Source organism: Lepidochelys olivacea (genome assembly GCF_965140295.1).
Source record: "Lepidochelys olivacea isolate rLepOli2 genome assembly, chromosome: 14".
NCBI classification, from domain to species: Eukaryota; Metazoa; Chordata; order Testudines; family Cheloniidae; genus Lepidochelys; species Lepidochelys olivacea.
In genome coordinates, this window is record NC_140424.1 from 6,432,929 (window position 1) to 6,682,632 (window position 249,704).

Here is a 249,704-nt window from a genome sequence, read left to right on the forward strand (position 1 = left end):
CTTGGCAGCTCAGGGATGAAAGGCAGTGCCTGGAGGCCAGCTCCTACTCCTGTACGAACACAGGCCAGGAGAGGGGTCCATCCCTCTGCGCCCAGACCCCTGGAGAGCCCCAAGGGCCTGACGCGCACCCGGCTCCAGGGCATTTCCGCAGCATCCCACGGCGGGGTTCGGGCTTCAGTGGGCGCTCGGGATGGGCGAGTCCGGGCTGCTGCAATGGAGGGGGGAGCTGGCAGGTGATCAGGGCTGGGTGGAGGGGGTGGTTAGCGCCTAATACCTCCCCCTGGAGCGGCGCCACACGCGCTCCGGGCACCGCTGCCCGGGGGTGGCTGGGTCGGGGGAGGTCTGGCAAGGTGCGGGCTGCGCGGCAGCTCTCCCAGCGGCTCCGGCAGCGGGCTGGGCTCCCGCGCTCCGGCTGGCGGCGGCGGGTCCGGGTGTGAACCAGAGACGCTCGCCGGGCGCTCACCTGCTGCCGCCGAGCCGCCAGCCCGGAGCCGCCCTGCGGCGGGCTGCCCCGCTCCCAGCCCTGCCCCTCGGGGAGCGCCTCCGCCCCGGGCCCCCGGTGCCTCCCCTCCGCCACTAGCCCCCTACCCCGGCGCCCGAGCCCGATCCCTGGCGGGGCTCCCCCGGCCCCGCTGCGCCGCGCGGGCCATGCCCTGGATCCGGCGGGACCGGCCGCTCATCCTGCTGCTGCTCGGGGCGCTGCTCAGCGCCGACCTCTACTTCCACCTCTGGCCCGAAGTGCGGCGGCAGCTTGCGGGGGCCGCGCCGGGCTGCCCCTGCCTCCGGGCGCCGCGCCCCGCACTGCCCCCTTCGCCGGCGGCCGCCTCCCCGAGCGCCCGGGGCTCCAAGCTGCGGCGGCTCTTCGCTCACCCGCTCTACCGCGCCCCGGAGCAGCCGCCGCGGGGGCCGGAGGAGACGCTGCTCAGCCGGCAGGAGGCGGTGCGCTACTACCGCCGGAAGATGGTCCGCTGGAACAGGTGCGTCCCGCCCGGGTCCCCTCCCCGCCGGGGGCAGGCTCCTAGCTCGTCCCGGACACCCCCCGGGGACAGCCGCCTCCTCCCCTCCCCAACCCTGGGTGTCCCCATGCCGGGTTCCTGCCCACCCCCCCCCCGTGCCAGGCTGCTGCTTCTCCCCAGCCCCGCGGGAGCGCGGGTGCCCCTGCCCACCCCATACCCCGGATACCCACCCGGCCCCCATTCCCTGCCCGTGGAGCTAGGGGCCCCCCACACACACACACATACACTGTGTGTCTTGCTTCCTGGGGGCATCTGCTTTGCTCTCCGGTTGGTCTCTCCAGTTCTCCAGGCTTCTCAGCTCCCCTAGTCCCTGCCACCCTGTCCCCATTGACTGTCTCTGCGGGATGCCCCATCTTCACTGCAGACCCATGTTCGCCCTCCGCTTAGGCAGAGAAGTGTCAGAGGCCAGACGGAGACCTCCCCCGGCCCATTGCACAGCTGGCCTCACTGTTCTCTGTGATAGGGGCTGGGTGGTTTCCTGCAGGACCATTCTCCAGCTTTGTTCCGAGGGCCTGTCCCAGGCTTTCCTTTCTCCAGGCAGCCTGTGAGATCATCCCACTCGATCTGGGTGGCTCTTCTCTAACTTCTCTGGTCTGATCTCTTGAGGCAAAACACAGCGCTGGCCCAGGCTTACTTGGGCAGGTGGGTGACAGCCAAGCGCTGTCCGTGGTGAGTGAGGCTGGGCTGAATCTACTAGACAAGTTAACTCATTTTCAGGGCTTTTGATTTATAGGCTGGGATTGCGGTCCATACCGCATGAGGCCCCAAGGCCTGTAATGGCCCCTATCAAAGGTTGGCAGTGGGGAACTGGCCCTGGGATCTGCCACACCAGAAGTACAGCCACACTGGTGCTGGGTGCCTTGACTGACACTGTTGCTGTATACCCACCAGAAAACACCTAGCCAGCAGCCGGAGTGTGGGCCAGAAGTGAACAGCCCCTCCTCTAGGGATCCTCCAGAGCAGGAACTGTGGGGAAAGATTCCAGGGCAGGACGGAGGAATCAGGCTGCATGGACAGTCCATGACGGAGGAGAGGCCTGGATGCGGCCCTAGGTTGAAAAGGGTTCCCCTCTCACAGATTCCTGTGATCCATAAGGTTGGGAGTAGGAGGAGCCTCCAAATTTACAGGAAAACTCCCCCGGGCTTCCTTTCCCCTAGCTCCCTGGGAGGGGTGAGCTGGCCCATTCATGCAGCCTCTCAACACAGCTGGGCTGGAGGAGATGAGTTTTATTATCACCATCCCTGTTTTGCAGAGGGCATTGCAGAAGCCCAGCAAAGGGCTGATTTTTGAAAGGTGCTGAATGCCTCTGGCTCCCACTAACTGTGGGGTGCTCAAGGCCTTTGGAAACCAAGTTGTAAATATCTTGCCCAAGACCAGACAGGCCAGTCTGTGGCAAAGCAGGGAATGCTCTGACCCAGGTTTCCTGACTCCCAGAAGACCTGCCCCACCCTCCTAGCCCATCAACAGTCCCACAGAGCAACAGTCACACTGCAGCTTCATCCTTAGCAAGCAGGACAATTGAAATGACGACGACTGTGGCTGGGACAGCGCCTAGTTCTATGAATTCCCTTTTATGTCTCTAGGACAGAGTAGGTGGAGCAGGGATCCGGAGAGGGCCCTCGCAAGGAAAATAGGTAATTGCCTCTTCTAAAAAAAACAGCCAGCATACAAAACAAATTGTGTCAGAGGGAGGCTGTGTGCCAAAGTGTGCTGAGAAGATAACCTTTGTAAATGCAGTGATTGTGCTTGTTTAGCTACTTACCTGCAACCTTTAAACCACAGGGGTCACTTTTTCTGCTTGACTTTTCTACCGGACGTATGTTGGCACTGCAGCCAAAATCATCCTCACAGACCTGCCTGCCTCTCTGTTTTGAGCATGTGCTCTAAACCGTGCCGCTTACGTGTCACAATTTCGTACATTTTTTTTTTTAACAAGCAATGATCTTGGATCCAGAAGATCAATGGGAGCTTGTGACCTTGCTCTGGCTCAGCACTGCAAACTGTACGTCTATATAACCACTGGGATGTAATAGTAGAATTAAACAAGCCCGTCACTTATCATAAGGGCCCGATCCTGCTGTCCCCGCTGGAGTCAATGGCAACAGACCCATTGACTTCAGTGGGAGTGGAGCCCAGTTGCATTGTTATAACAATATCCAGCAGCAGAGAGCAAAGGTATGAAGGCTTGTAGCGCTCCTCGATAGTAGTAGAGAGGTGCCCTTTTCACCCTTCTGAGTTGTTGTTTAAACAGCATCAAATAAAAATAACAGGGTGCTACACAAACTTGACTCCAGAGATGAATATGGAAAACAAAATTAAATGGTGCTTGAGCAGAATCCGAACTGTGTGATGAGCCTGCTCCCACGGAGCCTTTTCCCAAAGGATCTCAAAGCACTTCAGAGACGTTAGTTAACAATGCCTCCCGCTTCCCTTTGCATGTTCCTTCTGCTCAGTTTACACACAGGCAAACTGAGGCGCTCAGAGGCGAAGTGACCATGTCAGTGGCAGAGCGGGGAATAACGCCTGGTGTGCTCACTGCTGATACTTCTCGAGAAGCACTCCCCTGTTCTAACCATTAGACTACGCTCCCTCCCTCCGAGATACTCTGGGCCCAATTCCAGCCCCAGCGGGTGCAAGTCCCAGGGAAGCTAATCGGCGAAGTGCCCACATATGTTGGCGCTGAATTTGTCCTTTTGTCCTTGCATGGCACATTTGCCTGTAATAGTGCCCCTTGCCATGGTCTATGACAATACACCATGCGACGCTGCATCAACACACCTTTTCTCTCATGCTGTGTTCCTCCATGCTACACTCTGGGTCCCGTCTCAGAAGACTGAGGAAGCCACCTCTTTGTTATCACTGCAGCCCCAACCATTTTCCTGTGGCCCGCAATTTTTCTGGACCATTGGAAGCTACTGCCCTCCCCCTCTGTCCACCCACTTGCTGTCACAGCAAGAAAGCCTGGCCCTCGCTGGAAAGGAATTGCAGCAACACATCCGGGCAGGCTTTCAGAAGTGACAGTTGTGGAGAGAAAGGCAGGGGGAGTAAACTGGCAGCCGTGTACACTGCGTGCTGTGTACAGCAGTTTGTGAGGAGGAAGAGAGGAAAGAGGGGGTGTGGGCAGGAAGAGCGAGGAGTTGGGGAAGGAGAAAGTACAGGGAAGGAGTTGAGTTAGCGCGTGAGGCGAGCTGGTGGGGAATTTTCTAACAAACCATTTTTACGCTGGAAAATGCTGATTCATCGCCACTGAAACGGCTCCCACGAAAGGGGCAGGTTTGCCAAAACTACAAAATCTGGAACATTCTTGGGGAGAAAAGTTTTGAAATGGTTAAAATGCCCTGGTTTGAAACATTTGGAAAATGAAACATTTTGTTTTCTTGTTGGAAATGACTTTTCTGTTTGAAATTTGAGTTTATTTATACTAAAATATAAAAGTTAAAAATGTTGAAAAGTCAAAATTGAGACAAAATGCTTTGAAAAAAGAAAAGGAGGACTTGTGGCACCTTAGAGACTAACCAATTTATTTGAGCATAAGCTTTGAGTGGCCCAAGGGGATTTTCTTTCAGACTATAAGTTCATGGAAAATGTTGAGCTTTCAATATGGGGGCCTGCTTAAGGATGAGAAAAAATTTCAAAGTCTCAAAATTTCTCGTGGGGCAGGAGACCAGTTTCTGGCAGCGGCTAGGGGGGACCTTGTATTCTGGAGAACGCCAGTCATATGGCGTAAATGGGAACCACTCAGCTGGAGAGTGAAAATCGTTCTTGATGTTCCCTCTAGAGATGCAGCTTATTCTATGTCATGCTACCAGTCCTAAGATGTTCAGATCAAAGAAGATCACATGAGAAAGGGGGTCAATTGCCGTTAGCTAATGCTCAGTGAATGGTTATCCTTATCACGAAACCAACACCCAGTTCAGCCTCATTAACAGGTCCTGGGCTGGAGATACACAGGCTCTGAAGCTGCTCTTTCCTGAGCTGCTCATAATTCATGCTTGCTATCTAATTTATACCCAAGATAAACTACCAGACCTGCTCCTACTTTACACTTTAAGAGCAAAAGCATAAACCCTTGCAAAGTGTTTTAAAAATCTCCACACACTACTACATAGATCCTAGCAAGCACCACTTCCTTCCACCCGCTAAGTCTGCTGTGAGGGAAATCCAAACCTTTGCACTCTGGTTCCATGGGGTGTTTCAAGCTCCTGGAGCTTGAATGGAGTCTAGCTACTGCCTCATTCTCGGGGTCCTTACATACACTCGCAGGGTGTTGGAACTCGCTCTCCAGCTACCTAGCCCCTCTGGGTGCAGCACTGATCCTTCAGACTCCCCAGTACTTAAACACACCCCCTCTTCCAGACCTCCACCCCAAAGGTGCAAAGCTTCTGGTTTACTGTTTAACTCTCTCAGGGGCAAGCAGTACTTGTGAAGCAGTCAACACACACACACACACACACACACACACACGCTTTGCCCAATCTAACACCTTTATGCTCTTTTATATTTAAAGCACAGAAGAGTATGGATCGTACAAAACTATAAACACTAAACGCATGGCCCTGCCTCAGTTTCCTCACCACTCTTTAAGCTGAAGTCTGGGTCTTTTGGATTTGCCAGAGTCCTTGGGACCATCTGGGATCAGGAATAGGGCAGGAGGGTCCTGCCCATATCAGGTTAACCTCTCCCTCCTGGACTGGAGAATATGCCCCCCCACCCCCCCGAAGTTAGCAGATCAGCCTCTACCCTTGTAAAATCTTCAGCCCCCTACCCTCCCATGTCAGGTGACATCCTTGCCAGGTTCCCCATCTGAACACAAACCCCTCCCAGGTGACTTTGTTGCCAAGGTGACTTAGCCCCTGCTAAACCAGTTCTTCTGGACAGGGACCAGTCCTTTGTCAAGCGTGAACTGATTTCCAACAATTGGGTACTTAAGAGCCAAATCCCCTCTATGGTTGTTCTTTTGCCACCAGTCTGGAATTTTCAACCCATCCTGGAGGCAAACAGACCATAGAGAAGGCAAGAGGCTGCCCATTCACAGTGGAGTGTGCAGCCTGACCCAGACCTATGGGGTTCATAACCTCACACAGAATTCATCAGTTGTACAGACATAGTCCCACTCCTTCACATTACAACAACCAGTTTGTTGTAACTAACTGGCCCTGGGCCAGAGATTAGATTCACAAAAGCATTTGTTATCTGTAGATCAATGGGAGTCATGCTGAATTGGGTCCAAGATCACTCCCAGAATGACAGTTTATAGCCCCGCCTTTGAGTGGCAGAGTCTGAGAGTTTCTTAGCTCCTGTGCAATCTCCCTCACCTAATCTAGTCAGGCCAGCCCCCGGGCCTCGGGTAGTTTTCAGGCCTACATTGCCATTGCTAACACAGCCTCCTGCTGCATAAGTGATCACATGGGTCCACAGAACCACAGTTACAGAAGCTCAGAATAACAGATGACCCAGGTATTCACTCCAGTCCTGTCACCTCCAACACTATGGACTCGCCTGGGCTTGCTACCTTTGACAAATGCACTTGGCTTGCACACATAGGGTGAGATTTTTCAAAAGTGCCTATACAATTTTAGAGCCTTAGTCCCATTTTCAAAAGTGATTTAGGCACTTCAGTACTGAAGTCCCATTAATTTTCAATAAGATTTAGGCTCCTAAGGCCCGAATCCTCAAAGTTATTTAAGCACCTGTTGATTTCAATGGGAGTTAGGCACTTAAATACGTTTGAGGACATGCCTAAGAGTGAGAACAGAGAAGTACTTAAATCGGTTAGACACCTAACTCCTATTGAAAACCAATGGCACTTAGACACCTAACTCATTTAAGCACATTTGACAATCCCACTAAATCACTTTTGACAAAGGAACTTAGGGTCCTAAATCATTTAGGCTCAGATTTTTTACTTTATTGTTTTTATATAAAATGTAAACACATAACAAAAGAAAACATATATAAATACATGCACAAGATGGACATACCATATAAATAAAACCATTCAGTGTTCATTAGGTGTAAAACCAAGGGAGGAGGGGAACAAATCAAAAATAAGCAAACACCTGAATCTGTAGAAGTCATGCAGGGCATCAATTTTTTAAAGCGACTAACTAGATAACTGAAAACACAGGCTCCAATTTTTAAAGGTATTTAGGCATTAACTAATTTAATTTAGGCATTTAGATTCAATGTTGCAGCACCAAACTGACTTAGGAGACTAAATCTCATTTTCAAAAGGGATTTAGGCATTTAGGAGCCAAAATCCCATTGACAGTAGATGTTATTTAGATTCCTAAGTGCGTCCATTACTTTTGGAAGTGAGATGTAGGCACCTAAAGCAGGTAGGCATTACAATGCTGAGTGCAGAAACCTCTACGTACCTTTAAAAATCTGGGCCTTCAGCATTCTTGAACATTTCAAGCCCAGTCTCTTTGTGCAAATACTATCTCTTGCTTGCTTTTCAGGGTAGCTTGCTGCCCAATCCCAGATTCTTTCATAAGCGCCACGACAATGTGCTTTGAGCTAGGTGGTTTGAATGATGTTTCAAAAGATGCCATCTTCTTAAAGAAGCCCTTCCTGTTTGCAGATCAGATCAATCATACTGGGGTTGTGTTGCCCCCTAACTTGCAGTCAGAGTTGATCAGAACATTTCAATGTTGATGAAAAATGGAAACAAAGATTCATGGAGGTTTTTTTTGAGTGTGTTTTCCAGTCAACTCTGCTTTTACGTGCAGACATCTGTAAGTCTCTGGATGTTAGTGCATACATTAGACACTGGAATAATCTCTCAGGCAGTAGAAGTCCCACTGAATCACACTCATATACAACAGTACTGAGGGCCATATAAGCGCCTACATAGGTCTGAGACATAAAATTAGACAGGACAAAGGAGTAGAAAATACCCTGTAGGGGAGAGTCTTGTGTTGGCAGAGGGATGGATTAGATCAGTGCTTCTCAAGCTTTCTGATGTGGGGGACCGGCAAATTTTTTTCCCGATGTGCGCACAGACCGGCAGCCGATGGCTCGCGGACCAGCAGCGGTCTGCGGACCACCACTTTGAGTAGCACTGGATTAGATCACCTAGTGGAGCTTTCATTTCTTTCACTTTTTGTTCTAGGCTTACAGTAAGCCTTATCCTTATCCTGTGTTTTAAATTCCTGCATGGTGTGCAGTGCATTAGATACCAGGAGATGTCACCAGTTGGGTGAGAAGCAACACAGCCTTTCCTCTTGTGCAGTCCCCCTGATGGCAACATGTGGCATTGAATGGCATAGTTCTGCTGGAGGTATAGGTCAATGCTGACTTTGAGCCCCTTGGTCAATGACGTTGTAGCGGGGCACCTCTCACTCCCACAGTGCTTTGGGTAATATCGGCCTTCCCCTGTGCATTGACATCACTGTTGTCTCAGCACAAGTTCACTTCAGGCAGTTATGCCTTGTGAGTGTGGGCCCCGGGCCATGCTAGAAGCTGGTGTCTGAGCTCCAGGGGAGAGCTGCAGAAAACAAGAGTTAGTGCTTGGCTCCCTTCACCAGCTCTGGCCTTTTGCTGTTTCATACTCGGGCGCCTTATCCTTATCCTTCCAGGCCCTGCATAATCTCAACTATGTCTCTCTCTCTGCACTTGTTTCCTTCTACTCCGCCTCTCCCTTCCGATGTCTTCCCCGCCCACATCTCCATACTGCTCTGACACGTCCCCATCTCACGCTTGGCTTATTATTATTCATCATGTGTATTACCACAGCACCTCGGAGCCCTAGGCATGGACCGGGATCCCGTTGCACTAGGCACTGTACAAACACAGAACCAAAGGACAGTCCTCACACGTTCATGCTGTACCCTAGTCTCGCTACCAACTCCCCAGTCCTTGTCCCCCAAGCACCCTCTTCAAATCGCTCCTTTAAAAACTTTTGCCTTCCAGAAAGCCTCCAGCCCTTGCGTGCCTCTCCACAGCCTCCCATGCCTGAGGTCTGGTCTTGGAGGCAGGGCACCTGTGGTACTCTCTGTGTAGAAGTTACAAAGAGCCGGTAACGGACACTCTTTGTAAATCATCCGGTTGACTGAATAGATCCCCAGTCCATTATCTCTTTGAATGGCTGAGATCTTTCCAGAGTGAGGAAAAGCAAGCTATGAAAACAGGGGACCATCAGCGGGTGTAGTCCCATTGAAGTCAATGGAATAACACCATTTTATACCAGCTGAAGATCTCATCCACGATGTTTAGGGAGTGGGTAGCAAACAAGGGAGGGAAGGGGGTCATAGAGAAATGTGCCATGCACAGATTGCTTCCCCCGAATTCTGTCTGAGATGGACACCTAGCCACATGTGAACAACCTTGATTATGTAACAAACCACAGCAAAACATTAGTGTAAGTGACGTGTTGATTAGGGGATGAGGAAAGGATCCTATTTTCTTCCTCTTGGTGGATACTCAATGCATTTTCTTTTGTTGAGAAACGTTTTGGGGTGAAAAGAGGCTGAATCTGCTTTTCCTGCAGCTTTGGACGCTGCTGGTATAAAAGACACTTCACGGAGCGCCCATGTAAACGCCAGGATGTGCAGTGTGTAGCTGGCTCTTGAGGCTCTTGTACAAGTGATCACTTTGCTGTTGGACTTCAGCAGAGATCAACATATTTCTGCTCTGGTTTACTTGTAAAGCAGTTTATTAACTTTCAACCACCAAGTTCTGCTGCAGAGGCTTTGGGGGGACTATGTTGTTCCTTGTGCACAGTCAGACACTGTGCTGAAGGTCACAGAGCATGTCGCCTATAACACCAAGGCTGACATTGTTCTCTGGTGAACTGAAATAAAAGGAACTCCCAGTGTTTCCAGTCTTTCTCCTTTGAGCTGCATCTGGTTACCACTCCATGTCATTGTCTATCACTTCTTGTAAACGCACAGCTCAGTATGTACATAGTTGTGGCCTATGTTCTGCCCTCATCCCTGTACTAGGCCTGATTCTCCACTTCATTACTTCAGCATTACACTGATGTAACAACGGAGCTTCCGCATTGCATTGCAGCGGAAAATCAGACTCACTTCCTCCGGATAAACACATGTGAGAGACATGGTTTGATTCTGACCTCATTCATTCCAGAATTTAACTTCGTTGAAGTCAGTGGAGTTACTTGGATTTACGCTGATGTGAGCAACGCTGGAGTCTGACCACATGTGTCAGTAGAATAGATGAGAAAATATGATGAAGACAGCACGGGCAGAACACTAAGCTCAGAGCGGATGAGAAAGAAGCTCGGGGCAATTGGTGCGACTATTGGTGTAAACCAGAGCTAGATCTCAAGTTTAAAGAACAGAAAACAGACATGAGAGGAAATCTTGTCCAGTGGTTCGGGCATTAGCATAAGACTTGTGACACCTGGGGTCAAGTCCTGCGCCACCACAGACTTTCTGTGTGGCCAAGTCACTTAGGCTAGATTTCTGAAGGTATTTAGGTGTTTCAAGGCGTAACTGATTTAGGATGCTAAAGCTCATTTGCAAAAGAGCTTTAGCACTTAGGAGCCTAAATCCTATTGACATTTGATGGGATTTTGGCACTGAAAAACCTAAATCCCTTTTGAAAAGGAGATTTAGGTTCCTAAATGAGTTAGGCCTTGCAATGCTGAGCACAGCAACACCTAAATACCTTTAGAAATCTGAGCCCGAGGCACTCTGTGCTTCAGTTTCCCCTTTATAAACTGGTGATCCTGCCACTTTCCTATCACACTGGGAAAGACTGCCAGACTCCAGAGACCATGGTAATGAGGGCCAGATACGTATCTTAAGTAGAAAAAGATTCTCAGAGACCACGGCACAGCATAGTACTCTTCAGACTGGAAACTTGTTACTGTGCTGGTGAGACCTTCTTTATTTTTTTCCAGTGGCAAACAATACCTGGCATATGCTAGTCACATCGCTCAGTGCCTTATTGGAAGGTGCTCAGATATCACGAGGATGAACGTGGCAGAAACTGATTAGCATAGAGAAGCAGCCTGAAGCATTTTCTGTGCAAGTTAACAGACTAGTCCAGAGCCATGCAGGTCAGTGGACTATACTGTAGCGATGTCAATAAATATTTACTTAGCAGAGCTAGTTTTTGAGAGTCCTGAATTCTCCACTGCTGCCCTCGGGCTTGTCAGTTAAACCTATATTTTCATAAGTGGTCTGTAATTTGGATACCTCCATTATGTGATGCCTGTTGTCAGTAGCTACCGGTGTGGTGCTCTTCTCTTGTTCGATGATGATAACAGTCGGCTGCGTGCGTGTTCCCTCTGTGTGCTGCCCCAGCTCTGCGCAGATCGCTGACACAGCAGACCCCGAGAGAACCCCCAAAGACCACAGACTCCAATAATGTACAAAGGCACCCGGCCAGGTTTATTGTCAAACGAAGCACAGGAATAGTTTCCTATAGACTCTACAGGGCATACTACGAATATTTGCCCCCGGCAATGGACACAGCTCAGCCAGGGGCGGGACACTCCACTGCCCCTTAGGCTGGACGACAGTGTGCCCTTCCAGACCTAGTCTTCTACAGGTGAAGAACAGATTACTCATCCCTCCTGATGTATTGAGGTGCAGCCCCTTTACTCATTAGGGTGCTGTTTCTCCCCTGTTACATGTTGGTTCAAACGAATCTATCCATCATGTTGTCCTTTTGACCCTGTCTTTAAGATGCACCTGCCTGTTCCTTGTTATCTCTGTGGAGTGTTCTGATGCCATCTTGGCGCAAGTTCTTCTTCCTGCCAACTTCTGTGATTGGGGCCTGCCTCTAGCTCACAGCCCAGCCTTTGCTTAGCAATGCCTGGAAGTACTTTGGTTCAGGCTTCAGGCCTCAGACTGGGCCTCTGATACAAGAGTTTATGTTTTCAGGGCCTCATCTTACTACAATGCCCAGTTTGAGACATCTAAGACCTGATTTTCAGGGGTGTTGAGCATCTCCAGTGCCCACTGAAGTCAAGGCGTGAAGAGGAGCCTTGGAAATGCTTGAGCACCATTTAGTTTTTACCACTGAAGCGCCTGGCCCTTACCCTTTGCAAACAGCCTGCAGTGTTGTGATTGTGTAGAACAAACTAGGAGCCGTGCTTGTTAATATCTTTCCATAGCACGTTTACATGGCTGAGCAAACCGGGAGCTCAAGGCAGTGAGGTTGCTGTACTTATTCACAACAAAAGCTGGAGAAATAAAGTTGAGGGTAACTAAGTAAAAAGTATTTAAGCATTATCAGGTTATGCTGCCGTTCCTGTGAATGGATATTGATTTGGAATTTGCTTTGGGACTAATCTCAACCAAGACACTATCTTGTTATATCAGCACCTTAACAATAACAGTAGGCTGGAAGTTAGATGCTCAGAGTGAACACCAATTTAGCTGTTATGGCAGATATGTGCATGTCTGAGATGTAGGGTCTATATAGGGACTATAAATAATCTGCATAGATTCTGGAGCAATGCAAATCTCTATTGTGCTAAGCAGAGAGATTACATTTTTAAAAGCTGGGCAACGTGTCAGGAATATATTAGAATTTTGAAACTAAGATGGATGTTCCTGGAGCAAGTGCATTGTGGGAACATTAAACACAATCAGATCACGTAGGTGATTTGATGACACTCTACATCACCAACAAAAGCCCATAACACTAAATGCTGGCTGCTTACAGCAACACTCCCATTACTCTGCTGCCTTCTAACCTGGGGCACAGCTCCTACTATTTGGTAATAAGTCTACCCACTTCGCTTTGCAGCTTATTTTGTTTGCTGTGAAGAAATGTTTGTAGTTTGCCTTTGGTTATGACGTTTATTTATTACCCAGCCGGGAGCGAATCCGTGCTGGCCAGGCAGTCACTTGCCCTTGTTTGACTTAGCTTTGTCTCTTATTCTTTTGGGGGAGTGGGTATTGATTATTCCTTAGTCACTTTGAAATAAAATATGGTTCTCATAAAGATGGGAAGCATTCTGAGAACATGCTCAGGCTGAATTCACTCACAGCCACCTCCCTCCTGGGGCACTAAACGGCAAAGGGGATGTACATTTGGGCTCAGCCCAGCCAGTTTCTGGAAAGGAGCTTTTGATACTAGGTGTGCTCTGTCCATTGGTTCCGCAATGCAACCAAGGTGAAGCATTTTATCCATTTAGTTTATGTCACAGGTAGGAAGTCGGCTCAGCCCAAACACTGATGAACTTCTGGCCCCGCCTCGGCAGAGGGTGTTGCAGGACTGCTCTCGAAAAGAGAGACGTCTGTATAACTGAAGTTGGTTAATGGAAAAAAAATCTCATCTGCTAGCACATAGGAATATGCGGCACTGCCTGTAAGTTTGTGGGTTCAATAAAGTTGTTATTATGCTCTGCAAATGGCTTCCATTGTGCGGTGCCTAACCGGTGGTCAATGCCAGCATTCACCATGGGTCCCCTTGTCTGTTCAGTGCCACGGTTGTGTGCTCCAGAAACCTCCAAACTCCTGTCGTCTGCGACCTTGTGACCGTTGGAGGGAGGCAGGGAAGGAGTGAGCCCCATACTATCATCAACCACCTCCCAAAGCAGCATTGCAGGTCCCAGCCCCGTTCCAAGCGGCTCTGCATGCCCTGATTTAAAGTTTCCTCTTTATTCGACTCTTCTAACGTGCTGGATTGAGGGGCCCGGGGACTGTTCACATTTATTCCCAGGGTGAATCTCCACCAGTTGCGGCAGAATGTCAGTCCAACTTGCTACGGAGCACGTGGGGCTTTGATCATTGCATGCAAGAAAACCGCACAGACGTCCCTTTGAGACACTCGGAACTGAATCCTGCTCCAGGATGTAGGCATAACACCGCTGAGGCGGGTGGGAAGGCTGGAGGGGAGCAGTGCAGTGATGATGTTACTGGGAGATGCGCACACATAAAAGAAGGCAGCATGTGGTGCAGAGAATTTGCCAGGCCAGGCCAGACCATTGGTCCATCTACTCCAGCATTCCTCAGGGCCCGGTGGAAAACACCAACCACCTTGCATGCTGCTGCACCATCTGTATCCAGCAGTGGCCCCCTAGTGAATTATTTAGTTACAGTTTAGGGGAAAGGAGCAGCTCCTGGTGTCCCTTCCCATCCTTAATCCCCTTAATCCCCACTCCCTTCGGCCAGAGCTGCAGGTCAGGATCAGCCTGGCTGAGGTCTGCAGGTGCCATCCAGTCTGAGTGCACAACCGCCTGCCTGCTGCAGGGCACGGCAGAGTGGGGAGTGGGGTGGGGGGTGCACAGTGATTGCCAGTTGTAGATCTGTGAGTGCAGACCCACGTACAGCGAGAGCCTTCTGGGTTTCCTCTCCCACAGCATGTCCTTTGTTCCAACCAGTTTGAACACTGCCAACTCCGGCCTTCAACCTCCAGTGCTTCGATGCTTTTAATTTTGCTTACGTCAGGAATCCAGAAAATAAAGCTCCTTCTCAGAGGCAACTTTCTTTTCAGCTTTTGTGTTGCCCAACAGTGTGTGTTTTGTTAAGGGCCTGGATTAACTTGGCGCTTTCCTCTTCTAGAGTGTTCAGTCCCAGCCAGTCCCCTTCTCTGTTAATGAACCACTTGTTATCAGCTGCAGGCTCCTGCTTTCTTTCACTGATCTACCCAGGCATTCAATGCAAACTGGGCTGGGAAGGCTGCTTTCCCTGTCCATGGCTCTGCTGCTGCGAATGGAATGAACAGCCAGTGCTCTCTCCTCCAAAGGATATGTGGTGAGTGTCCCTCCAGTTAGTCCACTCGCCACTTAATTTCACTGCGGTTTAGCAAAGATTGGCCCAAAGCTGAAAATGTTGCAAACATTTGCAAAATCCAAATGAAAGGTAGCGCTTCCCCGCAACCCACCTCCCGATCCCCCGAAGTTTTGCTATAGAGCCCAGGAGTCCTGCTTCGCTCTACTTATCAAGGAAGGTCCAGGTTCCGGTAATTGTCTTTTATACCATTACACGAATGTAGTGCTGTCAAAAATTGCTTCATAGAGTCATCATTTATAGGGCAGAAATCATGTGAAAGCTGGTATCATCACAGCCATTTACAGCACTGCATTAACACTTTACATTGATATGAACTTTTCTACTCGCCAGGATCTTAAACACCATGAAAAAAAAAACAGACAGGGCTCGATTGTAATTAATATAAAAAGATTCCTTCGCTAAGGCTTCTGGACTCAGACAGGACCCTACCTCTCCAGCTAGCTCGATATCTCTAGCCTGGGCTGCCTACCATCGCCTCTCAGGGTCTCTCTAAGTCCTGGCCTGGAGGCCACAGTCATGAAAGGCCCAAGTCTTGTGTTATTTTGGTCTCCTAAATGCCTCCCTCACCCTTTTAAAAAGCATGCAAACAACATGAAAACAAGCACCAATTACCCAAGCCCTGAGGTACAGATCTGGTCCTGAACAAAGAGTTTCATACAGAGCTCTGTGTAACTCATCTGAAATCCCCCTGCGTGCCACATGAAATGGTGAGGCCTAGCATTGTGTAGTAGGGTCAGAGCCTGAGACCTGACTGAGCTACATTCAACCCAGCACCCACGCTACCTTTGCACTCTCCCAATTCTGGACCAGCCAGGCTGGGGTTTGGTCCCGTATGTCTAAACCACTGACTAAAGCCAGGCTGTGACTCAGGTTTGAGCCCACTTCTGTCGACACACAAATCTGCCTGTATTGTGCCTGATCAGCAAGCACTCAGCACGTGAGTCCTAGGATCCTAGTAGGGGATTGGGTGAGAACCTGAGTCCCGCTGAGACTTGTGTTCAAGCTCTGCCGTTCTGTAGTGCGGACACAGCTCAAGCCACAAACCTGAGTGCGAGGGGCTGCATAATTCCATTTGAACATGTTAGCACAGCTCTGAGACTTGAGGTAACCCAGGTTTACGATGCAGCGTGGACACACAAAGCTGGGCTTGGAAACTGCCAGTCCACAAGCCTGGGTCCCACAGACAGCCCTACAGTTCAGTGTAAACATACCCACGGAGGCCATTCCACAAACCCAGGCCCCAACGCACCCCCTCCCCAATACCAAGTGCGGCAGGCAGGGGTGGCGTGGAGCTGGCTACACTGGCTCTAGCCAACTGGGAATTCATTGCACTGGTAGATTGCCCAGTTCAGGCAGCCTTCCAGCTGTTTGCAGTAATGTAATTAGCTTTAGTAACTGCAAATACATGTTGCTGCTTCTCCTTTGTCTGGGTTAATCACAGCTTTATAGCAGCAGATCAGTGCAGGTGATTTCTGACACTGCACCATTCAGGTCCCAGGGCACACGGGAGATGCCAGCCCCGAGGAAAAAGGGCGTGTGTGACTGCATTTGCTCGCCTTAGAGAAGGGCTTGCCCCGCTCTGCAGTAACAATGAAGCTTGGGGGGGTTGCCTCCGTTTCTGGTGCCATTGGAACACATTTCCTTAGGGTGCCTCTGTGTTACCAGCCACGCCAAGAGCCTCTGTTACATCTGAGTTCAGCTGCCTGTCCAGTTACCGAATGGCCCCAAGAGCAGCCTCTGGGGCCCTCCATTTGGACCCTCCTCACTAGGCAATCCAAGGCCAAACTCTTGCCTGGCCTTGAGACCGTCTCATTCCAGGCCAGAGCCTCAGCGGATTTAACCAGCCCTGCAGTGAGGGGAGCTATCCTGATTGACATCAGCTGCTCACAATCTGGCCCTGTATCTCAGACTATGTCTGACTAACCAGCCTTTGCGAAAGAGCAGCCATCTCATTGGCACTTAGTTACTCCTGTGGAGCTCTTGTGTGGCATAATCCCCCCTGCAGGAACTGTTTCCAGACAAGATACAGCAGAAACATCTGCCAATAGGCTGAAAAATTTTCTAGGACTTCAGGTCTAAGATGCAATGAAGAGCACTTGCGTAATTTTTCCAGCACACCAGCACATATTTGCCATCTGTTGGCCTCTTCCCAGGCTTGCACAGTGCCAAAACAGACTGAATGACACACACTTTATCCTGTTGTTCTTCACTTTACTTAGAAATAGACTCCATTAATAATAGGTTGCTGTGATAGGGGGAGTTCCAGCTGAGGGCCTTGAAAGACTTTACTAACTTGTCAGCATTCAGTTTCACAACACCCCTGCGGGGAAGGAACGATTACCCACATTTTACAGATGGGGAAATTGAGGCACAAATTGAACAAATTGCCATTGGAGCTTGGGGGATTCAGAGACTACGGTGCTGGTGGACACGATAAAACCCTAAGATTCGACTGATAGATGAGCTGGAATCGCAGAGCAGAAAGGTAGAAATAGAAGGCAGGCATCCAAACTAATTGTCCCATGTACATTCGTACCCTCATTTGCCAAGCAGTTGAGCCCCGTCGATGAAAAATACAACCCAGAAACAAAGCACCACATTCCAGGACATTTTCCTTTGCCTCCACCCACTTTGGCTAGTTCCCCACTGACTCTAGTTAAAGGCCCCTCATATTCCTGAGCCCGGCTATGGAAAGAGGGAGTTTGCTACCCATGTAGGGTTTTTCACTGGCCTAATTTTCGCCCTTCTCTCCTCACTTGTTTACCAAGCAGAAGTTGGCTTTCCTCCTCCTTCTTTTATGGCCTGGCAGGATTTCCAGTGAACATGTGGAATGTTCGTTTTTCCTGCTGGGACCGAGGCAAGCAGCATTCCAGAGCATGGACAAATGCAGTGAAGTTACTGGGCAAGTGACTGTCCTGTATCAATGACAAAGGGCCATGGGTGGGGGGGCGATGGATACAGGAGGAGTAAATGGGCTGTCTATGCATTTTACAGCCTTTCTCTGCTCAAGAAGGAGGCTCTTTCCCTGAGGAAGGAAAGTGGTCAGCTCCCCACACCGGCTCCTGCCCTGTCCCTGCAGAGAGCCCTCACCAGGGGCCAGAACCCACCCTTTGGGAAGGATGCAAGCCAGAGACAGGAGGAGGCAGGCTGGGGTCAAGCCTTAAATGTAACAAAAACATTTTAACTTTGCATGTGCCCAATCACTCATAGCAACCACCCCACGAGAGGAATCCACTTACAATTGGATGCAGCTGCATCTAAGCAGAAGTCTTTCTGGTCTGGGATTCTCTTTAAGGGCTGGTGTTTGGGAAGGAGGGGTTCCTAGTGTGGCGTCCTGCTCCCCAGGTCTTGGTAGGAGATTATGGGGGCTCAAAGCCAGTGAAGAGGGACAGGTCCTCCCCATTCTCCAACAGATCCCCTGTACGCTGGGCAGACCTAGAGAGGTCTGTAGGTTCTCGAGAACAAACTTGCACCCCTTTTCTTCAATGGCAGAGAAGGAGAAACCAAGCCCTCCTATCCCTGACAGATCAATTAGTTGAGAACACGTCCGTCCAGGGAATTCAGTTCCTCCCTAGCCCCTTCCTGCTGATTGTCCACCAGGAAGAAGCTATAACCATGTGGTACAGTATTAAACCAGCACGGCTCTCTGTGGGTCTTTGTGCTCCCTCTCAGGGTGGATTTGCTGAACATTCCTGCTTCTGAGCTTTGCTCAGTAAACACCACAGACAAAAGGAGGGGAAAACCCAGCAGCTCTATTTCTGCCCTGATTGTGATGAGGTGGGAGATAGAGGTGGGTAGTACCCAAGTGGTCAGATGCTGTGTAAAACCCTTGCACAGCTCTGGCAGTCCACCTCCAACAGGCCTGCTGTTCCACTGATGGGCCTCTCCCAAATGAAACCTCTCACAGCGATGCTTTGTTTTTAATAAAAAGAAAAGGAGTACTTGTGGCACCTTAGAGACTAACCAATTTATTTGAGCATAAGCTTTCGTGAGCTACAGCTCACCCGTAGCTCACGAAAGCTTATGCTCAAATAAATTGGTTAGTCTCTAAGGTGCCACAAGTCCTCCTTTTCTTTTTGCGAATACAGACTAACAGGGCTGTTACTCTGAAACCTTGGTTTTTAATGACACTGAGCGCCACCTACCAGCAGGAGCTAGAATAAACCCAGCAAATGCACGGCAATGCTATGACCTCGGAGTCCCTAACCTGTGTGACAGTTAATATATGGTCAGTCCTGTAGCTCGCTCTGGGTGTAGCAGGAAGGAAGTGCCTAATGCCCCCAAGCAAAACTCCAGGTGACTCCCATGGGAGATTTGCCTGAGGAGGGACTGTGGGTTCGAGCAGGAAGGGGGTTTGAGCACTGTGGTGGAATGGAGCTGATGGCATGTGGCCAGGAGAATCTAACAGCGCCGGATGCAACCTGGAGCAGCTACCTCTTGCCAGTGCTGGGGTCGCTTCCTGGTCACCACAAATGCCAGCACTGCCTTCTTTGGATCACTAAATAAACATGTCGACGGAGAGCATGTGAAAGGGATGATGGAGAGGGCAGCTCCAAAGTGGTGTAGCTGAGCTAACAAGGGGGCCTTTACAGAACTCATCAGTCTAAGGCAAGGCCAGCCCTCCTCTGACTGTGCCGAGAGAGGTTAAGTTTTCAAGGTCTGCATTTAGAATGACAGTTTTCTGAAAGCCTCATTAAATTGGCTGTTAGTTACAGTGCGTGTCACAAGATCTGAGGCATGCCGCAGCCAGATCTATAATTCCCTTGTGCGCTGGGGGTGGGGGAAAGCAGACGTTTTATGAGATGTTCTGAGAGGCTCCGACTCAACGATGGCAAAGAAACACTATTTAAGTGCCATTTTCTCTTCTTTATGGGGTACTGCAAAAGACCATATGCTCTGGCAAGGGCGAGTGCCTTTTATCCCCTGGAAGAGCTGTGTTTTGTGGACACAAAAGCCAGCCAATGATCTTAAACTGGAAGTTTGGAAAGCTGCTGTTCATAGTCTTGGGTGACTTTTCCCAATTTGCCTTTGCTTCCCTTGTATATTCCACCCAGGATTAGTTCTCCGTGCCATCTGCGTGCACCGTGAGACTTCTGCACTCACTGGGGCAGACTAAATTTTACTTCCTCCCCGTTCTACTCTGGCCCATGGTTGGAGCAGAATCAGGTAGACAAGGGGACGTTTCATCCCTACTTACTCCATCTGAGGGTCATGTAGGGCAAGGACTATGACAGTGAAAGGGGAAGCAACATGGGGGTGGTGAAATCTCAATGATCTAGTGGAGTGGGAATATAGACAAGAAACTAAGTCTCTACCAAACTAAAACACTCTGCTGCATAGCGCTGATCAGAAAACTTCCGAGGAAGCTGTTTTTCATCAGAAAATACCATTTAGACTAAACCAAAATTGGTCATGCTGTCACATCAATTTCAACAAAACTTCATTTGGAAAAAAACTGGAAAAGCTTTTAGAAAATGTTCAAATGTCCCATTCAGACGTTTTCAGAACAAGGAGGTTTGATTTTTCATTTTGAAAAGATTCTTGTTTAGACATTTAATTTATTTTATATTAAAACCAATTTAATTTTTTTTAACATTCCACAATCAAAAAAAAATGTTTTGAAATGATCAACATGAGCCATTTGAATGGACCCCCAGACAATTTGCTGTTGCTGTTAGGAATTTCAGTCCATAAAAATAGTTGCAAGTTTTTTGTCCCAGAGACAAACTCTTTGAAATCCCAAAGTTTTTCACGAAACAGAAAATGTGTTTGCCGACCAGCTCCACACCCAATGCTCTCTTGGGGACATGAGCTGAGAATAAAACACGTGTGGCAGACGTTAGTCATGTTGCTTAATCCACTACTGGAATGTACTTGGCTGCTGTGGAGATGAACCTGGTATAAGAAACTGTATAAAATAGACTAGGAGCTCGGCATTTCATTAGCCCCAGCCATCTGCAGAGCACAGGCTGCTTTTCAGGTATTAATGAATTAAGCCACAGAAGTTTCCCACTGGCCTTGGCCCTAACGTACTTTGTTATGACTAGAGCCCTGAGAAACGATTGCAATGAATCTCCAAACCATGCGGAAGATGGCTCGTAAATTACAAAGCAGTGACTCAAAGCAGGTTTGCTGATGCTGATGAATCAGGGCGAGTGGAGGAGGGGAATCCTTTATTTGAGCAAGCTTGGGCAGATTTAGGGCTTGGCCCAGAAGGTGTGCAAAACCTGTCGTTCTCCAGGATTCCCATCCAACACCATCTGTGACTCTGCTGTTTCCAGTGAGGTGGGCTTTGAATTTTGGGGAGTTTTTAAATCCAACTCGCAAAGTAAAACTTGGGACGGGAGAGAGGGCACGGAGTGGTGGGAAAGGGAAGTGCAAAAACTCTGCAGATCGTAACCGAAATAAATGTTCACGCAAACCCCTGTTAACTGAAACCACCCAGTCTCACAGGGCTCTGATTTAAACACGCTGCCAGCGGGCAAGGGTCTCTACAGCCAACCCAGCCCAAACCACTCTAGAAAGTGGTTGTGGAATTGCAAATACATCATTGCAAATGGCAGTGGAAAAATACACCATATTCTCGGATATATTAGCAGGAGTGTTGTAAGCAAGACACAAGCAGTAATTCATCTGCTCTATTCCACACGGATTAGGCCTCAGCTGGATCATTGTCCAGTTCTGGGTGCCGAATTTCAGGAAAGATGTGGATAAATTGGAGCAGGTCCAGAGAAGAGCAACAAAAATGATGAAAGGTCTAGAAAACATGACCTATGAGGGAAGATTGAAAAATTTGGATTTGTTTAGTCTGGAGAAGAGAAGACTGAGAGGGGACATAACAGTTTTCAAGTACGTAAAAGGTTGTTACAAGGAGGAGGGAGAAAAATTGTTCTCCTTAACCTCTGAGGACAGGACAAGAAGCAATGGGCTTAAATTGCAGCAAGGGAGGTTTAGGGCATGAGGAAAAACTTCCTGTCAGGGTGGTTAAGCTCTGGAATAAATTGCCTAGGGAGGTTGTGGACTCTCCATCACTGGAGGTTTTTAAGAGCAGGTTAGACAAACAGCTGTCAGGGATGGTCTAGATCAGCGGTTCTCAAACTGGGAGTCGGGACCCCAAAGTGGGTCGAAACCCTGTTTTAAAGGGGTCACCAGGGCTGGTGTTAGACTTGCTGGGGCCTGTGGCCAAAGCCCGAGCCCCTCCACTTGGGGCTGAAGCTGAGCCAAGGGCTTCAGCCCTGGGCTGTGGGGCTCAGCTGCTGCTTCAGCCCTGGGCAGCGGTGAGGCTCAGGTTACAGGCCCCCTGCCTGTGGCTGAAGCCCCAGGCTTCAGTTTTCCCCCCCACACACACACTGGGTGGTCAGGCTTGAGTCCCCTCCCGCCCGAACCCAGGGTGACAGTGCTCAGACGGGCTGAGACTTCGGTCCTGCCTCCGGCGCGGTCATGAAGTAATTTTTTTTGTCAGAAGGGGGTCACGGTGCAATGAAGTTTGAGAACCATTGGTCTAGATCAGTGGGTCTCAAACTTTTTTACTGGTGACCCCTTTCACATCACAAGCCTCTGAGTGTGACCCCCCCTAATAAATTAAGCACACTTTTTAATATATTTAACACCATTACAAATGCTGGAGGTAAGTGGGGTTTGGGGTGGAGGTTGACAGCTCACAACCCCCCATGTAATGACCTCGCAACCCCCTTGAGGGGTCCCAACCTCCAGTTTGAGAACCCCTGGTCTAGATTATACTTAGTCCTACCATGAGTGGAAGACTTGAGGTCCCTTCCAGTCCTATGATACTATTCTCTGAAACTTGCCCTTTTCAAAATGACTATCTTAGGTACTTGACTGCCTCCATCACTACAGTACCTGAGGGACTCGCAGTCTTTCATGGATTTATCCTTACAACGCCCGTGTGCTAGGGAAGTCCCATTATCCCCAGTTTGCCCAATAACATTCAGCAGACGCAGCTTCTTCCCACCGTGGCCTTTTCTCTCCTTTGTTCAGTGTTTTTCATTTTGCAGGCATCTCTGTAGGAGTAAGACCCTTCTATGGACTCACCTTCCCACCCTGCCTTCCAACTCCCCACAAGAGTTTCATTCAACAGACTAGCAGAAGCTCCTCCTCTGCTAACCCACCAGCCGGAGCTTTCAGACTGCTGCCCCGGCAGCTAAAGTGGGAAGCTATTGTAAAACTATGAGAACTTCTGCTGGTATCTTCCTCCCCCATTTGTCTGTTTATTTTCCTCTTGCATATTGTCTAAATCCTAGATTGTGGCTGTTAGTTTGCATGGAACTCCAACGGGGGTCCCTAGCTACTACCCCGTGTAACCATATTAAGGTAATGAAAAGAATATTTTTGCTTTCTCCGGTTTGGCAGAGAGAACACCACACTGGGAATAACGGTCACGTGGTTAAGACATGACTTAGGAGACCTGCGTTCTGGTTCCAACTCTGCCACAGTCTTGCTGGGTAACCTTTGACAAGGCTCTCACTCTCTCTGTGCCTCAGTTTCCTCACATGTAAGATCAAGATCGTAATCCTTACCCACTCTCGTAAGGCAATTTGCTATCTGTGACTGGAAAGCTCTGTATAATCTGGAGCTGTCGGTTAATAGCATTTTCCCAGCTCTTTGAAAACCCACAGTCTGCTTGTTTTGAAGTACTAAGGATTGACATTCAGTGATGTGCCCTTTTCATCGCATAACGTAATGTTTTTCAGGAGACACAAGCTTTACAGAGAGGAGCTCAACCTAACATCTCCTGACTCACTGCTGCAGCTCGGGCGGGAAGCAAGCTGGCTCCAATTCCACCTGGGCATCACTCGCTATGGGCTGTATCCCAGATCCAGCCCTGCCACTAACAAACTCCTTCATGACATGCAAGATTTTAACACTGTCAGTGCCGGTAAGAGTTTCCATATACTCACATTCAACAAGAGCTGGGAAAGGCTGCTCGCTTGGCACCAGAATAGAACTGGTTGGAATCTTTCAAATGAAAAGGTTTTTTTGTAAAAAATAAATACATGCACACATTTAGGGACAATCTTCAAACCTTGGGGTTTTATTTTTATTTGGTATAAAACTTTCTCCAAAACCTTATTGAAAACGTAACTGACAAATTTCAATAACATTATCAACATGATTTTAAATAGGGAAAATAGGTTTTCCATTTTTTTGACCTGCTCCTAAGTGCCCTACACTGCAAACAAAAGACCCACGGCAGCGAGTCTGGGGCGACTGACTGTGGCTCATGCTGCGAGGCTAAGAGAGCATTATAAATGTTCTGGCTCGGGCTGGGGCCTGGGCTCTGAAACCTGACGAGGGCAGAGGGCCTCAGAGCACAGGTGTCTACACCAGTGGTCTACACCAGTGGTTCTGGTGGGGGACCACAAGCGGGTTTCAGAGGGTCCGCCAAACAGGGTCGGCCTTAGACTTGCTGGGGCCCAGGGTAGAAAGCCAAATCCCAATCACATGGTGCTGAAGCCCAGGGCCCTGAGCCCTACCTCCTGAGGCTGAAGCCTAAACAAGTTAGCTTTGTGGGCCCCCGTGGCATGGGGCCCTGGGCAATTGACCTGTTGCTCCCCCCTAACGCTTGCCCTGGCTTTTATATGCAGAAAAACAGTTCTTGTGGCAGAGGTGGGCCATGGAGTTTTGAGGTGGGCCATGGAGTGGGAGGGCCTCAGAAAGAAAATGGTTGAGGACCCCTGCAGATAGTGCTACCTTTACACCCACATACGAGCCCAAGTCAGTTGACCCAAACTCTGGCACTTGCTGCCAGGGGGATAGTCACTTGTGAGAAGTGACTGCTGGACTCACACTGGTCTCTGACTCCGCCTTTTCTGAGAGTCGTCCTGAGCCAGACACCAGACCGACCTGACCTTGCTTCATTTCGTTTGCTTCGCAGCAAGTGGGTTAACTCCAGCAGCACCAGTCTCCAGCGGCACGTATCTGTTTTGAAATGGCAGAGGCTGGGTCATGAAACATTGCTAGAATGAGTCCAGGTTCAATGTGAATGATTCTCTTATCGCTTTTTCTTTCCCTGCAGATTACAGTCAGGACGAGAAAGCTTTATTAGGAGCTTGTGACTGCACCCAGAGTAAGTGATTCATTTGTGTCCTAGGTACTTGCACCTCATTTTACCTCCTTGTATTAGATAGCTTAGCAAACCTGACACCTTGTACGGAGAGGACATTTTCTTCTGTTAAGTGCAATGCATGTAAAAGAAATAGCAGCTTTGAATTTTCCCTGAATCCCATGTGAACATTTCCTGCTTCATTCAGTAATTCCTCAGCCTTTGTGCAAACTGCTGCCTTAAACAATAAAGGTGAAAGTTGCAAATCCAGACCAGGTCAGTGCTGAGCCAAAGCCCTTATCTCTCTGCTGGCCTGTGTGAAGAAAGCTGATGACCTGAGTTCTGTTTCGAGTGGAACTGCGATCCAGATCGCAGAAGCACATGACCACAAGTGCAATTAATTGGTGCCTTTGCTTTTAGTCTTAGCACGCGAGGCCAAGAACTGGGGAACTGCTCCCAAACTCACTGAATGCATTGGGAGTCTTTGCGTTGACGTAGTGAGCTTTGAGTCAAACCCGGAGTGAGCATGGAGGTGCCTTAACCCCCACAACCCCTAGAGGGGACCCTTCCAGCCTGAGGTTGAGACAACTTCGCAGGGCAGCAAGGAGGAAGCTCATATTGCTCCGTGCCCAGGCTGTACCTGCTCTGAGAACAAGCAGAGAGCTCCATTCTCCAGGGCTGTCTATGCAGCCTTGTCACACAAATCCTGAGCTCTATGGCTTAAACGAGGGGGCAGGGCTTCCGTTTCTTTGGGAGGTTCCGCCCACCATCTCAGGATTTAAACAAGCTAGCAGCTTTCACCAGCATGAGAATCACTTTAAATTGCAGTGGGTGCCAATGTAGCACTTTTGTCACCCTGCACAGCCGCTAGGACCAGCTCTCAGCCCCCTGTTCACTCTGTTTTTTCAAAAAGAGTAGAATACATGTAGCACTGAGTGCCTGGTGAGAACAGCTGAGTGGGCATACTATAGACCACGGCCCTGGCTCCTGGGCCAACCCCACTTACGCTCCTGGGCTGTGTTGAAGATTTTCCCAGAAGGCAGAATCCAGGCAGTCAGCTTCCATCTGGCGCTCCCACTGCGGATTTTTTGACTTGCACATATACACCACCAGCAGCTTTTACTCTCAGTTATTGTTCAATAAAGGTAAGTGAGATGGGGAAATCCAAGATCGCAGAGGAGAAATGTCAAATGACTGAGGACTAGAAATGCTAAAGGAAAATAGTGTGCCTAGCACAGAGGAGGATCAGGGAAAATTACCATGGCAAGAACTGTAGGAGTGAGATGCAGCAGCGAATTACCAATAAATAGACCAGCTGACACAAGCTATTTTATCCATAGTGAGTTGGGAGATTTACTCATGTGGAGAAGGAAGTTGAATTTCTTTGCTACAAAATGATACTTAAGAAATATTTTACCAGTGTCAAACCAAGAATTTCCCACTCTGTTTTATTCTCCTTCCCTGACGCAAGTTGTGAAGCCCAGCGGTGTACACCTGAAACTGGTCCTGAGGTTCCAGGACTTTGGGAAAGCCATGTTTAAACCCATGAGGTAAGGAGAGTGTACATACATATTCGCTCTAAATCACCTGCAGCTGCTTTTCCCCAAAATAGCCTCACCTAGCCGCTAAACAAGGTGGCCTACGCTAGAATAAAGGCAATTGACCTCTGGCTTCTTTAGCAGAGCCCTCTGCGCAAATAACCACTGACAGCAACCAACCCGAAATGTTTCAGCAGGGAAGGACATGATGCAAGTGAATAGCTCCAGGCTGGAGTGGATGGGGTGAAGCAATGGGACACTGACCACCTGGCTTTGTAGTAACACAGGTTGACAAAGGATGTGGAAACTGCATTAGCATCTTTTGTCTCCTTTACTCAGTAAACCTTGTCTTGATGGCGCAAAAGGCTTCCATAAAAATTAGCTATCATTGGCTGTTCCCACTGTGTGACAGGTGTGCATGGCCCAGAAAAACACACGAAGTTCTTATACCTGTTGTTGGAATTGCATATTTAAAACTGGATTCGCTCCACACTGCTGATGCCGCAAGACCGTGCTCTGTGTGTGTGTGTGTGAGAGAGATTAGAATCATAGAATATCAGGGTTGGAAGGGACCCCAGGAGGTCATCTAGTCCAACCCCCTGCTCAAAGCAGGACCGATTCCAGCCATGGCTTTGTCAAGCCTGACCTTAAAAACTTCTAAGGAAGGAGACAAAGGAAGAAGATTGTTGAGGCCTATAAATTTCTGCTGTTTCCCAATAGAATTCCTATTTTCCTTTATTTGTTTTTTTTATTTAAGTCCCATGTCTATTTCCAGGAACTATCTCATGGTGCTGCTAGCCTTGAATAGCAGTTTTAAATTGCTTCTGCATTTATTTATAGCCCTTTTGGCCCTTTACATTTATTTCCATTCAGATTGCTTTCTGCGCACTGCCTTGGCTCGGAATGACGGGTCGAGCTTTTCTGAGTTCAACTATGTGCTTATAAGAGAGGCTTCTCTCTCTCTCTCTCTTCCCCATGGCTTGTCTCTATTAATTCCAAGAGGTAAAATATATAGTTTCCGAAGACACTCACTTAGCTGGGGCTGGTAGGAAGGTATGTCTTGGCTCGCCTGCTGTGAGGAGACAAGGCCAGCAGGCTTTGGATTTTAGCATGCTTTCCTGTTAAACACATGAGCTTGGAGGACTGATTAGCTCAGGGGATATGGAACCGACGGTGCTGCTTCATAAACAGAGACGGTAGGAACTCAGAATCGCTATCTGATGGCTGTTTGGTGGCCTGAGAGAAATAGGCGGCTGGTCTCAGTCCTGTTGCTAAAGGACAGATGTCCACGGTTGACGGTAAGGGCATGGCTACTTGCTCTCAGGAGGTGTGACTGCAGCACATGTAGCCTTCGATTGACCGAGATTTCAGCTAGCTCTAGTAACTGCAATGGTGAAGCTGTAGCAGCATGGGTGGCCTCACAGATTAGCCCCCAACCCAGGTCCCTGGGCGTATACTTGAGTGACCACTGTTACCACACATGCTGCAATCACACCTCCCAGTGGCAGAGTAGACGCACCCTAAGGCTTTTGGTGCCAGTCTCAGCAGAAGGACCAGGAATCAAAGAGATAGGAAGAGCGAGACGCTCTGCCCCCCTAGAGGTGGTGGTGAGGAGTGAGGCATGTTGGCAGGGCAGCCTGGCCCCAGGCTGTGGGTAAACAAGGTTTCTGGGGCTGCCAGTCCTGATCTACGTGCAGGCACAAACATTTCTAAACCCCAGAAGCACTGTCCACCTCCCGCCTCTCTCCGTGTGTCTGCCATTCCAATAAGCATCTGAGCACTGCTCCATCCAGCTGTTGCTTTTAATCATCCCTGGCCCATCACCAGTGCCTTTTAAATAGCAGCCATAGCCTGATGCTCTTGTCCTTCGGAGAATGTCATTAGCACAAGCATTGCAGGTCTCTGCGGTGCCCTGGGCTCTTCTGAAAAGCTCGCTTCCCACCTTGCTCCCGGGTCGCTTCCATCCTTCCCCGGGTGTGTTCTCCTGGCCCGGTTAGTAACCCCTTCATTTCTTTCAGACAGGAACGAGAGGAAGAGACTCCAGAAGATTGTTTCTACTTCACTGACTTTCAGAGACACAATGCGGAAATAGCCGCCTTTCACCTTGACAGGTATTTGTGCCCAGAACACGGAGCTTCTGAGTTACTCCTCTTCTCACTTCCTAGGGAGAAAAGCCATTAATTCAGTTCCTAAAAACCCGCAGTGACCTGGGGGAATCCAAGTCATGGTATGGGCCGCCTCCTTCTTCTCATGGATGTTAATAAGGGCAAGAGTTTTAAGGGTAATGAGATGCCTAACTCCCATTGTCAAACTCTAGGCCAAAGAGCGTTGATGTGAGGAAGCAGGATTGGGCATTGCAAGACTTGAGCAGCTTTTTGGCCAACGTCAAGCACAGTGTCAGCTTAGTATTTCAAACATCTTTCACTGTGGGACTATAGCCCAGATGCAAATCCCAATGGAGTCAAAGGAAAGACCCCTGTTGACTTCACTGAGCTTTGTATTAGGCACGTGCATGAAGACGGACTTGATGATGAATTACCTGTTGTCAATGGGTCAGTAGCTTGCCAGCCTGTAGCACTGGTGAACTGTATTGTTTCTCCAAGGCAACCACCCCAGCAGGGAAGTCAGGGGAGGAAATGAGACAGGGTAGGTAGGCACATGGGATTTAATAAGCCTTTCCCTTTTTATACCCCCTTCCAGCCAAAGACTTCCAAGCACTTTACAAATGCTAATTAATTCCAACTCATAGCATCCACTCTGTGAGGCAAGAAAATGTTTCCTCCATGCAATGAATGGGGAAAATGAGGCACAGAAAGGCAGGACTAGAACTCAGGAGTCTCAACTCCCAGTTCACTGTTCTGGCCAGGCCACTCTCTCTCCCATCGCTAATCAAAACCTCTGCTCACCCTAAACTCCAAACAGTCAGACACTGTCCTCTTCCTCCCTTGCAGTAGCTTCCAGCTACAACAGAGCCAGGGTTCTTGAAATGCAAACCCTTCCCTGGGAGGCTGACACTGGTTTGCAATTTCTGGAAACAGCACTGGCTGTGAAATACTGCTTCAAAGTAGCTTAGTGGCTGGACTCCATTCTGAAAACAATCAGCCAAAAGGGGATACAATTAGAATCCCAGCTGTTGTCGCACATCCTCACTGCACAGATGGAGCCAGATTTTAGTGAGTCTTTATTTGTGCAAAACTCCTGTTGAGGTCAATGGCCCTTGATTATTGAGCTGCCGCATTTAGGTCCAGATCCAGATTTCAAACCCTTCCAAGTCTGGGAGAATTTGGATCCTATATTTTTAACAGAGGTTTGGAGGGATAAAAGGCCATTTGCTAAATCCAGATTTGTTTCCATTTTCGAGTCAGGCCATTTCCAAAGACTATCAAAGGAGACAGCTTTGCATTATGGGAAAAATCTGCTGCCACTCCTTGTGCCTAGTCATTACACATTTTGGTCCTGATCCTGAGAAGTGCTTGATGGAAGTCAGTAAGAATGTGCAGCGGCTGAGATCCTTTTGGGATCAGGCCTTTAATCATACAGAATATTCTGAGTCACTGTTGCTCACTGAGACAGGAAACAAACACCTGACAATGCAGGAGAGTTTGTTCCATGAGCTGCCACTTCAGAGGGAAATGCAGAATTGCATTAGGCCTGTTTTCCATACTGTAAATTCTCCAGTCCCTCTGAAGTGAATTACCAGCCCCATTCAAAGTGCTCACTGATCTCTAGTAAGGCAGAACACTGTTCTTGTCAGCCCTTGCCTTCTTTTCCTTGAAGTCGAGTTCAATTAGATAGGGGCTGGGTGACAGGGGAGAGCCTTTCATCTCTGATTTACCTGTCCAAATTTGCCAGTTTCCATCCCAAGCCTATTGGAAGCCTGATATAAAATGAGCCAGTAGTTTCAGTCCAGTTCCAGATGTCCTCATTCCAAAAGCAGCCATGAGTTGGCAGTGTTAGCAGAGACAGCGCAGACTAACCAACCCCAGAGGCGACTCGCCCTTCTTAACCCTCCAAGTGGTCTGGCCCTGTTAAGGATGGGGGCCATTTGGGGTGTAAAGCCTGGTCAACACACACAAAGTTGTACCGATTTAGTTACAGCGTTGCCTCTTTGTCTGCAGACATTCTTAGATGGGTTTAAACTTAGCTTATAATGGTTTAGAGCCCATCAGGACATTTACAGGTGCTGGCTAAATCGATATCACCAGTTTTAAACGTATGTCAAAGCATCCGTTGCTCCAGTTTACCTAAATCAGGTTTCAAATTGATTTGAATAAAACCGGTGCAACTTCTGTTTGCAGCAAGCCCACAGTGAAACAGGCTGTTACCCTGAGGAGGGCTAACCTGGTCCCCTTCACCAGCGCTAGATTACAGGTAACATAAAATGAAATCCCATTGGAAAAGGAGCCAGCTTTCCTCTCCCTCAGGAGAGGTTCCACTAAGCACAAGGGATGCGGCTGCTTTGCTGCTTTTTGCACTCCATCTTCTTCCTTTCACAAAGGCAACTTACATAAGGCTGGCTGTTAGGCCTGTAGCTAGATCATTCAAACCCCAGGCTAGGGAGTCAGGAGAACTGAGTTCTTTCCATTTCTAGCTCTGCCATTGCTCTGTGACCTGGAGCGACACACCTAGACTCCCTGTGCCTCAATGCCATTCAGCCTCTCTGGGACTCAAGTTTAACCATCTATAAAACAAAGCTAATGACACCAGTGTGACGCCAATTTTTAAAAAGGGCTCCAGAGATGATTCCGGCAATTATAGGCCAGTAAACCTGACTTTAATACGGGGCAAACTAGTTGAAACTATAGTAAAGAACAAAATTGTCAGACACATAGCTGAACATAATTTGTTGGGGAAAAGTCAACATGGTTTATGTAAAGGGAAATCATGCCTCACCAATCTACTAGAATTCTTTGAGGAGATCAACAAGCATATGGACAAAGGGAATCCAGTGGATATAATTTACTTAGATTTTCAGGAATGCCTTTGACAAGGTCCCTCAGCAAAGGCTCTTAAACAAAGTAAGCTGTCACGGGATAAGAGGGAAGGTCCTCCCATGGATTGGTAACTGGTTAAAAGATAGGAAACAAAGGGTAGGAATAAATGGTCAGTTTTCAGAAAGGAGAGCGGTAAATAGTGGTGTCACCCAAGGGTCTGTACTGGGACCAGACCTATTCAACATATTCATAAATGATCTGGAAAAAGGGGTAAACAGTGAGGTGGAAAAATTTGCAGATGATACAAAACTACTCAAGATAGTTAAATCCCAAGCAGACTGAAGAGCTACAGAAAAAGCCCGGGCAACAAAATAGCAGATGAAATTCAACGTTAATAAATGCAAAGTAATGCATGTTGGAAAGCATAATCCTAACTATACATATAAAATGATGGGGTCTAAATTAGCTGTTACCACACAAGAAAGAGATCTTGGAGTCATTGTGAATAGTTCTCTGAAAACATCCACTCAATGTGCAGCAGAAGTCAAAAAAAGCTAACAGAATGTTGGGAATCATTAAGAAAGAGATAGATAATAAGACAGAAAATATCATATTGCCTCTATATAAATCCATGATACACCCACATCTTGAATACTGTGTGCAGATCACCCCATATCAAAAAAGTTATACTGGAATTGGAAAAGGTTCAGAAACGGGCAACAAAAATTATTAGGGGTATGAAACAGCTGCCATATGAAGAGAAATTAATAAGACTGGGACTTTTCAGCTTGGAAAAGAGATGACTAAGGGGTGATATGATAGAGGTCAATAAAATCATGACTGATGTGGAGAAAGTAAATAAGGAAGTGTTATTTACTCCTTCTCGTAACACAAGAATTAGGGGTCACCAAATGAAATTAATAGATGGCAGGTTTAAAACAAACAAAAGGAAATATTTTTTCCACACAACGCAGAGTCAACCTGTGGAACTCCTTGCCAGAGGATGTTGTGAAGGCAAAGATTATAACAGGGCTCAAAAAAGAACAGGATAAATTCATAGAGGATAGGTCCATCAATGGCTATTAGCCAGGATGGGCAGGGATGGTGTCCCTAGCCTCTGTTTGCCAGAAGCTGGGAATGGGCAACATGGGTTAGATCACATGATTACCAGTTTTGTTCATTCCCTCTGGGGCACCTGGCACTGACCACTGTTGGAAGACAGGATACTGGGCTAGATGGACCTTTGGTCTAACCTAGTATGGCCGTTCTTATGTTCACCTGCTCAATTTTTTAAAGTGCTTTGAAGTCTGAAGAGGAAAGCAGCTAGTTACCAGCGAAATATTGTTTTTTTTAAAGTGCTCAGTAATTGACAAGCTAAATTCAGTTTCACATTTGATTCTTGGAAGCTGAGTGATTGCTCAGTGTTTGCATCATGGCATTACTGAGCCTGCCCAGTGGTTACTGACTCAGGAATCAGCAATGGTTTTCCACTCCCAGAGTCATCATTAAAAATTCCCTCAGCCCCAGGCTGTTGATTATCCGAAGTGAGATCAGTGAGATGAATCAACTGAGACAATAGGCTAAGTGGCTCCTGGTGTGTGTGCGAGCCCCTCCCAGCTTCCCACTGTCTGTGCTGTGCTGTAGCAGGTTCAGCACATCTCTGCAGAGTGTCAAACACAACATTGTGCAGGTCCTTGGCGGTCTCTCACCCTCGAAAGAGGCAACAGACTTGTATGGATACACGATAAATTGGCTGGGGGAAAAGATGCTTAGAATTACAGCAGATCCTGGATGGAATAGCCAGTCTCCAAACTCTTACAAGGCCCAGCTGTCGAAGCAGTAAATCCCAGACCACACCTCTTTTGGTTTGGAGTGTAAAATGGGCTTGCATATTTGCTAGAGATCACACAAGAAAGATTCTCATTTGGCAATGTTGTCAGACTTTTAAAAAGGAGCGTGATTTCAGAATAGAAACAAGCTCTTTTATATGGAGCGGGGTTTGGATTCAGTTGCTGGACCATTTCCCCAGCCCTACCATGTGCCGAGAAACCATTTCCCTTCCCCACCTCCTGGACTCTGCTTCAGTACCCTTTGATTGACACATTTTCACTTTTGCACAGGATCTTGGATTTCCGACGGGTCCCGCCCACAATCGGAAGGCTGATCAACGTCACCAAGGACATCCTGGAGGTCACCAAGAATGAAATCCTACGGAGCGTCTTCTTCGTTTCACCCGGTACGTGAGTGAAGATGCAGAAGCGAGTTCCTTTTACGAATACATTCTGCAGTACCAAGCGGATGGGGAAAGAGGTGTACACAGGAAAGGTCCAGAGGAAGTGTGCGCTAGATGCTGCATTGGAGAGATCAAACTCTGCATGACACATGTTTATAATAATACCTCTATCGCGTCTTCCACCAAATCAGGGCTGAGTAGCGAATGAGGCTGTTGTGTTTAGCGCCCCTGCCTCATTTGTTGCCGAAGGTGGAAGGTGTGTAGTGAATGAGGCAGGGTATTGCAGAAAGAGAAAGGATGATCTCACAGTTAAGGCAGTTGAATGCTGATCTGGAGAACTGGATTATATCTATGTGATTAAAGAGTGTATTGTAATGCACAAGCACAAGGAGGCTGAATTAAGCACAGGCAGCTCCAAAACTGGCATCTCCTAACTTCTGAGCACTTGTCTTGGCAACCTTAATAACGTTCTGTTAGTGTGGTTTGGTGTATGTAACATTATTATGTAGCTAGTTGGAAATGAAGTGGGGAATAACAGGTGGGCTATACCCAACACTCACACTCAGACTCCATCCTGTAGAGGGCAGTGGTGTCTCTCTCTCGGACATTATGACTTGCAGTCTCTTCAACAGGTAGAGAGGTAGATCCTTCCGCCAATGTAAATTGTTACAGCTCCATTGACTTCAGTTTACATCAGCTGAGGATCTGGTCCAGAGAGTGTTTTGCTTCCATCATTTGCAACTTTCCTACAGGATTTATTCCTCCTCCCCCTCCAGGGGCGCCTGAACGGGGGGGACCAGAGGGTCATGGCTCCATCACTTTTTACTGTCCGTAAGGGCGAGCCGGCAGAGAGGAGCAAGCAGGGGGTGGAGTCTTGAGGGGAAGAGGCAGCGCAGGGGCAGGAGCCTGGGGAAAAGGGGCAGCACAGGAGGGACGGAGACACAGTTTGGGCACCAGTAGCCCCTCACTTGTGAAGAGTGTCCACCACTCCTGCCCCTCACAAGCACACACACAGAGACATAAGCCAGTGCTGTATGCAGCTGGCTACAGCTAACGCTACGGCACACCCTAATGAATTGGTGGCCATCTAGGACTTCCTGTTACAATGCTAAATGTCATAGCCACTCAGAACTGCCTGGCAACACTGGGATCTTCCTGCTGCATAAACAGCACTTCCAGCACCTGAGTTAAAGGTGAATCTCCATTGGGTGGTGGCAATGTAGGGCCTATGACCCAAAGCAGAGCCATTCCAACCCCACCCAGCAGAGGGCAGCGGTGCACATATACAGTAGCCAATTCATTATATGAACTAGCTGGCTCTCTGTTCTTCCCGTAGCCAGCAACGTGTGTTTCTTTGCGAAATGCCCGTACATGTGCAAGACGGAGTACGCTGTGTGTGGGAACCCTCACCTGCTGGAGGGATCCCTCTCCGCTTTCCTGCCGTCTCTCAATCTGGCCCCGAGACTTTCCATCCCAAACCCCTGGATCCGGTCCTACTCGTTTGCTGGAAAAGAGGAGTAAGTGGGTAAATGCTGCAGCTCTGTGCAGTGGAAGGAGGCAGCGGAGTAGCAAGAAGGGGGCGAGTGGTCATGCACGTGGGGGAGAGGTGGAGACCAAGACTCAGAGGCTGCCTGCATGTAGCCTACCAGCTCCTAATGCCTGGGCCTGATGCAGCATCTCTCCCCTCCAGCTGCTGCTATTAGGATGCAGTTTTAACTCAGCTGAAGGGGAGTGGGGGAATATCGTTGCTGTGGCCAAGAGACAACAAACCTGCCAAGCAGGGTAGCCAGCTAAATGTGGCAGGCACTGAGAAGCAGTGTGGGCCAAACTCAGCCCTGCTGTAAGCAGCTGGCACTCGTCAGCAGAGCCACTGCTGCCCGTGCCAGACTTGAATCCAGCCCTTGGCGTCTCAACTCTGCCCATTCTCCAGGCTTGCAGAGCCGTAGCAAGGCAGAGCTGGCTGGGGCAACTGCGATCACATCCCTGCCTTCGAGTAGCTCCTGGAGGATGCGTTTGAGAAGCCGCCTTGTGTTCATGCTTCCCCTCTGTTTCCTGTAGGTGGGAAGTGAATCCACTTTACTGCAACACAGTGAGGGAGATTTACCCCTACAACAGCGGCAACCGGCTGCTCAATATCATCGACATGGCCATATTTGACTTCTTGATCGGTATGATGGACAGAACAACAATCCCCTGCTCTCCTCCTTCCCCCCGCCTCCCTTCATCTCCTTCCATCTTCCTACACCTCCTCCCTTCGTCTAGTCATTCTTCCCTTCTACACCCCCCAGTAATTCTCAAGGTCGCTCAGAGGCCAGTTTTCCAAATCTTACGCTTGCTCCGTAGAGGTGGTTTGAGAGACTCCTACGGTCTCCGAGGCTCCCTTCCCTACCGCAAGCACACAATGCCCAGCCAACACAGAGCCCCTTGGTGACCCTATGGACACAGGTAGTGCTTAATTTGTAACAAACAAAGTGCCGGGGTTCAAGCAGATTTTTTACATTCATAACGGACACAGCAAGCCCAGAGGTGCCGGGGCTCTGAACTGCTGAGCCAACAGGTGCTGGGGCACAAGGACTAAGGCAGTGGTTCTCATTATCTTTTTATTATCTGGAGCTGGGCAGGACTGTGCAGATATGCTTCTATCCACCATCCCTCTGCAGCCTGCCCCGTTGTGGTCTTGTCTCACTAATCAGACCCTGGCTGCCAGGTTGAGGTCAACTGATGTAGAAGTTTATAAGAGGCGCCAATATCCTTTCATCCGGGAATTTATATGCCCTCATCACTGTAATACCTGAATGCCCTTGGCACAGACAGATGTCCATCTTGCACTCACCTTCCTGGAGGAAGATCCAGGAAAGGGAGCCTGACCTGGCGAAAAAAACACAGATCCTGGAGTTAGTAGCTCTGGGGTTCATCCCCTTAGGTGACTCCTTTCACCTCACTCTGTGCCTCAGTTTCCCCAACTGTAAAATGGGGTTAATCTCTCATAGATTCTGAGACACTATGGAGATGAGGGTCATATAAGCACCGCACTTAGCCAGCAAGGAGGTAATTTCATTACTGCTGGTAAAGCACTCTGAGATGAGATCCTGGGATTGGGGGTACTAGGGAGAGCAAACTATTACCGCTGTCAAGTAACGCCAGGCCTCCTGACTCACAGCTGGTGTTGCACAAATACTCCACCCCAAGCCAAGTAACCCTTGCTCAGCGCGGGCCTGAAGAATGACATAGCACCAGCGTTTTCACGCTGGCCAGTTCAAAGGGGCACTCAGTCACTACCCAGCATATGGCAAGACCAATATGCTCTCTCTCTCTCTCTCTCTCAAAAGGGAACATGGACCGTCATCACTATGAAATGTTCACTAAGTTCGGGGATGAAGGCTTCCTCATTCACCTGGACAATGCCAGAGGGTAAGGCACTCGCCCCAGCAATGAATTTTGGGGCACCTAGAATGTGAGGAGAGCAGATGGAGACACAGGAGGGGGCTGAGTACCAGGGGGCATGGAAGTAGGCAGACTGTGCTGGGGGTCAGATTGTGCTGGGGGGACGTAAGTGGGGCCCAATGAAGCTGGGGGGTGGGCAGATGGTCCAATGGTTCAAAAGGAGCGGATGATGCTGGGGCCTTGGGAGGGGGCAGACCTCAGGTGGCACTATGAGTGACTTGAACTCTGCCCTGACATCCTAGAATGTGTATCTAAATTTACTTTAGGGAAAGAATTTGCTGCCCATGAAAATGAAGGGCATGTTGCCCAGGCATGCACAATGGGGATACGACCTGCCCCTGCACAGCACGCTCTAACCTGTAACATCCCTGCTCCTGCAGCTCCTGGCATCTCAGCCTTTCCAGAACGCCCCATGGCCAGTTTTGTTCCATTCTGTTATGGGAACCAAGGAGCAAGGGTCTGATGCAGACAGGTGTTGAGTGCTTCCTCTGAACACTTCTCATATAGGCTCGGACTCTCTAGTCACAGCTGTGTGTCCAGGGCATTGGGGGTAGCAGCTGTTCACCCTTGCCTTCCTTTGGCCCCTAGCTTTGGAAGACATTCCCATGATGAAACCTCCATCCTGGCTCCACTCTCCCAGTGCTGCATGTAAGTGAGATGGCAAGCTTGGTTAATTGTATTTGCTAGCCAGTCATGCTAGGGAGTCACCTGCATTACTACAGGGGAGTTTGGGAAGAGAGCAGAGTATAATTTTAATTCTACACGATATTCTAGCATAATGCTCGACACAACCGTAGGATTCTATAGTGTTACCCCCACACAGTCCCATGCTCTACAATGCTGCAACACGCTATATAGCGCAGTGGTCACCAACCAGTAGATCGCGGTCGACTGGTCGATCCTGGAGTCTCTGACAGTCTATCGTGATCTCTGGCTGCTAAAAGTCCAGAAGCGCAGCGGGTCTAAGGCAGGCTCCCTGCCTGCCCAGGCCCCGTGTGCTGAGTCCCGCAAGTGGCCAGCACACCCCTATGGGGGTGAGGCCCCTGAGGAGGCGGGGGGTAGGGGTTCTCCGCGCTGCTCCTGCCTGCAGCTTCCATTGGCCAGGAATGGGGAACTTCAGCCAATAGGAACTGCGGGGGCAGTGCCTAGGATCAGCGGGTGGAGACATGTCCCTCCCCCCTCAGGGGCCGCAGGGATGGCCACTTCCAAGAGCAGCATGGGGTCTGCCTTAGCCCCATTGCACTGCAAACCAGGAGTCACCCGAGGTAAGCACTGCCCAGTGGGAGCCTGCACCCCAACCCCTGGCCCCAGCTCTGAGCCCCCTCCTGGAGCCTGCATCCCAACACTCTGCCCCAGCCCTGAGCCCCTTCCTACACCCAAATGCCTTCCCAGAGGTTGAACCCCTCACCCACTCTTGCATCCCAACCCCCCGCCCCAGGCTCAGCCCAGAGACCCCTCCCACACTGCAAACCCATCAACCCCAGCCCCGAGCCTGCACCCCTCCCCCTGCCCCAGCCCAGTGAAAGTGAGTGAAGGTGGGGGAGAGCAAACAACAGAAGGAGGGGGGGATGGAGTGAGCAGGGTGGGGCCTTGGGGAAGGGGCAGGGCCTATCCTGGGTTGCACTTAAATTCAAAAAGTGGTCCTGTGTAGAAAAAGGTTGGAGACCACGGCTCCAGCATGATATTATAGTACTAAGCTCTACAATGCTGCAGTATACTAGAATATTGTATCACATTACACTTTCCAACTCCTAACACTTTCCGTTTCTCTAGTGCCTTTTCAGCAGAGCATCTTACATCATATCAAAAAAGCCCAGCTGGGCCTCCCAACACCCCAGGAGTTACATAAGGAACATGAAATGTTGACAGATTTGGTGCAGAGGAGCAACTCTTTGAAACAGCCTTCGTACAGCCACGCTTTTGTAACGCCAATAGACGCTGGCAGCCAGGATCAAACCTAGGACCTCTGGCGTTTACTTGCATGAGTTAAAAGATACGTCTCTTAGCCAAGGCTGTTTCAGGCTCATCAATCGCTAGCTGGTCTAGGTGCCATTAGAGGGGGACAGAGTGCCACACCAAGCAGGTGTGGGTTACACTTTCTTCCCGAGAGGTTGGGTTGCTCATCTATACATAGGCTTGGAAGGATTAGATTTTTGTTAGTAAATGTCCACACACACTGATTTCACTATACATGCAGAAACCAATGAAAAAATATTTCCACCACGAATAATAAAAATGTACAGATAGGCAATATCTGAAAAGTTATCAGGGTTTGATTAAAGGCTATTTACTTTGTCTATTGTGACAGGTGATGTCAATGTGTGTTTTAATAGTTATAAAGCTTTAGCTTTTTGAATCTCATCCTCTGCTGTCATTCAATAATTGTCTGACCTCCCCCCCACCATAATTTCATTCAATGGTAAAATCAGTACGAATCAGGGAACAAAGGCTTAACACCCGCTATTTTGCGCAACTGTGAAAATTTTAAATCAACACTTAAAAATAAACCTCAATCGCCATCAAAATGATCAACAAATAAAGGTACAAGGTGAATTTCAGATCCAATTCTTTAGAACCCTGCCCGTAACACTCAGACAATCTCTGCCTTTTAAAGGCCTGGGAGAACGTTGATATAGTTAATCAGTCTGGTTTCCCCCTCTCCAATTATTAAAAAGTGCTCATAAATTTTACTATTTGAATCCTATTTCAGCTACTCCCTTATTAATTCACATAAATCAATAGCTGAAAGTTAAATTAAAGGGAGTCATGGTGAGAGCTGCTGTTCCCTGTGATTTCTCTTTAGGAAATGTCTGACTTATTTCTTTACCATTCCTCAATTTAACACAGCTGAGACTCTGGCCCCGTGTTTGGTTTTGTTTGGTTTTGTTTTTTCGAAAAGGACATTCTTCTGGTCTTAATGACTCTAACGGAGAAGCTACCAGATCCCTTAGCCAGCTGCACCAAAGTTCAGTCCCCTTCATTGTTAAACATTAACATCTTATTTCCCCTTTGAGTTTTTCCTAACTTCAGCTTCCTGTTCTGCCTGTGTCTATTAAGCTAAAGAGCCTGCTAGATTCAGGTTAAGGTATTTATACAGATAGGTCAAGATATGCTCTAGTCCCAGATATTGCTGTTACTATCACTTACAAAGTGCCCTCAGTGTTTTTATAGCTCTATAGCAAAAGAGGGCCCTTGTCCTAGCTCAACAAAAATCTAAAGCTAAGCAGAGAGAAGACTGAGACCAGTGCTTGGCTACCTTGCAGGGTGTCTCCTGGTTGGTAAAGTGCCTAGAGGTTCTCGGCTCAAATTTCACGTAGCCACACAAACATGTATCATCCCTACCGTTGTTACACTTTAAAGGAACAGAGTGTTCTTCACTTCCATCGAAACACCACTTTGCCAAAAATACTGTGACAAAAATTAATTAAACCCATTCTCGCTGTCGCCCACTGGCAGATTGCTGGGCTGACACAGCAACTTAGTACTGGGAGGATACAAAAAGTTGGTGTAAAAGTGTCTGATCCGAGTCCTTGTTTTCCCAGAATAAAGAGGACAACATTACTACACCTGCAGCTCCTGGCCCTGCCTGAGTACCGGCTCAGTGATGTCATGAGGGAATCCCTCCTGCTGGATCACCTTGCACCTGTCCTCACTGAACCTCATCTCTTGGCTTTGGACAGACGTTTGTGGCTCATCCTTAAGACAGTGGGGAAATGCATAGACGCACACGGAGAAGACAAGGTTGTGGCCAATGACACCAAGCAGCTGGAAGTGCCCTTGTTTGACAGAGTGATGCCAACCAGCTAGAGCCTTAAATTCTTTGGAGGGGCAGGGAAGAGCCCCTGGGAGCCAGCCGGTGAACTTTAATTGCTGATAATTTTCACCTACACAAGCCTGTTGGATTGAGAGTCAAAGCTCTTTGGAAGGGCTTAGATTCTTACTGGGCTTTTATGGTGACTGTGCCCAGCAAGACTGTTCCACTCAAGCTTCAGTGCATGGGGTAAACTTTTGCAAGTACATTTGCAGGCCAGGGCCTGACCACTAGACTCATTCCATGAGCTGCTGTCCCTCAGTGGAGCAGCACAGACTCATCTGCTTTGTAGCTGCAGGAGAAGAGCCTGGGCATTGGCTTGCTGTACCTGCATGGGAGCCACATCCTGTCCTTGACACCCCAAAACTGGATCCAAGAATGAGGCTTGAATAAAGCCATGCTGAAAGGAAAACGTGCTTAGCACGGCCAGGTTCTGTGAGAGAGCTCATACACTTGAGTAAAAGTGGCCTTCATCACTGCAAGCTAGGGCAGCATCTGTCACTTTAAAGTCAAGAAGGCTCATGGGGCCAGCTCAGCACCACCTGTCTACTATTCATGCAATCAGAAACCCTCCATCAGCCTTGGGTAAAATGACAAGAAGCTCCAGGTGAGCTGTGTGTCACAAGGCCTACACCACAGAGCCAAATATTTGAGTTTTTCCAGCTGGTGTTATGAGGGGGGGGGAAGGGGGAGGAAGAGGAATTATGCTGTGTGTTGCAAAGGAGAGGCAATTTAACATTCATAGTATTTAGGCCCCAGCAGTGCAGCTCTGCAAAAGATAAAGAGCTTGACAGAGATACATCCACTCAGCCAAGAGCATGACTGCCTTGAGAACTGGGATGCTAAGCAAGGGGCTCTCTCTCAGGTTAATGTAGGCACAGAATAACAGCTTTAAAAACCAATATTTATTTAAGCAATTGTTAAGCAGTTCATCAGAACACAGTGGAAGCTTGCAAGAGATTCATCCTTCATTCTCTCTAGCACCTCTGCAGATTTCAAAAAGTATCATAGGAACTGGAGACCAAAAACAAAACATGCCAGCTCCTCAAAAGGCCTTAGATAAGCTGTCCTCTTCCCCTTGCCTCCCTAGGATGAGGCTTAAGAATAGTTTGCTAATTGAATCTTTACCAACTGGTTCCATTTTTTAAGTGTTCAGAATGATGGAGCTGAGTTTTTTGGTAGCCTAATGGAAGCAGTTGAGAACTTGTGTTATTTTCCAGTGATTTTTCCAGTGATTTGTGCCAAATTATCAACACCACTGTATTCTGCGGTGTGCTTGACAGAACATTTGACACCTGTCAGCTGAGAATTTGACTCAGATTGCATTTGATGCATTAAGCCTTTACAAACAAGACACATGGATTTCAACTAGAGTTCTTAACCATCTTTGAGCTAGCTGCCTCAGCATTAGTTTTGTTGCTAGTTGAAATTTACTATTTTAAGTCAGTGAGTTTTCAGTCATGATAACAGGTGCAAAATGAAGATTAACCTCAACTCTAGCTTAATCAAGTCTGTCCCCATCCCACATACCACCTTCCCCATGGGACTGTACTTTAAACTTCCCCAACTCCAGAATGATTTTTAAATTGGCTGTATGTCAACATACTATAACAGGTCCACAGCAGACTGCAATTATCAGTTGGAGTAATCAGAGTTGTGTTTTGGCAAAGCTAACATCTTCTCAGTGATTCTGTGGCAATTGTTAGTGGTAAATCTTTGCTAACCCAGAGTGGGAAAGCAAGACAGATCCCCAGTTTTTCCTGTCTGAGGAAGTTTGATTTGTTGTGTCTTTTATTAAAGCTTCCTCCAATATTTTAATGTAATAAAGATAAGAAACCAAAGAATAGGTGCCTGACTTGAGTCTTGATTCCATCAAGTGTTTCCACTTTGAGCTTTTCTACCAAAGCAACTCTATATAAAGCAGTTAACTAGTTCTCTATTTTCAATCAGTGCTCAAAAGAGCTCTGCATACTGGTGGGGGTTCTCCCTCCTGCCCCTTTTACACCGATTCTAGTACAGCAGAGAATCAGTTAAAATGAAAGGAGTTGAGAGATTTAGCTTGCAATGTAGTGTAGTTATTTCAACACATGGACTTGATGTTCCCAAAGTTAGATCTCCCTCTACTGGTGCCTTTAATGCACTGCAGAAAATTGGCCAAATCCAAGAATTGTTCAACAAAACATATACAAACACCTGTTACTAGCAAATGTATCAGGAGGAATTAGGTTTGAGCCCTTGCTCTTAAATGTGCTCTGAGGCTTCCAATAAGCTGCTGATTTCACCAAGGAAAAGAGACAGGAACACCCCTGGCTGACTACCCAGAAGCCACCTCCACCGATCCCAGATGCTGAACACATCAGGACAGATTTTCCTCTCACCTCTAGTGAGTCTCCAGCTGTCAATGGTGTTACTCCTACTTTACATCAGCAGGAGTGAGTTAAGAATCACACCCACCTTTCTTATTTCTTTTCATGTGCCCAGCAAGACACGCACGTAGAGTCCCCATATAGTCAAAGTTTCCATTCAGGTCACATAGGAAACTAGAGTGGACAATTTAGAGAAGCTTATGAGCTCCAATAATGGAAACCAGGTCAACAGTTTGCTATCCTGTATGGGGTAAAGTGAGGTCTGTAGTAGCTAGATTAGGGGAAGGGAGAAGAGGCACAAGATGCAGATTTTACAAGCATTTAGTCTATTCGTTGTTGTGTGCACCAAATATGTGTGAACAGATGCTAGTCAGACAACTGAGAATGGTCAGGGCTCCAAAAATCAAGATGTTATGTGTCCAAGAGGAACAGCTTTGCTAGCTATAAAAACAGACCACGAGGTAAGTGCTGTGAAGGGAATTCTCATTTGTGAGCTAAGCTGTGATTTGAACTCAAGTCTGCAGCCGTAAAAAGCTAATGCATTAAGCTACTTTGCTTCCTACAACTCATTAACAATTCATCCTTCAACACCACAGTAAAATAAGATACAAGGGGGAGGGGAAAAAAAAGACAGATTGCATTTAAGAATTTAAATCGTTTTTATTGCTTTACCTGCCATTAGGACAATCTATAACAAAAGGAATAATAATATATTAGCACATACAGTACATCAGACTTATATAGTCAGATAACAATACAAAAATGGTCCTCTGGTTGACTATAGCTCTCTAGGGCAGTAGACTTCATAACTTTGCTAAAAGGTGGCCTAGCAAGAGATTACTTCTAAAGCCCTGAATGTTAGCTAAGGCAAAACTATGCCAAACTGTGGTTTCAAACATATTTAAATTGCACACAAAGGTAAAGCTATAACTGTGATTAATATTTAACTCAGACTTAGCTGAGTTATCTTAAAATCTTGTAGGTAAAACTACAAAAGGGAGTAAACAGCAAGCTAAAAAGATGCAATAGTGAAACTTGATTAGAAAGCCTTATATAAAAAAATGTGCATTTTTTGTGGAGCTCTAACTAGTTTACATAGGTGTGTGTGTTTTTTTGGCGCTTCAACAAGGATCAAATCAAGTTTCAAAGTAACTAAACATATATGAAGAAAAAACCTAGCTACAGTGAAAACTGAAGAAAATAGTTTTAAAAAACTAGTTTTGTTTACTCCTGTAGAGCACTGATAGGAATCCTCCACTCAAAAGATCTTTTGAAAAAACAAATAGTTCACACAACATAATCCTTTTACAATTAATTCCATTTCAGGGAGTTTGTGGGCTCTAAAATATCCCTAAAGCTGCAAAGATCTGATACCCTCAACTTTGTATTTATGTCTGATGAGCAGACATTTAAAAAAATGTCTACAAGCCTGGAAAGTAGTCTTCCAAGTCCAATTACCTCAGAAAGGAAAAAAGAAGGGATCCATCATTAGAAACAGTTGCATAATGAATGCAAAAATGCTTGCTGTCACTCCCAAATACAACCCTACGCTAGTTCATATAAATTACAGTTTAAAGGAAGCCTTAAGTTGCCTACATTATTGAACTGTGGAATTCAGTCAAATTTGTTGGGTAATATTGGTATGCACAGAATAATACAACACAAAGCTGGTAAATACTGAAATACATTTAAGACTTAGCAACAGGTTCCAAAAATATGTAAAATATTTTCTCACGTGAATCTGAAAAGCTGGGCAGGAAACAGAGGATGCAGTATGTGTGTTCAGACTAACTTTAAAATGAAAACTAAAAAGATAAAAACTTTCGGCTGGTTTAAAAATATACATTACTTAAAACTACTGAGTAGCAGGAATAACCAAGACATTCACTTTTTCTGCCTCACATTCTCCACAGCATCACCATTCATCTCATTGGGCTAGACGCTCCACCCTGCATCTGATGCTGGTTGTGAACAGGCAAAATTAGTTTCCCGGGTACCAAGGAGTTAACTGAGCAAACAATCTTTTGAAGGACAGAGTCAACTGTGAAATAAGTAGCAAGCAAAAGTTACAGGGCAAAACAAAATGTACACTTCCAATTCCTGCACTGCATCCAGAGCACAAACATTACTATTTGGCACTAGCTGGGTAGTTGTACAATTCTTGTGCCAGTCTAACGACAAGTGACTGAAGTTAAGTGTTTAACCCAAAGTTTGGCTTTTGAGGTTAGGAATAGGAACAATCTAGAGGGGTGAATCCACAGCTGACAACAAGACAGGCAAAGATCAGTTGCAGTGAGAGTCAGGGAACTAAGTAATATCTGCAGCAGTTGACCAGAACTATAAACCTTAAAAGCTTTTACGCGAAACCTGACAAAACATAACCAAGCAATCTTGAACCAGTAGACAAGGGTATAGAGCGACTGCTAACTTCCAACTGTGGCTGTACTAGCAGCTGATGCCTCAGGATTGAATTGAGGATTACAGTACCCAGAAAATTTAAACCTAGAGAAGCTCAATTATAAGGGCAGTTCTCTTTTCAAAAGACAGTAGATTAGGACCACAGCCTAAAAATATGAACAATCTGTAAAAAAAATTTTTCCACTGTTACATCCCAACTCTATGGCAATTAGCTTAGTGCCAGGAGATCTCTTCACCAAAAAGCAAGTCAGCAATGGCCCAAGTCGGACACTAGACATTGCATAGAGAGAAGCAGTAACAGCAAAGGTCTCCATAGAACTTTCTATTTAACAGGACAGAGAGCACAGAACTAATGCTCTAAAATAAAAATGGTGCTTTGATAAAGCAATTTCTCTTTAAACAGACAGGAAGCTGCAAATGCCAGTGGCCGTGTGGCTCTGCACAAGGGAATAAAGCAGTCTGCATTCGTGAAGCATGTATTTGAGAGGGAGCAAAATTTCAGACAGACAGGGATACAAAGCTGTTGTACTGCTGGATGTTTCGTTTGAGAATATCCGAGCACGGACCCAGGACACGCTCAAATCGGGGTCGGTCAAGCTTTACACATTTCAAGGGGCCACGAGCAACGACTGTGGCAGCACGAGGACGGTTCATCAATAGAGCTATTTCACCTGGGACGACAGGAAATGAGAACACGGTTAAAAGAACTGTAGCTACCATACTATTTACAACTGCTACAAGAGTGCAGAGAAGAGAACGCCAGGTTTTTAGCACGGATCAGGAAGATCTGTGAATAGAGTTGTATTAACAACAAAATCAGTGCTTAGAAACTATTCAAGGGATTGTCAAGTCAGCTGCTTCAAGAATAGTGTCTTCTATGAAGGTAGACTTTTATTCGAGGGAAAAAAAATTGGGGATACTCTGGGGTGTTCAGGACAGTTTGCTGCATTGTCTATTTGTACAGGTTTCACAATTCATAGGAGGTCCAAGTCATTTTTCTAGTGAATGAGTGGTTAAAAAAAGGTAACTGTTTACAGTAAAGCACCTGCATAGTTATTAACATGCTGTAGAAATGACTTTGTGTATCTTATGAAAACATAAGGACCTGGTATCCAAGGACATCTTTTTAATGTAAAAAAACCCAACAAAGCACCATTTGAATACAACCAGATCTGAAATCTATGACTACTAATTTGAGAGATAACAGTTCCCTCAGTTTAGATATGCTTTGGCAGTGGGCTAATGGAGATCCCATATCGGGAAACCTCTAGCTTCCCATTTAAGAAAAACCACAAAGTCAAAAAGCTTTGTTTCAAAAACCTGTTACAGTTATTAAGTAACAACATGGTTACCTATCACAAATTCTAAATACCTAGAACAGAGACATGTTCAACTTGGCAGTTATATTTCCATCAGAACATTCTGTACCTACGTGTAGCAACAGTAACCCCCAGAAATTCTAAAGTGAAAAGTATGAGGAAATAGTCATTTTCCCCAATTACTTTGCATATAGTCAACCTCCTTTTTTTTTTTTTTTTTTTTTTGGATAGTAAGTTGCACTTCCAGTTTCATGCATCTGCCTGAAGACCCTGCACATTACTACTCCTCCGCATGTTCTTCAGGCTCTGCAAGAGGCTGTATGCTAATTAAAGTACCAGCAAAGCTGAAAAACTGAATATGCCACAGGTAGGCTTCTGCACTAAAGGAAGGGAGAGGGAGAGAAGGCCTGTGCACTTTTTGCATTGTTCTGAAGACATCCCAAGATATATTTCTTTAAACCTCAGAGGAGTTAAAAATAAAGCAGACACAGTCATAAATCAAAACTATACACTACACTATTTAAAGAGTGCTGGATGCAAAAAAAGTCAGTCAAAATAAAAACCACCACGATCAAGTTAGTGTCCCTCCAAAAAGCAAACTACTTTACAGTTAAGAACATCCAATATTACTCACAAAATATAAAGAAATGTATATTTTGTCACAACCTTAACGGGTGCAACATATACCATTAAAGCCCTCCTGAAGAAAGTGTGTATGTACATGAAAAACTTCACTTGAAGCTGATCAATTTACATATTTTTCCATAAATCAATAAATGTTATATTCTATCCAACTAAATATTTTCCTTCGCTATCAATGTATCTGAAAGTTTTCAGAATAATAAATTTTTAAGCTAAAAATACAGAGGCTAAAGCGGTCTTCATAATGGAAGACGGTTGAGACCTTGGAACTAAAGGAGATGGTACCACCTTTCCACAATACATGGACTTTTGAGCTTTTAGTCATTTACATGGTACTCAAAGGATCGTCAATGTAGTTACAGAAGTTAAACAAAACAGATATTCTCAAACAGTTGGCAAAATAACCAAACCCATCCTGCCACTATCACCCTCTTAACCCACAGTAAGAGATATATCACCCAGCTATGGAGACACAGTGACAACGGCGCAGCCAATTATACCTGCAGCAATGTAACTCACCGAAATAATCAGAAGGTGCCAGTCTGCCCACTTCAACAAATTCTTCATTCTCCGACCTCCGCTGTAACACTGCAGCGGTGCCCTTTAATAAATCAGTTATTAGCAAAAGGAGTTTGCCAGTATCATTTGAAATATTTTAACTTCCACAGGAACTCAGCCTCAGTGCAGTGTGTCATACAGGAAGTGTCTTATCCATTAAAAGCCCCATTACACACTTCACATACATTTCACTATCCATTCATATTAAAACAGTCCTCTGGGTCTCTCCTTTAAATCCCCTTAGGATGGTACTTACATGCATCTTAGAATTCCTACCGCCTTCTTTGTTACTTTACAGGCATCTTATAATTTGATTAGCAGGAAACTCAAGAGATAATGGAACCAGTAACAAGAAACATTACTAGCCATCTCCTGTTCTATTCCTCTGTGTTCAGAAAAATTAGGGAAATAGTGCAGGTCTGAGAGGGTGCTGTGTCCCTGCAGTATGATACTATGGATTATCAAGATAACTTTCACACACACAAAAAAATTATACAGGTCATTAGAAATATTGTGGTTCATATATTGTGAAACTAGCAAGACAGTTTCTGGAGATGCTTGCTTATCTAGAGACGCATATAGCACATACCAGAACGCCTACAGCTACCTTCAGGTATAGGACCAGAATAGTTTTACACCCACCAAAAGAGGATATCCAGGGTTTCCAATTCCCTCAGCTAACAGGTACCTGAGTGGGTTGATTTATGGGCTAGATGAGCTACCTCACTCTCTTGGAAGTGCCATTTATAAAAAACAGCGGAGCAAATTTACATTCACCTTGCCTGGGCACCCAAAAGTGTAACTGTTAGTCACGTCATTCTCCTCAGAGTTTTACACAGACACAAGGAGAATAAAATAAATTCCTAGAACCAGATGCTTAGTTTTGTGTAACTCAACATACTAAGCAGAAGTAACAGTCACTCACCTCTAAGATAATGAAGAACTCATCTCCTGGCTCTCCCTGCACCACAATTTTCTGTCCATCCTCAAATTGTACCGGTTCCAAGGCATCAGCTACAGTGAGACGCTCCCACTTGTCCAGAGATTCTAAACAAAGTCAACAGTCAAAGTCTTTAGTATGCTTCATACAGTATCTGTTCCCACTCTCAAAATTACTCTGGTAATACACATTGGTAAAAATCAAGACCTTAATTATAATAGTCTTAGCTATGGCTACACTAGAGACCTTAGAATGGCTATACTAGAGAGCCACTGTAAGCCAATGGGAGAGAGCTCTCCCCTCGACCTAAGTAATCCATTCTCAACAGCAGCAGCTATGTAGGCAAGAGAAGTTCTTCCGCTGACATAACACTGTCCACACTGGCACTTAGGCTGGTGAAACTTACGTAGCTTAGAGGAGGAGGGTGGCTTATTTACACCCTGAGCAATATAAGTTACACCAACCTAAGTGGTAGTGTAGACATTGCTTTAGGATTATGCAAAAAAATCAGCACACACTATGTAATTCGTTTTAACAGATTACCATGACAGAGGTTTAACTGGGTATCCACCTCATTACAATCCACCATTACATCAAAGTTTAAAGTGAAGCCTTCTCACTCACCCAATATAGATACTTTACTAAGGAATTCTTCATACATCTTTCTCTTTCTCAATGTACTGCCCTGTAAAAAAAAAAAAAAAAAATATCCAGGCAAACACCAAGATAAGCTTATTTTCTACTCATTTTGTAGTAGTTTTAAAGGAAAGTTAAAGATAAGCCACAAAAAAGGCCACCCAATTCAACAAGACTTAATATATTCTGTTTTAAGGGCCCAAATTTGCAAAGTGCCAATGCCTTCAAATCTCATTAATTTCAGTGAGATCTGAGTGCACTCAGCACCTCTCAGAAGGCACTCAGGCAAAGGCTTGCACAATATACTGTCCCTAAATACTAAAAAAAACACCACCATTCTACTTGTAATGAACTTTGATAAGAGTTATATATTTATCCATATCCATTATGATGCATGCATTACATAATTTATAGCACAATACTGCAACCTTTACTCATGTAAGAATGTATAAGTATAAGGGACAACTGGCATGAGTAAAGATTGCTGGATCAGCCTCATGTTGATTCTAGGCTGCACGGTTGACTTTAGTCACTTATGACTATTTAAACACAGACCAGCGAAGTGGCAGGCTAAAACAGAGGGTAGGAGAATCAAAGTCCAATAAGAGCAATCACACTGTTATAGCAGATTAAATATAAGCACAGATACCACAATAATCTAACACTGCATTTGTAATTTTAGATTTGTCTTGACCTAACAAAACTCAAGATCTTTCCCTCCCCTTCTTGCCAGACATATACAAAATCTGTGTGAATGACAGCATGGTTACTAGTCATGACCTAACAGAGTCTGAGTTTCTTTTTATCCAAGATATGAGTCCTTCTGCAGTACAATGCAGACAGAGGCCCTAGTAACCAGGAGTAACTGGAATGATCACGCAAGGTCACAAAAAGACATTTCTGTTTAGTAAATATGCTACCTTGAATTAACTGCACAACCCATACATTCAAAAAAAAAAAAAAAACTTGCCATAAGGATTCTTCTATAGCTGTCTCGGTCAATACCCCACAATTTCACATTTGTTTTTGCTTTGACAGTTGCTGCTCTGGGTGTTCCATAAATCAGGGCAAGTTCTCCAAAGCTGCCACCTTCACCAACATTGGTTGCCCACTCGTTGTTCACGTATACCTGAAAGGAAATACGCATTGGTCAACAAGGGCAAACAACTGGCCACAAAGATACTTTAAAAGTTCCTCTTACTCTGTGCTATGTTTTTAGACTATATTACACAGGGAAATATTCTAGTTTAGATCACCCCTGAAAGACGGGAGATTTAATCAGCAATTTGGCACCATTTCCAGGTTGTACTGAGATTTCAAATACTTGGGGGAAAAGGATTGTCTTTGTATGTACTATCATAATAATTCTTTGTAGGTATATTCCATTTTTCATCCAAGGATTTGTGAACTTAAGTCTCAGAACTTGATAGACCTGTGAAGTATTAACTCAATTTTACAGCTGGGGAAACAGAAAATATCACAAGAGGTTATGGCAAAAATTGGAATAAAACCCAGGTCTGTCTTTACTAGTCCTGTGCCTCAACTACAGGAATATACTCCAGGGGTAGTCAATAGGTGGGCTGCAGCCAGATGCCTTTGAACAGACTGCAAAAGTCTATTTACTTATTATCAGGACTATTGTTATTTTTGTCTCTGGAGTCTGGACCTTGATTATACCATGATCAATGATTTACTTATTTATTGTAAAGGTCCAGCTTTCTTGATTACCCCTAGTATACCTCCTCTCCCTTTGTTTCTGTGCTCATACAGCATGAAACATTGTCAGCATTCAAACTGTTCATTTGAAGTCATACAATATAGGATGTGTTCATATTCTGCACAGCTGGGCAGCCACATCCACAGAGCTGCTCAAAAGGAGCAAAGAGTAACATGCAAAATAAGCTTTCTTGAGAAGGATCCTGTTCTAAAGGAATATCCCAAAAGAATGGATAACGGAACAGTTAGGCCAGAGAAAAAATAATTAATTTCCACATAAAGAAAGGCCTCAAGATGTTACCAGTATTTCTGCAAGGGATGGATACATTCTCAGCTAACACAATTAAAATCTCAGCCATTATTAAAGCTTACATCCATTTCTCCTTGATCGACAACATAGAAGTTATCTCCTTCATCACCTAAAGATAAGGGAGGGGGTGGGGGGAGGAAAAAAAAATACAAAATTCAGTTGAAAAAAAGAAAAAAACCCACCACACAAGCTGTAAAGTGATTCATGTTTTACAAAATGGCAGAGGAATATTAAAAAGGCACTTGGGGGGGTTATATATTAACCTTTGGTACCAGGCCTGCCGGAAGATGCTTCAATGAGGCTTAAAAAAGAGCGCACATTCCCTATTTTATGCTGGGAAAAATGTCACCACAGGCACATTTCCTCATCCTACCTGCGAAAGGGACACCTGCTGTTGTGAAACAGAGCAGCAGCATTACCTCTCCCCAGTAAACTCACCTGTAGTATGCTCTACAGAGCCATCAAAACAGTTTAAGCCACTGATACAGACAGAGACTACCTGCAATGGCTCCACTCACCTTCCCGCCCTGCCCCAACATAAGTGGTGGTTGACATAAAAAGCAAGCAAGGTCTACTGAATGCAACAGGTGTTCTTATAGCCATAAGAGCAGAACAAACCCATAGATCCAGAATCTCACAACCTACAAGTTGTTTAGTTATCAATGCAAACATTGTCATTTACCTTGCTGTATGACAGTCTCGCCTGCAATATAGGTGACTGGGAACATAGCATCAAAGATGTCACTGGAAGAGATTTCAAAGTTATCAACAGTTTGGTTGCCCGTTATATGCACATGTGTTAGTACTGACATTTGAGAGAGATTCTTCAGGACCTCTCCGGTTATCGATGTGGCTGGACTGCCTCCCCTCATAAAGCTGTTCAGTTTTGCATGTTGTGATTTGTTTAAAAGGTTTGTTCTTTAAAACACTAAAAGCTTTAAAAAAGCTACAGTAAAATCATACTGATAGCAAAGCAGAGCCAGATTAAGAGATTAGCTCCTACCTTCTTTCGTTATCATCAAGATGGGCAAATAGCACATTCTTCTCAATTGCTTTAGCCAAAGCAGCCATAGTCTTGTAATCTTTAGGAATAACCTAGAGCATAATCAAAAACAAAGCACTGATTATAAATGTAGTAATGTACCCATAAAAAATGGAAGAAAGCTGCTCTACCATAATAGTGCACTGTACTGAAATTCTGCCAGAGACAAGAAACAAGAGGAAACATATCCGAAGATTTTATGGAGTGAGACCGTGGACAGGAAGAGGATGGGATTTGTCCAGAAGTGGGAATGGCTCAAGTGAAACCAAAGCCTTGTTACCATACAATACAGGCTCCAGTCCAGAGTAAACAACATGTATGGCTTGGCATGACTGTTATGTAGACCTACCATGTGGGTTAGCGAGGCCACACCAGCTGGGCACGATCCAGAATTGATGCACAAAGCAGAAGTGGTTTGCTATGCATTTGTGTAACACCACTGGGGCAACAAACAGGGCTTTTCACAGAGGACAGCAACATGGTCCCCGGATAATAGAGAGGCATATATATGATCAAAGCTTAGATTTGCAGGGGTCTGGGAATGGTTGAAGTGTAGGCCACCTTTCTAACGTAAGATGCAGCATCCTCTTCTGTGTAGACTTCTGCACTGATGGCCCCACGCCTTCTTCGGCCCTTAACCACAGGGTTCATAGGTGGAGGAGGGGAGATTTCATCCTCACGCGAGTCTGAGCGTGACCCAGATTTCTGTTGATTCAACAACTGTTTTGCTTCCTCCTAAAACAGGAAGGAAATGTTTCCGTGTCACATAATCCAAGGGTAAAAATTTAGTTACAGATCATATTCCAGTTCAGTCTGCCAACGTAGGAGATTCCTCTCTACTATTCATCTCATACTGTGGCAGATGGGAAGATACTTCTATAACACTAAGGCTGCTGTGTTTTAAAGTAGCGTAACAGACAAGAGTCAGTCAAATGTCTATTTCCCTTATTAAAACAAAGGAGCACTTTCACCCCACTCTTATGACATAATCAACACACAATGGAGGAACTCCACTGTAACTGCTGTTGCTTGCATAGGATGCATTCAACAAGTGAACCCAGTAGTTTCCCCTGAACTGAGGTTTGTTTGGTTTTTTGTTTTTTTCTTTTTTTTTTTTGGGGGGGGGGGGGGGGGGTTGGCTTTTAAAGACAGAAAACCACATTACAGAAGCAGCTGGAAAACCAGGTCGAGTCATTGACCAGGTAGGTATTTAATAACCTTAGGTTATTTTAACAGAAACATAAATGAGGTATTGGATGGTTGTTAGTGTTCATAAATCCACCAATTAGTTTACATTCCAAGCCACAGATTTGTTAGCTTTTATAAGCATTATATTATTCCATACTGATCACCTGTCAAGTTGAATGAGTGAGAGACACACTAGACTATTAGAACTGAAATAAAGTTAAATCTAGCTAGACTGTCACCCCGAATACTGGTCCCTCTGTATGCACTGAAGGAGCTAACTCAGGGCATGTCTACGCTGCAGCTAGGAGATGCTACTACCAGTGCAGGTAGACAGACTTCACTAGCTCAGCTCAAGCTAGCGCACCAAAAATAGCAGCGTTGGCATTGCTGCACTGGCGGTGGCTCAGGCGAGCCGAGCGAGTCAAGCCTGCCTGATGCCCTGGATCTGCACCCACCTAGCTAGCTCAAGCCAACACCACTGCTGCAACAATCACACTGCCAGCTGCAGTGCAGACAACAGATTAAGTAGCAGATTTGACACTGCTAGAACCAAAAGTGGAACCAAAGTATGTAAAATCATGACAGCTTCAGCTAAGTTTTCCAAGCATTTTGGTATAGGACTTTGGGATAAGACCTTAAAAAACTGAGGAACTATTTGCTGTGCCTGGATCCCAGGGCACTTTAAATTGCAGGCTCTGATCCAACGTCCTTGACCAAACTCTCCCCTCCCATGTACTGCTGGGCAGCGTTCTGCTTGGCTGCCATCCTCCACTCCGGATATACATGCAATGCCACTTAAATGCCATGTATAACCAGAGTGCTTTGGAAAGAAAAAGCAGATAAACATTACAGCAAGTTTTCATTTTATACTTCTGAGCTGGCCAAAGAAACTCCACTGGCCTGTTTAGTCAGTTTCACTTCCTGCTTCTCATGCAGGAATGAAATAGTGTGTGATGTTTCAAAGAGCAGGGGGATATTTAAACTTATTTCTTTCTATTTTTAGGGAAGAGCCCATTACACTCAGGTTTTGTTAAAAATAGTTCAATGACATAAAGGTAGGGTTTAAACTGCAGTATTTGACAGCATCCTTTCTACAGCATATATAATGACAAGATCTGCAAACATTCACTCAATTTCCACACCCCGCTTCCAAGGATGGCTGCGCACACATTCAGAATATATGTCAAAAGTTGTTTTATAATTTATCCATGAAGTAAGGTCCACTCTATTTGTTCCAATACTATAGACATATCAAGAGGAACACAACTTGAAGTCTAGTAAGTTTAAGAGTTAGGAATACTTTCAAGTAATACACAGCCTCACTCCACTCCCATGAGCCCTCCACTCCCATGCCAGCAAGCAGTGTATCAGCCGTTATAAGAAGTATTCTTTCACTTGCAGAACTATCGGACTGCACAGTTAGATATTTTAAATACTTCTGAACCCAAATCTCATTAAGGGACTCAGTAGTCTCAGTGACTTCTGTGCAATTTGTACTTCTAATGGATGCCAGCAAATCAGCATGCCACTCTAGACATCTCAGAAAAAAAAAAGTTAGCATCAAGCCATCACATGCTAAAACAAGGAATGTTAAAAGACTTCCCTTAAATTCACCTTGCTGTTGTGGATTTAAGGGAAATAACCCCATTGTGCCTGTGTTCTGCACATAAGACACTCACTGTGTCAAGTGCCCTGCAATTCCTAAGAATGGGAGAGTGTTGCGGGGGGAGACCATGGCACAGCACAGGGGAACAGGACAATTTAAATCTTTTTTGTATCCCAGTTCTATATTTAAAGTATTTTTTTTAAAAAGTGTTCTTATCCCCATGGACAGTTATGCCCAATTTTTAACAATTGCCTAATGGACCGTAGTATGCACTATCTACACTAAGCTTCTACAGCTCATAAGCCAGAGTACGAGGCCAGGCACAGTATTGTGTAGCTAATAACCCCAGTGAAGAATAATAAGTTAAGTAACATGTTTGCATAGTAGAACACACAAAAGGTCAGTGTGCCACACGTAGACTAGCTACACAAACATTTTATTTGAAGTGTAGTAGTTTGGTTCATATAGAAGCATTCTTCACCACAATACTTTTTAGAGGAAGAAAGGCTTGAATTCCGGTAAATAAGTTGGACACAAGAATTTAAAAATAAATAAATAAAAATATTGAGGTAGAAGTTTCAAAACTGATTTTTTCAAACAGATGGAAGTTAAATTTAAGACATAAAATGAATCATGGTTAGAGATACATCGTGTGGAAGAGGTAATCAGAAATCTGTAACTACAGAAAGGAAGAGCTAAACAGTGGTATTTATTTCAGCTATATATTTAGCCTCAATTTTTAAAGTAATGTTTCTTACTAGTATGTTTTTTGTCCATATTGCCACAGCAGCCTCTATCTCCCCCATTTAACAGGGTTACGGGATATATCAGATAGTTCTATTTTGTCAGAGATGCATCCAAAGACCACATTCCTTTGCAAATCTCTTCACTCACTCAGAAGTTGGAGGTGATTAATAATAGTGCTTAGCATTGTGCTCTTCAGCCACAGTTGTCAGAGAACATCCTGTGCTAGACTAAAACTTTGGTTCTCTGTTATTTGATAGCTATTTAGGCATTATGACACCTGGTTACACTAAGGCCAAGTTTAGAATCCGTGGTCCTGAATGGATGAAACTAGTTAGAGAAGAGTACTTTTTTTTGTTTTTTCAAATACAAGTCTGCATATAAAAATGGACTTCAAGACAAGCAAAGTGTTTAAATTCATAACATGCTTTCATTTGAGATTATAGATCTATTTTGATATAGAATCAGATAAATAAAATGATTGCACTAGAGTCAGTTAACATTATATATGGTGATTTATCTTTGATAATACTGAAGGACCTTAACTGAAATTTACAAAAATCCATTTAGGGGAAATGTAAATATTGAACTACTATTATTTTCAACCTTCTTATAGGTTTGGACTCAGAGTGAATACAGTTTACTACATTTAAAAAACAAAAAACCTTCTTAAGTTATTTTAACATGGACAAATACATACACTTAAGTACAGAGGTAGCAGGACCTGTTGTCTTACTAAAGGAATTTGAGCTTCTTTTGCCAGATTAAATATTGCATTCGCTGCATGTTAGCTGATTACACAGAAACTTTTGCCTCTTCCCCTTTTACATCCCAGTAGTTATTCTAGCTATAGGCTGAACTAAATGCAATAAGGTAATTTTGCAATATTCAAAACAGTTACACACACAAAAAAAAAAAAAGAGGTTGAAATGCAGAATTTAGGAATCTACTTGTGATTAGAGTAACTCAAACCCCACACTGACAATCAGTGGACTTTACAGGAGTTGGGTAGTTTACTAAAAGCATTATATGGAGACCGTTCTTGAAGATGCAACTACATGTTCAGGTTAAAAATGTAGGAAGTTGGACATAAGATTATCCCAGTTCCTGGCCACAAAACAATGGAGGTTTTTCTTCAGATATCGTGCCCAATAGCAGAGTTTGTATTAAAATCTGCAGCATTCACGGATGGATCCAATAACTAAATAGTGGTCTGTATGATAGAATCATAAGGCAGATGCCACAGTTTGTATGCTGTTTGATCTACACTCTTCTACAGACTGAAGTAGAGAGGGGGAACTATTAGCAAAAGTAATTTAGAATAAGGAGAAAAGCATACATATGGATTTACAGAATGCAAATAATGAGAGAAGTGTCTGCAACTGAATATAATCTGAAGTGACAGCAATAGCCACCACAGTATTAACCAAAGACTATTGGTTTGCAGATGCAGAATATCACAGATAGTAACAGGCAACAGAAAAGTACTAGATATGAATATGCTGGTAGAAAAGATCAGTTACACCAAGTTTTGCCCTGAATCACACCTTACATAAAAATGCTATTGTAAAGATGCTCCGATATAAGAAAGAGGTATATTAAATAATGAATCACTCAATAGGGCTAGTCTTAATTGCAAAAGTGGGCACTGGAATGTGAAGATCATATTTACAGAGTACTTTTGATCATAAGGATCCGAGAGTACTTTACACAAGGTGTGTGCAAGAATCATTTAGCTCACCTCTGGGACAGAATGTACCAGCCATTAAACAGAAACACTAAGTTCATAACAGAGCAAAGACAAGTTTACCTATTTGAAACATGGGTACAAGTCTCAGTTGAAGTACAAGAGGAAAGTCACCAAATGTTAGTTCTCAATGAACTAGGTAGGATTACTATCCCCCCCCCCCCCCAATCAATATTATACCTACGACTCACTATAGAAAATTGGCCTCAATATAAAAGTTGAATGGCTGTTACTAAAATACTTCAGGGCTGTACATAAAAATAAATTTAATCATGTAGGTCATCATAAGTCAGGCCATATGTCCCACCTATTGACCCCAGTACCAAACTGACAGATTTTACTTTCAGTAGCTAACTTGAATCTGTTTCCTTACTAGCCTCTCTCTCTCCCGCCATCATGTGCGCATACTTTTGGTTGCCATAGGGATGCTAGTGAGCATTCACTAGTGAGCAACTGGCATTTAGCTATAGAAAAAACACTTTCTTTTCCAAACAAATACTTTGCTTCAGTTTCAAACATAAACAACTAATAAAAAATATTGGTCAAATCTGAATCTCAGTCTTTATTTTAAGTAACTAAGAGACTAAATAAATTCAGGCTGTTGCATTCTCCCCCCTGCTCCGCAGACTTATTTTTACCTTCTCCAATCTTTCAAAATATTCCCTGAGGAATCCCATGGGTCTCTCGGGTCGGACTGTACATAGCTGTACAATGCAGTCCTTCAGAAGCTGCTGGATGTTGTGTTTTTGGACATAGAGTTCACATTCTCTGAGGCTACGCTCCTCCTCACTGGTGTTGCTGCTAGAGGCTGCCATTGCTGCTGTTCTAGAGAAAAAAAAAGTTATATGAACTACATGTAGAATTAAGATGATCCAGTTGATGTGCTCCCTAGCTATGCTTAATATTAGCTTTTGTTGCAATGATCTTGCTTTAAAAAAATCCTAAAGTATCTGCAGGGCTAGTAATTAAAATAAATGTTCAATTCCCAAGTCTGTGCTCTGTCCAGCAGTGCAGAGAGGTGATGTACTTGGCATCTGGGAGGAAGCGGGAACCTTGGGTTGCTCTAGAGAAATTCCCACAGGCCCAACAGAAGCAGTGGTTTTCCCCTGCCCCCCCCCCGCCACCCTACCACTCCCCTGCTGAATGAAACTCAGCATCCCTAGCCCCCTAAGCACTCTGAAAGGCATAGAGTCATATGGGCATAGGCTGTCAATTATACCCCAGATTTCCTGCCCCAGTGAGGTCCCTCTCACACCACAGAGGCAAGTTTTAAAAATATCTTAAGTATGGTGAAACTTGTTAAGGTAATAGCAAAAGTCACCTCTCTGGTAGTTGTAGCAATTAACAGCTAATAGAAGACATGGAAATACAGATGTTTGCCCAATGGAGATGCTCCACTTCAAGTTAACTAAAATGGGGTGACATTTAGACTAAAAACACTAATTCTGAAGTATGTTCACAGTAATTAGAACTATTAGATTTCAAAACATTACATACAATGCAGGATCCAAATAGGATTTATTAGTAGCATAACTTCCAGTGCGTGAAAATTTCCGTACGTGTTACTTTAACCAATTTTTGTTTATTCAAGTTGCTCTCAAAAAAGGTTAAACAGAGAAAAGTAAAAATATGTTTAAAAGAGCATTTTCAAAGGTTACATTTTAAAAAAACCAAAACCACAACACCATGTTAAGAAAGTTACCTGGGGCACAGATAGTAGGGACAGCTGTGGATATGTAGAGAATTTACAATGAAGTGTGTTGATCCCAATATCCGCTTTTGGGAGGAAAGAAAGGTAGACAGAAAATAAGTTGCATATTTAATATCTGAAGAGTCACTGAAAAAATCCAAGTGCTACAGTCCTATTACACATGCTTTTCTATTTAGGCACAAGATTGACAAACATAGCATACAGAGCAATATCGTCAATAGAACATTAACTATGCTCCTTTGAAATGTGCTACTAGAGATTATAGGAGGACTAAAGTTAATGCCGCACAGACAACACTTCAACCAGGTTGCATTCTTGTCACTTATCTCAACAAAAGTAATGTAGAGAAGCAGACACATTGTGGTGTTTACGCAACACACACGTGCTTTACACTGAGGAAAGTTCTACAGTTACCCCTTTTGTTTTGACAACTTGCATGCTGAAGGTCAATAAGTAGCCTAATTAAATGTCCAAGAGTAACTTTTGTGGCTCCATGACAGCCCACAAATTAGAGTCTATGGAAAAAGCATCATCATGCTGATAGACAGCAAACATGAGTAGCTAGTGGCTCAAAGAGACTACTGTGAAAAAACAATGCCAATAGAATACATGTCAAGCAAGCAAACCAGCCCTACTTTTTTCCATTGAACTCTCTAGGTTTTGTAACAAAGCTTTTTATTAAAAAAGCCACCATATGCAATTGCAATGACTTTACTATGAGAACCCAAACAATGTCATACTTCAGGGAGTTACAAATCGTGATCCAAATTTTGGACCTTGTTCCCATCTCTAATTTTTAGTTAAATCGCCAGTGCCAAAATGTAAGCCTCTACAGTGGAACCCTGATGTGAAGAACAACCAGAATACATTCAAACCACAAAATAAGCTCCTCACATGGGGTGAGGGATCCCCCCAGACAGCAACTGAAATGTTAGCCTCATCCCTTTGTAAGGGAGATGCCCTCATTCTGAGATTAGTTTTGGATTAATGAAAAGCAGCAGTCTGAACCAGAAAGACTGAAATAAGCGAAATTGTAAGTGTCTCATTGAAAACCTTTGCAAAAATCTTTTTAAGAAAGGGGATGGATTTTTAATGTTTTATTGAAGCATCCAATGTAAATCTTGAAAACCTAAACATTTTCCTATAATACCTTCTCATTTTCAAATAAGCAAAACTTGGCAGATCTGTGGTTTATTGACTGGGATTGGTGAAGGACATAAAGGAATCTCCTTTCAAATTATGCCAACTTGGGGGGTAACCCTGCCAAGCCCCTCTCCCAGGGATCAGGTAAGGCAGGATTCACAGGCCGGGGTGCAAGTCAGTCAAGTTAAACCTCCTCTTTCTGCACATGTGCACGGGGGCGGGGGGGAGAAGATTCCCCCACCCCACGCAAAACACACACACACACCCCACCAGCACAGCAAACCTCCCGCAATTCTCAGGCTCCCAGACAAAGCCATAATGCCGTACCTCCACTAGACTGCTCCCAGCCCCACGGGCCTGCCCTCCGCCCAGGTGCCCCACCACCACCAGTGCCCTGCCCACCCCCCCACTCCGGACCTTCCTCGCCCCCCCCATGCTCTACCCTCCTCCTCCCCCCGACCCACTAGATCACCCCGACACCAGTGCCCCCTTCCCCCATCAGTGCCCTGCCCTCCGCCCGGGTGCCCCACCACCACCAGTGCCCTGCCTACCCCCCCACTCCGGGCCCTCCTCGCCCCCCCCCGTGCTCTACCCTCCTCCTCCCCCCGACCCACTAGATCACCCCGCCACCAGTGCCCCCTTCCCCCATCAGTGCCCTGCCCTCCGCCCGGGTGCCCCACCACCACCAGTGCCCTGCCCCCCCCCACTCCGGACCTTCCTCGCCCCCCCCCGTGCTCTACCCTCCTCCTCCCCCCGACCCCCTAGAGCGCCCCAACACCAGTGCCCCCTTCCCCCATCAGTGCCCTGCCCTCCGCCCGGGTGCCCCACCACACCAGTGCCCTGCCCACCCCCCCACTCCGGACCTTCCTCGCCCCCCCCCGTGCTCTACCCTCCTCCTCCCCCCGACCCCCTCGAGCGCCCCGACACCAGTGCCCCCTTCCCCCATCAGTGCCCTGCCCTCCGCCCGGGTGCCCCACCACCACCAGTGCCCTGCCCACCCCCCCACTCCAGACCTTCCTCGCCCCCCCCGTGCTCTACCCTCCCCCGACCCCCTAGAGCGCCCCAACACCAGTGCCCCCTTCCCCCATCAGTGCCCTGCCCTCCGCCCGGGTGCCCCACCACACCAGTGCCCTGCCCACCCCCCCACTCCGGACCTTCCTCGCCCCCCCCCGTGCTCTACCCTCCTCCTCCCCCCGACCCCCTCGAGCGCCCCGACACCAGTGCCCCCTTCCCCCATCAGTGCCCTGCCCTCCGCCCGGGTGCCCCACCACACCAGTGCCCTGCCCACCCCCCCACTCCGGGCCCTCCTCGCCCCCCCCCCGTGCTCTACCCTCCTCCTCCCCCCGACCCCCTCGAGCGCCCCGACACCAGTGCCCCCTTCCCCCATCAGTACCCTGCCCTGTGCCCGGGTGCCCCACCACACCAGTGCCCTGCCCACCCCCCCACTCCGGGCCCTCCTCGCCCCCCCCCGTGCTCTACCCTCCCCCGACCCCCTCGAGCGCCCCGACACCAGTGCCCCCTTCCCCCTCCAGGGGGCCTTCCCCTCCCCCATCAGTGCCCTGCCCTCCCCCGGGGCCTCCCCGGCACCGCGAGCCTCCCTCCCCCCGGCATCCCCCCTCCTCCCCCCGACCCCCTAGAGCGCCCCAACACCAGTGCCCCCTTCCCCCATCAGTGCCCTGCCCTCCGCCCGGGTGCCCCACCACACCAGTGCCCTGCCCACCCCCCCACTCCGGACCTTCCTCGCCCCCCCCCGTGCTCTACCCTCCTCCTCCCCCCGACCCCCTCGAGCGCCCCGACACCAGTGCCCCCTTCCCCCATCAGTGCCCTGCCCTCCGCCCGGGTGCCCCACCACACCAGTGCCCTGCCCACCCCCCCACTCCGGACCTTCCTCGCCCCCCCCCGTGCTCTACCCTCCTCCTCCCCCCGACCCCCTAGAGCGCCCCAACACCAGTGCCCCCTTCCCCCATCAGTGCCCTGCCCTCCGCCCGGGTGCCCCACCACACCAGTGCCCTGCCCACCCCCCCACTCCGGACCTTCCTCGCCCCCCCCCGTGCTCTACCCTCCTCCTCCCCCCGACCCCCTAGAGCGCCCCAACACCAGTGCCCCCTTCCCCCATCAGTGCCCTGCCCTCCGCCCGGGTGCCCCACCACACCAGTGCCCTGCCCACCCCCCCACTCCGGACCTTCCTCGCCCCCCCCCGTGCTCTACCCTCCTCCTCCCCCCGACCCCCTAGAGCGCCCCGACACCAGTGCCCCCTTCCCCCATCAGTGCCCTGCCCTCCGCCCGGGTGCCCCACCACACCAGTGCCCTGCCCACCCCCCCACTCCGGGCCCTCCTCGCCCCCCCCCGTGCTCTACCCTCCCCCGACCCCCTCGAGCGCCCCGACACCAGTGCCCCCTTCCCCCTCCAGGGGGCCTTCCCCTCCCCCATCAGTGCCCTGCCCTCCCCCGGGGCCTCCCCGGCACCGCGAGCCTCCCTCCCCCCGGCATCCCCCCTCCTCCCCACGGACCCAGGCCGCTCCGGACGTGCTCCCCGGTGGGGCCAGCGGCCTCTCCCTGGGGCCTCCGCCTCCCGGGGCGGGGCGGGACCCGGGAGCCCTCACTCACCGCGGGGTCCGGGCGGTTCCCTCGGCCTCTCTCACCCCCCTCCCCCCGACCCGGACTCCGGCCTCGGCGGCGGTCTCGGCGGCGGCAGATCCCACCGGAAACCAGTTCTCTCGGCCAATCGCCTGCCAACCTGACGTCAATGCGCCTCGCTCTCACTGCGAGCCGTCACCCCGGCAACCTTAAAGGGGACGCGCCGCTCCGTCCGCGTCTTAAAGGAGCCGCCGACACATTCCTCGCCTCCCGCTTAAAGAGACCGCGGCGTCCCGTTCTGTCCCCCCCGCTTCGCCTCCCTTCGAAAAAAGCTCCGCAACCAGCCCCGCCCCTTAAACGGGGGGCTATGCCCCGCCCTCCCCTTAAAGGGACCAACCCCTCAGGGATCGGCCTGGCCCAGCCTCCTCCTCCTCTCCTTTAAGGGCTGCAGCGCCCCGCCCCGAGCTCCAGCCTCCGCCCGGGGCGCTGCCGCCCGCTCCGTGGGAAGGGGGCGGGGCGGGCTGGGGACAGCGGCACTGACAGGAGCCGGGCGGGGCGCGGGGGCCCGGGGCGCGCTGGGCTGAGGGCGGGGGCCGGGCACAGGCCCCAAGGTCCCGAGCCGGGCTGGGCACAGGGCCCCCGAGCCGGGCTGGGCCGGGCGTGAGCCCCAAGGGCCGGGCACAGGGCATGAAGGCCAGGCACGGGCTGAGGCTGGACACAAGCCCCTGAGATCCTGGGCTGGGCACAGGGCCCAAGTCCCAGGCAGGGCTTTGGCTAAGCACAGGCCCCCAAGGGTACAAGCTCTAAGATCCAAACATGGAGTGGGGACCAAACGTCAGGCTGGGCTGGGGCTAGATACAGGCTCTGGGAACCAGGCCTGGGCCCAGCTAAATGTGGGTTTTGAGGGCCCCGTAAGGGCGGAGCATGGGACATTAGAGGCAGGCTGAGCTGGGGTTAGATATAGGCCCTGGGAACGAGGCCCTTGGAATGGGCTCTGAGGGCCATTAGTTGGCTGAACCTGCCCCAGGAGTTGAGTCTTGGAGCTGCATATAGGCAGGCTGGCGTGGATATGGGCTGAGCCAGGTCCAGGCCCTAAGGGCTTGGTTCAGGGTTGACATACCTCTGTGTCCCGGGATTAAAAGGAGGTCACTCATTTTAGTCCCAAAGTTCCATGTGTCCCACATCACTTGTGTTGTTCCCCGCTGGCAGCCTTTCACACTGTTGTTGCCGTAATGTCCAGCTTTTCATCTGTCAAATTAAAGTAAAATGTAGACCAAAGTTGTTTACAAAGGGGGTTTCGTTATCCCCACTTTACTGCTGGGTAAACTGAGGCAAGTAGCTGTGAAGTGACTTCCGCCAGGTCACACAGTGGACCAAGGAGTCTAGGTCTGCTGTCTGTCTCTCCAGTGCCCTATCTGAATCATTAGCATCAGAAATTTAGACTCCTGTAGCTAAGGCTCTAAGCAGAGTCACTCACAAAGGAATCACTCCTACGCCACTATGCATTTGCTGCATATATAATTGTTTTGTCTCAGTTTTTGACTTTGTCATAGATTGCATCCCACATTTGGGCCTTGGCAGGCTGAGAGGTAGGGGGCTGGGAGCTAGGCTCAGGACCAATTATAGATCTCATACCAGGTGTGTAAGCAGTGGCTAAGGACATCACCACTGGACCCTTACAGTCTCTCTCACCTGTATTCTTATCCTACATTGGGTTCCCAGTGGAAATGAATTGAGCAGCTTCATCCTTTGTCTAGGAGGAGAGGAGAAAACACCCCACAACAGGTTCATCTCCAATGTAGCAGGCATAGGGTGGGTCATGCTGCAACTGCATTTGCGGAGATATAGGGAAGTCTGGACTGCACTAAATTGTACCAGAATTGGTTCCAAAAAGGACAATATGCACTCCCAAGACCTTCCAAAATAAGAAGTCTCCCAATCAACCAGCTGGCCCACCACCTACCGCCATAGTCCAGTCCCACTGGAGAAGCCCAGAAAAATACTTAGGCTTTGCAACCGCGTCTGATGGTCATCAAATCCAGGCACTGTTATATCAAGGGGGAGTGAATTCTCAGAATTAAGCATCCCTTCGTGGAAGCCTAAATACCAAGGTGGTGGGCACCCCAGAAATATCAGCTATACAGCTAGAAACTACCTGCTGCTAGCATCTTCTTGTTTAAAGCTGCAGGGTGTAACTAGTGATTCAGCATCTGTTCTTTTAAAAAACATTCATAAAACAATTTAAGATCTTTATCATCTGAGATTCACTGTTTGAATTTCGTAGTTGTGCATGGTTAAAGCTTCCAAGCCATTGCTCAAGTTCTCAAAGTTCAGGTAGGTTGATGTGTGCCACATGTAATGTAAAAAGACCCAGAAAATAAGAAATGAACTTCAAGTCCTCAGTCTGCTGATTTCCATATAAATAGGAACATAACCTTTGTTGCAATTGCTTGAGAATTTTTAGGCTGAAAATTCATCTCATTTAATTCCTTTGAAGCCATTTATGTTGTGCCCTACAGATCGAAATGCACCAAGAATTGGAGTATAATGTGTGTGCGTGCCCTTTGTCATCCTAAACTGCTAATGCTTTCACTGTCACTTTTCAAGCCCTCTACAACATGCGTCAGTGTTGTTTCTTTTAGGTTTCTCTTACTTTCGTACTATTTCTCACATTAAAAAACAAGAACAGTTTAGGTCTGCTATAGGTATAAGAGACAGGCCCAAACCAGCTCCCTGGTTCAAATCCTTTGAACTTTGGAGATCTCAGCTTCGTTACTCAAGCAGCTCTCTGTAACGGATTAATTGGAAACATAGCCCCACCAAACTTCGGCAAATTTCAGAGCTAGATCCCAAGCTAACGCTGAATGTCACCCTTCGAGCCCATCTCTATATGTAAGATGTGAGGAGTCCTTAATGTTTGTGAAGTGTTATTGAAGTTGAGCATTATTAGTGAATGTCAAATCCACTTAATGCTTTAATTATATTTTTCCCCCCTTAAGTAAACTGAAATCTTTCAAGTATCCCTGCAAACAGCTGTATTTTGTTCTATTTTTCTGGCTTTCAGCTGTTGACACATTGCATCACTGTCTGTTTGGACATGTCCTTGTACAGTTTTGGGATAGAGCCCATATCCTGCTATGCCTGGAACAAAGATCACACCCATAAGTAAAATTTGTCTCACAGCATTCTCTTATCAAGAGAAAGAGACAGTATTCTATACAAATGATGCAAACCACTCCATCATACTGCAGTCATAGCTCAAAGGTGCAGAAATAATGTACTTAATACATGGAGCAGTGTAGCCGGGCACAGACTCACCGGCAGCACCTGCTGCTGGTCATCTCAGGGAATTAGCATTCCAGCTTCCGGAGTCCCCTCTTCAAGCCAGTGTCTCACCTTGCTGCTGGCTCCCATGTCCCTCCCAGGACCCCCATGCCCCTTTCACTAGGTGCTGCCCCCTGGCAGTACCCCACAGTCCTGGTCTCCCCCTCCCAGGGGAACCCCCCACCCACTATCCCTACCTCACCTCAGTCATAGGCTCCTGCCAGTCACCAGCTAGCCCCTGTGCCCTGGGGCAGACTGCAGTATGAGCCACTCAATCATAGGCAAGGTTAGGTTTGGACCTGCTGCCTCTGCCTACCCATGGCTGCCCCTACAAGCCCCGTACCTAATAGGCCTTAGCAGGCCTGCAGCTTTCCTAGGCTGGAGCTCTCCGGCTCCCTTGGCCTATCCCCAGCCCTGCTCCCCTCCAGATACTTGGTTAAGCCCCTACAGCCAGGCCCTTTTCTCCCTCACAGCAGAGAGAGAGAGTCTCTGTGGTTTTCTGGCTCACAACCTTTATAGAGCCAGCTGAGCCCTGATTGGGACATGGCCCCCAGCTGAGGCTGCTTCCCCAGTCAGCCCTGCTGCCTTTCTGCTGCAACAGCTCTCTCCCAGGGCTGTTTTAAACCCTTCTGGGCCCAAGCAGGTGTCCACCCTGCTACAAGCAGAAAACTGTGGGATTTGTAAAGACATCCTTCCAATGCTAATCTGAGCTCCCTTCTGTTAAGGGCTTTTGATGCAGCTGCACCTTGAATACAACTCCTTAGAGCCTTCTCTGTGCAAATTAAATTTTCATATTTCTCCCAAATACCTGCCAATAAATGTTCATGTGCTGAGTCTTCTTAAGGCTGTTTCTCAAATCACGTGAAAGAAAAAACTGTGTTAGATTCTATCCATACTGCAGTCAAAACCACCCAAGTGACAATCGTGTTTCAACACCACTGTTGTAGCAGAGTTTTAAAGCTTCATCTACACAGAGTCAGGGGACCTAGTTACAACATGATTTTAGTTTGTAGGATAGATGCAATGTTAAGTATCCTCCACAACAATGCTAAACCTCAGACATATCCATGGGCATATGGCACATCTTGAAACCTTGAAACAGATCCCCTGCAAGGAACCTATTTGCAGTCTTGAGAACTCTGTTATAAACACATGCTATATACTATCTCCCACTCGAGGGATTACGCTACATATATTTACTAAGTTGGTAACCAGGTTGTAATATGGCTGATCCTGCACTTGACTTGAATGCATTCACAACATGCTTCATATATGGTTCCTAGCAGTGTGGTTGTGAGCCCGGCTGTACCGTGAATGTTAGGCTATAAAGGGGTTCTAACAAGGTCTCTGTGTGGGAAGTCCTTCTAAAATTCACTGGGCCGTGTGTCAGTCTGGCACCTTTCACCAGCTCAAAATACACTGGGGGAAAAATAAAACCTTTCTGTAACTGTATAAATGCATAATAATGGAATAGTGTTATGAATGAAATAACTTGGATCACTGCTGCTCCCTAAGTAATAGCTGCGGCAGTATGGGAAAGCTACCCAGGTTTCCTCCAAAACATACAAATGCAAGCATGGCTGTGCTGCATGGTAGGTACAGAGAGGCCAACTCAGCTGACATGAGGTTGTGGGGGGAAATGGTGCTGCATGGATGTTGCTGAACCATTTTAGCTGCAGCCTTGTCAGCAGCATGGTTACATTTAACGTGGTTCCATCTCTGGTGAAGGTAGGCCCTCTAGCATGGTTTTGCTAGCTCAGTTTTCAGCTGCTCTCCTGCTCTGTGGAGGGGACTGTCTGTAGCTCAGTTATAGGATGGCTTACAGATAGAGAAAGGGGGAATCTTGCTAGAACCCTTCTAGCCACAGTCATGCTTTATCACAGTTGTTGCTATCATGGTTACAGCCATAAGATGAACTGGGCTGTGGAACATTCAATTTTTCAGATTGGTAAGTGCCAGAACGGATCTCAGTCTGAAGGAGATTGGATGAATTCCCAGGGACTGTGAATCACGAGGTGATGTACACTCAGAGAGCAAAGACTTATGGATGTGACTTAAAGGATCTCAGGGGACTAATTGTTCTAGTTGTTGTCTAGGAATGTTGCCCGAGGGCTGGATTTTCTGGAGGGATTAATTCAATGGCCTGTGTCATACAGGAGGTCAGAATAGATGATCACAGTGGTCCTTTCTGGCCTTGGAATCTATGAATCTATTAATTCTGCTGACTCAGAGGACACTGCTACAGCCAGCCATCATGAGCCAAAGGCATCCCGGGTGAAAATCCACTAACAGCAGTAGAGTTACTCCAAGTCTCGAGTTGTCTCCGTACGTTAGTTGCATTTTTGTCATGCTCTAAAAACAATGAAGTGAGGGAACCAAAAGCAAAAGCTTTACAGCAATGAATCCAGTTGCAGATCAGTATAACTGGTCCTTCCTCCCTCTCTCTGGTTCCATCCCGTCCTCCTCACACAAACACCACTGGAACTGACCTCCCTGGCAGCCTCCTACGGAGAGAACTGAAGGGGCTGCGATGATGTGCCACGTCCTGTGGAGCTGAAATATTAGCTGTAAAGGAAGGAGGTTCAGCCTGCCCCAGACAGGTGCAGCTCAGTCACCTCATTGTGGTGCTGGTTGTCTCTTTTAGATTTAAATGGTCAGCTGCCAGAAGAAAGCCTGCTGGGAAAGAGCCCGACAAGGGGGTAAACCCAGCCTCGGAGCGGAGTCTTGGCCACACAAAGGCGAAGAGGTAGCAGCGGTAGTTAAGGATAGCGAAAGGGGCTAAATTCCCAATTCTCAGAGGAGCTGAGATATGGAGGGAAGATACCACAGCCAGAGCTGGGTACTTTATGTATTTTAAAGTCTTTCTTCCCATCAGGTTTTGCACTTTGCTCTGTTATTACGTTTATACAGTAAACCGTCGGATTCCCCTTTAGACAGCAGCTGCTGCCTGTCCAAAATGCAGTTGCTAATATCACCCTCCTTTCCTGTCTTTCTGACCGCATCACCCCCTTCAACCATTGGTATCCTGTCTTTTCATACATCAGAATCAGGCTCCTTATCCTCACCTTCAGTGTCCTACAAGACATCTGCTTGGCATTCACCTCTACTCCTTTCCTTCTCTTCCTCCTCTTCCCTCACTCCCTAAAGTCCTCCCAGCCCTCTCTTCCTACTCACCTTTTGATCTTTTTATCCTGCTGTCAGCTTTTTCCTTCTTCTTTGCTGCCTGCTATGCTTGGAACAGCCGTACCCATTTGTTGTTCATAAAATGCTCACCTCGTGTGCTGCACTTCTCCTAGATACATTCCTCCCTCTTGTCCTACTCTCCTCCCCGTTGATCTCTCCACACCCTCTACTACCATCAAGTGCTTCAGGGAAACCTTGTTAATCGCTGTGTACATTTAGTTAGAACACAATTTTGCCTTGAGGAGGCATTTAATTAGTTATTATTTTACAGCACCCAATGTTCTGCTGGGTGCCTTGCAGCACAGAAAAGAGAAGTGTCCTGCCACAAAGAGATCACACTCTAATTTAGACATGACAGGGAAAGTGACAGAAGGGTAGTGATGGGGGAGGAAGGCATGGGGTTACAGCAATGTGATTACACAGTTACTCAGTCATGGAGCATGGGGAGAGGGGGGAGGGTATACTATTAAAAATACTATGATGATACGCTTCCCATGGGGGCTGCAGTAGAAGCTGGCCTTTCCCTTGATATATGGAATCACAATAAGTCTTAAACAGGAAGTGTTTATTATAGAAAATAATTAGAACAGATACAGACTTCCACAAAACTTGTGTTCCAGCTCTGTCTGCCTTTTTTACCAGAGGGCAACTCTATAGCCTACAGAGCATAAATACTATCACAGAAACATGACCCTTGTGCTATTAAACATTTTTCTCCACGACCTGAAAGAAAACATAAAATCATCGCTGATAAAATTTGCAGACGACACAAAAATTGGAGGAGTGGTAAATAATGAAGAGGACAAGTCACTGACAAAGGGATCTGGATCACTTGGTAAACGGGGCTCAAGCAAACAAAATGTGTTTTAATACCACTAAATATAATTGTATACACCTAGGGGAAAAGAACATAGGCCATACTTACAGGATGAAGGACTCTATCCCAAGAAACAGTGACTCGGAGAAAGATTTGGGGTCGTGATGGATAATCAGCTGAACATGAGCTTCCAGACCAATGCAATGGCCAAAAGAGCTAAATGCAATCCTTGAATGAATAAACAGGGGGATCTCGAGTTGGAACAGAGGGGTTATTTTACCTCTGTATTTTGCACTGGTGCTGGGATACTGCATCCAGTTCTGGTGTACATAATTCAAGAATGTTGATAAATTGGAGAGGGTTCAGAGAAGAGCCATGAGAATGTTTAGAAAACATGCCTTATAATGATAGACAAGGAGCTCAATGTTTTTAGCTTAAAGAGAAGATTAAAGGTGGCTTGGTCACCATTTATAAGTACCTATATTGGGAACAAATATTTGGTAATGGGCTTGTTAATCTAGCAGAGAAAGATATAATATTATTCAATGGTTGGAAGTTGAAACCAGACAAAAATCAAACTGGAAATAAGGTGTATATTTGTAACAATGAGAATTTGTAACAATTAACCATTGAAACAATTTACTCAGGGGTCACATGGACTCTCCATTATTAGCAATTTTTAAATCAAGATTGAATGTTTTTCTAAATGTTATGATCCAGACATTGTTTTGGGAAGTTTGGTGGCCTGAATTGATACAGGAGATCAGACAAGATGATCCCAATTGTCCCTTCTGGCCTTGGAATCTCTGAATCATCGCAGCAATCAGGAAGAATTTAAACTAGAGGGTCTGGTCTTTGAAGACCAGCTCTAGGAAGGAGTTTCATGCAAAGATTATTGTGGGAAAAGAAGACACATGGGGCATTACGAATGGCATTGGTGGTGCAACATGGTAAGAGACAAGGGCAGATAAATAGGCAGGACAGAGTTATGAAGGATCTTGGAAAAGGAGACCAAAAAGTTTAACATTGATGTGGTGGAGAACGAAGGTAGACACAGTGCATGGATTTGGAGGGAGAATGAGGGGGATGTGGTCAGATTGGCAGGCCAGGAAAAGTATTTAGATTCATAGATATTTAGGTCAGAAGGGACCATTATGATCATCTAGTCTGACCTCCTGCACAACGCAGGCCACAGAATTTCACCCACCCACTCCTGCGAAAAACCTCTCACCTATTTCTTTAAGAAGCTGTACTTTGCATACTATGGAGGTGATGTGGATGTTGGTGACACCAGAGATAAAGAAGTTTCATTAATCAAGATGGGAGTTAAGGGCATGGAAGAGAGATTTTGCTGTATGTACAACAAGAAAACGTCCAATCTCAGAGATATGGTGGAGGAAGAAACAGGAGGATTTGGACTCGGCCTTGAAGTGTGTGGAATATGTAAACAGTGATTATGTCAGCTGGCATGTTTGATATAAGGATCTCATTGTCAATGTAAGGACATTTTCCCATCAATAAAGTGCAGTGGTTAAGAGCAAATGAATGAGGCAGCCCTTCCATATAAACCAGAGATAGCCAGAGTTTTGCTTACACAGCTGGCAGAGGTCTACATGCTGGTCCTTGGCAACCCCAGAGGTGTAGCTCACAGACTACACATCCCAGCATTCTGCTGTTATGTGTGCACAGACTTCAGGGTGATCTATGGCCTCAGTGATGCAGCTGTTTCTTTAACAGAAACTGCTATGAGTCCTAACAACCATACTATCCACATCTACCAGAAATCTGAGAATCGAGGGAAGAAAGTCCATGAACTGGCAAAGCACATTGGCCGGGTCACAGGTAAGAGAGTTACAGATTTTACCTACAATAGTTATTTATTTAATCTTATTGGTTAAAGCTGAAAAGAAAAGAAAAAGGCCCTTTTCCAGAGCAAGACAGAAACTAACCATACCTATTGCTTCTGCACAGCATGTTACACTGAGAATAAGAGACCTAATTCACGGGAAGAGATGGGTTTCAGAGTAACAGCCGTGTTAGTCTGTGTTCGCAAAAAGAAAAGGAGTACTTGTGGCACCTTAGAGACTAACCAATTTATTTGAGCATAAGCTTTCGTGAGCTACAGCTCACTTCATCGGATGCATACTGTGGAAAATACAGAAGATGTTTGTGTGTATAAAAACATCTTCTGTATTTTCCACAGTATGCATCCGATGAAGTGAGCTGTAGCTCACGAAAGCTTATGCTCAAATAAATTGGTTAGTCTCTAAGGTGCCACTAGTACTCCTTTTCTTTTTGGGAAGAGATGGATAAGCAACCAGAAAAAATAATCATCAGGAAACAGTGTTGTCTAGTGATTAGATCATGGGACTAGGAGTGTTGGCATCTACCTAGGTTTTATTCCCAAATCTACAGCTGACTTGCTGTGCAAACTTTGACAGGTTTAACTCTTGTGCCTCAGTTTACCTATCTACAAGATGATTATAATAATGCCTACCATGACAGATGTGTAGTGATGCTCAGTTAATGTTTGCAAAGAGCACTGGTTGAAAGACACTGTAGAAGGGCAAAGTATTATAATAATCTCACATGTCTTTCATTGATTGCTTCATATTGCATTGAGGTCTTGTGACAAAGAGCCATGTATTGGGTAGTCAAGATGCAGAGTGAGAACTGAAGGTGTCGGTAGATGTGTGATGTTACAGGAATTGACTGGGCTCCTGACTCTAACCACCTTGTGACCTGCGCTGTGGACTGAAATGCAGATTCATGGACCCTGAAGGGTGGCATATGGAAGCCCACTGCCGCATATCAGTTGCGCAGCCACTTATGTGAAATGGTCCCGACTGGAGAATAAGTTTGCTTTGGGCAGTGGTTCTAAAATCATTTCCATATGTTACTTGGAGAAAGGAAATGACTGGTAAGCCCAAAACACAGAGAGCAGAGACACCTCTTTGGAACGCACAGTTTTTAACTCACTAAGTTAAAAGCCCCCTATTGTAAGTCATCCGTGCCTGCAGGCCTTGCCATCTTGAACCACAGTACGATGAGATCTCACAAGCTCTGCAGGATTGGAGTAGTACAGTTCTGAGATAGGGGACTTCCAAGAAACACACGTCAAGGAGCATTGGTTGCATTTTTCCCCTCTGACTCATACAAAGCCAGTGATCGGACATAGCATGAGGGAGCATCGTGCTGCTGGAGGTGCCATCCTCTACATGAGGTATGAAGTGGATCACCTTTATTTTTATGTCACCAAAGAGTCCGTGGCACTTTCTGAAAAAGCCAGGGTGCCCTGGCTAAATCCCGCGGGAGTAGTTGCATTCTGCCTGCCTAACACTCCTCCTGCAATTTCAGCTGGATACAATATTCGTCCCTTCCTCTATATTAAGATGCTGTACATTGTTGCTGAGCGCTGTCCAGGGCTGGCCTTACCATGAGGTGAACTGAGGTGCCAGGCTGTGGGGGGGCACCACTAGGACCCAGCGTTTCAAAGTTTTGGCCCAAGCGAAGGGATATGGGGGCGTCATTTGAGCTCCCCGCCTCAGGTGCCAAAATATTGTGGGCCAACCTTGGCACTGTTAAACAGCTGTCATGTCACACCCCAGCTACTGCTGCAGTTCAGTGGTGGGCGAAAAAATTCCTGGATATAACTTGTAAATCAGCTAGTTATAAGAACACTGCTGAAAAGACTTCCTGGTATTATCATGCATAGGTCTACTCAGACACAGAGTCTCATGAATTTCAGTGGCTCTGGGTGAGACAATGCATACATGCCCTAATAAGTGCTCCCATGTTTGAGCCCTTTATGAAGTACTCCGGGATGGCAGGTAGATCGAAGACAGTATTGCAAAGCACCAGAGAAAGACCCTGTAAGGACCAGTCCTCCAGGGGAAGGGAGATGGACTAGATAACCCCACAGGTCTTGCCTTCTTTATAATTCAAATGGGGGCTGTGTGACTTCTTGCTTCTACAGTCCCTGAGCAACTCATCCACCCTGAGCTTCCAGCATCTGCAAACGTGATTCTCCACCTTGTCAGTTTGTACTGAAGCAAATCAGTTTTACTGGGACAAGAGACAGTGTAGCAGCCATAAACTTGTTTTCCTGAAACAAATGTGATCTAGTTACCAGGGTTTGTTTTTCAGTGGACAGTAAATAATTTCACTGAAAGGATCCCAGCTTCCCTAACAGTTTGGAATGCGAGCACTCTCGGAAATGTCATTCACAGAACAGCTTCACTGCAAAGTTATATGCCCCAAACTTCCCACATATTTATTCTTCTGCGTAGCTGACTCTTAACAACAGGTGGCTGAGTAAACACATAAAGAAGTCAATCTGATCCACTATACTTAGTCTAGATTGGCATCCAAATAACATTTTACTGGCTGCAGGATCAAGTGATTTCTGGTGCAGGTCTGTACTTTCCCCCACCTAAAACACAAACGTAGTCATTTTTACAGCTCTCGAAGATGTCTCTTTCAAAAAACAAAAACAAAACCTCAGCCTTTGAAGTGTCAGCTGACTCCTCATTCATGTGCTGAGCCTGAATACAAACCGTATGCAGCAGGAGGGAAGTATACCCCTTTAATCCTCACTGTAGGGGTACCTCTGAAACAGAAGGATCGGCCAAAGGGTAGTGGTAATAGGATTTTAACCAAATAATACATGTCCAGAAGCTACTCAGTGTATTTACCTTTACCTCTAAATAGGTTGTTTTCGCACATTGAAGTTTTGAGACAGGAACCAGTCTAGTGTGCTTTTTAAGGATTTATTCAAATAAGCAAACAGATATAAAGCTAAGCATTTATATGGGGTTGTCTACACTTAAAACCTGCCACTGCTGCAGCACTTCAGTGAAAATGCTACCTACACCTACGGAAGGGATTCTCCTGGCAGAGTAGGTAACCCACCTCCCCAAGAGATGGTAGCTAGGTCGATGGGATAATTCTCTCATTGACCTCATGCTGTCCACACCAGGGGTTAGATCATAGTTATACAGGCCTAAGTTAGGTCCCAGGCATTATGATATAGTTATACAGGCCTAATTTCTTAGCATAGAACAGGCCTAGGTCTCTAATTAATTTGTCTCTAATTTCCCTAAACGAATCCTATAAAACACAAGGCAATGATCCAATCAAGGTTACAATTTGAATCTGAGTAACTAGATCAGTGGTTCAATTTATTTGGCTGGCAAATTACTACAAGAAGTTATGAAGTCAATTCATAAGGTTAACGCAAGAATTACTTCAATACTTCACAGGGAAGTTCAGGAACAATGCCTTTCATGTTTGATGCCATTTCCAAAAAAAACCTTTTTTCTTTTCTAACATAGGTGGTAGTCTCTGTTCAGAGACATTTGCTGCCCAGCCAAACCCCTTCCCCCCAGATTGTTATCACTGTACTGTCTTCATTGTTCAAATATTTAGGGGCCTGCTCCTACAAGGTGCTGAGCATCCTCAGCTCCTTTTGAAGTCCAGAGGAGTTGAAGTGTCCACCGCCTCACAAGATCGGACTCTTTGCATCTAGGGATCACACCACCACTGAACTAAAGCCATCCCTGGATGGAGAACAGCAATCAGACAGATAGCCATTCGCTAGACAAGGAAGGGAAAATTCTGGCCAAAGACATTCAGGCAAACTTCTACTCTTATGAAAAAAGCCATTATGGGATGCTCAGTGTCTACACAAAACACAAAGAGTCTTAGTTTCTAAGGTCTCCTCCATCAAACCTACACGATTTATCTATCTTCAGAAGGATATAGGGCTGAGCTGATGCAGAAGTCCAGGGCTAAACATCAGTTCTGAAATATCTATCAAGCTGTCACAACCGTGCCAAGAAGGTCTTGTCCATTTGATTCTTTGAAAAAGGAGAGACGTGCAGGTTCATCTTGGGACTGTAGTGGAGGGGATTGCTACTTGTCAGGGTTTGAATGCTTAGAGTCTCTGGCATCCCTGCACACGCGGCTCCTCATCTTTGCAAGGTAAAGAAATGGCATTCAGTGCCATTTGTTGTGGAGGTAGGATCCCTTTTAGAAGAGTCCTTAAAAGAAAAAATAGCCCGCCAGACGATGTGTCTGTTCAGCATGGACGCAAGAAATCCCACGGTGCTTTTCATAAAAGGGAGTACATGCTGCTGCTGTTAGCCAGAAACTTTCCTCTCCGCTCTTGCTTGGCATGCTGGCTGCTCACCACCCTCCCATACAGAGGTGGACATCGTTTGGTGGGGAGCTATTATTGGGCTAAATCCTAACATTCTTATGTTACCTCACCTCAGTCCCTGGAAAAATCATGGAGCAGGTCCTCAAAGAATCAATCCTGAAGCACTTACATGAGAGGAAAGTGATCAGGAACAGCCAGCATGGATTCACCAAGGGAAGGTCATGCCTGACTAATCTAATCGCCTTTTATGATGAGATTACTGGTTCTGTGGATGAAGGGAAAGCAGTGGATGTATTGTTTCTTGACTTTAGCAAAGCTTTTGACACGGTCTCCCACAGTATTCTTGTCAGCAAGTTAAGGAAGTATGGGCTGGATGAATGCACTATAAGGTGGGTAGAAAGCTGGCTAGATTGTCGGGCTCAACGGGTAGTGATCAATGGCTCCATGTCTAGTTGGCAGCCGGTGTCAAGTGGAGTGTCCCAGGGGTCAGTCCTGGGGCCGGTTTTGTTCAATATCTTCATAAATGATCTGGAGGATTGTGTGGATTGCACTCTCAGCAAATTTGCGGATGATACTAAACTGGGAGGAGTGGTAGATACGCTGGAGGGGAGGAATAGGATACAGAAGGACCTAGACAAATTGGAGAATTGGGCCAAAAGAAATCTGATGAGGTTCAGTAAGGATAAGTGCAGGGTCCTGCACTTAGGACGGAAGAATCCAATGCACCGCTACAGACTAGGGGCCGAATGGCTAGGCAGCAGTTCTGCGGAAAAGGACCTAGGGGTGACAGTGGATGAGAAGCTGGATATGAGTCAGCAGTGTGCCCTTGTTGCCAAGAAGGCCAATGGCATTTTGGGATGTATAAGTAGGGGCATAGCGAGCAGATCGAGGGACGTGATCGTCCCCCTCTATTCGACATTGGTGAGGCCTCATCTGGAGTACTGTGCCCAGTTTTGGGCCCCACACTACAAGAAGGATGTGGATAAATTGGAGAGAGTCCAGCGAAGGGCAACAAAAATGATTAGGGGACTGGAACACATGACTTATGAGGAGAGGCTGAGGGAGCTGGGATTGTTTAGCCTGCAGAAGAGAAGAATGAGGGGGGATTTGATAGCTGCTTTCAACTACCTGAAAGGGGGTTCCAAAGAGGATGGCTCTAGACTGTTCTCAATGGTAGCAGATGACAGAACGAGGAGTAATGGTCTCAAGTTGCAGTGGGGGAGGTTTAGATTGGATATTAGGAAAAACTTTTTCACTATGCGGGTGGTGAAACACTGGAATGCGTTACCTAGGGAGGTGGTAGAATCTCCTTCCTTAGAGGTTTTTAAGGTCAGGCTTGACAAAGCCCTGGCTGGGATGATTTAACTGGGAATTGGTCCTGCTTCGAGCAGGGGGTTGGACTAGATGACCTTCTGGGGTCCCTTCCAACCCTGATATTCTATGATTCTATGATTCTATGTGGGCAACACTCCCATTGAAGTCCCCCAGCGGAAGTGTTGCTTGAGTAAGGACTATGCCATCACCAAGTAAGAACATCAGGATTTGGCCCATTATTACCACTGTCATCTCAGAAGAGGAATGTCCTTCACCTCAGCAAGTGCTAAAGCCAAGGACCAACGACATAAGGCTTCAATTGTCTTTTTCCCTCCAGGATCATGATTGCAGCCCCTGTCTGTTTTCATACACAAACCCAGACAACCTGCAGCTCATTGGGAAAGTTGATTCCCAAAAGCAAAGTAGCAAGGGGAATTTGACAGCGATGCAACATTTCTGCAACCTGGATAAGAAAGCCATCAAGGAAAACAAGGATTCTGGGTTAGACACCCTTCACCAGTACAGCATCTGGTAGGAAGTACTCACCATGGGTGGGTGTGATCTTGTGGTTCTTAGTCAAAGACAGGAGAGTTTTGCCTGAATAAGGACTGCAAGATTTAGCACATTAATCTAATTCACAAAAACACAGGGCCAGACTGGTGAGCAGTTATTCACCCAAGTAACCACATTAACGTCAGAAGGATTACTTGTACAAGTAGCTTCTTTTTAAATGGGAGTAAAGGCTTCACAATCTGGCATAGGTCAATATCTGAGGTTAAAAATAGGTCAAAGCAATAGCTACATTGGAAGTGGCCTCTTTTTCAATCAGTGGGCTCAGTGAAGTGCCATCAATCCTAACCGGATAGACCTTGGGTCAAATTCAGACCACTTGCATGCATCTGCAACTCTAGTCATTCGGTGGCGTTACTCATATTATCAGGTTTCAGAGGAGCAGCCACGTTAGTCTGTATCAGCAAAAAGAAAAGGAGGACTTGTGGCACCGTAGAGACTAAAATTTATTTGCGCATAAGCTTTCGTGAGCTACCGCTCATATTATCAGTACGCTCTATGGTCTGTATTTATGTAAATCTAGTATATATAGGTTTCAGAGTAACAGCCGTGTTAGTCTGTATTCGCAAAAAGATGAAGTGAGCTGTAGCTCATGAAAGCTTATGCTCAAATAAATTGCAAAAAGAAAAGGAGGACTTGTGGCACCTTAGAGACTAACCAATTTATTTGAGCATGAGCTTTCGTGAGCTGCAGCTCACTTCATCGGATGCATACTGTGGAAACTGCAGCAGACTTTATATACACACAGAGATCATAAAACAATACCTCCTCCCACCCCACTGTCCTGCTGGTAATAGCTTATCTAAAGTGATCATCAAGTTGGGCCATTTCCATTCATTGGTTAGTCTCTAAGGTGCCACAAGTCCTCCTTTTCTTCTAGTATATATATGAATTGCCAGTAGATGGCACTCCAATACATAGCACCATTTCTGGGTTTTGTAAAATAAGCTCCATAAAGCTTGGTGTTTGCACTGCAAATGGCTTCCTTTGTGCAGCTCTGTACATCCATTCTTAACTCCTGCTTACACTTGGTCTCAATCTGTCCACTCTCCTAAACTAAGGAGACAGGTCAGTTCTCAGAGTAACTCCAGCACTAAGCTCTTCTGTGCAAGCTGTGCAGCGTTTCTTTCATTCTCTCCACCTGATCCACAGTACACTGGATTAAAACGACCGAGTCATGGACTGATAACCACATTGTAAGGTCACAAACCTGAACTATCCATTTTCCAATACAGCCAAGCCTCCTGATTTGTCAGATGACCAATTTCAGATCATATTTGCAAAGTGTAGCCAACCTGTCTTTCCTACCTGACTGCAGAGTTCATATAGTTCTGATTTGGAATTGGGAATTACGTGGTGTCATTTTTTTTTAAATTACTCCAGAAAGTGAACCATCTCTGCACCAAAGAGGTGCAGCATAGACAATGGCAGGGTACATACAGCTACTGTTCTTCTGTCCTGCACTGGGCAAGACACCTCCAGGGGTGAGAGGCAATTTCAGACTTCGTGCTGGCCCAGCATATGGTGTCTCTTCTGAGGCAGCTATTGCTTTGGAGGAAGAAAGAGCAGTCAGACTTCTCAGAGATGACTGCTTGGAGTCTAATATTAACAAGCTGAAAACATTCTTTGTTTTTTCTTTGCAAAATTAAGCCAGCAGTGTGTCTGTTTGGGAGGAGATTCCGGCATGACCAAGTTTAGCAGCACTGGTGTAGATGGAGCATTGGTGATCTGGGCCAGACAGGTAAAGGACACAAAGAACAAGACCATTTTAATTCTAGATTTGGTATTTTTTGAAAGCCATGGAACAAATGATATAAACATGGGCCATAAACAGGAATAGAAGTTAAAAGGTTAACAATACATTTATTTTAAATGGCAGGGTTTGTATCATTTGAGTGTTTCACTCACACATGCTATCTGAGCAGTAGAATCAGAGAGGTGGAAGAGACTTTTGAGGTCCTGTTTAATCTAGCTCCTGGAAACAAATGCAAAATGCTCCGACAGTATATTCTCTACTGCTTTGTCCAATCTAGTTTTAAGTTTCCCTACTGCCAGTGCTTAATTACTTCCAGGACTGAGCCCTGGCACCTCTAGGCTTGGCAGTTCATAGCCCCAGCACATGGACTGAGGATAGTAAATGGCCTTACGGGTGCTACTAGAAATGCAACATGCTGTCTAGGAAGCACTTGAGACAATACTCGCTGTCAGAAAGGGGGAAGATTCTAAACAGTTTTTCCCCCCCAGCCATCAAAGTGAAGTGTAAGCAGAGAAAAAGTCCCATGGAGTGATGCATTCAGAAACAAACACCACTGGCTTCAAAGCCCCAGGCCTTGATAAAAAGCAGCATAGGGCCTGCTTCTCCACTCACATAACATCAATGTTGCAGCTGGTTAAGTCCCTTCACTTCAATGGAGTTATTTCTGATTTACACCAGTGTAAAGTAAAGGGAGGAGAATCAGAGCCACACTTCTATGTATAACGTGTTCTCTTTAGTGTGACTGGTCTTTCTATGTTGACATGCTACAACCGTATTTCTTTACTCATCATCGGAAAGCTAGTAAAATGCAAGCGAGCCAACATTTCCTTCAAGAAATAATCCCAGAAGTAAACGGACGCTGCAAACATCTGTAGCTGAATCCTTCCTGCACCATCAGACGTCTCTTAGGGCAAACATAAAGTCTTCAGCTGCATTACTAAGACTTTGAAAGATTTGAACAATAGAATTGCCTTCATAGCTTTCTCCATTCCATCTCATCTTAGACACATATGGCTTGATTTTCAGGATAAGACATACACAGCTATGTGCAGAAAATTGTTCATTTAATTGTGCATGCATTAAGGGTGACTACACACACCAATCTGGTAATTGTGTCCACAATGGCCAGTTACGCATCTGTTGACAATTTGCATACACAGTTGCCTGGCTTTGCATATAGTGTCAGTTATAGGAAAGCCAACAGGTGCAGAGGAACACATGGTTTAGACAGACACATGCTTTAAGAGAGGATTTATTAAAGGAGATATTCTAAAACCAAGTAAAGAGGAGAAGATAGAAGTTGATAAAGTACAAGTATGAGCTGAAGAGAAACAGTCAAATGAAAAAGAGTCCCATTCAATTACATCACATGCTGGCACACAACTAAATATTGATAAATTTTATAAGTGCATGTATACAAATTCAAGAAGTCTAAATACTAAGATGGGTGAACTTGTGTGCCTAGTATTAAATGAGAAAACTTGGTGGACTGATGATAATCAATGGGACAAGGTAATACCCGTGAATAAAATATGTAGGAATGACAGAGTAGGTCGCACTGGTCGGGGAGTGGCACAGCATATGAAAGAAAGCAGAGTCAAATATAGAAAAAATCTTAAATGAATCAAACAGTACATAGAATCTCTATATGGATAGACTGGCCATGCTTGAATAATAAGCGTATAGCAGTAGGAATATGCTACCAACCACCTGACCAGGATGGTGATGGTGATTGTGAAATACTCAGGGAGATTGCAAAGGCTACGGAAAACAGACAACTCAAGAATAATGGGGGAGTTCAACTATCCCCATATTGAGTGGGAACATGTCACTTCAGGATGGAATGCAGAGATTAAATTTCTAGTCACCCTTAATGCCTGTTTCTTGGAGCAGCTAGTCCTGGAACCCACAAAAGGAGAGGCAATTCTTGATTTAGTTCTAAGTGGCGCACAAGATCTGGTCCAAGAGGTGAATACAGCTGAAGCACTTGGTAATAGCAACCATAACATAATTAAATATAACATCCGGGGGCTGGGGAGGAGGCAGGAATAACAGAGAAACCCACTACAGTAGCAGTTAACTTCAAAAAGGGGGACTGTGCGAAAATGAGGAGGTGAGTTAAATGGAAATTAAAAGGAACAGTCACAAGAGTGAAATGCCTGCACGCTGCATGGACATTTTAAAAAAAACATTATAATAGAGGCTCAAACTATATGTATATCCAAATTAGAAAACAGAGGACTAAAAAAAATGCCATAATGGCTAAATGGAGTAAAGGAAGCTAGAGAGACAAAAAGACAGCTTTTAAAAGCTGGATGTTCAGTTCCTACTGAGGAAAATAGAAAGGAACATAAACTCTGGCAAGTCAAGTGTAAAAGTATAATTAGGCAGGCCAAAAGAGAATTTGAAGAGCAACTACCAAAAATCCCCACAAAAACTAACAGCAAAAAAATTTTTAAGTACATCAGAAGCAGGAAGCCTGCCAAATGATCAGTAGGGCCACTGGACAATCGAGGCGCTAAAGGAGCACTCAAGGAAAACAAGGCCATTGCAGAGAAGCTAAAGGACTTCTTTGTATTAGTCTTCATTGCAGAGGTTGTGAGGGAGATTCCACCACCTGAGTCATTCCTTTTAGGTGACAAATCTGAGGAACTATCCCAGATTGAGGTGTCAGTAAAGGAGGTTTAGAAATAAATTGATAAACAGTAATAAGTCGCCAGGACCAGATGATACTCAAGAGTTCTGAAGGAACTCAAATATGAAATTGCGGAATGACTAACTGGTATGTAACCTATTGTTTAAATCAGACTCTATGCCAAGTGACTGGTGCATAGCTATTGTAACGTCAACTTTTTAAAAGGCTCTAGAGGCAATCCTGGCAATTATAAGCTTAAATTCAGAACCAGGTAAATTGGTTGAAACTGTAGTACAGAACAGAATTATCAGACACAAATGAACATGATACGTTGGGGAAGAGTCAACATGGCTTTTGTTAGAAAGAAAGAAAGAAAGAAAGAAAGAAAGAAAGAAAGAAAGAAAGAAAGAAAGAAAGAAAGAAAGAAAGAAAGAAAGAAAGAAAGAAAGAAAGAAAGAAAGAAATCAGGGTGTGACAGGATTGAAGTTGCCTGTAATAATTTGTGAATATTGTGGTTGTTGTAATGTTTACTGTATGCATATGTTGAATTAATTTAATAACAGGGTTGTCAGGAAACTCAGGAAAGGGCTGGTGGATACGTATATACGCTCCTCAGCAAACATTTGACAGACAACACAAGCGCCATTCAGTTTGATGCTCTGATGGGACCCTCTGCTGGGCCTGCCATCTGACGGGTTTGATCACAGGGACCCCCTTGGGACTATCACCTGACATGCTGAAATTACCTCTGAGCCCGTTTTCCTTGCCAGCCTGGGACTTCCAGAACCCTGTCTTGTTGAGCCAGACATGCTGGCCTGCTGCAACACAGACTCATGGTCTGAACCATGCACCCAAAGCTGCAGGCTTTAACTGAAAACCACTCAGCAGATTACCTATCTCCAGCACCCAGACACCCAGCTCCCAATGGGATCCAAATCCCAAATAAATCCGTTTTACTCTGTATAAAGTTTATACAGGGTAAACTCATAAATTGTCCTCCCTCTATAACACTGATAGAGAGATATGCACAGCTGTTTGCTCCCACAGGTATTAATCACTTACTCTGGGTATATTAATAAACAAAAGTGATTTTATTAAGTAAAAAAAAGTAGGATTTAAGTGGTTTCAAGTAATAACAGACAGAACAAACTAAGTCACCAAGCAAAATAAAACAAAACAAGCAAGTCTAAGCTTAATACATTAAGAAACTGATTACAGGTAGTATCTCACCCTCAGAGATATTCCAATAAGCTTCTTTCACAGACTAGACTCCTTCCTAGTCTGGGCCAAATCCTTTCCTCGGTACAGTCCTTGTTAGTTTCAGCAGATGTCTTAGGTGGTAAACAGGGGTATTCTCATAACTGGGACCCCTTTGTCCTGCTCCACCCCCATTTATAGCTTTGGCACAAGGCAGGAATTTTTTGTCTCTCTGAGTCCCCACCCCGCCTTCCAAATGGAAAACTACCAGATTTAAGATGGATTCCAGTATCATGTGACATGGTCACATGTCACTGTAAGACCCCAGCCTCCATTCCTGGCCCCCTGGGTACACAGGAAGGTTTGCAAGTAAACAGAGCCATTTACAACCAATTGTCTTAGTCAATGGGAGCCATCAAGATTCTAAACCACCATTAATGGCCCACACTTTGCATAATTACAATAGGACCTCAGAGTTATACTTCATATTTCTAGCTTCAGATACAAAAATAATACATGCATACGAATAGGAGGAATATATTCAGTAGGTTATAACCTTTGTTATGATACCTTACAAGAGATCTTTTGCATAAAGCATATTCCAGTTATATCATATTCACACTCATAAGCATATTTCCATAAAACATATGGAGTGCAATGTCACATGCCAGACCAGTTTCTCCAGCAGCGGCTTGGTCCCTGTGGAAAGGAGAATCTAAGAGTCTCAAAGGGTTTAAAGAGACACATCCAAGGACAGAGACAAGTTTTAGAGAATGAGATCCCAGAGCTTGCTGAGTGGAGCCCTGGGGGAAGTTAGATCTACTGGGGTCCCCGTCAGGAGGAGAGGGAGACTCTAGATAAGAATGCAGTTAGACCTTTTGTTGTTTTAAAATCATTTTTTCCTATGCTATGTTTTAAGAAAGCAGGTTTGGGTCACTAATCCACTGATCACAAGCTCCCAAAGGGCAGAATGACAGGAACCATACCCAGTCAGACCTGCAGGGTGAGCATGGTTGACACACAGGGTACTGTAGCCCAGCACGCAGGCTAAGAATGGAAGAATCGCATGTTTACACCCAAAGAAAGGTAAAGGCTCAACACTGGTGATGGGTATACTCAGAGGCCAGAAAGGAGGCCAAAGTGCTGTTAGCCCTACATCTGTGACACAGCCCCTAATCTCCAAAGACAATCTATCAAAAACCCTTCCCTTAAGTCTGACTCAGCTATGTTTGGTCAGAGTTGGTGGTATTTTCCAACACTCCCTTCATTAAGGCGAGCATAGCATGTCTTCACCACAGAGGTTAAATACTAGCTGTAGGCAGCTAGCTGCAAAGAAGATTGGTCAATACTGTTGCAACAGTGTTGGATGGCAAAATATAAGTATGGTTACAACTTCTATTACACAAGTCTCAGTTGCTCTTGTGGCTGGATTTTAAAAACCTGTCTATGGGTAATTTTACTATTACTACCCCAAACAGCAAGCTTTCGATTATAGGGGCTAATCAGACAAAATTCCTTAAAATAGTCATGACATTCACCTATTCAGGCTCGACTCCTCTTTGGACATTAATATTTCATCAACAAGCACTGCTTGAACTTTATGGACAATAGCAGGTAATACAAGACCAGCTTTTACATTTGATGTTTTTAAAGTGTTTTCCTGCAATTCTCTTAATTTCAACTGTTCCCCCTGCTATGTTTGCAAATTAGTTCTACATGACAAAGGTAAAAAAAACTGTACCTGAAGAGGTGGTTTTTAACCCATGAAAGCTTATGCCCAAATAAATTGGTTAGTTTTTTAGGTGCCACAGGGCTCCTCGTTGTTTTTGTGGATACAGACTAACACGGCTACCCCTCTGATACTTGACTACAAAGTTAGTTCAGCCTAAAACATCGCTCAGGGCTGTGAAAAATTTCACTCTCTGTGTGATGTAATGAAGTCAACCTAAGCCCAGGGGTGAAAGTAGGCCAGTACGGGCTGGTATGGCGGGCCGGTAAGAAGCTGGTACTGGCCTGTACGCAGCCACGGCAGCGCTTTAACATCAGTGTCCCTTTTGCCTCCCCGTTGGCGGCCCTGCTGGTAGAGGCCCTACCAGCAGGGCCACTGATGGGGCGGGGGGCAAAAGGAGAAGTTGCCCCAGGGCCGGTGATTTAAAAGGGCCCAGGGCTCCCAGCTGCTGGTACCGTGGAAGAAGCCTGGGCCCTTTTAAATTGCCACCAGAGCCCCAGGCGGCGTGGGCCAGGCACCATGGATGGGCTGGCTGGGGGAAGTTGACCCCCCAGCCCTGCCCCTTCTGCTGAGACCCTGCCCCTTCCCGGGGCCCAGAGCCGGGCCCCCGTACCAATAAGGGTTTCATATTACTTTCACCCCTGCCTAAGCCCCAGTGTAGATACCGCTAGGTTGAGGGAAGAATTCTTCCATCCTTCCGTCGTCACTGTAGTAAGTGTCTACATTGCAAGGCTGCAGCTGTGCTGCAGTAGTGTTCCCAGTGTAGACATACCCTTAATCACTACATTGCATTGTGCATTAGAACCATTTGCCATCAACTTCACTGGGTTGAGGACCAAACCCATGTCAATATGAGCTCAGAAATAGTATTGCTTTGGACTTATTTGTTTTAACAAAAACACTTTCCCTAAAATACACACTTTGCCAGAGACTGATAATTCTGACATGTTTGTGGGTCTTGAATTCTAAAATACTGGAACAAAAGAGATTTCTATAAGAAGGGCCTAGATCCTGTGAAAAGGGATTCATCCAGGTAGATGCTTGTGTCCATATGGAGTCCAACCAAATTTGGTGGGACTCTGTGGATCCTATAGCCATAGGATCACAGCCATATCCTATAGCCATATGATCACGTACCTACAACAAATACTCTCATATTATCCTTACACGTACAGCATTCCCATTGACTTTAGCACTCACATGAGGATTACTCATCTAATTAAGGATTTGCAGGATCTGCCCTCAAGTTTCAATACACTTGTTTACTTAACCGTTAGTTTAGCTACATTAACGTTGAGAATATTTGTGATTTAGATGCATGTTTTCCTTTTTCTTGGGTGTTTTCTAATTAATAGGCCTGGACCTATATGTGACATGAATAGGTTCATTCCTACATGATTTCAGTAGGACTAACTGCTTGACTAAAGTTATTCACATTGTATGAGTGCTTATGGGATTGGACCACAAGGTTCACAAAACGTTTGACACTTCTACAGCACCTGTCATCCAAGGACTTTAAAGTATTAGGGATTACCTATACAATGGGGAAGGATGATCTTGTTTTAAAGGCAGTGGACTGAGACTCAAGCTCTGGGTTTGATTCTCAGATCTGCCATAGATGTCCTGTGTTTCCTCCATCAAGTTACTTGATCTCTCTGTGCCTTAGTGAAATGTAGATCAAAGTATTACTCCCTTTCCCCTACCCTTTATTTGTCTGGTCTAGTCAGGCCTCATTCCAGCAAAGATATACAATTATGCCTAGAATTACACACTTCAACTACTCCCATTGACTTTAGAGGGACTACTCAAGGGTAGGTTTCAGAGTAGCAGCCGTGTTAGTCTGTATTCGCAAAAAGAAAAGGAGGACTTGTGGCACCTTAGAGACTAACCAATTTATTAGAGCATAAGCTTTCGTGAGCTACAGCTCACTTCCTCAGATGCATATCGTGGAAACTGCATCTGAGGAAGTGAGCTGTAGCTCACGAAAGCTTATGCTCTAATAAATTGGTTAGTCTCTAAGGTGCCACAAGTCCTCCTTTTCTTTTTACTCAAGGGTAGTAAGTCAAGCCCACACTTCAGTCTTTGCAAGATCAGGAGCTCTTCCAGACCTGGTCTGTCTTACTATACGTTTGTACAGTGCCTAGCACAATGGAGGGACCTGATTTTGGTTGGGACACTAGTAGCTAAAGGCTTGGTGCATGGGAAGGGGAAGGACAGAATTATTCAAATAGTAGAATGGTGTTGTTTAACACTATAGATATAATCCAAGACACTCGTTTTAGCTAGCTGGCAGCCAGGAGGGGCTAGGGCTGTTCCCTCCCTTCCAGCTGTTCCCTGCCCCCAACCCCTCCCCCCCACAGCACATCTGTCAGGACTCCCGTCTGATGCAACCACAACACAACCACGTGGCCATAGGCAGCCGCTCCTCCCCTCTAGCCAATCACAGCCAGCCCTGTTGGCCTAAGGGGCGGGGCGTTCCTCCTTTGCCCCGCCCTCCCTCTCCAGAAAAGCACGCGATTGGCCGATTCCAGGCCAGCGGCGGGCGGGGCGGCTGGTCCGAACGCCCGTTGGCCAATAGGAGGCCTCACGCGCGAGCGCCTACGCCCGCCCGCCGGGGGCTCCAGCTGTTTTGGTGGCGGCGGCGGCGGAGGAGCCCGGGCCGGCGGGGAGCTAGCGGGGCCGGGGCGTCCGCGCGCCGCCCATGGAGGCCGCGGCGGGGGGTGGCCCGGCCGCGGGGCCCGAGGCGCTGAGCTGCTTCTCCTACAACCAGGACTGCACGTAGGCGCGGCGGGGCCGGGCCGGGCCGGGCGGGGCCGGGGGGGGAAGGAGGCCGGAGGCGGGCGGGGGACTCGGGGGAGGGGAGAATGAAGGCCCGAGGCGCGCAGGGGACTCAGTGGAGATGGGAGAGGGAAGGGGGGGAGGGGAGAGGAGAGGAGAGGGGAAGAAAAGAGGGAAGGAGGGGAGGGGAGAATGAAGGCCCAAGGCATGCAGGGGACTCAGTGGCAGATGGGGAGGGAGAAGCGGGGGAGGGGAGAGGAGAGGGGCAGAAGGAGGGGCGGGAGGGGAGAATGAAGGCTCGAGGCGTGCAGGGGACTCAGTGGCAGATGGGAGGGGAGAGGAGAGGGGAAGAAAAGGGGGGGGAGAGTGAAGGCCCAAGGCATGCAGGGGATTCAGTGGCAGATGGGGAGGGAGAAGGGGGAAAGGGAAGAAAAGGGAGAAGGGGGGGAGGGGAGAATGAAGGCCCGAGGCATGCAGGGGACTCAGTGGCAGATGGCGAGAGGGAAGGGGAAGAAAAGGGGGGAGGGAGGAAGAAGGAGGGGCGGGAGGGGAGAATGAAGATCCTAGGCATGCAGGGGACTCAGTGGTGATAGGGAGAGGGAAGGGGCGGAGGGAGGAAGAAAAGGGGGAAGGGGGGAGGAAGAAAGGAAACTGGGGGGGGGGAGAGGGAAGGGAGGAAGAAGAGGAGGGGAAGGGGAGAATGAAGGCCGGTGTTCAGGGGACTCAGAGGAGGGGGAGGGAGGAGGGCAGGAGTTGGATGAGGATAAAGGAGAGTGTGGGGCAGGGGGAGGAGAGCCAACCAGGCAGGCTGGGGCACTGGTCCTGACTTGTCCCCAGAGGAGGGGAGGGAGATCCTCCCCGCTTAGCCTGTGGCAGGGCAGCTGCACTGGAAGGGGAACAAAGAGGCAGCTGTGTCTCCCTGGCTGGCTCCTGTACCTGCGGCTTCCAGGCAAAGTCAAGCTGGTCCTGGCAGCCTTGAATCTGGCTAACCAGGCTGGGCTTTAGCTAATTGTTGCTGCCTCTCAGGCTTTCTAGCTTGTGCCAGGTTGCTGCGTCCCAGCAACTCAGTCTCTGGCCCACACAGAAGCAGCTCTTCTGTTGGGGAAGAGTTGGCCCCAGCATTTCAGACCCTGGATACTGAGCTTATAGGAAGGGTCAGTTGTGCCAAAGCTGTCAGGGTTCTGTTGTTGAAGTTTTCTGTACCAATAATATTCATCTGTCCCATGTTTGAGCCTCGGCCCATGGGGATATCTGGCTGTTGGTGTGCAACTTCACTCCAATTCAGCTCTCCTCTCTCCTTCAGTACAAGCAGCCTTACTTCTTGTTGGGCCCAACACAAGAAGTGGTTTGGCTCTATCTTGCAAGGTGCTGGGCACCCTTAAGTTCTTGCACATTGGAGACAAGGCATTTCATGGGGTTGGGCCCCTTATGCCACCCAATTATTTATATTTCAGCTGAGAGGATAGAAAGTTTAACTCCTCGCACAATATAGCGTGGAGTCGCATCATACACGCATTTAACTTACATAAATTCAACTATACATGCTCGACCAAAAAAAAGATAGAAAAATAACAATTTAAATAGTGTGGGCTGAGCGGGGCTAGCAGCAGGAATCCTGGCCGCCAGGAGCTGGCGGACAGAACCCCAGACAGCAGTGGGCTGAGCCACTCAGCCTGCTGCCGGTCTGAGGTCCTGGCCACACTGAGCCTGCTGCTGGCCTGGGGTTCCGTCCGCCGGATTCTGCCAGCCGGGATCCCGGCCACCGGCCCTGCTCAGCCCGCTGCCGGCTGAGTGAACGGAACCCCAGGCCGGCAGCTGAGTGAACAGTGAACTTACTATACGGCCCTGAGTGAACCCCAGGCCGGCAGCGGGCTCAGCGCGGCCAGGACCCCAGACTGCAGGGATCAAAGTAAAATTTTTCTCTTACCAGGAAGGGGCAGGGCCTCAGGTGGAAGGGGTGGGGCTAGGGGGTCAGCATCCCCCGCTAGCCTGCCCATCTCACATCACACTTCCTGCTTTACCAATTTGTGCTTTCCTCACTTAGTGTCACTGTTGTGCATTCAGGGCTCGGCTGGTCATGAGCTACATTGATGTTAACTGTGAAGAGCTGTAATGGCAACATCTGGATGCCTATAGAGATGATGTGAGCCTTAGTTTATGCCTCTGCTTTTTTTGTTAGAGCCATTCAGTGCACATTTCTTGGCAAAATGGGCATTTAAATAGTTGTTCAGCTATGAACTATTTCTTGGCAAGATGACTTGTGTGGTAGCAAGCTAAGTGACGCTTCCATCGGGTGATCTCACTGCTTTACAAGGCAGGGTGCATGCTATGTCCAGTTTACAGATAGGGAAACCTAGGCACAGCAAGTGTCTCTGCCAACTTCACCTAGCGAGTTAAATATCGGGGCTGAAATAAAGCCTTGGTCTGACAGTCTGCTTCCGTAGCCACTAGGCTTGAGCATAGTCTCCAATACATTTTAGAAGAGGCAAAATGTGAACAGTATTCTTCCTAATATTTAATAATCCATCTCAACCCTGAGTCTTCCTAAGTAGCTCAAAACTATTGCAAATACAGCTTTGTAGTTTTGCAGGAGTGGGGAGGTAGGTTTTCCTAGTGGTTTAATCCAGCAGTGGATGTATTCTTATGCATAGGTATTTATGGAAAACAGAATGTGTTCTATAGTTGCTAGAACAGTAGCTTGCTGGAGAACTGAATTATCTATTCTGCAGTTAACTGGATATCTGCCATCAAGGGCAGGCCCGTGGTTCTTGGTAAATGTCTGGTACCAATCACCAGTAGCTGTCCCTGTATGGGGAACCCCCAAAGAGGGAGCTTTATTGGCAGTTCTTCTAAAAAGTAGCTAGCTCCATTAAATAGTGTCAAATACAGTTTTGCTTAACCTATGGTTTCTGTCTACAAGAGAGCAACTTTTACTGGATCCTTGGGTGGTCACTTAACAGAAGTTTCACTTTAAGAGACATGGGCTGCGTTCTACTAGTTCACTTGCCCTTTACTACAAGACCAAAGTCAGTTGCTAAGATATCCTTATTTATGTACTCAAAGGTATAGGTACCAATATTTCTACAGAGATTTTGAAAGAAAGAGAGTTCTGTTGTTACGTTTGCACTGTTATCTTACATTTCCAATTACTAAGTATTTGAACAAAGAGTGCTTTGATGGAGTTGGTGATGTGCTTCTGGTTTGGCGACACTGAAGAGTGCTACAGTACAAATACTTCACTGTTCTCCCTTGGTCTGTGATGTTCTAAACTGGTTGCTGATTTAAACTTAGGCCTGGTCTACACTACTGGGGGGGATCGATCTAAGATATGTTGACTTCAGCTATGCTATTCTCGTAGCTGAAGTTGCATATCTTAGATCGAATTAGAATCACTTACTTAGCCTCCTCGTGGCGCGGGATCGACGGCCGCCGCTCCCCCGTCGGCTCCGCTTCCGCCTCTCGCGCTGGTGGAGTTCTGGAGTCAACAGCAGAGCGATCGGGGATCGATTTATCGCGTCTACTGTAGACGCGATAAATCGATCCCCAGTAGATCGATCACTACCCGCCAATGTGGGTAGACGTAGCCGTAGATGTTGACAATTACTATAGTCAAGATCTGGCTAGAGCAAGTCTGCATGGAAAGAATAAGCCACCACTTTGCACATATACACTTGTGTCTCATTATCTTTCTTGGTGTCCTGGAGGCAGCAATCAAACCAGCGAGGCCTACACAGCCTCTGCCAAAACTCCAGTATTTCTAGACAGACATTTAAAGACAGTCTCTCAGCTTAGATGCATTGGAGTCAGAGAATGGTCTTGCTTCTGCTGGGTAGAAGTCATTATTGGTAGCCTAACAAGTGTATTATTCCCTTTCCCTCCCCCTAGCAGGCTTTGGGGATTTTTGTATGTATGGAAGTTCCCACACAGCTTTAGTAATGATGCTCAAGTTAATATAGTTGATAGTTATTAACTTCTCAAGGAAGTTAGTAGGGACTTCAGTTTAAAAGCCAGATGGTGGGATATGGCCCCAGTGTATGTCAGTTTTTCCTGCTGTGATATAGGACTATTGATCCCTCTTAGGGTATTCTGCAATTTAATTAACATTTATAAAGCTGTCAGCCTCACATGCAAATTGCTATTAAGACACCTTGTTGTGTGCACCCAACAGTCAGATAAGAACCCCAACTACTGGGGTGGACAGTTATATCTGTTTTGCATTGAAATTTGCATATATGACCAGGGGAGTTGCTCCCTGTAATTGATGCATTGTATTAGGATCTACTAATTTAATTTTCTATGATACTCAGTGGTTTCAAGGTTAGAGCAATACACTGTAAACTAATTAGCGCAAATTTTCTCTCTTGCAGCTCCCTGGCAATTGGAACCAAAACTGGATACAGACTTTTCTCCCTAAGTTCTGTGGAGCAGCTGGACCAAGTCTATGAAAACAGTAAGTCTGTTCTCGATGCAGCAGCATATTGGATGATAATAGGCTTTAGTTTGTATTACTGCACTTCTGATCTGCCTCAAAGGAGCAACTCCATGTGGTTAGCTTTCCTGCTGTAGCACAGATGGCATCTGCCTCGACCGTATCCTCACTGGAGTAGAGCTGTGCTAGTTACAGCTATGTTTAAAGGGACATTGTCAGGTTTAAAAAAAAAAGAAACAAGTCAATTGGAAACACATTCTGACCTATATGACTAATACCATTGTAGGTTATTAGACCTGAGCATTTAAGAGACAATTCACTTTTCACTATTAGGTTGTTAGTTCACGCTTTCCATTATTCAGACTGAATGAAGTGTAGACACTAGTCAGTCTTGCTTTCTGGTAATTTCATATCTCCATTCTTATAGGTTAGCTCAATACAACTGTGTTTGAGTTGCAGACACAAGAAGACTTAAATGCAAATACTTTCGTTAGGATCAGTAAGTTTTAGACACAAAACTTCAGCCTTCTACCTCATCTGCAAGGGGCTTGACTCTGTTGAGCAGCTTTTTTGTTGCCAAACTGTATATAATGCAGTATTGTTTGCTAAACTCAGACTACATTATAGGTTAGATTTTAAAAAATGCTCTAACCTAGATGCTCTGCTAAAGCCCTTTAACCTTGTTAGAACACAATTTAGCCTTATGTATACTGATCTGCCAAATAGTGTTGATTCACAGCCAACTTGGTTTAAGACCTTGAAGTCCTGCATAGGTCACCTGAGGCCCTTTGTCAAATTACATTATTTTGTCAACCAGATTGGGGGTCACCTACTAGAAACATGGTAGTCCCAACAGACAGAGAGAGATTTTAGTCTCACAGCACAGCTGGAACCACACAGGGTTCCTGAAACAGGCTATAATCATGGATTTCTGCAGCCTTCGGGAACACTGTTTGGTTCCACTAACAGTGGCAACTGGAAGAGTGTTTTAATACAACAGTGTAGTCTGTGATGCTAACAGGGTCCCCAAAATGGTATAAGTGACACTGTATAAGAGACCAGGAGCACAGGCTGGCTGGCATACTTTAGGGGGACAATCCTGATCCACACTAGTTAGAGAGCCCATACTAGAATATTGTTATCTCCAGAGTTGCCTGTTGTTTTTACACCCCACTTAAAATATTGTAATCCAGGTCAAGCACAAGAATAGCGTTTAAACAAGATTGGAGCTAGCACAGGTCTGCCCGCAGCATGGGTCAGTGCAGGGATCATGTAGAAAATTGGCTGCCTGCAGCTGGAGTGAAAAAGGAGGCACTTCTCCCAGGTTATCTGGGTGTACTGAGGAGGAGGGGTTGTGGTGCTAAGAGAAAGAGCCCTCTTTATTTAGAGAAAGTCAACCAAAGTATCATGATGGCCCATGGCCACTGTGGGGTTGGGGAGGAAGAGAATATCCTGTGCCTTATCTTCCTTTAGGCCATCCCTTTCCTCAGGGAGCCCAGGACAGTGCAGCATGTAGTTACAGGAAATAACAGACCATGCCCTGCTTGTCTCCTGCCTCAGGGAGTCCTGATCTGTCCCCTCACAGATTCATCTCTTCCCCTGTAAGGAGCTTCTCTAGCTCCCTCCCAGGACATGTATTTCCCTGGATTAAGGTAAACACCTAGGAGGCAGGGCTCATTCCCTGCTATATCCTGTTCCCTCCTGATTAACTACAGCTGGAGGGCCCAAATGCAGGTATTTCAGGCACTAAGTTCCTGTCTCCAAAGGAAAGACCAATTAACCCTTTCCTGTCTGGGCCCGGTGCACACCCCATCAGAAGGCCTAGATGCAGCCATGCAAAGGAAGGGTAATTGTTAATAAAAGCAGAACTGTCATGACTAAGCACTTAACCCTTCAGCTCCTGAGCTAGGCACAATGCATGGGGGATTTTACTCTTAAAGAACCAGACCCAAGATAAAAATACCCTTCTTACTTTCTTTTGGCTGAGCAGATGAAATCCTGGATGTTTACATCGTGGAGCGCCTCTTCTCCAGCAGCCTGGTGGTCGTGGTAAGTCACACCAAGCCTCGGCAAATGAACGTCTATCACTTCAAAAAAGGGACGGAGATCTGCAACTATAGCTATTCCAGCAACATCCTGTCCATCCGGCTGAATCGGCAGGTAAGGGCATCGATTACTTGTGCATTAATAGTCAACTAAGTCTAAACACAATAGGCTTGACTCTGCCCACACCTCGCTCTGGTTTTAGGTCGTTCTTGCTCCATTGACTTCTATGGGGTTATACCCTCTTCCTTTAGCCTTATGCTCTCCTCTGTGCAAAAAGGAGAGGTCAGAGAGGTACTTTCATACCCACTGGTACCCACAGGTGATCTACATCTTGAACTGCTTTAGCCCTTAGACTCTGTCACTCAGTTACATCCACTTAACAATACATAACTTGTATCCCCTCTGAATATGGCTCAGGCATGTCCCTTAGTGAAATGTATGTTTTAAATACATTCCTTCCTACATTTCCTTACAATAACTCCATGTGGGATGGGATGCTATGTGATGGCAAAATGTTGCTGGTGAGCTTTAAATTGGAAGATGATAAATTAGCTACACTCAGTTTACACAGCAGTAAACACTTAAACGAAGCTGTTCGAATTAAACAACATCGCATGCTCCAAAGGCATGTAAACTTTTTTTCTACCACATCTTCTCCCTGGATGCCGTGCTCTGGCTTCTGACCTACAGTGGCATCTTTGTCACAGATAACATAGTCAAAGTTAATAACACAAGCCTGGGTGTAATTTGAACTTTGCCTAATGGCTGATGTCTCAAATAGCATCCATCAGCAGCTCATAGCCTCGCTGTGTTTTTTAAAAGTGTAGCTAGCACCTGAGTCATGCTGAGGAAAGCTTTGAATCATAGAAGATCAGGGTTGGAAGGGCCCTCGGGAGGTCATCTAGTCCAAACCCCTGCTCAAAGCAGGACCAATCCCCAACTGAATCATCCCAGCCAGGGCTTTGTCAAGCCTGACCTTAAAAACTTCAAAGGAAGGAGATTCTACCACCTCCCTAGGTAACACATTCCAGCGCTTCACCACCCTCCTAGTGAAAAAGTTTTTCCTAATATCCAACCTAAACCTCCCCCACTGCAACTTGAGACCATTACTCCTCGTTCTGTCACTGCTGCACTTATGTGTCCTATCAGCTCTCTGTTGTTGGTTTTTTTGGATGTAAAGTCTTCTTTTTTCCATAATCTCTTCCAAAAGACATTATCGGTTATAAAGAGTGGAGTATATTACAATACAAAAATAAACAGACTGTATAATTGTATATAATCAGCCGTTTCTAGGTTAGCAATAGTGAAATCTGCAGTAAGCATCTCCAACAGGCAAGCCCTGTCTTGAGTTTCTAATAAAGTTTTGTATGATCATGGGCTTCCTATAGCTTGTGCGATACTGTAATTAACTTTGTACTAAATTAATTTCTTCACTGAAGTGTATTGTGGCAGGTAAGAGGATCTGGTAAAATCATCACTTCCTTTTGAGTTCTAATTTATGTATTGCAAATTTCAGTGTAGTTCTAGGAGCCTACCGTTCAGTTTGGTGGTGTTTACTCCCCTGTGCAGTCTCATGGGCCAGAAGGATTCCATGGAGGAAGGATGGTACAGTGGTTAGGGCACTGGCTTGGGACTTGGGAGACCCAGGTTCATTGCAAGTCACTTGGTCTCCCTGTGCCTTAGTCCCCTAGATATCAATTGGGAGTAATTGCACTGTCCTGTCTCCTGCGGGGGTTATGAGCATAAAGACGTTAAAGATGGAGGTGCTCAGACACATGGATAGATGGTGTAAGTGTCAAACACGAATATGAGGGAAGAGCTGCATTATTCTAGTGATAAGGTCACTGTCCTGAGAAGCCCAGGTGGATGCAATACAAAATGGTTATGACCCAGCCCTGGAGAACAGACAGTACCAGGTCAGCACAGGAGAAATAAGCAAAAGGGAGTTTTGAAGGCAAGGGAGGGTACTTGTCACATGGGATGAGAGCTGTTCTATACCTAGGGAATGAGAATGCACACCCTCTCGTGCTTGCCATTGGGCATAACTGTTTATTTCATATCAGCTGTCATTAAAATGTGTATACAGTGTTTGTTGTAGCCATGCTGGTTCCAGATATTAGGGAGACAAGGTGCTGAGGTAGTATTTTCTGTTGGACCAACTTCTGTTGGTGAGAGAGAGAAACTTTTGAGCTTGCACAGAGCGCTTCAAAGAGCTTGTCTTTGAAAGCTTGTCTCTGTCACCAAGAGAAGTTGGTCCAATAAAAGATATTACCTCCCCCACCTTGTCTCCTAAAAATGCGTGTGAAGCAGATTCATCTAGACTGTTTGCAGGATGCTATATGACAGAATCACTGGCTCACCCAAATATCTGAGAGAGCGTACACAAAAACGTCTCTAAATACTGGAGACAAGGTGGCCCAGATCCCCCATCATGAATGCATTTTGTTTCCATGCATTGCACTGTGAAATCAGTACAACCTGGGCCAAATTTATCTGTGGTGTAACTCTACTTCAGGGGACTAATCTAGCCCCTCTTGCGAGTTAATCTGGTGGAGATCAGGTTATGCATTCACTATGTTACTCTGAAAACGCTTGTCTTGGATTTGAGTACGGAAACCATACTGCACTGGAGAAAGTCCATCGTAGTGTAAAACCCATCCAAGTCAGAGAATCGCTGTCAGCCGTGGAAGTTTAAATAAGAAAAGCTCTCTTTGGGCAAACAGTTTTGTCTTTTTTGGTTTGATCTCTTAGTGGAAAATCTTTGTTATTCATACTGAAGAATCCATTTGAATTAGACTCTCAGTTGCTGTTGATTCATGGAAACACTTTGTTTCCAACCCTCTTGTTACTTGTACGTGGTGAAAAACGAGATTTTTTTTTTTATTATTATTATTACGCTGGAGCAGGGGCTTGTGCTTTTGACGAGTGAGAAGCAGCGTTCATATTTTAATGAAAATTCCCTGTGTTTTCCTTGGACCTCTTGGCTGCAGTCCTGCTGCCGAATCCTTTTGATGTACTTAACAGAAGGACCCTCGTTCCTTCTCAGTGTGCAGGTCAAGATAACTAGTCTGTTTGTTGGTATCTAAATGAAAGCGTAGAGGAAAGCGCCATGGAGCGGGAAGCAGCAGAGGTGATGCATTCCACAGGATGTACGTTGTATTGATTAGAGTTCCATCTCTCACCCCAGGAATTACTACGCACAGTTCTAAGGCACCATCCCCCAGCATCTGAGCAAGACGTACAAACGCCTCCACTAACTCCTCATCTGTTTCAGCCGCTCAAACCTGCCCTTCTTGGGCCCAACTCTCCATTACTTGCCTCTTGTGCAGTGCTTTACACCAGTGCAAAGTGGGGGGCAAACACTCCCACTCTCATCTGATTGCATTTGATGCTGGTGTTAATGACAGCTCAAGGGGCAGAGCAATGGAGAATTAGGCCTTTTGTCTGAAACTCTCCATGGACTTGTTCAGGCCTCCCTCCCTGCTCCCACCGCTCATCTGGTGTCTGCCTTCCTAGGATCTTGTTCTTCTTGGTATGGGAAATTTCTCATCCGGAGCTCCTGTCACCTGAAACAGTTTTGTTGTATTTCTGCCCCTCAGACGCTCCATCTCTCATCTGAAAACCTATTTGCATTCTCCCCCAGGCACATACGTCTCTCCCTCTGCTTCTCTCTGCCTGTATATCAGCAGCATTGTATTGTAGAACTCTGTGAAGCCTTGAGACGCCTTTTTATACCATACACTTAACACGCTTTATTTTCAAGTCTCCGTTATAAAGTCGAGAGCTGTTCTTTTGGAAAGTGCCATTGAAATTATGCTAAACGCATGCCTCCCTGGAAATCCTAAATGGTTTTGGGAAACAAAGTACTGGCTGCTGTGGTTAGCAGGAATAGAAGCTTCTCTTATAAGAAGGCTTTGATTTCAAGTAGCATTGGTTGAGCCTGTAGTTATACACCAAGGCCAAGGTTTTCAAGCATGGGTGTCTAAAGTTAGTCACTGAAATCCCATATGTAGCCCTTAAATAAGTGGCCTGATGGCCAAAGGGATGGAAGCACCTGCCGCTGCAGGCACCCTGGTCTGAAGGTTCTGGTCTGGTCTTTTCATGCCAGGTTTTCAGAGAGGCTGAGCCCCTGCCATTTCCACTGATGCTGGGGGGAGCTGAAGGTGCTCAATGCTTCTGAAAATAGGCCCTCAGCTGCCCAGAGCTCCCTCTCCCTTACTTCTCAGTGCAGAATACCTTGGTGACAAATGTCTGATTACAGTGCCACTGTTTTGAGGCTCAGTGCTGCGTAATCAGGGCCCTAACGTTCACATCATGACCACACTAGATACAGCTCTGGGGAATTCCTGTGTTCCTCGCCATCAGTATTGCGAGTGGCTTCAGGCTAGGTGGGTGAATGGACGAACAGCACAATCAGATGGAGATGGTGCAGATCACATTAGCTGTCGTTCCCTATCCTACTGCCAACATAAAGTGTTTCTCCTCTGTTGTTCCCACTGAGCAAATCAGCCACCCTGCAATGTGTGTCCCCTGGTTGGAACTTGAATGCCGGCCCATGGCTTGGCTATGCCATAGACCAGGGGTCTCCAAACTTTTTGAATTGTGCACCCCCAGGGCCAGCTCTGGGGAAGCAAAATAAAAAAGAGCTGCTGCCCAGGACGGCGCGGGGGGAGGGGCCGGCCTGCCTGTGGCACTTCTTCGGTGCGTGTCTCCTGCTGCGCACCCCCAGGGATGGTCTTGCACACCCCACTTTGGATACCGCTGCCATAGATAGCCCTGGAGCGGGAAGCAGAAGATAGATTGTGCTCCCTGATTCTGAGTTAGACGGCATCCACGAGTGGCAGGCACTTCTTTTTGGAAGTGGTGGGAGCCTCATCACTTGGACATTTTCAGCTAGACTGGACAAAGTTAGAGTGAGTGTATTGTAGGGAGCAAGGCCACGCTGTGGAGGAAATAGACTAGAAAGGATCTAATAGCCTCTTTACAATCATATAAATTAGAGGGGAAAGTGTCCTGCTACTAAAGAAGCCACAAAGAGAGAAATGTTAAAAGGAAAAGCATGGTTTGGGTGGGGAAGGAATGAAACTCTGTGGTATTTTGAGACCACTGGCTGCACCCAGATAATTCCTAGCATTCCCACAGCACTGTACATTTGCAAGTGCTCTTTAAAATCAACTCTCTCATAAAGTCAAGTCAAAAAAGATTAGGGGGTGTAATCTTGGTTCCAAATGCAGGCAGTTCTTTGCAGCCATGTGGTATAAAACCGAGGGCTTCTCAATTGCAACGGATTTGAGAGGAAGATCTTCGTCTCTCTGATCCATTTTGGAGTTCAGAGATGCCTGGTAACTCTCTCTGATTGCAAGGGCCTGAGTGAAAGTGTGAACTTCGCTGTGAAAGACAAATGTAACTGCACCTGCTGACATGTTTTGTGTGTATAGGGGGAGGGTTAACAAGTTGTGGTTGTGTACCTGTCGACTGTTTTGTTGCAGAGGCTGATTGTTTGCCTGGAGGAGTCAATTTATATTCATAACATTAAGGACATGAAGCTTTTGAAGACAATCCTGGATACCCCTCCAAATGCAACAGGTAAGTAAAGGAGATCTGATCAAAGGAAACTAATGACAAGCCAGGTGTTCTGCAGAGAGCTCCACAGATCTGAAACTTCACTGTAAGAATTTAAATCAAGTCAGTGTCGGCATTCTTACTAATGTATTTAGTTTAGCATGTAGAATCCAGAAATGCACTGAAGAGAGTAAATATCAGCAGTGACCTGTACGTGTGAGAGGAGCCTTGTCCCAGCAATGCAGAGCTGGGGGAGCGGGAACCAGGGGTGGAGAGGGTGCACAGCTGAATGGGTGAACTGCACCAAGTTACAAGGAAATAACTTCATTGAAGGACTCTGGCAACACTGCCAGGACTTGGTCTAACTGCATTTATCTCACTGCAATACTCTTGTTGTAGATTGTATAATACATGGCTGCCTTTAAATTCCCAAACATGGGTTGGCTACGATCGACACTCTGATGTGAGTTATGGTAAAAGGAAAGGGATTTTGCTCTCTGAGTATTAGGTTTTTAGCTGAGGACCTTGGAAGTACAGGATGCATGTATAACTGACATGTCTGACTGCTCTAACCCCAGGATCCAGCCTACACCAAAATCTCTTCCATAGCTGACCTCCAACAGGCAACATTCTGTCTCAAGCAACCACTTAAAAGTATCCCTAAAATTCCCAGCATAATTTACTTCAGCCGTACAATCAGATGGCCCTGACATGCTCCTCTCCCACATCTTAACCTTCCTGGAGTTTGCCTTTATTTTTAGATAAAGTCACAAAGTCTTAAGGTAGGACCATACTCAGACTTCACCCCACGAGATCCTTCCTGAATGGGAGGATTAGAATTTCTCCCTTCCGGACTTCCTGCTCTTTCTTCTGTCTTACTTCAGATATGCTCCCAGCCTTTTGTGTTCCTGTGCAAATGAGACCCAGCTGCTTTTGCTGCCAGGGTGAGTCAGCAGAATAGCTCTGTACCTCCACACAGGGTCATAGCTTGACACTTCATTATAGACTTCTAGTTAGACCATGGCCCAGATTCTCTCCAGGCCAGTGTACACCCTAACAGAGGCCTGTGGCAGCCAGGAAGGTGTTTACCATAGTGGAAAGTCCTTGAAACTACTCTTCTGCCAGGGACCTGCATGGGGCCAGCCCCAGAAGTGTACAGTGCTGTGCAGGGAGTGGGGTGTGGCCAGTGTGTCTAGGGACTGCACGAATTCAGTCCATCTCTCTGAGCAGCCTCTACCAGAAGAGCTCCTGTGGACCCTGGCCACAACTTAACGCCCCTCCTTGCCTGTGGCAACCTCATAGAGGGAAGGCAGCAGCAGAACCCACCTGGCTTCCCTCAGCTGAATTCCCCTTTGTCCTGCTTAGGGGGAATCCAGCTCTTCATCCACTAGCCAATGATGTATTTTGGTGGTAGGAGGGCAGTCTGAAGTGGCTGCTTAAGGTGGGTTCCGCTGTACGCTGTTCTGATGTCACAGCCATGGATTGTGGCATCTCTCATTGTAGAGTCGCTGATGCAATCCATCTCCATGGAACGAATGCTGGGCTCCTTGGTTTTCTGGGGACCCAGTGCGTGGCCCTCCAGAGTGACCTACTTTAGTCTTCTAACAGATGGTCCCTAGCTGAGGATTAAACATACTAAAGCTTCACATATAATTTAATGATTTTTTTAAAAAAAAAATCCCGCAAGGGACACACACACCCAGGCATGCTGTTGTTCTCTAGTAGCCTGAAAGGATCATCGTCTTGTTTCAAAAGCAACAGCACGTAATGATAACATGGATTATCTGAGAGTCCAGGGCAGTCAGTCAGTATATAGATGAAGACATCAAGAGGGGGTTTGCAGCATACAGCAAACCATGCATGCACAGCCAGTATCCTTGAATTGGACGGGAAATGTTCTCAATAACTCTCTCTCCACAAACTCACTGCAACCAAGTGTTGGCGAAACGTTTCCTGCTGTGGTTCCACAGAGAGGCTTTCCAGAAAGGTTGCGTCTGATTAGTGTTGCCTTCTCAGTCACGTTCTGACATCTTCCTCAGCACAGGTAAATGCCCAGCTAGGGTGAGTCTGACTGTGGATTTCATGTGTGAGGGAGCCACCCTTGGTTATTGGAGTGCTAACAGCACTTAGCACACTGAATGCTTTTCATCTCCCAAGAGCTTTACAGGCTGCTAACAAGTCCTCTCCAGCCACCGCTGTGAGGGAGGAGAGGGAGCACAGCCCTGTTCTGCAGATGGGGGAAACTGGGCAGGAAGGTTAATGAATCCCCCAAAGCCACAGAGTGAATCTGTGCCAGAGGCAGGAAACTGATTTCTGAGTTCATGGTGCTCAGATCCATTCAAAGGCTACAAGATCGTGTCAGTGGGGAGTTGTAATTAGGCCAATTGCATTTTTACCAATGATGTCAGTTGCTCAGCAGTGGGATGGCTGCAGTATATTGACCCTGGCAGGACATTCTGCTCTCACAGGGAAGCCTCTTCCAACAGACTGTTCTCTTACTGAACTTTCCCTGGTCTGGGAAGAGCCATATTGCCTGGAGACTTGAACTCAGCCCATCTCTGATTTTTCGTTTCCCTCCTCTCTCTCAGAAACTGTAGCATCAGGCCCGGCCTCTGCTTCAGTTTCCCCTTCCTGGATCCAGTAACTGCATCGAGGCTCTCCTGCATCAAATAACACCCCTTTGTGGGTTCTGGTTTATTAAACTAACAGCACAGTTCAATTTCAACTTAAGTCAAACTGGTCTTCCCCTGACTCCTGCAGCCCCTTTTTGCTCTAGGCCACCCTCAGACTACTCAGCTATGCTAAGGACTGGACTGATCCCTGGAGGCTGACAGTCCCTGAGCTAGCATGGAGCTTGCCACATCTGCCCCATCCTGAGCAGCACTCTGAATCGGGGCCCATGTTTGCTTAGTTTGGGAGCCCTTCACTGTGTAGTTTGAATACTCTGAGATGAGATTGTCCTGCACCGTCGGAAGAAATCGGACGCGTTGCAACTCTACCTCAGTGGCTATGCTTCTCTTTGTGCCTTAAAGAGGTCAGCTCTGTGTATTTGTATTCTTCTTTTTCCCTGGCCTGGTTTCCTGTTTGAGTCTTCCAGACAGGCCTGTAGCAGGGCGCGATTGACTCGGAACTCAGCTTCTTAAGCTTGAAAATTCTCTAGATCCTGTGTCCTCTCCAGCCTGACAGGAAACCGTTTCACGGAACAGTCTCCGTTGTTGCCTTTAAACGGTAATGACTGATAGCCAAGGCCTTCCTTTTGAGGGAACTCGTTCCTTATCTCTTTGGCCTTTTATCTGCACTTGTTATCAAAAAGTCTCTGGTATATCCTTGATTTCATTTCTGCCCCCTTCGCCCCCCCAATCACATTATTCAGGCTTTATCAGCTGCCTTATATTATTTAAAATGCTTTTCCCACTGCTGTCAAGTTTATATGGCCGCAGCTCGCCTCAGTCCAAGGTAGAGCAGTGACTAGCACTGTATAAATACCCTAGATTGATAAAGGGATATCTCAGGCTATTGGATGCTGCTGTTCAGTTGAGGCTTTTGTTCAGTTATAAACAATGATCTGAAACACTAGCTGCAGCTAATCCTGCACTGCTGTTGGGCGTTTGCCAAGGCAGTATCCTGGCATGACCAGCCCCATGAAGTGTGTGTGTGGGGGAGGTGCATTTCCTGTTTGGAGAGCTGAGCACACAAGCTGGCCGGATGACAAATAGCCTTTAACTCTGCAGCCTCCCTGACTTGTGGCACCTTCCTAGCCATGCTCAGTGAGGTTTTACAAACCCACTAAATCAGAAATCCATATTCTCACAGGGCCAGCAGTCCCCTACATTTTAACAGCAGCTGCAGTGTGTGTTTGAGGGTGGAAAGAACCAAGATTCATTTCAGTACATGGGCAGAGCGGGCAGGGATGGGCCATAGGCCGAGCGTGCAGTACCCTAGAATGAACCCTGTTACCATCTGATAAGCACCTGGGCTCCTGCCCTGCAGCCAGACACTCCCCCAAGAGGTGGCACGTGAGTTACTGGAGATGGGCTGGCATGCCATGTGGTGTACTCTGCACAAGGTCCTGCAAACGCTGCAGCCAGCCCCGAGAACAGGCTTGGAGGCACCCAAAATGTCACTTCAGCTACCCCTGAAACTCACATGAGGGTAGGAAAGATGGCCTAGTGGATGGGGTGCTAGATTGGGACTCACGAGATCTGGATTCAGTTTCCAGCTCAGCCATAGGCTTCCCATGTGAGCTGGGGCAAATCACTTAATTACCCTGTGCCCCATTTATAAAATGGGGATGATGCTTCTCTATTGCACAGGGGTGTTGTGAGACTAAAATCCATTAGTGTTGTGAGGGGCTTGGAGACACAGTGACAGGGGTCAGATAAGGACATAGCTAGAGAGAGCCCTTTGAAATGTTGCAAGTGATTTACTCTCTCCATTTCCAAGGGTGATAATTCAGATGAAGGGGGAGAAACTGGACCCAATATTGACCTTTAAGAAAGAATCCTCTTTAAAAGCATCTTGGAGGGCTGTCAGTGGAAGAAGAGAGCCCTACCCTCACATGCCAGTAGGTGTCACCAGAGTCGAGGAATTTCCTAGTGATTTCCAGCCCATTCTTAGGGAAACCCCAGATGTTATGTGTGGCTGCTCTTTCCCCCCCCCCCCCCCCGAAGCAATGGAGCTTGAAAATCCAGCGTTTCTGTTGCTGACTGTAACCATTCAGTTTTTTATTGTGTGTGCTCACCCTATACCTGACGGTATTTTTCTTTGCCTTCATGTCTTGCTAGGTTTATGTGCACTTTCTATCAACCATTCAAACTCCTACTTGGCATACCCTGGCAGCTTGACTATTGGGGAGATTGTGCTTTACGACGGAAATAATTTGGTAGGTGTAAAGTGACTAGAGGGTTTCAGGGCATGGACAGAAAATAGTCTGTGTTGAGTAAACAAAGACAGCTACAGAAATGCCCAGGTGAGCTTTTTTAATGAGAGAGAAAAAAGGAAGTCCACATAACCACACTGCACAGAAATCAGCCACTAAGATTTGGGGTCTCCTCCGCTCCTGCTCATCCAGACATGGCACGTGGTTAAAACTAATTATCTGACACATGCCCAGAGCAAAAGTACTGAATTTAAGATCAGTGGTCTAGTTCCTTAGTAAGGAAAGCAACCTTCATGTCCTGCATCCTGAATGTAGCAACCCGGGAGAAATGCATGGTCATGAAAGGAGCTACAGGGCAGATAGAGACGAGCCAGTGAGCAACTTAAGCTGCTCCAGTAAGTGGCATATAGTGAGAATTATTAGCAAGTCCCCAGTCCTCCCTTGCCCGGGTTTCCTTGGGGTAAAATCCCAGAAATCTATATTGTCTTGTAATATTAAATGTTCTGCAGAGAATGAACTGTCCCCAGAGTTCAGAGCTGCTTTTGCCCAGGTAGGTGCCAAGCGTCAAAGGAGAAGGGTAGGAGGGCAATCACTACATTGTGGCCTGATTTGGAGATGTGCTGAGCACCCATAACTGCCAGAGTAGTAGTAAGTTCTGGGCACTACTTGGAATCAGGCCCAAACTTGCCTTTGAAACATGGTGGCTCTGGTAGGAGGAGAACTGGGGGTGAGGTGGAAGGAAGCGTGAGATACCTCCTGGATTTAGCACTAAGCTCAAAAGGCACTTAAGGGACATCCATGAATCAAGTGTAAATTGCTTAGGACCCAGTACACATTTTAAAGTACAGGGTGAACAGAGAACCCTCCATGGAAAGCAGGTTGGTTTGGGGCCCAAGGTATGGAATGTGCCCCCAGATAGCAGGCGGGGGTGTCGCACTTCGGTTTACACTCCTGTTACCTTTTTACCAACAGAGAACAGTCTGCACAATTCCTGCCCACGATGGGCCCCTTGCTGCAATAACCTTCAACTCCACAGGATCGAAGTTAGCAAGCGCTTCAGAAAAAGTGAGTGAAAAGCCCACTGAGCAGTCTCCTTAATATCTGTGGGTTTGCAGGTTTGCTGAAGATCCGCAGAGCAATCCAGTATTTGAAATAAATTATTTTTTCTATGGGAAGTGGATCTTTCTGTGTTTCATGTCAGTGAAGCTCTAGTATTGATTGAGCGGAGGAAGGGAGCTGGGGGGGGGGGGGGGGAACAAATGAAAGAAACACAGTTGCGAGGAAGAGATTTGATTTTGCTTTGCACCGATCCTTGAGTGGGAAGGTGGAAATGGTGTATGCATGTTCTGAACTCCCCAGAGAAAGCATTGAGGAGGGGCATGTTTCTGTTTGCCCTGCTTGCTGCATGACCTTTATCCTGCATTTTTACAGGGCACTGTCATTCGTGTATTTTCTGTACCTGATGGGCAAAAACTCTACGAATTCAGAAGAGGAATGAAGAGGTCGGTTCACTCCTTAAAATTGTTGACAAGCATGCAAAGGGATCAAGTAACAGCATGTTAAATACATTCTCACTGCAGACATTCTTGACCATGTAGGACCTTGGCTGCTTCGGCATATGTTACTGTCCTTCTATAGGAACATGATAGTGCTGTGTAGCTCCCCCATTTTGCCTCTGGCAAGCTGAGTGACCCAGTTCAGTCGCTTGCAGAACTGGGTGATTCTAGAGAATTGGAGGCAAATTGGACACATTGACTCTTGTATAATCTCCACTTGAAAGGAAAGGTAATTGGACTTCCACTTTAAGTAATGAAGTTACAATAGTTATACCATTCTACAGAGATCTGATTATCACTTTGCCTGGGCCAAGTGGGTGTTAAAAAGCTACCTGTTCTGATTTGGTTGGGTCTTATGCCCACATTGTCTAAAGGTAAACAACTGTGCCCTGGTCTGCGCTACAGGTAGGTCAAAGTAAGGCCGCTTACATCAACCTAACTTTGTAAGTGTCCACACTAAAATGTAGCTCCCACTGATGTAACTCGCTCGCTACACTTAGGGCTTGTCTACATTACTGGGCAGTGATCGATCCAGCGGGGTCGATTTAGTGCGTCTAATCTAGACGGCTGAGCGCTCTCCTGTCAACTCCGATACTCCACCAGAGTGAGAGGCGCAGGCGGACTTGATAGGGGAGCGTCAACTCTTGACTCACCGCAGTAAGTAGATCTCAGTACGTCAACTTCAGCTACGTTATTCGCGCAACTTAGATCGATTCTCACACCCCACAGCATAGACCAGGCCTTACTTAACTCCATCTCCACGAGAGGCGTAGCGCTGAAGTCGATGTAGTTAGGTTGATGCAGTGTCAGTGCAGACACTGAGCTGCTTATATTGACTTTCAGAAGCTGTCCCACAATGCCTCACGCTCACAGTTAAATCGGTGCAAGCTTTCATGGTGAGGACGTGCACTGCCGACACAAGGAGCAAAGCGATTTTAATTACTGCGGTGGCTGTACGTCGACGTAACTTGGGTCAACTTAATTTTGTAGCGTAGACTTGCCCTGTAAGGCAACAGGAAACCAGCCCTATAGAGCTAGCAGAGGGGAGGAAGCTAACATGCATCTGAATGATCCAGTGCCTGGGTCAGAAGAAGTTTGAATCACGTCTTTGGGTTCTTCTCAATATTAAGGCCTTGCTGATAGAAAGTTGTACTGCTTAACTATACCAGCATAGATTATTCTTGTACGGGAAAGAGAATAAGGTCTATAGCTATACGGCCTCTTTATCCTGGGATAACTGCATCCACATGAGGGATTGTACCAGTATAACTATATTTGTACCCTGACCAACATAGTTATGCTGGTACAAAATCTGCATAGACTAGGCCTCAGAAATCACTGTTGAAAGCAAGGGGCATCCCCTTTCCTCTGAGCAGTAAATACAGGAGCTCTGAGCACTCTGTCTCCCCCGTAACAGCACCACCTCATGCCACAAAACTGTCCCAGCTCTTGCCTTCCGTTACCCAGTGTTGCATGGCTGGGAGATGACTGGCAGTTTCCAGAAAGGCTCCGTGCCACTCCTCCGTAACCCTAGTACCAGGGCTCCGGAATGGGGAAGGGCAGGTGGCCATGGCCTCATCACTTTTTACTGGCCATAAGGGCAAGCAATGGGGGGGCAGGGGCTGGAGAGGAGCGAGTGGGGGGCAAAAGGGGTCTTGGGGAGAAGGAGCAATGTGGGGGGCAGGACCTCAGGGAAAGGGACGGTCCTAGGGGCAGGGCTGCAGTTCAGGCACCAGTGGCCCCCTCACTTTTAGGGAGCTTCTGCTGCTCCTGTAATGGGGCCAAGGCCACATCCCCACTCTAGGGTTGTGTTTCGACCGACCAGCAAAAATCATGGTTCATGCTAAAACGATGCTAACAGGGCTTCCCTGGCAGCGTAGCCAGGGCTTAGTTGGGCAAAATGTTGCACCAGGTTGCCAGTCTCTGGGTCATCTTCTGTCAGTGGAGAGGATTTACAGGTGGCTGGGTGTGGCTGCTGTGGTGTGTCCCTTTTGATTGTGCACCATTTGGTGACGGGCCCTTTGTTTTCTCTGCCCTAGGTACGTGAACATCAGCTCTCTCGTGTTCAGTATGGACTCACAGTTCCTGTGTGCTTCAAGTAACACCGAGACCGTGCACATCTTTAAATTGGAACATACCACAGACAGGTGAGAGGCTCTGAGCTAAGCCACTTGCCCCAGAGGGTATGTTTCCCTGCATGGGAATGGCCATGGTTCTTGGAGCCTCACATTGCAGGCTCCATGGTGTTCTCTGATTGGCATCACTTGCCAGCAGGAGGACCATCCTCAGAGACACATTCCCCATGCAGATCTGATGTGACCCGTCGCAATTTTAAATCAAGCTGTGGAGGGGCAGCGTGGCCTACTGGATAGACCCCTGGTTTGGGACTCAGGCGACTTGGGGTTCTATTCCTAGCACTGTCACTGGCCTGCAGGGTGACCTTGGGCAAGTCACGTTGTCGCTCTGTGCCTCAGTTTCCCCCTCTCTATATAGGAGCTAATGATACCTGTAAATGCTGTACTGTCTGTAAAGCACTTCGAGATCTACGGGTGAAAATAGCTATATAAGAGAGAGGTAGCTTCCAAATCCAGCCTTATAGAACAGACCGTATTCAAGGCTAGTAATAAGCACTGGAATCCCACTGAAGTCAATAGGAGTTGCACCCCCTTACAACAGGCCAGAATTGAGCTAGCCAGGCTAACTGGCCCCTTTGCATGCCCCTAAAGCCTCACAGGCCCTTTGTTCTAAGTGCCTCCTGTTCAAGATAACCTTGCAAAACTCTACTTACAGGGAAAGTAACACGGGCAGCAGGTATCATAGGCTGGGGGAGGCTGTGCCCCCTCAAACAGCCTGGCATGACCCTGTCCACGCTACACTCCCAGAACCCCCTCCTGCAGTTCCTGGCGCTCGGCCCTGGCCCAGGCTGGCTGGGGTTGGGGCTGGCTAGCCTGCCTCCCGCAGGGACTGGGTGGCTGATGCTGGGGCACCGCTGCCTGCCCAGCACTGGGGCTGGGGACGCTGTGACCATGCCACCCGGTGCTGGGGCCGGGGACTGCGGTGGGGAGTGCTCTAGGCTCCTGCGGGGGCGGAAGGGGAGAGGGAGGGACGGGACCTCGGACAGAATGGGAGGGACCAAGGGCTTGCCTCCCCCACTGGCTGGGTCACCAGCTGCCCATGGAAAGTAATTTGTTTTGCCTTTTGGACAGGCGAGTAAAGTGTTAATTTTTTTCCCATGATCCTCCATGGGGCAAAGGTGGGGGAGTAGATTTTCTGTCTGGGCTGGTCCATTTGAATTCCACTTTAGCAAGCCTGCATTAAAGTAGGTTCCATTTTACTGGCCATATCTAATGCTCCAATCCTGCAAGTCACTCTGGGGGGAGTGAGGGGTGGGAGGTTTGCAGAAGTTACCAGTAGGACATTTTTCTCTTGGTGCAAGCAAGTCATGGGTATTGGGGGTTATGCAAAGACTGTTCAGGGAACTCCTGTGATTCAGTTTGTACAGGCTGGCAAAGGGAAGATGTCTGTGCCAGTTTTAATTTGTATGTAAATTGTAACTAGCCCTGGTCTCCGTTGTTTTGTTGATGCTAGTTGTGGTAGCTAGTGCACATAGCCTCAGTGACTGGTGTGTTGTTATCCCCAGCCGGCCAGAAGAGCCTCCCACCTGGAGCGGTTACATGGGAAAGATGTTTATGGCTGCTACCAACTACCTCCCTGCTCAAGTATCAGACATGATGAACCAGGACCGAGCCTTTGCCACCGTGCGCTTGAACTTCTCTGGACAAAGGAACATCTGCACGCTCTCCACGTACGTTGGAACATCTGCATTCTCTTCATCCCATCAGCTGGCAAAGGGTGCTGTAGACCGAACACAACTAGATTGTTTCCTGATGTGGCACAGGCAGAGAAGGGTGGTGTATTAGCTTGTTGAAGGTGCATTTACTGCATGTAGGTTACTTACCACAGTCCTCCCAGGGGATGTAGCAGGCAGAGGTGGAGGTACAGGTTAGGTCGTCTGCACAGCCCTTCCTTAACTTTGGGTGATCACTTAGGTCTTGTGTCCACACCAATCTGCACTGGTTAGTTAAACCAGTGCACACCCCTGTGTGGACCCTTTAAGGCTATGTCTGCACTACAGGTAACCCAGGTTGGATGGGGTCAGGCACGCCCCATGTCTGGCCTCCCTTGCAGCGCTTTAGCCCTTTGTCTCCCTGCTGCAGTGCAGTGCACACTGCCCACCATGGGGGTATATAGGGCAGTGGGAAGGTGCGAGGTATGTATGTGAAGATGGCAGTCAGACCCTGGCCGTGGCTGTAATTTCATGTGCTACCACGTGAAGGGCAGGCAAGCTCCCTGGTGGAGACACCCAGCTCTGCATTCCTCCTACAGTGCCCTGCTAGCCCAGAGATCCATGACTTCATTTCTTATTAGGATTCAGAAGCTACCACGACTGTTGGTTACAACATCAGACGGACACCTTTACATCTACAACCTAGACCCTCAAGATGGAGGAGAGTGCGTCTTAATTAAGAAACACAGGTAAGCGCATCTCGGGTGCTCTGAGCCACTGGGCCTGGCTGCTGATGCACCTACTGATCTTTAAAAAGGGAAACTCCATCCTAGAGGAAAACGAGACCCTAGGATTTAAAGTGACTAGTGATTTTGGGTGCTCAACCTGAGAATCTTTGAAGGAGTCTTGATTTCCAGAGGGCAGATGCTAGGCACTTCCTGCCCCTTCAGGTGTTTCCAGCTGAGCACCTCAACATCGAGGCATCACAATCACTCGCTGCTTTGCAAAAATCTCAGCCCAGAGCCGCTCTGCTTTTGAATGGGGGGTCATTTGCAGCCCACCTCCTTGGAGAGGTTTGTTCATCTCTGAAATTCTGACCTGATCTTCTACCGCCAAAGCACTTCCCCTGCAGTCAGACCCTCTGGCCGGAGAACGTGGTCCGTGTCCTGGAGAGGCAGAAGAACTGCCCCTCTGGTGCTCTAGAACTGATCGGGGGGGAGGTGATAGTTCAAGGCAGTACAGGGAACTCCCATAAGCACAAATAGCCATCTGGGCAGGGTGCAGTCTTCTCCTGTGCGATTGTTTTAATTTGTATGTTCATTTTAAATGGATAATATTAAGCCTTTGGGGTGGAGTGGAAGAGAATATGTGTCTGTCTACCTGCCTACGCACTGTCTGTTAAACCCACAAAAAGAACACACGTAAAAGCTGACCGCTCAGCATGCTCTAGCGTGCCCGGCTAATTCAGACATCGGTGACAATGGTCTTGCCATGTACCTCCTGCATCGCGCAGGCCCCAGATGGGTTGGTTCAGGTTCATGTTCGGTTTCCTTGTTTCTGTGGGCTCCTAATGTTTTTGTAGCAGGGTTGGCATCTCACAGAAACTTTGGATGAGTCTGTTACTTAGAAGCTCAGTATCCATCACTGTGACTTGTACAGGGGAATTGTTAGAACTGCTGCAGAGGAGGGGAATGGCTAGGATCAAAGCTAACTCTTATTTCTTCTCTCGCTTCAAAACAATTAGCCTGTTTGGCTTGGGAAAGACAGACGAGAACAAAGAAAATGACCTCCGGCCTCCATTACCTCAGTCTTACGCAGCAACCGTAGCCCGACAAAGTACGATGCCTTCATCTTCATCCATGCCAGGTGAGCTGGGCTTGCCATCTCTGAAAGGCTGATCAGGTGAACGCTTATTGTAGCAAAGTCAGAATTTTTCACAGAAGAGCATCACTGTGCAGAAGCTTCCCTGGCACTGCACTTTCCACATTGCAGCCCATTGAAATGAGTTGAGATGTTTTGTTCTGCTTCACCATCACCCTGTCCTGCTATCGGGTCCACCCAGGCTAATCCTTTCGCTCACACAGTGCCCCTTTGGGTCTCTCAGGGCTCTCCTGCACTGATCCAACTGCAGGAATTTCATTGCCATTGACAGGTTTCATCAAGTTCATTGTAAGTTCCATGGTGTCCTTCCCCCATAGCCCGTGTTTTATTATGATCACCAATTCTGAAATGCCAGTGCTCGTGTATGCATGAGGCAGAGGTTTGCTGTAGTGAGCTGAGCACAGGAGAGGGCATCGGGAACATCTACATTTGAATTTCCTCTCCAATAATGACTCCCTCTGTAGCCTTGAGCTAGTCGCTTAACCTCCTTGCGTCAGATGACACCATCTGTAAAATAAATCTGGCCCAGGTGTGTTGTGATGTTTAATAATGATAAATCTGTGGAGCTACACAGTGCATTTCAAAGAGCTCTGAATATTAAAAGCACTGTGTAAATATTCAGCATTATTACTCACCCTACTCATTTGTAGCATTGAGCCCTGTGGCAGCACCTAGGTCTGTAAATCGATGTGTCTTTCCCCACCCTTCTCTGGAATAACCACCACACCCTTTAGTAGATTCTCCCTGTTCAGAGCTTTGAACGCTTTCCAGACCTGATCTTGTGTTTCATCCTTGCTTGTAGCCAGTTTCCAGTACCTAGGATCTGGGCTGCATGTCCAAGAACCCTAAACAGTGTAAATAAGTGACATGTTGAGGAAATCATTCTTGGCTCTAAAGAGTCTGGTCTTTGGATTTTCAGGAGTGAGACAAACTGATAACAGTCAGTTTACTGAAAAAAAAACCACGTTGTTTTCCTACTTCACCAGGGCGTCCTAATGATGAATTTGCTAATTCTTACTTAACTTTGGGTCATCAAAATGATGCAACGCTTTGACAGTAGGGAGCACTAGCTAAGTGCTAAGCATGATTAATAATGATCAAAATTATGCTGCAACTCCGCCGGAAACAGCAGTAACCATATCCTCACTTGCATTACAATTTGTTACCAATAACAGTTGTCAGATTGGTGTTTAACCATTGAAACGGTGGTGGTTCATAAAAAGCCAGATCTCCATGGTACTGCATCAGGATCGCTACAGGGTCTATTGAAACCACTTCGCCTCTTCATACAGAAAGTAGCGCTAACATGGTGCAGGAGCCCGGGGGTGACTGCCTTGTTAGACTCCCGAGTCAAGATTTGCATACACACTAGCCGATGGAACAAGATTTTTATTACAGGGACCTGGGCTTGCTGTAATGGGCTCAGTCACCTTTAACACATCTGCTCCCCAGTTTAAAATAAATGATTCCATCATGACAGCAGCCTTGCAGAACATTATATCTTTAAAAAAAAAAAAAAGTACTTGTGGCACCTTCGAGACTAACAAATTTATTTGAGCATAAGCTTTCAGCTGCTACTCTGAAACCTGTCATTATATCTAAGGTGATCAGAAAAAACCCTAAATAAAAACACACAGGAATATTTCAGGTTTCTAATTCTTGGGAGTAAAATCAGTAAGACCAAAGTCTCTGACAAGCTTTTTCCAAAACATGGAGTGTGATTCCTCAGCAGTTTGTTAGTATCAAGCAGTCTAATTCCTTTCCTTATGCAGAATGCATGCCAGGGAGAGTGAGTTTGCAGGGGTGGGTGTGCATCTCTCCATGCACTTGAGCACAACTTCTGTTAATATTCACTAAGAGCAGAAATAGTCCTCTACAAAGGTCCTTTTTACAGGATCTTCTCTTCTATTAAAGAAATTCTTGGCAGTATCTCATTGCTGCAAGGTGCAAATGTAATTTAAGCTAGATCATTTGGTTGTCATAATAATTGAAGAAACTAAAAGACAGTGAAACAGTATAAGCCATTATTACAATTTCAACTCTTTCACCCTCTTTGGGAACATGAGCTGGTGTGATCATTTCCATGGACATTAGTCTGTATAGCATGAGACCTATTTTACTATTGAACCTAATTTTCTTTGTTAAACCTCTCTTTCATGCATCCTGCAGAAACAAATGCCATATCATTGAGTTCAAGTCTTCTGCATGAATGACTCTTATGCTACAGCTGCGTGGCTGTTAAAGTTACTGCGGCAAATTATCCAAGCCCCTCTTGGTTTGCCTGTGGTGGGAAGCAGAAAACTTATTTTGCAGAAGCTAACGCCTTAATCGTTTCCCCAGACTACTGCTGGCAAAGACAACCACCCCCACCCCCCCCCCCACCCCGATCCTCTGGCTGCTTTGCGAAACTGCTGCAGAAACCAGCTCTGAGCTCAAATGCAGTGAGAAGATGGTGTCTCTACTTGTTCAGCTCTGGGCTTCTTGGATTCATTTGTCCTTAATCTTTTGCCTTTCTTTGTTTTTATAGGTTACTCGGAAGATGGGGGCGCCCTGCGAGGAGAGGTTATCCCAGAACATGAATTTGCAACTGGACCAGTGTGTCTTGATGACGAGAATGAATTCCCTCCTGTGAGCATTAGGAGTCCCTAAAACGGCAGTACAGCCCTCATGCTAAGAAGAAAGTATTAACTTCTTACAGAAAAGATGTTGTTCGTTTTTTCTCTAATGTGCCCGATCCATTATCAAGCCTATAACAACTGTGTTACAGGGACACCGCCAGGTAGCTTACGCCCACAGCTGTGGCAGCTAGGGATGGGGATGCAGCCTACAAAACCTAACGTTAATTAGAGAGAGGGCCAAGCAAATTCCCAGGATTTAAGCACCTACAAATGTGGGTGAAGTCTGAATCTGGATCTGACCTTTAAATCTTGGGCCCGTCTCTCAGATTAATAGAAATAGCTTTAATTTCGATGACGGCAGCATTTTTAACAAAAAAAATTATCCCTGGCAGTATCTTCAGTGCAAACATATCCATATCCCAGCTTTGTGCTGGTACAGCTGCAACTTGAAGTGACCAGAACGAACGTAAAACTGAGCAATCTTTTAATTCCCAAGCTGAGTGAAATGCAAAAAAATCCCAGGAGCTGCAGAATCAGAGGGGCAAAGGGGGCTAGCGCTACCACAATGGAAATATTGAGGAGGGGCTGATCTGTGCTTCCACCCTGGCATGCCATTCCCTATAACATGCACACAGGCATGAGGGGTAGTAGGGAGAGAGGCAGGCGAGAGCAGGACCCAGAGAGGTTGGAGCAGCCACTGCAGGATCCAGTTGGGGAACAGGCAGAAACACACCACGCGCACACATCGTTGAGTCTAAGCAGCCCCCCCATGCAGAGCACCCATCGCACTCCACAGTCTATCCCTGACACCTCGACTTCCCCCTGCTCCCCACGTAAAGCACCTCTGATCCACTGCCCCACGTCCCCAATTCACAGTGAGCTTCCACCGCCTCTGGAAAAAGCCCAAACTTCCATCACAAATGGTGACAAGCGTATTAGAATTTAAAATCCATTGCCAATATTTTAAGTCATCCGTATCAGTCACCAGAGGTAAGGACATTTTTGCTTTTTAAAACAAACTTTGAACCTGGCAGTGTCTCTCCAGCTATGTGATCTAGTATCCAAACACTTACCATGTTGTTTGCTTAACATTTTAGAGGGCAAATGTTGGTTACCTGCAATAATAATTTATAGTACTTAGCAGCCTCTCCATAATGGTAACACATTAATATACCAGGACACTTTGACTTGACTAAATTGTTGCAGCAATTTACTGTGGACCGAATCCTGAGCCCTTTACTCAGTCCTCATCCATCTTCAGTGGAAGTTTTGCCTGAGTAAGGACCAAGTAAAAACTGTATTAGGGTCTCAGGATGCGACCCACAATTGGTGGCTGAGATTTTTCAAAGTTGACTAGGGTTTAGTGATACTCTAAAGCACTTTGAGGTCTACTGATGTAGAGTGCTATATAAGAGCAACCTAGCCAGTCGCAGAACTCTCATGAAACTCACTGCTTTTGTTCAGAACTGTGCATGACGTGGCCATGGATTATACAGTTCCCTTCCATTGTCTGTAACGTAATTTATTTGAAACCAAGCATGACAGTTTTCTCTTACTTGTGTTTCTTTCCCACTTCCCCATTGGCTTCCTATTCAGGGTATTTAGTTTGAAGTGTTTACCCTTCAACCATTCCATATTGACCCCTGGGGTTCTGAAGCCAATGTTCTAGAAGGGGTGTAGCCCACCACAAATTCCTATGCTTGTTTCCAAGGAACCTGCACTTGAGTGTGTGTTCTAGGGACAAGCAAGTGCCAGCAAGCAGGAGTTGAGCTGAACTGATATGCTTAAGTGAGTTTGCATGCTGTGATTGGATTGTATGAAAGCAGCCCAAAACCCCTGCTGTCCACCAACAGTCCTTTATTAAATAGACTTTGATCTGTCAAAACCTTGTGCGTAATTAACTTGACAGAACAACTTACGTGTGTGACTTATTTCTCAAAACAGGCCTCTCTGCTGTGACCTAGCAGTAGGAACTTCCAGATGAAGCATTTGGACTTAGAACTTTGTTTTTCCTCCTTGTTGCTGAAGTTTCCAGTTGCTAGTGCAGCATTTGGTTACGCTGGGCTGCTTCTACGTAAGGCTGGTCGGAACACTTTGATGTGTGGAGATGTATTGATTTCTATGAGGTTTTCAACAGAAAGGTATCTGGGGTCCAGGGTGGACACTCTGGTCACTTTTGACTAGAGATCAGAATCGAAGCCTGACCTTGCCAATCCGAAAACAGACGTTTCAACCCAATTCTGTTTCTTTAAAATGTTTGAAAGGTTTTGGAACAAAAACAAATTCTGAAACCTTGAGAATGGAAAATGGAATTGTCCTCCCCCAGCCAGCTCGACTTGTTACGCTTTGTATTTGGACACAGTTTTGTGGAAGGAGCAGCATAGAGTTTCCTGTAGCTCCTTGGGTTTTTAAATACTCTTCCTTCTACTGACTTACTTCAGTCACTGCTTAACGTGACTACATCGTTAGTATTAAAGGTGCCATAGCTTGGGTCTAATCCAGAGCCTGTTGCTGGCAATACAAAGGTGCCACTTAATTTAACAAGGGAAGGGCCAGGCCAGATCTCAGTGAGAGGAGGAGATAAAAAGCCCGAGGACCTATGTGAATTTAAAATCTGACTAGAAGTTGTTTGGATGATACCCATGCTGTTAGGTGCTACTGAAACTGGTAGTGACTTGGAGAATGAGGTTAATCACCTATTTCACTTTCAATGATAGGAGTGGACTTGATTCTGTGAAGTCCACTTAAGGACTTTGCTATTGATTTTATGAGGAAAGTGCTCAGATGCGACAATAACGGCTGGCAGCATAGTACCCTAAGATTGATTGTCTCGAGAGGAAAGCACTGAAGTCAATACTTGATCCCTGCAGAATGCTGACTTGCTGAGAGGACCAGAAATCCTTGTGGGAAGGGAGGAATGAACCCACGTTATTTATTCAATGTACAGGTCCAGCTTTAAATGTTCATGTGGTTCTGGCCACGCACAGCTGGAACTTGACTTCTGCTTACCTATGCTAGGGATCTGACCTATGGCCGTCAGTATTCCAAAAGAGCTTGCCAGGAGCCTAAGTAATTGTTGATGTAGGCACTTTACGCCCAAGTTTAATGCTGATGTGATTTTGGCCACATAGCCAAAGTAGCCTTTCAGAATTCATTGCAGCTTCTTCAGGACACCATGATCACAAGGTTTTTTTCTGAGAGCTCTAAAGAGGTAGCGTGGTCATGAGGTTTTATGGAAGAGTCCTATAGGATTGAGCAAGCATTTATGAGCAAGAAGGATGAAACCAACAGAGCAGCTTCAATAGAAATGAAATATACATGCTGTACAAATTTCTGCAAAGACCCGTAGAATGTAATAGGAAAGAGGATCTGTGCAGAATGTAAAGCCTGCCTATAGAGCTCTAATGCAGGGGTATAATGCGTGGTTACATTTCTGTTGGATTCTTCTACATGTGCTGAGAACCAAAGAATCTCGTATCAGGAATGTTAAGATGGAGCCTGATAGCAAGAGGGAATTTCATTAGAGGTGTTTTCTGAACTTCAGCTAGAGATTGCAGAGCGATCCGTTATTTGATAGAACCAAGGGCTTGGGACCAAAATGCAAAAGGAGCCTTTAAAATGGCTTCCATGCTCAGGACCTCTTGTTCTGTTACCTCCAGATTTAATGGCACTTGAGTGGCCAGTACAAAAGGGCGGGCAGCTGAAGGACACTGCTGCCACTGTGAGCATACAGCTCCTGTGTGCATGCTCAGCGACTCGCATTGTCGACAGCAATGAAAAAACAGATCCCTACAGTGGGCCATATCCATCTACCACCTGTTTGCTGCAATTTGGATTACTGATGAATGTTTGCCCATTGCAATACACACCCCAGTATTCCTGCGTGACCACCCCTCCCCCCGTGTAGACCAGGCCTCACTCTGCTACGTAGACATTTGGCACTACTATGAACTTTTGGCTACATTTCTTTATAGTTGCCACCTACAGTAACAAAGAGTAAAAGTGCTTCTGTGGAACCGTCTGTTAATAATGCTCCTTCTTGGTGCAAAGCTTCTGTGGAAGTATGGCTAGCCTTTTGCTCCTTCTAGCAACTTCTGACTCACTGACTTCAAAAGGAGTTTTTGCCTGAGTAAGACCTGCAGGAATAGGCCCAGACACAGCTACGTTAGCTTGATCCTCTTTGTGATGTAGAATCCAGCTCTGCCTCTCTCAGCTTCAGCATCATTAGACACAAAATTAGGACATTTGTGTGGCCGAAGGACCATAAAGCACAGCTAGTGGTTCCTTGCAAGCTCATCAAGAGTAAAATCCCTTATTTTTTCCCCATCGGACAGGCTTGAAAGAGTGTTCAGTGTCTCTGCAACTGAGCCCAAGATGGAGGTCATTTCAGTAGGAGCTGTGGGATGATCTACCCCAGCAGGCATCTGTGCGCTGACACCAAGAGCACATTAGCTGCTGTGTGGAGTCTCCGTAAAGCAGAGGAACCCTTCTGGGGGTAGAGGGTGGGTGAGCACAGCCCTGCCCCAGGCTTTTCCATAAGAAGGTGCAGTTCTTGCCCAGAGATCTTTGGTACCTTCTTGGGGCTTGTGTGCAGTGCTGGTATGAAGTAGCTATTAAAAAGTCCTTGCCATTGTATATTTCCTGCCTGTGTCCTGAGGAGGCTGCCGGATTCTGTTACCGGAGTTAATAGCTGACACATAGTGATTCAGTATGTCTGCATGCTTTGTCTGTTTTTAATCTGTGTTCTGGATGCAAAGGCAGCTGGATAAGGGACACACATTATCACCAACCTATACATGTAGGGCAAAAACTAACTGACCCACACAACACCCATTGACCAGAAAGTAAAACACTGCATGGTGTCTTCTCCCCTGCACGTGTGCAAAGCCTTGTGTGATGCACCCTGCTTAACGACCGCTCACTGGGAAAAGTAAGGCAGTTCTGTTTTGATTTTGGTAGATAATCTTGTGCCGTGGAGGTCACCCGGGCAAAGTGAAGAGGTCATGATGAGAAGCCAACCTCCGGATTCGGGACAGGCGCTGGGAGGTGGTTTGGAAAAACCCAGCAGTGTGGAAGAACAGATTTGTGGGCGCCTACAACAGGGCGAAAAACCAGAGGTGCTGCATTGCTTTACGACAGTATGTTCAAGTGGTTACCTCACCCCTCTGGCCCTGTGTTTGACGTATAGGGGTGTGGTATAAACGTACTGCATACACAGTGCTATATTTAACAAAGGAGACATTAAAACCCCATTGTAAATGCTAACCAGACCAGATTTGTATGTAACCTGAATTTTATATACATGGTTTTCCCTTTTCTAATTTATGCTGTTTTCTGTGTAAAGTCTATTAAATGATGTCTTTGTACAGTATATACATAATATTTTATCCATGCAGAGTATTTTTGCAGTGATATTAGGGGGAAATCCCCCAATTTATTATGTTTGAGCTCTACCAGAAGACTAGTAATAAAGTCATCATACGTCAGTGGCTGCTCAGTGTGAGTTCTTGCTGTTCTCTGGGGGTCCCTACGGCTGTCTATCTTGATTCAGGTTTATTAGTGGAACTGCTCCTAGTTTTGGTTTTGACTGTTCATGAATCACAACCCATTGCCTTCAGCTGCACGCTGACTGGTTTGTTTCAAACAATACTATTTTTGGAGTGAAGGGCATCGTTGTCAGAGATGGGAATTGAGGCTCAAGACAGCTGCTGCTGCTGAACCAACTTACCCTGCCCAACCCCTTCTGGCTTCAGGAGCATTGTCCAGGATGTGGGACCTGTGGTCCCTGTTTGCTGCTGTGACACTGACCTGCTGAAGCCTTGGGGGATTCACTTAACTTTTGCCTGGGATTCCCCATTTGTAACATGGAGATAATGGCCCAGATGTGCCAGAGCAGTCTGGGAAAGGAGGGGGCATTTAGGCTTCTGATAACCATTCAGGGAACTGCCAGGCACCAGGTTGGTCTCTGGGCTGGGCTGCCTTGTGCCAATAGTTAACAGCTCCCAAGGAGCTCCTTTTAATGGTCAAGATTGCAGGAGGGCATCATGCTCTGGCTCTGCCCCTTTCACACCTCCTCTCTAGGCCATCCCCAAAAGCCCTTACAACAGGGCAGGGACAGTGGGCTGAGCTAACACTTGCCCATCTTGGCAAAGTGCTGTGAGATCCTCAGAGGTGCAACCTGCCCTAGAAGTACAGGACATTATTCTAAGCAGGAGCCTTTTGTAAATATGGATAAGAAATCCTGGGAGGAAGAGGGTGGAGGTTGGCCTTACTACTTGTCAGCTAAGTCTCAAGGAGGAGGTCAGTTATCTGTGCAATTCCCCTGTCCCTAGGGTACAGAGCTGGGCCACGGTCTTCATCTCAGCTTCATATAAATCCCATACTGGTTTAACCCTAGAGGAAAAAACCCACCTGGAGACTGGAGGTCCATCTTGTGCTGCCAGAGGGGTAAAGATGAGCCCTCACCTCCCCAAGAATAGTAGGGGGTGTCTGGCCCTCTAAGCCAACAGATCTCAGGGCCTCTAGATAGGCCATGGCCATATGTACAAAGGTTTAATCCACTGCCTCCTGGGCCCCATCCCTCCCAATCTGTACTCATCCTCTCTTGTCACATCCCCCCAAGTCCCCTTCAAGGCCATTTTCAGATCACAGAAGGGCAACTGACATGCAGGTTCATCTTTTGCAGCAATTCTCCTCCAAGGTACAGGCAGGGGCTAATGCAATAGACAAGGGCTTTGACCCAAGAACCGCCTCCGTCACCAAGCGAGCCCATGAAGCACATGCCTCCTCCTTCCTCCCCAACCACAATCTAGAGCAGGGGTTCTCAACCTGTGGGCTGCTTGCAGCCCATTCAGCACAGAGCTGCAGCTGATGTGACATCCATGCAGGCAGTGTTGGACATAGCCCACAACGGTAAATAGGTTGAGAACCACTGATCTAGATCTACCTGCTCTTTGTCCCCTCTTCATGCAGGAGCAGAGAAGGTGAGCTTTCCAGAACACTCCACCCACAGTGTCTCAAAGGGATTGCAACATGGCCACGCTATTCTAAATGCTGTGCAAAGAGAACCATGCCAGCTGCAGCTACGCCCTGATACGCTAGCTCTTCGAGCTGGTTTAGACAGCATCAGATTTATTTGCATACAGCACAGTTAGAACAGCACAGACTGACCTGACAGCCAAGTCAATGTGAAACTGTTGATTACGGCTCCCTGTTACAGTCTACCATGGCAGGGCTAGAGCAGCAAGCCTGACATCGGCAAACTATGTGCTGTGGATTGCAGCAGGGCGTCGCTGCTGGATCATGGGCATAATCAGCTGTTGAGACGTTGTCTGATGCAATATCCTGAAGAAAGTCTGTCAAAGCCCTGGTTATCGCAGGTAGAACAGCCTGATACTCGCCAGCCTTCATGTCCAGAGGCACCTGCTCCTGAATGTCGTGATCCAGATTAAAAATGAGCGGTGGCTGGTGATGCTCTTCCAGCCCAATGCTTCCGTCACAGGCTTTCGCCCCGCCTGGAATGGAAACCCAGAGAAAAACTCTCAAGTCCCCTGGCAGCCATCCCTGCTGCAGTGTCATTAGTTTCCAGCAGACGAAACAGCCTGAACACATGCAGCAGGTACTGCTGTTACCAAGAGGTGCCAGGGTCCTAGGCTAGCAGATTTATATCTGTGGCAAATGAGTTACTCAAAAGCAAAGGAGATCAGTGAGTTTCTAGTGTAGGTCTAAGCTCTTATACCTACAGTTGCTACCACATTGCTGGACATGGCTTAACAACCTAGCAGCAGACTGAAAAGCTTTGAGTTCTACATGGATTATTCCAGTGATAGGCTAGGGAAAGTCCTGCCCAGCAACATCTACTGGGCAGTGGTGCTGTATTGGAAACATTTGTAAAAGTCACTGCCTGCTCTTTAGGAATCGTACCAGAGACAGGCTAGGGAGCTAAATTATATGAAGTGACAGTCCTAGGGCTTCCTGTGATCTCTGGCAAACAGTACTAGCATGACAGCCTTCAGTAATTATAGCTCAGAAATCGTGTACTGCAAGGGAGATTGCAGCTGTGGTTGAAACCCTCCAGCAAGGTTGTGCATTGGTTTGCATGGGCTGACCCAAGTTTGACCCAGTTATGAAATTATAGCTTTTGCAAGCTCTACAGGCAAGGGAAGGATAGCAAGGCGTTTTGTGGGCTGCTCTAAAAGGGAATCGAGAGGCAAAGGACAACACAAGGACACAAGAATAGCCACAAGAAGGCTAAATGAACTGAAGGTTAAAAATAAAGGAAATGAGATGAAGCATGAACAGGTCCAATGCTGCTGGTAAGCAGAGACCCTGGCAGGGTAGGCACCTGCTCTGTAGGGGCTACATACTGCATTGGAGATGCCTTAGAACAAGCCAAATGCTATGAACAGAAGCAGTGGAATTGTGTGTGAGGGAACCATTTTAATCATCCCTAATCATAGGGTTAATGGACTCTAAGCATTTCCAGAGGGCTGCAGAGGAGCATATCATTCCTCTTGCTGTCCTCTCACATCAGGATCCTTCCTCTGTAACTTCTGTTGACGTGCTCTGGGTGTCTGCTTCCCCACCTTTGTTTCCAGAGGTCACCACTAGTAGTCGTTGTGACCATCAGAGGTGCTGTGGCTAAAGCCCTCGTTCCAGGTCATGTCTCAAAAAAGCACTGCAGCACATGCTACCTTTAAGCACCTGGCTTGCCCCGCTGAAGCCACGGGCCTAGGTGCCTTGCTGAATCTGGGGCTGAGAGGAAGCTGCTGTCAGCACGTTCTCTGGGAGGCATCCTCAGCTTTGGAATTCACACTCCCCTTGGTCTGAAGCTGCCCTGAAGGTCACCAACTCTGGGCCGCAAAGCCTGCAGCGGAGGTATCCGTGGCTGGGGCAAGAATTTGATTCATTTTCTGGTTTGCAGGAGGCTCCTGGATTTGTGCTTGTTTGTACCAATCTGCCTGGATTTTTAAATCTCTCCCCAAGGGCACGTAGGTCTTTGGAGGAGGGGCTTTTCCTAAATTCAAACAGACTATACCTGTAGTGTAAAATGCCTTGTATTGAGCCAGCCGTAGCGCTTTTATCTCTCCGTCCTTTCCAGCTGCTCCACTGTTGGGGTGAAACAACGTCTACAGGAAGAAAAGAAGGCAACACGTTAGCCTTACTTAGGGGGATACCGGGTAAGATTTCATCTGTTCCTGCCCTGAGCTCTGACACAGCCCCAGAGGAGACCAGGCTGTGCTTGCAGAGGCAGCCATTCTGCTTTCCCACCAAATTACAAGTCTTGAGGCTCAAGCATACTTTGGAAGCAAAATGGAAGAGTAAGAGCCATTGTTGTTTCTTTGCTTCAATCCCCTGGTGACAGAGTATGGCTTGCATATGTCATGCTGTGAGAGTTCTGCTTGCCCAGGTAAGACACTGGGTCTGGTTCCTTAGATGTTTTTTATTCGTCCTTTCTCACCTTTTCTCTTATATCCTGTTCCCTGAGGCAGGGCCCTTGGAGTCCATTTCCTTCCCTGATGAACAGCTGACGGGCGCTAATTGTGCACTAGAGATCTGATCAACCATTTTGCCTGTTTATAACAATCACTCTTGTTTTCACATCTCATCCTTAACAGGGTGTCAATGCAAGAACGAATATGACTAGCCAGAATGTAGCAGCTCCTTGGAAGGGTTGCTAACACCCTTCTGTTTCTTTAGGAGATGGCACAACGCTAAAGACGTACTCTGAGCTTGTCGGTGTTCCAACAATACCAGTGTAGCTGTACCTGATCAAACCTAAAAAGAAAAGGAGTACTTGTGGCACCGAAGCTGCAACTCAACGGGGCAACCTGCGCCCACGGCATTATTCCTGCTTGGCTTAAAACATGATCAATTTTAACAGCGACCTCATTCTGTCCCTGCCTCAGTACAGCTTTTACAGGTTTCTATACAGCCCTACAGAAGCTGCCCTGGTTTCACGCCACTAACGTTAAATTCTCTGCGTTTTCTACTCCAATACCAGCCTTGTTACATGAACTGGACTATCTAGTACCAAGGCCTTTCAAAGAGGACTGGCAGAACGTTTGGGGCTAGCGAATGGAATGTGTTTAGCAAACACAAGCTCACGTTCTACAGTAACTTTCCCTGTGAATCCCCCTCCAGTGTGACTCTGTGAGAACAAGGAGCATTCTGGTCCGTCCTGCTATTATTACGGCTCAGCTAGCGGCAGGGACATCTAAGAGACCTTTACAGCTCTGTGGGGCCAGCAACCAAGCCACAAGTTCATAATGACTTCATGTCTCTTGTGAAGCAGAGGCTTAGATCATGCATTGGAACAGCACAGTTCATCTCCACTGAGTCACTCATTCCATTCTAAGGAAGTCTCCCTTCATAAACACAGAGAGACCCATTAAGGGGAGTTAAGGTGACAAGGAGTGGGGGCGGGGTGGATTGTGTCTAGTTCAATCTTTATGACACCCTGAATCCACACTGTATGATCCCCTTGAGGCAAAATAAAATGACAGGGCCAAGGGAGCTTGGCCGGCCAGTCAGTCAGATAATCTCCGCTTGGAACCCCGTGGTGGTCCCAGAGGGGGATGAATCACAAGAGGTTTCCTCTCTGGGAAGGAGTTGAAGTGATTCATAAAGTTTCCATTGGGCTAAAAATTAGAAACATCTGCTGGAGCTGGAGGCAGCTGTCGTGCCAAGTTTAGCAGGAACGTTCACAGCTGACCAGTGAGACGATTACTTAGCAGGTGTCCCCGCTGTCACGGCAGCCGGACTGGGGGCAAGGGGACCAGCACTCTCAGGCTAGTATGGGCAGGCAGCACTGCCCCCATATTCAAACTAAAAATGACACTTTAGAACATTTTTCCATTTTCAGAGATTGGCTACTATATTTTCCCCCAGAGGAAAAAGCAGGATCTTAACATTTTCATATGCAGGTTGCAGGCGGAGAACATAACAGAGACTGGGTCCAACTGGGCAGTGTCTACTCAGTGTGTTTAACTCCCTTTGACTCAACATCTGGTCTTCTCTTTGCAAAAGCCCTTGTTGTCCCAGCGCGATGCGCTTTTATGGAGCGAGAAGCCTCCCAGAGGTTCACAGAGCTATAACACACCAGTGAGGTGTCTGCCCTCTTGCGTCCCAAAAAAGGGAAAGGAGACCACACAGTGGCACTTTGAGAAGACATTGTCAAGGGGGAGCTTCTTCAAACAACATGCTTTACTGCAGGTGTGTCGTTCTCCTGGCAGGCGGCAGCGAGGTAGAATAGCTGCCTCTTTTTTACTATCTATAGCTTGCACATACTGGAGCTCAAAGCAGTCAGGCCTGATTTCATGTCCTATAGGACTCCCCTGCAGATGGTATACTCTGCCCATATTTGGCATCTTTCAGGCAAAGACCTCCAAGTGTCTGACAAACAATTACTGATGACATTTGACAGATGAGAAACTGAGGCACAGTGAGGCTAAGCAACTTCCCAAGGTCACGCCGTGACTCAGCGGCAGAGCTGAGAACAGACTTACCCCCTCAAATCCCTGAGCAGCCAGACCCTGCTGGCTGGAAAAGGTTCAGGTAGGTGGGAAGGAGAAAACGAGCACAGTGCAGTGAAGCTAGCTTTCAGCACAGGCTCCTGCTAGCCTCGCAGCTCAGCTGGTGTCATCGTAGAACAGACACAAATTCACCAATCTCCCCAGAGATGCAGGGGGAAGTGTAGATGCTCGTAGGATCTAGCATCCTTCCAGCCCACTGCTCTCTGAGCAGCCTCAGGAGCTGGGATTACCATGACCTCTAGGTATTTCTGTGGCCCTCGTCGCCATGGTATCCTGCCTGGCTGGGTACCATTATTGGAGACTTTATATTAAACTGCTTACAAGTGCTCCAAATCCTCACAGTCAGCCTTTCTGGTGGAGGCAATCCCTGGTTCTGTTAAGCCGCCCTTGGAACGCTGTTACCAGGAGAGCTTTAGTGCTCAGGCTCTGGAATGCTGATTAATGCTGGCCTTTTGCAGGCCCCAGCTTGTCTGAAGAAAAGAGCGGGGGGGGGGGGGAATGAGGGAAGGACTGAAAAATATGTTGTTGAAGAGCGGCTATTTTAGTAGAATACAATGGAAACAAGTGACAGCCCCTCAGGAGGAGCCAATCAGCACTCTGAGCCTTCTCCTCAGGACAGTGGAGGTCATGGAAATGCTGTTTCTCATCTACTCTGCCCTTTTCTTCTTTCCCAACCAAAGGGAACATGCTTTACCCAAGGCCACCCCTTCAGGGACAGGATCTGGATTCATAAGGCAGCAAGCCTATACTGCACACTCCTAATGGCGCTGTGTAGAGTACAGTCCCCCGGCACAGGTATAAACAGCAGTGTAGACAGCTTAGGCAAGTGCCAGAACCTTAGGGTATGTACCCAGGTACGTGTCTGACACGGCTCTCTACACACCCAAGCAGGGCTCCCCGGTCTACACCGCTATTTTTAGCAGCGTAGTGTCCCACTGCCAGAGCCTTTCCCCACCATAGGGAAAGGCTCTGTCGGGGTAGAGGCAGTGGGGAAAAGCTCCAGCAGTTCCCCACTGCCAGAGCCTTTCGTCGCTGCCATAGCCTTTCACTGACACATGTAGCCCGCTTTTCACTGTGGTGCGTAGCTACACACTCTACCTTCCACTGCCCGTGGTGTGAAGTGTAGATATCCCTTCAGCGTGCCGCTTCTAGGCCTGGGCTACACCTAAAATGTAGGTCACCTCAGCTACCATGCTCAGGAGTGTGAAAAACCCACACCCCCAAAGCACCATTATGATGTCCAAATCACTAGTTATGCTGACCTACCCCTCGGTGTAGATGGAGCTACATTCTTCCATCAAGCTAGCTACCATCACTCGGGGAAAAACCACTTCCATCACAAGCAGTAAGCTAAGCTATGGGTTTATGCCAGTCCCCGTAGTGTAGACAGCAGATGGCTGGGTCAGGCCCATATCATCCTTGGAGTATCTTACAGTGTCTCTAAAAATTCAACCCCCCTCTTCCTATCAGATGTGATCAAAGCTTGAGCTTCCACCTACAGTATTTACTGTTCCCCGTCACTCTGGAAATTATGTACCCAGCCACACACAAGAGGGAGGGGAAGAAAACTTCACCCAAGAAAATTAGAAGGTGAAAAAAAAATCTTCAGCTACAATTAAACGCTTTTTACTGTAATGTATAACTAATCTGTTGAACTCACTGCTACAAGATGGGGGAAAAGTTCTGGAGGATCAGATATTTGAACAGAATTAGATATTAGACCAACATCATCATGCAGTTTCATTAGATATTATACAAATGTATAAAGGATATAAACCCTCATGCTTCAGGCACTAAGCCAACCAATAATTGCTTGTGGCCAGGAAGAAATGCCCCCTATTACCATATTATTGCATAACTGTTTCTTATGAAACATCTACTCCTTCTTCTGAAGCACCAGGTTGAACTGTCAGAGACGGGATACTGGACTGTTTGAACCACTGATCTGATCAGATATGGTGTTTGTCTAACATTTGGCTGGCTTTTATTCAAAAGAACCCTATGCACATGAAAAACATGGAGGATCCACACCAACCTGCAATCAAAAGAGAATTTGGCAATGGCTTCAAGAGTTATTCTCCATTTCCTAGACTCCCTGAGACTACATGGCAGCTACAGAATTCAAATGTACATTATTCTCCCATCCACAGTAATAATTCCAATTGGCGTTTGTTTTTAGGTCATGTTCCCTTCCCAAACAGAGCACTTCTTTCTGAAATCACTTTGACGTCTGTTGAATTTATGGACCCTGATTCCTATTTCCATTTTATGAACTGTTATCTTTTTTGATGCCCTGGGATTTTACATCTGTGTGTTGTCTGTCAGGGCAAAAGGCAGATAAATGAACACACTAATGAAGGCCATAATATGTTTTACACAAAAAATGCCAGGTTTTGGTGGGAAACTTTAAAAACCGTTGGGTTTGCTTTGTTTTCATAGACATTTCCTGTACAGTCCCCACCCCCACCGCTCAGTTTTTCAACAAAAAAATGGTTTTGCTTTCACTTTTCAAACCTGTTTATGGTACTGGGTTTTGGTTTAAAAAAAAAAAAACAGGGTTTGAGTTCTGCTTTTTGTTGTTAAAAAAAAAACCAGAAAATGTCATCAAAAATAATTTTTTTCCTGCAAAAATTTCCACGTACACTGAGGCCACTGTACACTGCACAAAAGAGCCTTGAAGTGGGAGTTAATAATACATTCACATCCACCATTAAGGCCCCTTTAAAGTAGCTGGACAACATAAACTGGCCTTAGGGCTTGTCTTCACGGTGGAATAATGCGCTGTACAGGGGTGTGATTTCTAAAGCGCGCTAACATGGAGCATTAATTGTTCCATGTTGATCCTGCTGGTCGAACTAAAGGTTCCCTCGTGTGCTTAATGTAGTGCTGTTCCAAACAGCATTATGTTAAAGTGCACCAGCAGGGTCTACATGGACGAATTAACGTGTAACATGTCAGTGTGTTTTAGACATCACACCTCTGTCAGCACGTTACCCCAGTGTGTAGACCCGGGGTAGGCAACCTGTGGCACGCGTGCCAAAGGCGGCCCGCAAGCTGATTTTCGGTGGCACTCACACGGCCCGGGTCCTGGCCACCGGTCTGAGGGGCTCTGCATTTTAATTTCATTTTAAATGAAGCTTCTTAAACATTTTAAAAACCTTATTTACTTGACATACAACTTTCTTTTTGCGAATACAGACTAACGCGGCTGTTACTCTGAAACCTAACAATAGTTTAGTTATATATTATAGACTTATAGAAAGAGACCTTCTAAAAATGTTTACATGTATTACTGGCACGCGAAACTTTAAATTAGAGTGAATAAATGAAGCCTTGGCACACCGCTTCTGAAAGGTTACCAACCCCTGGTGTAGACAATCCCTTAGCATAAATGAGAATCAAGCCCAGCGGGTCTCCCTGCATGCTTAAAATTAGGTCTCGTCTACACACAAAAGTTGTACTGATTTAACTATTGCAGTGGCGTGAACGTGGTGCACTGACTAGCATGGATGCCGTCACATCAGTATAAATTGCCATATACCAGTATGGCTTATCCCTATGCAGGACGAGGAATAGGCAGTACAAGTATATGGCCTTGTCTACACTTGAAAGGTTTGCTGGTATTGTTATACTCAGGTTAACCATCTCTAAAGGTAAGGTAACTCCCTTCTCTTCATGTGTCAATATATATTTATGCCTGTATCTGTAATTTTCACTCCATGCATCTGAAGAAGTGAGTTTTTTACACCCAAAAGATTATGCCCAAATAAATATGTTAGTCTTTAAGATGTCACCGGACTCCTTGATGTTTTCATCTCTAAAACGTCTATTACAATTCTTACTGCACAGGTAAATTGCTCATCTTAACTGAAGCCCTCTGATGAATGGCTCTAGTCTAGAGAATTGCAACCCATTACTACCAGGTACGTTACATGTCTAGTGATTCATGACTTTTTTATTAAAAAAAAACATGATCATTTTAAGTTTGAACTAAACTACTTAGTATGTTTCTATTACTAAGCGGGCATCAGGAATATTCCTTCGACATTAATCTACTGAAAAAAACCTATTTGTCTGATGCTTGTATCCATGATACATTTTGTATGATTTGTTTTTATTGCTAACAAACCTTATTCAAAACAGGGCACTGGCTGCAGTTCCAGAAGTGGCCTAGGTGGTACTGCTAGGGAATATAGGTGCTGTTGGAGCGGAAAGCAAAGGATATCTGAGTGAGACAATGTGAGGAGATGTACAGACACTGCAGTCAGCCAACTGCCTCCAAAATAAAAACAACCACCCCAATCAGCCGTCAGAACTGTGCATAAATCAGATGCTGCAAAAAAAAATAAATAAATAAAAGGAACTGGTTCGGAGAGGATGTGTGTCAAGGAAAAGCCTGTAACATCAAAGGCAGTTTTGCTATCACTGGCTCACAAGTACAAGATAAAAGGGAGTAGATTTTCATTGCAAAGTACTTGGCTATATGCACTCAAGCAGGGAGGTACAGTAGACATGCAAGCAGCTCTCCAGCATGAGTGTGTTGGGAGGCACAAGGCCAAGTGATTGCTGACCCATGGATGTCTCCTTATTAGAATATAATGCATAAACTCCGAGGCGCTGGATTGCTTTGATAGACTTGCCTACTTCTCTCTCTGCAGGGCGTAGCACACACCAGACCAAATGTATCCAATTGGCTGGAACAACTCAAGTCTCAGCTGGCTAAAGGATGGGGAGCCAGGCAACTTCAAACACAACTGGTGGGGCTGCTGGTTTGGACTATGGTTCAGGAGTGCACCAGTGTCTAGCTCGCAGACAGAGAACACACTGGAAATGGCAACAGCAATCCCTGGTTACAAAAGGCAGGGAGCTGAGACCAAAACTGGCTGAAAGGGTTGTCCTTGTCCTAGAAATAGCAATCTACTGTTTGATCCACATTTAATCAAACAGTTTCCTAAACCCGGGAGGGTCTGGCCCTGACAGGGTTAATTCATCCCCTATGTACCTCCAGGGAGAATTACAAAACCCGCTCACCTTTAAGGGAGTGCTCAAAAGACACAAGCTGATCATTTGAAAGGCCACAAAGCCAAGGCCTTCCGTGTTATCATCTCCGTGGGGATATTTAGAATAGGGCAGGACAAAACTCTAGCAAAATGCAGCATGGGGCCAACCCTGTACAGGCAGGGAAAGGAGCCAGAAACACAACAGTTTCCCATCCCATCCCATCCCAATTTCCTACCCTGAAATGCTAGGAGTCCGGAGGCTTTCTCAGGAACGCAAGTAGTTTGAGGCAGGAGTGTGATATTAATCAGTGAGTAACCACAGACAGCGCACATCAGACAGGCGGTAAACAGGAGACAACAGTCAAACTAAATTAGTACCCAATGCAACCTTTCAATATTTGTTGCTATTATGACAATCTAGGGTTTAAGGTCAAAATGTAACTTATTCCTTTGGGTAGCAACATTCCCGGGCAGTTCTCTGTAGCACTGCCTCGTAGCCTGCAGCCCCAGTGCTGCTGCCCCAATCCAGCACGGTGCTCTGTATTACCCCCAAGCCAGCACCACACTCTCTATTACCCTGCAGTCCTGAGCACTGCGTTCTCTATTGTCCTGTAGCACGGCTACCCTGAGCCGCACTGCATTTTCTATTGCCCTGCAGTCTCTGCTTCCCCCGACCCACTATGGACTGCCTGTCTATCATTTCTTCTTTGTGACCCGTCCGCAGCCTCTTACGCCCCCTTCAGTTTCCTCTCCCCACACTTTTGGAAATTCCCAAGCCCATGCTCATCTATCATGGCTATTATATTTCTCTGGAACTGCCTGCAGGCTTTCAGCCACTACTGGGCAAATAACCACTCGAGATGGTTAATTCCCTGACTATTGCTTAAGTACTGGACATGCTCTGCTAATTGTAGCATTTCACAGTGGCCCATCACTATAAACTCATTATAATAAGGTCTATCAAAACTCATACAGCCAAATGGGCTTTCGCCATATCTCCCCCACCTCCGTTGTTTATCTTAGGAGTCAACAAAGGGTTCCATAAAAAATATTAAATTCCAAATACGCAATGGACTTGGAGAGCAAATCCAAAATCCCTACCGGGAGCCAGATTGAGAAGCTCCCAGCAGGGCAGACTTTCAAAGCAAAGAGCAAGACTTTAGTTGTGGGATGCTCATTAAAGCCCACTGGAGTTCTGCAGCCAAAATCTTGTGTAACACTCGGAAAATGTGTCCGTGTAATGGCTGTCCTGCTAACTGCATTTCTCATGCGTTAGTGAGCTGTGAGAAGGTCCTATTGTCATGTGGACTGAAAGCTGCAGGATACGGGACTGGCTGCCCTACTTACAAATTGATAATGGACATATTGCGCAAGCCAGGACTCAGAACGAATAGGAGCTTAATCGTGACCCTGTTTGTCAAATCAAGACAGACTCACGCTACTGGCTTCAAGTGCCTGGGATCTTTGTTTATCTCTAATTCTAGTGCTACAGCGACCCAAATATCACATGGGATGGCATTCTTATCACTGCATCTCAGCCATGAAATGCACAGGGAGAAAGATCTGAAAGGTCAACTGCAAAGCAAAAAAGGAATGGGGCAAGGGCCAAGTTCTGCACTTTAGCCCGTAATGCCACATTGATGGGCCACACACCCCCGCTAACCAAACTGCTCAGTGTACAAATCAAGTTTTAACTACTCTTTTAAAAAAATATTTTCTGTCCTGCCCTGCCCTGCCCCACCCCACCTCTGCCATGAAATCCAGTCTGTGACATTCTGGCCAAGCTGGGAAATGCCAAAGGAGCCCACAGAAATGTGCAGTTCCAAATTTGGTAAGGTTAATTTGTAACTGCCATCTTGCTGCTAATGGAGTGTGGTCCAGTGGGTAGCCAGGAGACCTGGGTTCTATTTCTGGCTTGTCCACTGATGCGCTGTGTGACTTCAAACAAGTCCACCATCCCCTCCTATGCTGGTCTATCTTGTCTACTTGCATGATAAACTCCTGGGGACAGGCACTGTATCTCATTGTATGTCTGTATCATGCCTGGAATCTCAGCTGAGACTTCTCGGTGCTACTACTGTGTACTACAAATAAAATCAAGCCATCGCAGATTCTTCTTCAACCCTTCCACCAGTTCCCGGCAATCTCCACAGTGCCCTGAAGAGACCACCCTGTCTTGAGTGAAGAGGCAGCTCAGATTCCAGGCTAGCTCAGCTTCAGATCTCTCTTGAATGATGCCAAGTAATGCTGGGCAGTTGGTAATATGGAGTCCTGTCATGTGATGTCAGACCTGAGGCCAGTCAGAGCCAATTTACATAAGACCTCAAAATGAGCTGGGATGGGAGTCTGGGAGATAGGGAATTAACAGTAGATTCATTATGCTAACTAGCCCTCTGCACTCCACTGCTCCCCCCCCCTCGCCAATCAAACCACATCCCTACGGAAGCTGGGTCCACAGTAGAATTTCCCACCATTGTACCACCGCATGACTAGATGACACAGTGGTTAAAGTGGTGCCAAGCTGTCCACAGCAGCATTCCCACCGTGACGGCCCCAATGGTAATGCTCGCATGCACAAGGCCTAACAACTAACCCTCACTGAGGTGGTGTCTGTAATTCCCCCTGCAGCTGAACCTTGAAGAGAGTCCACTACATACCTTGTGCCCTTGGTGCGACTGCCCAAAGAGAATCTCAGACACGTCTGAACCATCGAAGCGCCTGTTGGGAGGGACGCTTGCCTTTGCCAGGGACACCAAGGTGGGGAAAATGTCTGTGGTGCTGGAGCAGAGAGGAAGATTTCATTAAAACATGGATGCAACGTCCTGGAAAAATCCCATCCACACCCTGAGCTTGGAGCAAAAGAAGTTGAGCCTGTCCCCCAGCGAGCCCTTCCCAGGCCTAACAGGAATGTTGGGGCATATGTGGGCCTGGATGCTGGGGGAACACAGGAATTCAATCCTGCTGCTTATCAAAGCTAATGGCACTTGTGAGTAAGGGCACCCATCCAAGAAGCCTGCCAGAATCCCTAGCCTCTGCGTATTTAATGAAAGAGCCCTGGTAACGTGAGGCACAGCTTGCTGTGGGCATGCTCTGTACGGGAGACGCAATTGCCTTATATGCCATAGTGATTAGCATCTTTTTAGGATAGTGAGCACATGTGTGTGAGATGAGCCAGCACATCTTACACAGATCAATCTGCCAAAGAACACAGCAACTGGAAAGAGCTCAGAGGCCTGTGCCCAACAGTGACAGGAGACACTAAACAATTTCACTACTAAAATATGGGACAATGGGTCAAAATGGGCTATACCCAGCATCCCTGTAGAACGGGGCTGGAGCTGTTAGGGAACGTAGTTTCTCTCGAGGTACTTATTGGTCTTTTCCACCTCTGTAGCACCTGAGCACCTCACTATCCTCACTCAATTTGTCCTCACATCACTCACGGGAGGTTAGGAAGCATTATCGTCACAGACGGAGACCTACGGTCACATAGAGCGTCTGTGGCAGAGATGCTCCCTGGGGCAGGGAGGTCTTTTTGTCCTGTGTTTGTACAACACCTAGGTGCTACCCCAGTACGCACAATAATCAGGTGGGATTTGAACCCCAATTCTCCCACGTGCCAGGCCATGCCCTAACGCCTAGTTCATCCCCTCTGCTGGCATGGCTGAGTATCTCCTGCCAGAAAGGAACACAGAAGCACTGCACTCACAGAGGAATCCTTTGGGCCTCCAGGTTCTCGGATACCTGGGAGTCCACATCAAAGAGGAAGCTGGCCAGAGATACTGCAGTTGCGGCAGGGCCACATAACCCTTTATGAAGTTCCCCAGAAAGGTGCCAAGTTCCCTTCTGAAGGGAAAGTGCTAACTCAGTCACTTTTCACTCCAGTCACAGCAGATCCTGTAACCTAGGAAAATGTGGTCTCACTTACGCATCGCACACAGGAACCATAGAAACCAAACTGGAAAATGAGAGCAGTGCTGTTTTGTGCCCTTATACTGAAAAGCCGTCAGCATTTCCACCATCATCCTCTCTTTTCAGGGGGTTACAGCTCAGCCACAAAATACTGCTCTGGGCTAATTCTTGGTTACTCCATGTACTAAGATCCTGCTCAGGGTGTGACACACACAGAGGAACAGGCGTCCTGCCACCCAGGAGCTGCACAGTATAGACCCGTAAGGCCAGGAACAGGAAGGGTGGGAGCTTCTGCCTGCTGTTTGTGGACTGCAGCCAACTTTTAATGTGCTGATTGTACATGAACATGGTCTGATGGACTGAGCATGGGATAGGGACCAGGAATGCCTAAGCTCTTGCCTCTGCTACTGACTTCTTGTGTAGCCTTGTGGAATTCATTTATACTTTCTAGGCCAAATTCATCACTGTTATAAGCAGGCACAACTCCAGTGAGATCAGCAGCAAATCTAGCTCTCTGAATCTCTGTTTCCCCTCATCTAACCCTCACTTTCTGTAGCTCTGTTTCCCTTCTAATCCTTCCTGTTGTTGGCACAAATATGAATGCACTCCCTGAGGGCCACATATGATTCCTACCATCCTCTGGCGTGGACAGCCACCTTAGCTGCCGGTGAGCATGAGCACCTGGCAATCTAGCATGATCAAAACAAGCTATGTACCAACTCTGGGGACAGATGTGTCCTCCCATGGCAGCCCCCAGTCCCTTATAAAGGAAACAGGATGTCAGCATGGATCAGTGACATTCCCCAGAGCTCCCTGGACCACGTGCACAAGGAGAGGAGAAACATTTCATGTTTAAAAGCGCTTCAAGACTTGCAGATGAAAACAACCAGGTAAGAGCCCAACGGTGTTCATGACCTGCTTCGGTAAGAAGCACAGGGGCTTGGGGTTTTAAAGAGGGCTAAAGGAGTTAGGCACTTAACTCCCATTGACTTTCCATGGTAACTGGGAGTTTGGGACCCTATGAAACCTGTAGCCTGTGCTGCTTTGACTCTGAAACCTCTAGCAAGTAGCTTCGAGAAGGCCCCTTACGCTAGGCTCCCACAAGAGTTACAACAAGGCTGCAAGAATCGGGGCACAGGGCTTCCATCGCTGGCGCAAAACAGCAGTGCGGATCAGCAATGAAAGCACCTCTCTTTCATCAGCACATTCTCCTCCTCAGGGGTTTATTCTTGAGGCGGTAAAGGGCGTTGGACACAAGAACAGATAACTCCCAGCCCGAGAACAGCTGCCTGGAAAGCGCTGCGTGTTCTCAAAGGCTCTTATCCCCCGCATGCCTAAGGCACCTGAACAGGGTGGTAACTCCCTGCTTGCTGAAAATCCAGAAAGGTCTCTGTCCCAGTCACAGCACTTACAGACGTATGATGGAGTTGGCCAGGGTGGGAAGAGCTCCTTCGGCCTCTCGGACCTCCAGGCAGCTGGGCTGAGCCAGGTGGGTAAACACCTCCGCTTTAGGAAGTAAACGTTAGCGGGGGGCAGGTTCCACTGATCAGACACAAACCCCACTGGCAGGAGCTCCGAGTCCTGCTGCTGATTCCTTGTGATCTCAGGGAACTAGCTTAACCTGCGTCTTAGCTTACCAGGCCCAAGGAAGGCAAAACAACCCTACAACGTCCCTGTCTCACAGAGGCCCTGGGGGGTGGATTGCTACTATTGTGCTCTGGGCTGGAGCAGAAGTGCCATGCCAAGCCGCAGTAAGAGTGCCAGGTATTACAGGGCCCAGGCCTGAACTCCTGACTCAACCAGCACTCCCGCACTCCCACGGAAGTCAAGGAGCATGACTGGACACAACAGGAGTTTTGCCTGAGTGAGCACTTCTGGCCTGGGCCCATTGGTACTATCCCAGTTGCATGAGCTGGAAGCAGAGGAACCTGAAGCTCCTATTTCTCCAGCTGCTAAGAGACCGAGCAGCCAAACAACGCCGAGGAGAGCAGAAAGGCAGGCTCAGTCTAACACCCTCTCCTAGAGGCTGGCTGATGGGTGAGGCAAGCGAGGAGGCTGTTAAATAAGTCAGGCTCCAACCAGAGAACACTCAGGCCTCATCCCCGGGGGAATCCCACCCAGGCCAACAAGGTTCCATCAACCTAGCGACCGTTGCTAGGGGAGGTGGGGTTCCTACACCAACGGAAAACCCCCTTCCATCACTGCAGGGGGTCGCAGTGCTGTAGCTACACTGCCTCAACGACCATAGTGTAGACATGGCCTACGGCTCCCATGGAGCCAACCCCGAGGCTGCCACCTGCCTGCAGCTCCCCCTGCTGGCCAGGCGAGCTGCAGATGCTCTGCACCTCTCAGGATCCGGCCCTTAGCATTACCTCTCAGAACAATTTCAAGACGTTATGCCAAAAACGGGTCGGAAACAGCAGCCAGGCCAGTGGAAATGATCAGAGACTCAACGCTGGAAAGGGACTGTGTACGGGGAGAAAAGAGGGATATGTGAGAGGGGCACATGAGACCCGTTGGCCATGTTAGAAACAACCACATTTCACCAAGTCACAGCTCTTGACCATGGTCCCGATTCTGCAAAGGGACCTTCACAGCCTCACAGGCAGATGCCTTTGCGGGATGATTTAATGTTTACACAGGAGTGCCCACAGGGCCCCTTCATGCTAGGTACTGGGCAAACTCATAAAACTCTGCTCTGAAGAGTTTACAGTCTAAACTCAGGGCTGGTGCGATCTGTCTTGAAACCACACACGCCTGGGGTTATTCCATAACACAGCTCAGGCTCACCCAGTTTTGTGGGCCTTGAATGGGAGCCAAGCTTTGAGTTCGTAACGCCCTTATTCCTACGCTCTATGTTGCATGTGACACTGTGACTCCAGTTGTTGCTGTCAATCTCTTTCCCCCATCCCCCTGTGAGCAGTCTCCCCTGTGACTGGCTTTTGATCATGAAGGTTTCAGAGTTCTCCGGGGGTATCACGTTCCAACATCCCCTGCAGATATGAAGTGCAGATCACAGATGTCAGGAGGTTTCATGCTGTAACAGAACCTTTGATGACAATTCATCTTTCCTGTCAATGTTCCAGGTCTTCAGCTCTAACACAAGAGCTCTTTCTTAGCTGGTATCTCAGGATTCAGAGTTCGCTGACTGCTGAGCTGGGAAGACACAAGCTGGACGTGCATATCAAGGGAAGAAGAGACTTCTAAGACTGTTGACGAAACTCCAGCCATGAACCACTCCCCAGCCAGGTCAACCAGCATAAATGCACTGCAACAACTCTGCTTGGGGTCAGCTCTAGACTGAAAGGGTTAACAATTTGCACTTTAGCTCTTGTTTCAAGTTACCTTTGGTATTTTGAAGGTGCCTGCAATAAATATAAGGGATGGTACCTCCTTCCCTGGGATGGCAACATCCAAAACACAAAACCCACTTCCTTGGCTAAGAATCAATGCAGCTGTTCCTGACAATTTAGTACACGGGGGACCAAATCTCTCTAGGTGAATGTGCATTTGCCGCTGTGCACAGGGCCGGCTCTAAGTTTCTTGCCACCCCAAGCAAAAAGAAAAGGGTGGCCAGTATGCCACCCCTGGAATTGTGCCGCCCCAAGGACATGCTTGTTTTGCTGGTGCCTAGAGCCGGTCTTGCCTGTGCAATACACATATGTGACCTTCCAAGAGCTGTGTGAAGGCCAATGTGGTGCAAGAGGATGAATCTCAGAAGTAAAGCTAGGAAAATGTGGCAGTACTGAAAGGGGAAGATGCTTTTGCCTACATAACAAACACTTATAAGGAGACCTGTGGGTAAATAAAGCCATTCAAACTTTCTGCTTAGGGTCCATGTTTATTTGAACAACACTGGAAGTTCTGACTCTACAAGTATTTCTTCCAACTCATTGTAGGGAAAGAATCAGGCTGAATATTTCAAAATAATCAATGAAGCAGAATAGCAAGTAGCTCACAAGGATCCTAGATGACATCATGACAGTAAAAGCCTTTCTCTTTAAGTCCACCTCAAACCATATTTTGCTGATGATGGTACAATGTAGACAGCTATGCAGCAATAAAGAGCTATTAAGCAAGATACACACCTGTCCCTGCAAAAAATACTGCAGAATAGCTTTGCTCAATCTGCAGAATTTTGCCAAGAGAGTGTGTAGTAAAGGATGGTGCAATTTGCTTCTTACTAATCCCAGTGACCTACTTCAAGGCCCTACTTTTGACTAGTGAGGAGAATGGTAAAGTCATGGCAGGCTCTACTAGTTAAATTTCATTAAGCAAAACAGGTTTCAGAGTTACAGCCGTGTTAGTCTGTATTCGCAAAAAGAAAAGGAGGACTTGTGGCACCTTAGAGACTAACCAATTTATTTGAGCCTAAGCTTTCATGAGCTACAGCTCATTTCATCGGATGCATACTGTGGAAAATACAGAAGATGTATTTGTAAGGAGAGTGATCACTTTAGATAAGCTATTACCAGCAGGAGAGTGGGGTGGGGGGAGAGAAAACCTTTTGTAGTGGTAAACACCCATTTTTTCATGGTTTTGTGTGTATAAAAACATCTTCTGTATTTTCCACAGGATGCATCCGATGAAGTGAGCCGTAGCTCACGAAAGCTCATGCTCAGATAAATGGGTCAGACTCTAAGGTGCCACAAGTCCTCCTGTTCTTTAAGCAAAACAGTTAGCCACGGCAGATTTCAGTGGAAACAAGCTAGTAGCTGCATGTTTGCCCTGGCACACAGGACGACAACGTGTGTGTAAAAGAATACAGAGTGTCTCAGCATGTTTTTGTTCAGTTCTGACTTGCTGTCCACGGCTCTGTGCCTTGCTGTCCACTGACCTAGACTTCCTTCAAGCCTTGCTTAGCACTGCTCTGCCCAGGATAGCTGCACAGAGTACAGACTCAGTGCAGGGCATTCTGAAGCCAGCCCAATGAATCTGAAGGAGCTTCTACAGTATAATCCATAAAGGGTCCGATCCTGCCGGGCTTATGCAAGAAAAGGGCCCATATGTAAATGGGAGCTCTCTGCATGTAGAATTCTGCTGCAGGATCAGGTCTTTAAGAGATTACACTCCACATGGGCCTCCAAACCTCACTCCACAATGGCCTTCTGAATCACCATCCTTTGAGGGTGAGGGGCAACCTTCATCCACAGAGAGGTTTCCCAGTCACATAAAAATGCTGCTTGGCTTCTTCCCCAATGGGAGCAAAGCCTTAACCTTGACTGCTTTAATTGAGGCTGGAGATTTCACCTCGTGCACCTTCCTCCTGCACTCAGATCCATCGCTCACAACTCCACAGGAACGCTCCATCTCCTCCCGGCCAGGATGTTCTCCCAACAGTCTTTCCCAGCACCATGTAGTGCTGGTTGCATTAGCATCCCTGACCGAGAGACTGGAGTGCAGCCAAGCTAATATACAGGTGTGCCTCTTTCACAATGCAGCCAGCTGCTTGCATTTCCTGGGCTTGGCGTGTTGCATCTTCCCCTCCTTCAAGGTGATCATTTCAGGTAGCACCTATGCTCTCCAATGCCAGTTGGGATCACAGGACAAGAGAAGGGAAAGACCCATCCAGACAGTCCTTGGGACCATGCCCTTGCCAGTGCAGGGGACAGAAATACATGGCATGCTGCACAGACGTTAGCTAATGAATCTTGGCCACACCTCTGTGCAATGGAAAAGGTTTATCATTCCCACTTAACAGGGGGGTGAAATGGAGGCGAAGAAGGACTGAGGCCAACATTTCCAAAAGCATCCACTAATTCTGAATGCCCAGCTCAGATGAGCTGCTTTATTCATCAGCCTGAGACACTGAGTGCCTGGTTTTCAGATGTTCAAAGCACCCACATCTCCAGCTGGAGTAACTACGTCTCAGTATAAGGCCCAGGGGAGGAGAGTTAATTCCTGCACCAATCTGAGGTGGGCACAGGGACTGATGGGGAGTGTAGCTGGTGGGAACCCTATCCTGGGCCTGGCAAGTGTCACCTCAGCCTGCAGCACAGGTCAGATTAGCCACTCGGGCTGGTAATTTCCACCCTGATTGCAAGAGTCCCTCTGGGCCATGGTAGAAGTGCCACATCATGCCCCCTACCCTTGGGCTCCTGCAGTCATGAGAGAGTAAAAGTCCCGGACACAACAGCTTTGCATCGCCGGGGGTTTTGCAGTTGCCTGGACTGGGACTCAGGAGACACCAATTCAATTCCTGGCTTACTCACAGACTTCCTCTGTGACCTTGGGCAAGTTACTTAGTCTCTCTGAGCCTCAGTTTCCCCTCTGTACAGTGGGGAGAACAGCCCAGCCATTCCTCACAGGGGCGAGTGAGGATAATATCCATTAGTGTTTACCATGCATTTGGATGCCCCATAAGTACCTAGAGAGGCACCTAAGAGCAGAGGCCTCAAACTGGAAAAGACTGCCTCTGGGTGCGGGCCCAGGCCCCTGGGTGAGCCAGTGGTCATGCTGGGGCACAAGTTCAGAGCAGCAGGCCACACTACTTCTCTAACTTGAGAGAGGACACATCGGCAATTCAGCCAATAACAGATCTTGATCTCTGCCAGATTTCCTGGAGGTGGATTCCTATTGGTTTAATGACAGCAAAGAGAAATACCCTGCAGCACTGGGAAGACAAAGATGACCTTTCTGTGAAAATATCTGGATCAGATTCTGTAAGAAAGGCTGCTTCCAAAACAAGCTATTGAGAGATCAGAGGACAGGCTAGGGTCCATTGCTGACCTGTCATGGGGAAAAAGAAATCTGGACAGTAAACAACCTGCACTGTTTTGAGGTCGAGTGTCAGGCAGAGAGCCTCACAGGCAGGTCACAGTACAGAGCCCTTCCTGATTGGTAATGACAAAGATTATCACTCACTCATATCCACCTGGTGTTCTCAGTCCCTACCTGACTGAGGTGTCCCGCACTCTGTGAGACACAAATCAGTGTCCTTGTCGGCAGTCCAGCCAGAGGCGCCTGCAAATAAGAGAGCCTGAGAAATCAAACTCTCCTGTCACCCCTAGGGAAAATCTCTCCTATGAAGGGGGAGAAAGCTGGCACTGCTGTGGTCTCTACTACACCTTCAGTCCCCAAGGCTCCCAATGGACTGCCTTTAACTGGCATGAACGTCTGGTATAAAACCCCACAGCCTTGGGATAACTTGGCCCTTTACCGTATCTGTTCGACTGGTTACAAAATACCAGGGCTTCACTTTGTTCCACATCATCGTATATACTCCCACTTTTCCTACAACTGCCCTGCCCTTTGCCCCCAGTTTGCGATTGACATTCACTAATGCCCATTTATTGAGGTATTGATTTACGTCACCACCATGTGCGTCTCCACCGGATGTGGCCAGTGAGTGGAGTTCCCTAAAGACAAGCCGTCAGCCCTTCACTTGCAACATCCTGCCTTTTGTTGGTCTGTGTCACACACTTGAAGTTAGTTATTTAAACCTCCTTGGAGTTTGTTGTCTTTAGATTTCCTTGTCCAAGACTGACTCCCCGTCAGTGCAGAGGGGATAACTGGATGCAGGCCAAGCTAGAGGCACTAGACCTGTAGAGCCCTGCAAATCTGCGGATATCTGCTTTAGGTCCACAGATACCCGCGGACCATGTTTGCAGCTCAGATGCGGATACGAACCTTGTATCCGCACAGGGCTCTATGGATCTGGGCTCATGTCAATCTAGTGACTGAGAACCCATAGATCTGGGTGCCAAATTACCCCAGGCTCCAGACCAGAGTAGCTGCACTGTAGTGCTGTTTGCTGCCCCCAGCATGGTGAGTGCGTTTCACACGACAGTACATAAGGCTGGATTTCCCGCCCCTGGGGCTGTGCGGGACTGGAGAATTTCATCTTTAACAACAACAAAAATCTGGAACTGGGTATTTCTGAGAGCCTGCAAGTGCCCTTCAGCCCTCTCCTTCTCTAGTCCAGCCACAGCTGTGCGCCCTGAAACTCTGGCAGCTTCCTGGAGTTATCGCTGTCAAACCTGCTGGACTGGGTCTGGTAGACCTAAAAGCAGCAGGTAATCCATAGTCTTTCCCTTCACCACTCAGAGCTGCAATGTGGGCTTTACACTCTTTCTTAGAGCATCCAGTCCTGGCTATCCCTTCCCCACCCCACTCCGTGACAGGGGACCAGGCTGTGCAAACAGTTGCTCTGATCAGTTGGAGCAGAGCTTTTTGTGTATAATCACAATTCCTTTCTTCCCTGCAAGGAGGATTAATCTTTGGAATGTTTTGCCTCAGGCTGTCCTGGCAGGGTTCACTGGGCTGGCCCTCAATAAGAGAAGGACAAAGACTTGGATTCCACCAATGCTGCACCATACACACGAGAAGCAGTCCTTCACTCCGGTTTTATCCACAGCCCAGCTTGAGGTCAGGCAGGAACACCCTCCCTTCCCCCAGGCACGCTGGCAGCGATCCTGGATTTTCCTCTACCTCCTTCTGAGCCATTGAGCAAAGGCTCATCTGTCAGGACCAAGCCGACAGATCGTGGTTTGCTTCCCAGTGTTTAAAGCAGAAATGCCAGCAGTTTAACTCATGCCCTGAGAGCACATTACCTGCTTGGGAGAAAGACTATGTAAGATCCAGGCCTCCTAACGCAGGCTCCCAGTCCTGTGCTTAGCTCATTAGACCTCACCTAGGGAAAACAAAAAAGTTTTGTCCTCCTACCTCAACAGTGCAACGCTTGACACATTGGCAGGGATCCTGCCAGGCCAATAAGCCAGTGCCGGAACACGATGTCCCCCTTCCCAGGTCGTTTGCTTGGCTGCACTCCCACCTGGAAGACAGACAGGTATACTCACAGCGGCCCTTCTGCACAGCAGCTTTAGGTTAACCCAAACCTCTCCTGATATAAAGTAAAGGAATTATTCAGCGCCACGGATACTAAACAAATGACAAAGGAGGAGGATTGCATCAGAAATGTGAAGCTAGGTCAGGAAAAAAAAAAAAATCCTGCAGCAAAGTGAATTCAACGAGTAACTTCCTCCCAGCCCCCCCAGTTTCTTTAGGATGAAATTCACCCTGGGCCAGCACCAGACCCATGCATGGCTTAAACCCTGTACATTTTGAGTCCTTCCAACATTTGGGGGGGTTAAAAAGGTTACAGAGTTCTTTTTTCAGAGAAGGAAGAGAGAGAAAAGTTAGCTGGATTTCCCACTTTCGCCCTTTCTAACGAAGATTTTGGGTAGGAAAATGGACTCGATGACCCGGAGGTCCCTTCCAGACTAAAATTCCTAACAGTGGTACCTTTTACTTCTCATCTGTTTTGATGAGAAATGGAAAAATTGTAGAGCTGATTTCACAAGACACATAGCTGGGGTGACATTATTTCCATAAGCCTTTGATGTTGTGTGAGAACCTAACACACAGAGAAATGTTTAGCTTGCGGGTACTGCTGATTCGGTTTTGTTTCTATGTGCAGGCCTCAGGGGCTGGCTATGGGGGTGGAGGGGGAGCGGGGTGTACATGCATGTGTTCATACAGTACCAACTGGAAACAACTCCAGTACATGAAAGCTGCACCCTCCAGATTGCTGATGTATACATACAAACACATACCTGCAACTTAAAACTAAATCCCTTCTGACCACATCACAAACAATTTCCCCTACTCTTAATTACCCACTAGTTCATTTCCCAACAAACCTGGGTCTACCTCTAGCAAGGGAGGAAATATAGTCCACTGGCTAGAGCACTAGCCTAAATAAGTCACCAGGACCAGATGGTATCACCCAAGAGTTCTGAAGGAACTCAAATACAAAATTGCAGAATTAACTGTGGCATGTACAGTAATCTATTGCTTAAATCAGCCTCTGTAACAGATCTTTAATTTGACCCTCCGTAGTCCAAATAAAAAGAGGCCCTTGTGCTTTTTAAATAACGGTTCTCTTGTACCAAGTTACAGCTGGGTTAACTGAGACACAGTAAGATCAAGTGATTTGTATACAAACCTGTAATGAGTCATAGCAGGCAGCAGGAGAGAGTCAAGGAATATTTACTAGGTGTGCTACCCATACCACATATTGTGGTGGCTTTACTTACACAGGAAGCCAGAGCAGCCTTTTGACAGGTTCAGGGTGACATTTGCAGTAGTAAACACTACGCTGAAGCAAAACAAAAGAAACAAATCCACATGGATTTTTCTCAGTGATAAAGGTTGCACAATTATGTGATGCCATCCAATTACAAAGGTCAAGGCTTTCCACAAAAACTTGACACCAGACAGAACAGAACATTCCCTTGCAAGTAATAACAAATCCATCCCAATGATAGGCCAAAAACTAGGACGTTTCCAGCGGGGAGACGGCACTGCTCCCCCTTTCAGTGCGACTCCCAGGAGAGGTACAAAACAGGGGGAACCGTGCAAGGGGGACACCGCCCCCACATGCCTGGGAGGGGTGATGGTGGGTCCGCTGCTTCCTTCCTTAGCAAATTCAACACACCTCCAGCACCATCTCATGCGTCAGGTGCATCGCCATGGAGACATCAGGGTTCCATTGCAGTACCAGCCCTTCCAGGGGTTCAGGTGTAACAGCTAAGGGCCCACCCAGCCAGAGACAGGGAGACAGTTTCCCCAAGGGGTTGGGGGCTGCTGAAGAGGAGAGGGAAAGCTTTTATTCTGCTGTGCAGAGCTCATCTCATGGAGAGGCTCATCTAGTGACCGAGAACCCATAGATCTGGGTGCCAAGTTACCCCAGGCTCCAGATCAGAGTAGCTACACTGTACTGCTCTTTTGTAAACTTGCCAGCTAGTTTCAGGCCTCACCCAACCCATTTAAAAAGCCTGGTCACCACAGGAATGACACTCACCACACTGACAGCCTCCCTTGTTCCCCTACACCTCTACCCAAAAAATCCCAAACACCCTCTCCCAAGCAGAGATTTGATCCCAAAAAGGGAGAAGTAGCAGAGACATCATGAAGTCCAGCAGGCACTTCACTATTGCTTTTGATTTTATGTGGAAGGGGCTCAGGTACGACACTGATGGGCGGCAGTCTAAAACAGGCAGACAGATCACATGCTCTGGGGATGTCAAGATAGGCAAACCACATCCATAAGAACCCAAAAGAGACCTGAGGCAATAGAAGAGAGATCAGCACCTATAGGACTGAGATGCTATAGAACAAACAAAGATATTAGAGTCACATCGGCACTTTTCTCACTTTGAAATATCTATAAATATTCCTTTTTTGCATCCAGTTTAAGATGTGGGATTTTAAAAATCACTGCTCCTGACAGGTGTTTCTATATCCTTATGGAATTTCTCCCCTTTCTGTGAGGTCTGGTCTGTAGGGTTGTCTGTGAGCAGTGGGTTGCTAGCCCCGGTTTGTTGTTATAGGGTTGATAGTGGGTGCCAGGCTACCTGTTATCATAGGCTTGGTTGCTCATAGGTGTGTTGGGCTGTTGCTAAAGATTTATTTTTTTATTAGGTAAGAAGAGAAATACAATCCCAATTTGCTGATTTTTAGGAGGTGGAGACGGAGAGAGGAAAAAAAAAGTGATAAAAAATTACCAAGCAAGAATTGCAAAAAGATGCAAGGAACAGGGAGTGCCCCTTGTTTGGCTGGCCAGGCCCACAGCAGCCTTTTCTCAGAATCCCACAGCAGTTTCCGCCGGGCCTCTACTATATTTGGAAGATGTCAGGAAACAGATGAGGAAAGAGATGTTGCCTCACTCCGCTGCCCCCTCCCCTTCCGTCCTGGAGCAAATGGGGAAATGTAACCCGACACACGTTCACAGTGCGTAACACAAGCAGAAGCGGGAAACACCTGAGTCATGCTGGAGACTTTTGGCAGCTTCTGTGTAAATGATCAAAGCCACCACACAGATGGCTCCCCCGGAGACAGCAAACACTAAAACCCCACCTCCGTACAGTTAGATTTGAGGGCTTACAATGACACACACTTACAGGCCTGATTTCCAGAAACACAGAGCACCCCTGGCCCCTGCAGAAGTCAGTGGGAGCTCAGCGCTTCCAGGACAATAAAAGCCAAGCTCTAAATAATTCTCAGCATAGTCAGAGCACAGGTCTCCGTTGGGTCACCTCAAGAGCTGGGTGGGCTTGAAGTCCTTGTATATGCATCTCTCGTCAGGGCCAGATTATAGTTTTATATGGAACTAGAAGCTAGAGTATATGACACTATAGGTCCAGATCCAGGGACTGTCAGTTAAAAAATTATGTTTGCAACTATTGTGCAATAAGAGAAAAGCTTGAAATGTGAGCCATGTGTGAACAATACCTGCCTGAGTCTGCAGACAGCCTAAGACAATAGCTCCAAGAGGCGCAAACTTCTCCAGTCATCTTAAGATTGCTGCTTCCATAAGAAGTGGTAGGGCCATGGCATGGGGGCGGGGCCAGGAAGCTCCATGGGCATGTGTGTCCAGGGCCCCGGATTGCCTTAATTCAGCCTGATGCCCCATGACATTTTGGGGAAACACCTGCCATTTCGTACTAGCTGGTCCATTCTAAAGGCAAGAAAATTGCTCTTCAGAAATTGGAGCTCCGCAGGTAAATCAATCCATGGCAGAGATGGTGCAGCAGTAGCCAGACAGCTGGGAGTGAACTCTGCCAGAGGCAGGGAAGTATCCTATCTCTCCCTTCTGCTTGGTGGCCAGATTTGAACAAGGGCCTTCCAGGAGCAGGTCCCTCCCCGCTCCCAGCTGGTCACATGTGATGGCTACCAAGATGCTAACACCCTCGCAAGCAGCCTTGTCGGTTACCTCGTTGCCTTTGCCATGCCCCGGAGAATGGGCCCACGTTCCCTGCAAGCTCGCACTTCTGAGCCCAAGGGCCGTTGTCTCCTGGAGGAGAGAGAAACATCTTGGTGAGTAACAGCCAGAGACAGACAAGTTGGACTGAAACACAGCGAACGAATCAGACCATGAAGGCCATGGGAGAGAAGCCAGCTTCCATCCCTAGGGCAAAAACTCAGATCAGTTCCATCAAAATGAAGCGTTACTCTGATTTCCACCTGGGAAACTGAGTGAGAGTGGCCCAATCTCACACAGCTTCCACGGAGCAGATTATCTGGTGGCCTCTCTCAATCGAAGGTGCTCCAGACAGAGCCCCCTGATGTTTAGGGGTAAGTGGGGAGCTGCTGCAGATGATATTTGCTCCCCATGGGGAAGCTCATACACCCTTTAAAGAGGCAACCAATCCCCTGCTTTCCTCCTCTCCAGCACCTGATGGCTTTTTACCTCGGCAGGCGCTTGAATGAGGACTGACTGAATGGCTGACAATGGAGGTTATTTCCAAATAACAGGACCATGTTTTCTCAAGGGGGCTGAACTTCCACTCAGGAGACTGAGTCTAAGACAGGGAGGGGAGAGGGGGGAGGACAATAGCAATTTGGCGTTAATGAGCCGCAGAGCTGTTCCTGTCATCGGAATGGCAATGAAGCAAGACATCCTCATTAGGGAGGCATCTCAGCAAGAGCGGATTTGGGTTTTTTAATTAACGGGGATTTGAGGTTTAATTTGTAGACACGGATGTCCAGGTTCATCCGCCTGCCTGAAGTGGGTCAGCTTGGGGCGGGTGGGGGGTGGGGAGGCGGTTGGAAAACAAGTTGCCTGACAGAAGGGATCGTTGCTGAGTCTGACAGAGCAGCACAGCCCTGTGAGGCCCAAACCCTGCCTATAAAGCCAGTGGGGGAGTTCAGCCTCCCTAGCAACACCCCAAGGTGGGTGAATCTGACCTATCCAGGCAAATTTACTGCCCCCATCTGCACGGTATCTGAGTGCCAGCGGACCGGCACCTCAGGCAGGGCCTGACCAACAGGAGAATCCAGAGGACACGCTCTGGGGATCCCGGCCTCCATTCCCTGCACCCCCCCAATTTCAAGGGCAAGAGGAGTCCCCAAGTTTCAGGGTGGGCCTGAAAGCCAGTTTCTCAGAGTAACCGTGTTGCTCTCAGTGGTGTCTGCTGGGTCTCACCTGAGGCCAGGCACCAATCAGCATTTTCAACAATCCAGCTTTGAGTATCGCTCTGGGCATGCAACCGACCACATCTCCTCAGTCCATATTGTGCCTGCAGCTCCTCTTGCCCATTGCTCCCCATCTCCCTGGAACCCCACTTGGCCAGGAGAGGGTTATTCCCCACCCCTGTTGTCCCTCCCCGATATTTTGGATTACATGGGGCTTTCCCATGCAAAGACGACACTCTTACCCCTTTCTACCACGCACAGCCCCTCATCCTGGGTTCTCCTTGCTCTACAGAAGGGCCAGGGAAGGGGATTCAACAAAGACGGCAGGGGAACGTGAGACAGGCAGGCTAACAGGAATGGAAGAAACAAGACCAGTAGAGATCCTGCTTTCGGTTACACTGGTGCCGCAGCTCCCAGTTCACACCAGAATAACTGAGAGCAGAGCTTGGCCTGTGGCTTTAATACTGTTTAACGCAGATGAATACAAAGGAACAGAGTTCATGGAGGATGAAATCCACTCCCCTGTGCAGAGGCCATGAACAAGTCCCCACCCCCCAAATTAAGCCCCACTTCAGCCTCTAACACAATGCGAGGGCCGTCCCCAAGACGGCTTCCCATTTGCACGTGGATGCCCTTCACCCCTTTCTCCTTCAGCCCTCGCCTTGCCTGCGGATCCAAGCAGTACGTAAATGTCAGTTATCGAGATGATCTGCTGTTACTGGAGCTGGTTTTATTGCTTCACCTGTGAACCAAAGGAATGTGTTTTCCTTCCCACAGCCGTCAACTTTGTCCTTTATCCGTCCCACCAGGGCATCCATCTCCCTCAGGCTGGCTCGGTATGGCCCAGGGAATGAAGAGCTGGAGGGAGGCTGAGCGAGGACCAAGGGCACGTGCATATGGGCCAGCGCTAGGTATAGGAAGAACGGGCGTCCGCTTTCACTAGACAGGAAACACAGGAAGTGTGTTTAGCACGTTGGTTATGAGAAAGGCGTGGGGAGAGTGCAGAGCCTGGGCACGGAGGGCAGGGCAGGGGGAAAGGTTTTTCACAATCTCTAATGCAGAAGGAACTTTTACAGAAGGCCACCAGTGGGTAAGACACTGCACTGGGACCCAGGAGACCTGGGGCCTATTCTGGCTCTGTCAGAGATGCGCAAGGGTCCCCAGTGTAAGTCACTTCACCACTTGGTACCTCCATTCCCCCTCCCACCGTCCACCTGCCTTATCTATTAACATTGTGAGCTCCCTCTCACTCTGGGTTTGTACAGCGCCTAGGGGCCCTGAACTCAGCTGGAGTCTTGTGGCTTCACCTCATAGGCCTCTGTTCTCGCAGCTGAGGAAGGTTAGACAGAACCTGCTGTGGCCAATCAAAGACGACACTCTTACCCCTTTCTACCACGCACAGCCCCTCATCCTGGGGCTCAGCACCTTGCTCCCAGGACTCTCAGCACCTGCAGCTTGGGAGGAGAGAGCTCTGGGCTGGGAATCCAGCCTGCACCAGGGCATGGCGGTGCTGGGCTCCCTGCAAGGGAGGAGAAGTTCTTGGAGCACAGGACAGGGAGCTGGGGGCTAACAGGAGGAGTCACATGAGGCAAGCAAACAGGCTCTGTCCCTCCACGATTTTTGGTTACAGCCTCCTGAGAGAGCAAACCCAACACCACTCAGAAGCAAAGGAAAGGTCCAGATGAACCCAGCCCTGCATCCCTGTTCCAGGCAGAAGCCCCTCCTCTGCAGGAATGAGCAAACAAGATAGGGGATTTGATACAGGGGGTCTCTGTGCCTCAGGTTTAGTACACATGCTCCCCTAAGCAGCGTCTCTTTCTGATCTCTCCCTCTTTGTCTCCAGCCCTTTGGTCCAAAGGCCGTTCAAGGCAAATTACAGTAAGTCCAAAGTCACCCAGTCAGGTACTTCACACTCCAGGCCCGCAAATCTCCCCGCTCTCCTAGGGTCAATAATCAGAGCAAGTGCAAGCTACGATCAGCGCGGTAATAAACATGGCAGGCAGTCAAGCCCAGGAAGGGGACCTGTTTCTAAGGGCTGGCGAGCACCCAGCCCTGTATGGGTGCATGGAGTGGAAGCAGACACTCTCTCATGCCATGGGGCAGGGCCCAGGCAAAGCCCCAAACTTCGACACACAGACTGAGGCAGCCTAGCGCAGACAGCAGCGTTGGATTCCCAAACAGGGCCCGGGCAGAGGGTTGACCTCACCCACCTTTCTGCACTGGCCATTCCTGCCGCTGGGATGGTGTAGCAGGGGGCTGCACACCTGGATTCACTGTGCATGCCTCAGAAGCCGGGTTCTGGCCCTGGCTGGATCAGCCCCGCCTGCCCTCCCACCCTCAACAGGAGCAGACAGGGAGGGGGAGGGATGGAGGCTTTTCGGCAGATAAAATCTATGTGAGAGGCGAAGCACAAGGAAGAGGCCAGCAAACCTGCCTCCCAGGTGGGTTCAAGCAGCTTCGGCACCTGCCCTGGAGTCAAGCAGCTGCACGAAGTCCCAAAGCCTCATTCTTTCCTGTCACTGGGCGAGAGTCAGTTTTTCCCTGGCGCTGTTCATGCATCCCAGAATTTTATTTGCTTTTCCCCCAGTTGCTAAGCGCCTGCTGCATCCACCACCGCTCCTGGCCCCGCCTGAGGAACCCGGGAGCGCGGGGGCTGTTTCCTCGCCCCGATTTCACTTCCTAAGCTCATTTCTTGGCAGTCAGATGCACTCACAGCTTGGCTGCCTTCCAGGCCTAGTCTCTCCTTCCTGGCTGCCTGCAGTCCCCCAGCAATCCGCAGAACAGGTTCAGCAGCCGCAATGCAAGCTTCCTCCACCCTCCCCCTGCCAACATGCCACAAACCTGACCCAAAGGGGCCACACCTAGGGCCTTGCCAGCGCAGACAATCTGAGGGAAGTCTCTGGCTGCAGATCCAGGAGCTCTCTCTCCATTAGCTAGAGCAGGAGTGCTAGCCTAGGCCAGGCACTGCTGTTTCTACCACCACATCCTCTTACTCTGCTCTGGGGGCTGACTCTGAAAACTAGCTCCTCCACTTGGTGGAGCTGTACCATGCTAGGGGGATGGTGGGAGTTTTCCCTCAAATGGTCAGTCCTGCGTAGGAGAGGGCCATTCTGTTCTGTAATCTCGACTTCAGCAAGAATTCCCACGGCTCTGCCCCCCAACCCCACCAGACCCCATGACTGCAGAGTTAAGGGTAAGGGGAATTACAGAGTTTTGGAGGGAGGCTCAACTCTCCTTCCCTTCAAGAGATTCTGGGGCCATCTGAGGAGGAGGATGATAATGAGGTTAGGCCATGAGCTTAAGACTTGGGAGCCCCAGGTTCAACTTCCTGCACCACCCCAGACACCCTGTATGACCATAAGCAAGTCATTGGCCTCTCTGTGCCTCAGTTTCCCATGTGTACGACTGGGACTGCCAAGTGCTTTGCAATCTACTGTGTTTCCCTTTGTTTTCATTCCCCTGCAGAAAACCAAGGTAAGATCCGGACCCCGCTGCATCAGGAAGTAATTTTACAGGATTAAAACACAGAGGGAAACAACCACGTCAGCAGGACAGTGGTGTCTCAGAGCTGCAAACCGCATGCATTCAACTTTTCACAAAGCACGTTTAGAGGAGAATCTTGTTATCAAACAAACCGGGCTGCTGATCGTCCCCCCTTGACGTTTGTTTTTCAATCGCCAGTGGACACATCCTGTTTTCTTGTTTACAGGCTATATTTATCTCCTCAAAAGAGGCCCGCTCTTCCTCAGGGGCCTGTGAAGGGAAGGGCGGGATGACAAGTGATCGGGAGGAACTGGGTCATCCCAGTGACGCGTCTGTGCGCGAGCGCACATGTCAAACAAAGGGCTGGAAGTCACCGAAGGACACTGCAGTCTGCCTCGCTAATTCCCAGCCCTGCAAGTCTGTGCCTCTGTTGCCGAACCAGAGCCTGATCAAATTTTAAAAGATTTAAGATGCTACCATGACTCCAGCAGAGCACGTTTCCACCCTGCGGCCTATGTTTCCTTCCTTTGCCTAGAGCAGGGGTTCTCATATGGGGGGGTCGCGAGCTGTCAGCCTCCACCCCAAACCCCACTTTGCATCCAGCGTTCATAACGGTGTTAAATATATTAAAAAGTGTTTTTAATTTATAAGGGGGGGGGTCGCACTCAGAGGCTTGCTATGTGAAAGGGGTCACCAGTCCAAAAGTTTGAGAACCACTGGCCTAGAGGACGTCTCCCACACCGAGTGAAAACATTAGTCAATCCTAAAGCTCACTGAATAGCCTTTTTATTCCACAGCGTAGCTGGAGCCAGCCAAAGTGCCACACCCTATTGCACTTTGTTGTTGGGCTATTACATTCCTGTACAAAATTTAGCTGTAATTAAAATATGCATATACGTGTCTAGCCATTACTGCTGTGGGGGAAAAAAATCACTTTCTTTCTGTGGGGTGATGCGATACTATTTTCCTGAGTCTGCAGGGAGCCTGAAACAATAGCTCAGGGGGAAGATGGGAACCATCCCTTTTATTTCAACAGGGCATCAACCTCTGAAACTTTAAGTAAGGACAATTTCCAGTATCAGTGTTGTTAACTGCTTCAGTGCCAATTGTTTTGACAGACCCAGCCAGCTACTCTGAGCGGGGTCTAAATTGAATTTGAGGCGAATACCGCCATTTTCACACACCCACACCTAGACGCTCTACTCAACAGGACCTCGTTTTCTGAATAGCTTGAAACAGGCTCTAGAAAAGCAATCTCTGCAAACCCAGGTACCACACTGCAGCAAAATTTCACGCAAAACTATTCACCCTTTTAGCACTAAAGCATGTTCACAGTTCCCTTGACTTCATATCTAGGGAATACTGGTGAAAGTAAATCAAGATCTTAGGAGCAGGTCTTTTTGTTCTGTGTTTGTACAGCGCCTCGCACAATGGGACCCAGGACTGGGGCTTCTAGGTGTTACCACAACACACACAATAATGTTAATAATTTAGCCCACTGGAGTTATCAATTGGAGTTTTGCATGAGGGAGCATGTTTGGATCTGGCCCAAACAGCAGGAGTACAATGTTTCTAATAGGAGTTGGGGAAGGAATCCAGAAATAACCGGATTCATCCCCCGTCCACTCAGCTGTGAATCCCGGTTGCCTTTTGCATCCACACTCCATGAGGATTCTGCAAAAAATACATATTTAATTCATAACTCATGGGTGGGACTTTTAGAATAAAAATCCTTTGACTTTGTACCTCTCAGTCCCTCGGTTCTGTGTCCCTGGACGGATTTGAATCTCACTGTCATGAGCTGCTCAGCCTTGACACATCTAGCTAAACAAAGTATAGCCGACACACCTAGTGTTCTGCCATTGTCTAGCAATGTGAGAGAGTCAGGCAAAGAAGAACCATAGCAAACTAAACTATTTAAAAGTTAAGCGGCAGCAGCCAAACTGGACTTTGCCTCTGAACAGCAACCTGTTTAATCCAGTTCTCAGCAGATAATGAAACATTTCCCCCAAATATCTAGACAGTGGTTAAAAAGCTTTTCCATTAACCCTGCATGTGTAAGACCAGGCACAGTGCAGCTGCTTCTAAAACAGTCACACGGGATCAGGGCAGCAATTCAGGGACAAGCCTTCCAAAGGGCACCCAAGTTTTTGCACAGGTAGACAGGTGCCCTGATGCATGTGAACCAGCTGGGGGTTAGCTACGCGCACAAGCAAGCCTCAGTTCGGGGTATTGGTGCTCCTAAAATGGGTGCAGATACAAGGCAAGACCAGTACTGTAGCAGATTCTAGTTACTCTCACGCCATGACTGCAATGAGGGTTGGATACCAAGGTGACAGATAAAAAACAGATTAGCACAGAGGTAACTGGGGGCAGAAACTGCCCTGGAAAATACATGTTTAAGGTATGTCAATACTACCGCTCCCTGGTTTAGACACCACAATCTGAGGCTGGTCAGAGTTCAGGCTCAGACTTTGTCACTGATGAGTGAGGCAGACCCAGCACTGAACTGACAGGCTCTTCTTTGTGCCTGACAACAGGATGCCAGGGCCCTGCCAGTTTGTTCTAGGGCAGGGGAATGGTTCTAGGATCCCCTTTTGCATCCCCAGAGCAACTGGCAGCTTGCGGAGAAGGATCAACTGCAACCAGCAGTTCCGAGGCTTCTGGAACACAGTTTTGCTTTCTCCTACTGCCCTGGCAGGATCCAGAGGAAGCCTGGCCTCCAGCTCTGACTCAGGGGTGTTTGATCCTGCCCCAGCAGCTGATCTGGTATGAAGAGAATCAGATTCAGGGCCAGCCCATGCTACTAGCACCAGAACGCTCCGGGTCTCACTGCACAGAAAGAGGCTAGCTACACATGACATAAATCCCCTTTCCAATCTCTGGCACCAGTATCCCTGTAGAAGGTCACGCCCTGCTCTGACTGAAGTCAATGGCCTGACTCCCTTTGGTTCAGTGGGAGAAGGACGAGATCTGCCACACACAGCTGAACTTTGCACTCTAGTGCTCTTTTGAATTAGGCTCCGCAGCAGCCGTGTCTGTTTGATGACTACTTAGCATCTGCCCAGCCTCACACCATGCAGAAAGCTGGTCTGTAAAAGTGACAGTGACAAACTGATGGACAATAGGAACCGGCTCCCAGTTGAAGGGAGATTCTCAGGGGGCTGCTTTACATATTTAAAGCACCTTTACAGTAGCCAAGCAGGGCAGAGGGGCCTTACTGCAACAGAGAATCAGGCCCTGAGTGTATGTTCTGAGATCAGTAAAGGGTATGGGCCTGCTTAGCCCTTCAGTGAGGGGTCCTGAGCCAAGCTCACTTACATTGGCAGCAGCATGGGACCCCTGCAGTTCAGCTGTCACCAGCCCTGCACAGATGCCAGAGTGGGGAGAGAGTTCAAACACTATGTGAATCTAGCCCTGCTGTGGTTTTAGGCTCTATCCACACTGTGGGGAGGAGCTGGGTCCTGCCCTTGGTCCACACAGCCCACATGCTATACACTGCCTCCTTTCAAAAGATGCTCCGTCAGCCCCACTTTCCCCACCACCGCAACACTTAGAGTCCTACCAGATACAAACAACTACCCTTATCGCAGATATGGGGTGGCTATTTAATACTGGGAGTTGTCACTCCTCCCAAGAGGAATTCTCCTGCAACCCAGACAGAGCTCTGCAGAAGCCCCCCCAGCTTGGGCTAGATAAGACTCTGAGAATCACACCAGGCTTTTGCATCTCAAATTAAAAGCTTCCCTTTCCACAGAGCCTGCTCTACAAACAACATACCCCCCGCCCCAGTACAAACACACAGCAATAGACTGTGCCCCTCTCTCACCCAGCCTGATAAACATTTCCCCTGGCCTCTCTCCCCCACCCATCTCCTTCTGGAGTGCCCCTTTAATTAGGGGGAATAGGAGCCACCTGTTCGCCATCAGTGGCTCCCAATGCAGGAGATGCCTGCTCTTCTCCCACAGAGCCTGGTTAACTCCTGCTGGTGGCTTCCTTCTCCCTGCAATGTGCCTGCAGCTGTCTCCTGCCTGCAGTCTCCCCTGTTGCAGCTCTCACCCTTTGCTACCTCTCAGAATGGGGTTCCATTAACTAGGACAAAAGTGCAGCTCTCTTCCTCTGGAGGGCACCTTAGTCCAGGGCCACCTTCACCAGTGGCCTCAAACTCCTCTCCAGGGCCTCAAAGTAGCTGTAAACCCAACTCTCCTGGCTGGTTAAATGAGGCTTCTTTGCATCACTGGAGTGGCCCAAAGCAGCCAGAGCATATAGGTGACCCTGGCCCAGGGTCTCCACTGGACTGTGGGACCTGCCTGGGAGGTGGTGAGGTCAGAGGGGTGGGGTGAAAAAAGGGAGACCTAGGCTGACTGTTGCTGGGCCATGTCCTAGTGAGGAGGTCTAACAGACTGTGGACTGGGCTTCTAAAGGGAGCAAGGGAGGCACCCTTGCAGGGGTCTTTCAGAGCCTGATCCTGTGAGGTGCCCTCAGCTCTTTGGGGAGACCCGAGGGGAATGGTGACATTGGTAACTGCCAACTCAGGGCCTCACAGCCAGCCTGGACAAAGCCCTGCGCTAGCCCCTGCAGGATGGACTCTATAAAGGCCTGTTCCACCTCTAATTTCCATGGCCCCCTGAATCTCCGCTGGACTCACTGGGAGCTTTGCTTATGTGCGAACTGAGGAGGACCCCACTCTGATTGACAGCAGTGGGAATTTTGGGAGGGAACAGAATCGAGCCTTAAGAGCTGCAGTATTTGGTCCCGTAACAACCCTCCCTTTCCTGTGCTTCCCCAGTTAATGCTGATTTTATAGCACGTGTGGCTAAGCCCCCTCTCGCTCTCAGAATGCAGCCTGGCCCTCAATATGTCTGTTACACAAATATAGATTAAAAGACTAGACCTTTCCAAAAAATCTTATCTGTAAGCACACATGACCCTTGCACAGGAGATGCGCTGAAGACAGAAACACTTTTACTTCGAGCCCTGCAGAACATTCTTTTGTGGCTAGCAGCCTTTTCCCCCTTGAAGAGTGCTTTGAAAAGTGACTCCACAGAAACTTTCTACTCCACAGATCCACTCCCTGTACATTTGCAGAGGGAGGTCCGCTCACTCTGATGACACACTTAGGTTCAGTTTCACATAGGTCCGTCGGTCGCTAATTCCCATATTTCAATAAGAGTTAGGATCGTAAATACCTCTGGGGAGCTGGGCCTAAGACTCCAGGCCTGCAAACTCTCACTGCTACACTCCTGTTAACTCCAGGACAGTGAGATGGTACCATCAACTATTCTGGCAGCAGCAACAGAAATGCAAACTCATTTCCCACTACTACACCGAATTCTGCTCTCAGAAATACCAGAGGGTGGAAAGGGTCAAGCTGGGTCAGAGCGACAAAGTCTGTGACCTCTAAACAGACTCCCCTCCAGAACCTGGAATTGAACCCAAGATTCCTGAGTCTCCACTATTCCTCTGCTGGCAGCAAACAGCTGTGAACCCAGGTGGCAAAGTGTGTGCTCTATCCCCCGTTAGTGCTTGCCCACATAGAGGAGGACAACCTACGGCTGCTGTCAGTTAGTCCGTTAGCTCAAGTGGCAAAGGTCTGTGCCGTGCATCTGAAGGTTCTAACCCTGCTGATTACCCATCTAGGGAGCCATATGATTTCACATGATGCCATTTGCTTTTTCAAAAACCTAGGAAATTATACACACACAACATACTCCTGGGGGGCTTCTGAGTGACTGCGCGCCCACAGAAAACGCACACACCCACCCACCTCCGCAGAATTCCTGTGCTTCCCTATGGCAGGGAAGCAAAGGGATGCCGCATGGGGGGCTGACCAGGGGTGCAGTTTTGGGGAGGGATTGCGCTGCCAAACAGAGGTGAGGCACGGGGGGGCACATGGGGTTACATGCCACTCCCCCATCCACCCATTTCTGCAAGCGCAGAGCTGCCCAGCTAAAGGAGGCTGGCTCTAGGCTCTGCTGACTCGGCAGCTGAACACTGCCTCCTGGTCCTAGTACCAGTTGAGTTCCCCTTCTGTGTGCTGGCAGCCTTCCTGTTTCCCGTGCAACAGAGAGTGCCAGCAGTGGGGCTGGGTAAGGGCGGGGGGCAAAGGAAATGAGGGAAGGGGGTGACGGGGTGGTAGGAAGAGGCAGTGGGGAAGGAAAGGGGGGTGGAATAGGGCAGGGGGGAGGGGAACGTGGGAGCGAAGGGAGGGGGATAGGGGAATCACGGGGGAAAGCGAGAATCCGGCACGTGGCGTCCTCTCAGCAGCAGCTGGGGCTCCCCCGTGAAGCAGGCCCATCAAACCCGCACCCTGACCAGCCCAAGGCAGGCATAACCACAACTCTATTAAAAGACTATTACAGTTGCAAAGTCAAAGACTCTACAGGTAGGAGCTGCCAGAATTTAGACTGCCTGGGCAACCCTAACTCAAGCCCCTTGCGCATACGCATATCGACACAGTCTTTAATGACGTGGTCACACACTATTTTTCCCACCGGGCCCCTGCCTCGGTCCGCGCACAGGATGGGCGGTGCTCCCGGAGTGAGCAGGTATTCAATATTTTTATTTTATCCTCATCGCTCCATATGGCTCATTTACTGAACGCTGCTCTGAAGACAGCATTAATAATTTCCTCATGGGCTTTTCCTGGGTGCTCAGCACTAGAGTATGTGAGTGCTTCACATGCATTACACAATCTATTTTCACAGGCTCTCAAGTCTGCCCCCCATACAATGAGGCACACACCGTTAGTGACCACCTGTGAAAAGTCTGGGGCCAGCGGCTTGCCCAGCATCACACAGGAACTCTGTAGCAGAGGCAGGGATAGAATCCAATTCTCCAGGGCAACATTCAACTGCATTAATCATGGGACTATTTTTTCTCTTCGTACAATATGCCTCATTCGCTACACACCTTCCAGCTTCTGCTACAAATGAGGCAGGGGTCCTACACACAACAGTGTGCTTCATTACACAGCCCTGATTCAGCCCCAGAGCACTGTCCATCCTGGGCACTGAATGAGGCAGGGTTCCCTAGTATGTGATCATGTTATCAAAGACTGTATCGTAATGGACATGCACAAGGGGATTAAATTAAGGTTGCACAGACAATCCTATTTCGGGCATAGCCTAACTTATGAGTGCTTGACTTGTCAACCATAACCTTCTATTAATGTTGGTTTTTGCACGCAATTTCTGAGGATTTTAAAAACGTGAACTACAAAAACTGCAGTGCCATCACGTGAAATCCTACTTACCGCTCCACAGGCCATCAGCAGGGTGAGGATGTTTAGATCCACCCCGCAGACCTCGGCCACTTGAGCTAATAGAGTAACTGGTAGCAGTAGCAGGATGCCACCAATATTTGGACATTGCCCCAAGCTCTGCAGAGACAGAGCTGCAAAGTGGTGTCTCGGGGGGCAGCCTTACCTTGCGCGCTGGATGAACTGAGTTGCTTTTTCTGCATACTCTGCAGCCAAGCCAGTGAGGTTCACAGGCTGTTGGATGATGGTAATGTTTTCGAAGAGAGGAAGAGCCACCTTGGTGTAACAATCTCTCCCCTGGCTGCTGGAGAGAAACCAAGAGACTCCATTAGTAACAAGGGAGGCTTTCTGAATGAAGGAAGCAGGTCTGCTTGTGCCCTGACGTCAGTGGGGTCCATTCGCAATGTGGCCCAGTCTCAGTTATTGCCATTGCATTCGTTGTGCCAGAAATCAAGCCTCAATTTTCTCGGGTTTGGCCGCACTTGTGAGACAGACAGCCCTGGAGGGGATCTGAACTCAGTCCCTCACCAGCCCCTCCCATTGCGGGAGAGCGAACACATTTTTGTTACCACGGGACCACCAGGAGGCTTCAGCCTAGCTCAGGGCCCCTTGCTGGATGGACACTCAGTAAGGGATAGTCCCTGGAGAGATTATAGTCTCAACAGACAGGAACTGAGGCATAGACAGACTGAGAGACTTACCCAAGATCATACTGGGGGGGGTCTGTGCAGAGCCAGGAACTGAGCCCAGATCTCCTGTGTCCCAAACAAGTGTCTTAACCACTTCCCTCCCAGGGACCCTGTTTGGTCTCTGACTTCAGCAGGAGCTGGCCAGGGCCCTTCGTCTTGCTCTCTGGTCACCTCCTCTGGCTGGTGCATGAAGGAGCACTGACAGGTTCCTCAGGGTTTCCTTGGCCTGAGGGAGCAGTGCTGTGACGCCAGGGGAGGAGAGTGAAGGCGCCCCCAAACCAGCTTGGCCCCCCAAACCTGCTGTGTTTTATACACACTGCAGGGTAAGAGGGGATGGTCCCTCTGGGGCCGAGCAAGGGGAGAGGAGACCGCAGCGAACATTCATTCAAACCCTTCATCTTTACAACCCCTGCCAATTTCTCTGTTCCTGGGATCGATTAGAAAACGTTTTCCATTCAGCTCTGACACTTAGCATGAGGGAGATGCCATCACGTGAAATCCTACTTACACCTGCTCCCATCAAAGCCCAGACTCCATTCCACCCCACCGGAGAAGCTGTACCTTGTGGTCGCAGAGTGTCGAGGGCATGCCGGACAGGGAGGGAGGTTGTAACCTGGGGTGTCAGTACAACCCATGTCGTGACTGTAGGGGATCCCGAAGTAATAGTCGAAACCTGGGATCCAAACAAGCGCGTTAGCGTGTCCGCAGCTGCCCGCTGTGGCCATTTGCCTTTTATACACTGTTTACACAGTTGTTGCTGCTGAGTTTACAAACACAAGGACGGGAACAGGGTCAGTTCTAGGCAAAACAGCTGCTTAGACCAGTGTGTGGGTCATGACCCAGTACCGGGTCACGGAAGGTAAGGCACTGGGTCGCGGCAGCTCTGGTCAGCACCGGCCCGTTAAAAGTCTCATCCGCGGTGCTGCCTGGCTAGTCCCTACCCGTTCCGACACCGTGCTGTGCCCCAGAAGCGGCCAGCAGCAGGCCCAGCTCCTAGGCGGGGGGGCCATCTGGCTCCACGCGCTGCCCCCACCCCAAGCACCAGCTCCGTACGCCCGCTGGCCAGGGGGCGGTGCCTGCGGGCAAGAGCCATGCAGAGCTGCTTGCGCGCCTCCGTCTAGGAGCTGGACCGGCTGCTCGCCGCTCCCAGGGTGCAGCGCGGTCCGTGGTGCTAGGACAGGTGGGAAGCTGCCTTAGCAACCCCGCTGTGCCGCTGATCAGGAGCCACCGGAGGTAAGGCCATGCCCCAACCCCATGCCCCAATCTCCTGCCCCAGCTCTGAGCCCCCCCTCAAACCCAGAGCCCCCTCCTGCATCCCAAACCCCTCTTCTGATTTAACTGGGAATTGGTCCTGCTTTGAGCAGGGGGTTGGACTAGATGACCTTCTGGGGTCCCTTCCAACCCTGATATTCTATGATTCTATGATTCTCTCCGGCCCCACCCCAGAGCCTGCACCCAGAGCCCAGACCCCCTCCCACACTCCAAACCCCTGCCCCGTCCTGAGTCCCCCCCAAACCTGGAGCCCCTTCCTGCACCCCAAACCTCTCATCCCCAGCCCCACTCGAGCCTGTACCCCCAACCCAGAGCCATGACCCCCTCCTGAACCCCAACCCCCTGCCCCAGCCCTGAGACCCCCAAACCCAGAGCCTGCTCCTGCACCCCAAACCCCTCATCTCCAGCCCAGAGCCATGACCCCCTCCTGCACCCCAAACCCCTCATCCCCAGCCCAGAGCCTGCACCCCCAGCCCAGAGCCATGACCCCCTCCTGCACCCCAAACCCCTGCCCCAGCCCAGAGCCCCCTCCCAAAGCCTGAACGCCTCATTCCCGGCCCCACCCCATAGCCCTCATCCCCACACCTCACCCCTCTGCCCCGGCCCTGAGCCCTTCCCACACCCCAATCCCCTCATCCCCAGTTCCATAGGGTCACGGGCACCAACAATTTTCTTCAACTGGGTTGCCAGAAAAAAAGGTTTGAAAACCACTGGCTTAGACACCTCTCCTTCACACAGACCATGCAGGTGAATGCTCACACCCATGGGGCTCCATGGAGGTCTTACTGAAGGTTCAGGGATCTAGCTCATGTTATAACAGGACAAGGATCCATTGAGACTTCATTGTTTGTACTTTCCTGTGTTTTTTTCCCCAACATGGTCCTCTTTTTAAAGGGCTCTACTATGGAGTTAATGGGGGGCTAGACCGAGTAAATAGCACAAGAAGAGGGACTCTATTTTAAGGACAAATTGACCGCAGCGCTGGCCTTTCCTCCAAGTGAAGATGGACTTTTGGGGTCAACTCCACCCCAGAGATAACTCCACCAACCCCAGTCGGAGCAGCCCTGAGTGTGAACTTAAACACAGGGCAATCCAGAGCACAAATATCCCCTACTCCACCTCGGCTACCAAAAGGAATTCACACCTCATAAACTGCGGCCCCCCACTCTGCAAGCCCATGGGAGCAGGGCAACAGGCATTCCCACCCAATAACTAGAGCTACTCCCTCCACGGAGAATTCAAGTCACTGACCACCCCGCAAACCCCTCCTGCTGCTGCGGGAGAGGGCAGCAGAACTCCTCTGGCAGCTAATGACCTACAGGGGGACTGACAGAGGAGCCTGCTCCTTGCTTGCTCCTCCCTCTCTGAGGGCAATTACGAGGAAGGAGGCGAATGGGTTTAAAAAGAGAAAGGGACAGTGGGAAACAAAAACCCATGCTGGGTTTTACAACAAAATCTTACCACGGAAGCTGGGATGATAGAGGCCGCTATGTCCGAGGTGCCATTTACCTGCGTGGACGCAATAGGAAGTCTTTTCAGAAGGTAAACTTCGCAGGTACTAGAAATTACATACAGTGTCCAGGGCCTGACATTTTAATCCAGCAACAAGAGTCGCTGTCTTTGCAGGGCCTGTTTAAAGCATGCCATTTTGCCAAGGGATCCATTCCATAAGGGTGTTAGATCTCAGAGGAATTTCATAAAACAATTCTTACGTTTTCTCAAGTCTCGCTCATCCTTAAACCCTTACCAAGGTTCTGCCAGACATTCAGTTTTCAAAGACAAGATATTCTAAGAGGTTCTGAATGGTCCATTCTTGGCTTCCTCCTCTGAATTGCCACATATGTGTTTTCGAAGATCAAGCACTATATTCTCAGGCCCTACCACAATTTGGCCCCACATGATGACCAACAGTTTAATTATGAAGCTTTAGCTATTCTGGCCCATATCCTGCCATAATTTTGCATGCAAAACCACCTTTGAAGTCAAAGAATAGTTTTGCATGTAAGTCAATGTAAAGAAATGGCAAACTGCATTTAACTAACTGAATTTTCCGGTTTTTGTGACTTTCTTTCATTGCATTTCAATGGCTCCGAATGAAAGTGTATGTTTTATTCATTATCCACAGATGACTGATCTGATGCACTAGAATGTCTCCCTTGGAAGTTGGTCGAGCGCTCCATATGCTTGCAGTAGGGAGTTGGAAACTCATGAACTATTGACATAACACATAACATAGCTTTTCGTGTTAGCACAGGGTATTATATCAAGGAATATTTGGGTCTGTGGGCACAGAACCATTCCGCATGCTAATACTTTGATTAAATGTTACTATATGTAGGAAAAAACACTTTTCTGAAGTTAAACAATTCACACATTTAGATTTTGGAGGGAGCCAGAAATTTAGTTCACATCATGATGTAACCACCCAGAAAAATACACAGTTAAAAAGGCAATTTTTTTAAAAACATCATAGAACTGCAAAAAGAGAAAGAGAAAAAGTGAAAAGTCAGAAAAAAAACATCCTTTAAGTTCTTCTTTAATGAATGCACGGGTTTCAGTGTAGGGAAAAGAATCCCAAGCAGAGGATGGGCGCCTGTATATATTTTCACAATATTGAAGAAATAAAAATATAGATAGATAGATATAGAGAGAGAGAGAGATACAGGCAGAAAGTCCTCTGGAGAATATATATTGGCCGAAGGTCCAGGGAAACCACATAGTTCAACCTGCCCCTGGACCATTCTGCCAACGTGCCTCAACGCCAACCCAGAAGGGACCAATCCTGGAGGTGAATGAAGAGTCAGTCTTCACGGCGTATTTCAAGGTTTGACTTAGCTGCTGTGACTGCCAGCAAAGGTGCTGGTCATTTAGTGCCAAACGAGATGATATTTCTCATGACCTAGACATGACCTAGACGTGATGCTCAAGCTCCCTCCGCAGAACAGCCATCACCGTTATTTAATGCTTCTATTACAGTAGCACTCCAAAGCCCCAAGCAGAGTCAGGTGTGCAAGGTGCTGCACAGACCACAGAGGCAGATACAGTCTCCACCCCCCCCCCACGCCCCCAGAGTGTACAACCTAAGTGGTAATAATCACTTGCAGCCACTCCCAGCGTCGGTTGGACCTGAGCCAACAAATTAGCTCCACGGTCCATCCTGTGTCCCTTGAGCAGAGGTGTTGGAACAATCTTTATGGAGGGGGCTACTGAGAGCCATTGAACCAAACTGTATATAATGGAAACCACTTCAAGCCAGGGGCTGCTACCTCCAGTACGTCTGTTCCAGCACCTATGGCCCTGAGCCCTGTTTACCATTGTCTACATAATGAATTGCAAAACAGAACAACAGTGAGCTTTCCGCAGTGCATTAATTACCTATTACCCCGGTGATGTATCCTGCTTCCTTCAGAACCTCAGCTAACGTAGTCTCATTGAGGGGGAGGCCACCCACTGATGTGACAGCAAAGTTGTGGGTCACTCCATTGCGAATACCGAGCCTTCCTGTGAGCAGGGAGGCACGGGATGGGGAGCAAGTGGATGCAGCAGAGTGAAAATCCACAAATCTAGAAGAGAAAGAGGCAGAACGTACCTTAGGATTTGTGACTGGAACGTCTGACAAAAAGCTGCAAAAACTACCCCTGCTAGCTGGCAAAAATTGACATGTTCCCACATGCTGGGCTTTGTTCGAGGAGCCCAGGGCTGCAAACAAACATACACATAGACTCATAGAATATCAGGGTTGGAAGGGACCTCAGGAGGTCATCTAGTCCAACCCCCTGCTCAAAGCAGGACCAATCCCCAACTAAATCATCCCAGCCAGGGCTTTGTCAAGCCAGGCCTTAAAAACCTCTAAGGATGGAGATTCCACCACCTCCCTAGGTAAATGGAACGTGATTGCCATTCACTTACCACAAGTGCAAATGGCATATTGTCCATGTTAGTGGCCAGTGAGATGCTCAGCTGCCTGACGATAGCTGAGTTCTTTGTTCAAACTGCCATGAGTCTATCTGGGTTTCAAATTGCCACCCATCCCCTTAGCATTTGAGCACCTTCTGCACAAAGGAAATTGGCAACAGTGAAGCCCTGAGTGGATGTCATGGTGTCTCTTGCTCTTCTCCCTCTTTGGGGCATGGTAAGCTCTGCTGGGAGCAGAGTGTGTTTTGGAGAGGGAGTAGGAACAGGGAGCGGCTGATGCTGGGAACGTCACTGTGATTATATGGTGGAGACACTTTATCAAGTAGGAAGGTTCTGCAGGGTTCCCGAAAGCCCATCCGATTCCAGATTCATCCATAACCAGAGCCCTTCAAATGAGACGGATTTGTCACTGGCTTTCACGCGCTTCATGATCTGCATTGTTCCAAAGGAGGGCAACTGTCTCAGCAGTTCATTGATGGAGCTGTGCTCTCTAATGCAGTGGGGAGCTGCTCCATTAAATGCTTTGAAGAGAAGGACCAATGCCCCGGCCTGGTGGCAGAAGTGGACTTGATGTGCTCCCCACAACTTATACTCTAGAGGAGCTGGGCAGCTGCACTGTGTACCAGCTGGAGCCTCTCTCTTGGTTCTCCATTCAGAGACCGGGAAGTGCTGTGACCCAGCCTGGCGGTGACGGGGACACAGCTCTCGCCCAAGAGGAAGGGAGGGGGTTCCTAGCGAGGCACAGGCAATCAGATGCACAAGTGCAGATGCATTTTTCAGTGTGGCCCTGGGCATTTCAGTCCTTAAATATCAGGCCCACCACTTCCCTAACGCCTACTTTGTATCTTCACAGTCAGACCATTCTCCTCACACCCACAACAGCATTGTGAGAGACTTGTCTTGTCTGGAATACATGGCTGGGTCATCTCCTTAAATTCTATTGTCTATTCCCCATCGCCAGAACCAACTTCCCTCTGCACCAAGGACCTGATACTGGAAACTGTCCCAATTTGGGACAACACTTCAGCATGTGTTTAAATTCCACTAAACACCCACAGATTATATCGGAGCCCAAGATCATACTTATCTTCCCCCCAAGCTTTCTGAGGCCTTTCTCAAGCAGCCAGCACTGCTCCTCAGCCTGCCTTGATCTGAGGCTGTTGTCCCACTTCTGGTTAACCACACACTGGCTCCATCGGTCAGGTTTCTCCATTTAATTCTGGGAAATCATTCTCTGAGCAGCCCCAGCTCTGCACAGTTCCATGCACCAACTGCCAAATACCCCACAGGACTGAAATCCTAGGTAAGAACCTCAAAAGGACAAAGCACTAGAAAATATAGTGCAGGGAACAATCTAGCAGTCCTGGGGAGAAGGCAGGCGAACTACAGTACCTGATCTAGGAGGTTTTTTCTATCTCATATAGGAGCCAGACTGGAATTGCCAGACTGGATCAGACCTCTCATCCACAGAGTTCAGAATCCTGTCCCAACCGGGCCCACAACCAGATGCTCCAGAGGAGGGAACAAGGACCCTACAATAGGAAGATGTGAAATGCCCCCATGAAGGTCTCACCCTAATCCCTAAATAGCGAGAGTGGGTGATTTAAACCTTGAAATATGCGGTTTTATAACTGTAGTGAGGCAGTGTGGCCTCCCTCCAAGCTAGACGGGGAGGAACCACTCTCTCTGCCCGGGTGGGCAGGGTCAGGCCAGGCTCGACTCTCCCACCGAAAGTTGAGAGGCAGGGCAGGAAGTAGAAAAGGCGGAGCCCCTAGCTCCATTGGAGCCGAGAGAGGACCGAAGCCGGGGAGGAGCTGGTGGGACTGCCGGCAACTGAATACCCCAATGAAGCAGAGGATCTTGAGACCACGGAGCCCAATCTGGAACTCTGGTAGGAAGCAGCCCAGGGAAACCAGACTTCAGTTTGGTGGTGTTGTGGCCTAACAGCTGGTCAGCATGTTGCGAGAGGATCCCCGCTGACCCAGCGGCGGGACACCCCGCCACTGTTAGGGCCCTGGGCTGGGATGCAGTGTAGTCCTGTGGGCTTGTTCCCCCCTACCCCTGGGATGGCAGACTTCCCATCATAGAGTGCTTGCTAGCTCTCCCCTGCCTAAGGGTTAGAGCTCACAGACTGCTTTATTGCGCTGCCTGATTACAGGCCTGAGCCCACAAACTACTCATTAGCCCAGCCCTGCCCAAGGGCCTCATCCCTCTTGACTATTAGGATCCCACCCTGTTATGAAGGCTGGAAGAATAATGCCCTGACACTAGGCTGTGATCCCAGTGACTAGTGAGGTGGCGTGGCCTCCCTCTGACCCAGAGGGATAGGGACGACCGCAACACCGCTACACTAACCTTTCTAAAACAGGAGTTAATGAACTGGAGAGAGAATAAATTGTGCATTCTTGTTACCTAATCCTGGCCACATATTAAATAGTTAATGTTTGGGAACAGCTTTGAAAATGTAAAGCTCTGTGCAGATGCTCAGGGTTATTGTTACAATGCATTGTATATCCCAGTAAAAAGGAATATTAAGATCATTTTCCAGCTGAGATTTCTCTCTGGGTTCTACACAAAAAGACATGGTATGATTTCCTCCGCGATTACCATAACTTGTATTTATCAATGTCCTTAAAGACAAGACTTGTTCATTTGAACCAGGTCCTGCCTCTAAATAGTTGCTAAAATGAAGAAAAGTCTTTACTCCTAGGCAATTGGTTCATGCAAATATTTGTCTATCAGCTGTTCCTAGGCTGTCAGAACCCAGGTTCTCTGCCACGCTGGTCTGAAGTTGACCACAGTCAGCATGAAGAACAAATACGTTGCAAACAACCAAAGTTCTAAGCACGGATGCTATGTTCACTGATTTCCTGTGCATCTGGGCAGGTTTTCCAAGGCAGTCCTAATGCTTATTCTTTCTTGGGTCACCACCTGCACCTTTTGGGCTTGCTGCTGCCTGCAGACCAATGCCATAAATAAGAAGGATACTGTTCACTTGTATCACCCCTTCTTTTGGCGATTTCAGTGGTTTAACAGACACTAAAGCTGGAACTGTCAATGAGGCCTATGGAAGCTAGGTGCCCATCTCCAAACCCGCCAAGGCCCCTTTGAAAATGCCAGCCTTAAAGCTCAGCCTCGCAACCCCTGTGTGAGGTAAGGGAGCATTATTATCCCTATCTTGCTGAGAGGGACACTGAGGCACAGGGTGGGAAAAGATACTGCCCACGGTCACCCAGAGCTGGGAATAGAGCCCAGAGCTCCTGATTCAGCTTCCTGGGCTTTAATCACCTTCCCCTTCCTCCTCTCCCCTCAGTTTCCCTCCCCTCCCCTTGCCTCCAACCAACTCATGGGAAATCTGCCTAATTCTGAGGCAGGTGCAATATCTTTTGGACCTTCATCCTACAGGCCACTGTAGCAGGCAGGGTTCCCCCAGTGTCCTGCCCAGCCACACCCCATTGGTGGCGCTAGGTCCCTGCTCTTGCTATTTTGAGGGCATGAGTGATATAAGTGACACACGTGCCTCCGTAGGTGTGGGGTCTCAGCATAGGATGAATTAGACCACGGTAGTCCACAGCATGGTTCTCACATGGATCTCAGACAGGATACACTGGCACTTACTGTTGTGATTAAGAACTAGTGAGAACCTCTGTCCATTTTACTGTTGCCCACCGGCCATTTGGTATCACACGCCAGGTAAATGGAAGACTCAGAAATACACAGGCGCCTCTTTGAGGCTTACCTCATTCCTTCTGCAGCCATCTGATCCAAGTTAGGAGTGTCCTTGGTTTCTGCCCAGTTGGCCCCAAGGTCCCCCCATCCAACATCATCTGCCAAAATGACTATGAAATTCGGCTTGTTCTGAACTGATCTCTTCTCACCCACACAAAGATCTGAGAGGTGATAAAAGAGCCAACCTAAACAGCCAGCCAGTAGCAGAAGCATTTTCAGGAACAGAATCTCCATGGTGTCAGGAGAATGCCTCCTGGAGACCTTTAGCGTGAGTGAGTAGGTGGTGGTGGCCTATTCCTGCCACACGCTCATTTGAGAACTCCCATTGTCGTGCTTTCCTCAGCCGTGATTCAGCTGTTTATTGCCACCCAAAGCAGCCCTAGGATTCTGCAGAGACACAAATTTCACATCTTTGCATGGCTCTGAAGAGACAAGTTACAAAACTGCAGTATTGACTTTTGATCATTTGGAGATCGACTGAACCATAATCTTCCTTTCTCTTTTCCATTTGCAAACAGCTGACATGCTATGTGAGATCTTGTAGGAAGTCACAATAATCATATTGTCATTTAAAAATTGTGGGGTTTTGCTAAATATGCAATTCAAATAACGTCTTATTAATATAAAGTTTACTTATTTTTCCAAAGCTTCTTTATCCTGATTACAAACCTTCTGTATGGCATCCAATTTTATAAATTACTTAGTCTCAGGACGCATGGAATTTAGATTACCGATGTCTACAGGAGAATTCTCTATTTGGCCTTGTAAAGTGATGTTGTCCATTTCTTCAAAAGAATAGACAAAAGCTGAAGTTAAATGATGTTGAACTGTTCTTTGAATTCCATAAGGGGGACACCTTTACATTACAGCAAATGTTCCTGTGCAAGAAAAACAAGAGACAATTAGCACTGGAAAGAGTTAAGCTTTAAACCTTAGTCCTAGTGAGCATAAGAATTGTTTTTCTATTGCACAGACGTTTCCTTTGCTTTTCAAACACAGCAGCTGCAATTTTGCTGTCAAATTTAAGGTTGCTGTAACTCAACTGATAACTACTCCAAAGCCTGGAAACAAACACAGTGACCATTTTCCCTAATCACCATATATCAAACATACAGACTCTGATTGTATAAACAATCAAGCCTGACTTCTTCCTATAAAACTAGGAGCTGAAGATCACTGGAGAAGTAATTTTGCCTAGATTTGCAATGTGATCTCAGATTTGATCTTTGAGCATGAGGTCATGCATTCAAAAAAGAATTAGATAAGTTCCTGGAGGTTAGGTCCATCAATGGCTATGAGCCAAGATGGTCAGGGATGCAACCCCATTCTCTGAGTATTTCTAAACATCAGACTGCTAGTAGCTGGGACTGGACGACAGGGGATAGATCACTTGTTAATTGCCCTGTTCTGTTCATTCCCTCTGAAGATCTGGTACTGGCCACTGTTGGAAGACAGGATTCTGGGATAGATGGACCATAGGTATGACCCAGTATGACCATTCTTATGTTCTTATGTCATAGGGTGTTACTAATCTGCATTACAGACAGCAAACAGGCAGATGAGATTGATGTGCAGACTTTCCACAATTTTTAATAATTTACAAGGACTAAGGTCAGTTAGTAAAACTCAATTTTAAAAATTAAACTTTCTTTACACTGAATAGACCCACTCCTCATACTGAGCCAGAACATGCCACGCTTCCTCATCTGGAATTTCAGCTTATCCCACGAGTAGTCCTGTTGATGTCAGTGGAATCACTCAAGGAGTTCTCTACATGAGTAAGGGTGTCAGAATCTAGTGCACAGAGAGCAGCGCTGGGCTCATAAATACAGGGCAGGGCCGGAAAGGCTGGAGAGAAGGCAATGTAGTAGCTGTGTGCTGATGGATTGTCACGGAAATCAGTGTGCTTGCATGGTGGAAGCTGGGGGCAGATTTGGTCCAAGGCGGTTATAGGAAGGTACATAAGGCAGAACTAAGGGACCAAATGCCTGTAGGGCTGTCTAGAGAAACTGCCTGGAGTTATAGTTGGGGAACATGTTGAAAGTTACGATTTAACTAAACTAATCCGCCAAGATTTACCAAAAAATGAGCTGATGCCTAAGAAATCAGTGAATTTCATGAGACAGTAACAAGAAATGAGGTGGCGGGAAGCTCGTATAATTTACAGGACTTCAGGCTGTTTATACAAAACCATCAGCACAAGCCTAATCTGCAAGGACAATAAGAATGATATCAGAGGGTGAGACATTTGAATGGGCAAAGAACTGGCTTGAATATCAAATACAGAAAGCACTGAGTATAAGCAACTTGAAGTGGACAGAGCAAGCTAGCGGAGTCCAGCTGGGGCCAGTATTATGACAGATGTTTCCAGTTGTGTATCAGTGCCCTTGAGGAAAGAATGTGCAGCTGACAATACAAAATTTGTGGGTCAGTCAACACATCTGAGGAGGGCAACAAAATTCAGAATGATCTCGATAAACTCGTAGGAAGCGTAAATAAATGAATAATCAAAAGCAAAAAGGACCATGAGAGGCAGGGTAAAAAGAGAGAAAACACAACAAGCACCATGTGTAGGTCAAGAATTCAGCAGCTGGCAGTGGGAAATTAGCCATCAATTCATTATTAAGTTTAAAAAATCTTAGGACTTCAGTTCAGATCTGCAGCTTTCTTTAGTCTTCTAACTTATAATGAAAAATCATCGTAATAAATATAACCTTGTGAAGTTATTGAACGCCTTTCATCTGAGGCTCTCAAAGCTCTTTACAGACATTCATTAATGAAGTGTGTGAGGTACAGAACAGACCTTCAGATGCGCATACAATCTAAGTGATTTGTCCAGGATCACACATGAGCCACTGTCTGAGCCAAGAATAGACCTCAGAAGTCCTGACTTCCATTCCTGTGCATTAACCACAAAACCACAGTCATTCCCTCATGTATTACCCTACCAAAAAGAACCTGTATCAGACAGAGAGCTAGATTAGATTGGTACTAAATTTCCTTCATTTCTGGACAGATTCCCATTGTAGTGAAACAGACTTATGGGGGCAGAATTCCTTTAGAAAGAAGAGCTTCAGAGAGGTAACCGTGTTAGGCTGGATCTGTAAAAGCAGCAAAGAGTCCTGTGACACCTTATAGACTAACAGCCGTATTGGAACATGAGCTTTTGTGGGTGAATACCACTTCGTTGGATGCATTGGAGCTCATGCTCCAATATGTCTGTTAGTCTATAAGGTGCCACAGGACTCTTTGCCGCTTTTAGAAAGAAGGTTGTGAACGAATGGGCCCAAATTGTTCCCTGCAGGGCTCCCTTGATGAAAGTTATTCTTAGTCTCTATATATTTCCCAGACAGATTTTACTGGTTTTCCTGTTATCAGTCTCTGGGCTGGGTTGGTTGTTTTAGTTAGTTTTTTTCCTCCTAATGAAAAGGGAAGCATCTGAAATAAGTAGGGACAGGATGCTCTCTTTTCTCAGGTGAAAACTGTTTGCAGGCTGACGAACACTGCAGAGCTCTTTAAATATTGCCTTGTGTACACAGAGAAACATCCCATAGTTTGCCAACTTTCACTGAAAAAAAATATTCCCAGAATAAAAGAAATAAAATAAACCAATTCTTATCACCTTTTCATAAAATGACTCTGGTTCCAATCCAGCCCAAGGGATTGATCCAGCAAACACTATCAGGTATCGCATTTGCCACTATGAACAGTTCCTCATGGCGTAACCTCCACGTGCAAATTTGCCAACACCCAAGTGTTCCAGAATCTTGAGACGGGCTTTGAAATCACAAGATTTTAAAAATTAAAAAAGGTGAGGAGGGGGTTCCTGTTATTTGCTTTCTGGATTTTGAGCTCTTCGGGATCACTTTTTCAAGCTTTTTCCACAAGCATGAGGGCTAGGCTTGTGTTGTGACTTGCAACAAATAGTTGGACTATTCTTTTAGCCATTTTCCGGTTTTCGTCCTGTGCTATCCTGGGTTGTGAGCGATGGTCAGGCCAACGCAAGAGTCTGTGCTCAGTGTCCCGGTTTATTCTGCTTTATGTGGCTTGTTTGGAAGGAGAACTTTGTAGCAGTGTATTAGGGGTGCCAGCCCTTGTGCCCTGTAGGTGCGGTATCCCTCCACTTTGGCTGGCTTGCCCTAGAGTAATAGAGGTACTGTCGGACTCCCTACTGCCCTGGACGCTAGCTCAACACCTTCTCAGCTTGGTAAGACGTGCCAGAGCGTATGCTCTGCCGTACTTCGCTGTCAAACCCCATTCACCCCCACACCAACGCTCTGTGATCATATACCGAATGAGAGCAGAAGGCATACAGAGGTGACTGATGTATGCAGGCAATGCACGACGCAAAGCAGAGATGGGCGGGGTTATGTAGTCCGCAAGCAAGACAATAGGTGGACAACCCACATCAGTGACTGCATCCCCAGAGACCACAAGCGATCACTGGGCAGACGGACAATGCGCTGGGCCAATCCCATGATAAAGCATGCTCGCAACAAAACAGAATGGTGTGGCGTCGACTTGCATTCGTGGAGGGACGGACAAGGACAAGCTGGACAAAAGTGACAAATGCTAGAGACTTATGTTTTTATTTAAAAAAAAAGAAAGCTGACATTCTCATGTAATCCCATGACATTCTCATGTAATCCCATGACCCCAGAAACATGTCTACACTGGTACACTGGTATTGTACTAGCAAACCCCCCTAGTGGAGACACAGCTCATACCAGCAGAAATATTCTTTTGCCAGTACAGCTTATGCCATTCCCCAAACAAAATAAGCTACCCCAGCAAAAGGACTTTTTTGTCAGTATTAGTGTATCTACACTCAAGTATTTTTGCCATTTTACAAACGTCGTAGAGAATCACATCCTAACCGACATTATTATACCAGAACAAGTATCTAAGGTAGATCTGACCTAAGTGTTTGGAAGATTGGGGTTCAAAACAGCAGTGACTGAAAGTTATTAGCCTGTGCGGGCTGGTTTGGGGTGTATATGAAATAAGATGGTGTCCCTCTTCCAATCCCCAATAATGGGCAAGTGTCCACTACACAAAAAAACAACTGACTTTCTTCCAATCCCCAATAATGGGCAAGTGTCCACTATACAAAAAAACAACTGACCTTCTTGATCTCATTTACACTGGTGTAAATGTGGAGTATTCCACTAACTTAAGTACAGTGACTCTGGATTTACACTGAAGTAGCTGACAGCAGAATCCTGTCCCTGTTTGACTCCCCTTTCGCCCATGGTCCCTTCCAAAGGTGTTCCCTACAGAGCAGGGTGGCACATTGGCAGGTCAATGCTAGGGGACGCTGGCACCAAGGCTGCTGTGGATACACCTGTTCTACAGACAGAAGGCTCTGGTCTCCAATGCATGTTCTAACACCGTTCAAAATTGCTCCATTCCGTTTTTTTAAAATGGGGTTTTTTTTTAAATATCTTGAGGATTTTGTAACCACTTTTTTAAAAGTCCATGGGAAACTCGGTCACACTCGCAAAACGCCTCTTCTACCATAAGCAATTCTTAAACTATATTTGAGTCCTTATTGGAAACAGTGCCTGTCCTCCTCAGAGAGGAAGATCACGTTGATACTATTGTAAAAGGACCGAACCAAGAAATGTAGTTTGTTCAAAGCTGTTCAGAAAGCCCTAAATCTAAAAACACCAGAAAAGAAATCACAATGACATTCTGGTTTGACACACGAAGCAAGGCTATTCAGAAGACGCAGACAGATTGAGACCCCATTGTTTCCAATCCCTGCAGTGTGGGGGTGTGGAGGAGTGTCTAATGGGTGGCTCTGAAAGGGAAAGAGGCCAGGAAGCCTCCTGGGAGAAGCCATCATGATGGGAAGGGGACGTCGTGGAGCAAAGCGTGGAGATCCTGTTTGAGGTCAAGGAGACAGAGTGGGAGGATCAGAGAGGATGCCCCTTATCTGAACTTTTTCAGCTTTAGATTCAGTTTAGGGAAAGGGACAAAGGTCAGTCGGGCCCCTGATTTATCCAGACCCAGCTGACCCAGAATGCTGCAGCCAGGCTATGCCCCCCATGCCCAGAAGCAATAGCTCATCACCCTAACCGCTGACATTTTTCCTGGCCTCCAAACAACTCACTTCTTCTCAGCCTTCAGCATGAGATCAAGTCTGCTATCAGTTTAAATGGATACATCCTCGATTGGGGCACTGTATCTTGCCTTGTCCATGCAACTGTCTGGTAGGTATTTACCATCTCAAACTTCTAGGATCTTAGGACCTGATCCTGCAGGTCACTCCATACACGAGGACCCAGCGCCCGTATGTGCTCGCCATTCACATCAATGGGCACAGTGAGGCCCAATGTGGGACTCTATGTTGTCACTCTAGTGTACACAGTACCTTGCAGGATGGGGGCCATGCTGTCTGCCTGGTTTGCAGAAATTCTCCATGCACATTACATCCTAGCCACATGCACATCAGTCTTCCCATTCTAATAGCACAGTGAAGTAAGCAAGCAAAGCAAAGTTAAGCATCACGAGAAAGAGCCTAATCTGCATTTCAGAATAACAGCCTGTGAAAATGTGTCCTTTTGTGCAAGAAGGGTGCAACGGCACTCCTCGTTGAAAATGCCCAAGCAAGGTGTCTTTTAAAATTGTATATATGAAAAACAAACATTGCTGGTAGGATACTTCCTGCTAATAAAAGGGCTTATGGCTTTGCCTGGCAAATCTCATCTAGCATGAGTGACCTACCCCAATAATACATTGCCACACCCCTGCCTGACCAAACTAACTGCACGTCCAGACATCTGACAGTGAGGCTGAACGTTTGGCAGGTGTTTCAATTTATTGTAGGGAGGTAAGCGGGTCTAACGTGGCTAACACAAGCAATCTGAACCATTTTCAAAGGGCATTGTCTTCTCTCTAACTGAAAACTGCTCGATCCTCTTAGCTCTCAGGGTATGTCTGCACTGCAGCTGGGAACACGCCCATAGCTGGGATAGGCAGAAAGGCACTTGCTATGATGGAGCTAGAGAGCTAAAAATAGTTATGTGGCCATTGTGGCACAGGCAGCAGCGGGGGCTGGCCACCCGAGTTCAGAGCCGGCTGGCCCTCTGGGTGTGCTCTCAGGTGGCCAGCCCAAGACACAAAGTCCACAAGGCTATTTTTAGTGCACTAGCCTGAGCGGAGCTAGCAGGTGTCTGTCCACCCCAGCTGGGAGGCTTGCTTCCAGCTGCAGTGGACAGACACCCTCAAAGGCCATTAACAGAGATGTGGAACGAAGTCCAAAGAAACCTAGATATGCACACACGGCAGATCAGCTACTCCAAGTTTTCCCTGTCCAGTCCAGGGTAGTCATCCTGACCGAAAACGAGTGATGCAAACTCCATATTCAGCTAAGTACTAAAGCATGTGCTTTTCCCATGGACTTCAGTGGGATTTAAGCATGGGCTTCAGTGCTTTGCTTAGTAGGGGCGGACTCAAGCACATGCTTATGTGCTTTGTTGAATCGGAGCCCCCGGTCAGAAGCAAGAGGGCGGGAGGGGTGTCTCGCCAGTTGAAAATGCTGCAACCCAGCAGCGAACTCACCTGCCACAGTCACTCCTTAGAACAACTGCAGGGCTTCCTGAGGAACAAACTCCACTCTCTTCAAACAGAGGCCAGGACAGTTCCTGAATTCTGGGTGCTGCGGTTGGCTGTCCTAGCTTGAGAATTCCTGGACTATCTAACAATACGTCACTCCACATTGTTTGAACAGAATTCCTTCTTTAACGGCCGTATGGTTTGTATGTTTGCACACCACCCTGTCTGAGTTTGCATATCTGAAAACTGCCTGTTCAAGCGCAAGGGGAGAAAGCTGTAGGGTTGCCACCACAACAAGCTGAGTGTATGGAAGCCTAAAGCCACTGTGGAGCTTGCGCATCACTGCACCATTCAATGGCAAGGCACCAGAAGGCTTCAACAGGGTGGAAATTATCAATACGTCTCCATGCAACATCCTTCAGTTTCTACTAGGAGAGAAATGCTGCCCATAAAGCTAAGCTTCGCCCACTGCAGTAAATGGTTCTTGAACACTGGACAGCTATATTTTAATAGTGAGGCCAATTAACCTATCCCCCCCCTCAGAACAGAAGCTATGCTGTGATTTGGCTAATCAATGGCCACCGTAAAGTAAATCCAAGCAGGGTGGGCATAGCCAGAGGGGAGAGCAGTAAATGTCTGTATGGTCTTTATTTTTTTACCTGTACAGAAAACTGTATCCATTAAATTGTCACCAGTCTGCTCTGGAGAGAATGAGTCTTTGGGCCACTGTGAGCTAATCTCTACACAACTCCAGACCGGCCTGGAGAATGGAGCTGTCAGCCAGGACCCAACAACGTGACCCCTTTGAACTATGGAAGAATCTGCCCGTTTAAAACACAAAGAGAGGCTTTTCTGAGCCTGCTCGGTGAGCCCCCCGACGTGTGTCCCAAAAGCTCAGTGACGGACCGTCTCCACTACTAAATCCCAGACCACAGGGAGCTAATGTGGGTCAGCAGCCCCCAAAGAAAGTTTGAATCAGAGAGGTAGAGTCTATACCTTAGCCCGAGTCCCCTGGTTTCCAAGCCATTGTGTGAGGACCCTGGGGCTGAGCAGGCCCTTTGACTGGCCTGAAGCACATGGGCAAGCCTTGGAGTGAGGTGCTGAACAGGTGATGCGGTAGGAGTGCTCCCCGCCGCAGTGGGGAACCAGAGGATCCCCAGGAGGGAATCCAGAGAGGGGGAGCTGGGTTCAGTGGGATGAACCAGGGAGGAAGGACTAAGAGCCAAAGACACCTCACGCTTGTAAATGAACTGCCCTTTCGTCAGACACCAGCCAGTGCAGAACACTGCTTCCCACAACATCCCCATCTCCAAACATCTCGACGGCCTCCCCGGCCACGTCAGCATCTAATTCATTTTATTTTCCCACCTGCTTTCAAAATTACCCAAGAAGCTTCTCCAGCCCGCTCCAGTCTCAAAAGACCACCTGCCTCTCTCTCCTCCCCTCCCTGCTTCTCCTTCATCACATCGTGCACCATCTCCCATCACAGCTGCCAAGAGCCTACCCCTCCGCAGCTGCCACCATCTGGTACAGCCTTCCTTCTCCTCATCGCCCTCAGACCTCACCCAAAACTGCACATCTCCCTTGCCAATGCCTCCTTGATTTCCCTTATTACCTTCAGTGAAGTGTGAGACAAGGAGGGTGAGGCAATAATCTTTTATTGGACCACCTTCAGTTGGTGAGAGGGACCAATGCGACTACAACTACACAGAACACAACAACCTGCGAAGTGTGGACAGTTTGCATGAACAACACTCTGCAAAATAAAGTGGGAGGAAAAGTGTCAGGGAGAGCAAAGGAAATGAGCGGAAATGGGCAGAGGAGGAGGGAGGCAGACATGTATGGAAAAGGACAGATGGATGAGCAAAGAAGAGTTCAATCAACCGAGAGGCCAGACAAGGACAGGGCTGCATTCAAGCTTTGCCCAAAAGAAAGGTGTTGGCCTTTTTTTCTTTCTTTGTTCTGAGAACACTGGCATGTTATTTTCTCACCTGGAGCCACAAATCTCTTCTACTGCCTCAAAACTACTTTACCTTTAACCAACAGGGTGAATGGCTGGAGGATAGGGCCATGAACTCTTCAGAAAGATCCTTTTCGCACAAAGGTTTTTAGTAAAGAGGAATTACAGAGGATGGGACATATGCTGATGTCTTCACTCAGGCTAAGCCCTTTGAAGTCAATGGGAGTTAGTTGCCAATTGAAAGTTAATGGGAGTTACCTGAGCTGCCAATTGAAGTTGAAGAAAGCTCAGATTGTTTCTCAATAACGTGTGTGTGTGTGTGTGTGTCTGTGTGTGTGTCTGTGCGTGAGTGATCATTTACTATCCCCGATTTGAGTGACAGGGACCACGGAGGGCTTTACCCACTGAGAAATTATACATGCCATATGAGATGCAATGAGCACTGCAGAATGATTTAAGAATCAAACAAAGATCTTGATTTATTTCCTAATTTTTGAAAGTTTATAAACCAGATTCCTTAAAGTTCTTCTGAGTCCCATTTGAACTAGGCAGAGTTATTTGTTTGTTATAGTTTTATATTACCATGGCAATGTGGCAAGTTTCCACAGTCCATAAGTACAGCAGAGCAAACAAGATAGGGTTTTATACCCCATTCTGGTCTGAATGAAGTACTCCTACCCCACGTCCTGTGTAGCTGCAAGCCCCATTCCAGAGCCTGGTAGCTGTAATGCAACACCATCCAAGATCGCCTGGCCAGAGCCACCACGCCACCCCTGGGGAAGGTTGCCATAAACTCTGCCATCCCCAGAACCAACAGCCAGACATCATCATCATCACCAACGAGGACCGGAAGAAGATCATCATGGTGGATATCACAGTGCCCTTCGAAAACAGGACCCCGGCCTTCCACGATGCCCAAGCTCAAAAGTTGGAGAAATACACCCCTCCGTAGGCGCCAATTTTCCGTCTTTCCTCTGGGTGCTCGACCCCCGCTCAGAGCCCCGGCCCTGCCCCCACTCCAACCCTTCCATGGGGCCCCGCCCCCATTCCAACCCCTTCCCCAAAACCCCGCCCTCGCCTCCTCCCCTGAGCGCGCCACATTCCCGCTCCTCCCGCTCCCTCCCGGATCTTGCTAACAGCTGTTTGGAAGCGGCCGGGCAGGAAACAATGGGAGGTAGGTAGAGGAGTGGGGACGCGGCGCACTCAGGGGAGGAGGAAAAGGTGGGGAGCGTGGAGCTTGGTTGCTGGTGGGTGCAGAGCACCTATGCACCCCTCTGGCAGAAACCTTGAGAGCTAAGGATTACCAGGTTCAGACACACGCACTGACCATCAGAGCCTTGGGCGCATGGGACACCAGTAACGAACAAGTGCTGAGAGAATGCGGAATATGTCAAGGTTCCTTCCCCACTCTGAACTCTAGGATACAGATGTGGGGACCTGCATGAAAACTTCCTAAGCTAATTTTTACTAGCTGGGGTTAAAACTTCCCCAAGGTACAAACTATTTTCCTTTTTCCCTTGGACTTTATTGCTGCCATCACCAAGCGTCTAACAGATATATAACTGGGAAAGAGCCCACTTGGAAATGTCTTTCCCCCCAAAATCCTCCCCAAACCCTACACCCCCTTTCCTGGGGAAGGCTTGATAAAAATCCTCACCAATTTGCATAGGTGAACACAGACCCAAACCCTTGGATCTTAAGAACAATGAAAAAGCAATCAGGTTCTTAAAAGAAGAATTTTAATAGAAGAAAAAAGTAAAAGAATCACCTCTGTAAAATCAGGATGGTAAATACCTTACAGGGTAATCAGATTCAAAACACAGAAAATCCCTCTAGGCAAAACCTTAAGTTACAAAAAGACACAAAAACAGGAATATGCATTCCATTCAGCACAGTATCGGACACCATCAGGTGGTCGAGGGACATCTACCTAGAACCATCACCATACATCGGCAATAACAGGAGGGATGAGCTAGTGTGCCGATGAGAAGCACAATCAGGAAAGTAACTCAAATACTTCCCTGATGGACTGTTTTTTCTAAATGGACAACCTACGTAATTCTCAAATACTGAGGGACAATCTCCAGTCATTGATATATTTTTCTTTCCACAACCAAATCTCTGTACAACTTTTCATGAATGATGTACACGAGTATTCGGATTCTAATATCTAAACTGTATTGTTAAATCTATTCACCTAAATCTGGGTTATTGCCGATTATGTACTCTAAGTATCATATGACTTTTAAAAACAAACTTTTGTTTGTGGATAATCTAAGCACTATACCCAGATGTACAGGCACTTTTCTCAACCTATGTATTATATAATTTTTTTAACATTAGCTTTAATAAAAGTTTTAAATTTGCTACAAGTGGGCAAAAGTCATTGAATTTAAACACAAACACCAATGATTAATGGTACAAGGCTCAAGAATCCAGAACAAGAGCCCTGCTTTAAGTCACAAACAATGGTGTGTGTAGAGGGATGTTGAAATTAAAAAAAATGAGAAGAACGAGAATCTGATTTAATCAAGTACACAGTATGTGCACTTAGAGAACAAAGCACCAAATACCTCCATGGGCAAAAGTGAACAAGGTATATAATATGACTCTTTTAAATGGGGCTAGCAATAATTTTTCAAGCCCAAAAGGTTCTTTTTCCAGAGGTTGAATAACAGCCTAAAACACAGGCTTCTTTGGAGACAGACTCCAAAGAATGGACCTTTTTGAGTCAGGAAAGCTCATCACATCATCAACCAAGTTAACTTAGAAAGCAAAACTGAATGCTGGCACAAGATGCCAGACTGGGCTGCTGCTAAGATTCAAGTATTGTTTAGCCACAGAACCGGCAGAACCAGCATAGGTAGAATAAGTGCATGCCTCCTCCTATGGCTCAGCAACATACCTGCCAATGATCCTGGTTTGGCGGAAAGTCTCTCATTTTAGTCCCAAGGTTACCCTCATTCCACAAAAATTTGGTTTCCCCTCACTTTATTCTGGAAAATTACAGAATAGAGAACCGTGGAGCTGAGGTTACAGAGTTATTAACTCTACAGCAGCATTTCCCAAACTGTGTGTCGCAACTCCCAGAAAGGGTCGCAAAAGGGTGCCGGGGGTGGGGGAGAGGGAGAGATTTTGAAAAAAGAGAGGAAAAAAAGAAAATGTAAGAAAGCCAGAATATGTCCCAGCTGAAGAGGCTCCCATCTTGCAGGGGTGGTTGGGCTCAAATCCCTGCTCCAGGTGTTACGACTTGGCTCATGGCGCACGGACTCACAACGCCACTCACTCAAATTTGGACCAGCCACTCCTCCATTAGAGGGAGCAGGCCAAACCTGTGTAGTGCTGTGACACAAACCCACACACCAGGGACCAGGCTGCAATGCCCAGAATGGGGACCCAAGCCCAGCCAGCCATGTGGGACAGGAGCTACCATTGCCAGGTGAGCACAGGGTGGGCTCGCTCTGCAAATTCCCTGCTCCCGCAGGGGCACAACCTGTTTTTCAAGTCTTTAATTTTCCAACCCCATCACCACCTCTCAGACCCCTCGCGGTCGTGTTATCTGACGCGAGGAGGTCACAGCATGAAAAAGTTTGGGAGCCATCACTCCACAGAAGGAACCCATGTGGCTTTTTATGTTTCTTACATGGATAATTTTGTTGCATCCCTCATTTGTTTAAAGTTTCATCCTGTTTAAAGTTCAAGGCAGCTAAGCTCTTTGGGACAGTTTGTTCTGTGTTTGTACAGCACCTCACACAACAGGGTCTTGCTCTATGACTAGGGCTCCGAAGAGCTACAATAATACAAACAAATAATAATTATAAAAACAATAATACCATCTGTATGTGAATTTCATGGTGGGTTGTCCTGCCTATTTTATGACTAGATCATTTCTTTTTTACACGAAAACCAAGGCAAAGCTTTAAAACAATTAACAAAAATGGCTATTTTTTCTAATGATTAAAAGTGAAATCCGCACTCAGGCTTTTAATTTGTTTGTTAAGGCTGCAAAAAGAGACCTATCATTATTGTAGCACTAAAAAGGAAAGGTTTGGGCACTAATTAGGCTTTTAAAATAATGAATTAATTAATGTACGGTCCTTGGAAGATGCAGCACGTGCAGGTGCTATGCATTATTATTAAAAGAGCAGCTTACCAGATTCCCTCCTGCAGTTCTGCTGCCCCATAGCAGGCTGGGGCTGCTGTTTTGCACTGTCACACACACTAGCCACAGGATCCCATCTTGCGTGTCTTTCTAAACTGCACATGCCAACTGTATTTGGGAATTAAAGAAAATGTTGGATGCAGCTGTTTCAAAGCAAGCAGAGTTTTAGTGGGATACCAGCAGGACCTAAAAAAAGAAAAGGAGGACTTGTGGCACCTTAGAGACTAACAAATTTATTTGAGCATAAGCTTTCGTGGGCTACAGCTCACTTCATCAGATACATAGAATGGAACATATAGCCACTCCCAGTCTCTATTCAAACCCCAAGTTAAAGGTATTTAGTTTGCATATTAATTCAAGCTCAGAGACTGGGAGTGGCTGGGTCATTACACAAACTGAATCTATTTCCCCACTGTTAAGTATCCTCACACCTTCTTGTCAACTGTCTAAATGGGCCATCTTGATTATCACTACAAAAGTTTTTTTCTCCTGCTGATAATAGCTCATCTTAATTAATTAGCTTCTTACTGTTGGCATGGCTACTTCCACCTTTTCATGTTTTCTGTAGGTGTGTCTATGTGTGTGTATATTATATATATTAATATATATTATATATTATATATATAATTATATATATTATTATATATATAATCTTCTTACTATATGTTCCATCCTATGCATCTGATGAAGTTGGCTGTAGCTCCCGAAAGCTTATGCTCAAATGAATTGGTTAGTCTCTAAGGTGCCACAAATCCTCCTGTTCATTTTGCGGATACAGACTAACAGGGCTGCTACTCTGAAACCTGTCAGCAGCAGTAACTAGCAGGTTGCAAGCAGAGAGGGGGGGAAGAGACCCATTGCTTCCTTTACTTTACACACATATCCCTTCTGTCTCCTTTCCACAAGAGAGGAGGGGCCCTTCTCTAAACAAATGGGATGCAACACTGAGCCTCCAAAACGGTGCGGGGCTTGACAGTGAAGTGGGGGGGTGACCGGTTGAATGGGAGGTTGCAGCGTGAACTGAGCGCAACCCAAAGAGCCAAGAATCGCTCCCATTCTTCGATCCGTTTCTGCTACACGCTAAATAAAACGCGACTCTTCCTACCCAGCGAGTCCCTTAAACGCAGCACGGGTGACAAGTTAACCCTTTCTTTTCCCGTTCTTCCGCAGTTAAAAGCGGGTCAGCATTAGCAAAATCACCCTCTCTTCACGTCCTCGCCGCAGTAAGATTTAAACACCCCCCCCCCGCAAGAGTCTCCTTAACCTTTTGCCCAGAGGGCGAGTGATTTTAGTTGCGGCCAGGCGAATAAAGTCTCATTCTTCCCCCCCCTCCCCGCCAGGCCCGGCCCGGCCCGGCCCGGCCCGGGGAGCAGAGCAGGGAAATTCGCAGGCGCGGCCGGGCTGGCTGCAGAACAATGAGAAGCGGCAGCCGCCCGGTTAATCCCCAGCCGCCCGGCCCACGCCATTAAAAAAAAAAAACAACAACAAAGCCCAGCTCCCAGGGAGCCGACTCCGGCACACGCAGGGGTGCAGGTTGCAAACTGCTGACTCGGGGGCTGGGGGGCCGATCCGCTTGGCTCCCTGCTCGGGGGATGCAACCATGCAACGCCAGCGCCTGGAGCCACCAGGCGGGATCCCGGCCCATTGCAGCCAGGGGACCGCTCCGCCCCCCCCACACACACACACACAGCCGCCGCCGCCACACCCACACCCAAACTGGCAGAAACCTGTTCTGCCCGGACCAGCTCCAGCCGGCGGCAGCTGCACGAGCTTCTCGAACCTGGGACGCGCTCGCGCCACCGAGCCGGAGGCTGCTGCCGCCGGGCTCGCGCCCGCCGGGGCCCCCAGCGCGAGGAGAGGCGCTTCCAGGGTTTCCCCTCCCCTGGGGGGGGGGGAGCGGGGCAGCCGCGCTGCCAGAGGCGTGGGGGAGGGGAGACACCGAGCCCGGGCGGCGCGAGCAGCAGCTGCAGCCCCCCCCTCCCCTGCTCCGACCCCTTTGCAACAGAGACCCCCCCACACTTACCCTTTGCAAGGGTGCAGTAAGCCGCTGGGGGCTGCGGCATGTTGGTTTTTCCCCCAGTTACTCCCCCCAAGCCACAGCCCCCCCCGCCCCCCCCCGAACGCAAACGGTAACTCCTCCGACCCAACTTCTTTCCCTGCTGCGCTCCTGCGGGCGGGCTGCTTGCTCGGCAGTCTGCGCCTTTGCTCGGCGTTGCATGGGTGCATGGTGATGAAATGTAGCATGTTACGATGCAGACGGCTCCTCTTCTGGCATCAAATAACGACAGGTCTAGGACCGTGGCTTGGTGCCAGCCAGGAATCCTTTCAGATTTCTTTCTGGGGTCTAGGCAGTAAACCGGGAACGTTTGGCCACGTATCCCTGGAGCAGCCTCTGGAATCCAGCTTGAAGGATGCTGAAGGTTGAGTCCAGCAGCTGCCTGCACCCCGGTCGCAGTACGGTGAAATGCACGGCTGCCCCCCGCTCCCCTCACGTCTTCCCACCCGCAAGCAAGCCGGCGGGTCCCATTCCCAGTCATAATGGCCTCATCGGGGCTATTGGAAGGAGCAGAAGAAACAGCCTTCCTTGCAGCCCCTCTTCTGGCGAGGCTGGTTTTGAAGGCCAGCGGAGTGCACGGCTGGCCAAACCACAGCCCTGCGTGCGGCTGTTGCAGGGCTGGCTGCGCCTCTGCCCTTCGCTCGGCCTTGTTACCTTGGGCGGCCTCCCCGGGCCCCGCGTCCGATGCTCCGGCGGGAGAGCATCCCCTGGCTTGTGCACGGGACGGGGGGGCAGAAGGGCCATCACCACCCCGCGCCCCCAGTGAAGGGGGGACGCCCTCTCCCAGGTCTGGGCTAGTAGCTGAAGAGGAGTGGGGAAATGCAAAGGATCAAGGGTCTCTGGGTGTGGGGGGCAGAGCCTGGGGGTTGTGAGGAGCGGCACCCCCCGGGGCGTTGGGGGAGGAAGAGGGACACCCCGGGGGCGTGCACCGCAGAGGCAGGACACCCGTTGGCTCTGGGCGGGGGAGGGGGGGGGAAAGAGTCAAGCTATCCGGGGAGGAGGGCCACCCCCTTGGGTGTGGGGTATTTGGGGGAGGGGAGGGTCACCCTGGGGTGACAGCGGCAGACCCAGGACGACGACGAAGGGCCACCCCGCCCACGCACACTGACTCTGGGCGGCAGCCCCTCCCCCCCCCGGCCCCTCCTCCCCGGCGCGCACCCCCGCGCACCCCCCCCTCCCCCCGCCTGCAGCGCACGCGGGGCTGGAGCGGCGGCGGCGGCCGCAAGCCGGGCCCGGCGCGCACATGGCGCTGCTGAGCTGCCGCGCGCGCCGGGTCCGCCGGCAGAGACCGGCTCGAGCCGGTCTATATAAAGCCGGGACGCGAGCGGAGGGGGGACAGCTGCCGCCGCCGCCCGGGCAGGAGCAGGGCCCCCGCCGCACGGGCACTCGGGCAGCCGGGCACGGGCGGGACCCGCCGGAGCAAGGCGCTGGGGGGCAGCCCGGCGCGGGGGGCTGGGAGCAGCCGGGCACAGACCCCCTAGCCCTGCTCAGTGGGGCTAGCGCCTCCTCCCCCCCCCCTCTTCTCCAGCCACAGCCCTGCACCGGGGTCCCTGGCCGGCTGCCAGCCCCTTCCCCCCCCTGCTCCAGCCAGCCCCCTCACCATGCTGCTGATGCGCCGCTGAGCTCGCCTGCACCCCGCTGTGGCTCGGGGGCGGGGGGGGTCCTGCCGCCGCCTCCTCCTCCTCCCCCACCAGCAGCAGCAAACCTGGTAAGTGAGATTCATGCTTAAAAGTTTGTTGCCTCGTGCCCGTTTCCTTATGTCTGTACCTAGGAGCATCCGTGTGTCCAGGGAACAGCTGGCTGCCCTCGCCAGCACTGCCGCCCGCGGTCACCGGGCTGCTTAAACCTTCAGAAAGTGATGCCGGACGTCTGCCCCCGCACTTCTTTTCCCTACACCACTTAGGAACCACGAGGGGATGATGATTGATGATTTTGCACCCAGATAATTTTTGCCGTGGTCCTTCTTGATCGATAGATTTTTTATTTTTTTTTTTTTTTTTGCTTTTAAAGGCACTTGCTTGGCTGTATATTTCAAAATTGCTTTTCTTTTAGTGTCTCTCGCTCATTTCTTCAGTTTTTTATGACATCTGGCGTGCCACAGATTTGCACACCGGTCTGTATCCCTAGGGCCCCCACTGCTGAAGGACCAAGAGTCTTTTAAAAAAAACTTTGAAGGAAGATTTGGACGCTAACGATCTGCTTTCTCCTGAGGTCAAGTTCCAAATCAGCAAAGGAGAGCCATAAAGCTAAGCACATGCTCAACCCCGTTCTTGGTCAACAAAGCATTGAAGTGTGTTTAAGTCTCCCTGAGGTCAGTGGGACATCAGCACAGGTTTAAATGCTGAATGGACGGGAACACATCATCCAATGCTTTGTTGAATCAGGGTGCTGAGGTCCACTTTGGAGAGGGTCCTCCGTGCCTTTGGAGAACAGATGAAGCAGCATTGAGATCCGGAGCAGGGAGGGTTCTGCATGCTTTGGGAGGACACAATGTTGGTAAAATCTGCCAGGTGGATCTGAGATTCTGTTGAAGGGGGAAGACCGGCATGCCCGCATTCTCTCCACTGAGTGGCTAGACAGCAGAAGTTTGCCCTAAGTTATTAAGGTTCGTTTTCAGTTCCTGTTCCCAATCCCCATTTTACAGAAGGTTTAGGATGCTGTTGTTGTTTGATATAGTGCCCTCTGAGAACAAGTATCTTCAACCAGTTTTCTCTGGCTGGATTTAAATGAGAACAGCAGTATGATAGGAAAATATATACAGTAACTTTGTACAACACCTTTACAAAAACCAACAATATATCTGTTTCTTCAACACAGCATCAATGTGAAAGACACTTTCCACAAGAGATGTGCTATAGCATCTCTGAAATACATGATCCCTATAAGAGTTTCCCTAATTGTGAACTACTCTAGGCATTGACTGTCTTCTGTTCAGAAATCAAATAGCATATTAGGGCGACTGCTGGAAATACAGAATTATTAATTGCCATTTCTAGCTAGCTCTGAGGAATTTAGTCTTTGTGTGTATAGTCACTAAGTGTACTTATGGAGTTACAACATGTATGGATTTGACCCGTTGTGCTTAACCAAAGAAGGCAGGTCATTTTCTTTAAGTCACCAAGTCTTTCAGCACAAACCTGCCCTTCTGCAGTCTCTTCACCCAAGTAGGAAAAGTTAGAATTTGTGTAGACAACATGCCTCCTACCCCAGGCTTACTCTTCAGCTTCCATTAGTAAGTGTTATCCCTATGGGACTCGCTTCAAGTAGCAAAACTGTAAATTCTTAAGCATCGTTAAAAAACTAGATCTTGTAAATCAATTAGTGACTTGTATCAAATGCCCTGCAGCAGCTTTTGCCATCCTTTCCATAAGGAATCTTGAAGTGCATTTGAATATACCTAAGTGCATGTTCTGAATGAGTATTGACATGATAGAATGGAACAGCTTTTAATGAATAGACCCACAATCTAGTAAAGAGTATTCCATACATACAGATTTCTGTTACACTTAAAGGGTGTGTCAGTATCTCTGTTTGAAATTAATCCTTGAACTCTAAATTTAAGCTGAAATTAGCATACAAGACCTAACAGATACCTTGGGCTTTTCCCAAATAAATCTTTATGGATGCCTTCAAGCAACTCAGGTAGAAAATTGGGGAAGGAAAACATTATTGTGTAAAGATTTGGCGGGGGGGGGGAAGGAATAGCAGACCAGGGATAAAGCAACCAGCTGGGAATAGTTCAAGATCCAAGGTTAGGGTTAGTGTGTTGTAGCACCTAGAGGGTCCCATTGTTCTGAGCATTATACAGTAAGACGTACATAGTAAGAGAGTTCACACCCTAGAGAATTTACAATTTAATGCATTGTCTGTACTTAAGCTGTAAATTGACATAGCTTCATCGCTCCTAATCCCTGAGGTAGATGCAGCTAGGTCGGGGTGGGCAAACTTTTTTGGTCCGAGGGCCACATCTGGGTATGGAAATTGTACGGTGGGCCATGAATGCTAACAAAATTGGGGGTTGGGGTGTGGGTTCTGGGGTGGAGCTGGGGATGAGGGGTTGAGGGTGCAAGAGGATGCTCTGGGCTGGGACTAAGGAGTTCAAGGGCAGGAGGGGGATCAGGGGGTTGGGGCATGGGAGAGGGTCGGGGTGCAGGCTCCAGGCGGCACTTACCTCAAGCAGCTCCCAGAAGCACTGGCATGTCCCTCATCCGGCTCCTATGGGGTTACAGAGGCATAGCTACGGTGCTGTAGCCTCCATAGTATAGACAAGTCCTAACCAGAAAAGACAGAGAAAGGGTGGGAGGGGAAATAAGCAGAGAGAGAGGTGACTTGCTCAAAGTCACACAGCAGGTGGGTGACAGGGCCCTCCCGCAGTGTAGATCATGATGTCTCTCATACCTCTCTGTCCATCCTACTCAGAAGCACAGGCCTTAGCCCTCCTCAGCTAGTGGGATGCTTGTTGTGACACAGGGCCTTGGTTTTTACTGGGAGCTCCAGAAAGAGAAGTATCAGAAGGGTAGCCGTGTTGGTCTGGATCTGTAAAAGCGGCAAAGAGTCCCGTGGCACCTTATAGACTAACAGACGTATTGGAGCATAAGCTTTTGTGGGTGAATATCCACTTCATCTGATGCATGTATTATATGTCTGTTAGTCTATAAGGTGCCCAGAAAGAGAAATGACCCTTTGCACTTGTGTATGTTGAAGGCTTACAAAATAAAATGGAGTTTTGACCTACTCTGGTTAGCTGGCAACAGGGACTCCATGAGTCCTCTTGGTGCCGTCATACCCGCTACAAGGCCAGTTTTCAGAAAGCACTAAGATTAACCCTGGGTTGTGTGGGTTTGGGGGTCTTTTTCTGTTGATTTGTTTTTCGACATAGTATTGCAGTACTTTTAAAAGCTAATCTGCCACATTTATCCCTGGTGTAACTCCACTGACATCAAAATAGAGTTACACCAGGATGATTTGGGCCTAGCTTAATATCCTGTAGGGTATTAAAATACTCCAGAAAACCAAGCAGTGTTGTTAACAGTAGGACTTATTTACATGTGTATGCCAGTCCTAGCCTGCAGACTAGATTAGTGGTGAGCGTGAAGTCACCAGATGCATGATTGGGTGTTTCACTGAGCACTAATCAGCAATCTCTCGCATGTCATCATGATTGAGACTTATGGTAAGGGGACACGTGGTTTTCCTTTATAATGTGTTCAGTGCCTTCCTTCACTATTGCTGTAAGTGTTCAGCCCATCATGCAGAAGCAATTTGGTCTGTCTGTTTTGCAGGTCACCGTTAACTTCCTCAGCATCAGACAAACTGATCCTAACAAATCCTTGTTTCCAGGGGAAAAGCTTCAGAATAGACCAATGTTTCCTAGCCCCAAGAACCACTAGGGGCTGCACCCACCTCCAAATTCATCTTGGCTACTTAAGGGAGAGGTGAAGGGAACAGAGGGTTGGTTTGGTTGGTTGGTTTTTTTCCCTGTCTTATGTCTTTGATGATCCAAGCCACTCCACTCTCTTTCCTTGAATCTTAGCAGCCCCTGTGAGTGCTCAGGAAAGCATTTAATGGCTTTAAAAGCCACAGGAAAAAAATAGCTTCTAGCTGATTTACGTAACTAACCAGCTCTGCAGAAACCATGTAGAGCTGAGTTGGAGCTTTGGACTGTGACAGCAGAGGTCCTTGAGGAAGTGCAAGATGGAAGTCTCAGCCTCCTGCTACTACTTTATGTTTCATTCAATGTCAGCAAGTTAGAAAAACTTGATTGTTGGGGCATTGTTCTGAAGTCTGTGTCATTTCATGAGCCCTCTGGGGCTCTCCTGTGGATTTATTTATTTTTTCATGAATTGTATCTCGCATTTAACTCAGATGACTGCTTTTAATCACTGGTTTTGCTGATTGGGACAGCTTGTCCTGATGCTGAGTGATGAGTTTCTGGTTCTTGATTCAAAGGGCCCACTGACAAACCACTCCCATCTCATCATAGAAAAGAGAAACTTCTACCTGAGTCCCCTGTATTTAATCTCACAGCAGCAGAACGAGAAAGGGACTCTCCTCCCCAATATTTTTTATGTGATGTTACCATTATTAGGCTTTGTAAAAAATGAATTTAAAAAGTTTTATTTTTTTCCCTCTATTCCAGATTAAGAATGACTGTCAACACTATAAAAATGTCATGCACCACCCCAAATGTTTATACTAAAGTGCCTGATGGAGGATGGGGATGGACTGTTGCTTTTGCTTTCTTTGTTGTGGAAGCACTTACATATGGTATTATAAAATCATTTGGAGTCTTCTTTAATGATTTGATGGAAAGCTTTGATGAAACGAACAGCAAGATATCGTGGATCATTTCAATATGTGTGTTTGTACTAACTTTCACAGGTAAGTGCACAGTACATGTTCAGTTTGAAAATTAAGGGTCTGTGTTCATGTTATTGTTGCACCCGTATACATATTGGGATCTACACACATTCACATCACTTAGTGTATATATACTCTCTCCTCCTCTGAGCTATCTATGGTTGATAGCCTGCATATCCCGCTATCACGAACCATAAAGAGCAAGGAAACGAGGGGGTAAGTCATTCAACGTCCCATCCCACACTCTACTCATCAGTTCCCTTTCTTAGTCTCTGCTATTTCCACAATTCACTTCTTCATTCTCATTCTGAACCACCACAGATGGGGCCTGGGATGAACTGGGCTTTGTACATGTCTCTGCTTCTGACTTCTTGTGTGAGCTTGGACAAGTCACTTAAGATCTCTCTATCTCAGTTTCCGTAAACATGAGGGATAGATAACAATGAGCACCCAACTTTTGTAAAGTGACTTGCCATATATAGCTGGTAAGTGCTATAAAAGCACTAAAGGTGAAATTGTGGCCCCATTGAAGTGGGAGTTTTGACTTCAGTGGGGCCAAGATTTCACCTACAGTATTTATTTCAGGCTGCAAGATTTCTTGCTGGGTAGAAAATGCTTGGGGAAGGGCAGATAGAGTGGCAAGGGTGTGGGCGTAGACTGGCATGGAGCAAAGAAGAGTGTCAGAGTGACTAGAAGGATAAAAGGAGAAAATGGGGAGAAGAGATCAGAGACAACAGGCGTTCTGCAAATTACTGTCATGCTTTATGCACTTTTGTCCCCCGCCAATGCAGCTCCTTTGTCTACAGTCCTGAGTAATCGTTTTGGTCATGGTCTTGTGGTGATGGTCGGAGGTATACTGATCAGTATTGGAATGGTCACGGCCTCCTTTGCACGCACAGTTGTCGAGATGTATATCACAATTGGCCTAATTTCTGGTGAGTTACTTCCACATCTCTCAGATACTCCGTCTACTGGTGAAGTTTCCAGCAAACACAATTTAGGATTCCCTTATCCTAAACTGGCTTGCGTTTTTTTTTTGTGGTTTTTTGTTTGTTTTGGTTTTTGTTTTTGTTTAATGACTCTTCGTCTTACTCCTTATGCTCCTCCCAGTCCTGCTTCCTTGTTGTTCCTCTTTTATCATTTGCCAATTCTATTTCTTGTTGTTGTTGTTTCAGGCTGCCACCTACACTTGGAACCATCTCCCATTTCTCATTCAACAAACCATCTCGCCTCTTCATATTTCTCCTTAAAACCCATTTCTTTCACAAAGACTGCCTGTGTCAGTCACTTCAAAACTGATTTCTTTTCTAACTCTCCCACAGAACTCTTGCCTGGTTTGTTTGTTTGGGGGGGGAATATTAAGGGGGCATACTGCATTTTATGATCTCCTAGGCATCAATGTTTGTTTTCCAAACCGATGTGTACACTTGATATATAAAATTCAGTTTTTGTGCATGAATAAAAAGCCATCACTTAGCTTTGCAAAGAGGATATTTAGGTTGCTATATATATATATATTATAGTGTGTGTGTGTACGTACGTGTGTGTGCGTGCGTGCACGCACACAATCTTCTGGAAGATTTCTGAGTATTGTTATCACACCGAAGTCACTTGCCTTGCTGTGAAGAGTCTCATTCCAGACGCTTCTGAAATTATTTCCCTTTCCAGAGAGAGAGGATGAGCTTGTGGTTAAGTCACTGAACTGGGACTCTGGAGATCTGGGTTTGATTTCCTGCCTCTGCCTCACACTTCGTGTGTGTTACCTAGGCCAGGTCACCTGTGGCTTGATCCTGAAAATTGTCAAATAATCCTGTAGATGTGCTGACCACTGTCAATTCCCTATGACTAGGACGCTACCAAATTCACAGTCAAATGTGGTCAATTTCATAGTCATAAGATTTTAAAAATCATAAATTTCATGATTTGAGCTATTTAAATCTGAAATTTCACTGCTGTAATTGTAGGGATCCCAACCTAAAAAGGAGTTGGGGCGGGGGGCTGGGAATAAGGTTATGGTAGGGGGGTTGCTACTTCTGTGCTGCTGCTGATGGCATCGCTGCCTTCAGAGCTGGGCAGCTGGAAAACAGCGGCTGCTAGCTGGGGCCTGGCAAGCAGCTGCCACTCTCCAACCACCCAGCTCTGAAGGCAGCACAGAAGTAAGGGTCACAATACTGCGACCCCTCTTCCCCGCAGCTCCCTTTTGGGTCAGGACCCCCAGTTTGAGAAACGCTGGTCTCCCTCATGAAATCTGTATAGTACAGGGTCAAAGCACACAAGACCAGATTTCATGGTCCATGACACATTTTTCACGGCCATGAATTTGGTAGGGCCATACCTATGACTTCAGTGGAAGCTGAAGGTGCTCAGCACCTTACCAGGATTGAGCCCTTGAATCTCCCTGTAGCTCAGTTCTCCATCTGTAAATTGGGGATAATGATACTTGCCAACATGGCCAGGGTGTTTTAAAGATAAAGCTATTGTCCAGGAAGTGCTCTGACACTAGGGTGATGAGCACCAGAGACACAAACCAGTAACTAAATAAATGATCCTTGGAAATTCCAACTGGAAATTCCCAGTTATTTGAGAGTAGGAAGCAGGATCTAGTGCAGGGGTGGGCAAACTTTTTGGCCCGAGGGCCACATCAGCGTTGCACAACTGTAGGGAGGGCTGGGTAGGGAAGGCTGTGCCTCCGCACACAGCCTGGCCCCTGCCCCCTATCCGCCCCCTCCCACTTCCTGCCCCCCTCAGAACCTCCAACACCCCCATGCTCCTTGTTCCCTGACTGCCCCCTCCTAGGAACCCAGCCCCCTATCCAACCCCCCTGACAGCCCCACCAGGACTCCCACCCTCTGCTCCTCATCCCCTGACCGCCCCCTCCTGGGACCCATCGCCCCAATTGCCCGCCCCGGGATCCTGGCCCCTTGGGACTCCCAACCCTCCCTGTTTCCCATCCCCTGACAGCCCCCACCCCCAGAACCTCCACCCCATCCAACCGTCCCCTGCTCCCTGACTGCCCCCCAGAACCCCCCACTCCCTTACCATGCTGCTCAGAGCAGCAGGAGCTCGCAGCCGCGCCACCCGGCCAGAGCCAGCTGCGCTCCGCACACTGCCCAGTAGGAGCGGTGGGCCTGAGCACTGCCTACAGGGGACAGGGTGGGAGGCGTCGGGGGCCAGGCAAGACAGTCCCGCAGGCTGGATGTGGCCTGCAGGCCGTAGTCTGCCCACCTCTGATCTAGTGGGTCTTGGCCATGGTCAGTCATTCTGTTTTTCCCTAGGTGAGTTACTTAGTTGGCAGAACTGATACCATAATTTCACCACCAGGAAAGCTGGCATTCGCATCCAGCTTGCTTCCTTCCCCATTATGACAATTTTTGACATTTATTCACAGGCTTGGGATACTGTCTGTCTTTCCTCCCGACTGTCACCATTTTGTCACAGTATTTTGACAAACGGCGTTCACTGGTCACTGCAGTGGCGTCCACAGGAGAATGTTTTGCTGTCTTCTCTTTTGCACCAGGTATATAGACCAAAATATTGTAAACACAAGTGTACGTAAGTAATACATTCTGTGATCCTCCTACCAATCAAATGAGGGCCCGATTCTTACATAAGCTGACACCTTAATCACAACTATATTGATTTCATTGACACTTGTAGTTACTGGGCCAGTGCTGTCCTTACTAGGGTAAAACTCCTTTTGAAGACGTTGCCTGAGTAAGGACTTCAAAATTAGTCCCAGTGGAATTTTTGGATAGACCGCTTAAATGCGTTTCTCCTGCATAGTATTAAGTTTAGATCCTAGTTATTCTGGTCACAAGACAATGACATGTCTTAACTTTCACTGAAGATGGAGTTTGTGGGGGTGTGCCAGGAACCCAGAGCTCCCAGGAGACACAAGGTCTCTGGACAAGTAGCCCTAGCCTTCTGCTGCCTTTCTCTGCCTGAGAAGAATGCAGAAGAAAACTGCATGGGGAACCCATCTCCTGCATGGTGTTACATCATAGGGAAACAATCTGCCCCTGTTATTGGCCAAAAAAAAAAAAATCAATGTCGGGGGAGAGGCTTGGCTTTTTAGTCTCAGTCTGTGCTGGCCAAATAGGGTAAACTACACTGTTACACCATCTGGTAGGTTCCCTGTACAGCTCTGGCAAGCTAAAAATAAGGCAGGGTAGTTACCATGGCTACTTTATAGCATGGGCTGTAACATGGAGTTAACCTCAAGCTCTGTCTTCACTAATCTTTCAGAGTATGTGTCATGTGAAACCTAACCCCAAGGTCTTGAGAGATTGAATTGCATGAGACCTTCCTAGAATTCCATAAGCAGACAAGAAGCTTTTTCTAGTACTGTACTTTCTGGAAACCCACTCCCCATCATCTTTGCTTCCTCTCATTTAGCTATTCTGAAAAAAGTGCTAGTAGAAGAAACCTGCCATTTCTCTACTGATCAGATAATAGTCTACTGGTGTGCCTTCAACTAATGCAAAATACCCCTTTTCAGTTAAAGAAACCCTTGTAATGAAAGGCTTGTATGTAAGCACCAGCACACAGTTTGAATTGAAAAAAAACATCCCCCTTACTGACTGGCTTCAGGATGGGGTCAGATAGGAAAGGAAACTTTAAAACAGAGTTCACACACACTCATTAAAAATAATACCTAGTTGCTCCCTGCTGGTCAAAGTGCCTGCCAGCCCATGCCAGTTAAGAAATGTCTGAAAAGACTGTTTACCAGAGAAGAGAAGGGAAATCCCATAGTTACTACACGTCAGACTCTAACTACTAGCCAATGTAGAATAAGCCTAAAACTGGGAATCTGGAATTCTGATAGTGAGCCAGTGAGTGATCTTGAGCAAGTCACTAAGTCTATGCTTTCAAAAGTGGCCATTAGTTTTTTAGGAGCCTAATTTGAGACACCTTGGACCCTATTGCAGCAGAGTTTGATCCAATAACTTTGATTTTTTTTGTGTGTAATTTAAAAAAAAAAATTAGAGGCTTCCTGTTTTTAATAATTTCTTCTCTGCTCCCCATTTCCCCAGCTATCACCTCTTTGAAGGAGCAGATTGGTTGGAGATACAGTCTCCTGATAGTTGGAGTGCTACAGTTAGGCATTGTCATCTGTGGATCACTGCTGCGACCTATTATTATCCAAGCACAGGAAGAAGTGAAAGTATTGCCAACAGAAGAGCATACAGAGACTAAGTACATGCTTGAAAATGAGCAAACACGCACCTCAATAGATTCAATTGACTCAGGAGTAGAAGTATCTACCTCACCCAGCAGTGTGCCTGGAAACACCAAAGCAGAGCTGAAAAGTGAAGAACCAAAGGAAACCATAAAGATGCTTGTTGAAGCTAGCAGCTCCCCTAAAGAACCAAAAATCCAACTACTGGACTTTTCTGTGATGAAAGACCACGGCTTTATTTGTTATGCACTTTTTGGTCTATTTGCTACTCTGGGATTCTTTGCTCCATCACTCTACATCATTCCTCTCAGCATCAGTCTTGGTATCGACAAGGATCGTTCTGCATACATATTGTCTGCAATGGCCATTGCTGAAGTCTTTGGAAGAATTAGCGCCGGTTGGCTCCTCAACAAGAAGCCTATCCGCAAGATTTACATTGAACTCATATGTGTCATTCTGCTCTCCATAGCTCTCTTTGCCTTCCCTCTTGCCTATGAATTTTGGGGATTGATGATATGTAGCATATTTTTTGGGTTCATGCTTGGAACTGTAGCGGGCACACACATTCCAATGTTAGCCGAAGATGATGTGGCTGGTATTGACAGGATGTCTTCTGCAGCTGGAGTGTATGTGTTCATTCAGAGTTTAGCTGGGTTGGCTGGACCACCCCTTGCAGGTAACTTTAAAATACGTACCTTTTTTGAATAGCTGAAATCAGCTACTCTTATTGATGCCTCTTCCTAATAACCATGTTGCAATGGGTTAGGCCTGTGGTTAGTGTTACTCCTGTGCCTGGGTGGGAAGGTGAGAATACCTTATAACAACCTTTCTGACTGAACTAGGAGCAATAGTGGTAGGCTCCAAGTAATGATGTCCCATCCAGCCCTCTTGAGCTGGAAAGAAGGTTGCTGCAATGCAGAAATGCAGCACTGCAGTGTCTTGGACATGAGGCATCCTCTATAGAAGAGCCTCAAGGAAGGAAAATATTGCACGGCTAGCCTGTTCCAGTTAGAATCCTAAAACTGGCATTCTTTCTGGGTTTTAATGAAATATACACATGTAAACAACTCATTTATACAGTGCCTTCTAGCCATACACCCTGAAAAATAAGTCAGTCCTGTATTGGCAGATATCAGTTAAATATGTAGTAAGTTAACCCTTGATATTTTAAGGCTTAAAAAGGTACCCGTAATGGTTAGCTGATTACCAGTACCTAACTATCTTCAACTTGCAATATCATACAAATACAGGTTTCAGAGTAACAGCCGTGTTAGTCTGTATTCGCAAAAAGAAAAGGAGGACTTGTGGCACCTTAGAGACTAACCAATTTGAGCATGAGCTTTCGTGAGCTACAGCTGTAGCTCACGAAAGCTCATGCTCAAATAAATTGATTAGTCTCTAAGGTGCCACAAGTCCTCCTTTTCTTCATACAAATACAGTGGCAACTATATTGAAAAGTTGGGAGGGGGGTGTTTTTGAGGTAATGGGATGGACAGAAAAATGGTGGACAAGCGTGAGATGTGATTATTATTTTTAATAGATTTAAAATGCTTCCTCCATAGGTGTGCTAGTGGACGTGACACAGAACTACAGATCAGCCTTCTACTCCTGTGCTGCTGGCATGATACTGGGAGCTGTGTTTCTGTCCTTAGTAAGACCCTGCAAGGCAGTCCTGTGTCAAGGTCAGAAGCAGGGTGTAGAAGGAAATGCATCGGAAGCTTTAGAAGACATACCAGATGACTTTATTGAAATGGATCTTGGAAAAACAGATGATTCAGTATAAAGCTGTGACAGCATAGCATAAAAAAGTTGGTCCTTATAAATCAATACACTCTGTGTTAAATCTGGGAAAAACAAGTCCGCTCTGCTCCATGTTCTAAAACTAAACTTCAAAGGGAATGCAAAATCTTAATATGAAAAAGTTGCCATCAACAACTATTCTTCTGGAAAGATTGCTTTTATTTTTTTAAACCAGCAATGGTAGGTTCCATATGAGATGTCCACGCATTGCTAGCTACATAAGAATACTCCTGTCCCGCATGAAGAGATGTGGTTCACATTTCTGCTTTCCTAATACATGACATGCATACCTGAAGTTCAACTGCTCTTAAGTGGAAAACATAAGGTTGTATGGATGAAAATCCAAAGTGGCCCATACAACTAAATCTATTAAGTCACAATCTTTGATTGCCTCGCAGGCTTCCCCAACTGTAAATCTTATTCAGTCACAGAATAAATAATGCAGAAGAAATTATTTAAATATAAGTAATTTGAACTCTTGAGTTTTCTATCAGAAGAACATGGACTCTTGTTTCAGATCATTGTAAGGCGACATAAGGACAATAGGGTAGGCTAATTAGTTAAAGTAGAATTATTAGTCAATTGGTTTTTAGTTAACTTGAATTTTGTAAATGCTGGGAAGTTAGAGGTTACCACTTATTTTTATGGCCAGTTATTACTGCAGATATTTCACGATAAAGTTATTTCTTTACAAACTAGCATCCTACAAATCGTTTCCTGTTGATAGCAAGATGTATTGTCTTTAATTTAAACCAGTATTTATTATTTTAAGTTATTCTAGGATTGTTAAAGGCTATCAGATAAATAATTTGAATTGGAGAGAAAATATCTGATTTAGCAGAAAACCTTTTTACCTCCTTTGCACCAATCCTTTCAAGGCCGATCTTGTAAACTCAGTTTGATTTTTGTTTTTAAAATCACAGGTTGTTGTGAATGTGGCCTGATTTTTATTATGGTGGTCTTAGACAACTATGCTCTTAAAATTATTCTGTGGTAGACTGAATGCAAGAGACTATCCATCTTTTAATAAACTGTAGGTCATATCCTCAGCTGGTGTAAACTGATATAGCTCCACTGAATAGCACTAGCTGGGAATCTGGTCCTGTATGATTAGCACCCAAACATATCTGCAACTTTCACTTACCACAGCTGCACATAAAGAAATCTTTGCAGCACTACTGAATTAACATGAATAAAGTCAGCACAGCTAATACGAAATAGTAAAGGCACTTGGCCATTACCAGAACCAGTTTACATTATTAGAATACAATCAGTGTGTTCATAAGCTTCTGTAGGCATCAAATAACTGGTCTTCTACGACGGAAAGAAAATCATCACTGTACCTGGTTCCCATTGAAGTCAGTATTTTGCCACTCACTTCAGTGACAGCAGGACTGGGTCCTTACTGTGTTTCCTGTTTGTATTACCTATAAAGAAGGGAATTCTGAAAGACAACAAATTGGCTGTTCACTCACTCCTATTTTGATAAATTCCTTTATGCATTTTTATGCCACTCAGCAACTCAGGGGGACAAGTAAAAAGTTTGTTTGGTTCTAAGTACGCATACAGCTTGACATGTTTCTCTGTATTTAAGTGAAAGTGGCACTGTCTATTAACTGCTATGCTATGTATTTTATCAGCCATAGAAATGTGGGACAATCTCTGTATAGAACTCCTCTTTTTAGGAAGGTGTTTTTGTTCAAACTGTCTTAAATGTCCAAAAAGAAACACATTCCTGCAACAAAGTGGCTGTAGCAATCTATTGTTACTGCCTGAGAACTAGTGAGCCTGTACTGCAGTTTGTTTCTTTTTTTTTTTTTAAATATATATGCCTTCAGCACTTTATCATGTACAGCAGAACCTCGCTAAATTGCATGAATGACTGGAAGATCCATTGTAGATGACTAGATTTTGTGAATTAGCGAGTAAGCGAACAAACACAATACTGCATCACAAAACTTTATTTATTTTTGTAAATGTTTGTTTTTAATTTATGCTAATGCTTCTGGCATGCTGGTAAATGTACTGTAGAATATAATTGTAAAATTAATGAAGTCTTAGTAATACAAGACCTCACTACAGCACTTTGCTATTATAAACTTGTTTAGAAGTGGGAGAGGCCGCCAGGGTGTGTGTGTGTGAGAGAGAGAGAGAAAACTACCTGTTCTGCAGATTAACGAGGTTCTACTGTCACTTTTTTACAAGGATTTCCAATACAGATTCAGTAATGTCTATAAATGGCTGCACAGTAAGTCTCTGTTTATGTCCATAGCAAGAGCAGGCACGTGCATGTATGCATATGTGCACAAAAGACCCAGAAGAAGCAGGCTTAACGCGTTCCAACCAGGATTTGCTGGTTTGTTCTGTAATGTATTTAGTGAAGTCTGGAAGTGACATAAAATACTGAGTTTTACAATAAAGTTTTTTGAAAAACACTTTTTGCCCCTTTCATTTCCAGATCTCTTCTGCATTCTTTACCTAAGAGTGCTGTGCTTCTAGTTGTCCTGTAGTAACCTTGCAAACAGTAACACACACCCTTGTGAATAAAAGGCTTGATTATGATTCCCTGTTTAGACAGGCTTTCAGGAGTGCATTGCTATCACATGCAGCTTGCTGAGATTGAAGAACTGTGTTTACCCCATGGCCTGAGCAACCATGCATTCTTTTATATTGGTTGCCTGTGAGAGGGTGGATTAACACTGACCTTAAATGAGAACTGGTGCTCTTGTAAAATGTGTACCACTGTACTCTGGGCTATAATCAGTGCATCATTCTGACAGGTAACTGTGCTGTAATAACATATACACATTTGAGGATCATCATCATATCTAAAACACATGTAATTATACTGTCTCAGTGAATTAGAAAAGAATATTTGTTATATTACAAAGCAGCTGGCTGGTGCCTCAAAAGTAAAACTGTAAATTGCACAGGGCCATAACACTTCCTGAGGCATTAACTTTCTCTTCTGCAAAACCCTGGTTCTTACTATATTACTTTAAATTTAACCCAATTCTCCCCACTCCCTCCCACAATTCCCTATTTAATTAATAGCTCATAGCATGAAAGTGGGTAGTAAGTACTATTACTAGTTATTCATTGGAGGAGAAATCTGTGGCACTTTCTTAATGTGACTTGTTTTATTTATACTATATACATCAGTCCTGGAACAAAGGTGATCAAACACCATGCAAGCAAACCTCTCTTTCAAAAATCCCAGTGTCAACACCAATAGCCAGTTTTCAGGAAGCAACTCTGCCACAAGAATTAACTGTTTAGATTAAGGTGGACAGTAAACATACTATTTGCAACAGATTCCCCAAAAAGAACATGCATCACAAAACTATAACAGATTGCACATTTGCTCACATGCTAAGAAAAAAACACTTGTTAAACTGTAACAGTGCCATCTGGTGACTTCCACTATAACATTTTTCTTTTCTAAGTTAACTTTTTCCCCCACCTCGATTTAAAGTAATTCCATTTGATCACATCGGCCAGATTGTCTATTGCCCTGTATGCAGTCATTTAAACCAGAGCAAAGTAGAGTAAAAACACGACCATTCTTATTTGGTAACATTTTACATCCACTTTGCACTGGTCCAAATTACTAAAGGTGCTAGACAGAGACTCAGACACTATATCTGCAAGTTAAGTTAGTTCATGTATACAATTTGTTTCTTTCAACCATGACTATAAAATACCTTCTCTTGTAGTTGTCTGGTTCGTTAGATCCAATGTCATCCATATACAGTATCTATAGATAAAGGACGTTACATAGGGTAACTTGCAGAAGGCAAAAAAACCCTGTGTTTGTAGCCTATATGATATATAAATAAGGCCTGAAAGATGAGGTTTTACAATTTTTTCCCATTGAAATATTAGTAATGTCATGTCTGAGCCCCCCCCCCCCCCAAAATAAAAAGATTTACAATTCCCCATTAGATGTTGCTTTCTTGGTTTCTGATGTCATAATGAACCTGTCATCCAACTGACCAGAGTAGACAAGACCAGAACTAAGAGAGCAGAGAGAAGGAGGACTGGCCTGTCTCCCAAGATCTGTAAGAGTGAGGGATTGTCCTTCAGAGTAGGTTGTAGATCCTTGATGATGCGCTGGAGAGGTTTTAGTTAGGGCCTGACGGTTAGTGGTGTTTTGTTCTGTAAACTTATGTTGCAGAGAGGACAATCCCTCACTCTCACAGACCTTGGGAGACAGGCCAGTCCTCATTTACAGACAGCCCCCCAACCTGAAGCAAATACTCACCAACAACCACGCACCACACAAGAAAAACCACTAACCCAGAAACCAATCCCTGCAACAAACCCCATTGCCAACTCTGTCCACATATCTATTCAAGGGACACCATCATAGGACCTAACCATATCAGCCGTATACCATCAGGGGCTCATTCACCTGAACATCTACCAATGAGATATATGCCATCATGCATCAGCAATGCCCCTCTGCCATGTACATTGGCCAAACCAGACATTCTCTATGCAAAAGAATAAATGGACGCAAATCAGACATCAAGAATTGTAACATTCAAAAACCAGTAGGAGAGCACTTCAAATCTCCCTGGACACTGAATAACAGTCTTAAAAGTGGCCATTCTTCAACAAAAAAACTTTAAAAACAGACTTCAGTGAGAAACTGCAGAACTGGAATTAATTTGCAAACTGGACACCATCAAATTAGGCATGAATAAAGACTGGGAGTGGATGAGTCACTACAAAAAGTCATTTTCCCTCTGCTGATACTCATATTTCTTGTCAACTGTCGGAAATCCACCTTGATTGCCTTGGCCACCATTAGCACTACAAAAGTAGTTTTCCCTCTCTTGATATTCACCCCTTCTTGTCAACTGATGAGAATAGGCCACTTCCACCTTAACTGAATTGGCCTCGTTAGCACTGACCACCCACTTGGTAATGCAACTCCCATCTTTTCATGTGCTATAATATATATACTGCTTATTGTGTTTTTTACTCCATGCATCTGATGAAGTGGGGTTTAGCCCACAAAAGCTTATGCCCAAATACATGTGTTAGTCTCTAAGGTGCAAAAAACGAAATGCCTCTTATGGAAATGCTGGTGGTATCAGGGTCTGAAAAGGGGAAACTGTCATTTTGAATGGAAGAGATCATCTATCCATAGGAAAATGCTATGGGAATCTCCACCCATGAAACCCTACTACCTGCAAAGGGCCTCAAGCCCAACCTCCATGCTCAGACTGCCCTTTATTTCACACCCTCCAGATTGGAGCAAGGGCATTTTCAGTGGGGAGAGGTCCGTAGCTGGGTACCCCTCCCTCTGGAAATTTGACAGGGGCTGAGATTACTGACCTTCTGTGTACCTATGCATTACGGCAGGGGAGGGTTTTCCTCATGGTGAGCAAGGGCTGGTGGTTGCTGTGTAATGTGAAAAGTTTAATGGGGTGCTCGACCTTAGTGAATAATGTGCACCCAGAGACATGAATGAACACACTGATAAGATGCAAAGTAATAATAAGGTAAATCCTGCAGACCATCGCAAGACCTGACCCTGATATCCTCACTCAAGAGAAACTCTCACTGGAGTCAATTAAGGTTTTGCCTGGATAAAGACTGCAGCATTTGGTCCAAACCACAGAAATCCTTCCCCAGTAGGTTTCTGTTGCTGGATTTTTTTTCCTAAATATCCTTTATGACACCATGTGCTGCACTGACAACTGGCCAGACACCTAAGGGTCACAACTAACAGTTTGTCTACAGCAGAAATCGGCTGGAGTAGCTATTCCATAACACTTCTCAGTGTGGATATCTATTCCAGACTGCATTTTGAATTCACACCTTACCTTATTCCAGAATAAGTCCCCTGTGTAGACAGGCCTAAAGCCAAATCCTGCCCTCTCTATCTGCTCTATCTGCCATGCTCAGGGGTATGACAGTACTGGCCTCATGTAAGGATCCTCTGTCATTTTAGCAGTGCAGGTCAGGCTGACTCATGAAGTGCCAAGGTGAATGTACAGTGGGGCACACCTTACTGCTTCTCTGAGAAGAAACAATATGCAAATCTTGCTGCACATTGCAGCACATGTACAAGGAGCTGGGCACCTGGCAACACTCACTAACCAGCAGATTACAGCTCTGTAGAATAGCAGTGTCCAGGATGTTGCAGTAGCAGGGCCTAGCTCTTGAGTGCTGAGTGGGTTTCCTGCCCTGCTGCTCAACAGGTGTGTGGGAATGGGAGAGAAGCCACTCTCTGCACCCCCTCCCCACACTAGTGCAACCAGGTCTTACAAGGCAAGATCTGGATTCCACCTCAGTCATACATATATCATCACAAAAAAATATCCACCAACCATGAGATATGCTTGGACTAGAATCTCCCCCTATCCTTCCCCTTACCCTCCCCGCTACCCACACACGCATTGTGAGTTTATCAGCTATAACCACACCTTCCGCTCTGCCCTCCTCTGCACCTTCAGAGATCTGGCAGAGGCAAACACATTACTGTACAGAGATACACAGGCCATATCTAGCTCCTAGGCCACATTATGCCCCCTCCCAGATACAAAACAAAAGGTTCACAGTTCATGCCAATAAGTTCTATAATGCAACAGGTTTAAAGAGGCTGGCACACCACCACCAGGAAAAGTCAGTGTAAAATCAAACACCCCATAAAGCCAAAATAAAGATTGGTGCACTCACTGGTGTACAGAGAGCAGCCTGCTGCTGCCTGCCTGCCATGTTTAATCTTCCCCGCTGCACAGCCCGTGACACGTGTGTGAGCGGGTGAGAGAGAGGCCCTGCACCTCCCACCACAGTCTGACTGCCCTACCCATGCGTGGAGCAGAAGTCTCAGAAGCCTATGATTGCTTTCCAGCCCACTCCAGAACAATTCGTCTGCACGTGCACTCGTGTGTCTAAGGGCAGACACAACAAAAGGCAGCAATATTTTTTCCTGCTTCCAATGACCCACACAGACAGAACCAGGAACTGCTCTTCTGCTACTGGGTGTTGGATAAATCTTTAGCCCTGCACCTCCAGCAGACCTACAGTCTCACTCATCTGGAGAGTCATTTGAAAGCAGGGTGATTTGTGTTGTTGTTTTAAATGTTCTTTTTGTGAGGGGACAAAGTGGGTGAGGTAGTATCTTCTATTGGACCAACTTCTGTGATATTACCTCACCCACCTTGCATGGTCACAGGTTTCAGAGGGGTAGCCGTGTTAGTCCGTATCAGTAAAAACAATGAGGAGTCCTTGTGGCACCTTGGAGACTAACAAATTTATTTGGGCATAAGCTTTCGTGGAATATAACCCACTTCATCGGATGCATGGAGTGGAAAATACAGTAGCAGGTACCATGTGCTGTATATTTATACCCACTCACTGTATTTTCCACTCCATGCATCCGATGAAGTGGGTTATATCCCACGAAAGCTTATGTCCAAATAAATTTGTTAGTCTCCAAGGTGCCACAAGGACTTCTCGTTGTTTTCACCCACCTTGTCTCTCTAATGTCCTGGAACCAACAGTGCTTACAACTGCACTGCATACAACCTTTTGTGAGGAAGCATTTTGCTCTGTTTCAATGAAACATTTAAAATCAAATTTCTCCCTCTCCGTTCAAACCCTCTCAGCCTGAAAATCCTGGCTGAGGAGAATATTCATGTTACACATGGGAATAAAGGTTCTAGTGAACTTGCCATCCATAGTTACCTTCCCTATGCATAAACTACCACTTAATCCTTGCAAGATTCCTCTTCACTCAGTCATTCACACACACACTTTTTCTCCTTATTTCCAAAAATAAAATGGAGTTAAATAAATTGTGCCTGCATAGAAAGAGTCAACTGGGGCACAAGTAATTTTTCTGCTTTCGCTCACCATTTCTCAGCTATGTTTTCTGCATTTTATGGCACTCCCTGCATTAGTGGAATAAGGAACCTTCACACCTCCTTTAAATATTTCTAACTAAAACTCATTGAAAATGGAGACTGGGAATACACTTTCTTTTTATGTAGAGGAAGAAATTCTGGTGCCTGTGAATGATCAGAGTATTTAAATACAAACATAAATTAACATTCAATTGTTAAAATATTGTCATTTAAAAAAAAAATCTTAATCCATATAAGATTTAGTCTTTTGGACCCACTGTAGTCTTTTAGAGTTTTCCATAGTTTTATCCCTAGTGATTGTCATCAAATATAAGCCAAACTTTAAAAATATGATGAAAGCAGAGATGTAATGAACATCCTGTGTGGATTGATTATTCCAAAATTGGTGGAAACAAAAATCCACTAATAACATAAATAAAGGTTTACCTGCCTTTAACAATTGAGGTGCTAAGTGGCCTGGAGAGATTTGGACCTTGTTCTGCAAACACTAAAGCATGTGAGTAAACTTTATTCACCCAGGAAATCAGATTGACGACAATGGGAGTACTTATGTAAGACAAATTACTCCTGTGCCGAAGTGCCTGCAGGATTAGGCCCTGATCCTGCAATCTGATCTGCATAGCTAGATCCCTGTTCCTGAGCAGACCGCACCCTCCATTCAGTATAGTCTGCCCACATTGATCAGATTACAGAACCACAGACTCAGAATGGAAGCTCTATGGGGCATGGATTATGTCCTTTTATTTAACTGTCACGTGTCATTTCCACAAACACAGCACAATGAAAATAATAATAGCAATAAATATTAGAACACATTGTAAACTGATTTAAATTTCAAATCATATAATGTTCCTTTGGCATATATTTTTTCCGTTGAAATAAAATTGGTTTATTTATAAATTTAAATAGAAAGCTAATTACTCACAAAGCATAGGGATTGGGAAGGGAGCACAAATGTACCTTTGTGAAATAAAGTGCAAAAATAATCCCGAAAATTGTACACAGTGTGAAACCTGGCCCACCAGACTTGCTTTGGGGTGATGATGGGAAGAAAGCAATTTAGCAGCAACAGACTAAGGAAGTGTCCTAACAGGATTATATAAAGAAAATTGAAAGCATAATTGGGTCTTGGTAACCGTAATTAAAACAATACCCTGCCACGGGAAATTAAACCCATCACACACAACACATCAATTAAATCTGTACTGCTTTGTCTCTTTTAACCAGGTTCTTTTCATTCTGTTCCTAATTTAAAGTACCCAGACACCATTTCCTGATTCTCTAGGAGAAGACCAAGTAAAAACTCACTTTGGTCCTGATCCTGCAAATGACTCTACACAAACACACCCCTGCACCCACACGGAGACAACTGCAGGTTAGGGGCCTTTGCGTAGGGAATCTGTGCAGGTACTGGGAATGGACTCCTCTCCCTGATTTAGTGACAGTGCCTGGAGAACGAGCAGAACCGTTCCATATTTGCAGCTTCTACTTGTGAAAACTGTGTCATCCTTACATGGGGGTTTTGGCCACTGACTCCTCATTGTCCAATGCTCCTATTTTTCCAATGCTAGAAAAAAATCTAAATAAAATAAACACCACAATCCTCTGCAAACATTTAGAATATATATTTTAAAAACTACACGTTAGGCCCAGTTTACAAGATGTTAAATGAAAAGGAGTACTTGTGGCACCTTAGAGGCTAACCAATTTATTGGTTAGTCGCTAAGGTGCCACAAGTACTCCTTTTCTTTTTGCGAATACAGACTAACACGGCTGTTACTCTGAAAGATGTTAAATGTGCTTCTGTACATTAGCGCAATTAAGATTAAAATGTACCTTGATTTCTGATATGAGAGCAGCAGAGACCAAATACTGTAAGCTCATGGCAGAAAGAGTTACTGTCTGGGGAAGGAGGGTATAAAGGTAAAATGTTCAGTGACAAAGGGATGGATTTTTATTTACAGATCCTTACAATACAGTGAATAACCCATATCAAGTTACAACAGTTTTAGAAGTAGTCAGCCTGAAAATAACTCTTTAAATAGAGGAGTATGTTTCCCCTTTGATACTACATACATCCTAGAGCTTTATTTCTGCAAGACATCAAGGCATTTTAATACCCACTCTCGACACTCCTTAAATGCTTCCACAGGTTTCAGCAAGCCCATCTTGGCTTCATTTCCGAGTTCAGCATCTATTCCACTACTATCTTCTTCCATCCACCCCAGTAACGCCTAGAAAAGACACACAAGCTGAATGGCCATTCATGTTTCAGATGAACACTGCACCAAATTGAAATATTGAGAAACTCCAAAATTGTTCGCTCCCTCTCTCCATTATATTCTATTGGTAACAACAAACCCAATTTATATAGATTAGGATCTTTTCAACAGGCCAACTGTGTATACATCTATTCTGCCTTCCATCTTAAATACACAGAATTGTCAGTGTAAGTAGCTGCTTCTCTAGCTCACTACTTAGTAGAACAAGTAAACACTTAGTTTCCAATAAACCACCGGCCAGTATTCTGCATAAACAATTATCTTTCTTTGCATGTCTCAAACCACAGTTTCCTCCAGAGGCCATGAACGTCTGTGCTCCTGATTTCTTAGTCTTGTAAGTACTGCAGTCGGGGACCAAAAAGGCACCAAGAAAAAAGCAGACACAAACTACAGTTTCCATAGCAATGTTTCAAACAATTAAAGTGGCAGAAACAAAGGCAAGTAAAACGTTTCTTCATTCTGCGCACAGTTGTGGGATTCACCCCTGTAAGGGGTCAAAAGGTTAAAAACCTCTGCCTGGATAATGAATGCTAATTACTGGATAATCAAATGTCATGCTCTTTGGCATGGGAAAACAGCCACAGCGATCTGTAAAGAATTCCCCCATATATAGCGTTGCACAAGTAGTCAGGTGCATCATGACAAAGAAGATTCTCACTTTCTCTGAAGCATCAACTGTTGGCAGGATGCTAGACCCGCAGGAGAAGTGGTCTGTTCCTCAGTGGCAAATCCTTTCATTAGTAAGCAAGATCTTTGTACCTGGTATCTCTCCACAATGTGAAAGCCAACGGCAGACTGCAACTTGCGCAGACAAATTGGACACAGGTCCAATGGGCGTCGGTCTGATTCCTCCAGCTGATTGGAACCCTGCATCACACACTGCAGCCACTGACAGTGATGGAGTCCAAAGATGTGCCCAATCTCATGGGTCAGGGTCTGAAACACAGGTCTTATTTTGCAAATTATTGTAATCTATATTTTCCCCTCTTTCTTCTACTCTGCCTACACTGGCAGTACCCATTATAGCACCTTACAAAATGGGCCGATGATAAAACGGTTCCACTTCCAACCCACTCCAAGACAGAGCAACAGACCTGGTACGGGGCTGGTACCAATTTTAGTTACAGAAAAATGAAGAGGATGGCCCCGTAGTTAAGGAAAGGAGGTGAGTGCTCAATTCCCAGCCCCACCACAAAATTCCTGTGTGAACTGGGTGAGTCACAATTGCTCTGTGCTTCTGTTCCCCAGCTGCAAAATGGGGATAGTAATACTTACTTTCTTCCATCCTTGTTCTGTATGGTGGATTTGGGCTCTAAGCTCCCTGAGCTAGGGACTGTCTCTTCCTATGTGTTTGTACAGCAGCTAGCACAGTGAGGCCCTAATTTCAGCTGGGGCTTCTAGACACTATTGTAATAAAAACAAGATATCCCGCTCCCCAGAATATGCTCAAGGGATTAAAAAAATGTTTAATGTTTGTTTAAAAGGATAATTCTTCACACTTCTACATAGTGTTACCATCCAGGGAGCTCAAAGTACTTCACAAACAATAGCAAACTAAGACTCGCAGCCCCAAATTGACCCACAGAGGTTGAGTTTACTGGCCTTCAAATTAAGGATTTACTGTATTTTATTTAATTCAGTCTGGGGGTACCCTGTGGCTGGGCTCTGGGGGGGATAGGAGTTTCGGGTGTATTAGCTGGTGTGGGGGCATGGCTGGGCTCTGCGGGGGGAGGGATTGTAGGTGTCTGGCCCCCAGCTGGGCTCCGTGGGAGAGGGGACAAAGAAAGAGGATTGTCATAGGGGTTTCTTTAACTCTGAAGGAATCTTTTTGTGTCTCTGTTTTGTTACAGACATACTTGCTGACAGGTATTTTTTAAAAAATTACCAAAATAATTGAAACTGGTGTGATTATGTAGTGTTATTCTGACAAATAAAATTTGCTGAATTTTAAAATATTGTATGCAGAATTTTTATTTTTTTGGTGCAGAATTCCCCCAGGATTTAATATACACAAGTGTAAGGAATATCAGCTTGAACATCCCACTTGATCTCAACTGCAGGGCTCGAGGATGAAGAGACAGATTCTGCTGTCATTTACACTGGTGTAACTCCATTGACTTCATTGGAGTTACTCCTGATTTACACCAGCAAGAGGCGAATTAAACCCTTAGAAACAAAAGCTATTTTTATTTCCAAATAGAAATGTAAGACTTTCAATAACTCTCTAGAGCCCAACAGGCACCCACCTTGCAGGACCTCAGAAGCAGCATACTGTTGATTGCAGGAGTGTAATAGCCATCAAATATTGAATAGTCTGCTGAGGGAAGCTTCTTGACACTCTGCAGTCTGCCTTTGTAGCTCGCACTATAAAAATCACTGTCATACCTGGCAAAGCTGAAGATCCCCATTCCTTAAGAAGAAATCAAAAAGGAATTCTATTAGAGAAGACATTGTCACAGTTCAGGTCAACTGCCCCTGTATTCTCGTTCCGTGGTCTCTTGAAGGCACCCACACTAGGCTTTTGGCTCCTCAGCCATCACCTCTTTTGAGCAGCCATCTCTCTCTCCCTCCTGACCAGGGGTTTTCCACTCTGTACAGTTTCCTGCTTACACTGTGATAGTCCCAGCAAGCCAGACTGCCTATAACACAGGGTGACCAGACAACAAATGTGAAAAATCGGGACGGGGGTGGGAGGTAATAAGAGCCTATATAAGAAAAAGACCCCAAAATCAGGACTGTCTCTATAAAATTGGGACATCTGGTCACCCTACTATAACAAGCCATCGTCTGCGCATTGGTTTTCCTGTGAAGACTCATGAACAGCATAATTGCCAGCAGTTATAGGTTGATCCCTACCAAATTCATGTCTGTGAAAAACATGTCACGGACCATGGAAGAAGTCCTCCCCCATGAAATCTAGCTATTTGAGGGGAGGGAGAGGGGCAGGGCTGGGGGCACCCCAGCCAGGGACTCCTACTGTTCCCAGGGCTCCAGCTGCCAGGGTGGGATGGGACATACTCTTTCCCTGCACAGCCGCTTTCAGGGGGAGATCAGGCCTACCTCCGGGTATCTCCCCCTGCTGCAGGAAGCTCTGCGGCAGCAGTTGGGCTCTGAACGCAGCACAGATGTGAGGCTGGCAATCCCACGACCCCCCTACAACAGCTCTGTGACCCTCCACAACCTCTTTTTGGGTTGGGATCCCGACAGTTACAACACCATGAAATTTCAGATGTAAACACCTGAAAATGTGAAACTGACTAATTTTCAAATCCTATGGCCATGAAATTGACCAGAATGGACAGTGAATTTGGTAGGGTCCTAGTTATAAGCTATCACACAGCTCCTTATAAGCAAGCACATATATTCTTCAGGTGAAAGCATTACACAAAAAACATATTAAAACAATAAAAGAACCTCCATGCGTGCTAATAAGCTCTCCAGAGGTCACCCATCAGTCTTATGGGGACTCAGTAAGCCAAAGTTCTTCGAACTCCTCCTTCGAAGGATTAGGGCCTCCTTTGGACAGAAGGTCCTGTTCATTTACTGGATAAGAAAGGTAGCCCTTAGACAGTTTAAACTCAGGCTATTTATCCAAAAGTCCTTTCTTGTCTGTTAGTTTCTGGAGAATCACAGAATTATAGAACTCAAAGGGAACACAAGAGGTCTTCCAGTCCAGTCCTCTCCACTCATGACAGGACTAAATATTATCTAGACCATCCCTGACAAGTGTTTGTCTAACCTGCTCTTAAAAACCCCAAATGACGGAGATTCCACAACCTCCTTACGCAATTTATTCCAGCACTTAACTACCCTGACAGTTAGGAAGTTTTTCCTAATGTTCAACCTAAACTGCCCTTGTTGCAATTTAAACCCATTGTTTCTTGTCCTATCCTCAGAGGTTAATGAGAACAATTTACCTCTCTACTCCTTGTAACAACCTTTTATGTATATGATCTAGTTTGAACCAGAATATGTGAGCCTCTCGAGGTGGTGGTACTTCTCTGGGGGTGTTACCTGAGTGAATTTCCCTAATCTCTTCACCTATGTTCTTATTTCCTGGAGGAGTTGTGGTCACTCTCCCCCATGGAATTGCATACAATTCATGGCCCACAATGATACATAAACTTACTGATCTGAAAGATATTGCAGGGAATTGACATATCTGTCACAGACACCACAAACACAACTGTGATGAAACTTATAATGATCTGAAGTCCTAGATTTGCTATTTTAAGTCAATGCCAAAAGAGCACTTCTATGTTTTAGGTTACATTGTGTTATATACACAGAAGTCTTCAAACACGGGAAACATCAAAATAAATAATATACATTGTACCCTGCATTTTAAAATCACCATTTTGCTTTGCCACGTGTTCTAGTGAACGTACGGTAACCTTCAGTTTATGGCTCAGCACAGAAGGACAAGTAGATCTACCCTGATCAATTTCTGAGCAAGCTAGCTACTGTTTAGCAGCCTACTGGTTTATAGCCCTGGAAGGCAGTACAAGTAAAAGCAACCTCTCAGAAGTCAGTAAAAGCATTTTACATGTACTACTAGCGACCTCTTCTGGTCAAAGACGGGTTTGGCAGAGCTCAGAGCAAAGATCTGGGGGAAAAAAACAAAAAGCAAAAAAACCCTCTTGCACTCAGATTCCCTTCATGTTTAAAAGCCCAATTAATCTTACTCATGTTGAGTAGCATTTCCGCCTCTGTGTAAACCCACTGACGTCGGTGGAACTACTCGTAGGAGCAAGAGTTGCAGATGTAGGTGCTAAATAATTGTCACATATTGACAGTGTAATACAATCTTCAAAAACAGGGAAAACACATACTTAGGGTCCCATAGAGCATGATTGTGCACACACACTGTCTTTAAAAAAGTCACATGGATTATTACTGTTAATATTTTCCACTTATATAGTGTCTTTTCATCTTACCATGCTTTACAGACATTAATTTCATGTAGGGATACACTGTGACACAGAGAGATTAAGTAACTTGTCCAAGGCCACAGAGAAAATCAGGGGCAAAGGCAGGATTAGTATCCAAAACACATGGCTGCCTGTCTTGTACCTTAACCATAGGACAATCATTGAAATGCATTATACGACGCAGGATCTATGCCACAAATACAGTACATTTCCTTTCCAAATAATGAATCCAGATCTTCCTTGCAGTGAGTCCAATATATTCCCATTGTGCTGATTTTTCTGAGTTGTCCAATCAAAATTATTGCAGGAATAACTGAAGTACAAGGCACCTTACTATTGAGCGTTTCCTGTATGACAGGTCCCTATGAAAAACAACGTAGTGGGACACTGAACCTTACTAGGCTATTTATGTCCTTTTGGATGTTATAATTAGCAATGTGATGATGAAGACACGAGGCCAGAGCCTTGCACGATTCTTCGCTGAGAATGGAACATGACTTCTGTGGCACAACTGATTCACAGTGACCCAGAAAGGAGTGGATGACTCAGGTCTGTCAGACACAATTTACAAGGCTCTCTTCCCCACATCCATGTGTGTAATTATCAGGGGCATTTGGTGCCGACTTTAAATTAACCACCCCAGGATGTTGTAAAAAACAAGAACAGTCCATTTGAAAATCTATTCCTGCAGGATAAAATCCTGATGTCAACAATAGGAGTCCTGCATGTAAGAGGTCAGCAGGCCTATACCCCACATGATCAACAATTTCTACTGAGTATCATTGCTGATTTATAATAAAGAGAGAATTGCTATGTACAGCAGAAGCAGAAAGAGAAACAATAATGTACACACCTAAGAATGTTCAGGGCCTTAACTCTGCGATGCAGCATGGGAGTTCCACACCTGGCTCTCACTCCTCAGGTTTGAGAGGGGTACAAGTGACACAGGAGGAAAAAACTTTGCCCCGAGGGAGGAATTGCCTTGTGTTGCCCTATAATGACCCATCTAGCTGATCATGTAACAGCAATGATGGACCTCCAAAAAGTATCCATCCATGCGTATCCTGTCAGAAGGATGGTTGAGTTAAAAGGTCCGGAGGATGGTAACGTTAAAATGGGGTGTGTGAAAGCAAAACTTTCCAGTCTCCCTAAGAGACATGGCCCAGAAGGACACAGCCATTCCCAGGGAGAGGGACTGACATAAAAAAAAATAAGTAAGATTACAATCACAGTTAAAGCTCCCCTTGCACATAAAGAAAACACAGTACAATATAAACAAGTAGCGAAAAGGGCAGATGCCCACTATACCTAGGGGTCAAAAGGAGAGCTCTAGCTCTGCATTTCCCAGCTCTGTGTGTGTGTCACGCTCTGACATTCCCCTAATGAGCTTTAGATCTGATGATTTTCCGTGTGTGGTTTTCTTCATGACACAAAACAGTACAGATCCTGATAGGTACCAGTCATCTACACTACCCAATAAAGTCAGCAGGTGTTACAGTTATTCAGCACCTCTGAGGAATTTCACCATCATGTTTAAGTTTACAGACAAAAAATGAAGACTGCCAGACATTAAACGTAGCTTGAGAACTTGGAGTGGGATTCACAACAGTACTTAGGCACCTAAGACATACTTTTGGCTCCCCTGCAATCCACAAAATTCCCATCAAACTTTGTAAGTGCCTAAACTCACTGGACACCTAAAGTTTTTCAGGGTAAAAGTTCACTACCACAGTGAAGTAATGCTTAATTCTATAGTGCAGGAGCCCTGCAGAAATGAACTCAAGTGGTAATTCTACAAATGGTGAGAGAGTCTCCAAAACTTGTGCATGATGTCATCATAAGATAGGTTTTGAATATGGGTACTTCAACATTTTCCCAGTACATTTTATCTAATTGAAAATCTGCACAACAGCAATTAAGAGTCAGGTTACAGTTTAGTCACAGAGGTCACGGAATCCTGACTTTCAGCGAACTTCATGACTCCAGCCTATGGTGGTTGGGAACTGCAGGGTACCCCATCGCCCGTGGGGGCAGGGAGCTGTGGGGTACCTCTGCCAGCTCTGGCGGCCCCTGGAGCTCCAACCCACCACAGGCGCAGGGTATCTCACAGCTCCTGGCTGCCGCAGGGGAACCCCCAGATCTCCCAGCCACAGCGGGGGAACCCCTGAGCTCCCAACCACCGCAGGCGGCGGGGGCCCTTGGAGCTGCTGATGGAACCCCCAAACTCCTGGCCACCATGGGCAGCGGGGAAACCCCAAGCTCCCGGCCACCACGGGTCCCTGGAGCTGCAGGTGATGGGGTACCCTGTAGCTTCCAGCCCCCACAGGCAGCGGGGGATCCCCAGAGCTGCGGGGGGCAGGGGTACCCGGCAGCCCCCAGCTGCTGCAAGCAGCTCCTAGCCCCTACGCAGCTGCCCCACTTCAGGCAGCGTGGGGACCCGCAGATCCCCATTTTGTCATGGATATATTTAGTAAAAGTCAGAGACAAGTCACGGCTTCTGTGAATTTTTCTCTTTTGCCCATGACCGGTCCCTGACTTTTACTAAAAATATCCGTGACAAAAACTTCGCCTTAATTATGAGACTTCACACATTAGCAATAAATACACATATTGTATCAGCATAAAACACCATGTAAACAACTAAAGTTCATCCAAAGAACACATGCAGTTAGTCAAAAAGCCCCTGGTGCTGCATGTAAAATATTGTTTTTACAACATTAATATTCTCCACAAATTTCAAATAAAGTGTTAAGGACTCCAACAGATTATTTTACACGTCTCAAACTTCACTCAGATTTTAAATTTAGAGTTTGCAAATTTGGAATGGTATCAGGTGATTTACTGTATAATAAGGGATTACAGACTTCTCTCCTAAACCAGGATTATGAACAAAGGTGCACAATAGGACATTTTCTGTCTACTTAATGTCAGAGAGATAATATGGAGAGTTACCACTATTTCTTAGTTAATTTCAGCAATTGCATATGGTCTTCTTTGGCACAGGAGTTTATGCTCAATTAGTTGAATTTTCTGAAGGGTCTCAGCCACAGGCTTGAGTCACCATTGCATTACTCCAGTTTTAAAGCTGGCATAACTCTTCTGAAACTAGATGAATGGAGTTACACCACTGCCAAAGGGACACTTAGCAATGGGGAAATCAAGCCCCAAATCTTTATCTTTGAACCCACTGTTCGGCCATGGAAAAATTTGCAATTTGAGCACAAACAGCATTCGCTTCGCATTCACCATTCATCTGAGTGGACACCAAACACAAACAAATGTTGTCACAAATATATGGACCACCGTTGAATATGTGGTCTGTGTCACAGAAACCAAACACAATGATCCATACTGCCATGCAATTAAAAAACAAAACAACCAACTACAAAGCCAGAAGCCACATGCTTGATCCTCACATTATGTTAATCTGTTTAAATTGCTCATGAAAGACTGAGAGAACAAAACTTATTTTTCTTTTTTCTTTTTTTTATTATATTTTCATCAGGTTTAGACAGATTTTTGCCTCCCCAATCTATTCATTTTAATTACCCAGTTGTTGAATAGGAAGCTTAGGTACCTCACTCAGCTTGGTGGATGGCAGGGATATTCTTGGATTTTCTAGGTGCCAGAAGTGAGGTGCTGTGTCGTGTTTTAATGCCTAAGTCCCTTCATGGATCCCACCCTCTATGCTTAGCCACTGAATAGAATGAGTGCAATTTCCTTTTTAGAATCTCTGCCCTTTCTGAAGCACAGCTACATGAATACAGATTGCTATTGTTAAATGCTATTCCAGCATAAGCAAGCACATAGCTGGCATACGCAGCACACACTATGGTGCAGGTGGAATTCCAACTTCCATTCTAATCACTCCTTTTCAATTAATAATTATTTTCTTAAATTAATTTCTTTTAGGCTGAAATTCTACAGGCTTTGTTGAAGCTCAGGGGTATTTTGCGGCTGTGTGTGTATAAAGTTTTATTAAAATCAGTGCAGACATTTTGACATTTAATAAAAAAAAAAAAAGACCTCTTCCAGGATGTATTATAGATTGTATTAGTCTTTTACAGCCTCCAAAAGTATGGGAGGTGCCTTGCAGTATCAATCAGAAGACATAGGCCTTGCCTCAAACAATGTACAATCTTGACCCTGAGCACCTCCATCTCCCACTGGCTGCAGAATCTCTCAGCATCTCCCAAGATTGGACCATACTTTATAATGCACAAGAGCAGGGGATAGAGTTAAGGCTGAGCTTTCAACTTTAATGCAGAGATTCTGACTGATGGCTTAATTTTTCAGTGTTAAAACTGCACTATTACAAAATATCATAAAAATGGTATTTAAAAAGTTACCTAAAAGGGTAGATGGGGCTGTTCCAGGCAACTCAAGTTTAATAAACCAAGTTGATGTTTCTATTTCAACTAAAGAGATCTAGTTCTTGATACTTGTCTCATTTTGGGTTCAGAGGTCATCTCCACCTAATAAAAATGCACTCTGAAGGCATATTTTGTGGCAGGCAGGCAGTTCTGAAGTTAGGACTCTAGTAGCACTGGGAAACACATCCTTTCAAGGCAGCTCTGGATATCAGTGGATGAGCTTGTGCACTGGGCCTATGTGCGTGGTCCCTGCATTTAGTTTAGAATTTGGGTCATTGTTTTGGTCCTGTTTTATTTTTGTCTTATTCCATTTGCTCATTTTGTTTTATTTTTGGTTTGGAGTTGTTTTATATTTTGACTAACATTTGGTTTTCCCAAGTTGTTGGTCATAGCCATATTAGGACCAATCCTGAGACTGATGTCAGTGGCAAATGAGCACATTTCAAAACCTCCCAGATTTGGGCCCTAAGCTGTATTGCCTAGTTCAGGAATGTACTTAACTATGGGGCTAACTTTAAATGTGTGAGAAGTCTAATTCAAGTCCACAAGGCTACTCACAAACTTAGTCACATGCTTAAGTGCCTTGCTGACTTGGAGCCTGTGCCAGGTTTTTTCACAGGTGATACATAGATAATTTAGATTCTTCATTTCTGGAGTCACCTGGCCAATATAGGGGAAATAAAAATGAAAAAAGAACACTGAAATGGAAAAATACTGTTTAAATTAAAAATATACATAATGGGGCCAAAATCCTAACTATGAACCTTTTCTCAGGTGAACATGATAAGTCAATAGATTCTAACTTATTTAACAAAATACTGTTTGAAAAGAATCTCAATTATAAAAGGAAGAATCAACATATATAAAAATTCCAGATTCACCACACGTGTAAATAAAGGCAATTCCACTGATTTCTATAAAAAGAAAAGGAGTACTAGTGGCACCGTAGAGACTAACCAATTTATTTGAGCATGAGCTTTCGTGAGCTACAGCTCACTTCATTGGATGCTGTAGCTCACGAAAGCTTATGCTCAAATAAATTGGTTAGTCTCTAAGGTGTCACTAGTACTCCTTTTCCTTTTGCGAATACAGACTAACACGGCTGCTACTCTGAAAACTGATTTCTATGGGAGTTTGGCAAACAGAGGGCTTGCTGAATCAGGCCCATAAGCTGGTAATTGAAGAATGAGTTAAATCAGAAGCACCTATGCAAACTAGATTTGATTGCTAGTAATCATAGATTCATAGATATTTAGGTCAGAAGGGACCATTATGATCATCTAGTCCGACCTCCTGAGCAACGCAGGACACAGAATTTCACCCACCACTCCTGCAATAAACCTTTCCTATGTCTGTGCTATTGAAGTCCTCAAATCGTGGTTTAAAGACTTCAAGGAGCAGAGAATCCTCCAGCAAGTGACCTGTGCCCCATGCTACAGAGGAAGGCGAAAAACCTCCAGGGCCTCTTCCAATCTGCCCTGGAGGAAAATTCCTTCCCGACCCCAAATATGGCGATCAGCTAAACCCTGAGCATACGGGCAAGATTCATCAGCCAGATACTACAGAAAATTCTTTCCTGGGTAACTCAGATCCCACCCCATCTAATATCCCATCACAGGCCATTGGGCCTATTTACCATGAATATTTAATTACCAAAACCATGTTATCCCATCATACCATCTCCTCCATAAACTTATCGAGTTTAATCTTAAAGCCAGATAGATCTTTTGTCCCCACTGCTTCCCTTGGAAGACTGTTCCAAAACTTCACTCCTCTGATGGTTAGAAACCTTTGTCTAATTTCTAGTCTAAATTTCCTGGCGGCCAGTTTATATCCATTTGTTCTTGTATCCACATTGGTACTGAGCTTAAATAATTCCTCTCCCTCTCTGGTATTTATCCCTCTGATATATTTATAGAGAGCAATCATATCTCCCCTCAACCTTCTTTTAGTTAGGCTAAACAAGCCAAGCTCCTTGAGTCTCCTTTCATAAGACAAGTTTTCCATTCCTCGGATCATCCTAGTAGCCCTTCTCTGTACCTGTTCCAGTTGGAATTCATCCTTCTTAAACATGGGAGGCCAGAACTGCACACAGTATTCCAGGTGAGGTCTCACCAGTGCCTTGTATAACGGTATTAAAACCTCCTTATCCCTATTTGAAATACCTCTCCTGATGCATCCCAAGACCGCATTAGCTTTTTTCATGGCCATATCACATTGGCGGCTCATAGTCATCCTATGATCAACCAATACTCCAAGGTCCTTCTCCTCCTCCGTTACTTCTAATTGATGTGTCCCCAGCTTATAACTAAAATTCTTGTTATTAATCCCTAAATAATCAGACTCTGGAGAAACAGACAGAGCTAGTTATACTGTGCTTTGGACAGATGTCAGCCCAAAATCTACTTGAACTTACGTCCAGCAATCCCCAATGAAATCAATGCAGCTGTTCAATTATAACTGAGTATAGCATTGGGCCCATGGCAAGATTGCTCTTCATGCCAACTAAGCCTTGCAGTTAAAATATACATGCCCACTAAGCCCTGCCATTAAGCAAACCATTTTACCCAGTCACTGGCCAGATCAGATTTTTCAAGCATACATGTTTTTGGAATAGCTGAGAAAATGTTTAATATTTTTGCTTTGAATAGCACAGGCATTCTATTTTATGGTGAAAAAGACAAAGAGCAATATTTTGAGGTGTAGATTTTGAGTATCATAGACTAAAGGCTGTTGTGGTACCTGAAGTGAACTCATGCTGCAAATATGCGAACACAACAGAGAGGGCCTGAGCTTCCTTTCACTAATGTAGGAGTCACTTCATTGCCCTTGATGTACTGACTCCTAATTTACAGTGATGTGACACCAGACTCAGTACCAAACAGTCTAAATGTTATGACTTTATGCATTTTAAAAAAAATGCACATTAACAATCATTTGTTTTTCTTGCAACAGAAAACCACAAGATAGAGACTAAATTAGTACTCCTTGGGAACCCCAAATTCTGATTTTATGTGATCGGGAGATTTAGGAGTACAAGGAAGACTAGATCATAACACTGCAAGGTTTTAAGTTATTTTCATTTAAAATTGTACACAACATAAAAATGTACACAACATTACATCTGCTGAGTGACTAACCTGTTAAAGTCTTTCTTATTTCCAGTATACCTAGTGAAAGACATCGCCCATATCTTAGCCTGTTAGGTAAAGTGTGTGATAGTTCTTAGTGTACTCAAGACTGGGAGTCACCCTGTTATCCCCTACCTCCAGTGTGAGGAAGTCCTGCCAGTGCCTGGCTGGACGTCATCTCCCTAACACTATCAGCCTTTCAGCCACTCAAGCACTCTCCTCTGGTCTATGCCAGCCCTAACTTCACCTTGCAGGTGAACAGTAGATACACCCCAATCCCCAAGTCCCTTTGGATCATTCCCCTGCGACAGTGGCAACTCACAGAAATCCCAGATCCTCTGCTTTCAAAGTAGCAGTGTATTCCAGTTTTATCTTAAACCACCACTCCTGTAAACCACAGAGCCCTTGTGAGTACTGAAATAAACTTAATATTGTTTTATTAGAAGAAAGAATAGATTTAACTAGAAACAAGAGAGAGCAGTGGAAACATACGATTACAATGCAAAACAGAATCACAAAATGTGAACTTGGGTCTATATTTATTAATAAATACCTTTCCTACCAAATAAAGTAGGTTTTTCCATAGGTGTCGACTTCTTCTGGCGCCAGTGGGTGCTCGACCCCCCTCTGCCCCTGGCCCAACCCTGACTCCACCCATGCCCTGCCCCCATTTCAACCCTTTCCTCAAATCCCCACCCTGGCCCCGCTTCTTCCCCACCTCCTCCCCTGAGCGCACCACGTGCCCGCTCCTCCCCCATCCCTCCCAGAGCTTGCTACAGCTGTTTGGCCGGGGCAAGCGCTGGGAGGTAGGCGGAGGAGCGGGGACGCGGTGTGCTAAGGGGAGGAGGAGGTTAGGCGGGGTGGGAAGAGAAGCTTGGCTGCCGGTAGGTGCAGAGCACCCACTAATATTTCCCTGTCAGTGCTCCAGCCCTGGAGCACCCACAGAGTCGGCACCTATGGGTTTTCACCCAAAGTTCAGTCTGTTGCAGAGCTGTCTGGTTTAGCAAGAACCATCATCCAAACATGCATGAAAACACCCCCATTCCACAAGTTTCAGAGTAGCAGCCGTGTTAGTCTGTATTCGCAAAAAGAAAAGGAGTACTTGTGGCACCTTAGAGACTAACAAATTTATTTGAGCATAAGCTTTCATGAGCTATGGCTCACTTCCTAAGAACTTCCTTAGTGAATGGATCTAGAGGGTTTTTCCTCCTGTTATACTGAAACCAAACTTTTGTTTCTATTCAGAGGCAGGGCAAACCCCTGTCTTGTTGTAAAGTCCCTTTTTTTACCTTCAAGTGGTTTCGATTGTTTGCAGTTGCCTCTGATGGTTTCCCATTCAAAGTCTTACTATTGCACAAAGCTAAACTCAGCCTTGCATTGCATCCTCAGCTAAACAGCAAGGGGTGACAACTCCCTCATCCTAGAATAGGCATTACCCCAGTGACTAATTTTTACTGCAAGTCATAAAGCATTCTCTCTCATTTTATATATATATATCCATCCCATACATACATCTCACAATGATCATGAATCTTGACTAGTTATGAGTCTTCTATAGATACCTTACATGTTTCTCTTTATGGATAAATATCCTGTACAACATGTTTGGTGTACTGAGTTTGAGGTGAGAGTTGTCTGCAAAGAACAGAGGACCGTTGCCAAGGGGTCTTAGTGTCACAGAAGGTCCTGAGTCTTTGTAGCAGCAACTCACTATTTTTGGCTGTTCTTTTTCAGCCCACCCTCTGCGTGTGGCAGTAAGAAATAAAAAAAAAATATAGGTGATTTGGACAGACATTGACATGTTCTGAGCTAGGTTTCAGTTCTTTGGGCAGCAAAGCCTTCTTTATTTGCATAAGATTTTATTTGAAAAAGAAAAATGCACTGTTTCCAGAGTATGAAAAATGACATCTTGAATATGTAAATTCAATTTCTTTGGTACTTCTGTAACTCTCTAAAAACAAACAAACAGAAACCAACACCAACCCAACTGTGTCAACCAAAAAATCCCCTTTAGGGCTGCGAACTTATCCAACGAAATTCAGTATAGAAAGGGAAACATATTTAAAGTTATGAACAAAGTTTTAGGGATTTTTCTTTTAACAGTGGATCAAAAATGTTTCTTACTTTTTGACTGTCTTTTGAATGTAGTGATTTTGAACTGTATGAGTTTGAACAATATCACATACTATTTTTAAAATTATATACCCATAAATTATACATCAATTCAATTCATATTTATCCCATATTTATCATATTTTATGCACATTTTAATTTGATTTATTTTCATAGTAAATTGATTCCTAGCATTTTGGAGTCATTTTAGTTTTCTCCACTGATATACTCCTGACATAAAATTGAATACCTTCTGTCAAAGAGGCTTGTCCAAAGACAAAATTCCAGGACTCCCTTGGATAAAGATCTATCATTGTTATCCCAACAATACAGAAAGCATCTTCTTTTGGCTTTTTCTTCTTTAGGTATTTCAAGAGGTCCCCTGCATAAACAACAGAAAACAACTCCCTTCAACAGAAGCATGAGTCACCACAGAAGAAAGCTGTGAAAGCAGTCAGAAGATTACACCAGTGGTTCTCAACCAGGGAGGTACTCAGAGGTGTTGCAGGGGATACATCAACCCATCTAGATATTTGCCTAGTTTTACAACAGGCTACATAAAATGCAGTAGTGAAGTCAGTACAAACTAAAATTTCATATTGACAATGACTTATTTGTACTGCTCTATATACTATACACTGAAATGTAAGTACAATATTTATATTCCGATTGATTTATTTTATAACTATATGGAAAAAATAAGAAAGCAAGCAATTTTTCAGTAATAGTGTGCTGTGCCACTTTTGAATTTTTAGGTCTGATTTTGTAAGCAAGTAGTTTTTAAGTGAGATGTAACTTGGGGGTACACAAGACAAATCAGACTCCTGAAAGAGATACAGTAGTCCAAAAAGCTTAAGAGCCACTGGATTATGCGACGTAGGTGTCCAGCCACATTACCAATCTGGAGCCACTAATGCTGCTAACATGAGGTCAGACCCTCTAAACCCTCCATACACCAATTTCCATTGGAAGTTCTGCTTGCAGGATTGGTCTCAGGATAAATTGGGGCTTGTCAACACACTGTATTAGTGCACAGAAAGCTACAGCACACTAGAGGCTTGTTTACACTCGCAATTTACAGTGCTGTAACTTTCTTGCTCAGGGGTGCAAAAAAAGCACCAATGTAGACAGTGCACCAGCGCTAGTAGCCACACTCCCAGCCCTGGTAGCTACACCCTTTGTGAAGGTGGTTTTTTTAGAGCGCTGGGAGAGCTCCCACGAGCACTGAACTTTGCCAGTGAACAAGACACTGGCTTTGCGAGTATAGACTAGCCCTAGCTTGCTGTCCACTAAGTTGCCATGTGGACCCTGCTAAAGGGCACTGAACTTTCCATAATGAGCTTTGGCAAAGCAATAAGCCTAGACAAGCCCTTAGGGTAGATAATATTTTTCTATTCAGTGCAGTGAATTATTGTTTTACAAGAGTGGTCAGGCTGCTTAATAAAGGTAGATGCTTGAATCTATTGCAGGTTAAAAGTCCTAAAAGTCAGAGGGACAGTTGGTGGTCTCAGCAAAGTTTCTAGTAGTCACATCACAAAAATCACTACCATGACCGACATTCTAAGGGTAAAAAAAGATAGTGTTAGAAACGTAAGATCGGCCCTACTGGTCAGATCAAAGGTCTGTCTAGCCCAGTATCCTGTCTTCCGACAGTGGCCAATGCCAGGTGCTTCAGAAGGAATGAACAGAATAGGTAATCATCGAGTGATTTCATAGCAATACCCAAAGAAAATGTAGCTCAGCCTAAACTAGCTGGACATCTATTTGATCTTTAGACTCATACAATACATTTGTGTTAGTTTTAAATAACTATTGTTCAAGACAAAACTACTTGGCTAGCTGACCATTTGGTTAGTTAGGGAACTAAGTGATCAAGCCTGAATGCGCTACCAGGCATGTGTTATATCGATATAGCAGAATGACTCAGCTGCTTTTTTGAGGCCTGATTCGGATGCCCTTATTTGAACGAATAATCCCACTGATAGCAACGGAACTTCTCACATGAATAAAGGTTGCAGAATCAGGTCTGAAACCAGAGCTGAGATTAGGATCTCGCTTTACTGAGTCCTAGACTTATGCTCAAAGAACTAAACCACACTTCTCCACTACACTGTAAGTCACATGACTGGAGATTCTGGTGAGCTGCTAACAAAGAATCTGAAGTTATCCATCCTTCTCTCTGTCTGCCTATAGCACTGATACAATCCCCCACTGTAGTAGCTGAACACCACACAATCTTTAATGTATTTATCCTCACAACACCCCTGGCTTAGAGTTTCAAGAAACTCAGTGTTCATTTCTTTATTATTCCAATCTTTTAGCAATGAGGCGATTCCAAACTTGATGCTGTTCTTCTCCTCCCTACATACCTGCATGAATCTGTAGATTGCATGTGTACTCATTCACTCGAAAACCACAACCTGTGTGTGAAACAGGAATCGGCTCCAGGATTTTTACAGATAGGCCATAGTAAAAGGCTTCACAATAATCCTTCAACCATTTCATATAATCCTCCGTACTAACTTTAGTGTCCCCAAACGAACCTATATAAGCAGTCCAAAATAACATCAGGTTATAAACCTGGTATGGCAGTTCATTCAATCAACTCATATTTTTTAAAAATCCCCCAAAAGAATGATAACTTTAATATTCCCTCTTATTTCAGGTCTGTTAATGAACATCACATTTAGCCCAAGTTATCAAAAGAAAATATAAGCATTATTATTATAGAACACGGCACAAACACAATTGTAACCTTTCACCATTTCCATGCAAATCCAAGAATGCCTCTCTTTATTTTATTAACTTCTATTCCCTTAGCCCAAAAACAAAGTGACAAAGTTATTCTACTGCAATACTCCAAGATACTATATCTCATAACAATGATAAAGCAATGTTCGGGACAATTATTGTACAGTAATGAAGTGGGAGGTTTGTTTGTTTTTTAAATAAGGGCATTGTTTATCACTGTCAAGTGCTGTGATACATGATATTAATAACAGCCAAACAGTACAATGCTACCCACAAGAGGCAACACAGAAACTGACGTCAGTGCTGTAGACTGCAATAGTGAATCCATTACTCATAACTGTAATTAAAATTTCAGCTTCAAGAGTAATGGCAACTCCCATAAACAGCTGATCAAATATGGATGGAGTAGGGAAACTGAAGGACTGAGGTTTAGCATACTGTATTTGTTTGTTGGTTTGTTTTTACCTTCAATGGGTTTCTTTTCCCAAGATTATGACTGTTCCTGTTTTTCTTAAAACACAATTTTCTACACAAGTTAATCAAAAACTGTGAAAGCTACCAGGAAATAGACTTAAAATCAATCTATATTATTTACTGTGATCCTCAAAAACATCTCTGTGCACCGCACTACAGAAAAAACATATTAACAGTAATTTGCATTTCTATAGCACCTTTCATCCAAAGGAATCAAAGCACATTGTAAATACTGATTAAGCTTCACAATACTCCAGTAATGCTTAATTAAGTATTCACCATTTTAAATATGGGTAAACTGAGGCACAGAAGGACCTAATCCTACAAGTAATTATGGATAACTTTAACCTCTACTCACATGAGCAGTTCCATGGACTCTAATAGGACTACTTGGATAAGTAAAGTTAAGCTCATCCATAAGTGCTTGCAGGATCTTTCCATAACACCATAGCTGAATGTCTGAATCAGGAATAAAACCCAGGCGTCCTGACTGCTCTAACCACTAGACCACTTTGTCTGAGATCTATTATGAAGTCTTTTTATTTGAAAATTGGAACATATAACCTAATTAGTTCAAATTTAATGGGACAGGCATATTAAAGACAGATGGTTTGGTTCTGCGATCACAGTTAGACATTACCAATGGGCTGTACATAAATGGCATTTTTCTGAGATGTCAGTCTGCTTCTGCAAGGATCGTTATAAAACTGTTCAAAGTCCTGGGTGGGCTCAGGGTGTGAGGAGATCCAGTCTGACTCCGAATGCAGAGTGATGGGTCTGAAGAGAACACTGTTTGGCTGAAATGCTTCATTCAGCAAACACTTCTCACTTGACTCAAGATTCTCATACAGCTTCACAAGTTGCGTGTTCTTGGAGATCAATGCTGTCTTCAGGACCTGCTCAGAATGTTTAATTATCTTCATCTGACCAAAGGGAAAGAGAGAAAAGACCAAAAGCATTTATAAAATCCAGGTTTCATACCTAGCATGTATTATAAAGAGCCTCCTTCCTTCCTTGACCACCACCTGATGACCCCCAGCCTCTCATTCCTTTTCTGAGGAGCTGGTAAGCTAACAAGCTGTTTTCCGCAGCCTGCTGCTAGCTAACCAGCCAGGATTGTTCAGGCACAGGCCATTTAGCTTCCTCTTTTCCCTACCATTTCCATACCCAGCCCCCATACACACAAGCAGCTTCTGCTTTTTGGAGGGGAGCAGGACGGGACCAGCATGGGAAAGTTTTGCTGCGAACTCACAACTCCCAGTCTAGTTCTATGTATTATGTCATTCCCTCACTTCATTCTCTGCTTTAAAAAATCCCTCTTGCTACTATACAAGTCCTCCTTTTCTTTTTAGATCAGTCTAGTGGCTCTCACTGCAACAAGATCTTTAGAACTGATTCTGATCTCACTTGCTCCAATGTAAAAAACAATGTAACTCCCTCAGCTGACTTCAATAGGTTTACGCTGATGTAGGAGAATCAAGACCAGGAAGCTGTTTCTTCTGTAAGTTTAGGCAATGCTATCAATGACTGGCTGAACGAAAAGCATTGTGACAAAACCCCCACAACCAATTCATCATTATGCTGTGGGTGAAGCACTTATCAGTATAATACAAATGGATGCCAATTTCCCCGCCCCCAAGGACACTTCTGTTAATCATCCACCACTTAGGATAGTATCTTGCTATCTCATCTCTTGTATCTTCATCTGTGATTAGGGGACTCTGGGTCTGAATGCTTGACTGCAAAGTATTAAGATGGCTTTGATAACAATTGTGCCTGCACTGCAAGGTGCATTAGGAAATATAAAGTAGACTCAAAAATTAAGAGTAGAACACAATATAGACATATATGTGTATTTTATTTAAACACACTTTTGATTGTACTCATTGCCGTTTTTTAAATGAGAAAAAGAAAAGTAACAGATGCAGAGAAGGGGGACAACTTTTTTATCTGTGTTGTTCAGACCTCAAAGGGGGACACTGAAATTCAACCCCTTATCCCTACACACGCCAGGGTGCATGGGGTTAGTGCAGAATCCACCTCACACCCCCAAACACATATCCCTAATCCCATAACCACACACCCCACAGCAACCCCAATTACTTCCCCACACAGATCCCATTACATTCCACCACAGCCACACATTGTGCATAACTCACATTACATGTCCCACACATCAGTCCCAGCACTCCTCCCACACCCGTCCCAGCATCCCCCCTAGTTAGGGTTGCCAACCCTCTGGGATTGTCCTGGAATCTCCAGGTTTCAAAGTAGCAGCCGTGTTAGTCTGTATCTGCAAAAAGAAAAGGAGGACTTGGGGCACCTTAGAGACTAACAAATTTATTTGAGCATAAGCTTTCGTGAGCTACAGCTCACTTGATACATCCGATGAAGTGAGCTGTAGCTCACAAAAGCTCATGCTCAAATAAATTGGTTAGTCTCTAAGGTGCCACAAGTACTCCTTTTCTTTTTGGGAATACAGACTAACACGGCTGTTACTCTGAAACCTGTCATTAAGGTGCCCCAATTACTCCTTTTTGCTGGAATCTCCAGGAATTAAAGGTTAGGTCATCTAATGAAACCTCCAGGAATATGTCCAACCAAGGTTGGCAACCCCTCGCCCCGCACAGTGGCCCCCACACCCTCCCAGCATCCCCCAACCACACACCCCTCCCAGGATTCCCCCTTGCCCCCACAGCATGGCTCCCACACCTCTCCCAGCATCCCACCGGCCCCCACAGCACCCCACAACACTGCCAGCATCCCCCTCGCTCCCCTCCCAGCATTCCCTTACCTCCACAGCACCCCCTGCGCCAGAACCTTCCCAACGCCCCCACAGAACCCCCCACAACCCTCCCAACACCCCCCGCCCCACAGAGCACCCCCTGCCCCCCACAACCCTCTCTGTACCCCCTGCCCCCCACAGCGCCCCCCACAACCCTCCCAACACCCCCCGCCCCCCCACAGAACCCCCCACAACCCTCCCAACACCCCCCGCCCCACAGAGCACCCCCTGCCCCCCACAACCCTCTCTGTACCCCCTGCTCCCCACAGCGCCCCCCACAACCCTCCCAACACCTCCTGCCCCGCACAGCACCCCCACAACCCTCCCAACACCCCCTCCCAGCATTCTGCAGGTCCCACTCACCTCACCCCCGGCCCGGCCCCACACCGCCCCGCCCAGTTGCCGGGCCTGGTCGCGGCCTTACCCTCCTACCCTAGCGCCCGGAGGCGGGGTGCGGCCCTGCCCGCTCTCCCAGCGACGCCGCAGTCGGGAGGGCGGTTCCCGCCCCGCCCCAGCCGGCCGGCGCGCCGCCAGTCAGGCCCGTAACGCGTCAGAAATCGAGGGCGGTCAGAGCGGCTGCCGGGGGAGAGCGGCCGGAGCTCTTCTTCGGAGCTGCCCCCCCCCCGGATCCCTATGGGGCCCTCACATCTCCCTGACCCCCACAGTGCCACGCCCCCTCCCCATAACACTCCCACCCCCCTTATCCCCATGGGGCCCTCACATCTCCCTGACCCCCACAGTGCCACGCCCCCTCCCCATAATACCCCCACCCCCCTTATCCCCATGGGGCCCTCACATCTCCCTGACCCCACAGTGCCACGCCCCCTCCCCATAATACCCCCACCCCCCTTATCCCCATGGGGCCCTCACATCTCCCTGACCCCACAGTGCCACGCCCCCTCCCCATAACACCCCCACCCCCCTTATCCCCATGGGGCCCTCACATCTCCCTGACCCCACAGTGCCACGCCCCCTCCCCATAATACCCCCACCCCCCTTATCCCCATGGGGCCCTCACATCTCCCTGACCCCACAGTGCCACGCCCCCTCCCCCATAACACCCCCACCCCCCTTATCCCCATGGGGCCCTCACATCTCCCTGACCCCCACAGTGCCACGCCCCCTCCCCATAATACCCCCACCCCCCTTATCCCCATGGGGCCCTCACATCTCCCTGACCCCACAGTGCCACGCCCCCTCCCCATAATACCCCCACCCCCCTTATCCCCATGGGGCCCTCACATCTCCCTGACCCCCACAGTGCCACGCCCCCTCCCCATAATACTCCCACCCCCCAGCATCCCCTCATCCCCCCCGCATCCCCATGGGGCCCTCACATCTCCCTGACCCCCACAGTGCCACGCCCCCTCCCCATAATACCCCCACCCCCCTTATCCCCATGGGGCCCTCACATCTCCCTGACCCCACAGTGCCACGCCCCCTCCCCATAATACCCCCACCCCCCTTATCCCCATGGGGCCCTCACATCTCCCTGACCCCACAGTGCCACGCCCCCTCCCCATAATAACCCCACCCCCCTTATCCCCATGGGGCCCTCACATCTCCCTGACCCCACAGTGCCACGCCCCCTCCCCATAATACCCCCACCCCCCTTATCCCCATGGGGCCCTCACATCTCCCTGACCCCACAGTGCCACGCCCCCTCCCCATAACACCCCCACCCCCCTTATCCCCATGGGGCCCTCACATCTCCCTGACCCCACAGTGCCACGCCCCCTCCCCATAACACCCCCACCCCCCTTATCCCCATGGGGCCCTCACATCTCCCTGACCCCACAGTGCCACGCCCCCTCCCCATAACACCCCCACCCCCCTTATCCCCATGGGGCCCTCACATCTCCCTGACCCCCACAGTGCCACGCCCCCTCCCCATAACACCCCCACCCCCCTTATCCCCATGGGGCCCTCACATCTCCCTGACCCCACAGTGCCACGCCCCCTCCCCATAACACCCCCACCCCCCTTATCCCCATGGGGCCCTCACATCTCCCTGACCCCACAGTGCCACGCCCCCTCCCCATAACACCCCCACCCCCCTTATCCCCATGGGGCCCTCACATCTCCCTGACCCCACAGTGCCACGCCCCCTCCCCATAACACCCCCACCCCCCTTATCCCCATGGGGCCCTCACATCTCCCTGACCCCACAGTGCCACGCCCCCTCCCCATAACACCCCCACCCCCCTTATCCCCATGGGGCCCTCACATCTCCCTGACCCCACAGTGCCACGCCCCCTCCCCCATAACACCCCCACCCCCCTTATCCCCATGGGGCCCTCACATCTCCCTGACCCCACAGTGCCACGCCCCCTCCCCATAATACTCCCACCCCCCTTATCCCCATGGGGCCCTCACATCTCCCTGACCCCACAGTGCCACGCCCCCTCCCCATAATACCCCCACCCCCCTTATCCCCATGGGGCCCTCACATCTCCCTGACCCCACAGTGCCACGCCCCCTCCCCATAATAACCCCACCCCCCTTATCCCCATGGGGCCCTCACATCTCCCTGACCCCACAGTGCCACGCCCCCTCCCCATAATACCCCCACCCCCCTTATCCCCATGGGGCCCTCACATCTCCCTGACCCCACAGTGCCACGCCCCCTCCCCATAACACCCCCACCCCCCTTATCCCCATGGGGCCCTCACATCTCCCTGACCCCACAGTGCCACGCCCCCTCCCCATAATACTCCCACCCCCCAGCATCCCCTCATCCCCCCCGCATCCCCATGGGGCCCTCACATCTCCCTGACCCCCACAGTGCCACGCCCCCTCCCCATAATACCCCCACCCCCCTTATCCCCATGGGGCCCTCACATCTCCCTGACCCCACAGTGCCACGCCCCCTCCCCATAACACCCCCACCCCCCTTATCCCCATGGGGCCCTCACATCTCCCTGACCCCACAGTGCCACGCCCCCTCCCCATAACACCCCCACCCCCCTTATCCCCATGGGGCCCTCACATCTCCCTGACCCCACAGTGCCACGCCCCCTCCCCATAACACCCCCACCCCCCTTATCCCCATGGGGCCCTCACATCTCCCTGACCCCACAGTGCCACGCCCCCTCCCCATAACACCCCCACCCCCCTTATCCCCATGGGGCCCTCACATCTCCCTGACCCCCACAGTGCCACGCCCCCTCCCCCATAACACCCCCACCCCCCTTATCCCCATGGGGCCCTCACATCTCCCTGACCCCCACAGTGCCACGCCCCCTCCCCATAATACCCCCACCCCCCTTATCCCCATGGGGCCCTCACATCTCCCTGACCCCCACAGTGCCATGCCCCCTCCCCCATAACACCCCCACCTCCCCAGCATCCCCTCATCCCCCCCCCTCCATCTCCATGGGGCCCCTGCATCTCCCTGACCCCCACAGTGCCACGACCCCTCCCCCATTATACCCCCAGCATCCCCTCATCCCCCCCACATTCACATAGGGGCCCCCACATCTCCCTGACCCCCATAGTGCCACGCCCCCTCCCCCATAACACCCCACCCTCCCAGCATCCCCTCATCCCCCCCGCATCCCCATGGGGCCCCCACATCTCCCTGACCCCCACAGTGCCATGCCCCCTCCCCATAACACCCGTACCCCCCCAGCAGCTCCCCCTGCATCCCCATGGGGCCCCCACATCTCCCTGACCCCCACGGTGCCACGCCCCCTCCCCCATAACACCCCCACCTCCCCAGCATCCCCTCATCTCCCCCTCCATCTCCATGGGGCCCCTGCATCTCCCTGACCCCCACAGTGCCACGCCCCCTCCCCCATTATACTCCCAGCATCCCCTCATCCCCCCCGCATTCACATAGGGGCCCCCACATCTCCCTGACCCCCATAGTGCCACGCCCCCTCCCCATAACACCGCTACCCCCCAGCAGCTCCCCCTGCATCCCCATGGGGCCCCCATATCTCCCTGACCCCCACGGTGCCACGCCCCCTCCCCCATAACACCCCCACCTCCCCAGCATCCCCTCATCCCCCCCTCCATCTCCATGGGGCCCCTGCATCTCCCTGACCCCCACAGTGCCACGCCCCCTCCCCCATTATACCCCCAGCATCCCCTCATCCCCCCCGCATTCACATAGGGGCCCCCACATCTCCCTGACCCCCATAGTGCCACGTCCCCTCCCCCATAACACCCCACCCTCCCAGCATCCCCTCATCCCCCCCCCGCATCCCCATGGGGCCCCCACATCTCCCTGACCCCCACAGTGCCACGCCCCCTCCCCATAACACCCCTACCCCCCCAGCAGCTCCCCCTGCATCCCCATGGGGCCCCCACATCTCCCTGACCCCCACGGTGCTACGCCCCCTCCCCCATAACACCCCCACCTCCCCAGCATCCCCTCATCCCTCCCACATTCACATAGGGGCCCCCACATCTCCCTGTCCCCCCACAGTGCGACACCCCCTCCTCCATAACACCCCCCCACATTCACATAGGGACCCCCACATCTCCCTGACCACCATAGTGCCACGCCCCCTCCCGCATAACACCCCCACCCCCCAGAATCCCCTCATCCCCCCTGCATTCAAATAGGGGCCCCCACATCTCCATGACCCCCACAGTGCCACACCCCCTTCCCCATAACACCCCCCCACATTCACATAGGGGTCCCGACAGTGCCACACCCCTCCCCCATAACACCCCCTCACACGCACCCCGCATCCCCACACACACACCCCGCATTCACATAGGGATTCCTACATCCCCTTGACCCCCACAGTGCCACGCGCCCTCCCCATAACACCCCCTCACACCCCCAGCATCCCCTCACACCCCCTGCATTCACATAGGGGTCCCCACATCCCCCTGACCCCCACAGTGCCACACCCCTCCCCCATAACACTCCCACCCCCCCAGCATCCTCCCCGCATTCCCATAGCGCCCCCCCACATCCTCCTGACCCCCATAGTGTTGTGCATCCTCCCCATGACACCCTCTCACCCCTCCCAGCATCCCCTCACCTCCACCCCATAACACCCCAGAACCCCACACACACTTTCCAAGCATCCCCCTCGGACCCTGAAGACGAGCCCTGGGTGGCTCCAAAGCTCGCCTCTTTCCCTAACAGAAGTTGGTTCAGTCAAAGATATCGCCTCTCCCACCTTGTCTCTCTAGTATCCTGGGGCCAACCCAGTGACAACACTGTAAACAAATGAATTTTTTCATAACAATCTCATGATTAGAAAAGGAGGACTTGTGGCACCTTAGAGACTAACCAATTTATTTGAGCATGAGCTTTTGTGAGCTACAGCTCACTTCATCGGATGCATACTGTGGAAACTTTCCACAGTATGCATCCGATTAGCTCACAAAAGCTCATGCTCAAATAAATTGGTTAGTCTCTAAGGTGCCACAAGTCCTCCTTTTCTTTTTGCGAATACAGACTAACACGGCTGTTACTCTGAAATCTCATGATTGTTAATGAATTCCAGGTGCTGCTGCTTTGCCTTCTGGTCTCCAAGCCTGGAAATCACACTCGCTCCATGTTCTCGAGCTTGTCTCAGCAGCCATGAGGGTTAGAAAGTTACTTGAAAAAGAAAGCGAGCAGAGCTTCGTGTGCAATCTCTTGCTGCTAGCAGCTGGGGCTTTAAAGAAATACACCCCAATATCGTAAGACGTGTCATAAGACTGGAAGAGTTGCCAGCAATGCTCCCAGTTCCAGCCTGAGCAATGCTTAAACCTGGCCTTGTTCTGCATCAAGAACCATAAGGACCCCCTCGGCTTTTGACCGACCTCAGGGCAGTTGCCTGGACTTGGGCCACAGACAGGGGTGGATGGCCTACTGTGCAATGACATCCAAAGAACACAGTTTTATGTTATGCTGCTTTCTGTACCATTTCTGTAGGGATCTAATTCTGGCCCTGGACTTCTCTTTTCTGGTTGTTATAAACCTCCATAGGAGTGCCCTGAGGGAGCAGGGATGGAAGAAAAATAGTGGCATGCTCCCACTGGAGGCAATAAAATGAGACATTACCCACAGTAGACTATAGTTTCTCAAAATAATATGATCATCTCTCGTCTTTCTTGCCTATTTTGATCAGCAGTGCAATAGTTAAAACAAATATTTTTTTATTGTCATTAAGCTACAGAGCCAACACATTGCTGAAGTGCTGCTTTAGGCTGCCTGCAGTCTCAGACAGATGTCCTTCCACCAGTTTGTACTTGCTTCAAAATGCAAAGATTTTCTTTGCAAACACAGGGGCTACAGACTTTTTATAAATGAAAGCTTAAATTCTGGAGCATGAGAAAGCATTCTCTTTTAAAAGTACGACCAGTTTGGTAAACTTCTGCAAACTAGCTCCGTTCAATCCCAGCAGCTGTATTTGAGTTGTTTGGAGTCATTTGATTGTATCCAGGGAGCCTTTACATTTCTTGCAAAGCCACTATAGGATACCAGAACTCACTAGGAGGATGGTGAAACACTGGAATGCGTTACCTAGGGAGGTGGTAGAATCTCCTTCCTTAGAAGTTTTTAAGGTCAGGCTTGACAAAGCCCTGGCTGGGATGATTTAATTGGGGATTGGTCCTGCTTTGAGCAGGGGGTTGGACTAGATGACCTCCTGAGGTCCCTTCCAACCCTGATATTCTATGATTCTATGAACTCTCTTAACCTGTTGTGGCACCATGGTGCCAGTGAGTGGTGTATTATTTTAGGGCTAGATGATGGGAGTTCTGCATGCAGATCCCTAGGCTGATGAACTTCAAGGCTGATGATGGCTGGGGGATTTTAAAAAGGCTCTTGTGACACAGTGCAGAGCCAGATGAATGGCTCAGAAACAGCACTGCCAACAACTACTCTTTAAAGAAAGAATGAGTTTATGGCCTCACTTTTAGTAAATCTGGATCCACGGCACTGGCAGAGGCCAAACTACAGAGCTCACATGTAATTGGGCTCTAACAGGACACTACCTATGCTGATGGAATGACAGTCTAGCCATTTAGGGTGGGAGTTAATGCTCAGTTCCCATAGATTTGGGCAGCTAACTCTACTGGGCTTTCTTCAAAATCTATTAGTCCTTCCCAAAAATAAGGAAGTGAAGAAAGACAAAATATTTTGTTTTTCTCTTTTGCAAATGTCTTAAATCAAGGAGACCAAACATTACCCCAGAACCCAAATTACTCTACCCTGGGAATACAACTCAGGACTTCAATAATCCCAGGAGATGCACTATGACAGTCTATTTCAGCAAATCCCCGATTACCTCCATAAAAGCTCCTGCATTCCATTTTACTGAGTTGGAATGATTCCATCTCTACAGGTTGGGAAGGTACTGGGGGGAGCAGATGCGGAGGACATAGTTTCAAAACATAAGCAAACATCCAGGGTATCTATAGGAAATAATCCATCATTCTGTGCAGCATGTGTTTCTGAAGAAGTGTTTTGCTGTTGTCAATCTGCAGAAGACATCTGTCCTTCTGTGAAACCTGACGTAACTCTTGCAGCTTTTCTCTTAGGGCAAACTGTACCAGTTTAACTAAATCAATTTCTAAACTGATTTAATTAAAATCAGTGCAGCCCCCTTGGGTGGACACAGTTAAATTGGTTAAAGACCAACTAATATTGATTTAGCTTAATTCAATTCCTTAGTATTTAGTTAAATCAGTGCAATATCTGTGTGTGTAGACCAGGCCTAAGTCTAATGAATTTGCAGAAATTTGCCTCGTTTTTGGCAGCTTGGGGTGCAGTGTTATCTAGGCAGCAGACAAACAGTTGTTATTTCCTGTTATCCCCGCTACAAGGTGCAGCATGAGATATGGGGAGGGGCCCTGTGAAAGATTCAGCTGATACATCTGTGGTTTTTACAGGAATTAACTAGCTCTGCCTCTTGGAGGATTTTCAGGAAGAAAGCAGTTTCTCGCAGCTGCCATTCTGTAAAAAAAAATCCCCCTCAAACTCAGATGTCATTTCCTGTCATTTCAGCTGCGTTAGCATGGCATCCTGAGACGTGCGGAAATGCCCTGTGAGAAACGCTGTGTCTGGCTTTAGGATGTCTAGCCATCATTTTATGCCTGTCTGTAATTTCTGAGGAGGATGCTGTATTTCTGAGTGACTTATTACACTTGTGCAACAAAGCATGGGGAAGGGACTCTCTAAAATTCTACATCATATTGGGCAAATTCACTCCTACGGTAACTCTATTGATATCCGCAGAGTTACAGCCAGGGACAAACCTGAACTGTTGTCTTTGAGAGAATGGCTTGGTAATGAGACAGCTTATCATAGACTCTGAGTACCATTCATGTAAAAAAATCAATGGCAACAGCAAAGTCCTTACTGAACTTCATGGAGTGTCTGGCATTTCTCCCTTTTTGGAGTAGAACTCTTTCAGTAGGTTTTTAGTTTTTGATTATTCAGATTTGATCAACTACCCTTTTCGGGGGATGAGGATTCAATATTGTGAGTATCACGCTTGTAGTGGAAAGATTTCTTCAAAAAGTTTTGTAGCATTTCCAAAAGACCGGTCACTCTGAATTTCCCTAATCTCCTCTGGAAGTCTGTTCAATAGCTATTTCCCCTCAACCTAGATATACGAACATAGCCACACTGAATCAGACCGATGGTCCATTTAGCCCAGTATTCTGTCTTTTGACGGTGGCCAATGCCAGATGTTTCAGAGAGAATGAACGGAACAGGACAATTATCGAGTGATCCATCCCCTGTCATCCACTCCTAGCATCAGGCACTCAGAGGCCAGGGCACCCAGAGCATGGGTTGCATCCCTGACCATGTCGGCTAATAGCCATTGATGGACCTATCCTCCAGGAATTTATCTAATTATTTTTTGAACTCAGTTATACTTTTGTCCTTCAAAACATCCCCTGGCACTGAGTTCCACAGGTTGATTGTGTGCTGTGTGAAGAAGTAATTCCTTTTGTTTGTTTTAAACAGACTGCTTATTAATTTCATTATGTGACCCCTGGTTTGTGTGTTGTGTGAAGGGGTAAATAACACTTATTTATTCACTTTATTCACAGTATTCATGATTTTATAGACCTCTATCATAGCACCTATTAGTTATCTCTTTTCCGACCTAAACAGTCCCACTCTTTCAATTCTATTATGGGAACTGTTCCATAGCCCTAATCATTTTTGTTGCTATTCTCTGTACCTTTTCCGGTTCTAATACATCTTTTTTGAGATGAGGCAAGCAGAACTGCATGCAGTTTTCAAGCTGTGGGCGTACCATGTATTTATATAGTAGTGTTATATTTACTATCTTATTAATGATTCCTGCTTTTTTTTTTTTTTTTTTAGCTTTTTTGACTGCCACTGCACGTTAAGCTCATGTTTTCAGAGAACTATCCACAATAACTCCAAAATCTCTTTCTTGTGTAGTAACAGCTAATTTAGACCCAGTCATTTTGTATGTATTATTGGGATTATGTTTTCCACTGTGCATTCCTTTGCATTTACCAGCATTGAATTTCATCTGCCATTTTGTCATCCAGGCACCAAGTTCTGTGAGATCTCTTTGTAACTCTTCGCAGTCAGCTTTGGACTTAACTATCTTGAATAATTTTGTATCCTCTGCAAACTTTGTCACCTCTTTTTCCAGATCATTTACAAATAGGTTGAAAACTACAGGCCCTAGTATGGATCCTTGAGGGACCCCGCTATTTACCGCACTCCATTCTAAAAACTAACCATTTATTCCCACACTTTGGTTAAAAGATAGAAAACAGTTACTGATCCATAAGAGGACCTTCCATCTTATCCCATGACTGCTTACTTTGCTTAAGAGCCTTTGGTGAGGAACCTTGACAAAAACTTTCTGAAAGTCCAAGTACAGTATATTCACTGGATCACCCTTTTCCACATTTGTAGACTCCCTCACAGAATTCTAATAGATTGGTGATACATGCTTTTACAAAAGCCCTGTTGACTTTTCCCCCACAAATCATGTTCAGCTATAGGTCTGATAATTCTGTTCTTTATTATAGTTTCTACCACTTTGCTGGTATTGAGATTAGGTTTATGGCCCTGAAATTGACAATTGCCTATGGAGCCTTTTTAAAAATCGACATTGCTTTAATTACATACCACAGTTAGTTGTGCTGATGTTTCATATATGAGTTTTTTCAGACCCCTTGGGTGAATGCCACCTGGTTCTGGTGACTTTTTACTGCTTATTCATTGGTTCCAAAACCTCCTCTATCAACACCTCAATCTGGGACAATTCCTTAGATTTGTCACCTAAAAAGAACAGCTCAGGTGTGGGAATCTCCCTCACATTGTCTGCAGTGAAGACCAATGCAAAGAATTAATTTAGCTTCTCTGCATCAGCCTTGTCTTCCTTGAGTGAACCTTTAGCAGTGCACTTTGATCGTCCAGTGGCCCATTGGGTTGTTTGACTTCCTGCTTCTGGTGTACTTAATTTTTTTTTGGTTGCACTTAAATGCCACAAACACAATTGACATTAACTGTGTCAAAAACTGGCTAACAGCAGAGAAAACAGTGACTGAATTGGTCATGGAAACTTGCTGTCACCCACAGCTGTGATCCTTTCTGCCTTCTGAATGCAAGCAACCTTGAGATTTCCCCTGAAGAAACAAAAACAAACAAACAAAACCCCAAAATATTAAGAGTTCCTGGTTTCTGCCAGGAGCAGCCTTTCCCCAGCACACTGGATAGTTTCCTGACTGGTTTATAACAAAAAACAAACAAATGAAGATCGAACACTTATGTAATGCTTCTAATCTTCAAAAGCACTTTACCAACATCACTAAATCCTGCCAGCAGGTATCATTGTGCTCATTGCTCAGATGGAAAAACTGAGGGTTTGTCTACATGGGAAAGTTTCACTAGTTATACTGCTATAATTATACCTGAATAACTACTCCTGTGGACACTCTTATTCCAAAATAAGACTAACTTTTTTGAAGATTAGTTTAAACCCTTTCAAAAGTGACAAATTAAACCAGGAAAAGCCAATCTTATACCAAAATAAGTGGACACACAGTATACCTATAGCAGTAACAGTTCACATTTTACTTTGCACTGGTCTAACTTTCCCCTGTAGACAAGCCCTGAGGCAGGGACATTATCTACTTTGTCCAAAGTCACAAAATGGGAGTCATTGTGAAAGCCAAGATTAGAACTCAGGAGTTGCTGGATCCCAATCCTGTGCTCAGAACAACAAACTAGTTGGGCATGTTGTATCTTGGATCTTTATTAGTAGTATTGTGATAGACCCAGGCCAGCTGGGTACAGCAGAGTAGCCTTATTGGGATCCAGGAAGTGGGCGGGCTTTGCCCGCCCACTGCTAAAGGATCCCCCTCCAATCTAAGAGGGGGGTCCACAGGACCTGGAAAACCAAATAATTACAGGGAACAATTAACGAATAACAGGGACAGGAGTGCGGTCAAAGGGTCAAACAAAGGGAACCGGATGGGGACACTGAACAGAGAACCCCGGACAGCACCCACTGCTCTTCGAAGGTGTCAAGGGAGTCAGTAGACGCTGCCCAGAGGAACTCTGCCTGGAGGCGTTAACGGACGGAGGATCAGAAATAGGCCACACAGTCACAGGAGACTCCATCGGCCAACCTCCTCACTCTGGTTTTATAGATGGTCATTTTAGCTAGGGCCAGGAGGAGGTTGACCAGGAGGTCCCGTGACTTAGTGGGGCCACGGATAGGGAGTGCATAGATAAGGAGGTGAGGGAAAAAGTGCAGCCAAAATCTTAACAAAATATTTGTGAGGAGTCGGAATAAGGGCTGCAGCCTGGCGCACTCCAAATATACGTACGCCAGGGTTTCCCTCATGCCTCAAAAGGGGCAGGTGTCTGGGATTGGGGTGAACCAAGCCAAGTACACACCCGTGCTCATGGCCCCGTGAAGGAGCCACCAACTGATATCCCTGGCGCGCCTTGGGACCAGGGTGGAATATAGGCTGGCCCACCGGGTACAGCAGAGTAGCAGAAGGCAGATATACTGGCCACTGGATTAACAGTTTTCCGTTCCCTGACTGACCAGAGCAGGGGCTGCTCCAGGCTAATAAGAGAACACCTGACTCCAATTAACCTGCAAAGAGTCAGGTGAGGCTATTAAGCTAATCACAGAATCATAGAATATCAGGGTTGGAAGGGACCTCAGGAGGTCATCTAGTCCAACCCCCTGCTCAAAGCAGGACCAATCCCCAATTAAATCATCCCAGCCAGGGCTTTGTCAAGCCTGACCTTAAAAACGTCTAAGGAAGGAGATTCCACCACCTCCATAGGTAACGCATTCCAGTGTTTCACCACGCTCCTAGTGAAAAAGTTTTTCCTAATATCCAACCTAAACCTCCCCCACTGCAACTTGAGACCATTACTCCTCGTTCTGTCATCTGCTACCACTGAGAACAGTCTAGATCCATCCTCTTTGGAACCCCCTTTCAGGTAGTTGAAAGCAGTTATCAAATCCCCCCTCATTCTTCTCTTCCGCAGACTAAACAATCCCAGTTCCCTCAGCCTCTCCTCATAAGTCATGTGTTCCAGTCCCCTAATCATTTTTGTTGCCCTCTGCTGGACGCTTTCCAATTTTTTCACATCCTTCTTGTAGTGTGGGGCCCAAAACTGGACACAGTACTCCAGATGAGGCCTCACCAGTGTCGAATAGAGGGGAATAATCACATCCCTCGATCTGCTGGCAATGTCCCTGCTTATACAGCCCAAAATGCCATTGGCCTTCTTGGCAACAAGGGCACACTATTGACTCATATCCAGCTTCTCATCTACTGTAACCCTGGGTCCTTTTCTGCAGAACTGCTGTCTAGCCATTCGGTCCCTAGTCTGTAGCTGCGCATGGGATTCTTCCGTTCTAAGTGCAGGACTTATCCTTGTTGAACCTCATCAGATTTCTTTTGGCCCAATCCTCTAATTTGTCTAGGTCCCTCTGTATCCTATCCCGACCCTCCAGCGTATCTACCTCTCCTCCCAGTTTAGTGTCATCTGCAAACTTGCTGAGGGTGCAATCCATACCATCCTCCAGATCACTTATGAAGATATTGAACAAAACCAGCCCCAGGACTGACCCTTGGGGCACTCCACTTGATACCGGCTGCCAACTAGACATGGAGCCATTGATCACTATCCTTCTAATGTGACCACCTGACTCTAATTAAGGCCCCTCTGATACTATAAAAGGGCTTACTCCAGTCAGGCGGAGGAAAGGAAGTGTGGCTGAAGGGCAGGTTAATGAAGACACCATCAAGTCATTGGCAAGGGAGCCCTAAGGTAAGGGGGGAGAAGCAGGAGAGCTGTGGGGAAGTGGCCCAGGGAAACGTAGCAACTCTGGCAGTGAAAGATTGGCTGCCAACAGCTACTACCATTAGGGTCCCTGGCCAGGAACCTGGAGTAGAGGGCGGGCCCGGGTTCCCCCTGAATCTGCCGCTACAGAAACACCTCTTGGGAAGGGAAAACAGGCCTCTGTCAGGACAGGAGGCTAAACTATTTTGGTATAAGGCCCTAGGAGCAACAGAGACTGGGAATTCTCTCACCAACCTCCTTGCTGGCTTATGATGAAAAGGGCTCAGTAGACCGTATCCCTGGCCCTAGAGAGAGAAGGGCTATGTGGAGGATTGCAGTGAGCCTCTGAAGCTAGCATAAACTGCCTGGAAGCGCAGGACCCAAAGGGACAAGGTCAGAGCTCTGCCACAGTATTTTAAGATTTGTCCTATTTTTCACAGCCATCACCCTGAAATCTCTGCTTTCCGGGTTCCCCCACAATGGCTGAGATAAGAAGTCACCAAGAGATGGAATGGAATTTAGGTTTGGCATGTCTAGTCAAAGAGAAATCCCTTCTAATGCAAACTCGGCAGGGTCGGGAATCAGGCCCAAACTGCAAGAGTATGTGTGCCAAACAGCTCCAGCTACAAGGACAACCTATGTGCAGTCGCTGGTCACTATAACAAAAGCAAGTATCTGGAAAACGTGAGAGACTGGACGTGTGAAATCCCATCGAGACATGCTGTGGGATGCTAGATCAATGAATAATTAAATAATATTTGGCAAGTGTCTAGAGTGGACCTTTCCTCTAAGGATCTCAAAGTGCTTTACAAGAATTAATTAACCTCTATGACACCCTTTTGAGGTAGGGATTATCTACATTTAATAGATGGGGAAGCCAAGGCACAGAGGTATTAAGTGACTTGCCCACTGCCATACAGCAAGGAGCCTGGAATCAAACTCAGGAAGTCTAGACTACTTGTGCCCTGCTCAAACCACTAGAAGGTACCACCTCCACAATAGAGGCAAGTCATAGTATTAAGAAAAGGTGTTGGGCTAAATTCATCTCTGGTATAACTCCACTAACCTTAATGGAGTCACACCATGGAGGGACTTGGCCTGCTATAAGCAAATCGAGGAGGACGACGCAATGAAGCTAAGCTGGGCTCTGATGGAGTAGTTGGCTGTCATCCAGTGACTTTCACGCTTGATCCCCACTTCAGTGAACAGGAAATAAAGAAAACAATTTACCTTGCTAATGTTTTAGATGAGTGATAATATGCAGTTTTATTACAAAAAGTGTGTAAATACCATCCATGCATTCATCCCTGCTGATTTAGCCAGTTGGGGACTTCTCCAAGTAAGGAAGAAATCTTGCAGCAACCTCACCATGGAACAGTGGCTGAAGCTTTGACAGAGAGCAAGAGAAACATCCAGGATGACTTGTCATTGACCTTTGTACGTTTAAAACAATGTCACTTTTCTTCAATGTCACCCACCGAAAAAGGACAGTGAAGGTTATTTTGTATTTATTTATACTGTGATGCACAGCAGCGTTATACATGCAAAGTTAAGAACAATAAAGAGACAGGACTTTGCTACATTCTGCAACATATACAGTGATTTATTTGCAAAATCCCAGGGGTGAGGGAGGGAGCAGCACAAAACTCTCAAAGCTACAGACCAGTATAAACAGTATGCCTTAATAAATTGAGACAATAATAATGCAAGCCACAAAATATATATATATATAATATATATATACATATACACATACCCTGGAGAAAAAGGAAAGTGCATTTGTTTGGCTGGGAAGTTGCTAGAGCACAGAATGAAGTTTAGAAGGGTGGATTCCTGTTCCAATCGTAACATTCATGCTGCTCTCTGGATGCTAATTCATGCTGATCTCTGGAGCACAGTGGACGAATGCCGTGGTTCTCAACCTTCCCAAACTACTGTACCCCTCTCAGGAGTCTGCTTTGTCTTGTGTACCCCAAGTTTCACCTCACTTAAAAACTACTTGCTTACAAAATCAGACATAAAAATACAAAAAGTGTCTCAGACACTTACTGAAAATTATTTACTTTCTCATTTTTACCATATAATTATAAAATAAATTGGAACATAACTATTGTACTTACATTTCAGTGTATAGCATATAGACCAGTATAAACAAGTCATTGGCTGTATGAAATATTAGTTGGTACTGACTTCACTAGTGCTTTTTATGTAGCCTGTTGTAAAACTAGGCAACTATTAAAATGAGTTGATGTACCCCCAGGGGTACGCATACCCCTGCTTGAGAACCACTGGACTAATGCACTAGCTTTCTGAAGACCTGATTTAAATCACAAGCATAAGTGAAATCTGTACCTAGTCCTAGGTCCTAGTAACCAGTTTGCATTACAAACCCACTACCCAGTTTGGTAGATCCTGCACAGGAGACGTAGGCTTGCGGTGGCAGGGAATGCAGGAAGGTCAGGACCTAGTGCATTGGGGGAGCAGTGCGGTATGGTGCCTCCGGACTGCAAAAGCAGGCAGATCTGTAGGTCAGGAATGAGATACATTACCAGGGCAGTAGGATGGGAAGCTTGCCCACACTCTATCCAGCTCCAGCCAGAACTATTGCTCCTCCTATGTATAAGCAACAAATTCCCACACATTTGTAGCAAAAACAACACAAAACTTCTCATTCTGGATACCGGTACTTTAACTTTTACAGTATTTTCCATCGAGGGGCTTTAGATTTATGATGCACTGTGTTCAACACTATATTGAACTGTACTAAAAATCAAAGAAATCCAATTTTTTTCTTTGATGTATTTTTTCTGTACTAGGAAGCACAGGCAACCAAGTTCTTTCCCTATGCTCAGCCTCATTCCAAAGGCCAACACATCATTGTACTTTTAAGGGGTTGCAAAAGCACTGGAAGAAGCTCAACACACAATGTTGTAGGTTTCTCCCTCCCCACTCCCTCAAGGATTTGAAATCCACTTCTTAGCAGGCTAGGATAGAAAGACTGGCTGAAGAGGCTAAAGGCGAGTTCTGTCCATTTGCTGGTTCTCTAGCAGTTCAAACCATCATAAAAGTACCACACTGTTGATTTCTTTTGAGTTTCATTCCAAAAACTTAAAGCTAAATAAATCTGGAGTTAGTCCTCATTTTTTTGGCCCCAACTCAAACTATTTTCCCAAGTGGAAAATGTTGGTTAAGCATGGAATGTGTGTGATTCGAGAAGGGAATGAGAACACAGGCCAATTCCTGATGACAGTTACACCTGTGCAGCCTTATGGACTTCAGGGAGAACAGATTTTTGCACAAGAATAGATTTTGGTCCCTTTTGCTTTTTCACACCTGGTGTAAGCAGAATCTCATTCACTTTCCTCGACTAAACTCTGGGCACTTTAAGGAAAAAAATTAAGCAAGGTCTGCTTGATTTACACATGCAAACAAAACAGGAAGCTCTTCCTTCATTCTATACCAGCCTTAAACACACACCTGACCTGATGTAACAAGGGTATCACTACAGCAGCCTTGGCTGGACTGTTCTTTTGAAAGGTCCTTAATGATTCTTTTAAGATACTGATTTTCAGTGAAGTCTTTTTGTTCTGGGGGGCAGAGAATACAACAGGGAATAGCTCTGTTTTGTCAACTCCTAGTCATTCAAAGGCTGAAAGTCTTTAGATTAAGTTTGTTTAATGTTTGTACAGTGATTTTGAAGAGCTAACATAGTACAGAAGAGCTAAATATTATGATTGGGCACCCATCTAAAGATCTGTGTCACTTCTAGCTGTTACCTTTTTCTTACAGAAAGCTTAAAACAAACAAATGCAAACTGTAGGGGGCTGGTACACATAGAACTCATGCTTTAACCTCATGTCAGAGCTGCTGATCACACATTTTCGATAATACTTAGTCCTGCCATGAGTACAGGGGACCAGACTAGATGACCTCTCTAGGTCCCTTCCAGTCCTATGATTCTATTCTATGATTCTAATTGTGGCAGATCTTGGTGACAGGATGGCCTGATGTGGTGAATCACTGGAGATTAACTACACAAACTGGTTTCAGAGTAACAGCCGTGTTAGTCTGTATTCGCAAAAAGAAAAGGAGTACTTGTGGCACCTTAGAGACTAACCAATGTATTTGAGCATAAGCTTTCGTGAGCTACAGCTCACTTCATCGGATGCATACTGTGGAAAGTGTAGAAGATCTTTTTATATACACACAAAGCATGAAAATTAAGCAAGGAAATGGTCCACCTTGATCAAGAGGTCCCTGGTTCAAATCTGGGTGCCCCCTTCAAAGTTGGGGGGCGGGATAGCTCAGTGGTTTGAGCATTGGCCTGCTAAACCCAGGGTTGTGAGTTCAATCCCTGAGGGGGCCATTTAGGGATCGGGGAAAAATTGGGGATTAGTCCTGCTTTGAGCAGGGGGCTGGACTAGATGACCTCCTACGGTCCCTTCCAACCCTGATATTCTATGATTATCATACACATTGTAAGGAGAGTGGTCACTTTAGATAAGCTATTACCAGCAGGAGAGTGGGTTTGGGGAGGGGATGAGAAAACCTGGATTTGTGCTGGAAATGGCCCAACTTGATTATCATACACATTGTAAGGAGAGTGATCACTTTAGATAAGCTATTACCAGCAGGAGAGTGGGGTGGGAGGAGGTATTTTTTCATGCTTTGTGTGTATATAAAAAGATCTTCTACACTTTCCACAGTATGCATCCAATGAAGTGAGCTGTAGCTCATGAAAGCTTATGCTCAAATAAATTGGTTAGTCTCTAAGGTGCCACAAGTACTCCTTTTCATTTTACACAATCTGGGTATCATCCCACAAATAATATTTGGGTTCAATATGAAAACAGTCATTCATTGTCCTCAGCCATTGGAACACTGGGAGGCAGCTTTCAGAGCAAGACAGCCTAAAATACAATGCCACCCAATGTAATTTTCCCACTACTATAATCAGGGTTCCTTCCCCACTCTGAACTCTAGGGTACAGATGTGGGGACCTGCATGAAAGACGCCCTAAGCTTATTCTTACCAGCTTAGGTTAAAAACCTCCCCAAGGTACAAACTTTGCCTTGTCCTTGAACCGCATGCTGCCACCACCAAGCATTTTAAACAAAGAACAGGGAAAGAGCCCACTTGGAGACATCTTCTCCCAAAATATCCCCCCCCAAGCCCTGCACCCCCTTTCCTGGGGAAGGCTTGATAATAGAATCAATCATAGAATATCAGGGTTGGAAGGGACCTCAGGAGGTCATCTAGTCCAACCCCCTGCTCAAAGCAGGACCAATCCCCAATTAAATCATCCCAGCCAGGGCTTTGTCAAGCCTGACCTTAAAAACTTCTAAGGAAGGAGATTCCACCACCTCCCTAGGCAACACATTCCAGTGTTTCACCACCCTCCTAGTGAAAAAGTTTTTCCTAATATCCAACCTAAACCTCCCCCACTGCAACTTGAGACCATTACTCCTTGTCCTGTCCTCTTCCACCACTGAGAATAGTCTAGAACCATCCTCTCTGGAACCACCTCAAAGTAGTTGAAAGCAGCTATCAAATCCCCCCTCACTCTTCTCTTCTGCAGACTAAACAATCCCAGTTCCCTCAGCCTCTCCTTATAAGTCATGTGTTCCAGACCCCTAATCATTTTTGTTGCCCTTTGCTGGACTCTCTCCAATTTATCCACATCCTTCTTGTAGTGTGGGGCCCAAAACTGGACACAGTACTCCAGATGAAGCCTCACCAGTGTCGAATAGAGGGGGACGATCACGTCCCTCGATCTGCTCGCTATGCCCCTACTTATACATCCCAAAATGCCATTGGCCTTCTTGGCAACAAGGGCACACTGCTGACTCATATCCAGCTTCTCGTCCACTGTCACCCCTAGGTCCTTTTCTGCAGAACTGCTGCCTAGCCATTCAGTCCCTAGTCTCTACTCACCAATAATAATCCTCACCAATTTGTACAGGTGAACACAGACCCAAATCCTTGGATCTTAAGAACAATGAAAAATCAATCAGGTTCTTAAAAGAATTGTAATTAAAGAAAAGGTAAAAGAATCACCTCTGTAAAATCAGGACAAAAAAATACTTTACAGGATATTCAGATTCAAAACACAGAGGATCCCCCCTCTGGGCAAAACCTTAAAGTTACAGAAAACAGGAATAAACCTCCCTCTTAAAAGAAACAGTGAAAATTCACATAAAACAAAAGATTAATTAATCTGCCTTGCCTAGCTTACCTATATTGGTTGCAATATTGGAGACTTGGATTAGGATGGGTTGGAGAAGAT

The 249,704-nt window shown here is 46.8% G+C and overlaps 6 protein-coding genes across 28 annotated transcripts; 3 read left to right on the forward strand and 3 right to left on the reverse strand.

The window, feature by feature from the left end:
• The first annotated feature begins 313 nt into the window (after positions 1–313).
• Positions 314–42,603, forward strand: FAM20A (FAM20A golgi associated secretory pathway pseudokinase). 3 transcript variants are annotated; one of them, XM_084646969.1, is made up of 11 exons: positions 314–977; positions 23,446–23,630; positions 24,771–24,821; positions 26,269–26,347; positions 28,354–28,446; positions 33,390–33,505; positions 34,839–35,019; positions 35,561–35,670; positions 36,832–36,913; positions 37,535–37,594; positions 40,489–42,603. In XM_084646969.1, exons 1-11 carry the CDS (start codon positions 649–651, stop codon positions 40,751–40,753), a joined length of 1,551 nt encoding a protein of 516 aa, XP_084503095.1. In that variant the 5' UTR covers positions 314–648; the 3' UTR covers positions 40,754–42,603. The 3 variants fall into 3 exon arrangements, with proteins under 3 accessions (XP_084503095.1, XP_084503096.1, XP_084503097.1); XM_084646970.1 differs by lacking the exon at positions 314–977 and adding an exon at positions 14,619–14,695; XM_084646971.1 differs by lacking the exon at positions 314–977 and adding an exon at positions 23,156–23,246.
• Positions 42,604–43,763: 1,160 nt separating this feature from the next.
• On the reverse strand, positions 43,764–63,721 carry PRKAR1A (protein kinase cAMP-dependent type I regulatory subunit alpha). 5 transcript variants are annotated; one of them, XM_084647565.1, is made up of 12 exons: positions 63,580–63,721; positions 59,692–59,765; positions 58,628–58,809; positions 53,266–53,439; positions 52,666–52,757; positions 52,345–52,406; positions 51,725–51,771; positions 50,607–50,765; positions 49,625–49,685; positions 48,986–49,107; positions 48,022–48,103; positions 43,764–46,212 (listed from the first exon to the last, which is right to left on the reverse strand). In XM_084647565.1, exons 3-12 carry the CDS (start codon positions 58,802–58,804, stop codon positions 46,040–46,042), a joined length of 1,149 nt encoding a protein of 382 aa, XP_084503691.1. In that variant the 5' UTR covers positions 58,805–58,809; positions 59,692–59,765; positions 63,580–63,721; the 3' UTR covers positions 43,764–46,039. The 5 variants fall into 5 exon arrangements, with proteins under 5 accessions (XP_084503691.1, XP_084503688.1, XP_084503690.1 ...); XM_084647562.1 differs by having other exon boundaries at positions 58,628–58,814; positions 63,580–63,720; XM_084647564.1 differs by lacking the exon at positions 63,580–63,721 and adding an exon at positions 63,450–63,577.
• Positions 63,722–88,728: 25,007 nt separating this feature from the next.
• Positions 88,729–121,126, forward strand: WIPI1 (WD repeat domain, phosphoinositide interacting 1). 2 transcript variants are annotated; one of them, XM_084648582.1, is made up of 13 exons: positions 88,729–88,882; positions 93,250–93,332; positions 95,302–95,471; positions 100,847–100,943; positions 105,704–105,801; positions 106,771–106,863; positions 107,230–107,300; positions 109,394–109,501; positions 110,995–111,159; positions 111,783–111,890; positions 112,886–113,007; positions 115,550–115,703; positions 120,600–121,126. In XM_084648582.1, the coding sequence occupies exons 1-12, from the start codon at positions 88,806–88,808 to the stop codon at positions 115,669–115,671; spliced, it is 1,314 nt and encodes a 437-aa protein (XP_084504708.1). In that variant the 5' UTR covers positions 88,729–88,805; the 3' UTR covers positions 115,672–115,703; positions 120,600–121,126. The 2 variants fall into 2 exon arrangements, with proteins under 2 accessions (XP_084504708.1, XP_084504707.1); XM_084648581.1 differs by having other exon boundaries at positions 115,550–115,650.
• On the reverse strand, positions 114,984–206,494 carry ARSG (arylsulfatase G). 13 transcript variants are annotated; one of them, XM_084648565.1, is made up of 14 exons: positions 206,123–206,494; positions 171,022–171,230; positions 170,363–170,739; positions 166,084–166,271; positions 164,170–164,217; positions 161,998–162,109; positions 160,914–161,051; positions 150,746–150,942; positions 148,802–148,882; positions 144,751–144,859; positions 134,832–134,952; positions 124,678–124,768; positions 122,811–123,154; positions 114,984–115,303 (listed from the first exon to the last, which is right to left on the reverse strand). In XM_084648565.1, the coding sequence occupies exons 3-13, from the start codon at positions 170,584–170,586 to the stop codon at positions 122,841–122,843; spliced, it is 1,623 nt and encodes a 540-aa protein (XP_084504691.1). In that variant the 5' UTR covers positions 170,587–170,739; positions 171,022–171,230; positions 206,123–206,494; the 3' UTR covers positions 114,984–115,303; positions 122,811–122,840. The 13 variants fall into 13 exon arrangements, with proteins under 13 accessions (XP_084504691.1, XP_084504690.1, XP_084504692.1 ...); XM_084648564.1 differs by lacking the exon at positions 114,984–115,303 and having other exon boundaries at positions 122,752–123,154; positions 206,123–206,408; XM_084648566.1 differs by lacking the exon at positions 114,984–115,303 and having other exon boundaries at positions 122,752–123,154; positions 160,914–161,048; positions 206,123–206,403.
• On the forward strand, positions 187,658–201,864 carry SLC16A6 (solute carrier family 16 member 6). Its single transcript, XM_084648580.1, has 6 exons — positions 187,658–187,798; positions 192,230–192,471; positions 193,242–193,385; positions 195,839–195,967; positions 197,484–198,305; positions 199,192–201,864. The coding sequence occupies exons 2-6, from the start codon at positions 192,237–192,239 to the stop codon at positions 199,410–199,412; spliced, it is 1,551 nt and encodes a 516-aa protein (XP_084504706.1). The 5' UTR covers positions 187,658–187,798; positions 192,230–192,236; the 3' UTR covers positions 199,413–201,864.
• Positions 206,495–208,208: 1,714 nt separating the features above from the next.
• Positions 208,209–230,776, reverse strand: AMZ2 (archaelysin family metallopeptidase 2). Of its 4 annotated transcripts, none has more exons than XM_084646778.1 (7): positions 230,584–230,775; positions 228,007–228,289; positions 226,511–226,684; positions 224,392–224,523; positions 211,841–212,004; positions 210,354–210,530; positions 209,022–209,546 (listed from the first exon to the last, which is right to left on the reverse strand). In XM_084646778.1, exons 2-7 carry the CDS (start codon positions 228,287–228,289, stop codon positions 209,400–209,402), a joined length of 1,077 nt encoding a protein of 358 aa, XP_084502904.1. In that variant the 5' UTR covers positions 230,584–230,775; the 3' UTR covers positions 209,022–209,399. The 4 variants fall into 4 exon arrangements, with proteins under 4 accessions (XP_084502905.1, XP_084502904.1, XP_084502903.1 ...); XM_084646777.1 differs by having other exon boundaries at positions 209,023–209,546; positions 230,515–230,775; XM_084646776.1 differs by having other exon boundaries at positions 209,023–209,546; positions 230,576–230,774.
• Positions 230,777–249,704: the final 18,928 nt, after the last annotated feature.

Excerpts from the sequence above, each read along its gene's own strand:
- PRKAR1A (XM_084647565.1), bottom strand. The coding sequence starts at position 58,804 with ATGGCAGCCTCTAGCAGCAACACCAGTGAGGAGGAGCGTAGCCTCAGA. Across the intron at positions 53,440-58,627 it reads ATTTTGAAAGATTGGAGAAG|GAGGAAGCAAAACAGTTGTT; the intron begins GTAAAAATAAGT and ends TTCCTGTTTTAG. Across the intron at positions 51,772-52,344 it reads CGAGACTGTCATACAGCAAG|GTGATGAAGGAGATAACTTC; the intron begins GTAAATGACAAT and ends CCTTATCTTTAG.
- AMZ2 (XM_084646778.1), bottom strand. The coding sequence starts at position 228,289 with ATGAAGATAATTAAACATTCTGAGCAGGTCCTGAAGACAGCATTGATC. Across the intron at positions 210,531-211,840 it reads TGCTTCTGAGGTCCTGCAAG|ACCCTGACCCATGAGATTGG; the intron begins GTGGGTGCCTGT and ends CCTGTGTTTCAG. Across the intron at positions 209,547-210,353 it reads ACATTGTGGAGAGATACCAG|GCGTTACTGGGGTGGATGGA; the intron begins GTACAAAGATCT and ends TGTCTTTTCTAG.
- WIPI1 (XM_084648581.1), top strand. The coding sequence starts at position 88,806 with ATGGAGGCCGCGGCGGGGGGTGGCCCGGCCGCGGGGCCCGAGGCGCTG. Across the intron at positions 88,883-93,249 it reads TCCTACAACCAGGACTGCAC|CTCCCTGGCAATTGGAACCA; the intron begins GTAGGCGCGGCG and ends TCTCTCTTGCAG. Across the intron at positions 115,651-120,599 it reads ACGAGAATGAATTCCCTCCT|ATAATCTTGTGCCGTGGAGG; the intron begins GTGAGCATTAGG and ends TGATTTTGGTAG.
- ARSG (XM_084648565.1), bottom strand. The coding sequence starts at position 170,586 with ATGGAGATTCTGTTCCTGAAAATGCTTCTGCTACTGGCTGGCTGTTTA. Across the intron at positions 162,110-164,169 it reads CTATCATCCCAGCTTCCGTG|GTTTCGACTATTACTTCGGG; the intron begins GTAAGATTTTGT and ends TTTGGATCCCAG. Across the intron at positions 161,052-161,997 it reads CGACACTCTGCGACCACAAG|CAGCCAGGGGAGAGATTGTT; the intron begins GTACAGCTTCTC and ends GTTTCTCTCCAG.
- FAM20A (XM_084646969.1), top strand. The coding sequence starts at position 649 with ATGCCCTGGATCCGGCGGGACCGGCCGCTCATCCTGCTGCTGCTCGGG. Across the intron at positions 978-23,445 it reads AAGATGGTCCGCTGGAACAG|GAGACACAAGCTTTACAGAG; the intron begins GTGCGTCCCGCC and ends AATGTTTTTCAG. Across the intron at positions 35,020-35,560 it reads TCGTTTGCTGGAAAAGAGGA|GTGGGAAGTGAATCCACTTT; the intron begins GTAAGTGGGTAA and ends TGTTTCCTGTAG.
- SLC16A6 (XM_084648580.1), top strand. The coding sequence starts at position 192,237 with ATGACTGTCAACACTATAAAAATGTCATGCACCACCCCAAATGTTTAT. Across the intron at positions 192,472-193,241 it reads GTTTGTACTAACTTTCACAG|CTCCTTTGTCTACAGTCCTG; the intron begins GTAAGTGCACAG and ends CCGCCAATGCAG. Across the intron at positions 195,968-197,483 it reads TGTCTTCTCTTTTGCACCAG|CTATCACCTCTTTGAAGGAG; the intron begins GTATATAGACCA and ends CCATTTCCCCAG.